Here is a 252,000-nt window from a genome sequence, read left to right on the forward strand (position 1 = left end):
AGTATTGGAAACATACTTCAAGGAATCATCTCAGAGAACTTCCTAAATATCCAGAAGGGCAGGCCCCTCCAGATACAAGAATCTTATAGAACCCCAAATAGTCCTAACCAGAAAAGGACATCCTACCACCACATTATAATCCGTACAGGATCAATAGAGACCAAAGAAAGGATCCTAAAAGCATCCAGGGAGAAGAGAACAATCACCTACAAAGGAAAACCAATCAGAATAACCACAGACTTCTCAGCAGAGACCACTAAGCAAGAAAAGATTGGAAGGATATATGCCATATCCTTAAGACAAATAACTACCAACCAAGCTCTCATTCATAACTGAGGGAACAATAAAAATCTTCCATTCCAAGGAAAAATTGCAACATTATTTAGCAACCAAACTAGCATTACAGAAAATTCTCAAAGATGTTGTATACAATGAAAACCAACACAAACGTGGTACTGATAAAGAAATGGCACCCAAAACTCATTACACGTAATTAGCCACAGGCCCTAAGGAAAGCTTTTTAAAAATGACAGGAACTAGTAAATATTGTTCAATACTAACCTTCAATCTCAATGGAGTTAACTCTCCAACCAAATAGCATAGACTGTCTAATTGGATCAAAAAGCAAGATCCATCATTCTGTTGTCTTCAACAGACACATCTTGCCCAAAAAACAAACAATTTTTGAAAGTGAGAGGTTGGAATAAAATTTATCAAGCTAACAGCCCCCATAAGCAAGCTGGACTTGCCATCCTTATATCAGATAAAATAGACGTCAAACTAAAATTAGTGAGAAAAGACAAAGGTTATTACATACTAATAAAGGGAGCTCTCCTCCAGGAGACCATAACCATCCTATCTACACACCTAATTCCGGAGCACCAAACTTCATCAAACAAACTTTACTTTTACTAAAACCACACACAGATCGAAACACAGTGATTATTGGTGACTTTAACATACCACTCTCACCTATGGACAGATCAACCAGGCAAAAACTCAACAGAGAAACCTCAGAATTGAACAACTGTATAGATCAACTAGATCTAACAGACATCTGCAGATTATTCCACCCAGCAACATCACAATATACTTTTTTTCAGCAGCCCGTGGAACAGTTTCCAAAATAGACCACTCTTTAGGACATAAAACAAACTTGTGCAGATTCAGAAACACAAATTATTCCCTGCATTCTCTCAGACCAAAAGGGCATCAAATTGGAACTGAACTCCAATCTCCACCTACAAAAACCCTGTAATTCATGGAGATTGAACAACACATCGTTTAATCTCTGAGGAAATCAGAACAGAAATTCAACACTTGATGAAAATTAACAAAAAGGAGCACCCAAAATACCAGCTCCTTTGGGACACAGGAAAGGCAGTTCTCAGAGGAAAATTTATAGTGCTTACATTAACAAATTTGAAAAATCACAAACCTGCATGGAAGCATAGTTCATTAAGCAGAGCACCAGTCAATAAAGGAAATTGCCAAATATTGGGTTTGCGTCTTGGTATCAGAAAAATAAAGAGTAGGAAATAAAAGAACCAAAAACAAAAAGGGCTGGAGATGTGGCGCAAGTAGTAGAGAACATGGTTCATTAAACCTCAGTACTGTCAATGCAAAAGATATATTAATATTTTTTTAATTTTAACATATTGATAAAATTGTAGTGTTTTTACAAGTGTTTAAAGTTTAATTTTACAAAAATGTTAACATGCTGATAATTTAATAAAACATACAATTCTAATTATTTGTTTGCATAAAAATTCATCCTAAACTAATAAGGGAAATTACAATTTCAAACTTTTGTTTAAAAAATGTTAGAATTATACAAGCTGGGTGCAATGGCTCACGTCTAGTGACTCCTAGACACTCGGGAAGTTGACAACTGAGGATCGAGGTTCAAAGCCAGCCTGAGAACTAAAGACTGGGAGACTCTCGTCTCCAGTTAACCACTAGAAAACTGGAAGTGTAGCTCAAGGGGTATGGTGGTATTCTTGAGCTGAAGAGCTCAAGGACAATGCCCAGGCCCAGGGGTAGAGTGGTAGTCTTGAGCTGAAGAGCTCAAGGATAGCGCCCAGGCCCAGAGTTCAAGCCACACAAAGACAAATATATATATATATATATATATATGTAATATTTAAGCCAGGTACTGGAGGCTTACCCTATAATCTTTTAATCCTAACCACTCTCAAGATCATGGTTCAAGACCCATGAAATTCTTAGCTCCAACTAACAACAAAAAGCTGGAAGTAACTATGTATATGTATATATATATATATATATATATATATATATATATTTATGTACACATATATATATATGTGAATTGAATTTAGAATTCACTAAAACTAGTGTGATGATTTAATTTCTTTAATTAAACAAGAAAAAAATATAAATTCAACTTTTCAAAACATGCATCTGTTTTCAAATCTATGATTTGCCAAAATCCATTGCTGGTTTTATTTAAATCACTTACAATACTACAGACTCTTCCTGCTGTCAGGGGACAGCAGGAAACTAGGGACTCACCCTAGTTTCCCAATTAATTTCTATATTTACTCATATTTATAATAAGGAAAATATTTGATAATTAGGGAACAAGGTTTTTGGGAATATTGATTTTTTTAAATATTGCCTTAAATGTCTACTCATTTTCCCCTCACATTTTCTATTATTGCTCAAGCACTTCTTCTCATTTCTTCATTCATCTGTATGTATAAATAAGAACTTAGCTTGTGCCAAAAATCTGTGCTCATTTTCTGGAGGTACAATGTTGAGCAATAAGACGGCTGTCTGTCCCTATATGAACTTAAATTACACCAAAATGATTTTTTTTATGAACTGAAATGTATAATATGGAGTATAATATGGCTTGACAACTACTACACTAGAGAGAATACCATTGCTACATTTACTTACCATCCTACAGAAAAGGCCTACAAACAAGAACTACGGATGAAGACCTTGAAAATACACTTTATGAGTGAGCCGAATTGTGTATACATTATTCCAGGTGTAGTGTATAATTATAAGTTAAGTCTGCTTATCTGGCATAGTTTATGCTTTTTTATAAGTTATGACTAGTTGTGGTTTTCTTATTACTTGTATACATTAATGCATATCCTGCTTAATGAGGTTAGCAGTAACATTAGATAACATACTTAATTTCACTGCAATTGATTTAGGGAAAAAACCATAACTGAAATGCCAAACATCCCATTTAGCATCACAAATGGTGTTCAAGTTTGAACCTCCATCCTTCACTCTACCAGCTTTTGACTTATTAAAGGAAAACATACATTTTTCAACTAAATGGCCTCACAGATTATTCTCTTACATAAAGTTTGTAGGCCTTCTTTTTTAAAAATTTTATTGTCAGGGTGATATATAGAGGAGTTATAGAAGAATATTATATAAAGAAATGCATTTTCTTTTTGACATAGAGGGAAGTATAACTAATATGCATATATACATATGCACATACACACCATAAATACATATGAGAGAGATTTTTAAAAATTAGAAGACAGAGACAAACAAAAATGAGAAAAAGAGAGGTACATTCAAATGGTGTGAATTTCTATTTATCTATGATGTTCTAAGTGAAATTTTCAAATGGAATAGAATCAAAGTCTTTCAAATGAAATAAACAGTTAAATAAATAACAGTTCTCAGACAGGTAGATGTCACACCATATAGCACAAAATATAAAACAAGTTGTCACTTGCATAGCCTTAATTTATAATTTCTTGCTGGTGATTGTTTAAATCACATTACATTTTTAGTACCAAAATATATTTAGTACCAAAAAATATTTTGATCAGATTCTGTGAAATTTTCACTTGAGTTAGAATTTCAAAATAAGAATAATCATGAGAGAATATCTTAAGAGAATAATATCTGAAACTGAAACTGAGAACTTCATGGTTCATTTGAGAAAGAATAGTTCAGCATGACTTCTATGGCAAATTGTTTATGTGCCAGTAAATTCTCTAATCAACATTTCATCAGCCTGCTAAAGTTTCATCTAAGCAAGACAGTATAACTAATAAATTTGTCTCATTTTCTGTCTTCCTCAATAAATATATTTTTGTAAAAGCATAAAAACTTTCTGATATGCTTCTTCAAATATCCTGAGACTTAAAAAGCCTTAAATTTAGAAAACTTTTTTGAGAAAAAGCAAGCAATCTACACATTAAGCTCCCTGTAGAGTTATGTGTATATTTAAATTGTTCAACGTATTGAGATCCTAATGGATTAATAGCTGGTTATAATTAGAAAAACTTATTGTCTGCCTGAAAATTATTGTTAAAGCAATCTATGTATGAAAATGTATTTATCTTTATCAATTTTCTAATAACTTATCCTTCCATAAAATTTCTAAGAGACTCCCTGAATACTGAAGTATTTCCATAACACATAAAGGTATGCATACAAGGTATCATTCCCCACTGTTTCAGGCTTGCTTATGCTCATTTGTGACACTAAAACCACTACTACAAAAATGAAAAAAAAGTAAGGTATAGACTCTAGTTTCCAAAGTTAGATAACATTTCAAGTTTTTAACTATAAAAAATATTCCCCTGAAGATGGTTTCAGTATAAATATTTTGTGTCACGCATAATGCTGACATGTTTTCCAAAAGAAATATTTATATCCTAATATATTTCATGAAAGCTATTCTTAACCCTGTTGCTATGATATCTACCTTAAAAATTATGTTCACTTATTTCTAACCCATAAAACTAAGGGCATATAAGCATATCAGCTCAGAGTTCTTGACAAGGTCAATGTTTTTTCTTTAAATATACTCATGTATCAAATATATGCCAAGTATATTTGTCTCAAGCGTGGGAAAATTGGTAGTTTAGGAAATGTTCAATAACCCTGATTTACTCTAGTTTAAGTTCCATATCAAGTCTTTTTAATAGAAATATAAGGGATCTGCCCATTAATATAAAATTTTGTATAATAATACCAAAAAGGTAAAACAAATGAAATTAGCATTAATGGCATGTTGAAATATTTTCAGAATATTATCATTTTAACATGTAACTAATAAAAATATTAAAATATTTTACAATTTTTATATAATTGCTTTAAAATCTGGTATATACTACATTTATAATAAATCTTAATTTGTTCACTAAGTACTCATCATATACATATGATCTATTTATAGATAAATATACAGCTAAAAGTATTTACATATGCATAAGTTGTCCCAATCACATATAAAATGTTTCTAAAAATTGATTCAAATATCAGAAAATGTTTTCCGTTAGTATTTGCTATAAAATTAATGAAACTTTTCATCTGTTATAGAAGAATGTGTTTTATTTTAAACTAAAAATATAACACCACCAAACTGATTTCTACAAGTGTATTTAGTAACTATTAGTGTTGCTCCAAAATTTGTCGGAGTGTTTCAGATTTATTTCCATAAGTCTATCAGTTAGAATTTAAATCTGTATACTAATTTGCAGCATAAAATCATTATTATTGATTTAGTGTATGAAATGCTTTGACATTAGCATAAACTCATTCAGTCTTGGCAAGTTTAAAATAGGCATTTATTTGGTGGTATGAATTTCATTTGTTCTTAGACATTGATATATTCCTGAAAGAAATGTAAATCACACACACTGCCATTTTTGTTTTTGTGTACTGAACGGTTGGTATGCATTCCCTTTGTTTCAATAGAATTTCAAGTTCGAATTAAATACAAAACTTCTTTATGGCATTCATTATGACTCAACCAAGAAGAATTGGCACAATCCATAACATTATTAAATTCACTGTCTTCTATGTCTTTCAGCAAGTTCCCTAAACCAGCAGTGATTCATGACATTTGCATGCAAACACTGAATGATTTTAACAACCATACACACTATATTTAACAAAATAGCTCCAGAAAACTGAACAAATATTTTAACATGCATTATGCATTTTAATGAAGAAATGGAAACATCTGTTTTAATTATAACAAAGCTAAAATTTTAACCTGAAACTAGATCCCTATCTCTAACTTTTTAACATTATCATGTCAAAGTGAGTCAATTGACAATGATGCTGTACAGCATAACTCTTGAAAACTTCCTATACCTGAGCAAAATGGGATATAAAACAAATGCCATCGCTCCCACCTCTAATCCTAGCTACTTAGGAGCCTGAGAACTAAGGATTGTGATTCAATGCTAGACTGGCAAGGGAAGTCTTATCTCTGATGAACCACTTAAAAAAACAGGAGTGGCACATTAGCTCAAAGTGGTAGAGCACTAATCTTGAGCAAAAAAGCTCAGGAACAGCGCCCAGGCATTGAATTCAATCCCCATGACCAACAAAAAACAATTACAATGCTGTTTATCATCACAAAAATGTGTATGCATACTGTTCAACCTAAAATAAGTACATAAATTTAAATTCATACTCTGTAGTTATATAATACATATGTATGTATATGATTATATATAATTAAAGTCAGCTATGTATATCTTAAAAGGATGGGTCTCAAAAGTATACTCTAGATCAAATGCCTCACATTTCAAGATGAAATATATGTTAATATATGTACAAAGTTTAAAACATACAACACATAGCTTGTTATGGTTGTAAAAGTAGTACATTTCTTAAAACAGACAACTGAATTCACACAAAATTTATATGAGGTATTTCTCAGTCATAAGTAATAAGACTACTATCCTGGATCTTTATGCACACTAGTATTAGCAATTATAAAATGTTTGAGTTTTAACATATGAAGAAAATAAAAATAAAGAACATAGTTGTAAACTGACTGATGGTATAAATATGTTCATCAACTTATTGTCTCTCTCCTTAGAGTTTAAATGTTTAATAACTAAATATGAACTGAAGATAGACTAGGCATGGTGTTTTATATCTGCAATACCACCTCTCAGTGGGCAGAGGCAGTAGAACATGTGTGGGCAGAGCTGGTCAGATCTGGCTGAGTCAGCTGGATAGCAGTTGAAGCACACTTCCTGCTTGTGGACACGTAGCCCACAGGCATGTCTGCCTGGCTTGTCAGCCATGAGCTGTCCATGCTCCCTTCGCTCCCCCAAAGGACAAATCGGTACCCATCTCAGCTGCCTTACATCAACTCCCTGCTAGGTGATTGGCCAGGGGAGGTTCAGGAGGTTGGGGTGCTGGGACTATATAATTCCTGATCTGCGCAACAATCAACAAGAGATCTGCTCATGCTTGTCCTCCCGGCATGTGTACTGTGTGCGGGTCGTTCACGCTTACCTCCTGCCAGAGAGCTACAAACATGGTTACTTTTCTGGCCAAACTGGGTTACATAACCAAGATGCTGACTCAAAAATCAAAAACAAAAGCACCAGACCGCTGACAAAAATACAATAACAAATAAAATATTGTAAGAAATCAAGTAGTGAACACAGAAGTATAGATATGGAACTTCCTAAATACATTTAAAGCATTTATGATAAAACTAGTTCATGTCCTCTAAAATTATATACTTAAAATACCTTATTATGATTCTTCTATAATGATCTCTTTTATGTAATGTCAGAGTTTACTTTTAATTTCTCAACCACTCTGTGTGGGGGAAACTTTTACACAAACATACACAAATAATGTGTTTTAGAGGGTAGAATTATCTATCTTAGAATCAGAAATTTTTCACCTAAATCATAAATGATAGTCTGATATACTCTCCTTTGCATTTATCAAAAAGTTTCTGGCTGATGGAGCCTACAGAACATAGGCTCAATGATTTCTCTCATTTGTAATAATTAGCACACATCTAGGACTCTCCTAGATACATAAGGTCGTATAGGACGAGACTAAATGAAAGGAACTCTAAAATGGAAGCGAGAAGCTTTTTCTTGTGTGATTTTTGTTCTTAATGTATTAGATTATTTCTCTTCTCTTTTGTTGCCTTTATGGTTAATTTCATGTTAATTACTGTATCTGGCTTTGTTACCTGGTATACTGTATATACATTTGTTTATTTGAAATAGGGAAGGGAAGGGGAAAACAAGATGATTGTGAGAGGGTGGGGGAGGGAAATAGGGACAATGTGTATCTATGTGCGAGAAATAATATATCTACTACCTGACAAATGTAACTGTAACCCCTCTATACATTATCCCAACAAGAAAAGAAAAAAAAAGTTAAGTTTCTGGTTGAAACTTACACAATTAGCCATCTCCTTTAAAATTTTAATTTCTTCTCCTAACACATGCTACGTCTCCTTTCATACCCAAGACATTTCCAAAGGTATTTTCCTATAGTTTGTAAAATGCATGTGCTCTTTTCAGTGGGGGAAAAATCACATTCATGGCATATATATATCTATAAATAAATATCGATATTACTTACTAATTTCTCATATGCAAATGAAAGCTACTTTAAAAATAATTCTATATTGTCTTTGGCAGTACTGGGGATTGGATATAGGGCCTTGTGTTTTCAGGACTGGCACTCTATCTCCTTGAGACAGGCTCTATTTTTACTTTATCCTGAGTATTTTGGAATTACAGTTTAGCAAACATTTCTAAGATGGACTTGAACTTTAATATTCTGTATCTCAGCCTCTCCACTATCTAAGATTATAGGTATAACCCCTTGGTTCCTGCCTTGCAAAGCCGAAGCCAGAAGTCAAATGGAATAGCTATGATTGTGAGTTTTATATTAGATATTTACTAGTACAGTTAAAAGTGACATCACATTTCAATTCTTTTTTTTTTTTTTTGATGGGTCATGGAGCTTGAATTTGACCTGGGTGTTGTCCCTGAGCTCTTCAGCTCAAGGCTACCACCCTACCTTGAGACAAGCCCTCTTCCCATTTTCTAGAGGTTAATTGGAGATAAAAGTCTTGGGTCCAGTATGAGTCCTTCTCCCTTGCTTTTTGAGTTTGGCATACTAAATCCACTAGCACAGCAATGTTCATTGCAGCATTATTCACCATAGCAAAGATATGGAACCAACCTAGATGTCCCTCAGTTGATGAATGGATCAACAAGCTGTGGTATTTGTACACAATGGAATTCTATGCTGCTGTCAGAAAAAAAGACATCAATCCATTTGTTAGGAAATGGAAAGACTTAGAAAAAGTCATATTAAGTGAAGTAAGCAAGACTCAAAGGAACTTAGGCTCAATGGTTTCCCTCATTTGTCATAATCAGTAGAAACCTTGGGCTCTACTAGCAGAGATCTGCAATAGAGCAAAACCTTGATACATAAGGCCATATAGTATGAAGCTAATTGAAAGGACCTCCAGGATATTGAAACAAAAGCCATATAACGAATGATTGTTGTCCTTAATGTACTATGTTATCTTTCATCTCCTTTGCTGTCCCTTGGGTATCTCATATTGTTACAGTACCTCACTTTGTTATCTGATATATTGAATTTATTTGTATTTGGTTATTTGAAATTTGATAGGGAAGGGGAGAAAACCAAGATGGGGGGGGGAGGGTGAAGGGTACCAAGACATGTGAAAGGGTATCAATGTATGTGAATTAATGCACCTTCTATATGGCAAATATCATGTAACCCTTTTATTAATTACAATAAAAATATTAAAAAAAAGAAGTCTTGGGTCCTTTTTTTCCCAGACTGGCTTTGAACCTTGTCCTCAGATCTCAGCCTCCTGAGATTATAGGTGTGAGTTGCTGTGCCTGGCTTGAATTCATTTTCTACCTTGCCACCATGAACAAACAATATTATTGATCATTTTATGTAACTTTTCACATAACTTCCTTCAGGAATAGTAAATTGTGAATGCTTCTACTTTAAATAGTATCTCATCTGTATAAAATCTTGCAAAAGAAATTTTGATCTTTCTGTCTCTAATAAAGTTTCTCCCTGGCCAGGTGCCAGTGGCTCATTCCTGTAATCCTAGCTCATCATTAAACTGAGATCTGAGCTTCAAGCATAAAACACTCATCTCCAATTAACCACCAGAAAAGCACAATTAATGCTTTGGCTAAAAGTGGTAGTATGCTAACTTTGAGCTAAAAATCACAGGCATATCACCCAGGCCCTGTGTTCAAGTGCCATGACCAACAGAAAATAGATTTTCACTTTTGAGGGAGCAACTTAGTATCACCATAGAGGCTCCAAGAGATTGTTGGGTAGATGATGCTCATGTACATAATTTTCTTATAAAAGTCATACAGTTTGATTTAAAAATTAAAAATAAATAGCTCAGTGCCAGTAGTTCACCATTATAATCCTAGCTATTCAGAAGGCTGAAATCTGAGGATCAAGGTTTGATGCAATTGCAGGCAGGAAAACTCATGAAATTGTTATCTCCAATTAACCAGGAGTAGAACTGTGATTCAAGTGGTAGAGCACTAGCCTTGAGCCCAAAACCACAGGGGAGAATCCAGGCTCTGAGTTAGAGCACTAGGATTATTATAAATAATAACAATAACAATAGTTTAAAAATTCTTTTGGAAAGAAATGCATGAAACAATTACCATTAACACAAAGTTTTCAATAGAGGTTAGAAGTGTCTAAATCATACTTCCAAAAATAAGACAGGGGCCGGGAGTTTGGCCTAGTGGTTAAAGTGCTTGCCTAGCATGCATGAAGACCCGGGTTCGATTCCTCGATACCACATACATAGAAAAAAGCCAGAAGTGGTGCTGAGGCTCAAGTGGTAGAGCTCTACCCTTGAGAAAGTCCAAGGACAGTGCTCAGGCCCTGAGCTCAAGCCCAGGACTGGCAAAAAAAAAATAAGACAGAACATACTATAATAAAGCATAGTTTTGAAAATAAGCCAAACCATGTTCATTACATTATTTACTATAGCTAAGATATGGAACCATCCCAGATGTCCCTCAGTAGAAGAATAGATCAGGAAGATGTGGTATTTATACACAATGGAAGTCTATGAGGCCATCAGAAAGAATGATATCACATCATTTGTAAAGAAATGGAAAGACATGGGGAAAAATTATATTAAGTAAACCAGACCCAAACATTTATAATAATTAGTACACATCCTGGCAGAGGATCTCAATAGCTCAGAAGCTATGTACATATGGCCATCTGGGATGAGGCTAAGTGAAATGAATTCCAGGATATGGAAACAAGATATATATATATATATATATATATATATATACATATATATATATGTATGTATATGTATATATATACATATATAATTTTTTGCCAGTCCTGGGCTTGAGCTCAGGGCCTGAACACTGTCCTTGGGCTTTCCTCAAGGCTAGTGTTCTACCCTGAGCCACTGCACCACTTCTGGCTTTTTCTATGTATGTGGTACCGAGGAATCGAACCCGGGTCTTTGTGCTTGCTAGGCAGGCACTCTACCACTAGGCCAAACTCCCAGTCCAAGATTTATATTTTTGATTGTTTTTCTTAAAGTACTATGTGAAGTTCTTTTCTCTTTTGTCCTCATACATTTTATTTCATGTTGTTAGTGTATTTGATATTGTATATTGTATATACTTTATTTGATTTTTTTGAAATAGGGAAGTGAAAAGGAAAATCAAGATGACTGGGAGAGGCTGGGGGTGGGGGGAGTGTGAGAAAAACATGGGACATTCGTTCAAGAAGTAATGTACCCACTATCTGATGAATGTAACTGTAACCCCTCTAAACATTACCCTGACAATAAAATACAAGAACCAAAGAAAAAGTGAAAAGAATGTAAAATATATTGTTAAATGTATAAATTTTATTGATAAATGTCAAAATCAACTTTGAAGACTTATGCCTATAATCCTAGATACTCAAAAGAGGCATAAAAATTCTGAGACATCCATCTCAACAAATAAAAATCTGGGTGTTATAGTTTGGTTGTCATCCCAGTTATACAGAAAATACAAGCACAAATCTAGGTTAGCCCAAGCAAAACAAAGCAAAAAAAAGAAACAAAAAAAAAACAAGACCCCCAAATCAAAACAAAAATGAGGCTAAGATAATAACATAAGTGAAATATCCTGGTCTAAAAAGTACAAGTTTCTGAGTTCAAACCCCAGTGCTATAAAAAAATAATTGAACCCAATTTAATTCAATAAACTTTTACTGAGTGTTTAAGTTCTAGGTTCAAAGGAGTTTGTAACAAGACAGACATATGACTACCATTCATGAAATGTAGTCTTCTAAAGATAAGACCAATAACAACAGAAATGATATATTTTGTTAGAAATGTAAAATGAATAGGCCTTAAACACATTATTGCATGTATCAGTTTGTCATCCCTGAACAGCTGTAGCTGTTCGTACTACAATCAATAATAGAAACCTTTTTAGCCTAAGAAATGAGGCAAGCAGATTGCTGTCAACAGTAATGTCACCAAGTAACCAAGATTAAAGGTACAATTTTTTTAACCTTATAAACAGGACACAAATCATTACACATTACTTATTTCAGAAGTTTTTTAATTTTTATTTTTGCTAGTATTGGGGCCTAAACTAAGAGCCTACGTACTGGCCTTGATCTTTTTTTGCTCAAGGCTAGTACTCTACCCCTTGAGCCATTACATTTTCAGCTTTTTCTGATAGTTTATTGTAGAGTAGGTTCTCACAGTCTTTCCTGCCCAGGCTAGCCTCAAACTGTGATCATCAGATCTGTTTTCTGAGAAGCTTGGATTACAGGTCTGGCTTCAGGGAATATTTTTTTAATAAAGAGCGTCAATAGTATTAACAGAATAACATGTATTTTAGGCATATCATGTATTCATTCTATTCTGAAGGTGAAGTTGAAAGAATACCTATAAAACCCTGAATTAATTTTTAGTCTAGTGAGTTAAAAAAAAGACAAAGTATGGAGAATGGTTGTAATATAATATGATTGGGAGCAACAGTGAGTAAACACAAATTTATGATAGGAGAACTTGTTAATACTATGCAGGCATCACAGGAAAAAAACAGCTTTCCAAAAGTAGAAAATGACAACATTAAGATATCACCTCTCACAAAATGATGCTTTGAAATTTTCTAGGACAATAAAAAAATAGAAAAGAAGGCCAAGACAGAGTAGAGACTCACATAATAAAATCTCATGAATAGGAACATCTTTACAAAGTATTGATGTGACTGATATGCTTAATAGGAGAATGGAGATGAAGTCCCTTTTGAGAAATTATAATTCTGTAATCATAAGGGAATTTCTATTTTGCCCAAGAAGCAATGGACAATGATTAAAAGACTGTAAGCAGCAGAATACCATTATCAACTTTATATCTCACAAAAGTGATCAAAAGTAAAAGTGTATGCTTACAAACTGATTCCACATCTTGTAAACCAGCTGAAAAATGGCTCTCATAACAACTAGAAAGTGACAAGTGGAGGAAAAAATTGGCTCCTAGAAATAATAAATCCATAAAATCCATGGCCTTTGAGTCAGATTAGCGATGAAAATAATCACATCCAGGCACTATGGTGAACAACAGTATTTCCACTGTAGCAGGAAAGAGAGGGAGTAGACTATGTAAGAGATAAATTGTACAAGTAAATAATGATTCATTCAGGCTTGGTCATGTTGAGTATGGAACATTTGAACTGAAAATGCTTAATATGCAGAGAACCAGAACTGAGTCACTAGTTTAAGAGATACCAACTCAGTCTCTCAGAGATGATCACTTATGACACCTACATAAAGAAGATTTCTTTCCTTTACCACCAGACTCAGCAGAACCAAAGCATTTAAGGACAATTTATTAACCAATGTAGCTATGTAGATACAGGTAATTATCAGGTAACTTCAGAGTCCATAAATGAAATGTTGACATAATCAGTATGAAGTAGAAAATATCTGCCAGACACGGTGGTTCATGGATGTAATCTGAGCCCCGGCAATACAGACTTTATCTCCAGTTCACCACTAGAAAATGAGAAGTGGGGCTATGGCTCAAGGGGTAGGGTTGTAGTCTTGAACTGAAGAGCTCAGGGACAATGCCCAGGCCCAGGGGTAGGGCGGTAACTTTGAGCTAAAGAGCTAGGGGACAACACCCAGGCCCAGAGTTCAAGCCCCATGACCTACAAAAACAAAACAAAAACATTTATTTTCTCTTAATAATTGTGACTTAAGATTAAATAGGTTATTAGATTTGAATATGTGATATTCCAATTAAAATTTTTCTAGAAATATATAACAGAAAGCTTCCCCTTTGTATTCTTGAATATAATTGGAATTTTCTTTAAAAATGGGGAAAATAGGCTGGCATAAATTGGTGTGAGAATATTGTTATTGAGTCTGTTGTATTTTTTTGTGGTAGCTATGGGACTTAAACTTATTACTGGGGCTCTCCCCTGAGCTTTTGTGCTCAAGGTAAGGGCTCTGCCACTTGAACCACAGCTCCTCTCCTGGCTTTTTGGTGGTCTAGAGGAGATGAGTCCCATAGACTTTCCTACCCTGACTGGCTTAAAACCATAATCCTCTTATCTCAGCCTCCTGAGTGATTAGGACTACAAGAGTAAGCCCCCAGTGTAATAAGATAGACTGTTCAGGACCATACAGATATTTCTGATATCTGTCCAAGTACTGAAAAATAATTATAGAGTGGCTACTATATGTAGGCATTCTCTTAAATATATGAAGGATTCACATTTTAACTTTTAAGAGATTATACTTATATTCAACTCACCTATAACACTGAAATAACTGTTCTTAGGTAACAGTATCAGAATATTAATAAATGAGAGGATATCAAACACTAGTCTCAAAAAACTAGGAGGTCATTGCTCTTTTTAAAGACATGATGTTCATTTAATCAGAATTTTTGATTTTGAAACTTTGGAAAAAATTGAACAGTAAGCTTGGTCCCTTTGGCCCTTTCTCTTTGATAGTGAAGAACCTCCTTACAGGCTTCGCCTGGGGAGGCGGTGCTTGGTCTTGTTTCAGCTTTCCCTCAAGTGGTTGGTAATCTTTACTGCATATAAACTCAAGCCAGGAGACCCCCTGAGGCAGCCGATGTTGGTAAGTTAGTACTTTTCTGAATACAGGATTAGAGGGGGCAACTGGGGGACAGGTTTGTTGAGTAGAAAGGGGTAGGGAGGGTAGAGAAAAACAGGAAGAGGAGGAGGAGGAAGAGGAAGAGGTAGAAGAAACTGACAAGGAGGAAAAAGAAGAAGAAGGGGATGGGGGCTGTGATGGTGGATGTAAGGCATTACTATTTTTAACATAAAGTAGCCATTCAATAGTCTGGGGCTGTTGTTCACAAACTTTCTTCTCAGGAGAAAGTTTTTTCTGGAAGATACCAGATTCTGATGTGGGGACTACTTGTGGTATTTTCTCCATGACTTCAAAATCATTATCCAGGGCTTCATCCAGCTGACTGTCTTTCATAGGAAATAGGAGAGAAGATGAAATCTCTGGTAGAGAAAGAATAAGAAGTAGTTTTACCACTATTTTCCCTCCAGCAGTAGTCTCAGGTGTCGGTATAACAAACAGGGTTGCGCAGCGAGGATCTTTCCTTCCTATACGATGGTTACACTGGGATCTGATGCAGGAAGCACAAGCTAAACAAACTGTATAAGCTGATGAAAGGCGCGGACCAGGACGGGGATTTGGCCTTCCTCTCATCCTTCGAAATAGAATCTGCCTACAGATATCTCTCTGGATTCTGGTCTTGGAGAGAGAATTGACAATTTTATTTACAACGTCATCGGGCAGAGTTCCACCTTTCACAACGCAGGGATATAAATAACTGAAGGTCCAAGGAAATTCTTTATTTAATTTTGTCTTTGACCTAAAATTAAAGCTGCTTTTACTCTGGAGTCTGGAACCCAAGGTAGAAGCAGTGCTCCTGATGCAGTGTTTGAGGCTTGATAATGATTGGCCCGAAGTATTTAGTTTGGGACGTAATGTCCACACTGGCATAGGCCTGCATTTGTCATTTGGTGAAGTGGTATTCAGCTTGGAGTGATAAGTTGGTGAGTTGAGGGTCTGGAAGTTACCATCAAGCTTGATGGTTTGAGACTTTGGCTCAAACAGTGGAAAACTCGGGGACTGATGAATAGAATGTGATTTCTTAAATGTTACATGAGACTGTGGTAAACCCGTAACATGAGTGTTGGGGCTCAATGCAGGTGATTTCTGAAGTCTGGGTTCAGGTAATGGGGAGTGCATTGTCGTGTAATTAAACTCCAGAGAAGGTGATGTCTGAATGCATTTGTTTACTTGTAATTTTTTATTGAGTAATGGTGACTGCAAAGATCTTTGATTTCGCTCCAATAGAGATTTCCAAAGGCAATCCAATGAGGTTGTTTTGGGAGATTTCAGAAGTGTTGGGGATCTACAGGCTTTTGGGCTGAGTCTCAAAGAGGGCGATGTCCAGATAATGTTTAGGGAAGTCTTTTCTTCATGTTGGAGGGGGGATAGTGATGAACTTGAGATTTTTTCACTGGACTTCGAGAAAGGTGATACCCAGATGTCTGGAACTGAATTTGAATTCTCAGATTTCAGAAGGAGCAATCTTGAACTCAGGACTCTTTGATTAGGTTCCAGTGATGATGGTGTCTTATTGAAGTTAGATGAGGATGTGGCCGGAGATTTGAAATAAGAAAAAGGTAAGTTCAGAGCTTTCCATGGCGGGCACAGTGAAGGTTTCCAGTGAAGATTCAATGAAGATTTGTCTGAACATTTGGACTGGAATGATTGTGGTTGCATAGTTCTGTTGTAGGCACCATGGGACACTGTTACTTGAGGTGTGAGACAAGGCAGTACTGGGCAGCTTTGGATCTTCTTTTTAGAGTTCACTGGAGGTGCTAGACCGCTATTGCTTTGGGATTGTACCTTTGCTATAGGTTGGTTATTGTGCTGATTTAAGTTTCCATCTGCATTTTCAAGTGTTAATGAATTCTTTGTGGTCACTTGTTCAGAGCTGTCTAAAAGCACAAAGTGTTTATCACGATAGGTCAATGACTCCATCTTATACTGTGGTAAAGAGCTTACAAAAGTAATTGGTTTATAGGGATGTTAGAGCCTTTTAAGCCCAATTCCATGAATAACAAACACTTGAATAAATATTATTGGTAGTTCCCAGATTCTTTCTTGTAACTTCTTTGTTGGTCCCTGATATTATAGGATATCTCAAAATGAATCTATAGATGAGACTGTCAAAAAAAAAAAAAGACCATATGAAATTGCCCTCTGTCTTCCCTTTAATTTCCAGGTTTTTTTTCCTTCCTCTTGTGAGAATAATGCCTGTTAAAAAAATAGTAAAAAGTGTTCAGAAGAGTTCCTCATAGGCACAGTAATTTATCTTAAGAAATAGGTTGAGAATAGATGCTTTATGCCAAATCCCAGCCACTATGTGTATCTGACAATGTGTACACTCGTTTTCTCAAGCCCTTGCTAATCTGTAATTTATTGAGCTGCAATCTAAGTAAGAAAATGCATATAAAGCATCCAACAATGCCCAGGGTATAAGAAGTTCTCAATAAAATAGAGTAGCTATCATTGGACATTATTAACTTTCTTATCTCATAAAATGTTTAGTTATATTTAGATTCAATAACTCATGGTTATCATCTTTTAGAATACTTCCAACAGTCTATGCATATAGCATTTTCAGCCTTGTTCTCATTTTGCTGTCACTACAGCTTTGAAATCTTCTTTCCAATCTAGATAATAACTGCAGAGATGATAACTGCAGAGATAATTAAATTCTAACACATGAGGTATATTTTTGTTAAGTTCATTTACTCCAATAAGAAATGTAAAAATATATAAGATGGTGGTAATTAGAAGAGACACATGTGAAACCAAATTGTACAGCAAGTAAACATTAAAGGACAATCTGGCACACACTGAAAACATTAAAATAAAATTTTAAAAAATAATGTAGTGTAGAAATGCTGCTATCAGCTTGGCAGGAATAAAGGAACTGAAATCAAATGGAACAACTATATAAGATTTAAAAGGAAGGGAGGAAGGAAGGGAGGGAGGAAAGAAGGAAGGAAGGAAGGAAGGAAAGAAGGAAAGTAGAAAGAAGGAAGGAAGGAAGGAAGGAAGGAAGGAAGGAAGGAAGGAAGGAAGGAAGGAAGGACCCAATCCAAATTCATCCCCAAAAAAACAAAACCTGAAAATTAGCTTTCCATTTTCCATTTTCAGAGTTAGCCCAAAATGACACTGTTAAAAAAATGTTTATAACTACGTATTACAGATAATAATGAAAACACAGTAAAAAATTTCAATGATGCTATAGCTATAAAAGAAAATGAATATTATTATAAAATAATTGTCTCATTCTTTGTGCTTGTCTTAAAATTGATTTGATTTAAATTTTCCATTTCTTGCTATCTATGATATCAAATGAACTTTCACAGAGAAAGATAAATATAGAAAAACTTTCAACTGTTTGTCTGAAAATTTTAGCTGTAACTCAGGTGTTAAAATGTAACAGGGTAATTCAAAATTAGGGAATAAACAATATTACTGAGCAGGAATCCTTAAAATAAAACTCTTTATTCAAGGGTATAATGAAAGAAAGATTGAATAATCAAGTGGATCTTATTCAACCAAAGAAATGATTTATTGTGAAGATTTATAATTTGCTATGTTGATAGTTCATAGGTAAATCTTAATGGTTTAAAATGAAATGAAATTTTCAGTCCTCATAAACCTCAGTAGAACAATGGAATTCAGAAAGAATGGCATCACCCTATTGGTAAGGAAATGGGAAGACTTGGAAAAAATCATGTTAGGTGAAGTAAGCCAGACCTAAAGGATTATAGGCTCAATGGTTTCCCTCATTTGTAATAATTAGTACACATCTAGGATTCTACTAGCAGAGGATGAAATAGCTCAAAAGCTATGAAGAGGATGAAATAGCTCAAAAGCTATGAAGAGGATGAAATAGCTCAAAAACTATGAACATTTGGCTATATAGTTTATCTATGTGATTGTTGTTCTTTTTTTGGTGGGTGGGGGATGGGGCTTGAACTCAGCCTGGGCCCCATCCCTGAGCTCTTCAGCTCAAGGCTACCTCCTAACCCTTGAGTCAAGCCCCACTTCCCGTTTTCTGGAGGTTAATTGGCGATAAGAGTCTTAAGTCCTTGACCTGAAGTTTGGTCTAATTGTAGAGTGTGTTTGTCTAGCATGCAGGAAGACGTGGGCTTGATTCCTTGGTACCACATGCATAGAAAATATAAGCTGGAAGTGGTGCTGAGCCTCAAGTGGTAGAGCTTTAGCCCTGAGAAAGTCCAAGGATAGTGCTCAGGCCCTGATCTCAAGCCCAGGACCGGCAACAACAAAAAAAAAAGTAATGTTGTTTTCTTCCAGGATATAGAAACAAAAGCCATATAATGAGTGATTGTTGTCCTAAATGTTATCATCTCTTTGGTTCTCCCTTGGTTATCTCATATTGTTACAGTATTTCACCTTGTTATCTGATATATTGTATATATGCTTATATGGTTATTTGAAATAGGATAGGGAAAGGGGGAAAACAAGATGAGGGGCGGGGTGAGGGGATGGAAATGGGGACCAAGATATGAGAAAGGGTATCAATGTTTGTGAAGTAATTCACCTTCTTTCTGGTGAATATAATAATGTAACTCTTCTATTAATTACAATAAAATATATGGGGGAAAAAAAAAGAGTCTCAGGTCCTTTTGTGCCGGGGCTGGCTTTGAATCTTGATCCTCAGATCTCAGCCTCCTGAGTAGCTAGGATTACAGGCGTGAGCCACCATGCTTGGCAATTGTTGTTCTTAATAATTTGTTTCTTTTCTCTTTTTTCCCCCTCATGGTTTATCTCATGTTGTTACTTTATCTGTTTCTGGTACCTGGTATATTGTAAATATGGTTATTTATTCATTTATTTGAAATAGGGAAGGGAAGGGGAAAATCAAGATGATTGGGTGGGGCGAGGGGGAGGAAAAGGGGGACAAAAACATGAGGAGTATCAGTGTTGGAGAAGTAATGCACTCACTATCTGAGGAATGTAATTGTTACCCTCTATACATTTGCCTGAGACTCTTATCTCCAATTAACCTCTAGAAAATGGGAAGTGGGGTTTGGTTCAAGGGTAGGATGGTAGCCTAGCTGAAGAACTCAGGGACAAGGCCCAGGCCGAGTTCAAGCTCCATGACCCTCTCCCTCCCCCCACAAAAACCCACAGAAAATATAATTAACGTAATAGAATTCAGAAATTGAGGTTGTCATTGATTAGGAAGTCAGTGTATGTGGGCCAACCATTTTCCTCAATAACACATTTAATAGAATTCGTGATAAGAGGAGATACTTTAGATGCACTATGTATAATTAGTACTTCATCGTAAGTATATGCACTCAGTTACAAATATATGTATATATTTGAATGTATGGGAGAAGTTTTAGTAATCAAGAAAAGAATGTAAAAATTTCCCATGTCTATTTCATTTACAACTTTGTTTCCTTACACACACACACACACACACATACACACATACACAATCAAATACTTGCTATTTCATTCTGCTTTCTTTTCAAAAAATGTATTTTTATTATTTAAGCAGTTATATAAAGGTGTTACCATGCAACAGATCAGCTTATAAGTACAACATCATCCTTTTCCTCATTCCCTCCCAACCCTCCCAACCCATTCCCCTCCCCTCAATTTCTTAGTTTCATAGGATATACATTGAATATTTTGACTGTTCTCCCCACTCTCTTTCCTCCCTTCATTCCTCTACCTTACTCTCATTCACCTTCAGTGTACACCTTCCAGTACCAAATACCTGGCATTCATTTTATTGGACTGTGAGTTTGTTTTTATAAGAAATTATGCTTTGGATACATGCTTGCAAGTCCCACACTTCAGTCTGTACTTTAATGTTCTCTTGCATACAACTTTATCTGTTTACTTGTACTTGTGTTTCATTTAGTATAAACATAATCATAATGAATAGGAAACATAGTAGTCAAAAGAGTTAGACATTGATAGGCAGAAAAGGTCAATAGAATAATATAGAAAGCTGAAAAATAGGCAGATATGTATAGACATGAAAGATTGATATAAGCCTTTGGACTTAAGATTTGAGATACCCTTCTGAAGCCAATAAATCAATCAGTGAATAAGTTGTTTTATAATATATTTATAATAAATGACTGCAGCAAACTTTGTTTTAGAATATGGTATACTATATTGTGTTGTCAAATTTGCATAATCTTTCTTAGTAACTAAGTCACCATTTAGAAGTACACTGAACAATCCAAACATCTTAGCAAAAAAGTGAAATTATCATGGATAATGCTGCAACAAGACTTCAGGGGACAGAGGAAGGGAAAGGGGGACAAAAACATGAGAAGAGGTATTAAGGTTTAAGAAGTATGTGCCCATTACCTAACTGTAATCCTTTATATATTATGCTGACAATAAAATACAATTTAAAAATGATAGAACTTTTTTTTAAAAAAACAAGTGTCTTCCTGGAAATGACCGGTATATTTAAAACAGCAGTGACAATAATTTAAATGACATAGGATAGAAGACACAGATCTTGAGGAAGCAGCTGTGAAAACACAGGGAAGAACCTCATGGAAAACCATGACACATTAAGGGACCTGTTGATTATATTGCATATCTAATTCAAGATACTTTGCTTATATAAAAGCCAGGAACATAGCCTCTAAAGTATAATTTGCTGAGTTGCATACTGCTTTCATTTTGTTCGATTGATGTTTTCCACTCAACAGCTGTCTGAATTGAGAATGATTCAATTTCAGCAATGAGGATATCCTTACAAATTTGTTAAACTAGTTAATGTGTCTACAAAACATTTCATATAAGTGTATTTGGTAATGGCCAAATGTTAGTCATTTAAAGATAAGAATGAAATAATATATTTTAAAATATACTTGGAAAACAGCTAGACATCTTAGTTCCCTTTTCCAAATGTAAGTAATTAGTTTTCCAGTTATCATAGCAAATCAAAATATTATCATAATGACAAGTCACATATTTCAGTTCTCTGAAATTATCAAGTACAAGAAATATATACTTTTTAAAATATATACTTCTTAAATATATACTTTTTAAGTATAAACTTTTTAAATATATACTTTTTAATATACTTTTTAAATTATTGAAAAATATAATATTTTTACAGTCAACTGATATGAATGGCTTTACCTAAATGCTTATTAATTTAAATCAGTTTTTGAAAGTGTTGTATTTATTCTGCCAGGTGCAAGTGATTCATCGCTCCAATCTTAGCTACCCAAAGAGGATGAGATATGAGAACTGCAGTTCAAATATACCCAGGACAGAAAAGTCTATAAGATGCTTACTTCTAATTAAGCACCCAAAAAGCTAGAAGCTAAGCTGTGGCTCAAGCGGTAGAACACTAACCTGGAACAATAAAATCTCTTAGAGACAACACCCAGGCTCTGAGTTCATCAAGCTCAAGACTGCCACACACACAAAATTAAAAAGTGTTTCATTTAATGATGAGGGTATTTTTTTTGTATCTATTGTAAATTATTTCTAGGCTATTGCATTATTCCTTATTTAATATTTCTTTGAGTAATCTCGGAAAAACAAATTTTGAAGAATCAAATTACTATGAATTAATCAATGCTTAGTTTTTTTTTTACTTATTTCATAGCACCATTATTACTAAAGATGTAGCCTCCACATGTTGCCCAAGCTTGCCCAAATTCTTAAATTATCCAGATTCTTCCCTGGAAACTTTGGTTATAGAAGTGTGCAACAATGACTAGAAAATACCTTCTGTTTCTGACAGTAAAACCTGAAAATAACATGAAAAATTCTGATGTTTTCTTTTTTAAATATTGTTTGTAATATTAGAAAAATGTATTCTGTTGTTCACTTATTAAAAGACTTAGTAAAAGCACGAAAACATGAAAAAGAGATGGGAGCTGGTGGCTAACACCTGTGATCCTAGCTACTCAAGAGGCTGAGATATGAGCATTGTGTTTCAAAGCCAGCTTAGAAAGGGAAGTCCATGAAACTTTTATCTCCAGTTAGACACCAGAATACTGGAAGTGGTGTTGTGACTCGATGTGGTAGAGTGCTAGCTTTGAGTAAAAGAGCTCAGAGACAGTGCCCTGGCACTCAGTCCAAGCCTCAAGAATGATAAAAAAAAAAAAAAAAAAAAAAAAAAAAACCTGAAAAAGAAAACTCAGTTTGAAACTTTGATATGAATATCCTAAGTCAGGATGATTCCATCACCCTTTCTGTACTTTCTAGTCCTCTCTTTCGCAGATGTTTTTGTTCACAGAAAAGAGGGCAATGAGAATTGAAGCCTGAGCAAAATGATAAAACATCCCACAATTACACAACCTGTTTATATGTTAATTTTGCTTCTCCACAACAGTCCATGTCAATAGATACTGAATTAATTTCACTCTTGTAAGGATTGAAGATCTAGCCCTGCCTCCAATTCATATCCACTGTTTGATGTCATGAATTTCCTCTCAAAGGTGTGTAAGGAGAATTTTTTCAATTATAATTTTATTTTCTTTAAATAGATGTACACAAATTATCACTTGATGAATCCGTTCATAAGTATCATGCAACTTCATCTGTCACCTCCAATCTACCCAAATCTCCTCCATCTCCTTCCCCCTCAATCTTTTTAATTTCATAGAAGTATTGAATATTATGACATCATTACCCTCCCTGTTTCCTTTCCCGCTCTCCCCATGACCTTCCCCACTTTTCAAATAGCAGTTTTGTTTCACTGAATTAGTTCTCTGTGTGTGTGTGTGTGTGTGTGTGTGTGTGTGTGTGTGTGTGTGTGTGTTTAAGGAATTACACCATTTGAATTCCCATTTTTTTTTAGTTTTTCCTTCTGGATAAAAAGGCCATTCCATTTCTGTTTCTCTGTCTTTAAAGAATAAATAGGCTTCATCAGAATCATCTGCACTACCCTGACTGCTGCCAGCATCTGTTTCCAGTCATCTAGGCATACCTTTGAAGACTTTCCCTTCATCTTTCTGAACTTTTCTCTTTGACCCACATCTCTGAACCTCTTTTCTCAATTTGCACTCCATTTTCTTAACTCCATCTCTTAAACCCTTCTATTTAAAATCCAGCTATATGTTTTCATATACTTCTTTGCTTCAAGTACTATCAAAATTGCTGTATCAACAATTTTAAGTATTTGAGGTAAAATCCAGATGTTTACATTGAACATCAGTGCCAAACACCAGACATTTAATACAAACAATATGTTTACAAACCCTCTGCAACTGTCCAGAATAGTTTTTAACTCATATAACTAACCAGAGTATTGAGTGTGAAAAAGAAAAGAAAAAGCATTAAGTTATTTCATGTTAAAACCATACTTCTATATTTTGTCAACTTTTTCACCTGAAAGTACCTCAAATGTGGAATTCACATTTTAGTATTTCCTTAAAAGTAAATCTACTTTTAATTCTACTTTTAAATCACTGAAATGGTCAGTAAAATATGAAATGTATGAAAATTAACATTACAAAAACTATTAAATTAGATTATTGATGATTGATTGTATACAGTTTTACTTGTAATAACATAAGACTTCATAAAAATAACAGGGATGAAATTATGCAACAGTTCTTAAATGATAATCATATTCCCAATGTAGTATTTAAAAAGTTCAGGTCAAGATGATTAAAACTACATCCCAGATGAATATTTTATAGCTCTTGACTATGAACAAATTATTTAAATTCTGTAACTAGTTTCCTCATCTGCAAAAATAAATAAAATGGTACTATATATCTAATACTTGGGTGCAAGAAATGTGAAAACCTAAAGACCATGGTATAGTGATCAATAATTGTTATGCTTATTATCATAAAATTACGATTGCCTCATTACCTAGAAATAAACTCAATAAACTTTACTTTGACTAGGTAATTTTCCTAAGAATAGAATTGAGAAGATTTTCCTTAGGGTGTACATCTAGAAATATTAACAAACATGAATATTCAGTACAAAACAAAAGTGAATATGTATTTGTGTTTGTGTTTATGTGTTTGGGTTACCTCACATTATGTGTGTTGTATCAGCATGTGTTCATGTATGTTCATATATGCATGTCTGTGTGTTGGGGTAGTTTTATAGTATATATTAAAGTTTTTTCTATTTGCGTATCAGGTATTCACCTTTGTGTGAAGCTATTTAATTTTTATATTATATTCAATAATTATGTCACTTTCAACCTGACTCCTCCAAAATCATTTAAAAGAAATTTTCTTAGTCAAGCGTATTCATATATACCTGTAATACCAGCTCTCAAGAAAGGGAAGCAGATTTTCAGTTCTAGGTACAGAGCCATCCAGGGCTACTTAGTAAGTTCAAAACCAACCTGGAATTTACATGAGATTCTACTGTAAAAATTAATAGGAAGAAGATTTCCAAGCTTTGCTTTATTTCCCTTTTTACTTAGTAAAATACCCACAAGATATTTTAGCAAGAGTGGAATAAAGTTTGGTTGGAAAAGATTTCTCTGAAACATAGACATGCCTGTAATCCTAGCTACTCAGGAGGCTGAAATCCGAGGATCAAGGTTCAAAGGCAGCCCAGGCAAAATAGGATCTAAGACTCTTATCGTCAGTTAACTTCTAGAAAACAGGAAGTGGGGCTTGGCTCAAGGGTAGGGCAGCAGCCTTGAGCTGAGCCTTGAGTTCAGGAACAATGCTTTAGCCCAGGGGTAGGGCAGTAGCCTTGAGCTGAAGAACTTAAGAACAACACCCAGGACAAGTTCAAGATCCATGTCCCCCCCCCCCACACACACACAAAAATAGACATATACTAGTTTCATATTATGATTTCTGATCTTGAAGCATGAATTATATAAAACTATAATATTCACATACAGATTGGACAATAACGTAAAGTCTATGTACTGATAATTGGTTCAGAATTAATTATGAATAAGAAATATGTCATTTTTGCATTGAAATCAAAACTTTTATCTAGATATAGCCATGATAGTTTTACAATAATTCTATGGCAAGTCTACATAACTAAAGAAGAAAATATGTATTCTCTTCTTAAAGATTTTAATTCAAATTTATTGCAAAATGTATGTATTGGACAATATATAAGATGACTGAGACTGAAAAATCTGATAAGGAAACCACTCCACATTTAAGGGTTTAAACCTGAATATAATCAATCATGAAAATTATATAAGATTTTTATTGCTTTTGCCTGGTATAACAGCTAAATGAAGAAATAATATCAGTTAATGTAGGAGTATAAAGTACATATTTCATTAATCCCATGTTTTTTTTTTCTTTTCTTCCCACAGTAATAAAATTCCAGAAGCTGTATGACTTGAATAGAAATGAAAAGCAGTCAAGATTTGGACACATTTGTCTATCCTGGACTTGAAGAATAAACTTCAATCATTTTCTTGGCAGGAACTTAAACCTTATGCAGGTATATATGTCTTTATAATGAAAAGCAAGTTTACACCTTTCTGATGTCATATGATCAGCTAATAGAAGTTCCTCAGGCAATACATAGACAAATTAGCCATTTATTAAACTGTATTGTTCTTTTAATTCTCCTTTAAATTCTTGGAATGGGTTTTTAAATTAACTATCCTAAGTCTTTTCCTGCACCTGTAAAAAAATTTTTAAAAAAAGTCAAATATGCAATTAAGGATCATTTCCTCTTCTTTGAAATTCAAATAGTGGTATTAAAATAGAGTGTAGACTTTTTCAGTCTTCATCTGGGTCAGGCTTTTTCCTAGCATTTAGGAGAAAGGAGCAAGATGAATGTGTAAAATGCTACGCTAAGATGCTAAGATAATTTCTAGACCACTTCAGAAATGCAGGCCATTTTGAGACGTAAGAATTTGTCAACAGAACACACACCTCTAATATCATCTTAAGGCAGAAAAAAAAATAACTAGGCATTGCTGGTTCAACATCTGTAATCCTAGCTACTCAAGATGCTGAAATCTGTGGAACATGGTTCAAATCCAGCCCAGACAAGAAAGCCCAGGAGACTCTTATCTCCAATTAACAAAAAAGCTAAAAGTAGAGCTGTGGTTCAAGTGATAGAACACTTGTCTTGAGCAAAAGACCTCCTGGACAGAGCTCAGGCCCTGAATTCAAGCCCCATGAGAGACAAAAACAACAACAACAAAAAAAACCCACTAGTTTACATATGAAAAAAATCAAAATAACAATCAACCTTAATATGTGGTTTGGTGAAATGCATTAAGGGAACTATTTTGAATATTTTAATATTCAAAAGTTTACTTTTCTCCAATAAGTTTTAAAAAATTTAAAGCAGTTTATGTTTTCCTCAGTAGTCCTTTATCTGATTGTCACATGAATTTCCATTCACATTCTTTGGAGAAGTCATTCCAGACAACTCCAAAACCTTTCCCACACACAATGGCTCTCTGAAGCTTCAAGAATACTTTCAGTATTTGTATTACTCTATCATAGGTTGTTTGTATTGCTATCTACTCAATTTTTATTATATTTCAGCAATTTTAGTTAGTCTGAAAAGGATTTTTTATTTAATTGCTAATTTTACTTTTCTAAATTTTATTTTCTAGAAGGGGTTTTTGTTACCAACTGTTACCTATATTCATAATACTCATAAATTCAAAATGTAAAGTGCATAAGTACATGATACAAGTAACAGAAAAACTAGCAAAAGAAATTTACAAAATTGTCTTCTTTTTTAGAACATTTATTATTTTAGTAGTCAAAAATCTCAAATATTTAGTTCCAATAGCCATTTATAGATTAATAAACTGTAACCCTCAAAAGATTAAGTGACTTTCCTAAAATCATACAGTTCATGGGATCAGGTTTTCCTGAGATTATCTGGGTGTAATTATAGTAACTCTGTTTCCTTTATCAACCCTCTCAGTTGGGAGATTAAATCGTTAGGTGACACCAGTTAATGTGATTGTCCAGTCTAATCAGTGTAATGTCTTTACTTTAGAATATTTTCTTCCACTTCCTCAAAAATCCAATTTAATTTTCTTTTTAAAAAAGGATGCAGAGTAAGCCCTCTATACATTATTCCCCCTCCCCAAAAAAACCAGGATGCAGAATGCTAGCCACTATGCAATCTATGCAATTAGTGAAGAAGTGTACACTTCTTTGACTTTTTCTAGTAAATGAACTAAAATAGAACCTATAAAACTTTAATCCCTAAATATCTCCATTATAGAGTTCTCAATAAATTATGAATGAAATTAATAAATTAAGAATGAAATTATCACAGGACACACATGCACACACACACACACACGACATAATTTTGACACATGTATATTCAACTTATTAACAAGTTTCCAACCACATTATTCAAGCAGTTCAAGTCTCAACATTGCAGAGCTGGGAAATAATAGAAATGGGGCTTCCAAGATAGACCTGGGGGAGTCTTGAAACAAGATAGTAGATTATGAAGATTTCTTGAGCAAGATGCCATATTTGGCAGAAGGCTTTAAGGACAGACATAGTTTCCAAAGCAGAATGCTAAAGAGAGAATCAGGGCACAAGACAAAAATAAGCATGAAATGGACTGTGAAGCACTTGAGGTTGAAGTGTTTAGAAAGTCTATGGGTAAAGAGAAAGACTTTAAGGATAACATGAAATGGAATGTATAGTTGATCATTTCATGTAATCCAAGGGCTCATGGAAAATCTTGCAAAGGTGTCTGAAAAATTGACAATCTATTTTTCTCTGATCATACAATAGCAATTTATAAACTTAATGTAGAAATAAGTTTGAGAAGTTAGTGTACACCTCCAGGAAGCCCGAGGCCTGTGGCAGAAGCCTATAAACCTCTCTCTGAGATGTAGAGGATAACAGACTGAGATCTGAGGATAACAGTTCAAAGTTATTGGCAATTCCTTCCTACAGCTAATTAAAGGCAATACAAATAATCAAAAGAACAACAAAAATATCAAAATTTAAATGCCATTAAAATACAATTGCAGAAGCAAATACTGAGAATTGTAGTAGGAATAAAAATACAGATATACTAAATGTGAGACATGCAAAAGTAGAATATAAACTATCACTGCTAAAGAAATGCCATTTTAACACTGTAGTAAGCTCAACAAATAATCAGGGTTTTTCTAATGGTAATCAAACTTCACTTTTTTAAATGCCAAAATTCTATTGGAACCAGTATTTTTGACATTTGGAAATGATTTTGACTTGGAAAAGAATTATTAAATTGACATTTTTTTCCTAAGGAATGAGATGAGATCAAAGGTATTTAAGGATGGTTTTATAATAACACTGTGAGTTCCCTTTAGTCTAGGATCATGAAGGTATTTTCCAATGTTCAAATTCCTGCTGAGATTCTGTCAAACTGAAAATATGCAAAGTTCCATTTGTAACAAGGAGACTATGTCATGAATCCTGAAACATCTGTCACTAATGAGTAGAACTACTAAAGGACTTTGAGTGTGTTCTCAGTTAATAGGCCTCTAATGAACTCTTAGGTATTTTGAAGCAGATTGAAATTTTAGACGATATACAAATAAATGTACAATGACACCACCATCACTATTCTAGTTGGACACCAGTACAAAAATAGAAAATGAATTATGATACTAAAAAGATACTAAAATGTTGCTCTAATGAATCGTTCAATTATTGTTACGTACAGTGGCTCTGTAATCCTAGCTATACAGCAGGAAAAGTTCTAGAGGATCAAAATTGAGGCCAGCCAGACAAAATATATTCAAGATCCCAGTGCAACCAATAAAGGCTAAGTTTGTGGTACATACTTGTCAGCCCAGGTAGTAGGAAAGCATAAATAGTAGAATCATGGTGCAGACCTGCATGAGCATAAATATGAGAACTTATTTTTAATTTTTTAAAATTGAGGTAGCTCAAGGGATAGAATGCCTGTCTAGCAATTCTCAAGCCTAGTATCAACAACAAATGAAAAAAAACAAAAAAAGAAAAAAAAAAGAGAGTGCCTATGTTGAATTAACCAAATTTCAAATAAATAGAACCGTAATTTCAAGCATATTGGATTTTACTCTAACCTAGAGTAACTTTTTTCTATTTTTTTTTTTTTTACTGTGAGTGCTAGGAATTTGACCAGAAGGCAATAATATTATCCATACTTTTCCATTTACAATCCTGGAAGTTCACATATGTACAACTACAAATAGTTTGCTCCAGATTTTAAAATACTGACAATTTTATGAAGTTTTACAGTTTTCACTTAAAACAATGATATGAATACAATATTTCAAGTTTTGGGGGTTCTTTCTTGTTGTTGCAAAGCAACAGGTACCCAATCCAGAAAATTGATTGCCCTAGCAAAATTCCATGTCTTATCAGGACCAGATGAGGCAATCCCTTCTTCCTAAATATTCCCTTTTCCTTCACTACAGACACAGCCCATGTACCCCAGACAGTCAAACATTGTTTTAATTATTTTAATTATGAACTCATGTCATATTTCTTTTCTTTTAAAAGTTTATACATTTTTGCATTTTATAATTAGATTTAGATTTTGTTTGAATTTCCTGAAAAGATTATATGTAATAGAAAAGCCATCTTGTTAGCATGATATAAGTCAACCATCAGTTCGGCTGTGAAATGTGGCCAGAAGTGCATTTTAGAGGGAAAAATCACATATTTCTTTTCGATAATACTATTTTTCTAACTTCTGAAAGTATCTGGATAGCAAATCACTTGCCTTATTTGAAAGTTTCCTTAATGATCTTAATTTTAAAAGTTTATTTATTCCCAGATTTTCAATCAGTACAGCATTACAGATTAACCTTTCATTCTTTTCAGTATGTTATCACTAAAAATTCACAAAATATTTTGACATTTAGAATGCATATTGCACAGAGTGTTTATGAACTTTCAATATAATACGTTCCTTCTTCCTAATTTAGGTAAGTTATTCATGTTGTAGTAAATATTATTTTCTCCTTTCTCTTCCAAACTTCTTTCCTCTTTTTATTCTTCTAGTTTCCTTGATCTTTACTCTTTCCTTTTCTATACATCATACACACTAAAACTTATCTCAGACAATCTTCCATTAATTATAAGTTTCAAAGTGTTCTAGTGACTGAAACTGCATTTTATAAGAACCAGATCCGACTTTACCATTTGGTTAAGAGAACACTCACATTAAATTACTACAAATCCTCATCACGTAAAACTCATTCTGTTTAAGTTTAAACTTGAGCTCTGTTCATTTTCATACTAAATGTGCCATGGGAATATTCAGTTTAGGATAGTTTTTTTTAAGCTTCAAGTAATGTAAAATCCAAGTTGTCTGATGAACAAATGAGGAGACCCCTTCATTTAACACTATACCCCACACCCACAGGGACCATGAATTTCACAGAGAAGATTAACTTCTGAATCCACTTTTCTGTAATCCCCTGTATTATAGTTTCTGCTTTCTTCTCTCATTTGGCTATATCTTCATTTTAGGTAGACTGTAGTCCTAGAATTCCCTATAGAAACGCAAGGAAACATTTGAAAGACACTGAAATAGGCTGGTGTACTCTTCTGTCTCTTAAGAAGGATTACATTATCCTCAAAAGTGCCAGCTTACTGGCAAGAATTCAGTCACTTGACTACTCTGTTAACTTACCTGTTCTATCACGTTCCCAGATTCTGTGAAAAGGCCTAATATTGCCAAAGTTCAGTTTTTAGATTCAACGTCTAGTCCTCAGAAAGGATGGGAAAAACAAATATCCTGAGGCTCCATGTTAGATAAAGAAGAGATGAATACTTCAACATTCTTGGATTACTAAAAAGTACTTTAGGAAGTGGGATGGAATGAAGACTGTAGGCATGCAGACCATGCTTCTCATTACACTTTCTCACATGAACTCTCCAGTTTTCACCCAACGTTAGCATCCATTTTGTAAGTCCACAGCTGGGGTAAACTAAGGGGCAAGCTGAGCTGGGAGTTTGGCCTAATGGTTGAGTACTTGCCTAGCAGGAAGATCCAGGTTCGATTCCTCGGTACCACATACATCAAAAAAGCTAGAAGTGGTGCTGCGGTTCTAGTGGTAGAGTGCTGGCTTTAAGAAAGCCTGAGGACAGTGCTCAGGCCCTGAGTTCAAGCTCCAAAACAAAACCCTAAGGAGACATAAAGTCTGTCTTAGGAATTGAATTTTTTATAGAAGGCTTGTGGAATTGAACTTTGGTAGCTATGTTCACTTTAATTTGATCATTTTTAATAGAGAAACCCATAGACACATTAGCATACCTTAGTCTCCCTAAATCCATGAGCAAACATTTCATAGTAAAAGTGACTACCACTTAGTGTCATACTATATGGCCTGCTTATTTGGTTATTTCAAATAGGATAGGGAAGGGGGAAAAATGAGGAGCGGGGATAGGAGGAGGGAAATGGGGACCAAGACATGACAAAGAGTATCAATGTATGTGAACTAATGCACTTTCTATCTGGTGAATATAATGTAACCCTTCTATTAATTACAATAAAAATATATGGAAAGAAAAGTGACTACCACACATCTGAGTCTTTAAACATCTGAACCCTGTTAAACAGAAGTGAATGGATACTTCCCCTGACTTTCTTAAAAGAACTTTAAGAGTAGCCTTTAGCCTTACCACCTTGTATTCTGGTTTGCCTTATGGCTGGATTTTTCATAGCAATCTTATTTTTTTCCTAGCAGAAGAATGATTAACAGAATTTTGCTGAACAAGTACTCAGTTGTAAGCAGTTGCAACTGGAAACAATGCTTGAAAATAGCCATCGACATTCACACTACAAAAATAGGAGTCATCAATTTTTACACTATCCTCCATCCAATCTCCTTCACATGACCAACCCTACATTTTAGATTTGTTATTTGGAACACATAATTTTTATCCTGGCTGAAACATTTTGGCTTGAAATAACAGAAAATCTTGGCTCAACATTCCTCAAAATAAGAATATATTAATCTATTTAACATGGCAGGATGTTTAAACTCTAGGCATGAACAAATGACCATCCATGAACACATGCTAAGATTTGGCATTATAGTTATACAAGGGAGCTGCTCTGAGAAACAACAACTCATGGAGATGAAAAAAACAAAAGCAATAAGATGCAAGGATGGAGGTGACAGCTGGCCCTGTCCAGGCCTAGCAGCCATAGTGCAAACTGTGCTACTCTGTTTTGAGCAACAGGAAAGCACAGTGTCCTGAGGAGAGCTGTTATGTGATAGTTTCACTGGGATGCTAGTTACTAGTATTTCTGATTGTTTTTAAATTCTTTTCTGCTGTTTGACCAGCAATCAATACATTCTTTTCCTGTTCAAATCAGTGTGTTCCGCTTGTTCGCAAACAAAAGCCTAAATACTAGAGTAAGATTAGAAAAATTAGAAGTTAAACTAAGAAAAAGTGAAAGAAACAATCATTCAGATATGGGCAGAAAAACTTATACATGCTACAAAGCAAGGCAAAAGTAATGTGAGGAAACAAGAAAAGTGGCCTCTTAAAAATCAAAACTAACACAAGTTAATGACATTTTAAATACTAAATCACCTTAGACGGTTCCAATATTGTATTGAACACTAATTAGGAATTGTATTATACAGTAAAAAAATCTAGAAAAAATGATTTTGAGTTCTTTATTCAAATTTTATTTACTTACTCCATTTTGTTGTGTTTTGGATTAGCCTTATTTATAATACAAAGGGGCTCCATAACAAGAGCTTGGTGAATTCATCTTTTCTATTTATTCCCATTCTTTGTGATTTTGAATGTGGTCAACATAAAGAACTGATAAACGTTTGAAGATACAGATGAGGGCTTCCTGCTTTGAACCTAATACAATGTATGGTAGAATCAAAATGGCACATGACATAGTATAAACACAAAACAATTTTTGTGATAATCAAAAATTGACAATAGGGCCTGGAGCGTGGCCTAGTGATAGCTTGCTTGCCTGGCATGCACAAAGCCCTGGGTTTGATTCCCTGGAACCACATACACAAAAAAGCCAGAAGTTACACTGTGACTCAAGCAGCTTTGTGCAAAAGGTGTCCAAGGCCAGTGCTCAGGCCTTGAGTACAAGCCCCAGAACTGGCAGAAAAAAAAAGACAATAAAAGACTTAGCAATTTAATATCTATACTTGTTTATACATCAAAATTTGTAAATCAAGGGGCCGGGAGTTTGGCCTAGTGGTTAAAGTGCTTGCCTAGCATGCATGAAGACCCAGGTTCGATTCCTCGGTACCACATACATAGAAAAAAAGTCAGAAGTGGTGCTGAGGCTCAAGTGGTAGAGCTCTAGCCTTGAGAAAGTCCAAGGACAGTGCTCAGGCCCTGAGCTCAAGCCCAGGAGCGGCAAAAAAAAAAAAATTGTAAATCAAAACCATAAATATATATAAATAAACATTAAATACATAATGTGATACATACATAATGTATGATAGACAAAAATGAATACAGATCTTAATGGCAGTCAAAAAGATCCAGTTTTAAAACAAAATTTAGTGATGAGTGAATGATATTACAATGAGGCCAATAAATTTTTTTAAACTCAAAGAATGCCATTTAAACTTAATAACTTTTAAGTAATAGTTTTAATAGTTTAATAGTTTGTGGGTACATAAACTTGTTTTCTAAAAGATATATAATTAAGTATAAATTTTTAGAATGTAATCCACCAAATATACTCAGCCTAAAACTTGTTCTAAGGCTCATTCTGCCTCTAAGATTTTACATTAATCAAAGATATGAGGATAAAAACAAATTTACAATGAACAAAGATGCTTATTATTTATAATATCAAAACTTTATATACAGTTAAAGGTGGAGCTCCATGGTGTGGTATATTTTTAGTATGAGTCTCTATTTGCATACTGTTACATATACATTCATATATATTTATCTGTGTGCTTATAATAATTAGGATAGAACATTAATGATTAATAAATATTAACTGACAAATATAGATATAATTATACTTGAAATATATTTATAATACTAAACAAAAAATATGTGAAACCTAAATCATAATTGAATTTGGGGTAAGATTTATTTTTACTGCATTGTTTTGGGTTTCTTTTTAACATTGAAATAGTTATTTGGCCGGGGAAATTTCTATTCCATTCATCCTATGAATAACTCTTTTATTGTACATACTTAAGTTCTGCAACATGATAGGTAATAGATGGACATTTGGAGTGATAGAGTGATTATTATAGCTACACAAATTAATTTATTTTCTGGCATAGTTATTTTGGGATGTGTGTGTGTATGTTTGTGTGTGTATGTATGTGTGCGTGTGTGCTGATACTGGGGCTTAACTTAAAAACTGAGCTCATTCCAGAAGGAACTGTCTGAGGGATAAAAATAAATAAATAAATAAATAAATAAATAAATAAATAAATAAATAAATAACTGGGACTGGGAGTTTGGCCTGATGGTAGAGTGCTTGCCTAGCATCCACGAAGACCCAGGTTCGATTCCTCAGTACCGCATACATAGAAAAAAGCTGGAAGTGGTGCTGAGGTTCAAATGGTAGAGCTCTAGCCTTGAGAAAGACCAAGGACAGTGCTCAGGCTCTGAGCTCAAGCCCAGGACTGGCAAAAAAAAAAAAAGAAAGAAAGAAAAAAACTGAGTTCCACTTGGATACCAGTTTATCAAAGTATTTAATTAATACTTTAATGAAAACTTTGTTATTATGTAATTATAACAAAATGCATCTTCAAATAGCTTTCAAAAATGTTCTATCTTTGCTACATTCTTTCTTACTATTCAATAATTCTTACATAAAGTCTAAATAGAATTAATGAAGTCAATATTTACTTAGGAACAAAGCTCATTTCAATTTTTTCTTAGAAAATTTGAAGTTTTTCTGAATTCTTGACAGGATGTGGCCACCCTGTCACAGGGCTGCTGTTATGTACATATTTGTTTATTATCAATATGTTACATTGGTTCTTTAGTCATTTCTCTGCCTTAGATTTACTTGTCTAAAACCTTACATTTTTTTCTTACATGTACTCTCCTTGGTTTCATTTTCTTCTTTTGAAATTATTCCTAGCTTATATTAGATAGACATTGTGTCCTACATATTAAATTATAACAGAATTATAAATATAAAATACATTTTACACCTCATACACAAAATATACATATGATTTTATGCTACATTTTTAATATATCTACATTTAGACTGTGATACCTCACATGACATCAGGTGTCACAGTCTTCAAAATGTTTTGGATTTTAGATCATTTTAGATTTCAGATATCCAAAATAATTATGTTCAAGCTGCACATAAACATTTTTTTCATATAGTAAGATGAGCATAGAAGCTTTTCTTAGAAGCTTATCTATGAAAATTATCTACATACATATTTATACTTATATATAACCTCTCTTAGAATAATGAACAATAGGCAAGCATTCTACCGCTAGGCCAAATTCCTGGCCCCAAATAATGAACAATATTTAGAAGATGTACTGAGAAATACAGTCACTTTAGTTGAAAATTCTTTGGAGATTCCCAAATTTTATGCATAATTAGCTTCCTTAAGTGCTACATAATAGAGTACCAGTCGTGATAGTAGTAGTGGTAGTGGTAGCTTTGGGGAGGGGGGAGAATTTTTAACATATTGACAATCATGGCAATATGTCTTGTAAGAACTTGACAGACATGAGTACACAGGCTGAGAACTGCATGTCAATTCAGTGAAAAAGTAGTATTTTAGAGCAAAGCACTTTGCTTGTTTTATGTATCTAGTAAAAGACACTAGCATAAAGACAACTATTTACCCAAACATGAAGAGTATTACATCAGAAAGTTCAAACTGAATATGAGTGTGGAAGGAGAGAGAGACAAATTGAATTTCTCTGCATAACAAATGAGAGAGGATTTAAAAGACATGTCCTGCAGCAAGGCTAAACAAAAGAAACCACCATCAAGATGGTGAGTGTAGCCAGCCATGTGTAGTTAATAAAAAGATTACTCCCAGGTCCAGGAGTTTTGCCTAGTGATAGAGTGCTTGTCTAGCATGCACGAAGACCTGGGTCCGATTTCTCAGTCCCACATACACAGAAAAAAGCCAGAACTGGTGCTGTGGCTCAAGTGGTAGAGCTCTAGCCTTGAGAAAGTCCAAGGACAGTGCTCATGCCCTGAGCTCAAGCCAAGGACCGGCAAAAAAAAAAGATGACTCCCATGTCAACAAGCCGAAAGAATTATTACAGTGGACACTTGCAGTAGGTTATGATTTTAATTTTAATTTTTGTTGTTTTGGTAAACTTGTATAAAATTATTTTTAATTGGTGAAGAACTTAAAGTTTGACAAAAAATTTTAATATATGCAAAGGTTTATAGATGTATCCTGTGAAGTAAACATTTGAAGATTTCAGTAAAGAATAGACATAGAAATAAAAAAGGAATAGATATGGAAATAAAAAATTCAGAAGTGAACAAGACACACAGACCCTTAGGATGTTTATAGGATATATTTATGACAACTTATCTAGAACATAAGTACTGTGGCTGTATTGAAACTGAATTGTGAAATCAACCTCAATTCTAGCATTTAAGAAATATAAAATTCTTCCCAGAATTAATGAAACCTTTATTTCTACAGAAACATAAGAATTCACAGAAATAAATATTCTCTAGTTCTCTAGTTGAGACTGAAGACCCCTCTTCAAGACACAAAAGTGAAATAAATGACATCTATATTGGAATGGAATAAGACTGTCTCTATTCATGAAAAACAATAACACCCTCTAATAAACATTTAACTAGTAGAACTTGTAAATGAGCTTAGCATTTGGACAGGATACAGGACTATTAGGGAAATACCAATTCTTTTCTATTGATCATTAACAAGAAATCAAAAAAATTAAATATATTATCAACAGCATCAAAAATAAAACAGAATTCAATGTAGTATAAAAAAGGTAACACTACCTAAACAAAATATTTTGGAAAAAAAGATCAAAGTAAATTAAGATGCATGGAGAATTTACAGTTTGAAGATGGCTATAACTTACAATGAACCTGTAAACTCCATATATTCCACGTCGAACTCTTCCTATTTTCTGTTGAATAATTACGATTTAAACCGTAGAGCATTTCTCCCATGTGCTTTTTTTCTCCTTGATTCTAATTTTAAAAAATTTTCAAAAGAATGACATCACCCCATTCAAATGGAAATGGAAAGACTTGGAAAAAATCATATTAAGTGAAGGAAGCCAGACCCAAAGGAACATAGGCTCAATGGTTTCCCTCATTTGTAATAATTAGTACATATAGGACTCTCTTAACAGAGGGTTATCATAGCTCAAACCTAGGTACATAAGGTCATAGAGGAAGAGACTAAACAAAATGAACTCTAGGATATAGAAACAAGAGCTTTATCTTGTGTGATTGTTGTTCTCTTCTCTTTTTTGCCCTTAGGGTTAATCTCATATTGTTACTATATCTGGCTTTGTTACCTGGTATATGATATTATGTTTATTTTTTTTTATTTGAAATAGGAAAGGGAAGGGGAAAACACGATGATTGGGAGGTAGGGGGCAAAGGAAATGGGGATGAAAACATGAGAAGGGATATCAGTGTGAGAGAAGTAATGTACCTACTATCTGGTGAATGTAACTGTAACCCCTCTATACATCATCCTGACAATAAAAAAAAAAATTCTCACTGGTGGTGTTTGGACACCTGCCTCTTTTTTGCAGCTTCTCCTGCTTTAGCTTCTGCATCATAGGTCATTTTTCCACTTGACATGTTAACAAAAACCAAAGGTGTGAAATGGCCATAACAAAATTATTTTAACAATGGATTCAAAGACACACACGCACAAAAAAACAAATACCCTATAGTGATCTATACCTATACCATGGCTTAGCATTACTATTCACTCCCAAAGAAATAACAATATCTCAGTATATTAATATACAGCTTCATCTTCAACACTAATCAATCTCAGACTTCATCAGTAAAATGGACTTTATCAGTAAAAATCATGTTTTAAGAATTTAGCCTGAACATGTTTCTCTGCTTCTGCTTTTGTTGCTGGTAGTGGTGCTGGTGGTGATGATGTTTGCTTTTGCTTTTGCTTTGTGTGTTTTTTTCTTCTAGTGGGGGTAGGAGGGACACAAACAAAAAGAGGAAAAGTGAACAAATGCAGTCATGCTATTCAGTAAACACTATTTGGAAAATGAACTTTGTACCTTGTGGATAGGGAGGGGAAAACTGGGGGAAAATAAAAAAGGGATAACATTATCTAAAAAAGCAAAATGTACTCAATTACCTGATTTAATAACAATATTTTTTTTTCAAAACCATGAGTCCTGTTGCTAGGGTCTATTTCATCTACTGCACATTTCGTAAGTCCTTTAGACCTAGCTTCCTGGCTTGACTTCTATGTATATAAGATGAAGAACTAACTTCTTCAAATCTTAATGTTTCATTTATTAGAACTTCTAAAAGGCCAATACAACAGGAGAAAGAAAAACAATATTATCCAGATATATGTTTCTCATGATTCTTAATGAAGGGGATAACTTTTTTTAGTTTGCCAATCATGTTCTTATGCTTATACTTCATGTGACTATTACAGCATTTGCCACGTAGGGAGGAGCAATACAATAGTAAGCTAAGATAATAAGTTTTTATGTGAAGTGACATGCCTTTTTTAAGTGAAAAACAGAGTAGTTTAAATAAGAAATACATAATTTGAAAAATTATAAAATTTTAAAATACCTCCAAGTTGTAGGACTTATTTCTGAAATACAGAATCATAAGTACATGGAACCAAGAACACATGTACCAATGCTTCTCATAATTTATTCAGATAATTTCATGGACTAATTGAAGAAAAAATATTCATTTGAGTTTTTTTCAAATTAATGATGACATTATGTTGTTAGAAAGATTAAGACTTAGTCATATACCTTCCTTTAGTCCAAATCACTTCCATTATAAACTCCGTTAGCATGACAAAAATCCGTGAGAGAAAATTGCAATCTACCTCACAATTGTTCAGGATCAAGAATATGAAATATATGATTCACAAATTCTAGAATTGTTCTATGGTTGTTGATTTGAGAACAAGATAAAGGTTTTCTAAGTTTTGCATTTATCCAATAAAAATTAGTTGTACAGACCTTATACTGCAGATCCCATGGCAAATACCACATAACCAAAAGGTAGAAGATATCATCATGGAATTTATGTCAAATCTTATCAGTCCTAATAATTAATGCATTATACTTCTGTTCTAGAGGTTTTAGGAAAGATGGAACCTAAATTACAAGTTTTATTTTTTATTATTGCTATTTTTGCTTTAGAATTTACTTCTAAAGATAACAATGTCATCATAATGTTATTTATAAAAAATTATTGATCTGTTTAACGAAATCTGTAATGTGGAAGGAGCATGGATCAGATAAAAAAACAACAAAACAAATTCATCAATACACTGTCATATACTAAAAGAGATGGTATCATTTTTGCTATTTAAGAAATTAAAATATCATGTGGATTCTTAGTAATCTCATGCTATCTAAATGTAAAATGTTTAACTTAATGTTTAAACAATATTCTTCTTTATTTTCAGGAAAACATATACTGACCTTTGGAAGAAAACTATTTATAGGATAGTTTCTGCTACAAGTTGTCCTTAGGAATAACCTTAGGATAGTGTAAGAGCAAGTTTAGGTGGCTATTGAGAGTCCTGCTCTGTTGGTGGAGCTCAATTTCTTGATTGAAGGAGGCAAGTGCTGTCTTTCTGTAAGATGAAAATAGCCTTAGAGATCTGAAGATACAAATTACAGTCACACAAACTAAAGGGAGGTTTTGTAGCAAGGTGATGGTTATTTCTCATGGGAGAAAACACTGCCTTGTAGAATGGGATGTACTTAGTAGTCTCATGTACTCTCTAGTCTCTACATGAATGTGTATGTAAAGGAACAGATTATAGGTGGCATTAATTACAAATAATTCTTTTTTCTATAATTATGGTTATAGAGAACTAGGGTTTGGATGATTTGTCTTATATTACATGCTAAGAAACTAAGTGTGTGTGAAGGACAAAAAACGTATTTCTGAGACAAGAGAGAAATGGATGTGAATATAATAAGGTAAGTTCAAAACATCCCTTTCATACATTCCCATAGTCTGAGTTCTCTATAAATAATATAGGTCTTAGTATTTGAAAGTTCAGCAACTGTATTTAAAAACATTTTTTTGCCGGTCCTGGGGCTTGAACACTTTGGGCTTTCCTCAAGGCTAGCACTCTACCACTTGAGCCACAGCACCACTTCCACCTTTTTCTATGTATATGGTACCGATGAATGGAACCCAGGTGTTTGTGCATGCTAAAAAAGCACTCTTACTACTATGCCAAACTCCCAGCCCCTATTTAAAACATTGTACCTATAATAAATGTTTTAGCTATCCTTTTTCTAGCTTACTTACCTACTATTATATGAGTTGGGAACTAATTAACAGATATCAACTTAGAATGAACCAAACTAACGTGTTTTTCACTGGCCCACCCCAAATGATATTACTTTCTTAATTCTTCTCTTTTGTCACTTATTCATGCATAATAATCCAATTAATATCCATTCATAAGTATGTATCCCTCAGTCTGAGTCTGTAACAAATATTGATCTAGCTTCTCCAGAATTTATACTCTACTATTCCCCTCGGTTATCTTTAATCTTCTTTATGATTTCCCTAATTTATGATTTTCATCCTAGAAAATTATATAAATGCTTATCTTTATTCATTTCACAATGAATAATGAAAATACAACATTGTATATAGTATAATCAGAAAATGTGTAAGATGTTGTCTCAGTACTCTTCAAAAACCTTCACGTATCAGTCTGGCATTGGTGGCTCATGCTTGCAATCCCATCTACTCAGGAGACTGAGATCTGAGGAAGCCCTACTACAAAAATAACAACAAGAAAAAACCTTTCAGCATTTTTCTCAAGATATACAAAGTGTCTTTTTTTTTCCCACAGAAGTGGAATACATATTACATTTCATAGGACAACTATGACTCATTAATCATGTTTCCCTTAAATTTTAAATTGAGAAACATCATACTTTAAGCTATTTGAGAACTACAATGAATACCTAAGATGGGTGCAAAACAAAGTAGTATCATAAACAAAATGGATTTGTCATTAAATATTATCGGCAAGATATTGCCAAGTTCAATATAGATACACGAGATATTTGACTATACATCTACTATCCAACAACGAGAGATTTTTGTTTGATTTTTGTGTTTGTACCCGAGCTAGTACTCAGGCCTTGCACTCTTACCAGCTTTCTTATTCACTGCTATTTCTCTAGCACTTGAACCACATGACTGATTGTTATGAACTGAATAGAACACCACTAGCTGAAAGGAGGGCCCTATTCAAATCCTAACCCTGCCAAGTACACATTTCATATTTGGGTAGATCTAGATTAGTCTCTATTCCCATTCCTGGTTAGACATTGGAATAACCTAGGGAGATATTTAAAATGCCAATACCCAGGCCTCTGTCAGATGAATAAAGTCAACTTTTCTGTGGTAGACTGTCATTTGCTATGATCAGTAATTTTTTAAAGAATTAAAATACTCTTTATACTTTATTAAAGAATTTATTAACATTGATCTTTACATCATATATCAAATGATGTGTTTAACAAACAAGTATTCAAGAAGGGAATCTCTATATACAATCACTGGCACTTAGATTTTAAAACATAATTAAAATTAAGCTGAGGGTTTGTATGTCATTGATACATATTAACCTGTGTAATAAAACATTAGGTCTATAGAGTCATACATTTTTAGGACTACGTAGTTATGTTTATATTTCCAATGCCATCTATGACCAGTAATTTTTAGTACCATCTTCCCAAGTGAGTAATGGAAGCATTGGATGTGAGTTCATGTTGGATTCTGACTTCATCAGAGCTTGCTGGACCTCAGAATATCCTTTTAGAGGCACTAAATAGTGCATCAAACAAGATTTTAAAGTACTGAACTGCCTCCTTATTATAAATAATTTGGGTTGGTGTTTATTTCATTTCTGGGACTTACAAATGTTCATTGTCATCAAATTTATACATATATTGTTTGTATTTACAAAATGAACATTTTAAACTGTATGATAATGCATAAAATGTCTAATCTAAAACATTATTTTCAGAATTTTATTCCCTCTTCCCTCACTTGTCTTCATTGACTAAAGCTAATTATAACTAGTATAACACAACTTCTTTGCTAGACTAAATGCTGATAAGTAGCAAATCAGTACATGTGCACAAAAGTGCGTGTGTGTGTGCTTATGTTCACACACATACATATATATGTGCACATACACACACACACATACACACACACACACACACACACACACACACACACACACACCTTCAGTTCCCTTTAGACATTTGGAAGTTGTCAGCAGTAGCATAATAACAGTCCTAATTATTAAAATTACTTTCATGTGGAGAAAGATTTAGCATAAGATGCCAATAGGCAAGCAATGTATTAACTGCACCGTGACCATTTTCTTTTCTGAAAAGCTGAAATTCTTCAGAATATGCCACTGGCCTTCATCAGAATACCTCTCAGCACCCTAGCAATATTCACCTTCTCATACACTCTAGGAGAATTACCAGTAAATTCTGATTTCATAAGGAATACAATGCCTCACAGATGCCTCAAATTTCATTACAACTACAGATGTAAAATATGTTAGTCTATATTTTTTTAAGTTTTGTTTTTATGCTGGTCCTGGGGCTTGAACTCAGGGTCTAGGCTCTGTCACTGAGCAATTTTTTCTTAAGACTAACATTCTACTACTTGAGCCACAGCACCACTTCTGGCTTTTCAGTGATTAATTGGAGATGAGCGTCTCATGGATTTTCCTGCCTGGGCTGGTTTTGAACCTCGATCCTTAGTTTTTAGTGTCCTGAATAGCTAACATTACAGAGGTGAGCCACCAGTGCTGAATGCTTTTCTTTTTTTCTTTTCTTTTTTTTTTGAGGGGGGAGCAGATCATGCAGCTTGAACTCTGGGCCTGGGTGCTGTTCCTGAGCTCTTCAGCTCAAGGCTACCACCCTACCCCTTGAGCCACAGCCCCACTTCCAGTTTTCTAATGATTAATCGAAGAGAGTCTCTTGGTCTTTTGTGCCCGAGCTGGCTTTGAACTGAGATAATCAGATCTCATCCTCCTGAGTAGCTAGGATTACAGGAGTGAGCCACTGCACCGGGTTTGCTTTTCATTTTTATACATGCTCAAAACTTTACCAATTTCCAAATTATGTGCAGTTGCTGTGGTTTAAATGATGAATTATAAAATATTTCACAAGAGATTTTAAAATTATTCTTATTTAAAACGCTGAAAACAGAGGGATTACAATTATGAAAGTCAGGAAAAGAGTACACTTTAGGATATTGTCACTCCTTAATAAACAGATTTTGTTAAGGTCCCAAGTAGAGAAAAAGCTGAAAAGCTAGATCTATCAAGATGATTTCTATTCTATCTTCTAATATGAATACATACACATTTTTTACTTTTATTGTTAAAGTGATATACAGAGGGATTACAGTCACATATGTAAGATAGTGAGTATATTTCTTGTCCAATATTACATACACATTATCATCTTAAGCAATTCAAGGGAAAAATATGAGTTGTCTAACTGAGGCTTTGATAGTAGTAGAAAATGTTTAATAGACAAATGTTGTATTCCAGAACAGAGGAGAAAAAAAGGTAGGCTTATGTTATTCCACAAGGGACAATAACGGGCACTAACAAAGAAGTGAACTTAGGAATAAAATAAAGTGGAAAAGCACATCTTTTTAATTTTATTTTTATTATCTTTGAGCAGCTGTTCAAATGAATTGCCATTTAATAAAGCAGTTTATGAATATAATATTTGGATCAATACCTTCCCCTCTCCCCATCCCTTTTCTACTTACTCTTCTCATTCTTCTTAATTTTCTGAGATACACATTGAATTCTTGACTGCATCCTCTCCTTTTCCTCCTCAACCACGTTCCTTATGAGCCCCCAACCCCTTTTGAGTACCTTCTTCCTGCTATTATGCAGAATATATTTTATTTTACCTAAGGAATTACACTATGTGAGACCTAGTGTTTTGTTTTTAGCTTTTGTTAAAAATAAAAAGTTGGGTTGGGAGTTTTGCCTAATGGTAGAGTGCTTGCCTAGCACACATGAAGACCCGGGTTCGATTCCTCAGGCCCACATAACACAGAAAAAAGCCAGAAGTGGTGCTGTCACTCAAGTGGTAGAGCTCTAGCCTTGAGAAAGTCCAAGAACAGTGCTCATGCCCTGAGCCCAATCCCAGGAATGGCAAAAAAAAAAAAACAAAGGTTGCTCTGTTTAATACTTCCTGTCACACTTGTCATTGTGCTGTTTAAATATGTATAATCTAGGAGTTTACCATTCTTAAAACAAGTGAAGTTAATGGCCATGATCAAGAAAACTAATAACAACAGATGCTGGAGGGGATGTGGCCAAGAGGGATCATTGCTACACTGTTGGTGGGAGTGCAAACTCATTCAACCATTATGGAAAGCAGTATGGAAGTTCCTCAAAAGACTAAACATAAAGCTCCCCTATGACCCAGCAACTCCACTACTTGGCATTTACCCAACCATCCAGAAACAAGGACATACTAAATCCACTAGCACAATGATGTTCATTGCAGCATTATTTACCATAGCAAAGATATGGAACTAACCCAGATGTCCCTCAGTTGATGAGTGGATCAACAAGATGTGGTATTTATACGCAATGGAATTCTACGCTGCTGTCAGAAAGAACAACACTACCCCATTTGTAAGGAAATAGAAAGACTTAGAAAAAAATCATATTAAGTGAAGTAAGCCAGACTCAAAGGAACACAGGCCCAACACTCATTTGTCATAATCAGTAGAAACCTTGGGCTCTCCTAGCAGAGATTTACAATAAAACAAAATCTAGAGAAATTAGGCCAAATAATATGACACTAAATATAAGGACCTCCAGGATAAGGAAACAAAAGCCATATAATGAGTGACTGTTGTCCTTAATGTATTATGCTATCGCTCATCTCTTTTTGCCATCCCTTGGTTATCTCATATTGTTACAATTTTTCACCTTGTTATCTGATATATTTTATATGTGCCTAATTGGTTATTTGAAATTGGATAGGGAAGGGGGAAAAATCAAGATAAGAGGGGGAAGGGTAGGAGGAAAATGGGGACCATGACATGAGAAAGGGTATCAATGTTTGTGAAGTTATGCACCTTCTATCTGGTGAATATAATGTAACCCTTCTATTAATCACAATAAAATTATTTTAAAAAACAAATGAAGTTACCAATAGGAGGTCATATACAGCTGGTAAGTTCTTGGTTGATTATACATTCAGTGAAGAAAAGAGCAAAACAGTGAAGCCTCTATCTAAGCACAAACACTCTTGTTTCTACAAACTCCTGACCCCCTTCTTTACCAGGTCAGTAAATATTTGGAAACATTTGGCTTGTAAAGCACCCACCTTTCCAGCTCTCAGGCAATCTTCTGGTAGGACCAGATAACCCAGAAGAAAGTACATGTTCAAATCTACCTTTGATTCAGGGAAGAGAAACAGTTTTATTTAAGTAAATAAATAAAATATCAAATACCAATAAATACTACCAAATGGGCCTATGATGTAACAAAGCAAATGACTTTTCTACTTCTTTTTCACTATATATGTGTGTGTGTGTGTGTGTGTGTGTGTGTGTATGTGTATGTGTGTGTGCGTGTGTGTGAGTGTGTGTGTGTGTATGTGTTCTGTGTGTCAATGAGTGCAATATATAAAGGAAAAAGGCAGACAATTTTTAGGAAAAATGATACACATCATCTGTGTTGTGTGGCCTGCCTTAAGACCAGGAATGTTAACCTTGTTCACAAGAAAATGTATTTGTTTGATAGAAATGGTATAGAATAATGTATGCTATATTTAATAATGTCGTGAACTGCATAGAAATCAGAAAGATACCACGGCACTATGAAGTATTTCCATGCCATCCAATCCCATAGGAACCCCTACACCAAAATCTATTATCATAGAAAATTAAAAGGAAAAATATTGTTTTAATTTGGAAATTAAACAACTGTTTAAAAGCTCATTTTTATTAGGAATGCTAAAATAACAGTATTTTTGAACACATAATTTGAATTGCAAGAGCATTCTTTTATTAAAAAGAGTAAATGAATGACATAGGATTTAGAGCTGTGTTGTCTCAAACTGAACATTGTTCCATATAAATTTTGAAGTAACTGACATTGACTAGCTCTATTAAGGTGATATATTTCTAGAATCCAGTGACGTGTTACAGCAAGTGTCTCAGAAGCAGAAACTTTTACCAAACTTCAAATATACCAAAGATACAACAATATACTTCTGAGTTCTCCCTGTCCCTTATTTTATAATTATCTGAAGTTTGAAAACACCATTGGGGTCATTTTATTGTAACAATGTGCTAAACTCAGGCCTGTAATTGTATAGACAGCTAATTCACAGGAAAGATGAAAAGGCTGGAGAAGAAAAGCAAATATAGAAGCATTTTCTTGACTCTTTGATGGCTACTCTTTGGCCCTTTTCACCCTATTTCATCCAACCCTTCTTCAAAATGGCAAGTAACATGACTTCTCTGTTCCTGTATTGTGGCAGAAACTCACTTCAGGATGTCTCAGTGGAATTCAAGGTCTAATGGGAAAATATTTCTCTCTCAGGAGGTCACACCTGCCAAAGCGATTCATTTCAGGTTGTAGGGCCAAAGGAAACACTACACCTTCAGAATCTGACCTTAGGGCTTGGAATGTTCCACTCCATACAGTAACACAGCTTGAAACTCAGATGAACTTTGCGGGGGATTACAAGCACAGCACTCACTGCTCTAGGAGGATTAAATGAGATTGTGTATGTAAATGGAATAGTTTAAAAGCTGAGCATTGAGAATATTAAACAAATAGTGGTTTCCTCTTTATCTTTGCCATCTCTTCTTTAATTACTTCAGTTAAGGGTCACAGTGCCTTTCTTTGGGTGATATTCTCAATTTACAAGTGGATAAAAAATGGAAATGAGAGTGCTTAAAGGCCATTTTTTAAATCATATCACAATAAATATCAGAATGTTTTTTACCAAACCTAACTCATATATTCGCCATACAGTAGGATATTTTCTTAATCCATTCCATTTTAATAGGTCCTCTTTAAAAGCACAGAAATACCCTCAGATGACCCTAATCCTGGCTCCATCATCAGTGCCTTGAGCTCAACTTCGTATCAATTTTCTCTTTAACATTTTGGTTGGGCAAGAGAAATCTACTCCTTTATAGAGAAGAGTGATGTCATTTGAAAGAGATTAGGTGATATTTAGGGACTTTTTTATCCTCATCAATAAGTAATTGTAAAAATTAAGGGAAAATATAATTTTGCATTAAAAAAACTATGATTAATGTTATTATATGTGGCCTTCTCTTCTTCCACATGATTATAATTTGAGATATGTGTGTATTCATTTACAAAACAAATGTCATATTAAAAGCTGTTTTGTAATTTGCTTTCAAAATGTTGGATAATAAATTTTTGAACAAAAATTTCCTATACATTACATAAATGCAGTTTATTAAGTAAGCCCCTATTAAAGTCTTTGTTACTCACTTCTATTTGAATACTGTATTCACTGTGAATTCATAATTCTCTTTTGTCAAATGAATTTTATAGTCATTATTTCAATGAATCATTAGATAATTGCAGATGCACATATTTCAAATGGCCTATTCTAAATATATGGGAAGGTAATTTGTTTCTATAATATTCTAGTTTTTTTAAAAAAATATCCTGTCCAAAGAGCTGGGCCTTTGACTCAGTGGTAGTTAACTGTCTATGAAGCACATATCATTGAGTTTAAATGCCAGTATTAGCACTAAAAATTTTAAGTATATTTTATTTAAAACAAACTTTGCAGAAAACATTTTTGCTGATATTTCAGATTCTCTTAGATGTTAATTCAAATTTACAGGTAATTTTTTCAGGATTCTGCACTTTTATCAGCCCTTTATGAGAGAGTCTATTTACCTAAACTGTTGAGAGCCAGAGTGGAATCAAACTGTACCTTGATTTGCATCAGACAATGGCTTTATTGTCTTATTGTTTTCTGGCCTTACTCTGTTTAAATGACCTGAGATTTACCATATGAATGTAACACCTGGAAGTTCTCTGGGTCTCAAGGAGGGAAGAAGCTGGAGTGAAAAATAAACGGGGCAGTCTTTACCTGGACTGCGGATATCCCGGACCCGGTGTGTCTGTCTCTCTTCTATTTCTTCCTAGTTCTTGCCCCCTATTTCAGGAACCCCAATCTGCGAACCCTGGTTTGCTGCCGGTTGGCCCCGGCACTAAACTATTAAACTATTCAGAAGCTGAAAGTATATTATTAAATAAAGGACAACTTTTCTACTCTATTTTGTATTTAAACTCTTGTCTATGATTATCAGCATAGAATATTTGCCCGAAATCCATTTTGTTTTACTCCTCTCTTGATAACCTATTTATGCTCATTAACTTTTTCTGTTAAGGAAAATTTCTTTTGCTTTTTTTTTCGGGGGGGGGGGCTGTCTTGGGGCTTGAAATTAGGGCCTGTGCAGTGTCCTTGAGCTTCTTGAGCTTCTTTTGCTCTATGATAGCACTCTACCACTTAAGTCACGGAACCACTTCTGGCCTTTTCTGTTATGAAGTACTGGAGAAATGGAATTCAAGGCTTCATGTGTTCTAGGCAAATACTCCACCACTAAGATACATTCCCAGCCCTGAAATTTTGTCTTTCTCTAATGATGTGCAAAATCTGCACAATCCCTTTGGACAGACCTTCCAAAATGACTTACACTGTACTCCTAAACTCTTCAGCATAGATTCATATATCCTATGAAACCATAACAGCTTTATAACATGTAAGAAAATATTGGTATTAATCAATTATAGAGTCCATGAAAACGTTTCCCCTATTCTTCTCAAAATGACCTAGTGGTAGAGCGCTTGCGTAGCATGCACTAACATCCAGGATCAATTCCTTGGTACCACATACATAGAAAAAAGCTGGAAGTGGTTCTGTGGCTCAAGTGGTAGAACTCTAGATTTGAGAAAGCCCAAGGACAGTGCTTAGGCCCTGTGTTCTGGCCAACACTGGCAAAAATAATGTCTTCAGGAAATAGACTCATAACTCATTAGCCCTCTCAACCATTAAGAAATTATATCCATCTATTCCTTGCTCTTTCATAATAGTTACTTCGCAAGGAGTCAAGGTAAGCACTCAACTTTATATATATTGGTTCATCATAACGATCAGGTAAAATATATCTGACCAAAGTATAACAGAGAAAATGAAGCATACATTCTAATTCAATACATCATAAATGTAAATCATGTACGTTAAAATAGCCAACAAGAGAGTTAACATACTATCAGTTTTATTGTCCAAAAAGTTGATCCAGAAAAGTAGCCTGAAGAATGTGTTTTTTTTTTACTAATCACTGATGGCTCAACTACTCAGTAGCCTTAGATCTGAGAATGAATCACTGTTGAAAACATAGGCAAACAAATCTGAGAGACTCATATCTCCAATTAACCAGGAAAAAAAAGCTGAAAGTAGGAAGTTGTAGAGTACCAGCTCTGAGGAAAAATAGTAGTGGCACAAGCTGAAAATAAAATTAGCTTTCAATGAAAGTCAAAATAGAGATACCCACTTTCACTCCTTAAAATATACCAATGTATCAATGTAAACAATTCTTCCCTTCATCAGTAACTGCAAAGTAAATCACTGTATCACTCCCAGCCACATAAATTTCATTAACCAGATGTGAAAAAGAATATTCAAATATTTCCATTATTCTAAGCATACTCATACAATTACCACTGTAAACAATTTGTTACAAAATATAAATATAAGCTTTTTCAAAACAAGCCATCATTTATTTAATGTTTAAGAAATTCAATTTGATTAAAGTTTTTAGATTCCTACACTACATTTAACACAATAAATGCATAGTGCAAGTTGATTAAAAATAAGTTATTTAGAAGGACAAAGCATATCTTGGTAGCTAGATCACCAGAAAGAACAACAAAGAATGATGAAATAAGCGAAGATACATGTTTAATTTTATTACATTGATTGATAAATGTGAAATTGGAAGAAAATACAGCCTGTTTGTTTTAAAACTAGGAGAAAGTTAAGATTTGTTTTGAGCTTCACAAACAACTATCTTCAAAATACTGTTTACTCTGACCAATTTTTTTTTTCTTTTTTGTCGTGGGGCTTGAGCTCTGGGTCTGGGCTCTTCAGCTCAAGGCTACTGCCCTACCCCTTGAGACACAGCCCCACTTACCATTTTCTAGTGGTTAATTGGAGATAAGAGTCTCACGGATTTTAGTATCTGTGTTGGCTTTGAACCATGATCCTCAGATCTCAGCCTCCTAAGTTGTTAGGATTGCAGGCATGAACCATCGCACCCTGCTTCTGATCAGAGTTTTACATGCTTTCCTAGTTAAGGTTAATAAAAAGAAATTATCATAATTAAAATAAAGTATTAAATGTTTGACAAGAAATGTACTTATTGCATCACATATGCGACTGTATCTCACTGTACATCACCTTGGAAATCATATTTAGTCACATTTAATTTTAATAACATTTAATTAAAAATGAAATAAAGTATTTCTATCTATTTATACTGACAGGTAAACACAAGGTATAATTGTAATTATAATAAGATGTACATTACATTTCAATTTAAGGAAATATAACTTAATTTAAGGTAATAATTTACTTTTTTTTAAATTTTTTATGTAATTAATAAAAGGGTTACATGATATTTGCCGGATAGAAGGTGCATTAATTCACATACATTGATACCCTTTCACATGTCTTGGTACCCATTACCCTCCCCCCCCAACCCCCCCACTCGTCTTGGTTTTCCCCCCTTCCCTATCAAATTTCAAACAACCAAATAAGGTAATAATTTTCTATATTGCACAGAAGCCTTAGTAAATTCAAACAAACTACTTCTTTTTTTATTGTAATTAATAAAAGGGTTACATGATATTTGCCAGATAGAAGGTGCATTAATTCATATACATTGATACCCTTTCACATGTCTTGTTACCCATTTCCCTCCCCCAACCCCCCCATCTTGCTTTTCCCCCCTTCCCTATCCAATTTCAAATAACCAAATACAAATATATCCAATATATCAGATAACAAAGTGAGATACTGTAACAATATGAGATAACCAAGGGACAGCAAAAGTGATGAGAGATAACATAGTACATTAAGGACAACAATCATTCATTATATGGCTTTTGTTTCAATATCCTAGAGGTCCTTTCAATTAGCTTCATACTATATGGCCTTATGTATCAAGGTTTTTCTGTATTGCAGATCTCTGCTAGTAGAGCCCAAGGTTTCTACTGATTATGACAAATGAGGGAAACCATCGAGCCTAAGTTCCTTTGAGTCTGGCTTACTTCACTTAATATGATTTTTTCTAAGTCTTTCCATTTCCTAACAAATGGGGCAATGTCATTCTTTCTGACAGCAGCATAGAAATCCATTGTGTATAAATACCACATCTTGATCCATTCATCAACTGAGGGACATCTAGGTTGGATCCATATCTTTGCTATGGTGAATAATGTTGCAATGAACATCGTTGTGCTAGTGGATTTAGTATGCCCTAGTTTCTGGATGATTGGGTAAATGCCAACTAGTGGGATTGCTGGGTCATAGGAGAGCTCTATGTTCAGTCTTTTGAGGAACTGCCATACTGCTTTCCATAGTGGTTGAACGAGTTTGCACTCCCACCAACAGTGTAGTAGTGATCCCTCCTGGCCACATCCCCTCCAGCATCTGTTGTTATTAGTTTTCCTGATCCTGGCCATTCTAAGTGGAGTGAGGTGGAATCTTAGAGTAGTTTTGATTTGCATTTCTTTTATGACCAGAGATGTTGAGCATTTCTTGCACTATGCATTTATTGTGTTAAATGTAGTGTAGGAATCTAAAAACTTTAATCAAATTGAATTTCTTAAACATTAAATAAATGATGGCTTGTTTTGAAAAAGCTTATATTTATATTTTGTAACAAATTGTTTACAGTGGTAATTGTATGAGTATGCTTAGAATAATGGAAATATTGAGCTGTTGATATATTTTAGATATGAGCTACTTCTTATAGAGAAGAAATCACTTCATATTTTGGTGACAACATTAGTCTTTTATTCAATTGCTATTTCTTCTGCTCCATTTTTTCAAACATAAAATGTTCTTATTTCACAGGATAATTTTGGGAATTCAAAGCTATGTGTTTCATCATCAAAATGCATGCAATAAAGTACTACTGTGATCTCAACTCATTCCAAAATTGACTGCTTGTCCTTAAAGCCAGGAAGTAATCAAACAAGACCATTTTAAAACAATGAAACACATCTGAATGTCAAATCTCACAAAAACAGGAATGGAAACTAAAAATAAGAAAATGTGACTAAACTTACAGGAAGCAATTTATATTTCACCTGAAAATATAAGTTTTAAATATATTAACTCTGCAACAATGAAAAGATATTCACCACACTGATCACTATGCATTGTACTCATAAACTGGCAGGTCACACCAAAACTCAAACAAATTACTTGAAGATAATTTTTTAAAATACAAAGTACATATATTACCCAAAGTCTCTGATTTTATGAAGACTTACTGAATCATTATTGGCTAAAATACAACAAAAGACAAGTTACTTAAAGAGACTTTCAAGGCAAAAGTATTTTTGAGGGAGTGAGTAGTATACAGAGCACACACACACACACACATACACACACACACACACACACACACACCAGCAGACTTTTCTGCTTCTATAACCACAGAACTTAATAGATAAATATTAGACTTCCAATATTCCCAGTATGAATAAAGAGACCTCTTTATAAACACAGGAATAAACCACAATATGAAGGGAAACGTTCTCAATTTTGGAAGTGGAATGAATCATCCTCAAAGTAAACCAAGTATGAGAATCTGGAAAAGTCTTGCTTTGGTGAAGTTTTCATCCTTATATTCACAGAATCATCTTTTTCAAGTTCATTGAGCCACATTTTTCTATAAAGGACTTTCATAAATGAAGCTTTTATATGTCATTAGTCTTTTGTAATAACGTTTAATTTTTCTCTGAAATCACTGGGATGTTTTGATTTATGCGTTGTATGGAGTTTCTCAGCTACTGTTGAGTGAATAGCCTCTTGTGACACACAAGTGTCCTAATTCAGACACAGACAATGGCCCTAGGGTAACCAAAAGCATGCCATACTGATGCATTTGCTACAGAAGTTACAGCCTATCATTGCTTTTTATAACTGTTTCTGCAATAAAGAATAATTTGAGTTTTTATTGTTTCATTTTATAAGGGCCAATAAAGTGAATAATATATATCCTCATAGATGATATAGACAAGACCACTGCTTTTACAAAAACTGTGGCAAAAAAATAGAAATATGAGAAAAGGGCCCAAAGAAAACAAAATAAAACATTCTTGTGACTAAATATCCTGCTTTTTAAATTATATTCCTTTGTGGGTAGTACAGTGCATGTGTGCTTTATTACTTCCTAAGAATAATTTTCATCACTCCAAACTGCTAAATAAGCTACTTTTCTCCCAGTTAATAAAAAAAGAAGTAAGCATCACTGAGAGCAAAGTTTTCATGTATGACATCTATACATTATTTTCTTCCTGTCTCTTAGGTGATAGAAATCATTTTTATCTATATTTGACCCAGCTGGTTTAGCAAGAAATATTGTTTTGAACTTAGTTCATCCTGATTTTGAGTAACTAATTTAATAGGTAAGTACTTTCTACAAGCAGGCTCTTCCATTTACTCAGAAAATAAGGAGAAGTCTGGATTGGAAGAGGAGATGGAAGAAGGGAGGGAAAAACAAGCAAAGGAGGAAGTGGAGTAGGTAATGCTGAGGCATGGCTAATCAGAAAGGACACTTCATGCACATTATGGACCCATTGTGAAAATAAAACGGGAATCAAATCGCCTACCCCAAACCACTTGAGACACTCTGCATCTTTAATTTTTAAACTTATGAAGGCACTTGATACAGAAGAGGATCAATTACCATGAATTCTCACGCAAATACTTACTTAAGCAATACCGTGGGTCAGAGTCTGTAGGAAAATTGCAGGCTTGCAGCCACATAATGGCAACTAATTACACTATTTCAAGGCCCCTTTCCTATCGTCTCAGTTGGAAATAATGATCACAAATGACCTATTTTGATCCACTTTCTAAGGTCTGACGTTATAATAAATGTATGCATTTGCTGACAATATCACACAAAAACCATTTAACAAAACATTAAAACAAAAGGGAACCCTCCTATTGACTTGTTAGGTATTTAAATTTTTGAAAAGCATATGCTGGCACTATTTTGGAATGATATAGTTGTATATGTTATGGAATAGAAGTAATTCTGATCTTGAATATAAGTTCAAGGCACAGAATTTAGACAGCATGACTGTAATACTTTCACAAAGTAAATAAATGCCTCTTTCTGGATTATTGAGGTCAGATGATGATGATGATGATGATGATGATGATGATGATAATGATCGTTATGCTGATGATTATACTATGCAATTGTAATTGGCTGAGAACATTTCTCTATTTCATTCCTACAAAGTCTGAGAAAAATAAATCGATCAAACAGGTAATGAAATTGAACTGAAGGTTTGAATTCAGGAAAACAATGCCTTAGAAATGAAACGAAGGTTTTGCAACTTACTGTGAATAATAAAAACAGTTGAACCTCCACTGATGGCCTATATTCTCTTGAAAAAAATCTCCAAAGTGTTAACTCTACAGTCTGTGAAAACTATCAAGTAGACATAAGTGTACAAACTGAGTGTTTCTTTACTTTTTTCTATTTTCTCCTTTGTTCTTTTTGTTGTTGTTGTTGGTAATGCTGCTTGAACTCTGGGCATGGGGCGCTGTCCCTGAGCTCTTCAGCTCAAAACTGCCATCCTACACCTGTGCTTGGACATTGTCCCTGAGCTTTTCAGTGCCAGGGCTGGCTACCTCCCTAACCCTTGAGCCACAGCCCCATGTCCCATTTTCTAGTGGTTAATTGGAGATAAGAGTCTTGGGGACTTTAGTACTTTAGTGCCCCAGCTGGCTTTGTACCTCGATCTTCAGATCTCAGCCTCCTGAGCAGCTAGGATTACAGGTGTGAGCCACCATGCCCCGCTCTTGTTTCTATTTTCTATCTCTTTGCAACTTGCCTTTTGGGAATCGAGTTTAGTATTAGCTTTTACTCTATTAAATTATAGCTTATAAATAAGGAAACTACAAATAATTTTTATTATTAAAATTTCTGGAGTAACTATTATAAATATACTAAAGGTTTTTGCTTCATATATATATATATATATTCCTTATTTAACATACAGTAGAAATATAAATAATTCACAGCATGAGAATGGTGAGCAACTATGAAAACATAGCAACTTGGGAAGTAGAGATTGGGAGTCTGAAATTCAAGGCCAACAAAGATATAAAATTTACAAAACTCCATCTCACTAGCATATATAATTGTTACCTCAACTATGGGCAAAGGACAATGATGAGATCTGGTCATGGGCAGAAGAAGTAGAAAGATCACTGCTCAGATTTTCCTGGCCATGAAATGAGACAGTCTCTCTCAAATAACCAAACATGAAAAGGGACTGGAGACACAGGTGACTCTAGTGAGAAACTGCCCAAGAAGAAGTGCTAAGCCCTGAGTTCAACAACTCCCAATAGTGCCACAAAAAACTTTTTATAAAAAGAAAAGAAAAATATATGCAACATGGGGACAGGGAGTTCGGCTTAGTGGTAGAGTGCTTGCTTAGCATGCACGAAGACCTGGGTTTGATTCATGGATAACAAGCTTCAACACCTGAAAAAATTGAATCACTCTAAAACTAATCTCCAAAGAAACAACCATCCCAGTAAAAGATGGGCCAAAGACTTAGAGTATTCTCTGAAGAAGAAATAAAAATGGCCTACAAACACATGATGAAATGCTCGACATCTCTGGTCATAAAAGAAATGCAAATCAAAACAACTCTAAGATTCCACCTCACTCCAGTTAGAAATGGCTAGGATCAAGAAACCTAATAACAACAGATTCTGGAGGGGATGTGGCCAGGAGGGATCACTACTACATTGCTGGTGGGAGTATAAACTCATTCAACCATTACGGAAAGCAGTATGGCAGTTCCTCAAAAGACTGAACATAGAGCTCTCCTATGACCCAGCAATTCCACTAGTTGGCATTTAAATCCACTAGTGCAACAATGTTCATTGCAACACTATTTACTATAGCAAAGATATGCAACTAACCCAGATGTCCCTCAGTTGATGAGTGGATCAACAAGATGTGGTATTTATACACAATGGAATTCTATGCTGCTCTCAGAAAGAATGACATCGCCCCATTTGTAAGGAAATAGAAAGTCTTAGAAAAAAAAATCATGTTAAGTGAAGGAAGCCAGATTCAAAGGAACATAGGCTCAATGGTTTCCCTCATTTGTCATAATCAGTAGAAACCTTGGACTCTCCCAGCAGAGGTTTACGATACGGTAAAACCAAGATACATATAGGATGAGGCTAAATGAAAGGACCTCCAAGATATAGAAACAAGAGCCATATAAGGTGTGACTGTTGTTCTTAATGTACTATGTTATTTCTGATATATTGTTATATATGTTATCTGATATATTGTTAAGAAATGTACCTTCTATCTGGTGAATAAAATGTAACCCTTCTATTAATTACAAAAAAAAGAAAAGAAAAGAAAAGAAAAAAGTCAGAAATGGTGCTGAGGCTCAAGTGGTAGAGCTCTAGCCTTGAGAAAGTCCAAGGACAGTGTTCAGGCCCTGAGCTCAAGCCCAGGACTGGCAAAAAAAAAAAAAAATATATATATATATACATATGTACACACATATGTATATATATATATATATATATTTATAAGGCCCTGGGTTCAGCTCCCAGCATTACTATGTATCTACATCTATCTATCTATCTATCTATCTATCTATCTATCTATCTATATATATATATATTTGTAGATATGATTTACCTATGCAGAGAATATGAAAATAAGTATGTATTCAGTATATCTGAACTTCTAATGCTATATATATCTTACGTAAAACATACATATCTGAATGTACATTTTAGTTATTATGTCTTAAGTAAAAAGATTTCAAAGATATTTACACAATGCTAGATAACTAAAACTCAGCATAATAGTAAATGCTTGCTTCAACTCTGCCTCAACTTCACGTGGAATCCAAACACATAGGACTGCAAAGCCTAGCATTCTCTATTGATATTTGAGCCAATATAGTTAACGAAAGAAAATTTTTCTTTTGGTGTACTTGGGGTGGGTAGGGGAGTTGGAGCCTGTTTGCAGTGGGGTGGGAACTAACAGCATTACATGCTACAAAAAGCAATTGCCTGAGCAATTTTCCTAAGCCAGAGGCAGAGCCAAGCAAATGAAACAGTCCTCCATCTTCTCCATGTCACCATGAGAGCTGAGCAGCACAGTCCTCTCCACAGGGCAAATTCCATCCCAGACATTGAGTTCTGTGGCCAATTGTATGGCGGCATGGGTCTGCATCAACTATAGAATTTCAATATTGAACAGTGTATGCACTTTTTTCCTTGCAGAGATGAACACAAAATAAAAACTTTTTTTTCTGGCCAGTACTGGGCTTTGAGCTCAGGGCCTGAGCACTGTCCTTGGGCTTTCTCAAGGCTAGAGCTCTACTACTTGAGCCTCAGTACCACTTCTGGCTTTTTTTGTTTCTCTATATATGGTACCAAAGAATCAAACCCGGGTCTTCATGCATGCTAGGCCAACAGTCTACCACTGGGCCAAACTCTTGGCCCCAAATAAAAACATTTTTAATACACAGGTATATGTGCTTTATTTCAACAAAAATAAATACTGAGTAAAAAAAGATGTACCAAAATGATGTAAAATGATTTTATGATACTAGTATAATACTAAGGTTTGGTATTTTAATACCAAGACAAATAGAATAGGCAAAAGTCTCATTTAAAAAATTAACCAGTATTATGTTGTATTTAAATAAAGATGAACTAAATATACCCCAAAACTTAACCATTAAAGGTTGAGAATGTTTTCCTCCCTTTTTAGACTATATATATATATATATATATATATATATATATATATATATATGCCAGTCCTAAACTTGAGCTCAGGGCCTGAGCACTGTCCTTGGACTTTCTCAAGGCTAGAGCTCTAACACTTGAGCATCAGTACCATTTCTGGCTTTCTTCTATGTATGTGATACAAGGAATTGAACCAGGATATTCATGCATGCTAGGCAAACACTCTACCACTAGGCCAAACTCCCAGCGCTTAGCATATATTTTTTAATTACACCCTTCACTTCTAAAAATGACAAGAAGAAGCTGAAATGGAAAATCCAACTACTACCAAAATCCTTTGGAAATAATGAAGTGACTGCTCTTCCCAAAGCTGTACCTGAAAATTGGTATTCATTGAGTTGAAAAAGAACCGTCATTAAAAAATAGCCATTAAATAACTAATTACTCACCTTAACTTTCAACTGCTTGTATTTTTTGATTAACTTCAAATCAAAACTTTGTAATCATGATAGTTCTTTATTTTTGTTTTTATACAAAATTGTAATAAATAGGTAGACAGGGTAAGGTATGGCAAAATGTAGACATTGCTAAAGAAAAAGGTTCATAATATTAAAGATTGTTAGGCAGACTTAAAGCATAGCAACCATTGAAATGACATTTTGGGGTTGCTACAGATTGTATAATGGAAAGTTATTAAAAGAAATCATCAGAGGTAAAGTGCATTCTGACGTCGATCCTAGCATTCACTCTGTCACCTGGGGGATGGTAGCAAGTGAAAAGGCAAACAATATTAAATTGACAAGAGTTTTGCTAACATTGTATTTTATAAGGAAACCAATATTAGCTCTAGGATAGAATTCTGGAGCAGAACTTAGGTTTAGTAAGGAATATTTCTATTTAAAAAATAATTGGAAACTGGGTGGTAAAGTGAAAGCAAACAAAGAAGTATCAGGGAAAGAACTAAGTAAAAAGAAGAAGAAAGTAAAAAGAAGAAAGATATATTTGTAGTAATATGATGTGTTAATACATGTATCATATCACTGGTATATATAATGTACTGGATATGTATATACAATATAATCTGTATGCATATACAGTACAATATGTATTTATACACATATTGTGTATGTTATATACATATATATGTGTGTGTATATAATGCATATGGTTGCATGTGTATATTGAGAAACTCCAAAGGAAATCCATCTCAAATACAGTTACTTAATGAAATCCTTTTATTTTCCTGGTTTGGCACAGGATATTTCATCAGCTTCTGTGTTTGATAGTCTTTCCTAGGATACTGGCTATATTCCTGTGCTGTCTCTGCAGTCAGTCCAATATTTTTCCTGAACAATCATCAGGAACATCTTTCTTGAAATTACCAGTGCGCATGCCATGAACTTCCTGAGGCATCCCTGGCCACTATTTCTATTTTAGTTTTGTTCTTTCTTGCTTTTGGTTACTTAGGATTTGACATTCCATGGGAACACTTAAGGTATATGTAAACTAGAAAATAACATTTACCAAGTAAGGGAAACTTGTTTCTCTTCCAACTTTATCAGAATAGAAAAAAATCAATTTGCCTGGCTAGAATCTTGATGCTTTTCTCCACCCTATCCCATATCTTTAATTCCCTTATCTTCTACTACCACTTATCATTTGCAACTTCTTTCCAGTCAAAGCATTGAATCCTTTCAATATGATCCCCAAACTCTGAATGACATACATTTTGCTTACAACTCAAATTAACATTGTTCTATCATATGCCTAGAATTAATATATATATATATATATATATTGAGATTGCCTGTCACAACAGAGCCAATTTTTCTTCATCTAGAAACTTTGAACTGTGATCGTGTCTCCCTTCAATTCTTAAAACTACTCATGAAGGGGCCAGGAGTTTGGCCTAGTGGTAGAGTGCTTGCCTAGCAGGCACAAAGACCCGGGTTCAATTCCTTGGTACCATATACATAGAAAAAAAGCTGGAAGTGGTGCTGAGGCTCAAGTGGTAGAGCTCTAGCCTTGAGAAAATCCAAGGACAGTGCTCAGGCCCTGAGCTCAAGCCTAGGACAGGCAAAAAAAAAAAAAAAATTACTCATGAAGACTAAGTTGTAACTCAGTGGCAAAACATTGGCCTATCAAATGCAACAATCTGCATTTCATCCCCAATATAAAAAAAAAATATAAAAAAATGGAATAAAAATTATACATGAGATAATCCATGTAAAATGATGAATAGTGTGTTGCAAAAATGCAAAATCTTTAAATGTTTATTATTATAGTTCTTTAATCACTGTGGGTTGTTGATGGATGATTTATTGAAAAATATGCTCAATGAAGCACACTATGAGTTAAGGCTGCTCTGCCCCAGGTCAAGCTGAAAGAATAATGCTGCTCCATTATAATCCCTTGATATCAATGGGATAAAGTTACCTCTAGTGATAAACTGGTCTTTTACTTAGGAATGACAATTGTTTATTGCCATAAATCAAACTGGCTAGTCCAAAATAAAGGTATATGTTTGAATGGTGATCTTTGCTTTCCAGAATATGTGCTCCATAATGTACAGGAATGTTCAATTTAATCTTTAAAAATAATAAATGTAATACAGATCATATGCCTACAGATAAGTGAAAATCCTTCAGAAATAACTAATCTTGAACACTGCTCAGGCCCTGAATTCAAGACCCAGAATAGGGATCTCAATATAATAAATGAATAAATAAAATAATTCAGACAAGCCAATCGACCTACTTGAAATAGATGGTTCTAAATAGAAAGGAAACTAAGTGAACTACATAAAATAACCTAAGTTAAAACCACCATCAGATTATGCATGAGGTAATTCATACATGGGATAAAACAATGACATATAGCATTTATTTATTTATTGGGGGGGGGTCATGGGACTTGAACTGGGTCACAATGCTGTCCCTGAGCTCCTAGCTCAAGGCTATCACCCTAGCCCTGGGCCTGGGCATTGGCCATGAGCTCTTCAGCTCAAGGCCACTACCCTACCCTTGAGCCAAGCCCCACTTCCTATTTTCTAGAGGTTAACTGGACATAAGAGTATCAGGTTCTTTTGTGCCTGGGCTGGGGTTGAACTTTGATGCTCAGATCTCAGCCACCTGAGTAGCTAGGATTACAGATGGGAGCCACTGCATCCGGCTTAGCTCTTCAGTTTTACAATTAGTTTTATAAATATAACCCTTCTATTAATTACAATAAAAATATATGAAAAAATAAATAAAATTAGTTTTATATTTGAAAATAAACCAGGTTAATCTGATCATCAATTTAAGGAAGATAGTATTCCATATCCTTTGGATAATAATAGAAAGGTGTAAAACTGTTATGTTTTGTTTGAAGATAGGTTTTGTGCCACCACATTGTTGCTATTCTGAGCACTACCCATTCATTCTGAACATTATCTAGCATTCCAATGCCGATATGGACATTTTCTATTCATGCTATTATATTTTATTAGACATGGGCTTGTAATTATGCCTGTATCTCTGCATAAAACATATTTTCATTTATCAAAAATTTTAAATAATTGGCATAAGAGTTTCTCTTTTTTCTAAACATTTTGTTTTCTTTATTCACCGTGACTCCTGTATATAAAGTTATTCACTTCTAATAATAGATGTTTGGTTTGCTTCTGGCTACTTACTATAAACATCATTGCTCTGATGATCCTTGCAAATATTTTGTTGCACACATATGCAACAGTTTTTCTGAAGTAAATACAACAATTAGGATTGGAAAGCCAAAGTTAAAACAAATTTTAAAATGAATGTCTTTTAGTCAATTGCTGGCTGTAGTTTTGAGGTAACTTACTAAATTCCTTTTTAACTCATATTGTATCTATTTGAAATGTGTGATCTTTTGAGTTTTCCAAGAAATGATAAGTGAAATAAAGCAGATGGCCCTTTTACAAAAGAGCAGAGAAAGATGGTTGCCCCATCTCATTTTCCTCATGGCCTAAAGTAAACAAACATCTAACAAAATCTCACTTAACAAATCAAATAATTTAAAATTAATTTATAGTTTACAAATATAGTATCCTTAGAAGTCCTTCTGGTCTTTTTCTTTCCTTCCTCTTTTTACATTATTCTACTATTTCTTTTTTATAAGTCCATTTAAAAATATATTCAGTTTTTAAAAACAATCTTGTTATCCATTTCAGACATGGAAAAGATTTCTGATTCCCACAGGGGCTTTGTATGTGACTCTTTCCATGAACACAGCATCAGTAATTGATTTTGTGTGTGTGTGTGTGTGTGTGTGTGGTCATGGGGCTTGAACGGGCTTAGGGCACTGTTTCAGAGCTCTTCAGCTCAAGGCTATGGCCCTACCCCTTGTTCCATACTACCACTTCCCATTTTCTGGTGGTTAATCAGAGATAAGATTCTCAAAGTCTTAAGTGCTCCGGCTGGCTTTGAACCCAGATCCTCAGATCTCAGCCTCCAGAGTAGCTACGATAAAAGGCCTGATTCACCTCACCCAGCAAGGGATTCTTTAACTCTTCTTTTGGAGTTCAACAATCCTTAAAAAAAAAAACACTAAAGGCACATGGTATCCTTAATATGTGGCTACTAAATCCAAAGAGTACAAGAGCGAGGACTCAATAACTGCATACCCAAAGCTATGGACATCGTTATGGAAATACAAACATAACTATATAGACATAAAAACCTATGACTCTATAGACATAATATTTTATTTCATAAAATAATATGTTTCTATGACATACAAACCCTTAGCCTAATTGTGATTAAGTTCTAAATACTAAGTCCCAGTGATTGTAAATAGAGATTCCCTCCTTGAACACTTGTATGTTAAACTTGTCATTTAAAGTATGATGTAAAAATCAACATTAATAAATTCTTTAAAAACTCTTTGAAAAAACTGATTTATTTAATTTTTCACATTTCCATCATAGTCGCAGTACAACCCCTTCAGAATCAACTTTCTGCAAAGAGGATCTTTGCACTTAAAATTTAAAAGATGGGCCAAAGACTTAAAGAGAGTCTTCTCTGAAGAAGAAACAAAAATGGCCTATAGACACATGAAGAAATGCTCAACATCTCTGGTCATAAAAGAAATGCAAATCAAAACTACTCTAAGATTCCACCTCACTCCACTTAGAATGGCCAGGATCAAGAAAACTAATAACAACAGATGCTGGAGGGGATGTGGCCAGGAGGGATCACTACTACACTGTTGGTGGGAGTGCAAACTCGTTCAACCACTATGGAAAGCAGTATGGCAGTGCCTCAAAAGACTGAACATAGAGCTCCCCTATGACCCAGCAATTCCACTAGTTGGCATTTACCCAATCATCCTGAAACAAGGACACACTAAATCCACCAGCACAACAATGTTCATTGCAGCATTATTCACCATAGCAAAGATATGGAACCAACCTAGATGTCCCTCAGTTGATGAATGGATCCACAAGATGTGGTATTTGTACACATTGCCCCATTTGTTAGGAAATGGAAAAACTTAGAAAAAATCATATTAAGTGAAGTAAGCCAGACTCAAAGGAACTTAGGCTCAATGGTTTCCCTCATTTGTCATAATCAGAAGAAACCTTGGGCTCTCCTAGCAGAGATTTGCAATAGAGCAAAACCTTGATATATAAGGCCATATAGTATGATGCTAAATGAAAGGATCTCTAGGATATGGAAACATAAGCCATATAATGAATGACTGTTGTCCTTAAGGTACTATGTTATCTCTCATCACTTTTGCTGTCCCTTGGTTATCTCATATTGTAACAGTATCTCACTTTGTTACCTGATATATTGGATACATTTGTATTTGGTTATTTGAAATTGGATAGGGAAGGGGGGAAAACAAGATGAGGGGTGGGTGTGGGGGGGAGGGAAATGGGGACCAAGACATGTGAAAGGGTATCAATGTATATGAATTAATGCACCTTCTATCTGGCAAATATCATGTAACCCTTCTATTAATTACAATAAAAATATATGAAAAAATTTATCTTCAGAAAATAGGTTTTTTTACGTAAATGGTAATTTCCATAATATACATTCTCCAGCAAAAAAATTATATGATCTGAGAACTATTAATTTGAGTTTGTTTTGTTATTAATTTTGAGCAATTGTGTCTGCATATGGTCATGATTTTATTAAATAAGTACAACTTCCTGAATGTAACCCCACTTTTTAATGAAGATTTAATATCTTTAGAAACAATCAGTATATATTTCTTTAAGTTATTAATCTTGTAAGATCTTATATTTGAACTTTGTAATTCGTATTTTAATAGTTCTTCAAAATTCATATAGTAATAGTATTAAACACTTTGCTTGTGGTTTCCTCTTTAATTTCTATTCTCCTTAACGACTTATGATAACTTGCTATTTTCAGAATGAAAAATTAATGTTTCCCATGAATGGCATTGGTGGCTCACAGATGTAATGTTACAGATATCTGTGCAAATTATGCACTGAGGAATAATTTTGCTGGCATGTGGGAATGTAGCTATCTGCTTGTTTTTTGTTTGTTTCCACTGACCCTGCATACATCACTTTTACAACTGAATTCGTAGAAAAAGGAGATAAATACAAAAGGATTCAAAAAATGTGTTGAGTTCTTATGCTATTTATATGCAAATTCCCCCAAATTACTCAGAATCAGCAACATCCTATCAGGTTGGTATTTTATTAATTGTTCCTTTTGCATTTTTTTGTACTATGACAAATCTTGAGCTTCTTAGAATATGTGATACAGCTTGGTATACATACAGCATGTATGTGTGAAATGTGAAATAAATAAATGGATATAGTACTTGTTTTTATTCTGTTCTCAGACAAACTCTTGAACATTAATATGGACAAAGGAACTGTGAATGCTGCACCGTGTTTAGCATTCAGCAAAACATAAATAAATATTTCTGCCAACTACAATGTAAGAAATATTTGTTTTAGGCTCTCAGTTAGAGAGAAATCAAAATGTCTTTTCTAAACTCTCAAGATTTCATGGCCAGATAGCTTTCAACTTGTAATCATTTAAATAAAGCCCTCCTGTTGGAAGTCATGTTTATGATCTCTATTTATATTTAAGATATTGTCTTGAACAGTATCTTTGGGAAGAGTTGAGTTGGTAAAGATAGACCCCATATTTTTATGCATATTCATGTACCTAAAAATATTTATGCATATAGGCACCTAATTTTTTTTGTGGGTCCTAGGGCTGAACTTGGCCTGGGCACTGTCCCTGAGCTCTTCAGCTCAAGGGTACTGCCCTGCCCTTGAGCGAAGCCCCACTTCTCATTTTCTAGAGGTTAATTGGAGATAAGAGTTTCAGGTTCTTTTGTGCCTGTGCTGCCTTTGAACCTTGATCTTCAGATCTCAGCCTCCTGAGTAGCTAAGATTACAGGAATGAGCCACTGTGTCCGGTGGCACATAATTTTTTATAAGGTTGAACTAACTTAATTGGGCCATGAGTTTGGCCTCTTGGTAAAGTGCTTGTCTAGCATGCAGGAAGACCAGGGTCCGATTCCTCGGTACCTCACACATACATAGAAAAGCCAGAAATGGTGCTGTGGTTCAAATGATAGCACACTGGCCTTGAGGAAAGCCCAGGGACAGTGCTCAGGCCCTGAGTTCAAGACCCAGGACTGGAAAAAAAATCTTACTTGTACATGTCCTTAATTAAATTTAAGTGAAATTTTTATGCATTTACTATATTAATAAAGAATTTTCCTCCTAGTTCACTGATGATGAAGTAGAGGCATGGGATTTTGAAGTTTCCTATTCTAAGTTGTTTCATGATTTGTGATTAAAATCCCTAGTAGAAATCAAAGCTTTTTTTCTTTTCAGTGGGTTTAACAACGAGCCATTCATCTTCCTTAAACATTTTGCATAAGTAATAGCAGCTCAGGTTAAGAACAATTCCAGAAGCTGTAATATCCATATTCATCCTACATTAGAGCATTTAATTTTCTGTTTATGAATTCAACATATTTCTCTAAATTGGATGTAGTTCAGTGTTTTATTATAGGAAATCATATTTTTTTCCTGTAGGTTGTCAGGAAACAGTAACCCAATTTGACTAAGTTATAACAATGTGCCTTATCCAAAAAGCTGTTATATTAATGAAAATGAAATCAATTTATTGGCTCAGCTCCCAGAAAAGAAGTGCTTTATGCATAAATAAAATAAAATATGGCATGTAAAAGGAGAGTGGACAATTTATATATTATCAGGCCACTTTCTACTTTTCACTATTAGTAAAGAAGCAGTTATTCTTTAGAATTGAGGTTCCCCAAACTGTGGTCTGATTTTGCATAGTAAAAATAGGAAATAAGTAAGAGATCTTCCATATTAAATAATTAATTAAAAGCTGATTTCAAGTGTACTATGTATATTAATTGGAATACTGTAGGTTTGATAGAACTCAAGCAGTATAATTTTTTAGAACAGCTAAATTATATTTTAACAAAATAAACATCAGGAAACTGATATTTGAAAGGGCCTGGATAAGATTAGAGGAGGGAGAAGAGGAATGAAGAGCATAGGGAGAGAATTAAGTAAAAAATTCAACATATATCTTACAAAATGTAAGAAAAAAAGAGAGGAAAGGGGTGATATTGAACAAGACCTATTATATTCATAAGTTGTTTTGTTGAATGATAACTCATCCTACAGCTACTCAAAGATAAAATACCTGACAGCTGGTGTCCCTCAGTTATCTCATATTGTTAACAGTATTTCACCTTGTTATCTGGTATATTGTACATATGCATATTTGGCTATTTGAAATAGGATAGGGAAGGGGGGAAACAAGATGAGGGGTGGGGGTGGGGGAGGGAAATGAGGACCAAGACATGAGAAAGGGTATCAAAGTATGTGAACTATTGCGCCTTCTATCTGGTGAATGTAATGTAACCTTTCTATGAATTACAATAAAAATACATAGAAAAAAATACCTGACAGCTGGTTTTCTACAATGATTTTATATATATACTGAATAGTTTCAATATTTTATAAATATGCATTGCCTCTTCTATTTGGTTCTATTTTTTTTCTTCTCCAGAGAAAAGTTTTCTTATTTTTTTTGTTTTGTTTTTTTTATTTTTTTATTGTAATTAGTAAAAGGGTTACATGATATTTGCCAGATAGAAGGTGCATTAATTCACATACATTGATACCCTTTCACATATCTTGATACCCATTTCCCTCCCCCCCACACCCCACACCCGTCTTGGTTTTCCCCCCTTCCCTATCAAATTTCAAATATCCAAATACAAATAAATTCAATATATCAGATAACAAAGTGAGATACTATACCAATATGAGATAACCAAAGGACAGCAAAGGATATGAGAGACAACATAGTACTTTAAGGACAACAATCATTCATTATATGGCTTTTGTTTCAATATCCTGGAGGTCCTTTAAGTTTTCTTATTTTTATCTTTATTTTTTTGTGTGTCAAACTTTGGGCTTGAATCAGGATTTGGGGACTATCACTGAGCCAAAGATATCATTCTACCATTTGAGATATAGCTTCACTTCCAGCTTTTTGGTGATTAATTGGGGATAATAATCTCACCTGTCTTCCTGCGCTTGGCTGGCTTTGACCCATGATCCTCAGATCTCATTCTCCAGAATAGGTAGCTAGGATTACAGGCATGAGCCACCAGCCCCTTGCAAATGATTCTCATTTTATAATTTCTATTACTCTTCTACAGATTTTTTGTCCATCAGAAAATTAATAAATAAATTTTTCAGTTATCAATATACATAGTCAGTATATGTATACATGCTTTAGATGTGGGCAGGAATGGGCCTTGAACGCAAGGCCTCACATTTGATAGGCATGCTTGCTTATTGCTGGAATTTTCCATATTTAGTCATTCCTCTAGCCAAGATTTCTGCTGATTAATTTAGAAATGGAGTCACACTGACTTTGTTTCCTGAGCTGGCTTCAAATTGTGATCCTACAGGTAGGTCTAACACCTCATTCAAATTTTCAAGCTTAGTTAACAATTAATTCTATTTTGTTACATTTTCCATTGAGTACTTTCTGCATATGTTACCTTAAATATACCCTATTCTTTTCTAGACACTTGCTCTCCTCTAGGTATATAGACAGGGACAGAGAAGCAGGTACAAGAAAAGGACACCCAATGCCACATATATTTCATATAAATAATTGGATCATTGTCTCCTTGTTCTTTTGTGTGTGTGTGTGTGTGTGTGTGTGTGTGTGTGTGTGTGTGTGTGTGTGTGTGTGCTGGTCCTGATGCTTTAACTCAGGGCTTAGGCCACTGTCCTTAACCATCTTTCCCTCAAGGCTAGCACTCTACAACTTGGGTCACGACTCCACTTCTGGCAGTTTTTTGTTTTTGTTTTTGTTTCAATGGGTAATGGACAGAAGGATCTCATTAAGTGTCCTGGCTTGTGCTGAATTCAAACTGCAAACCTCATATTGCAGACTCCTTGTTAGCCGGGCTTACAGGCATGAGATTTGTTCTTACTAGATATTCAGTCCTTTCTCATTTGTGGCTCATGTCATTTAATATTTTCTACTCTGCTTAAACTGTGTATATTCACAAATTTCAGGGTCATTTTTCTTTGTTCACTAATAATTTAGGCACTTGCATCATCTTACTCCTCCCTCTAGGCTGACCCTATTGTGCTCTTTAATTTCTATGTGTTAGATTTTACACCTTAAATTCTTCATATACTGTGATGTTTCCCTCTACTTCATTCAAGCATACACTGTGGAACCACAAACCTGGCTCATTGTTTGAATATAAAGGCCTCCATCTTCCCTCACATCTTCTGCAGATATGTGAGAAGTTCCTTCAAATTTTTATCATCAACGATACAACTCTAAAAGCATATAATCTCGTATAAAAATCACATTTCCCTTTTCATTCCTTTCAAGACCAAATCTCTCTCACACTCAAGATTCCCATTTATTCTGCTTTCTCTTAACCTGTGCTGCTAGCCACATCTCAAGTATGCCATAACTGCATTTAACTTCATTCCACATATACTTTTACTGTTTTAGTTTTCTGTTGGTCATACTGGGATTTGACCTCAACACCAGATACCCCTTGAACTTGCCAGACCAGCATCCTATCATGGTTTCCAGGCCTACTGCCCAGGCCTTTCTTGCTTTAGTTATTTTTTTGGATGGCATCTTGTATTTTTTGATAGGAATGGCCTTGTACTTTATCCTCCTAAATGTTATAATATGTTGACTGTTTGTTTATCTAAATTTCATCACATTCAGTTCATTTTAGTCTGGATTCAATGTTCACAAAACCATTCAAACTCTTCCCAACAAAGTTACTAATGCCATCCATCCTCCAAAATTAAATTAAACTATATTTGTCCTAACCTTACTTAACTTTGTGAAAGAATTCATACTGTTGGCTGCTTCCTCCCTTTTGAAAAGCTTTCTTTTCTAAATTTCCATGCCACATCTTCTCCTGGCTTTTCTATTTTTCTGTCCTTGCCTGTCTAATTTCCTTTTCTTAATCTATATTTTCAGTCATTGATTTCTTCAACATTTATATTAAGCTCCCTTCTCTTGTCACCTTACATTCTAACCTAGGGATATCTTACTCCTTTCATTTTTTTGAAGTGTGTGACAAAAAATTAGCTATTCCTTAATCTAGAATTCTCTCCTGGATTCTGTACTACATATAACTACGTACATGATTTCATCACAATTACAAAATTTTGTCTGAAATAATGTCTTATGCCCTATGAATTATGTTTTATTGCTCCAGTGTTGTTCCCATACATTTGTTATAAAGATGATATACAGAGAGGTGGCAGTTACACAAGTCAAGTAATGGGTACATTTCATTGTGAACACCATTACTCCTTTCTTTGCTCTCTCCCAGTTTTTCTTTCTCTCTTGACCTCACCCACAAGTTGTATAGTTCATTTTCAACATAGTGCCAAGTGAATGCCACTGCTGCATTTGATCAACCTTTGTGCTGCCATTTCTGTTCCTCACATCTACCTCCCCTCCAAAAACAGATAAATAAACCAACAGGATAAAAGGAAAAGAAAAGAAGTACAACCAAGAAAAAAAAACCTTGTTTCCATTTCCTGGAGTTCATTTCAGTATACATTATTTCACATGACCAGGTACACAAAGATATCATGCCTTTGTATTTCTCTCCTAAGACTTTCCTCCTTTGGTCTCACTATGGTATGCCTTCTCTTGACCAATTTAACTGCAAATTCTTTGGATGATATATCCCAAAGTTCTTTTGGTTTTATATGTTTTCCTCTACTTAATCTGTCATCAAGCTAACATCATCTTTTGAATAAGTGATACAGTAGCTTATTATCTCTTTCCACTCTGTTCTTCCACTCTCTCTAATTCCAGAGTAATCTTTTCAAAATGCATATATTATCAGGCAATTCCTGTCATAACTCATTGCAATTACTTCCCATGGCTTTTAGGGCATAACCATAGATCTCCACCTTGACCTAAAATACTTTATATATCCTTACTCTTTGGCTACAATGTGATCAATTGCATTTACCTTTGCTACATTTGTTCTATGATGGGGTTTTACTACTTTCTCAAACAAATAATTATTTCTTGTCTCTGGCACTTGGCCTCTGCTGGTTCTACCTAGAATACTTTCTTCCTATTCCTCACTTGGCTGTTACCTACACAATAATACACCCATACCATGAATAGAATTTTAAAACATCTGCAGAGAAACTAATCTAGTTTAAACCTAATAAGGACTTTCAATGATCTCCTTTTCATTTTCTCTCATTTTTCATTTTCTCATTTGCATTTGCTTTTCAAATATTTAAGTACTTTAGGTCCTATATTTTATGTCTATTCAGAAAGACATTATTGCCATTTAGGGAACAGCTCCATGCCTAGAACCTAGTACATTGTGTGGATAGCAATTTTTAGTGTTTGCTGTGTAAATAAATGAATGAACAGTATAAGCCATAATTAGACATTTTCTCCTTAAGATTGATCATTGCTATCCCTTCGAGTTTAATATTATGCATTAGTACCAAATAGCTACATGTCTATCTCTATATTTATAGATATAGCATACATTTAGGTAGGAATTGGCACTGTGGCTCAACTTGGTAGAGCACTAGCCTTGAGCTAAAGAGGTCAGGGACAGCATGCAGACCCAGAGTTCAAACCCCATGACCAATCCAAAAAAAAAGGAAAATGAAAAGAGAGTTGTTTTTGCAGGTGTTTAGTAGGTTTTATTGTCTTCCTTTTACCTGTGTGAAAACTGAACATCAGAAAGTAGTTTGCTCTCTTCATGTAGCCAGAAAATTGTAGCTAGGAGTAAAAGTTGGGCAACTTGATTCAAGAACAAAATTTCTTCATCATCATATATGAACGACTTCCACTTAAATAAACACTGGTTGAGTTTTTATTGTATATTTTAGGAATGAACTATACAATAAAAAATAATATTCGAATGCTGATATTAAGTGTATTCATTGGCCTTGTCATTATAATCCTTATATACATACCTATCAAAACACTAGTCAGAAACCTCATTTTTCCTAAACATTGAAACAATCATGAAAAAATTAGACAATATACTGTTGCATTAGTTATTCCAGATCTTTCAGGATCTTACTAATTCATAATCCATGAAGTAATGTAACCTCAAACAAAGATCAGATGTGCTCTAATAATTTTGCATTTTTTACCTATTTTTTCATCCTACCTATACAAGTACATAGGCATGTCCTCTAACGTGTAAGATTTATAAAGGTTCCTATCTCCATGGCACAATAAGAAGGAATCCACGTTCCTCTGTAGAACTGAATTCATTGTCTGATTCAGAAAATTTATTCTGACATCTTTCCCCTTAGAATTTGTATGAATATTTGTTCTACACTATCAATTCTGACATTTCAATAAGACATATATAAATATATCAGTCATTGCTAAGTGGTTACAAATGAATTTATTGACGTATAATAGGCCTTATAGAGAGCCCAAATCATATAATATTTTTTTAAAAAGACTAGGCCACAGCCCAACAAAATAAACACTAGAAATTGGTTAAAGAAACATTCTCAGCATATATTGACTGTTTTAAAAACAATGTTCAGGTCATTTTTCCCCTTTGCTTACTAATTTCCAGTTACAGTCAGAAGAAAAGTCTCTTCATCTTCAAAATGCCTTGAAAATCATTTCATGATCAGTTGCTTAACATGTCTGACCTCATCATAGGAACTTATTTTGCTCCAACTCACACTACTTCAGTTTGAACAAACTTCCTCATTGATAACTCATCTTTATGTTTGATAGTGTTACCTTCAGAGATGGACCCTTCTCACCTTGTTTTAAATTGTGCCTTCATCCTATTAAATTTTAAGTTATGCCTTTTCCATTTTGATGCTTGTTCTTTTTCTTTCTGTGCAAAATGAACTCATAATCTACTATATATCCATATAACTTATTCATTTGTTTTATTACCTATTTTTTACTACAATGTAAGCTAATGAGGGAAGGGAATTATGGGATATTTTTTGGTGGTTCACAACACAATACAGATTGTTGTTAAGCAATGTTCCCTAAACTTTGCATTACAATGTTCACAGAGAAGAAATAATCTTATAAAATCTATATACCCTCCTCAGAAAACTTACTGTAGCTACAGAGAAAGCCTTACTTCATAATATAGCCAACTGATCAAAAAATAATGGTGTAAATACTTCCAATAAGTAGAAAATGTATTTGTCCATATGGAACATGAAAGTGTTCCTGAATATAAAACAGAATAAGTAAAATAGCAAGGATCTGGACAACACAACTTGTATCTGATTACAGTTAATAAACCAGCTTTCTGTACTTCCTGATTTAGATGCATTAAAGCCTCTTTCATAACACTAAATTACAGACATGCATTTAATTAGATAATAGATTTTGTACATGTGCACTTCCTGTAAAATAAAAGACCATCATTTTGACCCTTTTAATTGACTTAATCTGCCAAGATTCTGACCAAAGACTAACATTCTGACACTACATTTTGCAAAAAGCTTTTATATATTGAATCTTGATCAAATTGAATAATAACAGTGCAGAGACTGGAAATATGTACTTTGCTCAATATACTCTAATTAGCATATCTGGCCTTGTACCAAAAATGACTAGAAGAGTTACATTTTAAAAATACAGATATTAGACAGGTGACTTTTTCACATAAGACACAGATAGGATGTGTGCGTGTGCGTGTGTGTGTGTGTGTGTGTCTGTATGTAATTTCACCAAAAATTTAAGTAGAATAAAATTAATAAGAAAAGGAGTAAGAGGAATTATTATAACCTAAAATAAGAGTAGTAAAAGATGAAGTCCAATAATAGAACTCAGTCTAGAAAGAAATAGAATAACCAGTGTGTACAGAAATGGAAAGATTAATCAAACAGTATGGAAACATAAGTAAAATAATTAAAGGTTATGTTGAGCATTGGTGACTACTCAAGAGCTGAGAGCTGAGGAATATGGTTCAAAGTCAGCCCAGGAAAGGAAACTCCATGAGACTCTCATCTCGAATTAACCACCAAAAATGCAGAAATGGAGCTGTAGCCTAAAGTGATAGAGCACTACTAGCCTTGACGAAAAAAGCTCAGAGAGAAGGCCAAGTCCGAGTTCAAGCCCTACAATTCACAAAAACTATTTGGAAAAGAATGTGTTGAGATAGATAGATAGATAGATAGATAGATAGATAGATAGATAGATAATTTCAATGCAATTCCAGGTAACAAAAAACTCAGCAAGCAATAATTTTTATATTACAGTGTCATTCTACAGAGATCTGTAGTAAACCTATGTACAGAATGTACTTCCATTGAGTTTTTGGATTTAAAGATAATGGGAAACATAGGAATTGCATTAGTCTCCAAACACATGAATGTTGGGGGGGTATACTTGTATTTATATAAATTATACTTAAAGGTTAGTGTTCACTGCAATGATGAAAACCAAAATGACTAGATTCCCAACTGTCTCTAAATTTACTACTCAGTTTCCTCTCCTTGTAATTTTTACCCACCTTTAAATTTTTTAATATTTTTTATTATGATTAATAGAAGGGTTACATTATATTCACCAAATAGAAGATGCATAACTTCACAAACATTGATACTCTTTCTCATGACATGGTCCACATTTCCCTCCCACCCTCCCCCTGCTTATCTTGTTTTCCCAACTTCCCTATCCAATTTCAAATAACCAATTAAGCACATATTTTTACCCACTTTTAATTAGTTGAATATTTTAGCTTCTCTTTCACCATGTATCCAACCAAGATCTCATATCCTGTCTTCTTTCAATTTTTGCCAATCCTGGGCCTTGAACTTGGGGTCTGGGCACTGTCATTGAGCTTTCGAGGCTAGTACTCTAGCACTTGAGCAGCAGCACCACTTACAGCTTTTTCTGTCTATGTGATACCAAGGAATTGAACCCAAAGCTTTATGCATGCTAGGCAAGCACTCTATCACTAGGCCATACCCCTAGCCTATGTCTAGTTTTCTTATGGGTTATAATCACCCATGTAAATCACTTTCCTCAGATCTTTGACCTCTTCACCATTTATTACCTTTATCTCTACTCCTTCCCGTACTATCTCAGGCATATAGTCAAACAGATAAGCCCTGACTTTCGTTGTCATCAATAACTAGATTAAATATCTCTGTCTTGTGAATGGCCCTGTGGTTCAAGGGGTAAGGCAGTAGCCCTGAGCTGAAGACCTGAGGGACAGTGCCCAAGCCCTGAGGTCAAGTCCCATGACTGGAAAAAAAAAATATCTCCATCTTTGCATTCACTGACCACCATGGTTTTCTTTAGTTCATTTCCAGTTGCATACACTGCAACCATCACAGCATGATAAATCCATCAACCTGCCTTGGTTCCATGATTCCATTCCTACATTCTATGTCCACCTTCTACTTCAGCTCAAAACAGATGTTTTGTTGTAATTACTCCCAAAAAGTGGCTTCTTCTTTTTTTTCTTTCTGTTATCCTTGCTTGGCCAAACCTCAAATCTAGCTTAACAAAATTATCTGTTTTCTTCTAATTTTCATAATAGGCCATGGAACATTGCTGTAAGATTCTTTTCTAGGGGCCGGGAGTTTGGCCTAGTGGTTAAAGTGCTTGCCTAGCATGCATGAAGACCCAGGTTCGATTCCTCGGTACCACATACATAGAAAAAAGCCGGAAGTGGTGCTGAGGCTCAAGTGGTAGAGCTCTAGTCTTGAGAAAGTCCAAGGACAGTGCTCAGACCCTGAGCTCAAGCCTAGGACTGGCAAAAAAAAAAAAAAAAAAAAGATTCTTTTCTATTGTAATGTGATATGCAGATAGATTACAGTTACATAAGTCACAATTGAGCGCATTTCTTTCGAACCGTGTCACACCTTCCCTCATTTTCTTCCAGTCTTACCCTCTGTCCCCTCACCCTCCCCCAAGTCATATAGTTCATTTATAACATGGTGTCTAGTGAATATCATGCTAAATTTGTTCACCCTTTGCTCCATCATTTCTGTGCTTTCCCTTCCCCTCTCCAAATCAGATAAATTTATATACAAAACAAAAGGTACAGAGACCAAATACAGCTACAAAAACAAAAACAAGAGAAAAAAAATGCAAAAAGTAAACCTCTTATTTCTACTTTCTTTGAGTTCATTTTGATAAGCATCATTTTATATTATCATGTACATATAGCTATTGAGCCCCTGTGATCCTCTCCTAAGAATATCCTTCTTTGATCTTGCTGTGTGAATATTTAGAGCCCTGTTTAATTTATCATGTCCAAGTATAATATTTTGCTTTTTACTATCCATGTGGTTTACTTATAAGTCACATTCTAATTGTTATAACCTATATTTTTGTTCAGTTTACCTCACTCAATAGTTTTTACAAGTCTTTACATTTATGAATGGGGCAATGTCATTCTTTCTGATGGAAGCATAGAATTCCATCACGTATATGTACCACTTTTATTTATCCATTTATCTACTAAGGGGCATCTGGGTTGATTCCATGTCTTAACTATGATAAACAATATAATCAGCATGGTTGTGCTGATGGTTTTTGTGTGCCTTTGAGTATAGCCAATCGGATAAATTCCCAGGAGGAGATTTGCAGGGCCATAAGGAAACTCAATATTTTGTCTTTCAAGGAACCTCCCTACTGCTTTCCAGAGTGGTTGAGCAAGTTTACCTTCCCACCAACAGCATAGAAGCATTATTCACTTTTGGCCAGAATCTGTTAGTATTTGATATAAGATCCAAAAAACAACATGGTGAAAAAAAGACAGCCTCTTCAACAAATGGGACTAGAAGAGTTGTCTATGTACATGCAGAAAACTGTAGCTGAATTTTATTGTATCACTCTGCCAATTCCAAATGGATCAAAAACCCAATGTAAGACCAGATACCCTGAACTATTACAGGAAGAGATAGGGGAAACATTAAGGCTCCTTGGCATGAGTTGAGACTTTCTATGTAAAATTTGGAGCACAACAAATCAAAGAAAGACTAGATAATCAAACTGAAGAGTTTCTGTATGGCAAAGGATTTAGCTATTAAGCTAAAGAGAAAGCTCCCAGAATGGGAGAAGATCTTTACAAGCTCTGCATCAGTCAAGAATATTTCATCATAGGTCAGAAATACTTCATTCTACATTCATAAATTTCAACAAAATTTGAATTAGTTATATGAGTCTCAGTGTCAAAAGTAGAATTCCAAAGTAAATCTACTTTCCCCTTATCTGGTTTACATTTCATGTCTTTTTTAACATCCTCAAACAAAAACATATATCCTCTCCATTTTCAGCAACAAACAACTCTATCTTATACCTTATTTAAAAACATAGATATTATGAGTAATAATTGCCTCACTTGCATACCTCTAAGTCTATAAACTCATCCCTTTAACAATCTTGTCTTGTATTTGTGTCACTAGGGTGGAATATATGTTTGACTACTGAGCATCAAATAAACTTGAGAGACAGTTTCCAACTGCTCTAATTGTGTCAAAGATTACATTTTTTGACTGGTTTACTGAGTTCTCCTTCTTAAGACTTTTTCCCAGTGGCATTACAAATATGCTCTGGTTGCATCCATCTAAAAATAAACTGATACAATGATCCTATCTCATTTTTATATATGCGATGAGTAAGAACAGGAAGAATGACTAGGTTGGGAGAGTGAAGAGGGAAAATGAGGAGGAGCAGAACAAGGAAGGAGGAGGATGAAGGGGGGAAGTGTAGAAAAAGAAGCATCCATTCATGGTGGATGGTTGGGTTCAGGATAGAAGTGGAAGAATCAGGGATGGGACAACACTGATCAAGGTTCACTGTACTCATAAATTAACACATTGAAATGAAATTTCCCTGTAAAACTTTATGACATTGGCCGGGAGTTTGGCCTAGTGGTAAGAGTGCTTGCCTAGCATGCAGGAAGACCCGGGCTCGATTCCTCGGTACTACATACATAGAAAAAAAAGCTGGAAATGGTGCTGAAGCTCAAGTGGTAGAGCTCTAGCCTTGAGAAAGTCCAAGGACAGTGCTCACGTCCTGAGCTCAAGCCCAGGACTGGCAAAAAAAGAAAACTTTATGACATTAAAAATAAATATAAAAAGATATATATTGATTGTTTCTCTTTCCAAAGAAAAAAGAAGCAAAACTTCTGAGATCACTCAACCAAAACTTGTCCTTTCTGCCTCCGATAACTACATGAATATTCTGTTTCTCTCTCAACATATTTTACTCTCGTCTCTTAGTTTCTTTGTTTCCTAGTTTGTATTCACACTAGCAGAAACTTCATCCTTTTTATCATAATATCCCCAAATCCAACACAAATTAGTCATTATGGTAAATATTTTGTGCACAATAAATAATGAATGGTTACATAAAGACTAACTAGGAATGTTATTATTTTATTTATAACAAATACCAGCACTGTCAAAAGCAGAGTTAAAGTATGAAAAGATAAAAATTGTATATTAACGGTCTGAAGTAGAAAGAACATTCATGATCTAGCTCATGGCTAATTACACACAAGAAATTTTATTTTGGTCATATGCTGATGAGTGAACAGGAAAGTGACTCCCTCTGTGCCTCTCTGATAAACAATTTAACAAATGATATAAAAATGAAGATAATGATTAAGAAATCATTAGTCTGTCATTTGAACCCATTTTTATTAAAATAATACAGCAATCTATTATGTCTTTTGGACTCGAACTATAAATAGTTACCTACACAATTAAGAGTATTACGTGACATTATGAAAATACTGCCAGAAAAAAATAAAAAAATAATAGTCTGTTTTACAATGCAACAACAATTATAAAATCTTTGTAGATACACACACTTTACAAATGTCACTTCTGTTAGCACATCAGTGAAAGCTAAAGACAATGGGAAAGATAATTTCATGTACAAACCATTCCCTGTGGTTTTTAAGGAGCAGGTGTATGTGCTACCTCGTGTTTTCTAGCCAATATTACTTTATCAGACTGAACAGGAAGGTGTAGAATAGACTTGGAGAGGATTCAAATAATTCAATTCTTAAAATAGGAATAATTTATCTGTTGAGGTGAAGTAACTTAAAAGAAGTTATGACATGAAGCAGAATTGTCACTGCAACTAATTTCATAGATGTATTCAAAGGACTCTAGAAAGTCACCTCCTCTAAAAGAGATTGCATGTAAAAACGCATCTTAATATTTCATTCTACATATCAACAAATGTCAAATAGGTCTATCACCTCAATTAACTGTAAGAAAAAGCTGTCAGAATCTAATACTTTATGTTTTTGGACAAGGTGTTTATTCTGAAATCAGCACAGAGGAAACAGGAAACTTGATTAGTAAGGAATCTATGCCACAGGGATTGTGTCCAGTGTGGAACCTACCACAAGCACGACACATTCAGAGCTAGAGAAAAATGGAGGCTTTATGATCACATTAACTTCTGGAATGAAATTAACAACAACAAAGAGTATGTTTTCCTTTTTTATTTTTATGTTGTACAATGCTTTTTTATTGAAAAAGTGATGAGCGGGGGTGGGGTGGGGTTACAGTTACCTAAGAAATGTAGTAAGTACATTTTTTTAAGTTATCCCATTCCTCATTTTCTCCCACTTAACCTTGTTTTTCATTTGTGGCAATACCAACCAAAATGTGAATGAAACAGTAAAACTGAAGCACTTTCCTTTAAGGAATTGTACAGCAAATAAAAAGATGAATTCAATTTGTTTTCTGTAAACATTTAGTTTAACCTTCATTATCATGAAAAAGTAAATTATAGGGAGCTTTTTGTACAAGTAAAATCAACATAATGAAACAAATTTAACAGATGGATGTCTAGCCATTGTTACCCAGTAAATATTTATTATATACCTTTTGGCAAAAAGAAATTTACTAGATACTTTGGAACACACATAAAACTTATAGAAATGCAGATTGTTCCTGCCAGAAAGTTACAAGCAATAAGAAAAACAAAAGAGGTATATGCTGCATTAATATAAGATTTAAAGATGTATTAATCATTGAGCAATAACAATTTACTATTTTGAATTGGAAAATTAGAGCTAAATTATCTAGTACTGAAACCACAACCATAATGGGATGTTTTAAATTAAATTAAATGGAGAGTTTCTTCTTCAATGTCATTAGCCATATTTTCAAGTAATCAAAAGCCATTGATGGCTAAGAGTTAATATAAGACAAGTTCTTATAATATGAAGGTCTCATTAAAATGCTTTGATTTATGATACAGAAATATTAAATCTAACCATAGGGGAAAAAATTGAATTGAACATTTATCAGTACACTAATTTTTGACATATTGAAAAATTCAGAAATCTAAAGTATAGAGAAAGAGCAGGAATAAAGAGGCATGAGGGACTATATTTGTTTACTTAGACTGCTACAAAATGAAGAATAACTGTAAAAAAAAGCATGTCTATAGATATATGCTTGTGTGTATTTACATTAGAATTGCATCATAAGTCAACAAAACAGAATGACAAAAAATTTCATAATGATTTTGTTTTTCAGGTAAGTAGTATGATTTTCAGTGGTATAATGATATTTTTATTTTAGTAGCTATGTATTTTATATGAAAAACGAAAAGAATATGTAACCAAAACATAAGTTATTTTCTTGCAGTACTGGGGATTGAACTCAGAGCTTCAGGCTTATTAGGCAGGGGCCTTACCACTTGAACCATACCTCCAGTCCAAACCATAAAGTTGTTTTTTTTTGGTCAGTTGTGGTGCTTGAACTATGGGCAGGGTGCTGTCTTGAAGCAGTTCAGCTCAAGGCTACCCCCCCTACCCAACTTCCAGTCTTCTAGGAGATAACTAAAGAGTCTCACAGACTTTCATGCCTGGGCTGACTGTGAACTTCAATTCTCAGATGTCAGCCTCCTAGAATTACAGCCTTGAACTCAGAGGCTGAACACTGTCCTTGGTCTTTCTCAAGGCTAGAGCTCTACCATGTGAGCCATAGCACCACTTTCAGCTTTTTTCTATGCATGTGGTATGGAGGAATTGAACCCAGGTCTTGTGTGCATGCTAGGCAAGCACTCTACCACTAGGCCAAACTCCCAATTCATGTTTTCATAGTACTGATATCATTGCTTAGGAGGAGTCTGCTGATTCCTTTCAATTAAAAAGAGTAAGATAAATAAAATTTACAAATCATCACTGTAGATAACATTTTTCTTGGGTTTATGGCTAAGAAAGTCCATAGGATAGTAGTTTTAATACTTCATTCTGTACTTCAGGGGAATGTTGAAGTATATTATAGGAGTTACATGAGAGTTAATCATAAAATGTTGTTCACAGGAGAGACGGAGTGGAAGATGGCAGCGGTTCAGTTTGAGTCTTTCTGAACTCTCGCCAAGATACCAGTTTTGGCAGCGTAGGGGAAAGTACATACCTCAAATTGATCCTAAGTAAGCTTTAGCGATACAGAGATCTCAGTCACAGAGGAAAAAGGCAGAAATCTGGCACATAGAAGACAGCGGGGATCAGTTCCAGCCGCTAGGAGCGGCCGCGGAAACAAAGCAATCTGAGCAGCAGTGTTTCTTGGTGCCGCAACTTGCCAGCTGCAGATAGAGCCACACAGAGCCTGCACGAGCCCCGAGCCGACACCTGGCCGTGCACGGACCTGCCAGCTTCACGGAACCAGAGAACCCAGCAATTTAACAAGAAACTCAAGAAAAATGGCAAATCAAGGAATAACATCCCTACCCAATATAAACAGACAATGGAACAGTCACTGGCAAACCTAGAGGAGAGTCTTCCAAGTGCTATACAAATGCAATTGATAGACATCATTAATGAAAAGTGTGAAAATATAAAGAAAGAGATAAGGGAAGGAGCCATAGCTAAACAAGAGGAAACCATAAACAAGGTGATATGTGAAAAATGAGAAGCCATAAAGGAGGAGATAATAAATGTTTTTCTATGAATGGAAATCAAGGAGTTAAAGAAATCCATACATGATTTAAAACAAGAGATGCAAGTCATCAAAAATGAGCAATTAGAAGCAAGGGAGATGAAGAATAAAGTAGATAGCTTTGATAGCAGGTTAGACAATGCAGAAGAGAGAATTTCCGGGGCTCAAGATAATTTAGTTGTTATAGACAAAGAACAGAAAATGAGTCAATCAAAATTTAGGAAATATGAGAGAGCACTTCAGGATGTCCAAGATACAGTTAGGAAGGCTAATTTAAGGCTAATTGGTATTGAAGAGGGTCTGCAGAAAGAGGTCAATGGTATTGGAAGTATACTTCAGAGAATCATCTCAGAATTTCCCAAATATCCAGAAGGGCAGGCCCATTCAAATACAAGAAGCTTTTAGAACCTGACCAGACCAGAACAGAACATCCCACCACCACATTATAATCTGAACTGGATCATAGAGACCAAAGAAAGGATCCTAAAAGCAGTCAGGGAGAAGAGAACAATCACCTACAAAGGCAAACCAATAAGAATAACCCCATATTTCACAGCAGAGACCATTCAAGCAAGAAGAGATTGGAAGCATATATGTCATGCCCTGAAGTCAAATAGTTATTTGACTTCAACCAAGAATACTGTACCCAGCTAAGCTCTCATTCATAACTGAGGGAAAAATAAAAACATTCCATTCCAGGGAAAAGCTGCAACATTATGTAGCAACCAAACCAACATTACAGAAAATTCTCAAAGATGTTCTATACATAGAAAACCAACATAAATGCAATACAGAGAAAGAAATGGCACCTAAACATCATACCATCTAAGTACTACAAGAACTGTCAAGACACAGGCCCTAGTGAAAGCTTTTAAAAATGGGAGGAACTAACAAATATCTCTCAATCCTAACTCTCAATATCAATGGACTGAACTCTCCAATTAAACGGCATAGAGTGTCTAGTTGGATCAAAAGGCAAGATCCATCGTTCTGCTGTCTTTAAGAGACACATCTTACCCCCCAAAAACAAATATTATTTTAAAAGTGAGAGGTTGGAATAACCTCTATCAAGCTAACGGCCCCCATAAACAGGCTGGAGTTGCCATCCTCATATCAGATAAAATACTTCAAACTAAAATTAGTGAGAAAAGACAAAGAAGGTTACTACATACTACTAAAGGGATCTTTCCTCCAGGAGGACATAACGATCCTAAATATCTATACACCTAATCACGGAGCTCCGAACTTTATCAAGCAAATTTTACTTTCACTGAAACCATACATAGATCGAAACACAGTTATTGTTGGTGACTTTAGCACACCACTCTCACCTATGGACAGATCAACAAGGCAAAAACTCAAAAGAGAAAACTTAGAATTGAACAACTATAAAGACTAACTAGATTTAACAACATCTGCAGAATATTCCACCCAGCAAAAACGCAATATATATTCTTTTTTGCAGCACATGGAACATTTTCCAAAATAGACCACATCTTAGGCCATAAAACAAACTTGGACAGATTCAGAAACACTGAAATAATTCTGTGCACACTCTCAGACCACAAGGGCATCAAATTGGAATTGAACACACATCTCCACCAACGAAAACCCTGTAACTCATGGAGATTGAACAGCACATTGTTGAACCACCAAAGGGTCATCGAAGACATCAGAACAGAAATCCAACAGTTTATGAAATTTAACAATAAGGAGTACACAAAATACCAGCTCCTTTGGGACACGACAAAGGCAGTACTCAGAGGAAAATTTATAGCTCTGAGTGCCTACAACAACAAGTTGGAAAAATCGCAAACCAACAATTTAATGTGTCCCCTTAAGCTCCTGGAAAAAGAGCAACAAGCCAACCCTAATCCCACTAGAAGGAAGCAAATTATTAAAATCAAAGCAGAATTAAATGATTTAGAATCCAAAAAAACTATAGAAAGAATCAATAAAACAAGGAGTTGGTTCTTTGAAAGAATTAACAAAATTGACAAACCCTTAGCAAATCCTACCAAAAAAAAGAAGGGAGCATACTGAAATAAACAAAATCACAGACGAAAATGGTAATATCACAACAGAAATTACCAAGATCCAGAGTATCATGAGGGAATACTTCTCAAACCTTTATGCCAACAAATTTGAGAATCTAGAAGAAATGGATGAATTCCTACCCAATATTAACATACCCACACTGAACCAAGAAGGACTAACCCAACTAAACAGGCCTATTTCAAGCACTGAAATAGAAATGGCAATAAGAGACCTTACACATAAGAAAAGCCCATGGCCAGAGGGATTCACATCTGAATTCCATAAAGTCTTCAAAACAGAGCTCACACCAATACTCCTCAAGCTCTTCAATGAAATGGAAAATGAAGGTTCTTTACCAAACTCATTCTATGAAGCCAGTATAACCCTCATGCCAAACCAGAAAGAGATTCATCAAAGAAAGAGAACTATAGACCTATATCTTTGATGAACATCGATGCAAAACTTCTCAATAAAATACTGGCCAACCGTCTACAACAACTCGTCAAAAAAATTATACACTATGATCAAACAGGATTCATCACAGGGAGGCAAGGCTGGTTTATCATCTGCAAATCAACTAATTTAATTCAACGCATCATCAGGAGCAAGGACAAAAAACACATGATTGTCTCAATAGATGCAGAAAAGGCATTTGACAAGATCCAACACCCCTTTATGTTAAAATCTCTGGAGAAACTAGGAATCCATGGAACATTCCTCAATATAATAAAGGCTGTGTATGACAAACCCACAGCTAGCATTATACATAATAGTGAAAAGCTAAAGCCATTCCCTCTAAAATCAGGAATGAGACAAGGATGCCACTCTCTCCACTCCTCTTTAACATAGTATTAGAATTCCTAGCCAGTGCAATAAGGCAAGAAACAAGCAAAAAGGGGATCCAAATAGGAAAAGAGGAAGTAAAACTTTCCCTCTTTGCAGATGACATGATTCTGTATTTAAAGAATCCTATAGACTCTATTCTCAAGCTCCTTGAGCTGATTAAAAACTTTGGAAGGGTAGCAGGCTATAAAATTAACCCTCAAAAATCAACTGTCTTGCTCTACGCCAACAGTGAGAGGAATGAGGCAACCATCAGGAAAGCAATTGCTTTTGCAATAGCCTCAAGGAAAATAAAGTACCTAGGAATTACTTTAACTAAGAATGTAAAGGACCTTTTTGATGAAAACTTTAAAACCCTGAAAAAGGAAATTAAATCAGAGCTGAGGAAATGGAAAAACCTCCCATACTCCTGGATTGGAAGAATCAACATCATGAAAATGACAATCTTGCCAAAGGCTATCTACAAATTCAACGCAATACCTATCAATATCCCAATGTCATTCTTTAAAGAAATAGAAGAGATAATCCAAAATTTCATATGGAATAATAAAAGACCCTGTATAGCAAAAACACTTAGCAGAAAGAACAGCGCAGGAGGAATTTCAATACTAAACTTTAGACTCTAGTACAGAGCTATAATAATCAAAACAGCTTGGTACGGGCACAAGAACAGACCTGAAGACCAATGGAATAGAACTGAGGACTCAGATATTAAACCACAGACCTATGGCCACCAAATCTTTGACAAGGGAGCCAAAAAAATAGAATGGAAGAAAGACAGCCTCTTCAATGAGTTGTGCTGGCAGAACTGGTTAAGCACCTGCAGAAAACTAAAGTTGGATCCTTCTTTGTCACCCTTCACTAGAATAAACTCCAAATGGATCAAGGACCTGGAGGTAAAAGCTGACACACTGAAAACTTTACAAGAAGTAATAGGAGATACACTAGGCCTCCTTGGCACAGGTCGAATCTTTCTTAATAAGGACCAAGAATCACAACAAATCAGAGAAAGGCTGGATAAGTGGGACTGCATTGAACTGCAGAGCTTTTGTATGGCAAAGGACATAGCTAGTAAATTAATTAGGAAGCCTACAGAGTGGGAGGAGATCTTCACCAACCAAACAACGGACAAAGGCCTCATATCTAAAATATATCAACAGCTCAAAAAATTGTATCACTCCAAAACTAATCTCCAAAATAACAACCATCCCACTAAAAGATGGGCCAAAGACATAAAAAGAGTCTTCTCTGAAGAAAAAACAAAAATGGCCTATAGACACATGAAGAAATGCTCAACATCTCTGGTCATAAAAGAAATGCAAATCAAAACAACTCTAAGATTCCACCTCACTCCAGTTAGAATGGCCAGGATCAGGAAAACTAGTAACAAGAGATGCTGGAGGGGATGTGGCCATGAGGGTTCACTACTACACTGTTAGTGGGATGCAAACTTGTTCAACCAGTATGGAAAGCAGTATGGAAGTGCCTCAAAAGGCTAAACATAGAGCTCCCCTATGACCCAGCAATTCCACTACTTGGCATATACCCAATCATCCAGAAACAAGGACATACTAAATCCACCAGCACAACGATGTTCATTGCAGCACTATTTACCATAGCAAAGATATGGATCCAACCTAGATGCCCCTCAGTTGGTGAATGGATCAACAAGATGTGGTATTTGTACACAATGGAATTCTATACTGCTGTCAGAAAGAATGACATTGCCCCATTTGTTAGGAAATGGAAAAACTTAGAAAAAATCATATTAAGTGAAATAAGCCAGACTCAAAGGAACTTAGGCTCAATGGTTTCCCTCATTTGTCATAATCAGTAGAAACCTTGGGCTCTCCTAGCAGAGATTTGAAATAGAGCAAAACCTTGATACATAAGGCTATATAGTATGATGCTAATTGAAAGGACCTCTAGGATATAGAAACATAAGCCATATAATGAATGATTGTTGCCCTTAAGGTACTATGTTATCTCTCAGCTCTTTTGTTGTCCTTTGGTTATCTCATATTATAACAGTATCTCACTTTGTTATCTGATATATTGGATATATTTGTTTTTGGTTATTTGAAATAGGATAGGGAAGGGGTGAAAACAAGATGGGGGTGGTGGGAGGGAAATGGGGACCAAGACATGTGAAAGGGTATCAATGTATATGAATTAATTCACCTTCTATCTGGCAAATATCATGTAACCCTTTTATTAATTACAATAAAAAAATCAAAAAAGTTGTTCATAGTAGTAAACTTAATAGATCATATAGTAAGCACTTAAGTGTTCTGTTATTACTGTTAATAGAAGTAGATACAACATTAGCAAAACCGTGCTGTGCAGTAGCAAATCCCTCAGTAAAGTGCAGCATTGTGAAGTAGAGAAAGTATTGCAGTCCAGAATAAGAAATGGAAGAGTCAAGCATCCAAAGGTCAAAGGCTTTCTGAGCTTGAGTAGCAATAATAATGTAATAAATATGAAAGAGCTACAAGAACAAGAACTCAACAGGAGCATTAATATGGCAGTAAGGGAGAGAGAAAAATCGAATAATAGCAATGCTCCCAAATCTAGGTAGAAGCGCATCATCACATAGTGAGAAGCAGATGTGTGGGAAGAAGGATGAGTGAGGGCTTTCATTTCAGAAATGTTGACTTTGAGGTTATGGCAAGAACTTCAGGTTGAGGTATCCAAGAAAACAGTGGAAAGAAAGATCTGGATCTATGCAAAGAAGTCCGATTGCAAGTTTATAAATCACCAGCACATTGTTAATTATGAAAACCACCAAATGAAGTTGCCAGTGAAAAGAAACACCTTTTTTCAGGTTAAGGGTTTAAAAAAAACACTGAAGTCCTGATTTATGTTGAAATGGATACTTCAGAGGTGTGGTTGAAACAAAGAACACTATCAAAGTACAAAAAAAAATACCAAAATATAAAAAAGGATAAACAATGGTATTAACTTCTGCTGAGTGGTTAAAGAAGAGAATTGAGAGATGTAACTGGGCTTAATAACTAACCATTACTGGTAACTTTAGAATAAAAAGCCTGGTCCAAGCTGGAACTCATGCTCACTATGACATGAAGGTCAAATGCTGAGGGTTTTTTTCTTTTTCAGTAAACTTAATCACAAAAGGAATGAGGGAAAGTATGTTAACTTGAGAAGATGGAAGGCACAAGGGAAAGTCTTGATTGGTTTTGCTTTTGAATTTATTAGAAGGCTGAAAATGGTGAAAGTAATTAGTAGTTAAACACTGAAATAGAGTCTAATTTAAAAAGATTCTAACAAAAACATGAGAAGGGATATCAATGTATGAGAAGTAATGCACCTCCTATATGATGAATATAACTGTAATCCCTCTATACATTACCACAAAAAGCGTTAGATTCTAGCATCAGTGAAATACCAGTTCAACATATGTTTTTGTGTAGTGGTCAAATGAGATTAATTTTTAAGCAAAGAATGGACAATGGACAAATTTGAAAGTGCTCAGCTTTGGAGAACAAAGTCACAGCGTTTCATTTCTTCTCTTGTTCATGTGTGCTTCTAAAATACTTACACATTTCAGAAATTTGTCCAATGCCATCTTTACTACTCAATCTACCCTCACTGCCTAGAGAAGTTTCTCAGTCAAATTTGGCTATGAGCTGATGACTTCTAAACCTATTATTTTCAACCTGCACTCTGTGAAGACATTGTCATTCCATCAACAGCCAATTAAGCAACATTATTTGGTTGTCATAAAAGTGTCTCTAATTCAATATATACCATTAAAAGTTGTATTATCCTCTTATTCTCTAATACATCCCCCTGGATTTATTCCATTGTATTAATATTGTTTCATTCTCAATTGCCTAACACTAGGATACATGTTGATTATCCTTTTGTCTCAAAACTTCTAAATTCAGTGAGAACTATCAGTTCTACCTCTAAACATATAATAAACCATACTTACCAATTCCATTTTTACAACTTATTTAATTTGGCCTCAATAATGAATGGCTTTGCTTCAATTTTTGCCCCTGAATAATCTATTCTGAATCCAACATCTAATTGACCACTTAATTTCTGTGTGTGTGTGTGTGTGTGTGTGTGTGTGTGTGTGTGTGTGTGTGTGTATGATCCTGGAGCTTGAATTCAGGTCTTGGATGCTGTCCCTGAGTTTTGTTGCTCAAGGATGGCATGCCACAACTCGAGCCACAGCTCCACTTATTGCTTTTGCTGGTGCCTTATTGGTGATCTCATGGAGTTTCTTGCCCAAGATGGCTGCAGTCCTCAATCTTCATATCTCAGTCTCCTGAGTAATAAGGATTATATGTACAAGCCACACACACTACTTAAGTGACAATTTTTTAAAAGACAAAAGTAATTGAATTACTGTGCATGGTAGAAATTATCAAAAGAACCATATATGCATGGGATTCCTTGATAAAAAGACATCCATTTTTATTTGTTTATTCATTTAAATATTTATTGCTGTAAGGGTGCTAGGCAAGAAATCTACCAATGAACTGTACTCACAATGTTTTGTTATCATTTTCAATAAATATTTACATATCTAATAATTAACCGATATTCCTAGCACTATAGGGATATATATTTGGCTTTCTACACTCAAAAAAGTGGGATGTGATAAACAAATATATAGTTATATATGTAAATTATTAATAACTAGATAAAATTTTATTTTTATTTTATTTAAGCAGTTATACAAAAGAATTGTTATTAAACAAAGTAGCTATGAATACAGTGTATCTAATAGAAACTATGTCATTGAGAGAGAAAATCTTGTTGGATATAGAATTCTTGGTTAACATTTTGTCAGTGTAAACATGGCATCTTAATTTCTACTGCTCTTCATTATTTCTTATGTCAGTTTATTGTATCTTGTCTCTAGTGTTATAAATGAATTATGTTTCTCTTGCTGCTTTCAATATTTCTCTTTTATCCTTGAAAGCCAAAATTTTAATAGATTTGTGTAGGTGTGTATTTTTCTTGTATTCCAATTTGTGGCTTGGCTTTTCCTTTATCTTTTTTTAAAGTTTCTAATGCTACCTGATCTCACCTCTCTAATTTTTTTGTAAATTATAATTTTTTTAATAAATTCTTGATTGCAATTACATGTTGTTGATCCACATGACACTCTCAAAGGAAGCTTTGCTCATTAGACATCAGTCTATTTTTTATTTCTGTTCTTTGGATTGGAGTCTCTATGAAGTGCCTTCAATTTAACTGATTTATTATTCTGTCTATTCCAATATGCTATTGAACTCATCTAAATAAATTCATGTTATTCTTATTTTCAATTTGAAAACTTCCATTTGACAATATTTTAGCTTCCATTTCCTTGCACAATTCTAATCTGTTCAACAATTATTAACACTGTTCTTTCAAATAAAATGTTTAGTTTCCATGAGCACTTTAGTTTCCTGTATATTCAAACTTCATTAAGGACTGTGCTAATATCCTGAACCATTTGAGTTCCATTAGAAAATTGAAAAATTTCTTCCTATACAAAGTTGTACTTTTTGTTTTATTTCTTTAGTGAGTATGTTTTTGCTACAATCGTACCATTGTAGGCAGTTTGCCATAACAAAATACCAAAGTGGATGGCCTAAATAGTAGATTTATCTGCTGCTGAGCATTCAAAAGTGAAGGCACTGACAAATTCAGTGTCTGATAGAATCTTGTGTCTTCTTGTAGAGGACTGTTCCTTATTATGAGCTTACAGTGTGTGCTCTCTCTCTCTCTCTCTCTCTCTCTCTCTCTCTCTCTCTCTCTCTGTCTTTCTCTCTCTCTCCCTCCCTCTCTCCCTTTTCCCTCCCTCCTTCCTTCTTTCTCTGCTTTATCTATATCTGTCTCTCTCCATATATAAGAAAAAATAAAAAGCTAGTTTTCTCATATCACTTCTTGTAAGAAAAATAATCATGTGTACGCACATTGGTACAAATCTGAACACAGAGCACTGAGGCAGGAGAACTGACATATCCTTCCCTTATGATTTCATTTACTTCTAACTACTTTTTAAGGATATTGCAGTTCCATCCTAAAACTCAGTCTGTAGCTTGCCTTTGACAAGTACAGACCAAAGCTTAGTGTAAATACATTTTGAAAGAAAGTGGAAATAATAGGGGATGGTGGAGCTTGGTTCTCAGTGACAAGAACAGATTTCTAAAACTAAAGTCACATAGATGTTTAGGGTTTCAATATATGAAGTTGAGAATGACAAACAATAATCCAAGATAAGGTTAGTTTTAATGACTCTGAAACTTACTTTTCCTTACGATTACTGAGCATAGACACTACGATGGCACTACTGTCTGGATTCACACTGGAATTCATCTTCCTCTACTATATGGAGAGGCTGGTGTCACTGCCAAAATTTTCTTGGCTTCTAGTAACTGCCTTTTTAGCCTGGCCCCCTGGTGGTCCCTTCCATGCCTATTTTGTATAGAAGTCTGCCAACGAATTTAACTGAGTTTATGCACAGATTTTGAGGTTCACCCTTTTAGTGGTTTCTTGCCTCGGGGGCCCTCCTAGTAAATTTCCAGTTACTCTTCTGTCCCAGAATTCTGCCCTCTGACAAATCAATCTCCTAGGCTTCTGTTTTCTGCCACCCAAGCTGCTGCAGACTTGTAAATGCACTCATTCAAAGGGAGACAAACTCCCATGTCTCACCAGCAGGAATTCTGTTTCTATGTTCTCCTTGTTTTCTCATAAAACTCATTAAGGTCACATCTGTACTTTTTTGATAATTTAGGGATTTGGACAGTTTATAGTCAGAACTCAGGGCCTGAGAAGTGTCCTTGGGTTTTCCTCAAGGCTAGTGCTCTACTGCTTAAGCCACAGCACTATTTCTAGCTTTTTTCTATGTATGTCGTACCAAGGAATAGAACATGAGTTTTTATGCATGCTAAGCAAGCACTCTACCACTAGACCAAACTCCCAGTCCCATTTTTGTTTATTTGTTTGTTTGTTTTTAATAGTATTCTTGCTTCTAGAATTTTCCCTTTAATATCCAGTGATTCTTCTACCTGAAAATTGAGTCATTGGGACTTAAGTTTTAAACAACAACAGCAAAACACACACACACACACACACACACACACACACACATCTAGTTTCATTTTCACTTTGTACTTAATACAGTGGCAATGTTTCAATAGTAAACTTAAGCATTTGCCTGCCTTTGGTCATTTTCCAGTGTCTTCAAATTACTGTTTTTGATTGTTTTCCAGTTTTTGTAATTACATTCTATAGTTATAAACATCTAATCTTATCATAGCACACACATAGATACTCATATACGAGTACTTAAAATTTTAAAAAGTATTTTCAAGTACAGTTGACTATAAATTTAATACACCCAACAAATTACTCAAGAATCTGTCCCCAATTCTCCTTTTTCTTCACCATGTCTGTAACCACAACAGCTATACCTGATAGTACAGAGATTATATGAGCAAAAACTGTCCACATCCTTCTCCCCCTAAAATCATGGTAGTTGTTGTGTATGTCTTTGTTTCAACTTTGTTGGCTATGTGCCTTATGTTTTAAACAGTATACACTCTCCTCCTAGACAACAATAGCAATGATGTGATTTACCTAAGAGTAGCTCTATTCCTCTCACCAATATTAGCTCACATATGAACCTTTCAAATATTTGGGTAACATGTGGTGAGATGTTTACATATCTTCCAAGAAAGTTCATCCCAAGGAGACTTTAGGGTGTCACATTCAGCCCTCTAAAATTCAAATATGGAAGCTCTTTAACAGTTAGTGCAGTCCATTGTCAGTAAAATGAACATCAGTGCATACTGACCATGGGGAAAGGAAATGGAAAGAAAAAACAATAACTTGCATACTCGAAGACCCAGGTTCGATTCCTCAGTACCATGTACATAAATAAAGCTGGAAGTGGTGCTGTGGCCCAAGTGGCAGAGTACTAGCCTTGAGATAAAGCACAAAAAGACAGTGCTCAGGCCCAGAGTTCAAGCCCAGGACTGGCAAAAAAAATAACAACTTAGTAAAATATGTCCTTATTTTATTTTCTTCCTTTGTGCTTATCATTAATTGCTATTGTATGGTTTTGTTATTGTGTTTATTATCTATCTGTCCTAGCAAGCCTTTCCTGTACATGAACACTCTCTTTTGTCACTAGCATATCCTCAGTGAGCAGAAGATCTGAGAACCAAAGACCCACAACGAAGATCATTAATTGAAAAATAGCAATGGTATGTCACATTGTCTAGAAGCAGTTTTAAGAACTGAACTCATTCTTCATCAGAATAGAATTCATCCAGATGCAGATTATTTTAAGAGAAAATGTTAAAAATGCCATTTGATATCCATATGTTTAGTTCATTGCTCTTTCTTTCCCGTGATTCCTTAGAGATATATGCTTTCCAAAATATTTGTGTATGCATTTTTGAAACAAGGCAGTCTCTACTACTCAGAAACTAGTTTTTTTTTCTTTTTTTATTGTAATTAGTAAAAGGGTTACATGATATTTGCCAGATAGAAGGTGCATTAATTCACATACATTGATACCCTTTCACATGTCTTGGTACCCATTTCCCTCCCCCCCCAAACCCCCCACCCGTCTTGGTTTTCCCCCCTTCCCTATCAAATTTCAAATATCCAAATACAAATAAATTCAATATATCAGATAACAAAGTGAGATACTATACCAATATGAGATAACCAAGGGATAGCAAAGGAGATGAGAGACAACATAGTACATTAAGGACAACAATCATTCATTATATGGCTTTTGTCAGAAACTAGTTTTTAAAGGTCATTTTTCTATCACTCAAATTCATGGAAACAAAGCTGCTCACTTGGAAACGAAAAAAAGCTAAACATTATCATCTTACCATTAGCCAAAAGATCTGCATTTTTAATAAATGCTACTCAAGTAAGGTTTGTGCAACAAAAGCCTTTGCAAAAGAGCACTAGCTTATATACCCACAAAACAAATGAAATCATTTAAATAGCAGAGATAATCTTCCTGTCTTCATGACATCTAATACTGTCAGTAGTAGTAAATAGATTATTTCCAAATAAAGCAAATTAAGGAAGGAATAGGGGCATATTATTGCTATGAAGATTTACATAACCTAGTGACACTCAGGAATCTGTTTTGCAGATAATACTTTGGGAAAGTATTTGGCCAGTTTTAAAAACATAGATTTCTGTCTTCAAGAAAATGTAAACATGCAACGTAGATTCTCCTTTGAACATACTGTTACTTTGTTTTCAATCTCAAAAAAGGTTTGAAATGATCACAAGCAAGGCCACATTAAAGCTACTAGCACAACCATGCTCACTGCAGCATTATTTACCAGAGCTAAGATATGGAACCAAGAAAAAATGTATATACCCAATGAAATTCTATGCTTCCATCAGAAAGAATGACATTTAAAAGGAAATGGAAAGACTTTGAAAAAAATATATTAAGTAAAGTAAGCCAGACCCAAAAAAGCAGGCTCCATAGTTTCCCCCATGTGTAATAATTACTATGTATATAGGATAATACTAGCAGAGGATTACAATAATTCAATATGTATGTACATATGACCACATAAATGTTGTTAATCGAAATGACTTACATGACATGGAAACAGAAGTTTGTTCTTTTTTTTTTCCTTTGGGGGGGAGAGGTTGTTGTTCTGTGTGACTGTTGTTGGGAGTTTAAACTTGTTCAATCACTATGCTGAATCTTCAAAAGACTAAACATAGAGCTCCCCTATGACCCAGCAATTCCACTACTTGGCATTTACCCAAACGTACAGAAACAAGGACATACTAAAGCCACTAGCACAATGATGTTCATTGCAGCACTATTTACAATAGCAAAGATATGGAACCAACCTAGATGCCCCTCAGTTGATGAATGGATCAAGAAGATATGGTATTTATACACAACAGAATTCTATGCTGCCAGCAGAAAGAATAACATTGCCCCATTTGTAAGGAAATGGAAAGACTTGGGGAAAATATAAAGTGAAGTAAGCCAGACCCCAAGGAACACAGGCTCAATGGTTTCCCTTCCTTGTAATAATTAGAACACATCTAGGACTCTCCTAGCAGAGGATTACAATAGTACAAAACCTAGGTACATAAGGTCATACAGGATAAGACTAAATGAAAAGATCTCTAGGATATGGAAGCAAGAACTTTATCTTGTATGATTGTTGTTTTTAATGTACTATATTATTTCGCTTCTCTTTGGTTGTTCTTTGATTAATCTCATATTGTTACTATATCTGACTTTGTTACCTGGTATATTGCATATACATTCTTTGTTTATTTGAAATAGGAAAGGGAAGGTGGGAAATCAAGATGATTAGGAAGGGTTGGGGGAAGGGAAATGGGGACCAAAACATGAGAAAGGGTATCAATGTTTGTGAAGTAATGCACCTTCTGTCTGGTGAATAAATGTAACCCTTCTATTAATTACAATTAAAAATAAGAAAAAAATAAAATACATGTACAAGAAAATAAAAAAAGAAGAAAATGGTGAGACAAAGCACAAAGGGTGAACGAATGCAACACTGATACAGGACTGTGTTGGAAATTAATTTTACAAATTGGCAGAGGGAATGGGGGGGTGGGAGAAAACGTGGGAGGAATAACAGTGTTCAATAAGAAATGTACTAATTACCTTACTTATGTAACTCTGACCCTTCTGTCATCAACCTTATAATAAAATAAGGTAAAATAAAACAGAAACCTTTGGAATTCTTGCAACTTTAGTTATAAATATCACAGGAAAATATGCATAGAAAAAAAAACCCTTCTAAGCTTTTCCACTCAAATGTTCTCTTCATTTCAACTCTTCTGAACTTCCTGCCTCTATCTCTGTAATACCTTCTGAACCTCAGGCTTAAATACTTAAGTACCTTCATTTACATTAAGGGAAAATATCAGCTTATCTATTACACACAAAGCCTCAGTGTCTCCAACAGGTACTTGACTCTCATTTTTTACTTTCATTTCCTTCTTTATTTTGATGAAATAAAGCAAAGGATCAGGCATATACTTAGTTTCTGAAAAGAAACCTTACCTCACAGAATTATGTATACCTTACTGGAAAAACAAACACTCATAGAATTATGTATACCTTACTGGGAAAACAAATACTCTTGTTCTTTGTATTGGCTCCCATTATACATTTAATATTTCTTACCACCCCATCTGCGCTTCAATATACCTACTATCAATTTGTCTTCCTTACACTAAGAAATTGGATCATCACCACCAATTAAAAATATTCAGTATTGGGCCGGGAGTTTGGCCTAGTGGTAGGATGCTTGCCTAGCATATGCAAAGACTCAGGTTCAATTCCTTGCTACCAAATACATAGAAAAAGCCAGAAGTGGTGCTGTGACTCAAGTAATAGAGCTCTAGCCTTGAGAAATCCCAAGGACAGTGCTCAGGCTCTGGCCCCCCCCCAAAAAAATCAGTATTAAAATGTACATGTGGAAGGCATAGAATTTTTGCCTGAGCTAACAAAGTATGTTTTCAACTTCAAGACTCATTCAGAAACCAAACTTTAGAGCTTGCTAACCTGAAACTTTGAATTGCTTTTAGAAAGTCAACACTGTCTTTCCTAATTTGCCCAAAGGTTGGCTTTTATGCCTTGCTAGTGTCATTTGGTTCACTCTAGAACATGAGAACATTGTGAAGCCCACATACCAATGAAGTTTAGCACATGCACTGTCCTGGAACACGAGCTATTCTGTCACCACCACCTGATTTGAAGCAATTCTGTTTAAGAAACTGGCCGCAAACAAATATCAAGGACTTCACACAGAACAGCAGATCTATGTGAGGCTTTGAAATGAGGATTCAACTCTTCCACTGCATATTTTAAAATTCTCCACTGACAAACACATACAAAACAAAAACATAAGCTATGAAATACTATTAAAATGAAGTAACTTTGGGATTTTCACACTATAATCCCATTGGCTACATACAGAGTTTATAATGGTCTTCTTCCTCATGGTGAAGTTGACATTGCTTTTCCCCTTCTTTCTCCATCATAAATTCACATAAATAATAGATTCTTCAAATAAATTTTGTCCATAAGCAAAATAGCAATGTTTTCCTGATTTAGAGATGATATGGAATGACATATATACAAATATTAAATTAGTAGACAAGAAACAGGAGTTCTGCAAGCTATGGACCTTCAGTATTACTCATTCTGGAAAATTCCCTCTGTAACTGTGTCTTTTTCCTTCAGGAAACTCTTGACATTCCTCTCTAACAAAGCTAAAATGTCAGACCACTGAACACAAAGAAGTTACTAAATGAGATTAACTACAAAACAATTCTGTTAAGACCTTTTCTTAAGATCACTTAGGATTGTTTCATGGGTAATTGTTCAAAAAATACATCATAAAAGAAAGTCTGTCCATTTATACACTGAAAACTTTACAAAAAGGAATAGGAGATACACTAGGTCTCCTTGGCACAGGTCAAAACTTTCTTAAAAAGGACCCCAAAGCACAACAAATCAGAGAAAGGCTGGATAAGTGCAATTGCATTAAACGTCAGAGCTTCTGTATGACAAAGAACATAGCTAGCAAACTAACTAGAAAGGCTACAGAGTGGGAGAAGGTCTTCATTAACAGACAAAGGCTTCATATCTAAAATATAACAACAGCTCAAAAAATTGAATCACTCTAAAACTAATCTCTAAAGAAACAACCATCCATTTAAAAGATAGGCCAAAGACATGAAGAGAATAAGAATGGCCTACAGACACATGAAGAAATGTTCAACATCTCTGGCCATAAAAGAAATGCAAATCAAAACAACTCTAAGATTCCACCTCACTCTAGTTAGAATGGCTAGGATCAAGAAATCTAATAACAACAGATGCTGGAGGGGATGTGACCAGGAGGGATCACTATTACACTGTTAGTGGGAGTGCAAACTCATTCAACCACTACGGAAAGCAGTATGGCAGGTCCTCAAAAGACTAAACATAGAGCTCCCCTATGACCCAGCAATTCCACTCCTTGGCATTTACCCAATCGTCCAGAAACAAGGACATACTAAATCCACTAGCACAATGATGTTCATTGCAGCACTATTTACCATAGCAAAGATATGGAACCAACCCAGCTGCCCCTCAGTTGATGAATGGATCAACAAGATGTGGTATGTATGTATACACAATGGAATTCTACTGTCAGAAAGAATGGTATCGCCCCATTTGTAAGAAATGGAAAGACATAGAAAAAAAATCATATTAAGTGAAGTAAGACAGACTTAAAGGAGCATAGGCTCAATGGTAGAAACCTTGGGCTCTCCTGGCAGAGATTTACTGTAGAACAAAACCTAGATACATAAGGCCATATAGTATGATGCTAAATGAAAGGACCTCCAGGATATAGAAACAAAAGCCATACAATGAGTGATTGTTGTCCTTAATGTACTATGTTATCTCTCATCTCTTTTGCTGTCCCTTGGTTATCTCATATTGTTACAGTATTTTACCTTGTTATCTGATATATTATATATATATATGTTTATTTGGTTATTTGAAATAGGATAGGGAAGGGGGGGGAAACAAGATGAGTGGCAGGGTGTGGGGGAGGGAAATGGGACCAAGACATGAGAAAGGGTATCAATGTTTGTGAACCAATGCACCTTCTATCTGGTGAATATCATGTAACCCTTCTATTAATTACAATAAAAATATATGGAAAAAAATCCCATAGTTAAAAAAGAAAGTATATCCTTTATAGTTTGTTGGCAGACTGAAGATCTGAAATGTCCAGAATTCCTTCACTTCATAATTTTTTAAAGGCCTGAAGAAAATCATTCAGTAAGAGAAAGTACAAAAATAAAATTTTACTAACTTATTCTTTCCCTCCAGTTCAGACAGTATCACAGGTGTTATTAACATATATGAAGAGAAATTATTTAAAATCCTACCTAAAGTTTCTGTAATTTACCTCAATCCTACTTCAACTCTACTTTTCTACACCTCTGAGACGTGGCATAACCTAAAGCTGCTCTGTCTCTGCCATCATTAGTGTTAATATCCCATTTTCTGACCACAAGCTTCAATTTTTCCTATTCTTTTGTGTATGTTCATTTATTTCTATTTTAAACTCATTGGTGATATTTAGTCAGTGGTTAACTGTGTGGGCTCTTAAATCAGGCTGTTTGGATCCATATCCTGGATCACTATCTTCCTAATTATGTAAACTTGGATGAGCCCTCAATTTTCTCAGCTAAAAAGGAAAACACTGAATTATATTTAACCTAGCAAATGCCTGTAGCTGCCTAAAATTTTTGCTATAAAGATAATAAAATGGGATATCTGGAATACTTGGCAGAGTATAAGCATTGCACATAATATGTGCAAAAATTAATGTTCACTATCACTTATTCATCATGCCTGAATTTACTATTTTTTCTAATATTCTCCAAAAATTACCCTAAAATTGATGCCTCATCATTTTACATACATAAATGTGACCAAGCAACTGTTCAGCTATACACCAAGGCACTTAAAATGATGAAAAATGATAACTCCAGGAAATAATATGACCATAAATTTTAAAACTTATAAAACACTTATAGTATTTCTATGCTGTAGTTGCATTTTATGTATTAGCAATCAACAATTGCCTCTAAATACAGACAGGATATATTTCAAACTTCTACCACATTCCTACATCTTTTATTGCATCCTTTCAAAAAAAAACATTTTTAAAAAGAATCTCACCACTCTGACATTTTGCTCTTACATGGGCTATCCCTTTTGTTCCTTCCTATTCTGAGATTTCTTTATATCTTCCCAAATGTTCCCTAACATTTGCCTGGGACCAAGAAAAAAGTACAAGTGTAGGCTGGCATGTAATATTTAAGTATTTAAAAGTTATATTAAGCTATAAATACTATAAATCTAACTAATAGAAACTTCTTGCACCCAAGATGATTAACAGTAAGGAACTGGACTTAATATCCCACTTGAAGCAATATACTCTCTTAAAAATATAATAATAGAGCTGGGTTCACTCCTGTAATCCCAGCTACTTAAGAGGCTGAGATCTGATGATTGTGATTCAAAGCCAGCCTGGGCACAAAAGAACATGAGACTCTTATCTCCAATTAATCACTAGAAAATAGGAAGTAGGGCTGTGTCTCAAGGGGAAGGGCAGTAGCCTTGAGCTGAAGAGCTCAAGGACAGTGCCCGGACCCAGACTTCAAGCTCCATGACCCACAAAAAAGAATGAATCAACCACTATCAGTGATCCCTCGGTGATAAGGAACAAATGAGATGAGCAGTATAAATTCTTTAATGAATAATTTAATGAATATCCAAAATCTGGCATAGGATGTGAAGCTCTGAGAGAAATCTAGGGAAAATGTTGCTTTTGGAGTTCACAGGGTAGTGCCAGAGGGAAAACAATTGCACAGAACAACACCGTAGCTCTGTGCAATGTAAATTTACAATACACAGAGCCCAATCAAGGATTACAAAACACAGAAATCAAAAGGTATCAGTCATACAAATAAAGATATCAAGCATGAGGTGAGGAATAAATTTAAAATATTGAGCCAGAACAGGTTAGAATTCTCAAAGGTCAAAAAAATGTTTATAATTGTGTTGTGAAGTTAAGTAGAAACAGGAAAGATTTAAGACCCAAGCCTAACTTAAAGAGATAAAGATGGCAATGACCGAATTGAGGTTAAAAACTACTCTGAACAAGAGGATTAACATTGTATCAGACATTGCAGAAGGAAAGATTAGGAAACTTAACATGATTATAGAAAGTACTAAAAGTAAAACACACAGAGAAAAAATAACATAGAGGAAAGAGACTCATTAGGGAGAACTTCAAGCAATCTAATTACAAATGTGAGAAGGAATACTTATGAAACACCCTACCCAACACCAAACTACACATTCAAGAGCAAATAATTTGCCAAGACAAACTATAGTCTAGCCATAAAATATGTCTCCATAAAGTTAAAGGCGTTCAAGCCATAAAACGTCTGTTCGCAGACCATTGTGGAATTAAATTAGAAATCAATAGCAAGATATCTGGAAGCTACTCTATTTAAATTATATTAACACATTTCTAAATAACTTGTGGGTTAAAGAAGATATACCAGAATTTTTATAAGTTTAAAACAACATATTAGAAAGTAGGAGTACTGGCAATGTTTCTAGAACACTATAGAGTTTCTGCAAGTACAGATACAAGGATCAAGAATTTCCAACCCATTTAGTAAAATATTTCGTCATACTGCTTCTAGGTATAGATGGGGATAATAGACGAGAATCATTCTTTTGTAGTGCAGAGCCTCAATGAGCTCTCTACGTTTTTGAACCCAAGAGGGACTTTTGCAGCACACTTATGTTCAAGTCTCTCCCGTTTTGAAACAAACACAAAAATGCTTTTTCCATTCTGTGAACCCCATTCTTGTTTTTCCATTACATACAATCAAATTTCTGGAAAGAGCAGTCTATACTCTTTCTGTGCCTAATCTACTTCATGCAATCACTCTACATCTTTTTTTTATTTTAATGCATAGAGGGGTTATAGTTATATTCTCCAGTTAGAAGTGCATTCATTTTCACACATTGATATCCCTTCTTATATTTTGTCCCCATTCCCTCCTCCTACCCTCTCCCCTCATTTTCCCCTCCTATTTCAAATAAATAAGTAAACATCTATATAATATACAAGGTAACAAAGTGGGATACTGTAACAATATGAGATTAACCAAAGGGCAACACAAGAGAAAAGAAAAAAACATAATTCATTAAGAATTATAGTCACTCATAATTAAGCTCTTGTTTCCATGTCCTGGAGCTCCATTTATTTGGCCTCATCCTATATGGCCTTATGTATCTAGTCACCCTACATCTTTGTCCACTCCATCCAAGTTATGACATACAAATCAAGTGACCTGATTCCCCAATAGCATAAAGACTTAATGTATCTTACTTTGCACTTCTGCCATGTCCACAGTGCTGATCATCCCCTGTTCATGTTCTCCCCTACTTTGGCATCCATGACAGCCAAGGTTCCTGCTTCCGATCTTACCTCTTCCTCCCTGGCCTCTTTATTCTCCCCCAACAACACTTTGCTTCCTGCAGCCGTTGATATGTGAGTGATACCTGGGATTCCATGCCCACCCCTGACATCAAGACACTCCTTTGTGAAGTCACACACATCCATGGTTTCAGTTATGATCAGCAAAGTATTCCATTCTCTCACACTGCTTCCCTGGAAGAAATTAGCCACAACTCTATGGAAACTCTGTTTCTGATCAGTTTTCTTCTAATCCCTTTTCCATGTTGCTGCCTTAGTGACCTTCTGATAGTGTAATTTTGTTCTTAACAGATGCGATGTTTCTTTACCATACCATTGGATGTTTCTTTGCTATATCCAGGTTATCACTTATTCTTCATCATGTAAGTAGAAACTCCTTCCTTAACTTCTAACTTTGCTTTTTCACTTGTTGTGTTCTATGTTAGCATACTTCCACTCTTTTCATTGCAACACCTGTTTGACACTTCACGCCCTTCAACTAGTCAGCCTTTGAGATTCTGTCCATAATTTAAATGAATCTTAGTGGAGCAGAATTACTATTTTGTGTCAGATACCAAGATACAAAGTATTACCAGATCATTTACTGAATGTTTACATCATACAGCATGTTTAATTATTGCAACCTCTCTCTGATGTAGAAGTCTTAGTATCCATAGTCCACAATATGGAAAACAAGGTACCATCAGGTCCAGCTTTGAATTTATTCCTTAAAAAATGTACTGGATGTTTTTAAACATCTGGAATAAATGTAGAATGTATTAATTCTGAACCTCAGTATAAGATGAAATGCAAAGCAATGCAGTATCCACTAGAAGAGCTTCCCAGATTGTACTTCTCCCTGTGTTTGGGACTTGAGAGGGTCATGTAGCCTCTTAGCACTACTATTTCTCAACTAATAAAATGAAACAGAATGGATTAGTGAGCCTATAAAATCACTCCCAGGGTCTGTTAGGAGTTGAGCACCAGGCAGGCTGCAGAGGTAGAAAGTTAAGAGTGAATGGGGGTTGAATGAGGTGGATAGGGTCAATGTTCTTTATATGAACGTATGAAAATAGAAGAACAAGGCCTGCTGGCAATGTTCTTCATACCCTCATAGAGTATCACAACACACCTCCTTTCTTGTAAAATTAATATATGCTAACAGAAGCCTTATTCAGTAGAAAATTAAAAGAAAAAAATCACTTTCAAGTGTCTAATGTCCAAGAATTGTCTTAGGTTTTAAATAAAATCTCAAATGTGTGTTTTACATGTGCTCTCAATCCCTTTCCTAGAGCCCACATGTTCAAACAATATAAATTGCCATTGCTCAAAATGGTCACTCAACATAAAATTGTCTAAAAGAATACTTTTTGAGAAGAATGTGACCCAAATTCCTTTGTCCTGAATAGCCTTTTAGGGATGGATGAAGACAGTAGTTCAAAATTGCCTTTACTAATAATAGCTTTATGTTTGTGTATAAACAGATGGCTGAGAGAAAAAACAAGTCAATGTAACTAAAGCAGTGAAAAATAGAATGACAGAAAATTAGCATATATTTAATAGTTATTCCTGAAGTCTGATTAACTCTTGGATATAGCAGCAAATACAACTACTTTTAAAGGAATGCCATGGCTTTAAAAATAATCATGATTATATTGAGGGATTAGCCAAACTACCTTAATGTTATATAAATAAATGCTCATGTCTTACATAACATTTTCAGTAATAGAATTATAAATCGTACCAAAGCATAGATGTTGGGCTTTGAAAAATCTGTGACTCATAAGAATGCCTTCAATGATGAAAAAATGATGTTTCATGAAATAGGAGATTTTAGATGAGTATTTTAAAATAAACAGCAATTACTAAAATATGTTATCTTTCTCCTCTTATTAAAATGACCATTTAGTAGAACAGAAGAATAACTTTACATCTAGTATTATTTTGCATAATACATAAAAAGGATTGTAATTACAGTACTTCACAATGGAAATGACTACATGTTGTTAGATAAATTTTTATTAAATGGTATAATTTGGATATAACTTACTTCCTCAAGGATGCTACTCAACCACTTGAGTCACTCCTCCACTTCCAGCTTTTTGATGGTTAATTGGAGATAAGAATCTCACCAACTTTTCTGCTTGGATAGTTTCAAACTGCAATCCTCAGAGATCTCAGCCTTCTGAGTACCAAGGATTGTAGGTAGAGCCCTGGTGCCAAGTTCTGACATCATTCTCATAAAAACTGTTTACCTAGGGCTGGGAGTTTGGCCTAGTGGTAGAGTGCTTGCCTAGCATGCAGGAAGACCCAAATTTGACTCCTCAGTACCACATACATAGAAAAAAAGCCGGAAGTAGTACTGTGACTCAAGTGGTAGAGCTCTAGCCTTGAGAAAATCCAAGGACAGTGCTCAGGCCCTAAGCTCAAGCCCAGGACTGGAGAAAAAAAAAATGTCTACCTAGGAGGAATAGGAGAAAAACATGGGAAGGGATAATAATGTTCAAGAAGTAGCATACTGGGACAGAGAATGTGGTCTACTGGCAGAGTGCTTGCTTAGCATGCATGAAGCCCTGGGTTTGATTCTTCAGGAGAGCTGGGCACAGTGGCTCACACCTGTAATCCTAGATACTCAGGAGGCTGAGATCTGAGGATCTTGGTTCAAAGCCAGCCTGGGCTCAAAAGACCTTGAGACTCTTATCTCCAATTAATCACTAGAAAGTGGGGTTGTGGTTCCAGGAGTAAGGTGGTAGTCTTGAGCTGAACAGCTCAGGGACAGTGCCCAGGCCCAGAGTTCAAGCCTCATGAACCACAAAAAAAAAAAAAAAAAAGATGAAGAACGTACTACCTTATGAATGTGACTGTGATTATAACCCCTCTGTACATCACACTGTTAATAAAATATAAAAATAATGTAACACAATAAAATACATACAAATAAAATCTAAAATGGCAAAAATATGCCTATTTATAAAAAGGTTATAGCATAGTTACTCATAGCTATGATCAAGTGAAGGAGGATTATTCAGTGATATTTTTGCTTTTATCTCCATCTGAATTTTCTATAATAAGCATATTAACTTCAAAATTATAAAAATAAAACTAAAACAAGCATCTTCCTTCAAGCCATGAGGTCCACTTTGTTCCATACTAGTTGATTTATCAAAATATATGTATTTATAAATAAGATGTTGTGTGTGTGTTGGCTGAATGAAAGGAACAAGAAGAAAGAGAAGAAGCCACATCTTGAAGAACCTGGATTTTCAAGAGAAACTTATGTAAAGAAGATTTTGTCACCTATTTCATTAGAGTAGTGAGAAATAATGGATAATTCTAAATACTGGATAAAATAGCATGGGCATGAGTCTATCATATTTTAAGAAATGAAATATAAATCTCAAAGTATTCATTTTTTGTTTAGAATATATTTTGATTTAAATATATTTTGGCTAATCCTAAATGAATATAAATGGTGCCAAAAAGGAATCATTCCTTTTCACCTATTTATAAGTGGGTCTGAACAAAGAGTACAAATGGGTTTCAGAAAGTCCTGAAACATTCTCTTTGAACTGAATATCCTTCTTTGTTGGCTAATATATCTGTAAAGTCAAAAGTTACCTTTCTGTTATCCTTAGATAGCACTGACATCCATCATATGTTTCTAATGGTGGTTTTCCCTTCACTTGGAATAAAGAACAAATATTTTTCCATAGTTTCTTCTGGCTCTTTGGGCACATCCTCTTGGGTTTTGGCTATCCTTTTGAACTCTGAGTGGAAGGGGCAATGTTCTGTGTTCACTGATAACCGTGTTGAAACTGTCTGACCCATTATTGCATAAAGATGAGCGTTTCACTTAATAAAGCCTTAGAGTAACACAATTTGTTACACCATAATTAAAGATGGACACATCTGTTCCATTTTAATTCAAACTCCTTTGAACATAATTGCATAAAGCTGCAAAAAGAGAATTTCTCAGTCTTGCAAATTTTCTCTAAAAAGAAAAAAAAAACTCAGTCCATAGAAACTACATGGTAGAAGGACAAATTGTCCAATGAATCCAAATAGATGTCTTTCACTCTGTATGTCAGCCTGAAATAAAGCTAAGGCCTCAGACTAATATGTTAACCTCACAATGAAAGCTGAAGTCACTAAAGGAAGTCCTGCTGAAGGACAATCTTTTGAGAAAGGGTTAGCACTCCATCCCTCTGAAGAGGCTCTGTCTCATCATTGTAATAATTTTAGAAGGAAAAAACTTCTAGGGATAATTGGAAAACAAATGCAAAATATCATCAGCCTTATATGTTTCCTATAAATTAAAATTTTACTCATACTGATTTTATAGAGAATGTACAAAAGAGTGTATCTTCTTAATAAGGGCCTAATGAGTATATGCAAAACCATTTGTAGGTTACTAATCATACTAATACTGATATATAATTAAAGACATCAGAGGTAAAGGAATCCCTGTGCTTTCAGAATCATAGCTTGTGTTACATGGCAAGCCATGTACACAAATATCCCCAAAATTTAGGAAGTTCATCTGCTTTATTTATGTCTCCATATCCTGAGGATGGCTTAATGAGGAGACGCAATCAGAATTATCCAAGCCGTGAGAACTTGGAGGGAACGGGTGGCAGTTAGATTTATATAAATATTTGCAGAGACTGGGAAGAGCAGATGCTCCTCTAATCCAGACAATGTGTGTGCACTAGATTTTAAAATAAAATACAACTGTTGAAAGCCAAAATATAATTAATCAGAGGAAATGCTTTAATCAACATTTTCTAAATCCTTAAGCACTGTTGAAAAGATTAAGGAAACATAAAAGAAATTAAATATGATATTCATAAGCAAACCAAAATTAGTCAATTCCTGACATTTCTCCTTTCATTTCAGATGTGTATAAAGCATGCAATTAATATGTATAATCATTTGCTGCCAACCAGTGAAATTTCTTGGGTGTTTAAGGTACTAAATAAATCACCTAAGACATATTGTATAGTTTATAATGTGGTAATGATGTCTCTCCATTATTAATTTATTATGAGAAATGTATACACTTGCCTTTAGCTCTAAACAAGTTTCCATCAGGGGGAAAATAGCATGTTTAAATGTGTGTGTTTTATTGGAATAGGTTGCCTAGCTAGATATTTTACAAAAGAGGTGTATAAAGAAAAAATGAACCCATGTAGGCATCCAATTTATGTTACGTAAACCCAACACAAAAGTGATTAGCTTTTAATTCAATTTTACTTCTTCTAACCCAGAACCTCCTGTCCTATTATTTCTGTTGTTTTCTGCACAATATTGCTGCTAAATATGGACCAGTCATTATTACTAAAGGTAAAAGGAGAGTAAACTGAATTTTAAAGCAATATTTTGAACAAAACATACATGAATTCATCATATATATATATTTACAACTCAAAGCATTTATCTATACCACAATGAAAGTTTTGTGGGTTATGAAAATGTTGTCTTACCAGAAAATTACAAACCTTGTTAAACACATGATGAGCCAGGACCTCACACCTATAATCCTAGCTACTCAGGAGGCTAAGATCTGAGGATCACAGTTCAAAGCCAGCCCGGGCATTAAAGAACATGAGACTTTTATCTCCAATTAACCACTAGAAAGTGGGAAGTGGGGCTGGGGTTCAAGGAGTAGGGTGATAGCCTTGACCTGGAGAGCTCAGAGGCAACGCCCAGACCCAGGCCCAGAGTTCAAGCCCCATGACTGACAAAAATAATAAACAAAGAAAGAAAGAGAAAGAAAGAAAGAGAGAAAGAAAGAAAGAAAGAAAGAAAGAAAGAAAGAAAGAAAGAAAGAAAGAAAGAAAGAAAGAAACCATGATAAGCCCCTGGGGTTAGTTTGGTACTCTATTAGTTTCAATAATTAGTTCAATAATAGAACAAGAATCTAGTTATCATTTCTAGCAGAAATATTGTAAGCATCTCCTAAAATCATACCATAAAATCTCTAGCACTTTGAATTAGTCAGAACTCATGAGACCCCAAGACTGGGCTCTGATAGCTCATATCTGTAATGGTAGCTACTCAGAAGGAGATATGAAAATCAAGGTTCAAAGCCAGGCAGGGTATGAAAGTTCATGAGACTCTTATCTCCACCTTTCCACTCAAAAACTGGAAGTAGCAGTAGGGTCCAAGAGATAAGAGAGTTAGCCTTGAGCAACGGAGCTCAGGGTTAGAGCCCAGGACCTGAGTTCAAGCTCCAAAATTGACCCCCAAGAAAGAATCTTCTGAAAGTCATCAGATGTTAAAAGTTTAATCCTGCAAAAACGTGGCGGAAATCATTCTTTTACAGGGAGGATAACTTCCTTTTCAACAGAAAAACTGTTATCTAAGAAATGTTATAAAATCTTAGGGGAAGTGGCATTGTGACTCAAGTGATACAGAACTAGACCGGGCACAGGGTTCAAGCCCCCACAACTGACAAGAAATTAAAAAAAAAAAAAAAAAAAAAAAAAAAAAAACTAAGTAAGAAAAATAGAAGTAGGTACAAAACACTTTCATGTTTTATTGGAAAATACTATGAAATATGAATGGCTAACACTAAAAAATTACTAATAAGAAAAATCATACACAGGGACCGGGAGTTTGGCCTAATGGTAGAGTGCTTGCCTCGCATGCACGAAGACCGGGGTTCAATTCCTCCGTACCACATACATAGAAAAAGCCGGAAATGATGCTGAGGCTCAAGCGGTAGAGCTCTAGCCTTGAAAAAGTCCAAGGATAGTGCTCAAGCCCTGAGCTCAAGCCCAGGACTGGCAAAAAAAAAAAAAAAGAAAAGAAAAAAAGAAAAAGAAAAATCATACACAAACATTTTCTTAAATGACAATATTTGGAATAAAAAGATAACATTCCTTCTATATATAGATCTACAAACTAAAAGTAATCCATTTAACGATTTCTACTTAATACCTATTAATGCAATATTTAATAGAGACTAATAGAAGAGCAAATAATGCACTAGGTTTTAGTGATTAGAAAAACTATTTTTAAATATAGGAATTCTCTTTGATTTAAATTTTACTATAAAGATGATGTTCCAGAGGGGGTTACAGTTACATAAGTAATGAATACATTTCTGCTTGAACAGTGTTAGCCCCTCCCATATTTTCTCCCACTCATTCCCTTCCTGACTCTCTCTCCCAATCTGTAAAGTTCACTTCCAGTGTCTCCTGAATATCACTGTTACAATGGTTCATTTTTTTGTCCCACAGTTTTTGTCCTTCCCTTCCCCAAATTAGATAAACTTATCTACAAAACAAAGGGTAGAGAAAAAAAACTGTGACAACAGGAAATAAACTAATGGGAAAGAAAGAAAGAAAAAAGAAATAACTGCAAGCAGTACCAAAAAGAAAAAAAAACTGTCTTGTTTCCATTTCTTGCAGTTCATTTCAGTAAGCATCATTTTTTATGGTCATGTGCACATAGCTTCAGCGCCATTGTGATCCTGTCATAAGAAAGGATCTCAGTATATGAATGCTTTGAGTGCTGTTGAATTTATCATGTCCAAGCATAGTCTTTTTTTATTTGTTACTATCCATTGGGTTTACTTGTAGATTTATAAGGCACACCCTAATTCTTACAAATGAGGGGAACCATGTAACCCTTTTTCCATTGAGTCAGGTTTGGTTTGCTTACTGGAACTTTTGCCATCTTTCCATTTCTTTATGAATGGGACAATGTCATTCTTTCTGATGGAACTGTAGAATTCTACTATGTGTATTTTCTTGATTTATTCATCCAGGAGGGGAATCTTGGTTGATTTCATATCTTAGATATGGCAAAAAAAAGGCTGCAAATAACATGGATGTGCTGGTGACATTAGTATGGGCTGGTTTGTGGTCATTTGGGTAAATGCCCTAGAGTAAGGATTGTGGGTTATGAGGTTTAGTCTTTTAGTCTTTTAGTCCACACTACTTTCCAGAGTAGCTGAACACACCACTACACCAATAGTATGGTAGCATTACCTTTTAGTAACATTCTCATCAGCATCTGTTGTTTATTTTCTTGATAATGGCCATTCTAATTGGGATGAGGTGGAATCTCAATGTTGTTTTGATTTGCATTAATTTATGGTTAGAGAATAAACATAGGAATTTTTTTATTTTTTATATTTGACATTCTATTGTAATGTATAGAGGGATCACAGTTACATTCACCAGACAAAGGGTACATCACTTCTCACATTGATACACCCTCACATGTTTTTGTACCCATTTCCCTTCTCCCATCCCCTCCCAATCATCTTGTTTTCACCCCTTCCCTTTCCTATTTCAAATAAACAAATAAACATATGTACAATATACCAGGTAACAAAGTCAGATACTGTACCAATATGAGATTAACCAAAGGGCAACAAAAGAGAAGAGAAATAACACAGTACATTAAAAACAATCACATAAAGCTCTTGTTTCCACATCCTGGAAATCCTTTCATTTAGTCTCATCCGATATGAGCTTATGTATCTAGGTTTTGAGCCATTGTAGTGCTAGGAGAGTCCTAGGTGTGTACTAATTGAGGCTATGTTCCTTTGAGTCTGGTCAGGTAGCATTACTAGACAGAGTAGAGTTCTTATGGGACAGTTTGTATCAATTAAGCTCAAGCTATTATTCAAATAGTTGAGGCTATTCATTAATCTTTAAAGCCCAAAGAAATTACCAAAGTACAATTATCCATCCTGGTGATTGGCACTTAAATTTATAAGGTTAAAAAATCTCCACACATTCCATTTTGAAAAAATGGCTCCATATCATAGTGTCAATGATATGACAGAATATAGTTATAAAGAAAATTTTAATAGTTAAGAATGTATAGCATGTATAGTGGGGTTGGGATTTATCTCAGCGGAAGAGCCCTTGCCTAGAAAGTGCAAGGCCCAGAGTTTGGTCCTCAGTTCTGTAAAGAGGGTGGGCAGGGGGAGAGAGAATTTATAGTTAGCAGAGTGCTGTTGGCTTATTTATGTCTGTAATCCTAGCTACTAAGAAGGCTGGTGTTTGAGTATCACAGTTCAAAGCCAGCCTGGGACAGGAAGGTCTATAAGACTCTTATCTCCAAATAATAATAATAATAATAATAATAATAATAATAATAATAATGATAAAATGGAAAGTGCACTGTAGCTCAAGTAGTAGAGTGCTAGCCTTGAGCAAAAGGAGCTCAGGGAGCCCAGGTCCTGCTTTCAAGCCCAGAGTTTAAGAATATACAGTAATAAAAACTATAAAGATTTGAAATAGAGATTATTATCATATTATAAACAAATCAGTTTCCATACTGCATACATAAACAATATGCAACTTTTTAACATTTGTGAAAGTTAGAAATCTTAAATTGTGTCTCAAAAGAGTGTTATGAAATGTGTTTCCTCTTAGAAACTTCCTTCTATAGATGTGTCTTTATCCATTCCTTCGTTCTCCTAAATATTGCCTCATGGCAGGCAATTAAAGCTCTAAGTATTCAGAGCACACATCTGTGTACCCATTTCTTTTGAAACAAGAAAAGAAAATTACTTAGCTGTAATTTATACTCTCAATAGGTCATAATTGTGACTCTAAACCTTTTGAACTCAAGTGTTCCCTTGGCATATCTAAGATACAAAAGAGTTATCCAGTAAAAATGTAAAAGTCATTCAATGTCCTCACAAATAGGAGACTATACTTCAAATTCTCAAGGTCCAATGTGTTTCTAAAAATATCCACTTTATATTTGAAGACAGACAGAAAAAGGTGAATGAAAATGATTATAATGAGTCAGATCAAGGAGAAAAGAATTTTAAAAAATAGATCTAAGTAATGTGTTTCTCCATTTAACAATTTAATGGTAAGTTCTCACCCCTGTAACTGGGACTTGTTCTGGTTAATATTCCTCTTAGCAAAGAATTGTATGTTTTGTCAATGTTCAAAGATTACAAAGAACACTAAATTTATGCCAAAAATAGTTTGTCTGTGCATGATACAGAATTTCTTTCAGGAAATTTTTCCCTTCCTTGATCATGGCTATTATACACAGCAGTATTCACTCTTCTAGGTAGAGATTTCATAGGAAAGGAACTTTTCAAACATATACTTTAAAAAAATATTTCCTTTGATATCTATGAGAAATTAGTTCAAAGAGCTTGGGAGATAACAAAATCCAAGAATATCTAAGTCCCTTAATATGTATAGTATTTATATGTAATGTACATATATCCTCCAGTGTATGTTAACTTCTCCATAAATTATAACACCTACTACAACGCAAATGCTTTGTGATTAACTGATGTGCTACATACCTGATAAAATGGCAAAAAATAATGGCAATATTCATTCAATACAGGTGTAATTTTTTTTTTTTTTTGCCAGTGCTGCGGACTGAACTCAGGGCTTGAGCACTGTCCTAGGGCTTTCCTCAATGTTAGTGCTGTATCACTTGAGTCACAGCACCAGTTCCGGCTTTTCTATATATGTGGTACTGAGGAATTGAACCGGGTCTTTGTGAATGTTGGCAAGCACTCTACCACTAGGCCAAACTCCCGGCACCACAGGTGTAATTTTTTAGTGCTTTTGATCCATGTTGGGCTGAATCACAAATATCAATATAGAAAGCTAATTATATAGACATACTTTTCTTTTTTAATAACAGCTTGCAGTTATGAAAGCAGAGACCTGAACAAAACATCTATTCATTGACAGTTTTTAGTTTTGAAGTAAAAAATATTTTAATATATTCAGAAAAATGAGTATCATACAAATGCATACAACCCTGTACTACACAAAACACTTTAACACATCCTTATAAAGAAGCAACCTGTAGTTCGAAACTTACCACCACTCTCGTAGTTAAAATTTCCTATTCATCCCTCTAAGTATAGTGATTCTTAGATCATCATTAAGTAGTCACTGGTGCACAAACTCATATCCAAGGTCTCCAATACCCCACTGCTTCTCTTCCTACTATGAACACCATTCTGTTCTACCCTTACAACTGTAAGATGAGGGATTGGAGTAAGGATAGGGGCTGTGCTTTCATGAGAGAGGAGTTTCAGAATCCTGAATTCAAAATTAGAATAAGTTTTCCTACAAAATTACACATTACAATAACTAAACCTTCTTTGAAAATTAGTTGTATTATTCAGCTACCTTATAGGATTTGGTGGACTAGCCAGGATAAACATTATTAAATGCATGATGAGTTATAAAATCTGAGAACAATTTTTGAAGTATACTCATTGAGGAAAGCCCCAAAATTAAAAACACAAAGGAGGCAATTGGTGATAATACTATGTAAAAATCATAAATTTCCACAATGTTCAGTTAATTAATTTTTCAAATATCAAATTGAAAAATCACCAAATTAAAAAAATATATATATAAGAATGCAAGTCACATATTCAGTGTGCACTTTTTTCATTCTAGCTCAATTGAATGCTTATTTAAATATTTTTGTTTGGTTTTCTTTTCTCTTACAGATATGCGAACATTGGATGATTCTTCCTTTATAACATATATTATCAGTTTTATTTTATTATTTCCTGCCTTATGAAGTTAACATGTTACAAAATAAATTTTCTCTTTTATCTAATCTCTACACTATTACTGTACTTCTTTCTTCCCTATGTAAGACAAAATTCTTGAGAGTTGCCTTTAATCATGATTTTCAACTCCTTTTTTCTTAGTCCATCATAATTTCACTCCAAATTCTTTCAAAACTTTTTGTGACAGTTATTTACTTCTAAGTTGTTCACTTCAATGATCTGCCCTCTGCTTTTGATTCAACCATTCACATGGTTAACCATTTCTTCCTTTTGATACATTTCTCAGGACACTCTCAACTCTCCTGATTAATTTCTCTATACCCTTACCTGTCTTAATAGAGCCCCCTTACTTGTGTATTTTTTTCATGTGTGATTGCTTATCTGTTTATTGTGCTGGTACTGAAGCTCGAATGTAAAATCATTCAAATGTCTTTAGTTACTTTTATCTTTACATTGTTGTACCAAGAAGTTGTTGTTCAACTTCTGTCATCTGTAATTTCTGACAAGTCAGTAAAATCAATAATCATGGCTCCCCTCTAAGTAATGATCCATTTTTCTCATGTTGTTTTCAAGATTTCTTTTTAGAAGTTTGGCTGAGATATGACTAAACATACTTGGGTTTACATTTACCTCGACTTGTACTTTGTTATGCTTCTTTTGCCCATAATTTTGAATCTTACATCAAACTGGAGATTTTTCAGGCACAATGGGTTTTTTGCTGTGAATATTAATATGCTTTTATTTTAACATTTATTTTTACCATGAAATAAGCTAATTGAAGCAGGAGCAGTTTACTTCCCTAAACGAAAAGGTGTTCCATATGTCTTTGGTGTCAGGTATAATGCTTAAACTTTTTTTTCAGATCAGCTTTTTCCTTGTTTCCTGAACTCCAAATCCAATTGTGTTACACCTTAAGATTATTGAATCTTTATGTTCTTACCTTTTCATATTGAACAATTTCAACTTTTTATCCTCCAAGTTCATTGACTTTGTGAGCCCCATTCTGCTGAACTCACTTGTTTAATTAAATGCATAAACTATTTTAGAGTTCTAGAGGTTTCATTCATTTTTTTCTAAATTTTCTGCTGAGAATTTTCTACATTTTAGTCCATTGTAAACCATTTGTTTTCAATAATTATAGCTAAAATAGCTACTCTTAAATCTGTTTTAGGTAATTCCAAGATCTGAATTATCTCAAGATTATTTCTCTAAAATTCATTCCATTCCTAATTTTTCTTGTGTTGATTGATTTTATTCTATTGTAAATATTATCTCATTAGTATTTATAGTCTATTTTATTTTTCTAAGAGTGAAAATTTTATTTAATGAAATAGTTAATTCAAATAGACTAAAACTAAATTTTTCTTCTCCAGAACGAAATGCAGTATCAGCTAACTTCTTGTATCTTAGCTGAGGTCTTTCACACTCATAAATGGTTCCAGTGGCAGCCATGGATTTGATCCATTATATACTCTCACCAGTCCTCCCCTCTCTGAATCTCTATTTCCCATTAACTTCCTAGCTGTTCCAAGCTTCAAATTTTCCATATTTTCAGATTAAAAGAAACAGGAGTGTCAATGGAATTTTAGAATAAAGATTGTATCTGAGCTAAAAGCAATGAAAATGAAGAATTCTCAATGCCAGCAACTTTATCATTTTCAACATGCCTTGCTTGTTAACACTCTGAAACCTTTGAGTAGTTAATTTTTATATATTCTCTACAATTTGTAATTATCATTTACAGCTTCAGTTCTATGAATTTAAAATATTATTTATGTTGAATATTTTTAATATCTCAACTCAAGTCCCATAAGACTCATTTATTGAATTGTATGTTCAACATTCAAACTGGCTAACAGACATTTAAAACTTGACATGCCAACTTATTAACTTCTTAATCTCTTCAACACATCTTACCATCTGTACCAACAAAGTGCAACTACATGCATCCTTCCAGAAAAAAATAAGAAATATATACAAAGTTCTTTTGACTCGCCTATTCTTCTCTGTATAATCCAATAGAAAATGCTATTGGCTTCATTTTTAAAACAGGTCCACAAACTCACTTCTCTTTTGGCTCTAATCATTCCTTTCCTTGATCATAGCAAGAAATTTTTAATGGCTCCCATTATAAGTATCCTTGTTCTCTCAGGTATACTTATCAAATTCTATAAGATGATTTGCTAGCCTTAGTGACCTGCCCTGCCCCCAGTCATCTGACTTCTTTTCTCATCCCTTCTGCTCTCTCCTTTTCCTCCAATATGCATAGGGAATTCCCATACTAGGACTTTTGCCCTAACATTTCTCTTCGTTTGGATTAGTCTTCCTATATACCAAGTTGGCTAACTTGCTAGGCTCTATATCAAGAATCTGCATGATCTACCTTTTCAATTATGACTTGTAATATTTTTACTCAACAATAAAATTTTTCTAAACACTTTAAGCTGTGTCAACCTCATATAATGTACACTTACAAATTTGTATATCTCTGTCTCTTGTATTGTTCAAGCATGTAGAATGGAGGCTAGCCTAACCTAATTCTTCACTAAATACATATTCAATGAAGAAATATTAAACCACATACTGCCTAACAGAAAAGAAAAGGGATTTTTCCTGTTTTCCTTGATCATTTCAGATTTAAATGTTCATTCAAAAGTCCCCTCTTCTTTCTTTTTCTTCTGAAGGTACTAATTTTCAGGGTTTACATGAAAGGGCATGATTTAACAGGGGATGTCTGGCCTGTGGCTGCCCTCTGCTCAATATTGTTTTCTATTGAGATGACCTCTGTCTGTCCTGGCCTTTGTTCCTTTCTCTGTTTGTACAGCCACTCTCTGACACCTCAGTCATTACATCATGGTCAGCAAAAACATTTAGAAAAAAAACCTGAGGTAAAGAAATCACTTTAATCTGTTAATTTTTTTCTTCTGCCTAATTTTTACTGTAAGTTTTATCTACTTTTCCATATTTCTCTTGAGTCACAAAATCCTTAAAACATTATCAATACTTTATATAGTCTTAGGTACTATACACACACACACACACACACACACACACACACACACACACACATACAAATCAGAACTTGAACTTTTGTCATAATCTCAGAACTGGTTTCCTCTCTACTTTTAAGAATCCAAACTCATCTTGTAGGAGTTTATTTTATATCCTGTCCATCTAGGTAAGGAAGTGAAGCAAAGCATGTGCCAGCCATAAGCAAGTTTATCTGCTTTAATTCAGCTCTCCCACTTATCTCTGTAGTTGAGCAAAGTTCTCAGAATGGTTGGGAGAATTCAGAATTGTATAAAAATGCTCCTTAATAATCATATCCCCTGTTACACAACAATCAAGGCTTTTGAATTTAAAAGCCCAGGGATCTGCTGATTTTCCCCTTTTTCTTTTTTGGCTTTTTTTTGTATTTTCTATATACCTGCAGTAAAAGAATATTTTTAAAGTTTAAATGTAGGAGAATAAGGGCAAAAATAAAGAAGAAGGGATAGGTAATTTTAGTCAGCATGTCAAAACAGTCACAAATTTTAGCTCTAATCTTTTTCACTTGAATAACTTATTATACCTAACTTTACCTTTTGTTTAGAAACACCATGTAACAAAAGAATACATAAACAAAATACATAAAAGAAACAAAATGCAACAATATTCTACACACAATAGATTTCCATACTACAGCTGAATCTATACTAATGTTCTCAAGAAAATAAACAGTAAGCCAAAGGCTGGCTTCAAGCTAAGGATTTAAGAAAAAATAAAATCAAGTGGAAGAAAATGAGGGAAGGGGTAGCACTGCATGAAAGGAAATTTACTTATTCTCTTCCTTATGTAATTGCAGTCTCTCTGTACATCACTTTCATGATAAAATAAATTTTTTAAATGAAAGAAAAAAGAAAATCCAAACAGAAGGTATAAATGTCTTTCTGTCTGTGGCTCAGTATAGCCTAGAGATAAAAAGATGAAGATGAAGGAAGGATAACTATAAATAAGATAAAGATAATTATAAAGAAAAAGAATCACTCATTTTTGACAGAAAGTATTGGGTATGAGCATCAATGAAAGCCAAAACTTAAATAAAATCTTAGCCTTAATGAAGGTCATATGTAAACATACAGAGAATTCCACACTTATTTTAAAAGGAAACTTGGGAAATTAACTTCCACACATGATTAACTATGAGGTTTGTAGGGAAGTAACTGCCTATATCCCAAGTAAAAGTATTTCAAATTTTATAATTAGTGAAGCAATTGAAACTGATTGCTTTTTTATTGCAAGGGAGTAAATTTTTCTTTCAAAAAAAAAAACTTGAATCCTTGGGATAATTTATACAGACTTTCCCTTGGCCAGAACAAAGCTCTACAGCCTACAGCTCTGCCTCAGCTGAGAAAGCAATTCCTCAGAGAAATCCTGCAGAAATTCACTCACCAAAGAGTTCAAGTCTACCTCATCTCTAGTTTATATCATTGTATAAGTATACATTGATCATCTGCTTTGTCTCTCAGATGATAAACTACAAAATAACCCCCAGGAGTTGGACACTCATGCCTCTAATCCTAGCTATTCAGAGAGCTGAAATCTGAAGATGGCAGCTCGAAGCCAGCCCATCAAAGAAAGTCCATGAGACATGAATCCCCAATTACCCAGGAAAAGTTGAAAATGGAGCTGTGATTCAGGTGGTAGAGCACCAGTCTTGAGAGAAAAGACAAGTACATGAAGCCCTGAGCTCAAGCCTCAGAAATGATAAATAAAAATGAAAATAAACCATTACTCCAATTTAATTTTTCTTATTTAGATTCAAATAATCTTTCCAGGGGACATGTACTTGTGTAACTATGGACACCTCATTTGGATATATCATTTTCACATATCCATATATGTATGCAATAATTCTTTAAACTTCAGGCATCTGAAACTCTCTCATCTTCCCTCCCTGTCTTCCCCAAATGACCTTCATTACTCCATTTTTGCACTGATATATGAAGAATTTTTGGCTATACTCATTCTCCTTAAAAATCTCCATTGGCAACAATCACTCACTATATGGCTTTTGTTTCTATATCTTAGAGGTCCTTTCATTTAGCATCATACTATATGGCCTTATATATTGTTGTCCTTAATGTGCTATGTTATCTCTCATCTCTTTTGCTGTCCTTTGGTTATCTCATATTGTTACAGTATTTTACCTTGTTATCTGATATATTGTATATATGCATATTTGGTTATAAGAAGTTGGATAAGGAAGGGGGAAAAACAAGATGAGGGACAAGGGTGGGGGGAGTGAAATGGGGACCAAGACATGAGAAAGGGTATCAATGTAATGCACCTTCTGTCTGGTGAATATAATGTAACCCTTCTATTAATTACAATAAAAAATACAAGAAAAAAATCTGCATTGGCTACACTCACATTAGTTTCCACACTCTGAATAGGAAATGTTTTACTCTTCTGGCATTTACTTTTAAGTTAATGTCAATTTTTCAAAAGGATTTCATCATGGTGTTTCACACACACACACACACACACACACACACACACACACACACATTTAATCCCTAATAAACTGACCCTTCAAGTACACCTATTTTCTAGATGTCTCTGTCGTCCAATATAAAATAGCTTTCAGTAACTTTTGTGTTTTTATATTCCAGTTGCAATCTTCGTGGGGTTTTCTGCTTTATTTATTTTTATTTTATTTTATTGTTGGGTGATGTACAGAGGGGTTACAGTTACATTAGTCAAGTACTAGATACATTACTTCTCAAGCATTCTCATGTTTTTGACACTTTCCCTCTCCCCACCCCCACCCATTTCTTGATGATTTTTTTATTGTAATGTATAGAGGGGTTACAGTTACATTTGCCAGATAGTAAGTGCATTACTTCTCACACACTGATACCACTTCTCTTGTTTTTGTCCCTATTTCCCTCCTCCCACCCTTTCCCAATCATCTTGTTTGGGGGGAGGGGGAATGGGTATTTGTTTCTTTGCCAGTCCTGGGGCTTGAATTCAGGGCCTGGGAACTGTCCTTGGGCTTTCTCAAGGCTAAAATTCTACCACTTGAGCCACAAAATCACTTCTGCTTCTTTCTGTGTATATGGAAACAAGGAGTCAAACCTAGGGTTTCATGAATGCTAGGGTTTCAGCACTCTACCACTAGGCCATGCTCTAAGCCCTGATACAATAGTTTTTAACTATCTAACAATTTGTTCTCATGTCCAATCCCCTCAAGTAGAAACTACATTTTTATGTATATGGTCATATATATGCTACATATATATGTTTTACATATATATTCATATGTATATATGTATATTATATATAATATGTGGTAAATGCTCATGTCCTTTACATGAAATGACACAGTATTTATATAACCTACATGCATTCTCCAATATAATTTAAACCATATCTGGATTTCTTATAATGTCTAATACAAGGCAAGAATGCATAGAAAAGTTGTCACACTATATTGTCAAGAGCACAATATTTTAAAAAGCTTGTACATTTTTAGAACCAATGCAATTTCATATATATTTTCCAGTACAGTTGATTAAATCTACAGTTGTGGAACACACAGTCACAAAGGGCTATTTTTTGTTTAGCATAATGCTTTTACAACACAGTAAGTAATCAATGAAGTACTGGTTGAATAAAAGACAAAAATGAAGTAAAGTAGGTAGTTAATTTCTCTCAGAATTTTGGACAGTTTTCTGAATAAAAATATATTACTTATCATTAAATGTTACATTTAAAATTTGCCTAATTATTTTTCAAAACTTGCTTCTGTAACTGTCTGAATAAAATACACATGTAGGTTTCTGTTAAATTTACTTGCTTAAAAGACCCATAGTGTACAATTTATAATGATAAATAGTAAAATACTCTATTGAAAATTCCCCATAGTAAATTCTTAGAAAATGCTTTTGTTCATCTTTTCTGTACTCCTTTTTCTACAGCCAATCCATGAGTGAAATTGATAAATGACTGTAATACCAATGTAGATACCAATTGACATTTTTGTGTAAGCTACTGACTGCAATAAAAATGACAATAACCAGAAACATGTCAGAACTTCACAAATCTGTCAATAGCTTGGGCAATATTTTCTTTGCTGAATCAAACAATACATTCAAATGCTGAAATTTTTTTTAACTTTCAAGACCTTTATAATCCGTGTGCAACACATATCTGTAAATGTAGTCAGCATTACTGTGTTCTTCATCTTTTTTGTTTTTATAGATCAAGCAGAGAATAGAAGTTTTAAACATTATAGATCATGTAGTTCTGCTACAATTACTCCTTTCTGTCACTTTAGTACAAATGAAACAAACACAGTATGTAAACAAATTTTGGATCTATCTTCCAGTAAAAGTTTGTGCATAGGGCCGGGAGCCTAGTGGTAGAGTGCTTGCCTAGCATGCACAAAAACCCGTGTTTGATTCCTCGGTACCACATACAAAGAAAAAAAAAACAGAAGTGGTGCTGAGGCTCAAGTGGTAGATCTCTAGCCTTGAGAAAGTTCAATGACAGTGCTGACTGGCAAAATAAAAAAAGTTTGTGCACAAAAACAATTGACTAGCTTATCATAAGATGTATACTATAGCACTGTTTTGTCTTACTACTTAATAAAATTAGAAATGGATTATAATTTTTAACTCTTTCCTTTTTCCCTACCATGGCTGACTTTTAGCTACCAGTGATTAGATCCATTGGGAAGAAATGTGTAATAAAATACTATTTTTTATATCCCTCCCTCATGTCCAATACATCTTGGTAACCTAAATTATGCATAAGAACAGACAATAGACTACTTTAAAAGTGAAGAAACTTGAATATCTAACTCTTTAACATATTTGTTAATTTAAAGCTTAATATCAGTTTTAAAAGTTGCATTTAAAAACTGGGTTGTGGAATTCCTGAAAATTCAACAATCTACTCTTCTGGATTAAAAGGAGTCAATCTGATTATTTCTTAATTTTTCATAATGTCTTCTATCTGTTTACATAATTGCAGTGTGATCCCCTCAACTATTGCTACATTTTTATCTCTTCCAAGTATATATTGCATTGTGTTCTCATTCAGTTTTCTAAATACGAAATATTAATCTACAGACTGAATTAACAAAGCCTGGGAAATTATGTTACTGGCTAGAGATATTACAATAAATAAGATATGTTCTTTCTTCTGCAAGATCAGGTGAACCATGGCAACAGAGACATTCAAAAAGCAATATTGTAGAAATGAACTTTACCACTTGGGGGTTTAGTCCTTGGGGAGAGAAAAAGTAGGAGAAAAATGTGGGAGGAGGCTTGACAAGAAATGTACTCACCAAACACACATATATATATATATATAACCCCTCTGTACATCACCCTGACAATAAAATTAAATTTAAACAAAAGAACAAGAAGGCCTGGAGTTTGACGTAGTGGGAGAGTGCTTGCCAAGCATGCATAAAGCCTTAGTTTCAGTTCCTTGGTATCACATACATAGAAAAAGCCAAAAGCACCTAATCGTTGATACGGGAGCAAAAAAAAAAAAAAATTGAATGGAAGAAAGACAGCCTCTTCAGCAAGTGGTGCTGGCAGAACTGGTTAAACACCTGAAGAAGACTAAAGTTGGATCCTTCTTTGTCACCCTGCACCAGGATTAACTCCAAATGGATCAAAGATCTAGAGGTAAAAGCAGATACACTGAAAGCTTTCCAAGAAGGAATAGGAGATACACTAAGTCTCCTTGGCACACGTCGAAAATTTCTTATTAAGGACCAACAAAGGCAACAAATCAAAGAAAGTCTGGATAAGTGGGACTGCATTAAACTACAGAGCTTCTGTATTGCAAAGGACATCGCTATCAAGCTAAATAGAAAGCCCACACAATGGGAGAAGATCTTCACCAACCATACAACAAAGGCCTCATGTCTAAAATATATCAAAAGCTCAAAAAATTTAATCACTCCCAAACTAATCTCCAAAGAAACAACCATGTCATTAAAAGATGGGCCAAACACTTCTTCTCTGAAGAAGAAATCAGAATGGCCTATAGACACATGAAGAAATGCTCGACATCTTTGGCCATAAAAGAAATGCAAATCAAAACAACTCTAAGATTCCACCTCACTCCAGTTAGAATGGCCATGATCAAGAAATCTAATAACAACAGATGCTGGAGGGGATGTGGCCAGGAGGGATCACTACCACACTGCTGGTGGAAGTGCAAAATCATTCAACCACTATGGAAAGCAAGCAGTATGGCAATTCCTCAAAAGACTAAACACAAAGCTCCCCTATGACCCAGCAATTCCACTACTTGGCATTTACCCAATCAAAGACATACTAAATCTACTAGCACAATGTTCATTGCAGCACTATTTACCATAGCAAAGATATGGAGCCAACCCACATGACCCTCGGTTGATGAGTGGATCAAGAAGATGTATTTATACACAATGGAATTCTATGCTGCTGTCAGAAAGAATGACACCGTTCCATTTGAAAGGAAATGCAAAGTTTTAGAAAATATCATATTAAGTGCAGTAAGCCAGACTCAAAGGACCATAGGTTCAATGGTTTCCCTCATTTGGCATAATCAGTAGAAACCTTGGGCTCTCCTAGCAGAGATTTACAGTAGAACAAGACCTAGATACATAAGGCCACATAGAATGAAGCTAAATGAAAGGACCTCCAAGATATAGAAACAAAAGCCATATAATAAGTGATTGTTGTCCTTAATGTACTATATTTCTCATCTATTTTGCTGTCCCTTGGTTATCTCATATTGTTACAATAGTTTACCTTGTTATCTGATGTATTGTATATATGCATATTTGGTTTTGAAGTTGGATAGGGAAGGGAGAAAAACAAGATGGGGGTGAGAGTGGGGGGAGTGAAATGGGGACCAAGACATGAGAAAGGGTATCAATGTTTGTGCACCTTGTATCTGGTGAATATAATGTAACCCTTCTATTAATTACATGAATGGATCAACAAGATGTGGTAATTGTACACAATGAAATTCTATGCTGCTTTCAGAAAGAACAATATCGCCTCATTTGTTAGGAAAGGGAAAAACTTAGGAAAAATCATAAGTGAAGTAAGCCAGACTCAAAGGAACTTAGGCTCAATAGTTTCCCTCATTTGTCATAATCAGTAGAAACCTTGGGCTCTCCTAGCAGAGATTTGCAATAGAGCAAAACCTTGATACAAAAGGCCATATAGTATGACGCTAAATGAAAGGACCTCTAGGATATAGAAACGTAAGCCATATAATGAATGATTGTTGTCCTTAATGAACTATGTTATCTCTCATCTTTTTTGCTGTCCCTTGGTTATCTCATATTGTTACAGTATCTCACTTTGTTACCTGATATATCAGATATATTTATTTGTATTTGGTTATTTGAAATTGGATAGGGAAGGGGGGAAAACAAGATGAGGGGTGGGGGTGAAGGGGAGGGAAATGGGGACCAAGACATGTGAAAGAGTATCAATGTATGTGAATTAATGCACCTTCTATCTGGCAAATATCATGTAACCCTCCTATTAATTACAATAAAAAATATATGAAAAAAATATATGAAAAGGGGCCTGGAGTTTGGCCTAGTGGTAGAGTACTTGCCTAGCATGAACGCGACCTGGGTTCCATTCCTTGGTACCACATACATAGAAAAAAGCCGAAAATAGTGCTGAGGTTTAAATGGCAGAGCTCTAGCCTTGATAAAGTTCAAGGACAGTGCTCATGCCCTGAGATCAAGCCCAGGACTAGCACAAAAAAAAAAAATATCAAGGACAATATTCTGCATATCTTCAGCTAATTTCATCATTGAAATGAAATTCTTAAAAGACTTCTCTTTTCTCTATTCTTGCTTTTATATTTCAATATTTTGCCTGAGTCAAAGCCAAAGTTCCATGGAAAAAAAAAACCTCTTGCATCTCTACAAAAATAAAAAGTAAAAATCCAATCTATACAAATAACATTAAAGAAGGGTGCTCCAGTGGCGCAATCGGTTAGCGCGCGGTACTTATATAACAAATAACATTAAAGAAATGTTTTTGTTGTTTGTCAGTTGTGGGGCTTGAACTCTACGCTTGGGTGTTCCTGAGCATCCCTACCCCTTGAGCCACAGTGTCACTTCCAGTTTTCTGGTGCGTAACTGGAGATAAGAATCTCATGGACATTATTTCCTGGACTGGCTTTTAACTGAGATCCTCCGATCTCAGCCTCCTGAGTAGATAAGATTATAAGGATGAGCCACCATGCCCAGCAAAACCAATGTATTTTTAAAATAGGGTGACCTCAGAAATGTTACCGGTCTTGATTAAAATAGGATTTAAAACAAAACAAAACAAAATCTATTTCTCATTGTTTATGAAAAAGGGCCTTGTTGAAGAATATTTTCTTTGAAAGGCAAATTGGATATCCATTTAACAAAATTTGTTTGGTTGACAAAGGATTTTATTTTATTCCCAGATAGTCCAGAAAGGCCATGAAACTTCAATCTTCTTGCCTCAGAATTTTGAGTACTGGGTTTAAATTAACACTTTTACTCACAGCAAAAAAATCATTAGTTTTATGCTTATATGCTCGAGAAAAGGAAATTAAACATATTTTAGATCTTTATCACTTTTGCAATAGTTCATATGTAATCTCTTGAGCAATTAATGTTACATAGAATTTATAGATATAAGAATATTAAAACACACATTAAAGAATTATTACTTAGCTGGCTTCTCTAAAGTATATACTAGCAGCTTTTCCATTAACATAATAGAACAAATTTATAGTATTGAAACTTTTTATAAAGTATAAATTCAGTCAAAATCCACCCTTGTTGCAACCTATTTGCAATTTCATTATAAGCAATGCTCATGAATTTAGAAGTGACTACAGTAAAGCTTTTGGAATAAATATACATATATATTTAATTCATACAGATGAAATACTTCTGTATCATAAAATGATAGTAAGGAAAAGTAATTAAAGCCTTGAGTGCTTAAGTCTTCCCTTACATTAAAAAAAAAATTTAAAAGTTTAAGGGAAAGTATACCTTTTAAGGATATAATGTAGATAGAATTTTCCAGTCGGATTTCATGAAATTCTTGATCTTCATTGTTATAATGGGCCTTAAAAATAACTTTCTTTGGCTCAAAGAATTAAAAAGAAGTCTCTTCATTCTTCCATCAGCTCTGGTAGTAGGCATTAAATCTTCTTTTTGGAATTAAATATCATATGAATGTGCAGAGACCAAAAATGAAATCTTCAGGTGAACATTTTGGGGGGAAATTTTATGCTTCTAATGTGCTAATCTGCATGTTATCTTCAAACCACTTAAAAGTACTCTCCAGCTGAATAGGAAATTTGAAGAAAGATCTCTTTCAGTTCTAAAATACTATGATCGCATACTTTAAGTTTTTTTTAATTGCCTTGCAAGCTCGTAAGATTTCTCTGATCTCAATGGACATGTTATATCTTCATCAAATCTTTTATCCATTAAACAATTTTTTATAAAAAATATCTATTATGCAGTAGCTAAACTGGATTGACCAATCCAGTGCCAATTTAAGATGTATTATGATATGGTAAGATTTAAATGGCGTGTCTTATGTGCCTCATAAGCTGGTTTTGAAGACAAATGACAAAATGTGCTCTGAATTTGTTTTGTAAATAGTAATAATATTAGAATAAATATTTCGTTATTTTAAAGACAAAATGATTATATTAGGTCAACATTCATTCATATCATTGCTCTTGAAAGAAAGTAAAACCACCAGTGGAAACAAAAGTAAAATAAGAATAGAGGAAGAAAAAGAGAGGAGGACTTGTGCAATCAAAAGTCAACTTAGACATTCTCAAAACATGTAACACGTAAGTGTTACAGACATTCTGTCTTTAGAGTCTGTGCAAAGAAGCTTTATGACTCCTTATTTCAGCAGGAAGAACCTAGATCGTGTACCTAGGGTATGAATTACTTTCTTTGCTAGTGACTCATAAATCTGTATTAAACCAAGTTCCAAGTGAAACACTTCAGCAGTCCAAATGTATAGGTTGTCGATACCCAAGGTTTCTGGGGAACAGATTCTACAAGGCCTCGATTGTTCACTCGCCTTGGGGCATACCCTTCCAGTCATTCAACACTATGTCAAGTTCCCTTCTGGAAGATAATGGGAAGAAATGAGCCAGAATGAGTAGAAAGAAATATTCTAGAAATTGAAAGAACTCAGTTCTTTAGACTTTCAGTATTTTCTGCTGAATAACTCATTTCTGCTGCATAGCAGACTTAACAGATCTCATTACACTGAGGAGCACAGGAAACATTGCTAAGAGGCCCCATTGTCTGTGTTCTACCTTCTCAGTCCAGCCCACGACTCACTGTAGGCTAGGAGCTTCTAGCCTCTTGAGCAGGTGGTAGACACAGAGAGCAGATGCTGCTAATCTTGAATCTGAGATCTCTTCAACAACTTCTTCAAATTCCTAAAACAAGGCCTAACTTTTCCCCTCTGGAGGCAAGTCAGTACTCTGTAGGGCAATATGCTCATGACATGTTGCCTATTTTTATGACTTCCCTTACTTTTCACTCCTCTTTCATTCCTCTCAATATTTAGTAAAAACAAATTTATGGGGGGAAAAATAATTTAGAGCCTGATAGTCTCCTTTTCACTTCTTCATGTTTGTTTTGAGAGCTACAGGCGATAAATATTGCTTTACCTGTTAAAAAAAAATCAAAAAGTAGAAGACAAGAAGAAAGCTATAAATTAGCATTGCAAAATATTCTCAGCTACTGGAAGTAACCCTTTTTATTTATATATCATTTCACTAAAATTGAGGTGTACACAGGCTCTAAGAACACCTTATTGCTTAATTCAAATGTATTATATTACAAGAAGTTACTTTAAAAATCAGTTATCATAGTCTAATAAAAATAGTCCCAGGGGCCAGGAGTTTTGCCTAGTGGTTAGAGTGCTTGCCTAGCATGCAGAATCCTGGGATCAATTCCTCAGTACCACATACACAGCTCAAGTGATAGAGCACAAGCCCTGAGGAAAAGCCCAAAGACAGTGCTCAGGCCCTGAATTCAGTCCCCAGGACTGGCAAAAAAAAATTAGTCCCAGGTTTAGCTCGTTTCACCCTCCCACATTTCAGGTTGCAGAATCCTGAGTGGAGAAGAAAACACAGGGTGATGGTAGGAAAAGGACTACCCTGTGACTCAGTGCTGCAAAATAGAATGCCAAAGTCTGTCAGTGAATATGCGCACTCTTTCCAATGCTTTCAACTTTCTTCTCTTTGGATTTTATTCGAACAAATTTTGCTGTCTCCATTATTAAACTACAAGTCTTGGGCTGGGAACATAGCCTAGTGGTAGAGTGCCTGCCTAGCAAGCACCAAACCCTGGATTAGATTCCTCAGTACCACATACCCAGAAGAATCTGGAAGTGGAGATGGGTGGAGATGGGGCTCAAGTGGCAGAGTGCTAGCCTTGAGCAAAATGTGTCCATAGAGGGTTTCCAGGCCCTGAGTTCAAACACCAGGACTGGTTAAAAAAAAGAAAAACAAAATGAAATAGAGAGACAGAGACAGAGAGACAGAGAGAGAGAGAGAGAGAGAGAGAGAGAGAGAGAGAGAGAGAGAGAGAGAGAGAGAGAGAGAGAGAGAGAGAGAGAGAGAGAGGAGAGAATATATGTCTATATGTCTCCTCTATTCATTCTTAAGGCCTTCTTAAGCTTCCATTATATCCACCATGAACAATTAGAATCCAAATTTGTGAATATGGTTATAGACTTTCTTCAGAGCCCCAAAATAACACTTTATTGAAGCAGTTTCTACTAATTCAACCACATTATTACCATAATGGGATCTTTTGAAATCATATTTCATCCCTAAGTTTCCTATTTTCTAGCCTGTGTCCTTTACTTATGGTTTAGATTTATGAAATCACCGATTTAGTGACAAGCACAAAGGATTCACATTCAAATCTGTTGTCAAATGAATAAGATAAAAAAAAATCCAAGAAAATAGCAGTGCCATCTCAAAGCTTCCAAAAATAAGAGATAGAGATCTGAAACTAATTTAAATGTGCCTGGAATTTTACTTGGGTTTATTTTTGTTGTCTTTTGCTGCTTTGCTGTTGTTAATGATGCTTGTTGATATTGTGAGATATTTCTTTTTCAGGACCTTTGGGAAGATTCTTTTAGATATTTTCATCAAACTGATTTTCTACCCTTATTATTCTTGGGAATCAGTTCCAGAATAAGAACAGAGAGCCATATTAAATCACTCAAAATATTTAGCTGTAACTAATCTTTGTCAGGCTCATCCTGACACAAATAATTATATTATAAAATTTTGAGCTATTTCTACCTTGGTGATTATATTACTTTTGTATTTGTAGTATCATATGATTAAATTCCTGTATCATATATTCCATTTTATAATAAAAGTATCTTATTTTTATAACAACACAATAGATGGCAGAGCAAACTAGCTTGTCTACACATACACTGAAGAAGAAAATCTCAAGGGAAAGATGTTTTCCAATTATCTATGAAGTAGTTTTCTTACATTTCTTGTCTGGTTACCCTTTCTATAAATAAAACTTTCATGATATCATGGTTAATTTAATAACATTTCAAACATTCCTTTAGTAGTACAATATTTAGGAGAAAAGAATATAGAATGAGAGGGAGAATTTAGAATTCTGAATGAAGGAAAAGAATGCATAGTTAACTGTCTTTGGTTTAGAAAATATGGAAAAGAATATAGAATGAGAGGGAGAATTTAGAATTCTGAATGAAGGAAAAGAATGCATAGTTAACTGTCTTTGGTTTAGAAAATATGGAAATCTAGAACTATAAAAAATAAATTGTAATATCCAAGAAAGATCTCTGAAAATGATTGCTTCATGACTCATAATTACCTTAACTGAACTTTTACAAATAAATTGACCACTATATTAATTAACAATTGATCTTTAAAAATTTGTAGAGACACAGAAAAGTGGAATTTTGAGGCCCATATAATTCATGGAATCAGCACAAATTCAAACTATAGTTGATTTTATTTTATATAATTTTCACCTGCAAAAAATGTATAAGTTTTATCATCTCACTTCTGTCCCCACTGCCCTATTGTTCTCTAAGAGCAAGAGACAGACATGGAGAATCCAAGTGTGCCTCATACTCTTCTATTCATGTCAAGAGCTGTATTGGTATTAAATAAAACGTCTGACCTGTGGCTTTATGCATGTCCAATTTTCCTCTTGCTTTTATACAGGCTGAAACTACTCAGTATTAGCATCCTCAATTCTCAAATATCTTCTCAGTTCTTCACAGTCACTACTTGTTTTTTTGCCTCTCACTAGCCCTCTGGCCACCTTTGTAGTCCTGTAGACTTTTTTCTTTTTGAAAAAGAAGGATGCTTATTTCCTTCCCCCTTATTTCAGCAGATAAAATAATTTCATTTTCGTCATCTGTGCATTCTTGTGATCAATGTAGTGTGCTGTGTGACTCATTAAAATGATTAAGTGAAAATTTATGATCTACCTACTTTTACAATTATGCTGACATGGTCCAAACCAAACATTCATTAATAATTGAGATGTCAGCAATCAGTGATATGAAGAACACTCAAATATGAAGGATGAGTGCTTGAGGGGACAATGCATGTACCTTTTAGTCTTGCGCCCACCGTGATCTGTCATTTAAATTTTTTCTTCTTCTGTTAGGCCTTTGAATAGTATAAAACTCTGACTCTAGGCAGTATAAAATTCTGATCCTACCTCACTAAGCCACCAGTGATCACTATTTTTGGCTCTATTACTTCTATCACATTGCTCTGTAAGCAGTATTGATTCAGACCATTTTTGGCACCAAAGGCCTTAAGAAATAAGTCAACAGAAAGCTCACAGAGTGGGAGAATATCTTCACTAGCCATACAACAGACAAGAGCCTCATGTCTAAAATATACCCACAGTTCAAAATACTAAATTTCTCAAAAAAAGATGTCAAAGAAACAACCATCCCATTAAAAGGTGGGCTAGAGACTCAAAGAGAGATTTCTCTGAAGAAGTAAGAATGGCCAATAGACACATGAAGAATGCAAAATCTCTGTCCATAAAAGAAATTCTAATCAAAACAACTTTGAGATTCCACCTCAGTCCAGTTAGAATGGCCATTATCAAGAAATCTGGGGCCAGGAGTTTGGCTTAGAGGTAGAGTGCTTGCCTAGTATGCATGAAGACCCAGGTTCGATTCTTGGTACCACATACATAGAAAAAAAGCTGATAGTGGTGCTAAGGTGTTAGAGCTCTAGCCTTGAGAAAGTCCAAGAACAGTGCTCAGACCCTGAGCTCAAGCCCAGGAATGGCAAAAAAAAAAAAAATCTAGTAACAGATTCTGGGGGGATCTCTGGGGGATTCTATGGTGGCTCCTCAAAAGACTAAACATAGAGTACCCAGCAATCCTACTCCTGGGCATTTATCCAAATGTCCAGAAACAAGGCCATACTAAACCTACCAGCACAACTATGTTCACTATAGCATTATATACTATTGCTAAGATATGGAACCAACCCAGATATCCCTCAGTAGATGAATGGATCAAGAAGGTGTGGCAATTATACACCATAGAATTCTATACTGCCATCAGAAAGAATGACGTCCCATTTGTAAAGAATGGAAATACTTGAAAAAAATCATATTAAGTAAGCCAGACCCAAAAGAACATAGGCTCCATGGTTTCCCTCATTTGTAATAATTAGTATGTGTTTTGGATTTACACGAGCACAATAGCTCAATAGCTATGTGCATCTGGACATATAGGATGAGGCAAAGTGAAATGAACTCTAGGATAAGGAAACAAGAAATGTATCTTTTTAATTGTTTTTAATTATGTTTTTAATCTTTTTTATTTCTTTACTCTTCCTTTTTATTCCCTCTTTTTCTTTTTTTCCCCCTAATGGTTTATTTTCTGTTGCTGCTGTATCTGCCTTTGGAACCTGGCACATATATATTTATTTGTGCATTTGAATCAGGGAAAGGAAGGCAAAAACAGATGGTAAGACAAAGGACAGAGGATGAACCAGTATAGCAGTGATATTCATAAGACAATATGTTGGAAATGAACTTTACAACTTAGGAAGGGATGAGGGGAAGGAAAATGGGAGGAAAAACACGGGAAGGGGTAACAATGTTCAAGAATGCACTTACTACTTTACAAATGTAACTGAAACCCCTCTATACATCACCCTGGTAAGAAAATAAAATTAAAAGTATGTTTTTAGTATAATTATATATCCTCTTTGTCTATAGTCAATGCATATGGAATGGAACTAAGAAAACTGAAGGAAAGGGAGAATTGGGAGCGATGAAGAATGTATAAACATGATATCAAACATGATGCATTGTACTTATAGACTGACATATTGAATGGCAACCCCTTTGTACAACTACTTAAAGATAATAAAAAATAGGGGCTGGGAGCATGAAAAAAATAAAATAAAATAAAAATAAATACTTCAAGAAGTAACAGTTCAATGACGTTATGCTTTGTTCACTTAGTTCAGAAATAGAAGAAATTAAAAACTCTATAGGGCCAGGAGTTTGGCCTAGTGGTAGAGTGCTTGCCTAGCATTCACGGAAGGCCTGGGTTCAATTCCTCAGTACTACATACACAGACAAAGCTAGAAATGATGCTCTGGCTCAAGTGATAGAGCGCTAGCTTTGAGAAAGTCCAAGGACAGTGCTCAGACCCTGAGTTCAAGCCCAAGTACTGACCAAAAAAAAAAAGCCTCTATACTATGAAAACATGGCACTCCTTAGGGACTTCCTTTCTAGATTCAGGGAATTGTGTACCGCCTTGCCAACTGTGTGATTACCAAGACAGCTTCAAATTCTGCATGACTATGATAGAAAGTAAGCCAGCAAGGAGCCTTTGTCTGATTGCCTCATGTTCCTTGAATAACTTTTTTCCACTAAATCTTGTATGTGTACCCAGAGACATATGTTTTGATGTAAGACTAGGTGACAGTCTTTTCTTATTGTGGGCATAATTTTGTATGTCAATCTAATGAAGACCAGGAAATCCTTTCTTTAGGTCCTAAGGCAAATGTGTAAATTCTCTAGAATCAATTATGGCACACTTGAGGTTCCAGGTCTTAAACTTTGTATGACCAATTTTCCATATAAGATTTTCTTTCTAGTGCTCGCTTCGGCAGCGGATGATACACAAATTCGTGAAGCATTCCATATTTTTCTGTCCCTTGGGTATCTCATATTGTTATAGTATCTCACTTTGTTATCTGATATAGTGAATTTATTTGTATTTGGTTATTTGAAATTTGATAGGGAAGGGGGGAAAACAAAGTGGGGGGGTGAGGGGAGGTTAATGGGTACCAAGACATGTGAAAGGGTATCAATGTACGTGAATTAATGCACCTTCTATCTGACAAGTATCATGTAACCCTTTTATTAATTACAATAAAAAAATAAACATAAAAAAAGATTTTCTTTCTACCAATACTTTAAGAGAAAAGCATTCATTAAAAGAGACACATATTCTAGTATCACTTCCATTTTGGAAAGTAAAAAAAAATCAATTTATTTCATAATACTTTTTTTTGCCAGTTGGGGCTTGGACTCAGGGCCTGAGCACTGTCCTTGGACTTTCTCAAGGCTAGAGTTCTACCACTTGAGCCTCAGCACCACTTCTGGCTTTATTTTCTATGTATGTGGTTCCGAGGAATTGAACCCGGGTCTTCATGCACGCTAGGCAAGCACTTTAACCACTAGGCCAAACTCCCGGCCCCTCATAATACTTTTTACAATAAAACTTTAAAGAAGAATGTAGTGGGACCAGGAGTGTTTGCCTAGCATACACAAAGACCCAGGTTCAATACCTTGGTACTACATACATAGAAAAAGCCAGAAATGGTGCTGTGACTCAAGTGGTATAGCTCTAGCCTTGAGAAAGCCCAAAGACAATACTCAGAACGTGAGTTTGAGCACTGGTACCGGCACAAACAAATAAAAAAAAGAATAGCTAGGAAGAATAAGTTGGGAAGGGATGTGAGATAGGGAGACAGAGGATTTAATGTTAAATCTAAAGAGTTTCTAGTGTCTGGGTCATCCACAAACCTTCTGAAACATATACTGTATTGAAGAAATTATTTCTAATCTAAAAAGAGGACAGAGAGAGAAATTTGGAGGTGATGGACAACTTTAAGGTTTGTGTACTGAGCAGCAGCAGATGCCATAAACTGATAAGGGATGGCCCCAAGTGGAGCAGGTTTAGTAAGTGGAGAAGGTTAGCAGTCAGGTATTCAGATCTATGGATTCAACTGAGAAATTTGTTCCTTAAATGAGGCCAATAAGAAATCATTGGGTACAGAGACATAGAATAGTAAGAAAATTAAATTCCATGTGGGGTTCCTATAAGTATCAATGGTATATGCTGATACACTCCAGAAATCCCAAGATGCATTTCTCCAGAATCTCCAAATCCTCATCAAATCTTCCTCCCAAGCCATACTTACAGGGAAAGAATCTATTTTCTTCCCCAGTGCATTATTTGTTGCAATGACGTATAACTATTATATACGGTTATAAATATTTAAGCTATTAATGACTACATTGCAAAGGATAAACAGCTGCATGAGCTCAGCAAGCACTGTAAGTGACATACTCTGGTTCCCCAAGGAACCATGGATAAAGTCACTGCCACAGCAGAGAATACAATATGCATTTACCAGTGACAAGTGAGTGTTATGTCAGTAACAGATACTATACTGAGTTTATTTTAGTCAGTAAAATTGGTGGCAAAGATAGGCTATTATGTAAACTGATCTCACCTAACTGATAGTATGTCTAAGAAAAAAATCAAATGCTTTAGAAATTTATACCAGGGAAACATTCATTTTTTAAATGTTGAAATAAATGTGAAGGAATGCATTGAAGGCATTAGTTATTTCAGAGGACTGCAGACAATGTCTCGACTTTTTCTACTGCCATAATTTTCCTTATTTATCTGTCCATATATTTTTCTCATATTCTTTCCTTTTAGGGAGATTTTTCCTGCTTATAATTAGGGCTATGGGTATAAAGTGAAATATGCATGCCATGTAGGGAACTGCTGTAGTAGAAAGTGAAGTGGGCCATCTCACCCATTTGAGAAAGGTCCAGACTGGGTTAAATCTTGATCATATGCCATTAATTTAATAACATCTATAATATTAATTTCCCACTTTATAAAATTTTAAGAAAAATCCAACCAGATGATTGTAAAATTAAAGAAATAAATTTAGAGATTTAGTATAAGCCCCTATATTAACACAATCTAAAATGATAGTAATTAGCATATTCTAATTGAGATAAATGCATGTACAAGGATCATAAGCTCATTTCATTTTGGCCACATGTGTTGTTCTGCAATCAATTTCATAATACATTATCTGAAGTCATTACAGCAACTTTGAAATATTCTTCATTTTCTATGAAAATAAAATAGATGTAGAAAAGGGATGTACTTAAAGTTATACCATGGGAAAACTAGAAATTGGCCCCAGGCCTGGTCTGCCTAACACCAAAACCTGTGCTGTGTTCCCAACCACAAACAGTAGAGGGAAGACAAGAGTAAGTACTCTTGACTATCTCCCTCACACCCACACCCGGTGCCACACCAGGCAAGTTACGGGAATGTGTGGAAACTCAGTGTTCTCATCTCTAAGATTACACTAGATGATCTTCAGAAACCCAGGAAAATAATTTCCCAGAATGAGAGAGGATTCTGAGATCTGTATATTTTTTAAAATGTGGTTTGTTTTCACAAAGTCACTTAGCTAATTGAATCTTTTGCTGTTCTCAGATCATTCTCAACCCAGTGCAGATGTCAACAAAGAGCAGAATTGCCCTTAGAAAAATCGTCTAGGGTACGTACACCATGCGTTTGCTCTCAAATTCTGTACCTACTAGGTCTTAAACATTCTCCAAATGAATGCAATTGGATACTGTAAAGAGAACGACAGTTAAGCTATCTAGAATAGTGCTTCAGAAACTGTCAAACTAAAATTTCTCCAAGAAATTACTGGGAATTGCACAACTTGAAAAAAAAGAATGGATGAATATATTGTTTATTTACTTAAATTATCTATTTCATGTATTTTAACAGTGGTTTGTTAATTATTTTTAGTAATGATAAATTATATTCTAGATTTCACTCCTTATTTTTATATTAAATAGGGATAAATAAACTTGATTTAATGGCTCACTCCTTCACAAAGAATATAAGTGTCCTCTGGGATTTAGCTAAATGAAAAGAATTTATGTGTCTTAATGTCTTCGTTATTCTCTGCATACGGGCTTAGAGTCTGTGTATCTGGCCTGTATCAAGACCCTCATAATCACTTGTAGACTATTTCTCCTATTAGTAATTTCTTTTTTGGGATGACTGTGAGCATCCAAAATTCATACCACAAAATGCTTACCATTTATTGTCATAAAGCAAAGACATACATGAAATTTGATGAAGTTTCAGAATAAATTAATTGTATCATACTCTTCAGGTATTGCTTAGGAGAGAAATACTGTAGTCAGTATTTAACACTTAGAGGTGGAACAGCCAAAGAGAAGTCATCAAAAATTATTTTGAATATTATTAATAGATAAAATGAAGTAGAACTTTGAAATAACTTTTACTTCTAACTCTAGACTAAATGAGTAATGCATAAAACTAAAATATGAAAAAAATGAATTTGTATGACTTTCTGATCCCTATGGAACTTTTGTAAGTATAAAAGTTGGGCTTATTTTGTGACATGGTTCTGATTTCATAAGTACTCTCACATTAAACTAGTTTACTGCATTTGAAGTCACAAGAGATCCTATACAATAAAAACATTATGCTGATAGATTATAATACTTAGCTGTGCTTACCACTTATTTGCACTTTCCATCTTTCAAGCACTTTGCAAACTTTAACTAATTAGTCATCATGTCACAGTTACTTCATGGAGGTTGTAGAATCAGAAGGTGGTAGAATTCCCATTTCTGAGATGAAGGAATTAAGTAAAGTGGCTTATATCAATGAAAGGCTTTAGAAAATCTTAACTCTTTGCAGCTCCAAAAAGTTTCACCTCAGTGGCTAGAGCCCAGAGTTAAACATACATTTAGTTTAAAAAATTGTTAAGTAAGTATCAAATCACAATAGAATCTCTCCCACTTTCCAAATGCTATATAGACTGTAGCCATAGTGAAAGATATAATACAAACTTCCTGAAGAACTTTTTGGCATTCTCAGAAAGCTATTCTATGAATTAATTATGCCTAGTGTTTTATATTTCAGCAATATCACATTTTAATAATTTAACATTTTTCTTCAGGTTTTCAGTGTTTTGTTATTAGTCATATTTAATAAACATCAACTATTGAAAAATGTAATAATCATTTAAAAATCACCCTATAAACTAAAAAGTCTAGGTTATTCCCATGACACATGATTATTTCAAATGTTAATAATTCTAAAATACATTCATTAAATATTTAACAAATTCTAAAAGTGTGGTTATTTTAATTTACTGAAGATTTTTTACCTACTATATACTATTGTGGGTCAGACATACAGAAAAAAATGCTAACAGAGTTCCAAAATATTTTACCAAGTAATTGAAGTGTAACATACATACAAAAAGGAATGTCAGCTATGATGTTTTATAAAACACAACTAGACACGCATCAGATAGGAATAGGACACCAAAAACTGTCCTTATAGCCCTTCTCCTTGGTTCTGACCTCCACAGATAAATCTCTGCTATGAATCCTACCACCATTGCTTATTTTGCCTGTTTTTTTGAACTTTATACAAATATGCTTTTGTATTATATGCTATTTTTATAATTATTTCCTCTCAATATTTCTTAGAAGAATCATTCATGGTTTTACATGCAGCAGTGTCTTCATTTGTATTAGCTGATATTACATGAGAGTGTGGCTTACTTACCTGACTTATTGCTAGGTTTTTGTTTTGTTTTTGTTCATTGCCAGTCCTGGGACTTAAATTCTGGGCCTTGCAATAGTCCCTTTTACTCAAGGCTAGCATTCCACCATTTTAGCCCCAGTGGCACTTCCACCTTTTTCTGTGATTAATTGGAAATAAGAGTATGGTGGACTTTCCTGCCTGGGATGGCTCAGAGTATTGATTAGCAAGGGTTGCAGGTGTGAGCCACTGGCCCATGGCTTTCAGTATTTTTTTAAACATAAGGGTTTTTTGTTTTATTTTGTTTTGTTTTTGCCAGTCCTGGGCCTTGAACTCAGGGCCTGCGCACTGTCCTTAGGCTTTCTCAACCACTAGGCCAAACTCCTGGCCAAGTATAAATATATTTTTAAAAAGATGTGCATAATTTATACCAGTATTAGATTTATAGACAGATAATAACTAATTATCGGTAGACATTTATATAGATTATTCCACAGAATATGTCATGGGAATTTTCAGCTTCTCTTAGCCATTCTTTCACATATCAAAGTGAATTTAACAATTGAAACAATTTTAAAATAAAGATAATTTATACTCAAAGTTCCAATCAGTAACAATTCTTTATTATTAAATATGAAAAGAAATTTTGAAAAGGATTCTATGAAAAGGAAGATTCATAGATTCCACACTCTAAATCAATAAATATTTGAGAGAAGAGAAACCAGAAAGTGGAAGAACTTTTTTCTATGAAATGTCAGGAGGTTGTGTTTGTGTTAATGAGAAACATTATCTTACCAAAGATTCCTAGTATCCTCATTTCCATTTATATAGCAAATTGATTAATACTTAACTAATTGGCACATGCAAATGGGGATTAACTAAATTCACTTTTCCTCACTATAATTTAGATCCTTACTTAGATTTAAATCTTTTATTATTTTTGAAGGTAATCATCTTCCTGTTGTTAGAAATAAAATATCAAAGCACTGTGCTAATTATAGCTTATTTGTGCCTCACAAATTAGCTAATTAACATGACTGAAAAGAAAATGTACAATGAGGAAAGTTTAAACTCCTGAATTAGAGTCAAGCCTTTAATATAATAGAATGATGAGACACATGCTATTGTCTTTCATAGGGTCATAGTCTTTGGACTATTACTAGTCAGATGTTAAAATTCACTTGGATAGAACTACTTATCCCAGTGTTTCCATGTAATTATTGCGTCTGTGAAGTTTTAGCAATTTACCTTCTTAGGTAGAGTAGAGGTATGAGGTAGGAAAACAAAGATATGTGTGTCTAGGAAAGCCTAAAGTATATATAATATGTGACTTGTTTGGCATAGAATTCTAAAATGAGTTACGTTAATAGTAGATGTATATTTTGAGGAACACACCTTAATGAATCAGTAATGTTGCTTCATCAGAAATATTGGGGAATATGAATTACCTGTGGCTTTTTGTATATCAAATATTTATTGAGCATCTGCTGTGTGCTAGAGATTCTATAAAAGCAAATCTGAGGAGACTATGATCTAAACAGCATGTCTAAGTATGGGTGCTGAAGCAAATAAGTAAGTAGAAAATAAGCAAGTTTGAGAATTTTACAAAGGACTTGAATGAAAGCACTGAGTGTTGAAATAGCACAAAAATACAAAAAAAAAGATTAAAAGAAAGATATGGTCATGTAGGAAAGTAACAAAGGATACTTCATTCATCTTTTCAAAATAACAGAAGAATCTTGACATAACCAAGGAGCTGAAGGGTCATGGTGAATATAAATTAAACTCAGATCATCCCCTAGGGAATGGTGGTGGCAGACTGAGCTACTGCAATAACTGTGCCCCATGGAGAGAAAGTCTAATTAGGAGCACACTAAAGTTTACAGAGTGAGTTTCAAGGCAGTCCCAGCAAGACCAGAAGCAAAACAAAACAAGAAGCTGAAACTACTAGAAATCTTTATCAAACATCACAGAGGTGGACCAAGAAGTGCTGGTAGGGCTAAGGAGAGGTGCAAGACCTTGGTGGAGACCCATGTAGGAAGTATCTGCAAAAGGAAATCGGGACAAAAAGTAGAAGGATGAAATCAGAAGTTCAGGACTAACACACAACTAGCGTATTCCATCAGCAAAAAAGCAAGTAGCACAGGCCTGGTCCATTCACTGAGCTATAGGTCCAAGATCACATTTTCAGTTAAAGCCAACCTTTCTAAAACTCTAATGAGTGTTCTTTTAGATTTGTATTTATAACAATCAGACATTGGATTGTTTATGTTCCTCCAGCATGTCACAATGTAGGACTAAGACAATGTCTCAGTGTTCTGAACCTTTGGAGTAGATTTTGGGTAGACCACAATCTCCATGAATAAGGTATAACCTCACCTCTAGTCAGAAATTCTAATGTGATCATGCCTCATGCTAGTCACAGTAAACCTTTGTATATGTGAATTTGTTTGCAGGGACATGCTCATCTCTTACCATCTTTTTCTCCTTTTTAATCATTTCCCTCTTTGGAAAGTATATATTCAGCCACCTCTAAACTAATGTCTCACTATTTTTTTATCTTTTCCTTGGACAATATTCCATATTACTGATCTATCTTTTATATCTCTAAAATTTAATGAATTGACTTTATTCCTTCACCATCTCCATAGACAACCCAATAAATTAATCCATGGTCAAACCTACAGTAGTTTAAGTCAGAGAAGATACTGCTAATAGCCTACTGGAAAAAAAAGAAAAACACATGGCTGAACCAAAATGTTGAGGGCTAACTCGGTGCCTTTTACTTGGAAACAAAGCCCTCCAAACCCTTGAAGTTAAGACAGTAAGGATTGCAATGAACTTTTAGATCAAGCTGGCTTCTCAAATTACAGAGTGGTTCTTCAAAGAAAGAAAACAAGAAAAGGGTTAATAGCCATCGTGTGAACACATTTAGAAAAAGAATCGTTACTGGAAAAAGAGCAAAACCTCTTGTCTTTGGCTCAGAGTCCCACAGAGTGGAAAACATTTACTTTGATTTCATACACAGGTCAATGTACCACAGAAGCCAAAATCAGTTCTTAAAAACAACACCCTTAACCACAAGCCACCCAAGAATGAGACACTTTTATGTATACCAACATCTTCCCTCACATTTTCAAGCCATATGGGTCAAAGGGAGAAGGGTACATACCCGCGAAGCAGCTTTTAATGTATATGTGAAGGTGTTTTGACTAGTAAAAGAAAAACAGAAAAAAAAATCAAGGAAAAGAAGGATTTAACTATTGCAAAATTAAATGCATAGAGTTTTCTATCATTGAAATTTGAGAGTTCTATTTTCAAATATTTTTTATTTTTATTATTTTGAAATAGTTATACAAAGGGTTTCAACTCAGTTGTCAGTTTGTACAACGACATCTTGTCAATGTCAGCATTCCATGGAAGAGAGAATTCTGGATGAATAACCCTTATTTTCATTGCTTGCAATTTTAATTTCCATTACATCCTCATGAAGGGAATGTTACTCAAAAAGGATAAAATAACCGCATTATAATAAATCCCAACGTAAAATTTTAATTATCAATTTCTTTTCACAGTTCATAGTGTTCATTTCTTTCAATCCTTGACACCAAAAAACTTTACCTGACTTCCCTAAGCTACTCACACTTTCTACACTACAACCAGCAACAACAGTCCTGCTTCTAGTTGTTATATTCATTACATCACCTCCACCTCATTTAACTCCCACCCAACCTAATGCCTCATAATTTTCAATGTAGTGCCTAGAATATACATAATGAGTGAATGAATGTGTAAATTGATAAAAGAATAAATGAAAAATAAGTGAAGGAATCCCTTAACTTTCACAGGATCAGTTATTTAGATAAAAGCTTCTCTTTGCGGCACCGGGAGTTTGGCCTAGTGGTTAAAGTGCTTGCCTAGCATGCATGAAGACCTGGGTTTGATTCTGCGGTACCACATACATAGAAAAAAGCTGGAAGTAGTGCTGAGGCTCAAGTGGCAGAGTACTAGCCTTGAGAAATGACCAAGGACAGTGCTCAGGAAAAAGCTTCTCTTTGATTTAGGTACAACCTCATAGAAAATAGAAATAAGACATAATAAAAGAGTAAGTAATTAGAGTTTGAAGGGTTTTGCTGCTGCTATTGCTGTACGGAGGAGTTGTTTATTTGTTGGCTATGAGGCTTGAACTCCAGGCCTGGGCACTGTCCCTGAGTACATTTTGCTCAAGGCTAGGTCTCTATTACTTTGAGCCACAGGGCCACTTCCAGCTTTTAAGTGGTTAATTGGAGATAAGAGGTTCTTGAGGACAGTTCTGCCCTGGCTAGTTTTGAACCACAATCCTCAGATCTCAGCTTCCTGAGTAGCTGGGATTACATCAGTACCTGGCTGTGGTTTTTGTTGTTGTTGTTGTCTTTGTTTTACTTTTTATTTTAAGAAATATTGGATATCTCTCTTCATTATCTCTTAGGTACTTTGGAAAGCTCTTTCAGATCCATTTAATTGCTAGTTAATAACCCTGTATGTATAAAAAGTCATGAAATTTTTATTTTCATAAGAATATAATTAAGTCACTTAAAAAATGAAAGCTGAACTATGGCAATAATCAACAATGAGCTATTTTCAAATTGTGAAAATTCATGGGAGAAAGTGATTCTTTTATAAAATACTCAGAATGCCAAAGAAATTTGTAAGACTGGTACATTTAACAAAGCTTCCTTATTTTTTTTGGCAGTTTAACAAATGCTTTTAAGTCAAAAGTATTTAAATTTTAAGTGACACAAATTGCACTTAATAAACTCTACATCATATTAATATAATCCTCTTCAAACTCATGAGCTCACTTATTCTTCACAACTAACCTAGCATAAATGTATCTTAATTCATGCTAACCTACAAGTGAAAAAAAAAGGAAAAATAAAAAGGAACTTGTTTATGCTAATTTAAAGGAGAGTTAAAATTTGAGCTCAATTTGGTTTCATTTCTGAGCTGAAGCTTATATTTCCCTTCATTATGCATAAGCATAAGAATGGAAGTTCCACGAAGGTAGGTTTATTCTGGTACACTGATATATCACAAGGATTCATAGTAAACACACAATAAGTACCTGTTATATGAAAGAATGATAAGCAGTGAAGATTGCCTTAGATAAACATTACATTAATACTCTCAAATAAGATCTTACACTCAATAAATTTGAAATAAGCTATTAACCTGAAATACACACCCAAACACCTACAATTTACCCAAAAAGAATAAATACAAATAACATTTGTAGAACTAGAGATGATCATATTAAATAAGCAACTCTGAAAATTACAAATGGACCATATTTCTCTCATATGAAGAGTCTAGTTCTGAACAGCCATGCTAAAATATCAGATATGGGAGCAGCATGTTGAAAACTACTTTGTCAGCAGTCTTAGCATCTTTTCTTGTCACAAGCTAAATCCCATCTTTTCTGCAGTGCAAAAAGTCAGAGATTATTTGCAGGAAATACATGGAAGGGAAAAAAAAGCTAAGAAATCAACTCCAGCCAATAAAATCTGAATTTAATTATATGAGAAAAAATCAAAACTTGTATAAAACAAAAATAAACGTTAGAACTGGCACATAATAAATGTAGAAAAACTCACTAATGAAAAGATGTTTTTTTTTCAGGCAATAAAACTTAACCAATACTTATGTGGTGGAAAATCTCAACCTACATCTACTTTGCCAGTATTATGGGATAGTTTTAATTATTAAGACTCCAGAGATTTCCTTCATATAAGGAAATATTACTTATAGATATACAATATCAGCTTTCACCTTATACATTATTATGCATCAGAGCAATTTTCATAGACTTTTACTATGGGAGAAAAAAATCTTTCCAAACAAATTACTTTCCAGTTTAGAATATTTTTCTGTACATCAGGGACCAACTCAATAATCATGATTGCTTTGAGGGGTGAAATGCAGGAAATTCTTTCATCTTTCCATTGGCATGTATCCTCTTCTACACCCGTAATATTGCACTTAGCATGGTTGGGTAAGCCCAGGTTGGCTGTCCCTTTTACTCCCACAAACCACAAACATAACTCTATATTATTTAGGAGATGAAGTTCAAGTAAAAAATTCTCAGATTGAGGTCAAAAGCATTAGTAGGTTGGCACAATTACTTGCGGTGAAGTAGAAATGCCCTTTGCAAAATATTATACAGGAAGAAAAGTTCATTTGCATTGTGCTTCAGTTTTAAAACATTCCCTAATAAAACTTAGTTCCTCAATATACCAATAACTCATAGTAATTAAATTCTCTAAATCTAATGAGTTTTTCTACAGCCTATTTCCAAGCAAAGCTAAAAATCATTGACTTACTGTATTATCTCAGAAATTAACCTAAATACCTTTGTAGGACTTGACATTGATTTTGGTCATGAGCCAATATTGAGATCAAATTATTTCCAGAGAAAATATTTTTGTTTTAAAATTAATGTTTACATCTTTTTATGATTGCATAACAACAAACTAAGTTTAATAATAAAATTAGCAGAAATCCATTAAAATAATGTTATATTATCATAGGAAAACCTACCTTACTTTTCATAATGTAATTATTGCACAATGTGATTATTCTAGCACTTTCCAAATAACTAGTAGGAAGTGCTAGTCAACAATAGGTGATGTAGGAAAGAATATAGTAGACTATACTGGACATATTCTTGTAAGCACACTTACGATATTTGCTCAATGACAAAATAACCTAAGAATACATTTCTCAGACCATATTCACAGAAAGGTAGACATGAGTTATATATAATACTTAGTCGTAATATGTTCTAAACGCATTTGTTTTATACATACAGTGAAATTTAACACACGTGAAATTTTTATGTTCATACTCCTGTAATAAACAAAAAAATTATTGCAAATAAATGTCAATTCAAACACAAATAAATGATAACTGACTGGAAGCAATTTGGGTTGTTAATCAGTTTAGTAATTTTAAAGGGCTTTTCCCTCTCCCTAATGGAAATTTATGTTTTTAATAGTTCTAACAGCTTTTTGGAGGTTCTAACAGACATTTAGAGTTCCAAATAAAAGTTTTATAAAATGCATTCTAAAAACATAGACACTCAAGCCAGATGCGGGTGACTTGCACCTGCTACTGGGAGGCTGAGACCTTAGGATCACAATTCAAAGCCAGCCCAGGCAGGAAAGCCCATGCGACTTTTGTCTCCAATTAGCTACCAAAAAAGCTAGAAGTAGAGCTATGTCAACAGGTGGAGTGCCAGCCTTGAGCAAAAACAAAACAAAAAACAAAAAAAAAAACAAAAAACCATAGAGACACTATCGAGGCCCATAGCTCAAGTTCCAGAACTATTATAAACAAAACAAAGATCATCACTCAAATTCAAATGCAATGTTCTAGAATTGGTGGTTAGATATCCTCCTCACTTTATTCTGATGCTTCATTCCCTTTCATCTTTAGCTACATATTTTATTTAATGATAAGCAAATTTCCCTATCGTTCCTGGGAGAATCATTAACTGTTGTTAAATAAATAATGTCCGGTGCAAGTATTAAATCATTTTATCTGCATTCTATTTACCATTTAAGAAGCAGTTTGGTTGCAAATCAGTTATTGCAATTCAAGGTCTATATCCCTGAGATTTGAGATTCTGACATTCCATTTGAGATTCTGTTTGCTCTCTGTCCTTAAGGTCTCAACACTGAACTCTAAGGTGGCCATTGACTTGGCATTTTTTTTGTGTGCTACTTGAATTTCAGCTGCTGAAACAGATTACAAGTACCGTATTATCATCAGAGACCTATGCAACATAAATCATCTGTTTCATATACTTGAAGCAATTCAAAGAAAATTATAGTAGAAACCTCTGCTTTTAGACTATGTGGGCTAACAGATATGTGGAAAACTATGAGAGAACTTTTCTTTTTTTTCATACATAGTTTATTGTAATGAATAGAAGGGTTACATTATATTCACCAAATAGAAGGTGCATTACTTCACAAACATTAATACCCTTTCTCATGTCTTGGTCCCCATTTCCCTCCCCCCACCTCCTCCCCTCATCTTGTTTATGAGAGAACTTTTCTATTGTTCCAAAAGAAATATAACTTGTAACTACTTGATACATTTAAAAAATAAGCATGGGGGAAAAGGTTCTTCAGAGAACAGGGTTGACTCTAAGAGGCTTCCTTCAACAAAGCAAAAAGTGAAGGATTGATGAGAATTGCATTTGCCAAGAAGGACAGAATTAACAATCTGGGAGGACATTAGCAAAGACTTTCTAAATATGAAATCAACATATCTTTCTTCATAGCTCTACAAATTTGCAGAAAACTTGAAGGATCATCAGGTCTCGGAAAATCCTTACTCATCAGGCATCAGAGAGCCAAACATTAAGGCCAGAGCTCCAAAATCCATCTAAGGCTGTTTCTATCTCTCATGCTCTTATTTTTAATAAATCCTCACATTCTATCCTTATCACTAGTGAGGAATGCGCACCTTTAATTCATTGTACAATCACAATGATAAACTTCTAGACTTCTTGGTTTCTTCAGTTTACATAACATTTACTTTGTAATGACCAGAATGTGAAAAAAATATCAATTTGACTTTAGTTTAGGTTTAAACTTATCCTAACATCAGGAAGATACTTGATAGTCACTGTGAGAAGTCATGTCACTTTTGGTAGTCCACTCTCACACTAGCTGAACCCTGAGTTTATGCATCACGCTGCCTTCTGGGCAGAACATCATCAAATTCTGCTCGAAATTGCAACAGAATTTCAAAACATTCCTTCAAGACATATTATCTAAGCCTGGTGTGGTGGATCACACCTGTAATCCTAGCTACTTAGGAGGCTGAGATCTGAGGATCCCAGTTCAAAGGCAGCCAGGCACTAAAGAATGTGAGATATGAGCCTTTGTTGCCTCATGCCATTTGTTAAAGTAAATAAGTAGCTAGTCAACAAACATGCTTAAAGGCTTTGTAGAGTTGGAAAGTATGTGTGAGGCTTTGTATGTTTCGCAGGCACTCAGAACTCAATAAAATGGCACATCACCATATTCAAGGCACTTAATTTAAGGTAGAAGCATTTTAAAGCCTTTCATTTGCAAGCCATAAAAACATTATTTTGAAAAGACCGTTATTAATAGTTATGCTATTTTTAGACATACCCACTCACTTACAAATCAACAAACTAAGTGAAAATTACCATTCAAGTATATTTTACTACCTTTTAATATATTAGTTCATTGTAGTAAACAACTATTACAACTAATTTTCTACAATGATAATCCAGGATAGCAAAGAACTGATAAAACTGAGTCCCCATTGCTAAGTTTTTCTACATTACAAATTGAAAAAAAAATAAAAACAGGTAAAAAAAAACTCTAGCCAATGTACATGTAAATCATAATCAATAGTGATACTGAGACGTATGTAGCAGTAAGAAGCTGCTAACCTTGTGAAATTTAACTTTGCACATTTTTCTATTTATTGTGCTGAATTGTGACCAGAGATCCCTATTAAGATCATTGCATATTCAATGAAAGAAAATTCTATTTGCTTAAACCTAATTTTGAGAAGTGTTTGTGAAAGTACAATGGCATCATATGGCACATTAGTAATGGGTCTGACAAAGTCCACAAGAAATGTCAATGGCAGTCATGTGTGACTAGAGCAGAGAAGAGAGCATATTAATTCGGGGAACTCTGGCTCCACTCCAAGGATTTTTACAATCCCTAGACTATTTTTAAGAAGTTCTCAAAATTGAATCACACATTTAAAATGGAAAAAAAAACAACTCACTGCATCCATCTCAGGTATGAAACTGGAGATAAGGAAATTCAGGCAGCCCTTGGCAGTGTGGTTTGAGCAGATAAAAATGGAAAATGTCCAAACTCTTTTGACTGTAGAAAAGTCTCACCATTTGCATTTTGTTTCATTTCATTCTTCGGGCAGTGTATTAATGCACAGGAGATTAGTGTTATAATTTTCATTAATATTGAATGCTCTAGATTCCAGTTGAACACAGAATGTATTACTGAAACCCTGATTTCTAATTTCTAATGGTTGAGAAAGCAGGTGATTATATCCTTCTTGGAAACATTTTTAAATGACCTTCTATTAAGTTACAAAGAAAAAAATACGTAATTTAGAATAAGAATGAAAATCAGGCTGTTTCTATCTATATGAAATGAAAAGATAGGTAAAAAATGAAACAATTAAATTATCTAGATTATTTAGACAAATAGATGTTGATTTACTAATACTGAAGCAAATGCAGTAGTGGCATGTGTAGAGCTTAGAGAAGAATTACTGGAATGCATTGAATGTCAGGCAAGTAAGATTTGATTCTGCAAATTCTTAAAATTCTGTGTGTATTTTATAAAACATTTCTCAAGTATATGGCACTTTTTTGGAAGAAACTGAGAATACTGCTCCTACTTAGTGACTTAGGATCATTTTATAGATTTTATATATCTTTGTCTTCTGACAGTATTTTAAGCTACATACTTAGAGTGATCTAATTCTCCCATATCATTTAATGTGGTCAAGTTACATGTAAAGAATTCCTCAAGCAAATGTGATAATACTTGCCAGAACTTAGTATTTTGCTGGCCTGAAGTTTTTCTTTCTCATATATGGCCCATTTTGTTTATTCTTAGGTATTTATTGTACCGGCCACTATTGCTGCCAATTTCAACTGCCATTTCACATGTCTTTCAGTTTTTTCCTTTTTCTTCTACCTATCATATTTTGAGGGTTTTTTTTATATCTTCCACTTTTCTGAAAAAAAATCCTCCTATAACTATACTTTTCTCTACCATACTCTAATACTAAGAAGAATATCACACATGTATACTGGTTATTTTTCCTCCCTTAATTTTTGCACTGATGGGGTGGAACTCAATTTTTGTAGATGTTCTTACCCAGTACTTTCTTTTTAAATTATTATTTCTTTTTTTAATTATTGAAGACATTGATAATGTGAAATACCTAAGGGATTCTGTGTAAGGCCACTAATTCTTACCTTTTATAATAATGTAAATGTGTACTTTCCTCAAAGGGTTTTAAAGCATTTCCAGGCTCTTTCCCTAGACAATAACTGTCTTCTCATTTTTTTGTTTCCATGACGATATCCTGCATAGTAATTTCATATTTAAAATTTTAAAGAAAAATTATTTTAACTATATTGCTGTGTCAAAAGTGTCCTTAAAAAAGATGTGCATGGGGGCCGGGAGTTTGGCCTAGTGGTTAAAGTGCTTGCCTAGCATGCATGAAGACCCGGGTTCGATTCCTCGGTACCACATACATAGAAAAAAGCCGGAAGTGGTGCTGAGGCTCAAGTGGTAGAGCTCTAGCCTTGAGAAAGTTCAAGGACAGTGCTCAGGCCCTGAGCTCAAGCCCAGGACTGGCAAAAAAAAAAAAAAAAAAAAAAAAAAAAAAAAGATGTGCATGAAGGCAAGCAAGAATAATTCAGAAACACCATTTCAGTTAATCAGAGTTTATTTTCTAGCAGTTACATTCTCTCAGCTTTCCCAGGTAATTTCAAAGCAGAAAATGATCTAAACCTAAGATCAACATTTTAAGAAATGTCCAAATGAAGTTGTTTTCATGGAGGTAGTGTCTGCTTAAGAGGTTATCCTTCAATGACTTACACTTTTCTGAATGCTTTTGAAAAGAATTGAATTCCCCTAAAAGAAAATACACTTAAGCTCGTATTATTGAAGGTAAATAGTTTTCTATCAAGAAAAGGTGGATATTTTTTGGGCCAGTCCTGAGGCTGTTGGGCCCGGGTACTCTCTTTGATCTTTCTTAAGGCTAGAGCTCTGCAACTTGAGCTACAGCACTTCTGGCTTTTTCTATGTATGTGGTACCCAGGAATGCGCTTCATGCATGCTAGGCAAGAGCTCTATCACTAAGCCACACTCCTCACCCCGGAGGTAGATAGATATTTTTGATGGCTAGTTTCATTTCAATGACATTATGGAATTTAATCCTCTTTGTTCATTTAGAAGAATCTTTACAGCTGGTGTTCACTTACTAGCCTGGTATTCTCCTTCATCTTCACCTCTATCTTTGTGGCAAGTATTATTAAAGTTACAATCATTCTTCCTTGTCATCTTTATTGTCTTCTGATTTCTTCTGCAGTCTAACCCCATTCTTCATTATCGTTCTCCTACTCCAAGCGCCCTATGCTACCCTCAATCAAGGCCAGAGTGAAAACACTATTACCAGCTTTTGTATCTGGGATACCATCCTAAACCTTTACTGGGAAATTGTTTCATTTCACAGAATCATCAACATTCAAAACAGAGACGATTCCAGGAGGATTCACAAGTACTTTAGGCCAACACTCAGTTTCCTTAAAGAAAAAGGCAGACTATCATTCATATACATTTCTATCTCTACTACTGTGAAATGTAGTAGAAAAAATAAGCAATTCATTTGAACACAAAGTTAAAACTTATCTGTATCTTTTTTGCATTTGCAATATAGCATTAATTTATTAAATGAACATCACAAACATATAGTAAATATTTTAATCAATAGATATATGTACGTTAATTCTGAGTATATAATGTGTGTTTTTGTAAGTATATATGTTTAACTTTTTTCCTTTTTTCATTGTAATTAATAGAGGGGTTACAGTTATATTTGCCAGACAGAAAGTGCATTACTTCTCATGTTTTTGTCCCCATTTTCCTCCCTCCACCCCTCTCCTCAACTTGTTTTCCCCCTACCCTTTTTCCTATTTTAAATAAACAAATAAAAGTATATACAATATGCCAGATAACAAAGTCAGATACTGTAACAATATGAGATTAACCAAAGGTCAACAATAGAGATGAGATATAACACAGTACATTAAGAACAACAATCACACTATATAAAATTCTTGTTTCCATATCCTGGAGATCCTTTCATTTAGCCTCATCATGTATGGCCTTATGTATCTAGGTTTTGCACTACTGTAATTCTCTGCTAGGAGAGACCTAGATGTGTACAAATTATTACCAGTGAGGGAAACCATTGAGCCTATGTTCCTTTGGGTCTGACTTACTTCACTTAATATGATTTTTCCAAGTCTTTCCATTTCCTTACAGAAAATATGGAACGCTTCACCAATTTGTGTGTCATCCTTGAGCAGGGGCCATGCTAAACTTCTCTGTATCATTTCCAATTTTAGTATATGTGCTGCTGAAGCAAGCACTCTGTAAGGATCTTACAAGAATAAACAACAGACACCCAAAAAAGGGGATAGAGAGAATCGAATTAGAGGGAGAGAGGTACATGGGAAATATGATTCATGAGATGACTTTACCGCTTAGTGGGAATACATTCCATTTTCAATGGAATCATTTATATGTTAATAAGGTATCAGAACAGTGATGTAGCTACCAAATGGAATTAATCATATGTTTTCTATTTAATCCAAAGACACGATGGGACATGCAAATTTTCAAATGTAGTATTAATTGAAGCAAAAGTAATCTGACCTTGGGGAAGTGGTCAACCAGAAATTAATCCTTATATGTCCTAAAACTCCTTTGTTTGGAAATAATATAACCATCAGAGAAAAGACAGAGACTTGATTTTACCACATTTTTATGGATTAAAATATGAACATTTCTAGGGATACACAGAGAAAATTTTTATTGCTAAAAAATGAACCTGAAATTTGTATAAAAAAGAAAAGTGAGACTATGGTGCTCTACTAATAATTATATAAATGAGGCTAATATGAGTAGTGCAATAGTCGAAATCAACAATATTAATGAAGATTGGAAATCAGATAAAATGATTTAATCTAAGTCTGGCCTGATTTCTTATACCTGTAATTCTAGGAACTCCAGAAAAGTGATCAGGGAGGATTACAGATCAAAACAAGCCTTTGTGGAAAGTTAATAAGATCCTATCTCAATCGATTAAGAGCTAGGCACAATAGCTCATGCCTGTTTACCCAGCTATGTGAGAAGCATAAGTAGGAGGAATGTGGTACAAGCTGGCCAAAATAAAAAAGAGAGGGAGAGAGAGATGAGAGCACGACAAAAGTGGGAGAGCACCTATCTAGCAAATACGGAGTTTCTGAATTCAAACCACACTACTGCCACACACATAAACATACACAAAGATTTACTCGTATGTATATAAGCAGTAATTTGAAAAATGAAAGAAGGTTAATGTATATAATTCATCAAAAATATATCCAGATGATATTAAGCTCAAGATTAAGGTCAAGCATATATTAAATTGAGTGTGAAGATACTTGGTAAGTGGGTGATTAAATGATTGATAACATTATTAATTGATTGGATATAAGAGTCTCATGGATTTTCTTGCCCAGGATTGTTGGGGGCCGAGTAATGCCATGTCTAATAACTTTCTGCTGAGACCTGTAGTAGGGGTAAACATGTGGACCTCTTTGTCTTGCCCACCTGCTGTGCTGACAGACTATGGCACCAAATATAAGGAGGAGGGATTTGGGGAATAGAGAGAGAGATTTTCCTGCCTTGATGAAGCTGCGTGGCATCTCTGTTCGTGCCCTGGGGTGAGAAGGCTGAATACGGGAGGACAGGGGGCTCTCTCCTCTTGAGGCTTGTCCTGGTTGGGCATGTTTTTCCCCATCCCTCCTACTAGTCGAGAGGGACTGGGGACAAAGGACCCCAACAAGGTTGGCTTTTCATGTCAATCCTCAGATCTCAGCCTACTGAGTAATTAGGATTAAAAGTGTGAGCTACTGGTGAACAGCTTTGAGAAATGAATTCTTAATCCAACAGCCGCTCTGTTTCTTCTTGACAAGTACTATAACTCACCAACAAGATGCAAGCATTGATCCCTTTGTCTCTATGGCTCTTCTGGATATAATATAGTAGATGAAAAACTAGTCCAAATTCATATGTCTTGAGAAAGAGGTAGTTTTATTATAACCTCATTGTCTTCAAAATGATTTATCACAACTGACACAGTAAGCCCTTTATTTAAGAAATAATGCCTGAAAGATGATTGCATCCTCAACATCTAAAAAGAGTTGAACTCACAAAGGATTATTTGATATGTGTAGTGGTGTCTCAGTTTCCTCAAGAATCAGTGCCAAACAATATTATTAAGATGAATTAATCTATTACTCTAAAAAATATATTAACAATAGCTAGATGTATAGTTAACATTTAAAATGTCATGTCAAGCATGAGGCAAATGAAATAAGCATAGATGAAGTGCTCAGGGTTAGAGGAAGACAGTGGTACATTGGACAGGAGGAGGCAGCTGAATAATAATGCATTTTTAGAATCTAAATTGAACTGTATCTCTGTGACAGTTATTTAGGAAATTCCAAGTTTTTCATGGTCTCCTTAAGTATGGGGTCTGGCAATAAAAAAAAATAATCTGGCATTTATCTCATGGAATTCAGGCAACCACAGAAGCCCAAATAAATCTGATTTCCATAGTTCCTGTGATTTTAATAGCCATTTGCAACATGGAAATTGTGTGTTTGCTATTAAATTAAGACTATAAATATCCTGTAATCTGTACACTACAAATACGAAATAATTCTGGAATGACCATTTAACCTCAGTTGTTGCCAACATAATCCTCACTAACACAATTCCCACTATACTGAGGAATTAAAATATCCACATATTCAAGATCAAATAGGACAAAGGTGGTTATATTTATGCCCTTCCTCATAGAGCTCTCTATCCTCTATACTTTATTTTTGGCAGTCCTGGGGCTTGAACTCAGGGCCTGAACATTGTCCTTGGGCTTTCCTCAAGAATAGCTCTCTAACACATGAAACGCAGCACTACTTCCAGCTTTTCTATATATGTGGTACCAAGGAATTGAACCCAGGTCTTTCTGCATGCTAGGCAAGCACTCTACCACTAAGCCAAACTCCAGCCCCTATCCTCTATACTTTTTAAGAATAAAAAAAAATGTCTACTTTCGGAATGTTACTTTCATTAAAACCTTTAGATTTCTAAAGGACAAGAAACAAGTTCTTGCTGGGCACAATGGCTCACGTCTGTAATCCTAGCTATTCAGGAGGCTGAGATCTGAGGATCAAGGTTCAGAGCCAGCCAGGGCACAAAAGGACTGTTATCTCCAATTAACCTCTAGAAAACAGGAAGTGGGGATTGGCTTAAGGGTAAGATTAGGGTGCAGTCTTGAGTTGAAGAGCTCAGGGACAATGCTCAGGCCAAGTTCAAGCCACCTGACCCACAAAAAAAAAAAAAAAAAAAAAAAAAAAAGGTCCTAAATGAGAAATTGAGCAATCAGAAAATCCTGTATCATGGAAAGTCCTAGAACTTTCTTGTTACTCAATACTATTTGAACTTTGCCCACCAAATTCTTTATATATGGGACAAACATCTACTTGCTTTGTTATCAAGTATTATTCCTAGAGAAGAAACAATACTTCCTATGTTCTTACAATGTCCTTGAAGTAGAAATATAAGATAAAATAAGAAACTCTGCCCCTATTTATGAATGTGAAAGCTCACAAAAAGTTCTATACAGATAACAAAATTCATGTGTAGAAAATTTAGTCATTGATGCTACACAAAAAGGAGATTCAACTCTTGTAATAAAGGGTGTTATATTCTATTTCTTTTAATAAACTGCCCTCTGCCCCATTCCAATTCAGGAATGCAAATGTTGTTTTTTGAAATTGAGACTATTTCTAAACCTACATAACGAATCTTAATATTTTAATTTGAGAAGAGCCCTTCAATGCTGAATAAGAACCTCAGAGGCAAAATCTACCTTAAGGAAGGATAGAGCAAGAAAATGATTCACAGTTTCCCAAATCTAGAAGCCTGAACTATCTAATGAACATTTAACTAAGAAAATGCAGCCAAGGACTTACAGGCAACACAAGCTATGGCTTTGATAACCTAAGGGATTGTTAGCCTGATCTTTACCTGCCTCCCCCATAATTGTTGAAAAATCAATAATGATGAAGAGCATTTTTATTTTCAAAAATGATAAACAGGATACTGGATATAATGATTTCATCTCCAGATATAAGCTTATATAGAACCTTGTATGCATTTGGCTAAAATCTTTGCTCCAGAGCAAATAGACTCTACACCTGAAATGCCAGTGTGGTGAAATGTGAATTATTAAAAGGTCAAAGAAAGTGTCTAGGACTCCATATAAAGAAAACCTCACTGATACTCTCTTCTCAGGAATTTTACTACTAATAATAAGTTCTATAACTGTGTCAATTTAATTTTTCAAAATTTCTTCCTAACCCCATAGACTTAAACAAACAAGGAAATGTTAGTATTCATGTCCAATTTCATAAAGCTTTGAAATCAGTTTCACTTCTGAGAAAACTCAGAAGTTTTTCATAATCAACAGGATGTTCTCAGTTTTATACCAGACTATATACTTGGAAGAAATGGCACTATGGATCCTAATAAGTGATAGGCAGGGATCCTGACAGACCTATCCCTCAAAATGAACAAATACTAAGTGAGATCAAGTATTCTGGCAAAGTTTCTGGTGCTAATTAGTAACATAAGATCAAAGAAACAGTCTTTCTCAAGTGAGAGTCTATCTCCCCAAATAAAGCATCTAAAAGATATAATATGTGCAGTTCAATAATCATTTATCCAGTTAAAATCCCGTAGAAAAATACACATAATAAAGAATCAACCAAATGTTCTTCTTACTTTGTTCCATTGCTCATAAAGCTATGAAAGACAAAATCAAAGCTTTTTCAACAACAGGCAAAAACAGTAATTTGCTGCCTTCAAATATTTATTTTCATCCACATATCTTGTGCAAGGAAATATTAAAGCAATGAGTCAGTCAGATTTTCATATTTTCTAAAGATTAATTCCTATAGAATGTTCCATATATTGTTTTTAATTCACTATCAAACTACTTTAAAACAGTGATAACTTGGAAACTAACTTTCTTTCTATTCACACACAGTGAAAACTAAAAAAAAAAATCAGTGTATGAAATGTGACTTTACAAGACTGTTTCTGGAAGATGTTATACTTAATTAATTAAGTATTCAAAATAATATGTACAGATAAAGCATGTTCATTGCAAAGTATATTTTCACAAGTTCTTTTGTTATTATTATTATTTTTTGGTACTCATGAGACTTGAACTCAAGACCTGGATCCTTTGAGCTTTCTCAAAGCTAGCGTTTTACTATGTGAGCCACAGCATCACTTCCCACTTTTCCTGTGTATGCGGTACCAAGGAATCAAACCCAGGGCTTAGTGCATGCTGGGCAAGCTGTCTACCTGTAGGCCACACTCTCAGCCCATCCACCAGTTCTTAACTGCTTTCAAAGTCCATTCAAATCACAATTACTGAACGCAAACTTTTTGGTACCTCTACCATCCTAGTTTAAGAGCCCCTAAGGACGTATCCAACATGATGAGAGTTAAGAAACACGTCTGTGTGCTCACAGCCCACTCGATTCTTCCCATTACTACTCTCGCGGTAAGCTTAACCTTCTCATGAAAGGTTAAATTTCTCAGTTCCTTTTTGTTCTCTAAGTTGAAGTTGAGGAAGAGAGAAGATTGTTTTGTTATTGTTGTTCGGTTTTGTTTTTCAATTTCACAGCTCAATTGGAGCAACTGGGAATTTTCAAAGGGATCTATCCACAGAGAGAAGAGTTCTTGAGACTGTCAAAGGGAATACAATATTGACTTTACTTTTTAGCTAATTGCCATGCTTCTGACCAATTCTCATTACCATTTCTCTCTTTTTTGCCAGTCTTAGGGCTTGAACTCAGGGCCTGAGCACTGTCCTTGGGCTTTATCAAGGCTAGAGCTCTACCACTTGCGCCAAAGCACCATTTTCAGCTTTTTTCTATGTATGTGGTACCAAGGGATCGAACCCAGGTTTTCATGCATGCTAGGCAAACACTCTACCACTAGGCCAAACTCCCGGGCCCCTCATTACCCTTTTTTCCAAAATTCAAACTGATTCACCACCTACTAGACTCTGAAGGAACCCAAACTCTTACAGAAAGGATATTGCATCCAAGGAGCCCTTGAATCTCATGCCCAGTCTCCATAATTTGGTGCCAACCTCTTGCCTTTGATGTGCACACCACTTCCCTTGTATGTACTTCTCTGCCTGCTCCTCTACTGCCCCTAATTTTTTCATTGTACATCACCAGATTTCCACTTTTTCCATTTCATGAGCCACCCACACTCACTGAGTATTTTTATCAATCTCCACCCTTCATTTTAGAGAAGACTGTCCTGTTTTTGCACATCCTCCAAATAACCTTCATACCTCAAGAGGTCTTGTAAAATGTGATGTATTTCCATTACACAGGTTGAAAGCATTTTTAATATTTAGATATATATATATATATATCATCCAGTTAGAAAAGGTCACCCCTATGGGTTCTATTGTTTCATTAGCTATTATCAAATCAAGTCACTTAGTGCACTAACTTTTTTCTCACTGTGTTTTCCCCTTTGCTCTCCTCACTGAGAGAAGGCAGCAGACTCTGTGGTTCTGTTCTTCAGGGAGGTAGACCAAAAAGAAGTAGCTTGAAAGTCTTTCTTATTTTGGTATTTCAAAAGCCAAAACCCAATGGAGGACTTAGAAAGTTTACAAATGTAAACAGAGCAGCTTTGAAGAAACCTGAAGGGAAAGTAATTCAGTTCAGGCTAAGGATATATTCTGAGCAAGGAGGGAAGCCACATCTGAGTTTCTTCAGAATGCTCGAGTCCCAGAAAGAGTACAGCAAGTCCTCACAATCCTAGGAAGCATCCCACGGGAGCAAGGCTCACAGATGGGCACAGGAAGTTTCCCCCAGTGAAACACATGGCATGGAAGACACAAACTGTCATAAGATCAAAGGAGATTTTGCAGGCATGGACCCTGAACTTCTTAACTTTAACTTAAATGAGTTCCTAACTGCATACCAGATTAGACCCCAAGATGGCACTAAATAAACCCTCAGAATTGATTCAGACTTGAATCTTATCTTCAGAAGGTAAGACCTTACCTAAAGCCATGTAATTAATTTTTATTACTGTATTGTCTCTTAGTAAACAAAATTTTGCCTAATGTTTTACATAGTTGAGCTGGTGAAATGTGATTCACACTTTTTAATGACTCTTCTATCTCATTTCCCAAATATATTACTAATATTAGAGATAACCTATTAAATCCTTTGTATCAATGGAATATATTAAGACTTTGGATTTAATTAGTATGCAATGTTGATATATTCTTTATAGTAAGCATAATCAAAACATCAGTTCTTTGAAGTGGAAGCATTAGAAAACATTTATTCTAATCTCTTTCTTCACAGATGAGGAAACTGAAGCCCAGGAGGTTACATTTTCCAGATCCTACATAAAGCTTTATCTTTGTTTTCCTTTATAAGAATACTTTTAATCATTACCAGGATTGATGGTCAAATATTTTCTTCTTGAAGACTGAGACTTACTGACATGTTAGACTACTTAAATGGACAACACACATTTTGAATTGCCCTCTGAAATCCCACACTAGCACTGGAAGCCCTTTCAGAAATGATGACAGAGCTAGGTGTGATGAGGTACCATGTAATCAATACCCCAGAGAGCTGAAAAGATAATTGCAAGTTTGAAGTTGGTCAGGAGAGCAAGTATAAAGTCCTCCTGGATAAGTAGTAATGCCTTAAATGGTGTATTTTACTCAGGTATATCTCTAGGGTAGTAAAAATAGGTTATAAAAGAACCTACACCTTGAGAAAGAAGGTAGGACTATGGTCAGATGGGTGCAAAAGTAAAATCCTGAAGTGGTAAGGAAACCCTTTAGTTAAACACTAGGGATATACACAGTCTCATCCTAATTATAATTTGCTTTATTTTGGTCCTCGTAATGCTTGGTTCTTACCTTCTGTGTTAAGGTTAATTTTTTTCCTCTTTTCTCTGGACTGTTTTAACTAGTTTCATTTCATCGTGGTTTACACTATCTGAAATATTTAACAGAAAAGATTCAAATACCTTAAATTTCGAACTATGTGCTTTTTCTTTCCTTTTCCCACACATTTAGAAGTTTTGAGGTATCTACTAGATCCCTGTAAGACAATCTTTAAAATGAAGTCCCATCTCAAGTCAAGGCCTATAGTAGGATAGCACACTGTGATTTCTTAATCAGGCAAATCCAGCTGACCCTCTGCTAACTATAGGTATGCCCGGCTACTGATGAGTGGGATTACAACCAATCCATTTTTCATTTGTAATCAACTTCATAGCTTTCTGTTAGAAAGAAAATCATGTCTAGCTTTCTTGTTTTATGGATTAGCTGTAAAGCCATTTATGGCAGCCCATCCTCATGGACACCAGAAAGGGGAGCATGTAGAGAAGCACTGTAAAAGGTCCAGCTCTGTGGTGAAGTTCCAGTATATGGACTCATTGACATATGCATCCCCTCTTTAATAAAAATAAAAAGAGTGACAAAAATTGACTTCTCACTCCTTGGTACAAAGCCTATCACAGACAACTTTGCTCCCATCAATAGAATGATCTCCTGCACCATTCTATGTAGCTTTGATCTAGTTCCCAGATCCAGGGCTGTTGGGCAGTTACAGCTATCATTCCAATACTGGTTCATAGAAAAGTTGACTCTCCTTAGTGTTGCACAGTCTATATGATAAGAGCATTATGATAAGTGGGTAGTTTATATTTTGCAGTAATGGCTTCATGATTGTTTTTTGATCATAATAAAAGGTCAAGTTTCCAGTCAAAATCTAAGTCTCAAAGAAGTAATGACACTAAAGAAAGTTAAGTTTATTGTCCTTAATGTACTATGTTATCTCTCATCTCTTTTGCTGTCCCTTGGTTATCTCATATTGTTACAGTATTTCACTTTGTTATCTGATATATTGGATATATGCATATTTGGTCATTTGAAGTCGAATAGGGGAGAGAGGAAAACAAGATGAGGGGTGGGGGTGGGGGGAGGGAAATGGGGACCAAGACATGAGAAAGGGTATCAATGTTTGTGAAGCAATGCACCTTTTATCTGGTGAATATAATGTAACCCTTCCATTAATTACAATAAAAACATACCAAAAAAAGGGAAGTTCAGTTTTTCAATCAAAGCATGGAAAATGAGAGAAAGAAAGTATTGTTAATGATAACTAATGTCACTGATATGGGGTCATTAGTGAAATTTGTAAGCATTGAAGACAGTTTCTGATATCGTCGCCTCACCTCCCACTGCTGGCCCAAGAGATAAAAATGTTGGTGTTTTTTTAATTTTTTTTTGCTAGACAATAAGAAACATGGTTGCACACTTTTGAAACAATATATATTTGCCACTGTTATTCATACAGCCCTGAGCATACCATGTGTTGTTTCAGGATATACAGAAATCAGGGATAAAAGGAGTAAAACATTAAATTGATAAAAGCTAGTGTGTTTTAAAATAGAGATTTCCATTGTTTCTGTTTATGTAATAAAAACTCCTATTTTCAAAAAAACATACCAAGCATGCTTGATGTAAACACATAAGCAAAATTACATAGTCTAATTAACCCACGTCACATGTAAACTCGAATTCATTGTTTATACTCTTGTGTGAAGTCTCAATTTTGTGCTACTGTGGCCGGATGGCTTTACCCTAATCTGTAATTGCATTTAGACAGGAACATGTGCTACAAGTATCATGGTTAAATAAGGTTCTGCTTGAATTAATATTCAATACCTCAAGGTTGGATTGTTATAATAACCTTCTAATTGTCTCCGAACCTTTCCACTACAATAGATCCTCAAACCACTGCCAGACTAATCTAAAACACTGCTTACACTACAGTACACCCATTGAATGGCTCCCCATTGTCTAATAAATAAAGTGAAAGTATTCATCCTGGCATTTGAGGTTCTCCACAATACAGCACCAATCTAACTCTCTAGCTGATATATGAGCTTTCTGCTACAGCTGCACTGGGTTTCCCATTGGTCCCAATATAAACAATGCTGATTTCCTTCCCCATAATCCTGTTTATTCTGTGGTTCTCGAGATATAACCATGCTAGGAAAGGGAAAAAAATCACCTCCTGAGCAAAACTTTCTCCATCTTTTCTTCCCACAATGGCTTTTCCAGTAAATATTCAAAGGAGGATTTCTCAATTTCTGCATTATTTATATTTGGTCCAGGTAAAATTTGTGTGTGGCAACAATCTTGGCTTGTACCCTCTAGATATCAATAAAATTAATCTTCAAGTAGTAATCATCTAACTGTTTCTACACATTATCAAATGTCTACTGGAGAGGGAATTATCTCTACTAGTTCTGCAGCATTATTACAAGATCACTAGACAAATACTTAAATTCCTGGAATTGAAAAAATTAGAGGAAAGGTGAATTAGATCATTTCAAGTAGTCTCATAAAAATAGAAATCAAGAACTACAGAAGCTCATATCCAAAGATGGCTATGTGAAAATGAAATAGTTTTCTGTTGAATCAGATGGTACTAATGCTGTTATTCATTTCTTACTCAAATTGAATCTATAATGAGAGATTCACTTACCTTTACATCAGTTGAATAAACAACGATATATAGATTCATTGAGGGTTAATCATTGGGTTCTTGATTAATAATGCACACATATTTTAGTAATATTCATGTATTTACACTTAATGAAAATAATTTTTCTGAAATACCATGGCATAGACAAATGAGCCTGACATTCGAGTTCAGGGCCTAAGGGTTTATTTTAGCCAATGTAACCATGTACTTTTTGGAAGACGCTGCACTGCAATATCTCTACATCTCATTTGAAAATATTTATTCAAAAATTAATTTTTATAAAACTCGTTGACAGGGCTGAGAATGTGGTTTATGGGTAGAGTACTTCTCGGGCCTGGGTTCAATTTCTCAGTACCACATTAAAAAAAAAAAAGCTGAAAATGGCACTGTGGCTCAAGTGGTAGAATAGTAACGTTGAGCAAAAGAATTCCAGGGACATACTATATGGCCTTTTGTATCAAGGTTTTTCTCTATTGCAAATCTCTGCTAGGAGAGCCCAAGGTTTCCACTGATTGGCCCAAGGTTTCTACTGATTATGACAAATGAGGGAAACCATTGAGCCTAAGTTCCTTTGAGTCTGGCTTACTTCACTTAATATGATTTTTTCTAAGTCTTTCCATTTCCTAACAAATGGGGCAATGTCATTCTTTCTGACAGCAGCATAGAATTCCATTGTGATGCTAAATGAAAGGATCTCTAGGATATAGAAACATAAGCCATATAATGAATGATTGTTGTTGTTAAGGTACTATGTTATCTCTCATCTCCTTTGCTGTCCCTTGGTTATCTCATATTGTTACAGTATCTCACTTTGTTACCTGATATATCTGATATATTTGTATTTGGTTATTTAAAATTGGATAGGGAAGGGAGGAAAACAAGATGAGGAGGGGGGTTAGGGGGAGGGAATGGGGACCAAGACATGTGAAAGGGTATCAATGTATGGGAATTAATGCACCATCTTTCTGGCAAATATCATGTAACCCTTCTATTAATTATAATAATAAATATATGAAAAAAAAGAATCTCAGGGACAGTGGCCAGGCCCTGAGTTCAAGCCCCAAGACTGGAAAAAAAAACTTTTTTTCATGTATTTTTGTTGTAATTAATAGAAGGGTTACATTATATTCACCAGATAGAAGGTGCATTACTTCACAAACATTGATACCCTTTCTCATGACGTGGTCCCCATTTCCCTCCCCACATCCTCACCCCTCATCTTGTTTTTCCCTCTTCCCTATCTGATTTCAAATAACCAAATGAGCATATATACAATGTATCACATAACAAGATAAAATACTGTAACAATATGAGATAACCAAGGGACAGCAAAAGAGATGAGAGATAACATAGTACATTAAGAATAACAATCATTCATTATATGGCTTTTGTCCCTTTTTTCATATATTTTTATTATAATTCATAGAAGGGTTATATTATATTCACCAGATAGAAGGTACATTACTTCACATACATTGATACCATTTCTCATGTCTTGGTCCCCATTTCTCTCCCCCCACCCCACCACTCATCTTATTTTCTTCCCTTCCCTATCCTACTTCAAATAAAAATATGCATATATACAATATATCATATAACAGGTGAGATACTGTAATAATATGAGATAACCAAGGGACAGCAAAAGAGATGAAAGATAACATAGTACATTAAAGACAACAATCACTCATTATATGGCTTTTGTTTCTATATCCTGGAGATCCTTTCATTTAGCATCATTCTATATGGCCTTATGTATCTAGGTTTTATTCTATTGTAAATCTCTGCCAGGAGAGCCCAAGGTTTCTACTGATTATGACAAATGAGGGAGACCATTGAGCCTATGTTCCTTTGAGTCTGGCTTACTTCACTTAATGGATTTTTTCTAAGTCTTTCCATTTCCTTACAGATAGGGCAATGTCATTCTTCCTGACAGCAGCATAGAATTCCATTGTGTATGGATACCACATCTTGTTGATCCACTCATCAACTGAAGGATATCTGGGTTGGTTCCATATCTTTGCTACGGTAAATAGTACTGAAATGAACATTGTTGTGCTAATGGGTTTTGTATGTCCTTGATTCTGGTCATTTGGGTAAATGTCAAGTAGTGGAATTGCTGGGTCATAGGGGAGCTCTGTGTTTAGTCTTTTGAGGAAATGCCATACTACTTTCCATGTGGTTGAACGAGTTTGCAACAGTATAGCAAGTGATCTCTCCTGGCCACATCCCCATCAGCATCTGTTTTTATTAGATTTCTTGATCATGGCCATTCTAACTGGAGTGAGGGGGAATCTTAGAGTTGTTTTGATTTGCATTTCTTTTATGGCCAGGGATGTCCAGCATTTCTTCATGAGTCTATAGGCCATTCTTATTTCTTCTTCAGAGAAGATTCTCTTCAAGTCTTTGGTCCATCTTTTAATGGGATGGTTGTTACTTTGGAGATTAGTTTGGAAGTTATTTAATTTTTTGAACTTTTGATATATTTTAGATATGAGGCCTTTATCTGTTGTATGGTTAGTGAAGATCTTCTCCCACTCTGTAGGCTTTCTATTTGACTTGCTAGCTATGTCCTTTGTCATACAAAAGCTCTGCAGTTTAATGCAGTCCCATTTATCCAGACTTTCTCTGATTTGTTATGTTTCTGGGTCCTTATTAAGAAAGTTTCGACCTGTGCCAAAGAGACCTAGTGTATCTCCTATTCCTTCTTGGAAAGTTTTCAGTGTATTTGCTTTTATCTCAAGGTCTTTGATCCATTTGGAGTTAATCCTGGTGCAGGTGACAAAGAAGGATCCAAGTATAGTTTTCTGCAGGTGCTTAACCCGTTCTGTCATTAACACTTGTTGAAGAGGCTGTTTTTCTTCCATTCTATTATTTTGGCTCCCTTATCAATGACTAGGTGGCCATAGGTCTGTGGGTTAATATCTTGGTCCTCAGTTCTATTCCATTGGTCTTCAGGCCTGTACTTGTGCCAATACCAAGCTGTTTTGGTAACTATAGCTCTCTAATAGAGTCTAAAGTTTGGTATTGAAATTCCTCCTGTGCTGTTCTTTCTGCTAAGAATTGTTTTTACTATTCAGGGTCTTTTATTATTCCATATGAAATTTTGGATTGCCTCTTCTGTTTCTTTAATGAATAGCATTGAGATATTGATGGGTATTGCATTGAATTTGTAGACTGCATAAATTGGCAAGATTGTCATTAAAAGAAAACTTTTTGACAAAGGAATTTGGGGGGATTCTTGTATTAGTTTGCATCTTCAACTGTTAACAAAAACTGTTACTGTTCCACTGATAACTCCATCTCCAAAATAACCAGTAATAATGCTCATTCAAGTGGCAAAGCACCAGCCAAGCAAGCCTAGCAAACTGGGCAAGCATGTGGCCTTGATTCAAACCACGATATCTGACAATGTTTAATAGTTCCAATTAGTGTAATTAAGTCATGATAAAGAAATATCACGTGTCTATAGTAGAAAAATAGAAACAAAATTATTATTTTTAAGTGATAACAAAATTGTTTTGGTAGAAAATCTGATGAACTCCTGGTCCCCTTTTTTATTTTTCTTACACTTATTTTCATACATTTATTTTCAAATTTCATAAAATATGTACTCTAAGTACAAACTATAATTTTCCATAATGATACCATGTACTAATTCTTTTAGCTATGGCTATGTAACAGACTTAGACTTCATATTTTGGGGATCTATTCCAAAACAAAATTGCTTACTGAAGACCCACTTAACTTGTTTCCTAATCACACTTAAGAAAAAATGGCAATTAGAAAATATTTTAGACATGACATAGAGTGGTAAACTCAAAGTAAACAGAATTGTAGAAAAGACAACTCTCAATACTTTGAAATAAGGTAATAATGATGACACGCCATAAAATAACTCAGCATACCACAAATGGATAAAAACTAAAGTCTTCAAAAACATGTTCTTAGATGCCTACTGATTATGTACAACTCCAGGAAACCCCAGGAAACAGAGGATCCTGCTAGCTCTCATATAAGGTAAAAGGTCCCACTACAATTATTAGACCTCCCAGTTCTTCAGAATATAACTAGTGATAGAACTTCTTCTGCCCACTATAAAAGTCAGAGATGAACACTATAGATAGGCAGATATTAAGGCTTTGGTTTGCTGAGGATAGCCTAGGCTGAGATACTAAGCTGAAGCCAAGTGAGAACTGAAAATGACGCCCACTCCTCTGATCTCCCACTTTGCACAAAACACACTGAAAACTGAACTAAAAAAACTTCAGATCAGGATCACTGAAGGCCTCCAGCATCATCTTCAAAGTTCATCTCTCATCCTCCTCCTTTCTCCCACTCCTCTACTTGTCACTAGATTATACACTGTCCTAAAATGTGATCATTCCACAGCCTGCCTCCCAAGTATCTATTACAGCCTTGAACCACTGACATCTTCCTTTTCACTCCTTACCTAATAGGAAGGAAACCAGTTAATTCACCAAGCAGTGGGAAGCAACCTTCCCAATGCCTGCTTTGACTTCTAGCTGATTAGATCCCTCAGAATCAGGACTGACTCAGTAGATGAAAGGAACAAGAAAATGTTGTGTATATGTGTAATGGAATTCTATAATTCCACCCGAAAGAAACGTATCATCACATTCATAAGGAAATGTAAGTATTGGGGGAAAAAATCACACCAAGTGAAGTAATCCAGAACCAGAGAAATATAGACTCTATGCCTTCTTTGATTTGTAATAATTAGTATATGTCTATGACTGTCCTAACAAAGGATCATAATAGCTCAAAAGCCATGTACAGATGACCATATAAGATGAGGTTAAACAAAATGAACTGCAAGATAGGAAAACAAGTGTTTTTTCTTCAGAGTTGTTTTAACAGGCTATGTGAAGTTATTCATTCTTTCTTACTTTTTCCCCTTATAGTTTATCCTTATTGTCACTGTATTTGATTTTTGGTACCTGGTATAATGAATATACATTTATTTCTATTACAGAAGGGAAGGAGAACAACAAAATGCTGAGACAAAGGACAAAGGCTGAGCTAATGCAAAGCCATACTTCCAAGACAATATTCGGGAAATTTACAACTGTCAGAGTCAGGTATTGGGGAGGGAAAGTGGGAGAAAAACATGGGCACAGATAAAAATATTCCACAAGAAATGTGTTCACTAACTTATATATCTGCAACCCCTCTGTATATTAGCCTGGCAATAAAATTAAATTTAAAAGAAACAAAAATATAAAACAAAAGAGGAACTACTCCTACAACAATCAAAGGGAAAGATTCAAACAGTACTAGAGCAAGGACTCAATATTTGGGTACCCAAAGATATGAACATGGTCTTGGAGATATAAACATAATTAGCTAGACAGAAAAATCTATGATGGGTTATATATTCTATAGACATAATGTTTTATTACATAGATTAACATGTATCTATGACAAACAAACCCTCAGCTTAATTTTAATTGTGTTCTATAATCTATGTCCCAGTGATTGTATGCATATAGAGATTCCCTTCTTGAATACTTGTTTGCTAAACATGGCATTTGAATTATGAGGTAAAAATAAATGTTAATAAATTCTTAACTAAAAAAAATGTGAAGTATAAACAAAATAAATTACCAGATCCTAGGAGCCTTGGAAAAATTCTAAAAAAAAAAAAAAAAGAAAAAAGAAAAGAAAAAAAGCTCAGATCAAATCCTGGAAGAAGCTAATGTCAAGGGCTCACTTTGTAATCCCAGCTACTGAAGAAGGGAAGATGAGGAGGCAAAAATGAAAGCATTGCATCTGGAAATAACTAAACCAAATGGAGCTGCAGGCATGCGCTTCATTGGGAAAGCCCTTGAGAGCCAAAGAAAGAGAAAGTGACAAACGGGAGAGTGATACAGAGATTAGAAAGAATGATATTGTCCTATTTGTAAGAAAATTAAAAGGCTTGGAATGAATTATATTAAGCAAAGCCAGAACCAAACAAACACAGACTGTTCAGATTTGCTCAATTGTGGTAACTACAATGTACCTATAAATCTATGAGGGAACATAGGCCCCTGGTCATTAACATACAGAGGTCAAAGGAGGTTATACATAGGAATGGAGGACAAAGGCTCAATAGCAATGCACCGATGACCATATAAAATAATATTCTATACTATACCAAGACAAACATGAGTTAGTCTCTAGCTGCCATTGTTGTTGCTTTTGTTTGCATTTCCTTTTGTCTTGTGTGTTTGTTTTTATTTGGGAGGGGAGGAGAAAGCACAGAAAAGGTGGAACAAGGATGAACAAATACAACTGATACTCACTAGACACTGGAAAATGAACTGGACATCTTATGGATGTGGATGGGAGGGAAAGACAGGGAGAGCAACAGAAGGGGAAACATAGTTCAAAAAGAATTGTACTCATTACCCATTACTTGGTTGTCCAAAATACCTGCTTAGTTTGTAAACCTGGGACTTTTTGCTTAGTTTTCTAGGACATGGTGGTGTGGTAGTCAGACATGGAAATGGTGGGGAGGCAAAAGTATATGAAATGGGAATGAAATCTGAAATTTACATTACAGTTTCCTCCTATATTTTGCTAGACATTCAACAGTTCGCTTTTTTTGGAGGGGCAGGGGTATTTGGTTTTGTTTGGTTTCTGTTTTGCTATATTGTTTGTTTTTGCCAGTCCTGGGGTTTGAACTCAGGCCATGTGCACCATCCTTGAGCTTTTTCTTTTAATTTTTTGTTTGTTTGTTCCAAGCCGCCTGGGCTGTCTTGGAACTGCAATCCTTAATTCTCAGTCTATTCACTTATTAGGATTATTTGGCTAACAGTTCACTTTTTATTTTTTATTGTAATTAATAGAAGGGTTACAGTTATATTCACCACATAGAAGGTGCATTACTTCATATACATTGATATCCCTTCTCATATTTTTGTTCTCATTTCCCTCTCCCTCCAACCCTCCCAGTCATCTTGTTTTCCCTCCTTCCCTTTCTTATTTCGAATAAATAAATAAATGTATATGCACTATACCAAATAACAAGGTAAGATAGTGTAACAATATGAGAATAACCAAGGACACTTTTTAGACTAAGGTTTAAATGTTCCCCAGTGCTTACAATGTGATTTTGGCAACAAGAAGAATCAATTGTTTCCTGCTCAGGGCAAAGGCAACAACTAGACTTCCCTCTGTCTCCCACTCAACACCATGAAGCAACTCAAGAGCCAAAGCTGTTTGACATAAAGAAGCAGCTCCAGCACCTGCAAACAGCATTCACAACTTCCTGGAGGGCTAGACTGAGACCTCAGCAGACAGTGAAATCAGTTTCCCTTTCCAGCTGTAAACTGGAAGATGGTACAATCTTAGAAGTAACTGTAAAAGTCTTGAAAGGTTGTCTCAGGAATCAGCAGTGTCAGCCAGATATGTGGCATGCTTCAGCTAGAGCTGTCATGTTCCTGTTGTCTGGCAGTATCTTTTATGATGGTTATAGTTGCTGTCATTCTTTTTATTGTAATAGTTGTCGTCATTATTATTATTTAAGCATACTGGGAGAATAAATACATTTTTATTTTTTTTTTTGCCAGTCCTAGGCTTGAGCTCAGGGCCTGAGCACTGTCCTTGGACTTTCTCAAGGCTAGAGCTCTACCACTTGAGCCTCAGCACCACTTCCGGCTTTTTTCTATGTATGTGGTACCGAGGAATCGAACCCAGGTCTTCGTGCATGCTAGGCAAGCACTTTAACCACTAGGCCAAACTCCCGGCCCACATTTTTTAATTTTTATTTGGAGATAGTCACTCACTATATATCCCAGGAGAGCCTGGTATTTTCTAAGTAATGCAGTCTGGTCTTAAATTCACAATCCTCATATCTCTACTTTCCAAGTTCTCAAATGATATGAATATTCCAAGATACCCAACTGAGATAGCTCTTTAGAAAAGGTGTTCAAGAGTTAATTATTGTACATTTTCAGCCTCATCTAGACATTTACCAAGACAACACAGACAGTGCATTGACATGATACTTGTATAACCTTACTTATAGATAATGCCAGGGGACCTCACCAATATATGGCAGTGTCTTCCTCATTTGTCATGAACTTGGATTAAATTTTAGACACAAGGCTCTCATTTAAAAAGCATGTCTGTTCCCAGTATCATGCAGAAACCCGCACTGGAAATAAACAAAGCAAGGTGCCAATTCTGTCTCCGCTTATTGCATGTTTATTCTATGCCTCAGCTTCCCCAGATTTACTTTTCTAAGAAATAAGAAATAAATTTATACTCACAAACCTCTAAGATTTCATCTACTCTTAATTTCTGTGATTTGCTATTCTGAACATAAAGTATGTTATACAAATTATGTATGTATGCATGTATGTATGTATATACATATTCACTGATGCCTCAGACAACAAGAACTAGGTCTGATTTTTAAATAAATATTGTATTTTAAATATCCATATAACATATCCACATACATAAACATCAAAAAGTAATTGCAAATAATTCCAGCTGGTTAAATTTAGAGAGCTTATATTAAAACCAATTCAACAATTCTGTCTGGCACTATTCCCAGAACATTTCTATTTGATTGGAAATTGTTTAAATTTTAATCCATTTTAAGCCTTTCTCTCTCCCAGTGTACTCTTCTTACAATGTCACATTTGAAAGGTTGACTGCAGTAGCAATGACTCTCTTATTCAATCATGTATCTAAGCAATACCACCGCTACCCATTTGGACTGGTTTGTGTGGGCCACAAGTAGAAGGTGCTAAGAGCTGAGGAACACATATCTATGTTACTGGCAATTTCTTTTCCTTCCCCATGCACCTGTTGGAAGCCAATTCTCCTCACCCCGCCACCCCCCTACTCAGTCAGCATCAACACAACCTACTACAGTGGACTTACTGGTCCTATCTCTTCCACTCTCTTTTATATCAAGTGATATAATTGCGAGATCAGCTTCCTAAACATTTCAGCCATCACAAACTAGCAGAAAGAACAGGTATGCAAAAAATAAATCAAATTGTACAAATTCCCTAATCAGACACATAATCATACTTTTCCTTTTCTTAACATGTCTTCCTGACTAATTCCCTATTTTATCCAACCAAAATCTCAATTTTCATTGGCCCTGGGAATTAAAAACTGGAGTGTGACAGCCAGGGCTGAGCGGACCTGCTGAAAGAACCTGCCCCCCCCCCCACATAGAAGATCAAACCCCCCGCCCACTTTGGAGCCCTTCTGAGATTTTTAGCTTCAAATTTTTACCTGAATCCAAATAGAATTTAACATTTGTAACAACACTTTGGTAACCTATCCTTTCTTTGCTAGTCCTGGAGCTTGAACTCAGGGACTGGGCACTGTCCTTGAGCTTTCTTTCTCAAGGCTAGTACTCTGCCACGTGTGCCACATCACCACTTCTGGCTTTTATCTGGTACCAGGGTTTTGTGCATGCTACTACATGAGCACTCTACCAGTAGGTTATGCTTCCAGCCCCTCTTTCCCTATTCTTTCACTAACCCATACTCTGCTAGAGATTCTGAGGTTTACACTTACATGAAACAAGCCATCACCACCAAATATGCATGTATTAAAAGCTTAGTCACCAGCTTGTCACTATTCGATAGTGAGGAAAATTTTAACATGTGAAGCTCCATTAGGAGACCTTCTAGTTGTGGATATACCCTTGAAAGGTGTAGTGGCACTAAATCACTTCCTTTTCTTGTATTCCTAGCCATAAGTTTAGCAGCTTGCTCTGTCACTGACAATGTATTATACAACTTCATCACAAGTTGAAAGCAGTAGAGTCAGTTAATTGTGGACTCAGGCAATCATAGATTGGAGTTTCTGAAGCCATGAGTCAAAATAAAACTTTTCTCTTTGTAAAATTATTGGCCCCTGGTATTTTGTCACAGTATTGGAAAGCCAACTAAAACAGATATTTTTAAAAAGACAACTGCTGTATTACCAGACACTAAGTTGACCAATTTTCTATAAATTGTATTACTCTGAACACAATCTTACAAGTCAGGCATCACCTTGCTTGTTTCAAAACTAAGGAAATGGAAGCCTGAGCATGTTAAATAATTTACTTAGTGTCTACAGACAGTAAAGAGCTAGGCATAAATGTACATATGAAAAAAGGCTGTTTCCAGACCTCCAGGATATAGAAACAAAAGCAATATAATGAATGATTGTTGTCCTTAATGTGCTATGCTATCTCTCACCTCTTTTGCTGTCCCTTGGTTATCTCATATTGTTACAGTATTTAGCCTTGTTATCTGATACATTGAATATATGTGCATTTGGTTATTTGAAATAGGATAGGAAAGGGGGAAAAAAAGATGAGGGGCAGGAGTGGGGGGAGGGAAATGGAGACCAAGACATGAGAAAGGATATCAATGTATATGAAGTAATGCACCTTCTATCTCGTGAATATAATGTAACCCTTCTATTAATTACAATAAAAATATAAGAAAAAAACTTCAGAAATAAATCTCAGTTCTTTAAGAACTACCAATATCAAAATAAAGTAAGACACTTAAGGTCAGTGTTCATTTCAATACTGCAGAGCAAATATATACATTTCTATTAACAGTTTATCAGTCTTTTTTAGACATCTCTTTCAAAAACTAAATTAGACAATAAATAAAACATGATTTTTATTATTAACAAAACTTTCATAGTTACTTCAATAGAAAGGAAAAATATAGAATTAGAAATAATAAATAGTATATAGACTTGACCACCTAACCATAAGAATTGGATGACCTTATAATGAATGATTGTTGTCCTTAATGTACTATGTTATCTCTCATCTCTTTTGCTGTCCCTTGGTAATCTCATATTGTTACAGTATCTCACTTTGTTGCCTGATATATCCAATATATTTGTATTTGGTTATTTGAAATTGGATAGGGAAGGGGGGAAAACAAGATGAGGGATGGGGGGAAGGGAAATGGGGATCAAGACATGTGAAAGGGTATCAATGTATGGGAATTAATGCACCATCTATCTGGCAAATATCATGTAACCCTTCTATTAATTACAATAAAAAATATATGAAAAAAAGAATTGTATGACCAGGAGTATGGAAATAAATGAACCAATTATTTACACCACAGATATTTTGAATCCTTCTCTCAAACTGCACAAATAGTAAATGTCATATTCTAAAACACTTCTGACTGCTGTTGCTTCTTATAAAAATCATTTAAAATTATTTAAATTGTCTCAAACAATGATAGAATATTATGCATTTATGTTATATTAGGGAATTAATCCATTGCATGAAGTTATTCTGTATAGAGTAAATTAATGTTGTCATTTATGCTTATTCAACTTGAAATCTATGTGCAAGTATTCACAGAACTAATTCTAGTCATTCAAGCAGCTCACTTGATTGTAGTGGGCAGAGATTAAGTGTCAGAAAGCTGAATATAGGACACATTGCATGATCTCACAATTATAAGCACAAAATTCCTCAGAATAAATCATAAATGAGTTTAACCCATCACAGGAATTAGGTCAATAACGTAGCCTTTACTGTAATCTCCTGAGAGTTGCAGTGGGAAATGTATTCTAAATCCAGGGATTCTGCATGAGAAGAAGTAATCCCATTACAACATCACTGCTCTGTAGCAATTGAGATGAACTCCCTGCCACATTAATGAAGGACTCACAGCGACCTTATTACAACTAAGCTCATTATATGATTGTCCATTAATACATGAAAAATCAAATCAAAGAATGGTTTGCTTAACCTAGTGTTGTCAATAATGCTATTAGTTGAATTTTAAATATTTTCTTTTTCTGTGGCCTGATATAGTGTCAAATTGTTGTGTGACCACTATATGCAAATGCATGTTTGACCTGTGCATAATTTAACATAAGGTAATAATAGCTCACACTATAAATAAAGCAATCACTCCTTAATAGTATGAACGTGGTATGTAATTTGCCAATTGATCATGCTTTCTCATCATTATGATATTGTTTAAATGCACACTCAAGATCCTAATACACACACACCCATATGAGAATCTACATGAATGTTATCATTGCCATATATTTCTTACAGACCATAAATGATCCTTGTACCAACTTCAAATAACATAAGTTTATGGTGTTTCATTTGAAACTAGTGAAGAATAGCTGATTATTTTTTAATTTAAGAAATTAAAAGTGACATATATTATAATTTTAATTAATATATAAGATATTATACATCATTAGCATATGTTAATTTTCAATAATCACTCACACCCTTCTCTGAAGCACATCACATACACACACATGACTTTTGTTATTGTAGACTGGAGGTTGTAAAAAGTTTGGAAAGAAAGAAAAGTATCAAAAGAAATCAAAACTTGATGTGTTATCACAATCCTTAAGAGTCACTCACCCTACCATGTGATACAACCCTCCATCCCAGTGTATATTCTTTCTCCTTCCTTATCGGCTCTTCACTTTTCCAAATATTTTATTTTAAAAATATTTTTTCTCTCTTACTTAGAATTATATAACTACCATCACCCTCTAGGCCAACTCAACAAATGAATAGCTTCTGCATATCTAAAGGTGTATGCGTACATTGAAATGATTACTTCCTGTGAAAATTTCAGGAATGAAAAAAAAATAATAGCTAGGCATGGGTGAAGCATAGCTATAATCCTAGCTACTTAAGAGGCTGAGGTCTGAGGATCTCAGTTTCAAACCAGCCTGGCAACAAAGTCCCTGAGATTCTTATCTTTGATTAACAAAAAAAGCTGTGAGTAGAACTGACACAACTATGACACAAATGGCCAGGCACTAGCCTTGAGCCCAAAAGCTCAGGAACATCACCTAGGCTCCAGTTCAAGCCCCAGGGATTCAACACACACACACACACACACACACACACACACACACGCATGCACGCACACCACACAATCAGAATAACTATTTTATATACCCACTTATAGGACTTATAACAGCACCCCTTAGAAAGTGGAAGCTAGAGTCTGGTACAGTGGCTAACCCCAGTAATCCTAGCTACTCAGGCTGAGATCTGAGAATCATCATGGCTCAAAGCCAGCCTGGGCACTAAAGTCCTTGAGATTCTTATCTCCAATTAACCACCAGAAAACTAGAACTGGAGCTGTGGCTCAAGTGGTAGGGTGGTAGCCTTGAGCTGAGGAGCTCAGGGGCAGTGCCCAGGCCCAGAATTCAAGCCCCATGACTGACAAAAAAGAAAGAAAGGAAGAAAGAGAGAAAGAAAGAAAGAAAGAAAGAAAGAAAGAAAGAAAGAAAGAAAGAAAGAAAGAAAGAAAGAAAGAAGGAAAGAAGGAAGGAAAGAGATGAAACTGATAGACTGATTATTTTAATTATTGGGTTTGCTATTTTAAATAGATTAAAATCATTAATTTTAAGGGTATATTCATTAAAAATAGAAGGCAATATTTGCATCTTTAAAAGTGTACATATGGTTATATAGGATGAGACTAAATGACATGAACTCTAGGATATGAAAACAAGAGGTTTATCTTTGTGATTGTTGTTCTTAATGTATTATGTGAAGTTATTTCTTTTTTCTCTTTATGGCTAATCTCATGCTGTGACTATATCTGATTTTGTTACCTGGTATATCATATTACTTTGTTTTTATGAAATAGGGAAGGAAAGAGGGGGGAAACAAGATAATTGGGAGGAGGTAGGGTAGAGAAAGGGAGACAAAACATGACAAGAAGTATCAATATTTGAAAAGTAATGCACCTACTACAGGACACATAACTGTAATGCCTCTGTACATTACCCAAACAATAAAATACAGTTTACAAAAAGAAATGTATCTAAACAAATACCAAAAATGAATTATAATGCCTGCAATCTAAGAAATTTTTAAGTATCAAAATTATAATAAAACTGTCTACCCATTTTCTTCTCAGATAGCACATTGCATAATAGTAAGATACCAGGCTACAAATTTACAGACATTTCAAAATTTAAATTATGTATGACACCTTCATAGTTGATTATAGAGAAGCACATCTTTTTATAGCTAGCTCTACAAGCTAATTGACTTCCTAATGGCCATCTTATTAATCTCTAGGTTGTGTGTAAATGTGCTTTTTGACCCAAAACGTATCAACAGGGCTCATCTTGTTTTATGAGACAAATATAAACAAATCCTTTAAGAAAATTTCCCTTGCTCTGACTTGTAAGATTTCAATAACTTTACAACTTGGGAAGGAGGGAAAGAAGGGAGAGGGGAGAGTAAAAGGGAGTAAAAGTATTTGACAAGAAATGTGCCCACTGCCTTACTTATATAACTATAACCCTACTGACATCAACCTTACAATTAAATTAAATTTTAAAAAGATCCGAAGAACTAAGTCAATCATTTGGGATAATAAGCCATCTGTGTGACATGGTATCGCACTGTGATCTAGTTGCTTTTTAAAGAAAGCTAAAAAGAAAATAACACTTTATTTACAATTATTGTATCTGAGCAAACAGAAAAAAACTTGGAGATGGAGAGAGTATACACACATGTTAATATTCTTGATAATCTTCAATAGAAGACATCTAGTTAGATACAAAAGGCCCTAACCAAAAAGGGACTGCTTTGTTAAATTATATGTAAATAAGAATCAGGCACATCAGAAAACCAATAAACTATCTTGGGATTCCAGTTATTTTTTTATCATGATCAACTAATAGCTCAGGAGGTGTTATAAAGGAGATTGACAGAGAGAGACTTGTAAATGGAAATTATTTATACAAGAGAAATGATATTTTCATCTTTCCAAAGAATTTTAGAAGGGCCAAATTATTTTTAGTTCACCAAATTGTAACATATACCATCATTTTTAAAGCCCAACTCAGTATTAAAATATCTGTGCATTGTAAGTAATTTAACCATATGAAAAAAAAACTCTCATTTTTCCTTATGCTAGTGTCTACATTTGAAACTAAATTTGGTGGCTTGAAAGAAAGCACTTCTGGGTGAATTTTAAATATTCTTACCACAAAGAAATGAAGATAAAGTGTATATGCTTACTTTTAACATTACACAATGCATTTTCATACTTGAATCTCCCAACGTACACCATAAGTTTAATGTTTAAGTGTCAGTTAAAAAGTTTTAAGCAGGGTGAGGCAATGCATGCCATTGTCTTAGCACTTTGAGGCCAGGCCAGTATATCTCAAATATCTTATCCCATTTTAGATTTAAGTTTTAAACTACTTATTACATGTGCTTTCAAGTCATTGCTTTTTCTTAGGGGAAAAAAATCACGTTGTAAACTATTTTTTCTGAAGGCAGTGAGGTTTAAAGTCAGGGCCTTAACTTTTGCTCAGAAAGCATCCTCTCATTTTTGTCGTGCCCTGCCTAAAATTATTATAGTTCTAACATTAAAAATAGCAATTTTATGAACTATAGAACCATTTAGAATCTTGTAAAACATATTGAAAAAAGCCACACTTAGGAAATCATGCTAATTGTTACTAAGGGACATCTCGAGGTAAAATAATCAGATCTCATAATACATCGTCAAGGTGGGTAGGCTTCGATAGCTGTATCTAGTCAATTGGCAAAAAGCAAGTATGATCTTCAGCTGCACATTCATATTCATCTCTTTCTTTTGAGTACATAGATGGTGGTAGAGATGAAAAGCTGACATTTACTAGGCCCAATCCAGCTCAGAATAGATTAAGTCCCACCTGGTGGATCAGCTGTGGCCATCTTCTGGGTAGATTTTTCTGAGCATCTGTGTTGATAAGTAAAGTTGTAATGGTTCGTGTATTGAGGTAGCTTCCAGCTATTGGTCTCATCTTCTTGATTTTCATTATCCTAAGCATTGAAATCTCTTTCTGGCTCTCTTTGCCTGCATATGGAGGCTCCTTATGGGAACCATGGTCTAAAATCTTATGATTATAATCTGGGTTGTGGATCTGCCTTATTCTCTGGCATGGTGGTTGCCAGTTTCCATCAAAACACATCTTATACTGGGTGACTGGTCTTCTGTAGGTCATGTAGGGAATAAGGAAATTTTTAATTTAAGTAGTCATACAAGGGAGGTGTCATTTAACAAAGAAATACGTGAATATGATGTGTCTTGATATGTATCATCCATTTCAATAATCCCATCCCCCCTCTTGACAGCAGTGAGATGGGAAGCTTCATCTGAGTTGTTGAATCTATGGTGTTGTCCTAATGCTGCTTCATGGTCCAAAGTAGCACTCTTCAATTTCTTGTTCATTCTTCACTCTCACTAGTGTGGTAATTTTGCTGTTAATTTCTCCACTTTGCAACCCTTCCACAGTGCAAAACCTCATTCTCTACACCTCCTAGATGAGAGAGGAATTCAGAGTCATTTTTTATGGAAGTCCAGCATGCACATAGTTATTCATATAGGCAAAGCATAATCATTTCTTACATTGAACAATTATATTTCTTCCAAAATCTTTCTTACGATGATTTTCTTGTTCCTTGCCCATGAGGCCCAATTTGAAGTCAATGTCAGCTACTAAGCAGGAAGCAAGGGGAGAGAGTAATTTTGCAGAGAAGAGCTGGGCCCCGGCCTATGAACCCTGGTTGCTGGAGTAGCAACCAGAAACCAACAAGATGAGCATCAGAACGTTAGACTGTGCTCTGGCAGAAAATATCTGTTAAAGTATCACAATCTAAGGCTGGTCCAGGGAAATACTCAAGACCTTATCTAAAATAAAGTTAATAGGCAAAAAAGGGAGTAAGGAGACTGTGGGTACAGTTCAAATGATAGAGCCCTATCTAGCAAAGCACATGCTTTTAAAAGGGGGAGGGGAAGGTTATGAAACAGTCACCCCTCTGTACATCACCTTAATAATAACTTTAAATTTTTTAAGGTAAGGGAAAGAAGAAAGGAGGGAGGAAAGATAAGAATAAGGGAGGGAAAGAGAGAGAGAAAAAGGAAGCAGGCACAGTGATACATGCAAGTCGGGCCTGTAACCTCAACACTTTAATACTGGTGGTATGCAGATCATAAATTTAATGCCAACCTAAACCAGACCTCCTCTCCAGAAAAAAAAAAAGGAAGAATATCAGGTGAATGAAATAACTAGAAATAAGCATGTATTTCATGAAGACTTGATTTTAAATGCTGCATAAAATAAGATATAAGGAAGAATTTTATGAAGTTGTAAATAGATCAAGTATGTAGCCAAAGGAGAAAAAGAATGTTTCTGCTTTTTTTTTGAACCACAGAAAAGTATAATTGTCTAGCTGAAGTTTACAGTTCTGCCTAGAAGTCTGCATATGTACAATGTTTTATTCTATAAGTACTCAAATCATCTTGAAATATACATATATTAAGCACTTTTGATTTCAAGAAAACTATCATCTGTAATTTTATTCCTGCTGTTTTCCCTCAGAGAGTGATAATTATAATCAATTCTTTAACCTTTTAATTAGAGGAAGATGGGCAACTTAATTATATATCGTGGGATAAAGTACAGTTAGAACCAGCTGCCCTGGTTAGGAGTAAGATAATAAGGACATTGTAAAAAATGTGCATCAAAGCAAATAAATGAATTGTAAGAAAAAGCAATCAGAAAAGCAGAGAGAGAAAATAAATAATTGTTTAATTTTATGTTTTGATTAAGTACCAAACTTAGAGAAAGACTCAAAGAATCAGAATGCCTGACTGAGTTTTGAAAAAAATATATATACACACATATACATACATATATATATATATATATATATATATATATATATATATATATGGGTCAGGAGTATCGCCTAGTGGTAGAGTGCTTGCCTAGCATGCACGAAGACCTGGGTTCAATTCCTCAGTACCACATACATAGAAAAAAGTCATAAGTAGTGCTGAGGCTCAAGTATTAGAGCTCTAGACTTGAGAAAGTCCAAGGACAGTGCTCAGACACTGAGCTCAAGCACAGGTCATGCAAAAAAAAAAATATATATATATGTACATATATATATTTCTATATACACATATATCTTACATATATATAATATTTTACTTTACTAGAATGCAAGCATTTACATAAGGCTTTACTACATTAACTGTATGCTTCCCCTTATGCTTCCCCTAAGAACTCTTCTTCCAACCAAAGAAAGCTCAGCATAAAGCATCCACATCTAACCTGATCCCTGTTAGGAAACAAAAGCTTTGATGACTTGAGATAGAGATTGGGGTAGATACAGGCTACCAAACTTTAAACTTTCACTCCTTGAGTAGCATTTGAGTCTACATCCATCCAGAACAAGAGTATCACTATAAGTCTTTGGGGAGAGGGATGGGCCTGAACTCTGGGCCTGGGCGCTGTCCTTGAGCTCTTTCAACTCACAGCTGCAGCAGTACTCCTGGAGCCAGTTTTCTGGTGGTTAATTGGAGAGAAGAGTCTCATGGACTTTAGTGCCTTAGATCTCAACCTCCTGAGAAGCTAAGATTACAGGTGTGAGCCACGAGTGCCTGACTTCACTGTAAGTCTTTTGTACGTATTATATACCTGGAGGGCACAAGCACAGCCCAAGAGACACATTATGTGCAGATAGGAAAGCAGAGCATTCTGCCAGCATTCTGCATTCATCCACAACACGGATGGCATACTGTATGAGTGAGGTAAACATAGGCTGATAGGCTAGGCATGGCAGAAGCTTGTATCTGTGTTCTCAGGACAAAACAAAAAAGAATCAGCAAAGCCAGGTGCAGTAGATCAGGCCTATAATCGTAGCTACTCAGGAGGCTGAGATCTGAGGATCACGGTTCAGTGCCAGCCTGGGCACATAAAGTCTGTGAGACTCTTATCTCCAATTAACCACCAGAAAACTGGAAGTGGCACTGTGGCTCAAGGGGTAGGGGGGTAGTCTTGAGCTGAAGAGCTCAGGGATAGCATCCAGGCCCAGAGTCCAAGCACGAGGACTGACCAAAAAAAAGAAAAAAAAAGAAAAAGAAAAAGAATCAGCAGCTTGTAAGGAGAAAAGGGAAGATAATAGTAGAATTTTGAGGAGAGGAGGGAAAATGAAATATCCATACCTTTGTAAGAGTTAACACTAGTAAAATGAAGGCTCAAGTCAGTGCCAAGGATCCATAAAGTAGTGAGAAACCACTAAGCAAGGTTTAGTTCTTCGCTACATGCTGTTTGACCAGAGTCAAATTTAACCAGATTTTGGATTTCACCAGACAAGCAACACTGATAGAAAAAGAGGTAAAAATCTGTGGCAAACAAAAGTGTCCCAGTCAACATAAACACTTATGAAAATGATCGAAATATGTTTGGGTTTTTATCTTGATAGGCTTATTTGGGGTGTTCTTATTAATAGATATAGGGATAAAGTTGTATCTAACTTTGGGGAACTATTAGCTTTGCTTATCAAGTTTTATTTAAAAAGCAGTTTGAGAAGGAAAACAAGAAGCATTATTTTAAATGAAATAGAGGACAAAGTAAAGAACAATGGTGAAGTGCATGTTTTACTGTTCTAGAAAAAATTAAGGAAAATAAGTACTGTGATATTAAAAGAAACTCATGCATGAGATAACTAAGTAATCTAACACTACTTCAATGTGGTCAGGTTTCTGCAAAAATGAAGTGAATTTATTAATTTGAAATAAAAAGAAAACTATGAGCATAAAAATGGTTTTTCTACAAGGAGTGAAATGTGCATTTGCAATTATCTCAGGGGGATCATAACATCAAGATGACATTATTTTCCCCTGGGGTTAGATGGTGAACATTTTTTTTTTTGGTTTTTAACATTTTATTGAGTAAATGATTTTAAAGGTAATAACAATAGTGTCAAAACTACTACAATATCTTTCCACAGCCATACCTTACATACCCACATAAATCTTATATATTTTTTCTTTTTGCACATTTTTAATATTTTAAAGCCACATTTTAAAAATTGTACTCAACCCATAAAGTGAAGACGATTGAGTTAGGAAATATTTAGATCACCTTTCAGATCTAACGAGCTAAAAGGTTTTCTGAGTGGGGAGGGGGAGGAGGAGGGAATACAGAAAATTAACCTTTGACCTCCTCCTTCTCAACCTGAAAGTGACGAACTGAACATAAACCAACTTAAGTTTATTGCCACATCCTTACTGCTTCTGGTTCCCTCTGGGATGTATACCTAATGAAAGAAGGGCAGCTCTCCAGCTGCTCACAGAAGCTTGTTTAAAGTGATTGTCACTGATTAAAAAGTGCATCAGGAGGCAATCTCTAGTATTGTAGCTCTCCAAAAGCCAGAGCTCCTTGAATAAAGTCACATGACCATGTCACCAGAACATCCCCTACCTCTTAAACATACCTCCCAATCTTTAAGTAATTAAGTAAATATGAACCCTTAGGCTCTAAAGGTTAATTTTATGGTGCAGGAACAATTTGTTGTATCATTGGCTTTTTCTTTGTCTTGGCATTTTAACACCACTTCCTGGAAATTTAAAGACAAATAGTTTCCATTGCTAATTAACAAAGAGGTTGATTAAAAGACATATAATTCCGTGTACTAGATACACCATCTGGGTGAAGGATTTAAGAATTAAGATCGTTTCCAGGTAAAACGAAACAGATCCTATAAGGAAAGGAATCTTACACAGCTATAATATTTACAATGCTTTTATCAAGACATTAAAACAGAATCAGATGCTTTTCTGTAATTCTAAACTATTAGTTACACATGGTACAATGTATCACAGAAACCATAATAATAATAGATGAGTGCAGAAGGGCAGAACATTTCTCTTGTCGTTGGATACAGAACAGATCTCAAGTATTTTTGATGTTAAACTTAATACAGATGGGACAATCGGGACAATCATAAAAGCAATGCAAAGTAAATTTCACACTTGGGATTTAGAAAAAGGTATCCATTTCTAGTAATTATCAGTGTGGGGAGGGGCTTGGATAGCATATATTCTTCTTTTTACTAAATGTGAATTATTGTATATATTAATAGCATAGCCAAACTTAATTATTTTCCTGTAGATAGATTTAAACTACCAATATTTTAAAGACTACTCCAAAACTGATTGAAGGTGCTTGCTATGGTATAGCCTTATAGTTCTGACTTAAACGAAGAAAGTCTCTCTGTTAAGCATTCATTCTACTTTTTGTTCTACATTCATCAGAAATTGAAAAGTTTTCCCGTGCCCATTCCTGTGTGAAGCAGAGAGGGCAGGAAGACACAACGCTGTCCTATGTAACTTAGGAAATCCCACATGAAGAAACAAGGCCCTCTCTCATCAGATTCTCAATACACACAAAATTGGGGTTGACCTGAGACTTTTATCTCCAGTTAACCTCTAGAAAACAGGAAGTGGGGCTTGGCTCAAGGGTAGGGAGGTAGCCTTCAGCCGAAGAGCTCAGGGACAGTGCCAGGCTGAGTTCAAGCCCCATGACCCTCCCCCCTAAAAAAGTGCCTTTGATGGGATGATAAAAGAAAATTATACCCAAGAAAAAAGGAACAGTCACCATAAGTAAAATCATAGCTTTAAGGAGCATGATATAGTCAACACTATAAAGCTATCCAAAGCCATAATTTACCTGTCTCAGGAAAAGCAAAAATAGAATAAGGAAAAAAGCTTGATGGGAACATACCATTTTAATACATATCAAATATCATGCAAAATTTCCAAAGAATGCGAGGGGAGTTAGTTGCCTTAGGTTGCTCTCTTCCTGCAAAAGTTGGCAGAATTAGCCCTGTTTGTAATTGTTTCATTGTAGAAGCAAAGCAAAACTTCTTTTTCTGAAAACATAGGTAGATGTCTATGCTTTCTAATTTGAAAAGCAAGAAATCCTTAGTTATTTTTTTAAAGATAGACAAAACCTAAAGAAGAAAAATAAATTCAATCTCCCAGAAACAAACACTGTTTATATATTGATGTATAATGTCTTTTTTTTTTTTTTTTGCCAGTCCTGGGCTTGAGCTCAGGGCCTGAGCACTGTCCTTGGACTTTCTCAAGGCTAGAGCTCTACCACTTGAGCCTCAACATCACTTCCGGCTTTTTTTTTTATATATATGTGGTACTGAGGAATCGAACCTGGGTCTTCATGCATGCTAGGCAAGCACTTTAACCACTAGGCCAAACTCCCGTCCCAATGTATAATGTCTTAATTTTTGTGTGTGCATCTAATTACATTTGCATGTTTGAGAATAGCCTCAAAATTGTACATAAACCATGACTTGGGGAATATGTATATTGTTTTCATGCATTTAGTACGAGCCAAAGCCTCTTTGCTCCAGCCACACTCAGTAACATTAGCTCATACCCTGAGCCCATTACCTAGAGATGGGCCTCCAAGTTCCCTGCTTTCTCTGAGCTGCTCTGCCTACAGAACTTTTATAGATCTTCATCTGATGTAAAATTCAGCCTCTCCTTTCATTTCTACACAGAGGCCAGTGTTACACAGTGCCTCAGAGAATAAAACAGACTTTTACCAGAGATGTAATGGAAAGACAACAAAGAGGTTTCTCTTCGTGGTTATTTCATCACTACAGCATCAGCATTTCAAGTAGACATTAAAAGTTCTCAAATGGTCCTCTAGGAAACCACCTACAAGGAAATGGCCTTACATGATAAGCAGTCCATTGCACAAATTCCCTCCCTGTCCTCCTTATTCTCTGTTCCTATACTGCCATACTGAGTAGATGGAACAGGACTTTTGATGCTTCTATTTCTTCAATTCCTTCCGCTCAGTCCTCAGCTTCATCTAAGTGCTTTCACAAAGTGAATACTTTCCCAAAAGCTGTACAATTACTACATATCAATTTAATATGCAGATAGGTTTACCATCATCTCAGAATTAGAAATCAACAATATATTTCAATGGCTACATAACATTCCAGACATATTAATTCACAAAATCGTTTTATGGCTATTGAACTCATTTCAACTAATCCCTATTTTGATTAAAATGCATGTAATTTAGCATTTATTGCAGCAGCAAAAATACCTGAGACAATCAACAGAGAAAGAAAAGATTTCTTTTTTTCCATATATTTTTATTGTAATTAATAGAAGGGTTACATTATATTCACCAGATAGAAGGTACATTACTTCACATACATGTCTTTCTCATGTCTTGGTCCCCATTTCCCTCCCCTAACCCTTACCCCTCATCTTGTTTTCCCCCACTTCCCTATGCGATTTCAAATAACAAAATAAACATATATACAATATATCAGATAACAAGGTAAAATACTGTAACAATATGAGATAGCCAAGGGACAGCAAAAGAAATCAGAGATAACATAGTATATTAAGGACAACAATCACTCATTACATGGCTTTTGTTTCTATATCCTGGAGGTCCTTTCATTTAGCGTCATACTATATGGCCTTATGTATCTAGGTTTTGCTGTATTGTAAATCTCTGCTAGTAGAGCCCAAGGTTTCTACTGATTATGACAAATGAGGGAAACCATTGCACCTATGTTCCTTTGAGTCTGGCTTACTTCACTTAATATGATTTTTTTCTAAGCCTAGAAAAGATTTTTTTTGTTTACATTTTTGGAAATTTCAGATCATAATAAGCTTGCTCAACACATACATAGCAAAATGGCTTATGCTATAGTAGAGATGCAAGCAAAAGTCCTCTTGGAAGCACACCCCCCACTGACCTTAGACCTTGTACTAGGACCCATCTCTACGTTTACCCACCCTTAAAGATTTAAGTGATCAATCATGATATTTGTATTACTATAATTTTATTACCTTATGTAATTTGCAAGTAATTATATAAACATAACACTTTTCAACTCTTGCCAAAGAGAATCCCATCCAGAAACAAGAGGCTTTTACAGCACCCAACAGATTAGATCATAAAAGAACATCTCTTTAATACATTAGCATTAAAATTTCAAGAACAAAATCTAAAGATTACTTAAGACTGTTCAAGGGAACACATGGGGCACTTGTATGTGGAAACCTATCAGGCACTTAAAGCAAACAACTGCTGGACTAGAACACTATATACAGACAAACTTTCATTGATAACCAAAGGGAAAATAGATGTATAGTATAATAAACAAAACCTAATCAATTTATCACCACAAAGCCAGCAGAAGCTACAGAAGCTACTCAAAAACATTCTCATATGAAAGATCAAAATGTTATAAGTATCTTTACCCTCTGAGTTAATTAATTTTTTAATGTGTTCAGTTTTGGCATTTTTTTCTTAAGAACAAAATTCAAAGTTATAGTAACCAATGGCATGTGTTTCTTCTAAACAGCATGAAACTCCCTTTCAGGAGTTTTTGTGACAATTTGCCTCAACATTAATTGTTTTTTTTTTTTTCTGTGCCATTCCTGGGCTTGGGCTCAGGATCTGAGCACTGCTCTTGGACTTTCTAAAGGCTAGAGTTCTACCACTTGAGCCTGAGCACCACTTCCAGCTTTTTTTTGGCTTTTTGTTCCTATGTATGTGGTACCAAGGAATCGAATCCAGATCTTCATTCATGCTAGGCAGGCACTCCACCACTAGGCCAAACTCCTGGTTCTCAACATTAATTCTTATTCCAGTATTATAAGAAAACTTTAGCCAAATACAATGGGTAGCTACTTTATCCTTTCAGGCTCACAGCTTTCATAAACAAAACAAAACAAATGAACAAACAAAAAGGTAAGTATGGTGTCACATATCCATTATCCCATCTCTGTACCTACTGAAGGAATAAGCAAAACGACTAGTCCAGGGCCAGAATAAACAAAAATCAAAATCTTTTTCAAAAAAAAAAAAAACCTAAATAAAACAGCCTAGACATTTAATTGAAGTAGTAGGCCATCTGCTACTAATCACTAGTCCATGAGACCGAATATACTGCCATAGAAAAAGAAAAAAAATAGTTAGAAAGGGTTTTATTCATCTCACAATTGTGGATCCTCATTGTTGCAGACTCTCATCTCTTTGGCCTCTCATTGAGGCATTCTTCACCAGAGTCACAATACAACAGCAGCATGACATGCCAGAGGGAGTTATCCTGGGCCCAGGAATGCTCTCCTACAACAGCTCCCTCTCAGGAGGAATAAAACATTAAGAGACTAGTGCTAAACCCCCTTCTAAGGAGGCAGCATCACTGCTACAAAATTATTACTAGATGCCACCTAAAGGGCAGAAGAGTTTCTAAGTAGGAGTCACATCTAAAGCAAAACGTTAGCAATCACCTTATGTTTACTACCCAATATAATTGCCAATATAATTTAAGTACTATTTAAATTTTCTATTACTTTTCCTCCACTTGTTTATATAGTAAATAAAAGTTTAATCCTTTTAAGATTTAAAAAGTATCCTACAGCTAGTTGTTAGTGGCTCACATCTATACTACTGGCTATGATGCAGGCTGTTGTAGGGGTTTTTAGTCCTCGGTCCCTCCCGACCTGTAGGAGGGATAAGGAGAAACACGAAAGGAGAGGGCCGACTGACCGCCCACACCCAGCCCTCCCTCACCAGAGGACAGACACAGCAGGGAGACCCATCAAGGCAGGAACTCATGGGAAGTCCATTCAGCTAACATAGCATGCAGGAACCTATCAGCACAAAGGTGGGCAGGGGGGGAGGTACTCTCATTGAGGAATATAGGATGCATGTTCTGTCCAAGAGGGCAGAAGGGTTCGATCCCAGAGGTGGCCTTACCAACCACAGCCACGCCTTCCAACCAGGCGGCAAGCACCATCTCAGTCAGGTGTGGTCCCAAGACCAGGGATTGAGCACTGGGCCACGAGTTAGGCCTCCTTTTACAGCATAGGTTTCCATTTCCCTGATGTGATGCGCCTCACAGGCTGTGATCTGGATGATCCCAATTCAAAGTCAACCTGTATATGAAAATCCATGAGACTAGGTCTAATGTAATCTGCTATCTCTACCAACCAATATGCCAATCATCATTTCTATGTACAGTATACCTGCTTATTAGCATTTCTTTCTAGGCTCCAGCATGATCTCGTTCATAGATGAATGCACTCTCACATGGCCCAGCATCTATTTCAGAGATGTGCCAAATGCCTTATTAGGTGCTATTGAGTTATTAGAATGCAAACCTGGTCTCCACATGATGTCCCCTGAGACTGAGAGAACTTTGCTGCTTAGGATATCTCTTACATCTTCCAGAGGACTACTGAACACATAATTGTGCCTGTTTTCACCAAGAGGTATATTATGTTCCAAGTTCTATGCTCTGTAGCAGGAACAATTTGATGACAATAGTCACCATCAGAAGTAGTAGGGTAAAGGGTTCAGGAGTGTGGTCTAGTGGTAGAGTGCTTACTTAGCATGCAGAAAAAGGCAGATGTGGTGCTATGGCTCAAGAGGCAGAACACTAACCTTGAGAAAGCCCAAAGACAATGTCAAGTCCCTGAGTTCCAGCCACGTGACTGGAAAATCATCATCATCATCATCATCATCATCATCATCATCGTCATCGTCATCATCTAGAGAACTACTCTTGAAAAGAAAACAGAAACACTGAAAGATCTTTCAATTTTTGAATAACTACTGAGTTGCCTTATAGTTCTTACTGACATATTCAACTACCTGTTCCATACTTCTTGGACATGGTATTTCTCCTCCTGTCTCTGGCTTTTTTCCTAGATAGCTTAACATCTCAACTGGACTAAGGGGAATTTGATTCTTGTTCATTCTTTGTAAATTCTTCAGATTTTCTGCTGTTTAAATCAATGATATCACATACATTTACTTAATTGTGAAAATGGTTCTTATTTTATGACTAAAATACATGTAGAAAATTTATTTTCTTAAAAAAGTAATGGGTCACTGAAAATCCAATAAATAAAGGAAATTCCGTCTTTTTGTATTTACCAAAGTAAATAAGTTCTCAGATGTCTAATATGCATTGGAAGGGAGGGTGTGACCTCTTGTCATACATGTGTTGTGACCAAATACATTAAGGGATCTAGGTCACTCAATTTTTGTACTATGCAATCCAGTCTTTCATAGAGGATCCTAATTGCATAGATGGTAGTGACAACTGAATTCCACAGGGAAAAAAAATTAAAACCCCAGTCACAGATCCTTAACTGAAGCAGCTCACATCCCAAACCAACAATCACATCAGACAGATTGAATGTTGTCATTAAACTTATGAGTTTCCTAAACCAATACTACGAAAAAGGAACTCAATATTTCCTAAATATTTTCAGCATCTTGAGAGTAGGTACTTATTTATTATAATATCTTTAGAATATGATTTAGAATATATAATATTACAGATTCATTCTAGGGTTTTTATATTGTCTAAAGACTAAAGTATGTAGATAGACAAATAGTTGATGATAAAAATGCTTTTCAAAAAGGCTGGTGCCCTGGCTCATGCCTGTTATCCTAGTTATTCAGGAGGCTGAGATCTGAGTATCAAGGTTCAAAGACATCCCGGGCACAAAAGAACCTGAGAGTCCAATGGTTTCCCTCATCTGTCATAATCAGTAGAAACCTTGGGCTCTCCTAGCAGAAATTTACAATAGAACAAAACCTAGGTACATAAGGCCATATACTATGACGCTAAATGAAAAGACCTACAGGATATAGAAACAAAAGCCATATAATGAGTGATTGTTATCCTTAATGTACTATGTTATCTCTCATTTCTTTTGCTGTCCCTTGGTTATCTCATATGGTTACAGTATTTTACCTTGTTATTTGATATATTGTATGTTGTTTATTTGATTATTTGAAATAGGATAGGAAAGGGAGGAAAACAAGATGGAGGGTGGGGTTGGGGGAGGGAAATGGGGACCAAAACATGAGAAAGAGTATCAATGTTTGTGAAGTAATGCATCTTCTATCTGGTGAACATAATGGAGCCCTTCTATCAGTTACAATAAAAAATATATGAAAAAAAAGAACCTGAGACTCTTATCTCCAATTAACCTCTTGAAAATGAGAAATGGGGGTTGGCTCAAGGGTAGGGCAGTAGCTCAGGGACAGAGTCCCGCCCAGGGGTAGGGCGGCAGCCTTGAGCTGAAGAGCTCAGGGACAGCACCCAGGCTCAGTTCAAGTCTCATAACCCACAAAAAATGCTTTTTAAAAAAATCAGGAAAATTTTACTCAGACATGACAAACTAACAGGACTCTCAGCATTGATACAGTGAGACAAAGGCAGAACATTCTTAGGGCTCAATAGCTCTGTGTATATGATCTTATAAACTAATGTTTATAGAAAGGAACTCCAAGAAATGGAAGCAAGAGGATTTTGTTTGTTTATTGTTCTGTTTGTGCTTCTTCTGTTCTTTATCCCCCTTTTGTTGCTATTTTTGATTTCTGTACCCCTTGTCTTCGATGTGAGTTTTTCTGACTTGGGGAGGGAAAAGGAAGCACACAATCAGTGAGACAAAGGATGAATTAATTCAGCAGCAATATTCACTAGACACTATGATGAAAATAAACTATACAACTTGTGAGGGATGCAAGTCTGGAAGGAAAAAACTGGGAGAGAATGAGGTAGCAAGTGACACTGGTCAAAAAGAAATGTACTCATCGCCTGACACATGTAACTGTAAACCCTCCGTGCATCACCTTTTCAATAAAAATTAAAATTAAATAAAATTATATTTCCAAGCCAAAAACCCCTCAAGATTAACAAGAGTTGATAAATAATTTTATTCTTGAAATATGTGGAACTTCCCAATACTAGTAAAAAATAATCAACATGATGTCTTTTTATGAAATAAATTCTGATTTAATGTTAACCAGTTGGTGGCTTAGGTAAGGCCTGAGTTCGTGATCTTATTTGCATCTTCCCTCACTGGTTCTCAGTGATCAAATATTCTCTAAACATGGCTTTGAGCCAAGCCCCAGCCCGCCCTACAGTGCAGTCATCAATTTCTGAGGTGAGCACTACAAGAAGGATCCTCTCTGAAGGTTAGGGATGTTTGCTGGTTGGTTTCAATTGTTTTAAGACTGTACTGAAATAAGCAATTCAGTTTTCCTGAGTGGAAATTGCATAACTAGATAATTGGCAAAATAGATTTCTTTGGGCCATGTTCAGGACCCCAATTATCCCTGCATAACTTTGGAACAGTAGGACTCAGAGAAAACACCTTTGTGGTGAGCATAACAACCTTTTCTCATTAAAACTGACCCTATCCTGGACATTGTGGTAATGAAGATGCTACAGCATTAGATACGGTGATAATGGGATTAGAAACAAAATATCAAGCCAATAGTTGACAAGATGACAGCAATAGTTGGATTTAATTCAATGAAATTAAATAAAAATACTTTAAAATATGCTTAATATGTTTCTTTTTACCTCAAAAGACATGGTCTAAGAACAAGGATCTTCACCTTCTAGAAAATCAGTACACACTAAGATTATAATATTCAGCTAATCACTGGTGGCTCACACCTATAATCCTGGCAACTCAAGAGGCTGAGATCTGAGGATCATAGTTTGAAGGCAGCCTGGGGAAGAAAACTTCCCAAGACTCTTACCTCTAACAAACTTACCAGAAAAACATCCAGAAGTAGCACTATGGCTGAAGTGGTACAGTTCTGGAACAGAGACCATCCCCTGAGTCCAAGACCCAGAACTGTCACCAATATTATATAGAGAGAAATATATAGATACATACACACATATACATTCCCATATGTTTAGCAGTATAATATTCCCAAATATATTTTTTACCTTATGATTGCTTTCATTTTGTTTTGCTATTTTTGATATCTCATTGAAACAGATGGTAAGACTAAGAGGATAAATGTTAACTGCAAGTTTGAAATGTATTTCCCACTTGAGACATACGTTTATGCAATTTCTTTATGTAGGTCAAATGGAATAGACACTGTATTGTGAATGTGAACATTTCAAACTCCATTTACAGTACTTTGAAGTTTCAAGTTAGAAATATAGGTATGCTAACATTTATAAAAACTTTGTGAACCTTTCCTTCCCATGAGCCCTTGATTAACAAAGAAGTTACAGAGAGGTGTGTACCTCTCATTCTATGGAGAATGGGCCTCGTTCTATGGAGAAGACCTCTCAGACTCATCCTCAATAAGGAACTATCACCAGGAAGAGTGTTATCACGCTAGGGAAACAGTACAGCTTCCTCATCAGAAAGCTATTAATGTTATAATTCATTTTTTCATGAGTCATCTAAGAAAATGCTATTATCTCTCACAGAGTATACATTTCACTAACTTTCCAGTTTCCCTTGACTCAGGTCCCCTATACTAAATAGGAAACACTGTGAGGCTCTCTGTGCATATGACAGTGAAGGGAAATGTTCATACTTTTCCCCTGACCTCCAGGGTAGTCTGGATAATGGAGAATTCAGACACCTGCCTTGGAAGCTGCCTTCCATTCCTAGGCTTCAAAGTCTTCTGAACTGTCATTGCCATGTCTTAAAAGTCAGTTCTATTCATTCTGAAGCTCAAATAAAAGCCAAGTTTAACTTCAGTCTTTCTATCTAGTAGTTTCTTCCCTCTTCCTCCCTGAGTTTCAGAGTTAACTGTGTCTGGCATTCACTTGACAGTACCCTGTTTGGTTCTTAGATGTAGTTGTTGTTTCTTTCATGTACAGCAGGAATCAAATAACCAATTCCATTGGTTGAAAGGGCAATGACTGTGGTAGTTGATTGTTTATCAGTGCTTGCCTTGTTTGGTTGGCTGGCACTCTACTATTTGAGCAATACCCTCAACTAGACTTCTTGCTGATTATTTTGAATATGGAATCTTGCACACTTGTGCCTGGGCTGGCCTTGAACCACAATACTGCAGATCTCAGTTTGCTAATAATATTATAGGCATCAGCCATTGGCTGATGGGGAAACTTATTTTTATGCCTACTTTGCTACTAATGTCTAAAAGTTCATCAGCAGCAAAACTTACTCTATACTTTAGATAAGCTAAGGAGCTAATCTATGAGTAGATGATATTAAGGAATTTCAAGTTATTAATAGAAAGTTGGATACAGATTCATATGATTAAGTAAATCATCTCTTTGCAATTCCAACAACACAATTTATTTCTCTAAGAATGAGTAATTTGTTACTTTTTATTCACTTTAAGCTAAAAATATTAATTTGTTCTGTATGTTACTTTGAATTGTTTTTATAAATAGCTAAAATATTTTAATATATAATATGCACATATTGAAAAACAGCATTTGTCTAAAATTATGTCAATTTATTATTCTAATTGTTTACATTGAACCTCTGCCAATCCAGGCACAGTAATCTGTGAGACACTTATCTCCAATTAACTACCAGAAAACTGGAAGTGGCTCTGTGGCTCAAGTGGTAGAGCACTAGCCTTGAGCTGAAGAGCTCAGGGACAGCACTCAGTCCCAGAGTTCAAGTCCCAAAACCAAGTAAAAACAAACAAACAAACAAAAAAGACCCATAAATGATTTTATTGAGCAATTGAGACAGGATTGATATTTATAAATGAAAAGAATTTTGACCAAATATGTGATTTTAAAGCATTTTCCCATACAATAGTTGATGCATTTGCGCCAAACCCATTGCTTTTGACTACAGTGAAAAGTAAATTTTCTAAATGAATAAATATCAACATTGAGAAGAAGTTTTATAGTGCTCTGCTGCTTGCTTTAATGATAATTTTTGAAAAATGAAGAGCATAAGTGAAATAAGGAACCAACATTAATCTTTAAATCAAAAGGATTTACAATGAGATTGTAATTAATTACATGCAAAAAATATCTTATTGAATAGGGTGACGACCTCAGTTACTTTGTTTAATCACTAAAACAATCTAATTTCCAAACAAGAATCTGGATCAAGTTCAAGTACATCCAATTAAGATGATCAATTCACTAACAACAGTGACAACAACCCGCCAAAATAAACTCCTTAAACTTTCATTTTGATTAATGTGTCTGTGCAATATATTGTTGGTACATAGGTACTTGAAGAAAACATTCTTGGCTGGAGGGCCTCACTGACCACCAAATGCTTAACAGTGAGCATTTCCATAAACAAGCAAGTTCATTTCCTGTTCCACTGATGAGAACATCAGTTATCACATTTTAGGTACATTTACAGTAGGTTGAAGCAAAAAAAAATGTATTTCTTATTATCTTGTATATACTGGACACCCTGAACTTGACAGATTTTTCTCTTAACATCTAAGGGGGGGGATAAAACCTGCAATGATTTAGATGTATTTCCTATGCATATTATATTATCCTTGTAACTCATTAGACAATTCTTGTTTCCCAAGTTTCACAAAAACCTGAGAAAGAATACTCTAAAAAACTATTACTAAAAGATTACAGCATCATATAAATATCTGAAAAATAATTAGAGAGGGCAGGGAGTTTGTTCCAGTGGTAGAGTGCTTGCCTAGCATGCACAAAGACCTGGGTTTGATTCCTCTGTGCCACATACATAGAAAAAGCTGGAAGTGCTGCTGTGGCTAAAGTGGTAGAGCTCTAGCCTTGAGAAAGCCCAAGAACAGCACTTAGGCCCTCAGTTCAAGCCCCAGGACTGGCAAAAAAAAAAAAAGGAATTAGAGAAGATTCAGAAGCTGAAAATAAGAACGCATAGTTTAGGGTACCCTAAAAATAAAAATATAATCTGGGTCTGATGGCTCACACCTTTAATCCTAACTATTTAGGAAGCTAATCTATGGATTGTAGCTCATACTCAGCATGGAGAGAGAAGTCCATGGAACTTAAAATATATATATTGTTGGCGCGCCATGGGCACCTGCGCGGAGCGCAGACCGCGACGGCGGCGCTGTGGATGAGCATGCATAAGCTCAGGTCATCTCAGAAGGACAAGGTCCGTCAGTTCATGGCATGTACTCAGGCTGGGGAGAGAACTGCTATCTACTGCCTGACTCAGCATGATTGGAAACTAGATGAGGCCACAGACAGCTTCTTCCAAAACCCAGACACGTGCCTTCAGGAGTCTATGAGGGGCACTGTGGACCAGAAGAAGCTGGAGCAGTTGTATGGCAGGTACAAAGACCCACAAAATGAAAACAAAATTGGAATTGATGGGATTCAACAGTTTTGTGATGATTTAAGCCTTGATCCTGCCAGTATCAGTGCTTTGGTCATAGCATGGAAGTTCAGGGCTGCTACTCAATGTGAATTTAGCAAAATGGAATTTGTAGATGGCATGACAGAGCTTGGGTGTGATAGCACAGAAAAGCTGAAAGCTCTTCTGCCCAGATTGGAACAGAGCTTAAGGACTCAGCAAAGTTCAAAGATTTTTATCAGTGTACCTTTACCTTTGCTAAGAACCCTGGACAAAAAGGTCTAGATTTAGAAATGGCTGTTGCATATGGGAAATTAGTATTGTCTGGAAGGTTTAAATTTTTAGATCTGTGGAATACATTTCCGCTGGAGCATCACAAAAGATAAATTCCAAGGGACACCTGGAACCTTCTGCTAGATTTTGGAAACATGACTGCAGATGATATGTCTAACTATGATGAAGAAGGAGCATGGCCTGTCCTTATAGATGACTTTGTAGAATATGCATGGCCAGTAGTCACTGGTGGGAAATGGTGGCCTTTTCTGAAAGGAAAAGTCAGGTGGAGGCCATGTGAAGCGTCACATCCTGCAAGGATGGCACTTAGGGGTCAGTTTCCATGTGTGTCTGTCTCTGACTTCCTACAGCCTGGCACAGTTGGGAAGCTTGAACTCTGCTTGAGGGCTATGTGGTGGGCTGTGGGCACTGAGACGCTCCACAGAGAACAGCGTCCTTGGAGTTAGGGTCTGTCATAGCTGCTGCTTAGGGGATGCCCGCATGACCTCATACTTACACAGAATAGCAGAGAGCCCGTGATTGAGACAAACACCATCCATTTCTAAGACTGTTGAATATACGATAATTATACTGAAAAGCAGTATGTATGTCCTCAGTAGGGTGTAGTTTTATACAAATCAAGGCTGTTTCAAATTGTGCCCTGATGAAGATGACCCTGTCAGAGGGTAGTTTTAAAATCTTGGTACCAGGAATTCATAATTTTATTTACTTTTTGAATTATCAAATATTGGATTTACCAGGTCTGTTTTGCTTCTGTTTTTTCTGATGTTTATCTGCCAATAGTTTTATGGTTTTTAAGACACTTAGTGAAGACACTATTATAGCTTGCACAGTGATGGGCTATGATTCCAGACTGCTGCTTACCAGCCAGCGGGCAAGCTTTACTTCTAATAATGTTATTTGAACCTCCTGAAAGTTTCCTATTTTTTTAATTTATTATATATAAATAAAAGATATTTTTCCATGAAAAGCATTTCTTTTTAAGTGCATTTAGGTTTGAAAATCAAATGCCAGTCTTAGCTACTCAGAAGGCTGAGATCTGAAAATTAAGGTTCAAAGCCAGCCCGGGCACAAAAGGACCTGAGACTCTTATCTCTAATTAACCCAATTAACCTCTAGAAAATGGGAAGGGCCCTGGCTCAAGGATAGGGTGGTATCCTTGATCTGAAGAGCTCAGGGTCAGCATCCAGGCGGAGTTCAAGCCCCATTACCCACAAAAAATAAATAAATAGGTTTGAAAATCAAATGTACTAGTTCCCTTTACCTGTCCCTGTCATCCACGGTGCCCAGAGTCCAGGTCCAGCCATGTGCATATAGCCATGTGTGTTTGGATGGAAGCATACCCTCACCTCAAACCTTTACCTCCTGTTTGTGAGCCACAGTCTGTACCATATTACTATATGATCATGCACTCAGCATGAAGGGCCCAGACGCTGCCCACTGTCAAGCTTTGAACATCACTGTGCCGACCCTACCTCACATTTGCCAGGACTTGGCATCACAGCGTGCCTTGCTGCTGCCCTCCCTGCCACACACCTGGAGCAGGGTGGGTGATCTCAGTGCCTGTACACAGCAAGGACGCTCAAGGTGGCCTCTGAGAAGGGAACATACCCCACCTGCTATTAGGAAACAGCTCTGAGATACGCATGACCTGCAGCCCAGTTCATCGGTGACACGGAAGGAGAAATTCCAAAAGGGGTGGAGGATTGGAGATAGCCTGGACTCTGAAGAACTGGCCCCTCACTGTGAAAGGACATGACCGGTGGTGCTGGGAGGACAAGTTGTGTGATCTTTCTCAGCTCTGCTGTGTGTCCTTTAAGCTCTGCTGCAGAGAGCATTTGTTTTAATATTTATAATTATGTGATATTGTCAGTAGATTCTGAATATTGGTAATTGGCAAAGCCTCTTGAAAGAATCATGCTTTCTTATCTACATTTGAATCATGCATGCTATAAAGATGCTGAGGACATCAGCACTAAATAAAATACATTATTTTCCCTGGTAAAAAAAAATATATATATATTGTTATTGTAAAAGTGATATACATACAAAGGGATTAAGGTTACATAAGTCATTTAAAGAGAAGCTTTCTTTTTGAACAATGTCACACCTGCCCTCCTTCTCTCGCAGTTCTTCGCTCCATCCCCTCCCACAAGTTGTACAGTTAATTGTCAGCATATTGTCTAGTGAATATCACTGCTGCATTTGATCATCCTTTGTCCAACAATTTTTGTGCCCCCTTACTCTCCCAAACATATTTAAAAAAGAGGAAAATGAGTATAGAAACAGCTACAAAAAAAACCCCACATTTGAATTTTTATATATTCAGATGCACATAGCTATTGTGCCTATGTGATCCTCTCCTAAGGATATTCTCCTTTGGTCTCACTCTATGAATGCCTATACATCTGTGTAATTTATATATATATATATATATGCATTGATACACACATATATATGACTAGAGACATGCCTATGTAATATATCATGTCCATGTACATCCGTATATATGGACATGATGTATATGATATATATGGACATGATAGACACATATAAATATATATATATGTACATATCATCCATCCAGTGTGTCGTGTAGATTTATAGGGACCTTCTAGTTATCACAAATGAAGAAAACCATTTAAACTATGTAACCTATGTTTCTTTGAGTTTGGCTTACATACACTTTATATGTGTGTGTGTGTGTGTGTGTGTGTGTGTGTGTATGTATACATATTACTAATGCAAAGTAACTTTCCACTTAGCATTGAGTATCCCCCAAATGATAAAAAGACATTTTACTTTTTTCAAATGTAACTACTATTTCAAATGAAATGACTAGTAGTTTCCTAGTATTTTAATCACTACAAAATATTAAACTAATTATAAAAGTTCCCAAGCTATCTCTTAGAATAAAACTCAGAGGGAAATTATGAGCCTTCTTTATACAAAATTAAAAAATTAATGAAATTAGACTAGATACATGCTTGATATTATTGGAACCCATTATTTTCTGGTAAAGCATCATTAATATTCTCAGCTACTTGAAAAGTGAATATTTCTTGAATTTTCTATACATGGTACTGTCAAAACTGAACTAATATTAATCTGCTTTATTGACTTCAGTCAGTTTTTTTCTTTGACCTGAACTACATTTAGCCTTGGAATTTGGACTACCACAGAGCTAGAAAAAAATACTGGCATCTTGACACAGTGCATAGTCAGTGAGAAATACCTGATAAGTCACCAATGTTATCTATCCAGTGGAATCAATGTATTACAAATAAAATATGTCATTCAGGTTTACTGTCAAGCTCTGAAAAAGTAAATTCAAATATACTTAAAAGCACTTCTAGATATGATCAGAAAAAAAAGCCTCCCATGTGAAATTCTGTCACTCAGCTGAAGTAAATATTAGAGACTATCATAGTAAATGCTGACGAACAGGTCAAAAGTTGTTAAGAAACTTCTAATGGCTAAATAAAATAATATTAGGAGAGTACAAAATATTAGATTACCTTAGAAAAACCAGAGTCACATTTTCCCCTGACCATGGATCCAGTCTTACTATAAGGTGTAATTAATTTACTCTGAAATCAGCTTTCATCTGAGACTACTCAATCTCATGCTCCTAATCAGTCTCTTTCTATTTTATCCAAGCAAATAATTGTCTTAGTCTAGATTCAGCTTCAGTTAGTAAAATAACAGTAACATTGCCCTTCAGCTATGTCCCTCAACTATGTCCCTGTGAGAGGCCAGAACATCCTTATCAGAGTTGAGAGTCTGCACACTGTTGGTGGGAGTGTAAACTCATTCAACCACTATGGAAAGCAGTATGGCAATTCCTTAAAAGACTAAACATATGACCCAGCAATTCCATTACTTGGCATTTACCCAATCATCCAGAAACAAGGACATACTAAATCCACTAGCACAATGATGTTCATTGCATCACTATTTACCATAGCAAAGACATGGAACCAACCCAGATGTCCCTCAGCTGATGATTGGATCAACAAGATGTGGTATTTATACACAATGGAATTTTATGCTACCATCAGAAAGAGTGACATCGCCCCATTTATAAGGAAATGGAAAAACTTGGAAAAAATCATATTAAGCGAAGTAAGCCAAACCCAAAGGTACATAGGCTCCATGTTTTCCCTCATTTGTAATAATTAGTACACATCTAAGATTCTCCTAGAAGAGGACTACAATAGCTCAAAACCTAGATACATAAGGTCATATAGGATGAGACTAAGTTAAAGGACCTCCAGGATATGGAAACAAGAGCTATATAATGTGTAATTGTTGTCTTTAATGCACTATGTTATCTCTCATCTCTTTTCTTGTCTCTTGGTTATCTCATATTGTTACAGTATCTTACCTTGTGATCTGGTATATTGTACATAGGTTTGTTTATTTGAAATAGGATAAGGAAGGGGGAAAACAAGATGAGGGGCGGAGGAGGGAAATGGGGACAAAAACATGAGAAGGGATATCAATGTTTGTGAAGTGATGCACCTTCTATCTGGTGAATATAATGTAACCTTTCTATTAATTACAAAAAAAGAAAGAGTTGAGAGTTGGCTTTCACTATGTAAATCCACCTTCAGTCATTAAGTCCCTGTACTTGTCCTTTAGCCTTATGTTCAAAAGAAGGAATAGTAACTGATATTATTCTAATCCTGAATATAAGAGCACTAGAACAATAGATTACATTAAGGTCACATAAACATTTACAAGGAAAATGGCTTTTTGATTCCTGGCATTGATGACAACTTTTCTCCAACTGTCCCAACATTACTAATCATCTACAAACAAGCAGAACAATTATGTGTCCCCATAAATACAAAGGAAAGAAGGGAACTCTGCAACCCTGAATGAGAAGTAGTAGGAACTGATGGCTTCTCTAGTGAATCAGGAAGGTTCAGGAGAGTCCCCTGGTACTGTTATGGATTCCTTTGGCACAGGGCATGTCTTGTCGGGGGAAGGGACAAGGGGTAAGAAGACCTCCCTGAGAGCTAACAATGTTCCTCTTCAATGAATAGTGTCATTTTTATGATCTGAGTAGAATCTTGATGGTGAGACTACAAATGAATACTTTTGTCTAAAACAAACTGCTATGGCAGTTCTCATAGTGTTTTAACTGTACAGTTACCCTAACATGTGCTTGAAATTATAGTTTCATTACCTAGGGATAGGACAAATTGTCCACTGCAGATTAGATACTTAAAACATATTTGTTTTACCTGAGTCACATCTTTATGGAAACTTTCCCAGATTGAATTACAAGAATCCATGACTGGCATTTATCATAGTTATTAAGCATAATAAAATCCAAACCAATACATGTTCATCTATGCGCTCAGCCTCAAGGGTTCCATTTCATATTCTAAAGATCTAAGTTGTGAAGACTGCTTTTAGCTGAGACCCTACCTATTGAGATACCAGTTATGAGAAGTCATTTTAGCTGTTTTCAAAATCATTTTAAGTTCAATTGGTCCGTTTCTGCTCCATTTAAAAAGCTCTACAAAACCATTAAGTAAACCTGTAAGGATTTTGCTTTCAAGAGAAGGAAATGGTCAATACTATGCTTAATAAAATTACTGTCATTCTAAAACATAATATTAAAGAGTTATACTACATTATTTTGGCATAATCCACTAAAGGAAAGGAAAACCAAAGCTCTGAGCCAGGCTAGTATTGGATATACTGCAAAGCAGCATTTTGTAACAACAGTTCAATTAATATTTGGGGCCGGGTAATAATTGCTGTGAGCAATTGGGGAAGTATTATAGAAAATGAGACTGGAAACAAAATTAAAACCAAGAGCCCCAGAATTACTTTTGTGAATTATTATAGCAATAGGGTGTTGAAAAATAATATTTGTTGTAAAGAGAGTCTTCACTTTTTTTAAAATGACACACCTAGGGAGTTCTCACAGTGAGCTGTGTGACATCAGAAGTTAGAACTCAAAAGCATCAAACAGATACTACTACTACTTACATATGAGATAAGCTAGGGGTTGATGGCTTAAGAATGCAATCCCAGCTACCAGGAAGCTTGAGCACAGAGAGGGTCAGGGACAGTACCTAGACCCTGAGCTCAAGCTCCAAGACCAGAAGAAAAGAAGAAGGAACAAGAAGGAAGAAGGAAGAAGGAGAGGAGGAAGAAAAGGAAGAGGAAGAGAAGGAGGAGGAGGAGGTAAAAGGAGGAAAGAAAAGGAGGAGAGGAAAGAACTAGCAAGTGATAAAGACAATGATTTGAACTCAGGATCTAGATTTGAACTCAGGGTCTAGATTAAAACACATTTGTGGCAGTTAGTCTGTCTAAACATAAGAATCAGTATGATATTTTCTCAATTTAAGAATCTCATTACTTATGACAGTAGCATGTGGATGTCACATTTAAATAAGAAATCCTAAGGATTGGGCGCCAATAAATACTTAAGCTAAAAGAGAATGGCAGCTGCATTACTATTTCAAAAGTTTGACTCAGGGTCCACTGGTCAACTTCAGTTGTGCATAGGGGCTTCTAGGTGGTCCACGGGCCAGGTCATGGATCTGTAATCTTGTACAATATTACTATTAGGCATCGATACACTTGCTATGTGGCTCCATGAACTGTTGTCACAGTGCCTCACGAGTCTTCATATTTACTTTTCTTTCTTAACTCACTTGGTTTTGGCAAGTCAGAAGAATTTATTACCATGCCATGGTCCCCAGCCCTGAAATGTTTGATTCCTGTCACAACCAAGCATATAGCAAGAGTTCTCCCCAAATATCCCAACCTTCTGGAAAGGGAAGCAAGAAGTTCCATGATAATTAAAAAAGATAGCACTGGGAATGCTGGAAATCCTAGGCTCCACACAGGGCGCAGAGTTATATTGCAAAGGTAGAAAGGAGCGGATTTTGATTTATTGAGTTGGAATTCCATCGGGGGTTTCTGGTGACTCCAGCTTCACACTTGTGGCTGTAGTATTCCCAGATCCCCTCGGTGGAGTTGATTTCCTGAACTGCACAGCTGCCTCCGATTTGTTTTATTAACTTTACATAAAAACCATGGGACCACAGCATTTACGGTATTTGACTATGATTGGCCTTGTCTTTTCAAGTTTAGCATAGGAGAGAAAAAAACATAAAGCACAATTAAAAAAAATAAAACTTTCAAAGAAGTGATAAACAGAAAAACTCCTTTGCTTGGGGTTATAATTTACAATGAAATTTCCACTGACTTAATAGATGATAATTGATTATATTCCAAAATATATCAAAATTCAGATTTTAGACCATGAAGGACAGTTGTGCAATATGTAAACACCTGACTAAAAGACAAAGGAAGTAATGGACTACTTGGTTGTAGCATTCTTATTATTAAGGAGTAAGGAAATTTGATTTTTTTAATAGGACCTATTGTGGGCCAGTCTTAATTTTGTTTCAGGTATCCAGATTACATCTCAAAAATTTTCCCAAATAATCGTCATCTCTGAAGAGACTATATTCTTTCAAGTATAAACTATTAGAGTCAGATCCCATGTTTGAGAGCTTAAATGCTCTCATTAGAATGGGAAATAAAGTATTTACCACAAAGGAAAATTTTTGTTAAATATATAATAAGCCAAGTGTGGTGGTACATACCTGTCAATGCAGAATTAAAGAAACTAAGACCAAAGGATGAATATTTTGAAGCCAGTAAGCCAGCTTAAAATATTGTTAATAATTTAATTAAAAATAACATCAACAGTGGAGCCAGGAGTCAGTGGCTCACACATGTAATCATAGCAACTCAGTAGGCTGAAATCTGAGAATGGTGGTTCAATGCCAACGCAGGCAGAAAAGTCAATGAGATTCTTTTCTCTTGTTAACTACCTGAAAACCAGAGTGGCACTTTGGCTTAAAGTGGTAGAATGTTACCCTTGAGCAAAAGAGCCAGGAACAGGGCTTAGATAGAGGTCAAACCCCATCACCAACAACAGTAATTAATAATAATAGTAATAATAATGGTAATAGTGGAACTGAAACAAGCAAGGGAGGAAAGGATGGGAGGGGAGAAGAAAGATGAAGAGAAGAGGGCACCTTTTATAGTTTTGTGATAAACTTACATGTTTTTAAAAATTCCTAAAGACACACCTCTTGAATGAATGAATGCCTTAGCCATACATTAGAATTGTAAAATAATAAGTGCAAATGAACTACAGTCTAGCGTTAATTCCATAGCATATTCTTATGCAACTGAGCAAGGATATGATAAGAAATTCCTCAGAAAGTACAACATATGGAGTTTATAGCTCTTCAATTATGTCAACATTTATTAGTTAAATAGAAATCACAAATCTTCCCTCAGAAAGTGATCCCAGATGCTTGCAATTAATATTTCTCAACCCCACCGAAGATACCATAGCTTAATTTCTAATGTCTTTACTTTCAAGGGATAAAAACTCACAAATTATGTCATTAGAAACAGCGATGGCTAGCCAGAGGCTTGTTGTAATATATTTTCGTTAGCTGAAACTAATTGGAGCCAAATGAGTAGAACGATATTGTAAAGGCTCAGAGAGAAATCCTGAGTCTTTAGGAACTCAAATAAATGAGAGTAATCAGTGCTGTGTGTAGAATACACTGCATTCAATTAATATAAATAGGATGGCAATCAGCTGCAAAGTGCCATGGGTCCCAGCGGGTTCCAGGGGCCAGCAGCTGTCCTATGGTGCTAGGTAAATACAAACAACATGCCACGCTGAGCTAGATCAAATAACAAAGGGGCAATCAACCAGAAGCCCAAATGGAAGTCTTTGCAAATTTTTCTGGTGCAGTTTTACAGAGCCTCGTCTGGTCTGGATTGTCAACTGATGCGGGTTCACTGGTAGGAGGTAGGCTATAGAGAGATTCATTTCTTGAAAGACAACAACAACGCCCATCAATAGTAATGACAGTAATAACAATAAGTGTAGCTAAACAAAATAGAGCTGCTACTCTATGTCAACCACGGAATAGGTACTTTCACTCACACAGTCCTATAATAAGCATATAGATTATTTTATCTTTTTATTTATACATTTTTCCAGTAAATTTCAATCAGCCATTGCTGAATCACATTTCCTGACATATTGACATTCAATTCTTAAGGGGAGAAGTTTGCTTTTGAATTTTGTTCATGTAGCAACTTCACCAAGAATATCTTTTAATAATGACTTCTTTTTGCAGAATGAGATAATAAACATATAGTTTGAAACTATTTTAAGCCTACATTAAAGCTGAGCACATTTACAGTAGAAATATGACTTCACTCTATTATGATTTAGAAATCTGCTGTGATTACTAAATATATGTGTGAAATAAAACAATGAGTTGCACCTGAGTTCATATTGTAGTCATACACTATTGTCTATTGAGCTGCTTCCATTCACCCCAACTCTGACTTACACTGCCAAGATTGAGTGTTGGCTTCTCTGCATTTCAGCCTTCTCCCCTTAAGTTGATGGACTAGTTTGGATAACCTTTAAGGTTTTTCCAGCTCTCAGATTCTATGTAAACTGAGAAGCAGTCAAATCATATGAAACCGCTAATAATTTAGGCAGGATGGCCTTTTTAAAAATATTGTGATCCTTACAACTAAGAGTATTTTTGAGCCTTCTGAAGTTCTAATCATGAGTCATGACAGGAAGCCAAGCAGGAGTCATTGAGCAAGCTAAACTGCGCACAATTATGGTAGAAAAATTGACAAAATACAGGCAAGCAAAAAGAAGAAAATATAAACCAGTCACAGGCTGGAGATTTTAGTGGATAGGCAGGAAGGAGAGAGGAGGGCTGAAGAATGATGGGGAAGATGGTAGAGAAAGCTAAAGAGCCAGATGTTGTATATGATAAAGCTAATAAATGATGTCACTACTAGTTATGAACATAGATACAGGACATGTAGACATAATTGGTGTAAGATGGGGTCTTTATAGCATGAGCTTTAACACTTCTAACTCAATTGAATGCTCAAAATAAATACTTCCTTGGGATATTCAGCTTTCTTTCAAAGCAAAAACTAAAAATAAAAGTTACATGAAATTGTAAAATGTGACAAAAGTCAGCAAATCAATATTCTATTAAAAACCTGAGTCAGAACAGAATTAGGAGAGCACTTGCACAAAGAAGAGGAGAAAATAAGAAAGCCTCCTTTCTAACCCAGACCTTGATAGTTTTCATATTAGAGGCTTATCTCTTAAACAGAGTCTTGTAGGCCTCTGAGGGACAGGAAGTCAGGAAGTGACAAGTGACAAGTGACTTGGTGGAGGAAAACGGCAGGGATTCTCACTTAGTTCATCCACACTACCTTTAAGACTAAAGAAAGGAAGCTGGGCATTGGTTGCTCATGAAAATAATCCTACCTACTCAGGAGGCTGAAATCTGAGGATCATGGTTCAAAGCCAGCCTAGACACAGAAGTCCATGAGACTCTTACCTTAAATTAACCATCAGAGACAGGGAAGTGTGCTATAGCTCAAAGTGTTAGAGTGCTAGCCTAGAGCTGAAGAGCTCAGGGTAAGGTCCAGAGTTCAAGTTCCATGACCAACATACTCCCCACAAAAATAAAATAAAATAAAATAAAGTGAAAGGTGAGACAAACAGCACAAAAACCAACCTTCAACTGCAGCCAAGACTTCCCCACTTCTCTCCACTGAAGAAGGCAATAGGGTCGCAAACAGAAGGACTCTAAGAGTTAAAACATAACTTTTAGTAAACCACAAAAGGAAGCTAAACTCTTGATTTTTTCATTTTCAGATTTCCTGCCACAGAACAAGCAGCTTCTTAAACTTAACTTCTGACTTGAGTGTTTTGCCTTCACAGGTATTATGACATTCAAAAAATATATATATTCATTGACCTTTATTTTTCTGACTCTTAAAAGTCAAATATCAGCATGTATTTGATCAGGAGATCATTAGTCATGAAAGCTGTGCATCAAAAGTGAAATGTAGAAGGAGAGACCAATTCACTTTGGGTGAACTCTGAAGACTTATGAGACCTCTTTGTACAACTACTTAAAGATAATGGAGGGAGGGAGGGAGGGGAGGAAGGGAGGAAGGGAGGAAAGGAGGAAGGGAGGAAGGGAGGAAGGAAGGAAGGAAGGAAGGAAGGAAGGAAGGAAGGAAGGAAGGAAGTTAAAGGGAGAGAAAGAGGAAAGACGGAAGGAGTGAAGAAGGAAGGGAAGAGAAGGTTCTTCCTCTCACCTCTCCTAGTTATCCAGAGTTCATTTCCATTTTTTAATCAGATTAACATATGAGGGGCTTTTAAGCACCTTAATGAAGGGACAGGAAAGATAGGGAATAAGAGGAAAATCTGTTTTTGGCATTTGCCAAAAACTCATTTCTTTTGAGGCAAACACAGAGAAATTAATTTGCACTTTTAAAGGATCTTTCCTCCCCGCCCCTCCCCAGGTAGCTGCTGGGAAAGAAGGGGCAGCCCATCACCATTCTCTGGGAGGGAGAGAAAGGTGAGAGGTTGTTCATGCAGGCACTAGGATTGTCTGGAAAAGAGTTCAACAACGCCCTTTTCCTTAAAGCCCAGAATAAATTCTTAGCTACTCAAGAGAGGTGATCTAGCTGAGGACTGTGGCAGGGAAGTCTCTTATGTACAATTAACCACTAGAAAACCACAAATGGAACAGTGGCTCAAAGTGGTAGGTGCTAGCTTTGAGGAGAAAAGCTCAGGGACAGCTTCCAAGCCCTAATTTATGTCCCACAAAACACATGCACACACAAGGAAGAATAACAATGATGTTATCACCTATTTTTTTACTACCCCCCCCAAAAAAAAACAAACAAGATTAGGATAAAATAAATTTAGGAGGCCAGGAGTTTAGCTTAGTGATAGAGTGCATGCTTAGCATGCACCAAGACCAGAGTTCAGTTCTTCGGTACCATATACATAGAAAAAAGCCAGAAATGGTGCTGTGCTCAAGTGGTAGATCTCTAGCCTTGAGAAAGTCCACGGACAGTGCCCAGGCCCTCGGTTTAAGGCCTAGGACTGGCAACAACAACAACAAAAAAAGTTCAGGATAATACTAACTTAATCAGGAAATATTATACATCTGTGCTGGAAGTAAGTGAATCCCAACAAAAAGTAGCTTAAATCTGTCCCATCCAACCACCTGACATGGGAAGTCTGCACCCAAAAGCACACCAGATATATTAAAACTCAAGATTCCTCCTTTGTCTCTTCCTGGAGGTCAAAGCTGGCTGCTGAAGTTCCAAAGATTATACATACTAACATCCCGTGGCAGAAAATGTCAAATTCACTCATTCATTGCCCTGAACTCAGGACTAGAGCACTGTCCTTGGGCTTTCTCCCTGCGCACTTCAGGGCTTGTGCTCTGTCACTTGAGCTACATCACAACTTCCATCTTTTCTTTGTGTGTGGTTCAGAATCAAACCTAGGTCTCCATACATGCTAGGCAAGCACTCTAACCACTAGGCAATTTTTTTTAAACTGATAAGACCACTTGCCAAGACACCCTCGAGCATTTTAGAACTAAAACTAATCAGGAGGTAGAAATCAAGTAGTAGTATGGGGTCTGGACTTAAAGAAGGTAAATCCTCCAAGCTATCTGAGAGGGAGACCTGATGTCAGCCCAAGCAAAAAGCTTCATCTCAAGCAACACACCAAGCCTAGATGAGATCTATGGGTCTAAGACTTGCCCCATAGCAAAAAGTTTAGAAAGAAAGAAAGAAAGAAAGAAAGAAAGAAAGAAAGAAAGAAAGAAAGAAAGAAAGAAAGAAAGAAAGAAAGAAGACTGGGCATAAGTTAACTGATAAGAAATCTGCCTAAGCAAGACAAAGATTCTGAGTTGTACATACACTTGCTGGAAAACACACACACACACACACACACAGCTAAAATAAGAGAAAACTGTTAAGATTCAGACACACTTAGAAGAGTATAGGCAACTTAATACCACAAATATTGATAAAAAAAAAAGTGCCCATCCACTGATGGTTGCCTCAACCCAGGCCAAAGGCATTCCTTCTGGTGAGAAGATGCTTGGAGGCCACGCCGCATTCCGTGGGTACTTACAGCCAGGTCATCGTCGGCCCGAGACTTCAAGGTCATAGGAAGAACATAGACTGGGCCTGTGGTTCAAAGAGGTTCCTCTCCATGACCTCACAACCACAGGCCGACCTTCCCCACAGGCTACTACTACAAGAAAAGTATCCCTCGGTCGATGTCTTTCCAGCGCCCTCTACTGAGGAAGCGCAGAATCGACTCACATTCAAAAGGGAATGGTTAAAGGGATTTTGTTATTGATGACAGGACGGAGATGTGAAGTTTCATTCTGAGCTAGACAGTGAATGAAGGGTGGCCTCGGACTCACACGGTTTTCCCTCATTTCTCATTGGCCTGAATTGCTTACCTGTTCACCTGCTTCAACCACCAGCTGGAGGAATTAAGCACCAGAACTGGTTTAGATAAAATCCCTAGGGGCTTTAGAGGCCTCTCTTTGGAGAAGCAGGTGGCTCACAATATCAGTCAAGGCTCTGTCCTCAGAAAGAAACTTGGGAATTCGCATAAGACCCAAATCTAGACTCAGTATTCTCCTAAAAAGAAGAAAAATGTGGCAGAAGCATAATGACTGGAGCAAAAGGACATGACAGTAGATAATACCAAAGCGTAGACTCTTAAAGTACCTTTCTGTATGTGTGTATTATGTATGTATATATGTATGTATGTATGTATGTATGTATGTATGTATGTATTTGTTTGTTTGTTTGTTTTCGGTCAGTCATGAAGCTAGAACTCAAGCCTGGGCACTATCCCTGGGTTTTTCCACACAAGGCTAGCATTCTACCACTTTGAACCACAGTGCCTCTTCTTCAAAAATATCTTTAAGCAGCAGACATTAGTCAGAGACTCTACATAAGTTTTTCTTTTTTTTTTCTACATAAGTTTTTCATCAGCAATATCTAGAAACAAAAGGCCTCTTCTCAGAGGGGAAATGTTTGTCTTTGCTAGGTATAAAAAGAGAATGAAAGTAAAATCTAAGTACACACCAATAAAAATAACTTTCCAATCCTCACTTAAGTCTTCAGATTGCCTGTTGATGGCTCACACCTGTGACACTTGCTACTCAGGAGGCTGAGCTCTGAGGACTGTGGTTCCAAAAATCAACCTGGGAAGGAAAGTCTATGAGATTCTTTTTTTAATATTCTTTTTTTATTGTCAGGGTGATGTATAGAGGGGTTACAGTTACATTCACCAGGTAGTAGATGCATTATTTCTCACACACTGATACCCCCTCCCCATTTCCCTCCCCCCACTCCCGCCCACTCATCTTGTTTTCCCCCTTCCTTTTCTTATTTCAAATAAGCAAATAAATGTATATACAATATACCAGGTAACAAAGTCAGATCCAGTAACAATATGAGATTAACTTTCCAGTTAACCACCTGAAAACTGTGAGTGGAGCTGAAACTCCCTTGAGCACAAAAGCCTTGAGCACAAAAGCTCAGAAACAGCATCAAGGCCCTGAGTTCAAGCTCCACGGCCAACCAAGAAGGAGGAGGAGGAGGAGGAGGAGGAGGAGGAGGAGGAGGAGGAGGAGGAGGAGGAGGAGGAGGAGGAGGAGGAGGAGGAGGAGGAGGAGAAGAAGGAGGAAAGAAATGATTTGGTCAGAAACCTCCATTGTCTTAGACCTCTGATGTAGCCTGTACTTTCTGACTTCCTATTTCATTGCATGTATCCTCTTAACCCTGTTGCAGACATACCTTTAGGCAGCCCCACCTTCAACTTCATTGTCCCATTCCCTGTAGGATAAATTCCTATTTGTACATGCCTACATCTCCTTCAGAAGAGAAGAACCGACCTACCAAAGGTGCATTGAATGGTGAAGAAAATCATCAATGGTGGTCACAAATATTCTAGAAATCATACCTTGCATCCTCTGAAATAGCATTTGATGACTGGTGTTTTTAATCTATAAAAATAACAATACATAGAAGAACAGTGTGCTCTGTATATGGTCCCAATTTTAAAGATACTTTAATATCGAATACAATCACTTTTGCTTGGTCCCAGTCAACTTGACTCTTTCAAAACATCAAGTTGCTTTTCCTTGTAAGGAATGATCACTGCCAACTCAGTCAAGAGTTGCCTATAGTACACAGTGCTCTTCCTGGTGGAAATAATCCATCTAGAGAGAGTTCCAAGAATTCACCACAGAGAGTCGTATTTCTAGGTAACACATCACAAACCTTTGGTAGTAGTCCAGTGTCATTTCCTTGACAGTTGATGTGGGGTAATGTTGCTGAGGAACATCTGAAATCTGCCAAGACCTTCCTGAAGAATAGTATAGCTCCTATACTGGTCAGGGCTTTTGAGGATTCTGCCCACTTTGAAGAGAGGGGGGTACTTGCCATAAATTTGGGTGTGATTGTTGGCTTGAGACCGTAAATCTCAACAATTAAGTGAGATTTGGATATATGATATAGCATTCAGACTTCATTTAACATAAACAAAATATATAAAGGGCCAAAATGGGATTCAGGAATTTGTTTTTCAATGGAGAAGCTATGAAATCTTCCACACATTCTGAAACTGATTGAGGCTCAGTATATTAGTTATTCTGGCACAGGGAGAATGAGGATCAGGTCTAGGCTGAAAGTTCTGTTTTACTCACCCCTTGGAGGAGCTGCTGCCTTCTCACCCTAAATTTGCATAATCTCTCACTCTTACCTAGCAGCTCCAGACCAGCTTTCCCTCATCTCCTCCCTCCTTGAGAAACCAAGACTCCAAATACCATATCTTTTCTCAACAAAGATCGAGAAGACCCAAAGGCACATGTGGATTGGTGTGTGGGGGGAGGGGAGGGGGTTGAATGTGCATGCACACACATATGTATTTAACAAGATAAGAACTCCAAAAGACCAAAGTTCTTGATCAGATATTAGCTAAACAACCTTGAAAAATGTTATTTAACATTGTCTCAATTTTGTCTTTTGGAAAATACAAATAAACTTTTATCCACTTACAATATTTTCTTCAATTAAATTATCTGATGCACATGGTAACTTTCTAATAACACCTGGGAAATAGTAAGCAGACATGATGTCAGTATAGAAAACTGTTCAAAATTTGCAAGAAAAAGTTGCTTTGATAATATACCAAGTTTAAATAATCTGAGTGTGCATACTTACAAATAGAAATATCTTCACTAGCTTTGACTTACAGAACAAAGTTAACCAATGAACTGATCAAAACACTGAGTTATACATTTAAAAAATTAATTTGCACATTCAGGAATAAGTGGTCCCATAAAATTTATAAAAAGCCAAAAGATTCCTGCCACTTAGTGAAGCCGCAGCCTGTAGAACATATATATGTGGATGTATAGTAACACACAGCATCACTTAGGAATTTGTGATAATGTATTAGGAAATCTGTTTTTGCAGTGGGATTAACTATAGTACATACAACTGCACATAGTATCTAAAACTGGATAATTACCATGTTACCGGTTTCTGGATCTACTATACTGTGCCTCTAACCTTTATTTTCCAGTATATTCCATTTACTTAGGGAGAACAATTTACCATGAATATGCTTTGTTAGGCAGCGTATCAGGTATCCCTTACAGTATTTTTTCTCTTATGCTGGATTTAATCGTGCATGGTTTAGTTCACAAAGGTTGCAGGAGCAGCAGATTCTTCCATGTGTATTATACTGTATTACTTCTGTAGCACAATTATAGCATCTAAGTTTGTGAAAGTAGATTTTAGGATGACCACACAATAATAACCATAACCATACTGTGTATTTCTTAGAGTATGTTCTGAGCACTAAGGTATACATGATTCTGTGTCCAATTTTAAGTATGTAAGTCTGGACATTATAACACACGGTATTCAATATACATATGTGAAAATAGAATAACATAAAAGAAGCAGATGGGTGGGATTGTAACAGAACGGGGAAGAAAGATGGAAGAGGTGATATTGACCAATATGTACTGCACTCTTAACCTGACCTCTGGAATCCACACCCCTTTGTGCAATGACTTAATAACAATTAAGTAAATAAAGAGATAAACTGATGAATAAAAGATGCATTACACTCAGAAATTGACATGGGTAATCGAAAACTTTTGTACAACTATATAAAGATACACTAAATAAAAATAGACATTTAAAAAATTTATTTCTGTGACTTGTAATACAAATTTAATCAGATAATTAACTGGATTGTTTCAGAGTATAATCTCTGACATATAAAGCTTACATAATAAGTCAAACTTTTGAGCTGGGAGTTTGGTCTAGGTGTTGAGTGCTTGCCTAGCATGCACAAAGACCCGGGTTCGATTTCTTGGCACTACATATACAAAAAAAGGCAGAAGTGGTGCTGTGGCTCCATTGATAGAGTTCTAGGTCTTGAGAAAGCCCAAGAACAGTCTCAGGCTCTGAGTTCAAGCTCCAGGACTGGCCAAAAAAATCATAATTTTCAACTTTCCCTTTTAATAATTTTTAATCACTCACTTTTAGACCAACATCTTCAATTTTTTCAAAACAATTATTCAACCATTGCAAAAGCAGAAAATAAATGCTTCAGTTATGGTAAAATACAGAAATAGACTAATTCATTTTCTTTTTGTAATTCAATTTCATATTTTCTCTCAGAATGGAACATCCATTAAATTCCCAAAGGATGTGCTCATGGTATCCAGTCAATAAATTGTGTGCATTTGAATCTGCCTCATGTATAATTCTGTTCAATTACAGTGATTCACATAATTAACTGTAATCTTCCTATTTGTATAAAAAAATTATCCTAGGAGAGTTTTTAAAATAACATTCATGTGTGTTAAAGAAGGGGTATACAAATATATTTTGCTAATGAAATCTTAGAAAAAGTCCAGGAATTTAATATGAAATGTTTGCTTAAGAATACCTTCTAGTTCACCATTTTTGTCGTAAGCTATGGAAAGTCATGGCAAAAATATTCAGAAATAATGAACAATTTTGTCTCACTAAACCACTTTAAACAACATGTAGCAAATTTATTAACACTATGATAATTCTTGTGTAAAATTTTGATCAGCTCATTATCTAAATTTACCAAAAACTTTAAAAATGCACTTAGGAGACTGAGGTAAGATTGAAGTTCAAGACCAACATGGATTATGTAGCAAAATCCTTTATCAAAAAAAAATTGAACAAAGAACAATAACAAAGTAGGGCACTTGATCAACTGATAAGAAATAGAAATAGCCTTCCAGGTGGGCTGGGAGTATGTTCTGGTGGTAGAGTGCTTGCCTAATATTTACAAAGCCCTGGGTTCTCAGTACCACATATGCAGAAAAAACAGGAAGTGGTACTATGGCTCAAATGGTACAACACTAACCTTGAGAAAGCTCAACAGTGCCCAGGCCCTGTGTTCAAGGCCAGGACTGGCAAACAAAGAAGAAGGGTGAGAAAGAAAGAAAGAAAGAAAGAAAGAAAGAAAGAAAGAAAGAAAGAAAGAAAGAAAGAAAGAAAGAAAGAAAGAAAGAAAGAAAGAAGGAAGGAAGGAAGGAAGGAAGGAAGGAAGGAAGGAAGGAAGGAAGGAAGGAAGGAAAGAAAGAAAGAAAGGAAAGAAAGAAAGAAAGAAAGAAAGAAAGAAAGAAAGAAAGAAAGAAAGAAAGAGGGAGGGAGGGAGGGAGGGAGGGAGGAAAGAAGGAAGGAAGGAAGGAGGGAAGGGAGGGAAGGAAGGAGGGAAGGAAGGAAAGGAAAGGAAAGGAAAGGAAAGGAAAGGAAAGGAAAGGAAAGGAAAGGAAAGGAAAGGAAAGGAAAGGAAAGGAAAGGGAGAGTCTTCTAGAGATAAGAACAGTCACAAAACTTTAAGAAAATAATTCTGCTAGTAATGAAAATTAGAGTCCCAGCCTCTGATAAGAATACAACCAGCTTTTCCTTCAGTCTTGTGAAACCCAACATGGACTGCTTGATTTCTGCTTTACAGAAATATGAGCTTTTTAAATATAGTTTGGGCTGGATACCTGCAGCTCATGCTGAAATCTTACATACTTAGGAGGCTGAGACGTCAGGATCACTGTTTGAAGCCAGCCCAGGTAAGAAATCAATGAGATTTTCATCTCTTGCTAACTCCCTGGAAACCGGAAGTGACACTGTGGCACAAAGTGATAGAGCACTCGCCTTGAGCGAAAGAGCTCATAGACAGCACCCAGATCCTGAGTTCAAGCCCTAGAACAAACAACAATGAAAATTTATTGTAAGTTATAAGCTGGTTTTACATCAGAAAAAATGAATGCCATAGAGAACATGTGCACATTCATCAAGGCACTGAATACACGATTGTGGATTTTTACAAATCACTAGTTTAATATTCAAGCCATTGACCAACTGTGTACTAATAAATCTATAGACTCTATAAATCATCTTACCAACATTTTTTGGTAATAAATATTTTACCATTATTGGACAGAAAAGGTTAGAATAAAATTCTAGGGTTGCTTTCTAACAAGTAAAAAATAATTGACTAAGAGAATATCTGAAGGCTGAAGAAAGAGTAATTGAAGCTACTAGGTTTCATTTCCACACATATTTGGAGTCATTTTTTATAGTTCGATAATGGTGCTTGTCAGCAGCAATATACATTCTTGTTCTAAAATGTACCCTTATCATCCAAAATATTCTTCATGATTAGCCACATATGCCTGCTACACATCTGTTTTCAGGTTTTCTCTCCCTACCCCTGGAATCCACTCCTAACTTTTGAAGGCACTGATTTTTCAAAATTTCATCAACCACAAATTAACTACCCTGACATCCTTCTTTCCCATTTCCCAGTGATTAACCACACCTGAAGACTTTGAAACATTGCTGGACTTCTCTGTGTGCCCAACATTTTGTTTAAGCCTCTCTCTAATATACCCAATATGTTGAAAAAGTTCAATCAGTAAATATGGATATGTATGACTCATTAGTAGAAGAACTGAATGAAGTTAAAAAATAGGTTTAGAATAGAAGATACAATAGACTCAACAGAAAAAAAGGCTTTTAACAATAACAACAAAGAAATACAGAATTTTGGAAGAAAGTTGACTTTTTAATAGATTGAGATGTTTACTCAAACACAAAAAGGAATGGTTGATATCAGAAGCTTTATAATACAGCTTTATTTCATAATTTTACACACAGTCCTAATCTCTCCTATATTTTTGAGTTCCTCAACACCTTATTATTAAATAAATCTATGTTTTTCTTTAATCACAAAACATGTTTTTGTTTGTACATAATTACTATACCTCATAGAAGTTTAAGGACCTACTTTCATTTATGAAGCTATCTGTTATGTTCCATGTTGTAATTCAGGGAGTAAAAGTCGACTTTAGGGAATATTCTTCTAAACTTTATAGCTAGTTTACTATTATGACCAAGCAAGGAAATTTCACTTCCAAGTGTAACCACAAACCCAGCTACTTTCCTCTGTAAACTATTGTTCCAACATATTTCAGCCTGAAATTTTCCAGCTGTTCTCAAGGGCTTCTCACAACCACATGGAAACTATTTCTTGGGGGCTTATTTTTAATTGTAGCCTTTACTCTCCTTTGGTTCTTCAGGCATTTCTTCTCCCAAGGTTACATGATGCTCCAGAGACATAACATTTGTGACACTACCACTTGTGTGATATTTTACAATAAAGAATATCACAGGACAGATGGAAGCATTACCACAGAATTTGGATTCATTTCTGTAGTTTATTCAGAAAGATGTCCATCCTACCATAAAAGTGTGTGCTTTGAACTCATCAGATGTTATTCATCCAGTTAGATGCCCATAAATACCACACAACTAGGATCCCACAAAATGTCATGCTACACAAGATCCATACCCATAATGACAGAAGTGGTAATACATATTACACATCCTTCCAGCAGGAAAAGGTCCTAAGAAATACAGTGTAAATCATTTACCCTGAGAAACAACCTCCTAATGACAATGTGCCTTCCTGGCAATAACTTTCAAGTAAGCTTTTGAGAGAAGTCATGTTCATTTCTCAGAAACGACCAAAAAATGAACTGGAAAAGCCAGTACATTAGGTAGAAGTGTTTTCAACTCAGCACAAAACAATCATGGCAAATCACTTGGTGATGATGCCTTGAATGATTAGACTCTTATAAACTTGAGTTGGTTCAAAGGTAAATCCAGAGCTTGTGTAGCCCAAGAAGGGGCTAACCCCCCCAAAAGTCCAATGTTTAAAAACTAAATGGTCCAAGATAGGGATAAAGGACACATAGCTGAAATGGTAGTCTGCCTAGTAAATTCAAGGGATTGCCAGCACTGGTGGCTCACGCCTATAATCCTAGCTACTCAGGAGGCTGAGATCTGAGGATAATGGTTTAAATCAGCCTGGGCACAAAAGTCCATGAGACTCTTATCTCCTACTAACCACCAGAAAGCCAGAAGTAGAGCTATGGTGCAAGTGGTAGAGCACTAGCCTTGAGTTGAAGAGTTCAGAGACAGTGTCCAGGCTCAGAGTTCAAGTCCGCCACGACCAGCATTTTTAAAAAAGGGGGTAAATTCAAGGAATTAGGTCAAAAAAATCCCCCAAACCCTTGCAAGGTGTAATTTAAACAACCAGATCTCAGGGTCCATTATCCTACTTAGAGACTACCACAACTAACCGAGGAAATTAGTGTGATTATTAATAGTCCAGCTACTCTGATAAAGTTCCTCTGTAGATTTTTGTCTTATCTGTTCAAAGTTATTTTAGTTACAAAGAGTACATGTACTATTATCAGCATGAAATTCTTTCTATGCAGTGTGTAAGAACAAAAAATAGATGGGAAATGGTATTCATCATTAGATATTAACTGAAATGTTATTTAAGGAAGGAGCTAAGCATGTAACTATCTACAGATGATGAATCTAGGGTTGAAAATGGCTTCTTAACTGAAATATGCTAGATTCAAAGAAGAATTCAAATAGTGTAATTCCTTAGGAAGTAAAAAAATGTCAAAATTTAACAAAACAAACACCAGGAAGGGGAGGAATGTAATAAAAGGGACAATTGTAAACAAATAACAAGGAGAGAGGGGGGTGAGAATGTAGTCAATAATTCCATGTATGTCCCCAAAATTAAGAAGAGTGAAAGAAGGGCAAGTAGAGGAGGGATGGATGAGAATGTTGAAAAGAGGTGACACAGAGCAAGATGCATTATATTTATAAACAAGCTTGTTAAGTGACAACGCCTTTGTACAGCTATGTAAAGTTTTATTATTTTTTTTTAAATTATGCTGCCAGGTGCTGTTGGCTCAAGCCTGTACTCCTAGCTATTTGGGAGATCTAAGGATCGCAGTTTGAAGCCAGCCCAGGCAGAAAAGTCCCCACGAGACTCTTATCTCCAGTTTACCACTCAACAACTAGAAGTGGTGTGTGGCTCCAGTGGTAGGGTGCTAGCCTTGAACACAAATAAGCTCAGGGACAGACCTGGTTTTCAAGCACTACAACTGACAAAATAAAAAAAATAAAAATTTTAAAAGTTTAAAAACACAAAAATCACTTCTTAGTAAGGCTTGAATGAGACATTATTTTTTTCTATATTAGGTAGTTTTCATTTTATTTTTGTTTTCCCTTCTTCTGATTATGACCCATGGTCTTCTCAAATTTACTACATTATAATAAGATCGTTTGCTTTAAGAAATGAGTACTGCTACAGCTGAGCATCATAAATTATTCTGCCATGGAACAGAGAATCTCAAAGTGTCCTTCCAGGACCTACTGGACTGGTATCACTGAGAAAGCTCGAGAAGTGCACATTGTTAGCCTCCAGCTAATTCTGATGACTCACTCTGGGGATTTAGATGGCCAACTTATCTTTAAACAAAGTCTTCAGTTAATTTGCTCCCCACCAAAGCCTGGACACAACATTCGATGTGTGTCAGTACAGAATGTACAACTTAACTCAAAGAAAGCCAGATGCGGTGGCTCACGCCTGTAATCCTAGCTACTCAGGAGGCTGAAATCTGAGGATCAAGGTTCAAAGCCAGCTCGGGAGCTGAAGTCCATGAGGCTCTTATCTCCAGGTAACCACTAGAAAACCTGAAATGGTGCTGTGGCTCCTGAAACAGGGTGGTAGCCTTGAGCTGAAGAGCTCAGGGACAGTGCCCAGGCCCAGAGTTCAAGACACACGTGGCAAAACAAAGGCCAGATGTACTGAAAAGCATTTTACAGTGCCTACATGAACTTGCATACATGTGCATGTACACACGCACGCACGCACACACACATACATTCAAAACTATGAATTTCTCAATCATAAATATCCATAGTGCTGACACAGAGAAAGCCTATATATGTATATATGTAATAAAAAGCATATAGATGTGTGTACATGTATAAATGTGTATGTGTGGGCTAGGAGTTTGGCCTAGTGGCAGAGTGCTTGCCTAGCATGCATGAAGATCTGTGTTCGATTCCTCAGTACCACATACATAGAAAAAAGCCAGAAATGGTGCTGAGGCTCAAATGGTAGAGCTCTAATCTTGAGAAAAAGACCAAGGACAGTGCTCAGGCACTGAGTCCAAGCCCAGGACTGGCAAAAAATGTGTATGTGTATGCATACATCTCTATATATGCATATATCTACATATATGTAGATATGTATATAAAGTTTTCCTAAGGACATTTACACATATGACTAGACTTGGTAAACTTTCTCCATAAAGAATAATATAGTCAATATTTTAGGCTTTGCAGACCACATTATCCAACAATTGAACTCTGAGCATATGTATGAATATGTATATGAATAACCATAGATGTGTTCCAATAAAACTTCATTTACTGAAAGTGGTAGCTTAGAATATTTAGTCCAGTAATCACAGTTTATCCATCTGTAGAAGATTATCCACTTGTTAAATATTAAGGTTGAGTGTATGAATTACTCAGATGCTATAGATGGCATCTGAAAAGACTTCACAATTAAAGAAACTTTTAGGCTGAATCAACAAATAATACAGACAAGTCTAACACTGGCCTCATTTTAATATTTAAATTTTGTGACTGTCTTATGACATCAATAGAACAGCAGCAAAATACGAAAGTTAGACTAGATTAAAGATACTGGTTCCTTAAAGTACTGGAGGAAAACACCTAAAGTAACTAATCTTCAACTAACAAATACTCTGAAAACAGAATTTAGGTAAGGAACTATCCTATTTCTCATAATCAAATCAACTAGTTTCTGTACCACAAAGGAAAAGAATATGTTTTCTTTCTCTCTCCTTCTCTCCCTTCTCTCACTTTCTTCATAAGCATGCATAGAAAATAAAAGCAGAAAACATCTATCTACATCCCATCCCACTCAGCGAAGACCTTGATCTTCAAATTCCAAACTTTGAAAAAATGAGCAAAAATCTATTTTGTTTAATGTACTCAGCAAGTAATGTTTTATTAGGACAGCCCAGTAAAATACTGAGCATTTGGGCAGAGCCTCTGGAAAAGATCGCCCTTCCCAGTACACACTGTCTATGGTTACCAACCAAAATGGAGTTTTAAACAAGTCTAGAAAGGACAGTGCTTGTTTGCAGATCTTATTAAAGAAATCTAACAAAATCCACCTGGGGAAATCACTGCTTTCATCCAATCAAATATTGATAAACATGCAAGAAAAAGAAAAATATCTACTTAAGTCCAGGGGGAAAAAAAGCTGTATTTTTTTGTTCTATCTACATTGTTCTTACATATTGTTATTAGAATAGCTACATTTTGCTTTGTTGCTCTGAAAGTTTTCTGTCAACACTGACAGAACAATGAGTGATGGAGATTATGGAAAGAGTGGATATAAGACTGTTCAAATAAAAGAAAACATAAACTTAATGGAGACATTGAGGATATAAAAAGTTCAGGATATAAAATGATAAAAGGAGACTTTTATTCGTCCATTGGATGATGTGGATTAACATCTTCACAAGGAAAACAGGAAGTGGAAGACACAGCCATTACAAACTATAAACAAAACAATGTGAAGAAAAATGGAAAGATGTGCAAACCAGAGCTTCCCAGTTCCCTAAGACAATTATTGGCTATGTCCTCGATAAAACAGAAGATGAAAAAGTGTGGAATAAAAATAATTGAAGAAATGATAGCAAAATGTTATTACAATAGAACAAAAACTAGAATCTTAAAGATTCAGAAAGCTCAACAAATCCCAAGAAAGAAGACAAAAGTCAAAAAAGAAAAGGGAAGAGAAAGGGTGGCCTAGTGGTAGAGTGCATGTCTAGCATGCGTGAAGGTCTGGGTTCCATTCTTTGGTACCACATACACTGAAAAGGCCTGAAGCAGTGCTGTGGCTCAAGCAGGAGAGAACCAGCCTTGAGAAAGCCCAAAGCCCAGGTCCTGAGTTCAAGTCACAGGATTGGCAGTGAATGGGGGAGGTGGGGGAGAGGGGAGGAAAGGGAGGGAGAGAGGGAGGGGAGGAGGGAGGGAGAGAGAGAGGGAGAGGGAGAGAAAAGAAAAATATTCCCTCCCAGCCCTGGTTAAACTCAGGCCTTCCACTTGCTCAGTTCACTGGTTCCATGGATACTTCAATGCTTGAGCCAGGCATCCAATCCTGCTTTTGCTGCTTAGTTGAAGAGAAAGACCTGAAGCCACACCAATGAAAGGGGAACATCAAAAACAGTACAGATGTGGTAAGATCTTTATCTCAAAATGTCTTTCAAGTATATATTTTAAAAATATTAAGAAAATTAGTCTATTTTTTTAAACTAACTTTCATATGTTTAATTCTTAAACTTCCTACCAAATGTCTTGAGGAAGTTTGCAAGTACAGTCATCCTGAAGAAACTCCAGGTCTTTTTTTTTTCTGTTGGTTGTGGGGCTTGAACTCTGGGCCTGAGTGCTGTCCCTGAGCTCTTTAGCTCAAGGCTAGTGCTCTACCATGTGAGCCACAGCACCACTTCTGGTTTCCTGGTGGTTAATTGAAGATAAGACTAACATGAACTTCCCTGTCCAGGCTGGTTTGAACTGCAATCCTCAGATCTCAACCTCCTGAGTAGTTAGGATTACAGGCGTGAACCACTGGCATCTTGCTGAACTCCATATCTTCATGTCATGTCTGTCATTAATATCTACCTTGCTCTGCTGTTAATATATGCTGTTAACTCATTAAGAAACAGGTAGCCAAACTTGGTGTACCGCTAGTCGTTTCGGTGCATAAGCATTATTCTCTAGGAAATACTGGATAGTTAAGGAAGGTGCTGGAATTACCAGCTTGTAATGAAATGTAGGAAAGGAGGGGTGACATCAACTCATACCAAGTTACAAGTCACAAGAAGTTCCTGAATGATATCACACAGTGTGGTGGCGGTACATAGCAATAAACACTGCAGCAGTCTATAAGAAAGAGGACAGGACAGTTCCTATCACCATAAAGTGTTTTAGAGAAAGATGAGCTCAATCTGATACAAACATTACATAATGTATAAAAACATTGAAGCATTATATTCTCCTGCTAATATGGCAAATGTTATGTATTGGAAATACATATAATTAAGTGAAAAAAATCTAAACTGTCTGGAAACAGAAGGATAGCCCATTAGTAGAGCAAGGGCGAGGCCCTGGGTGAACAACTCACCACCAAAGGAAAGAGAAGACACAAAGGAAAGAGGAATAGAGAAATGGAAGAAATAAAGGGAGAGAAGAAGGAAAGAAGGAAGGAAGGAAAAGAAAGAGGGAGAAAGGGAAGGTAGAGAGAGAGGGAGCAAAGGGAGGATGCAAAGAAGGAAAAGTGGGAATGGAAGGAGGAAGGGAAGTGAGGAAGGAAGAAAGAAAGGGAGGAAGGAAATGAGTGACAAAGGGAAAGAGAGAAGAGAGAAGGATGGAAGGAAGGAAAAAGAGAAGAAATAAGGGGGAAAGGAATGAAAGGAAGAGGAAATAGGTAACAGAAAAAAAGAAAGGAGAGAAAAGAAAGGAAGAGAGGGAGGGATAGAGAAAGAAAGGAAAGGAGGAAAGGAAGGAAGTAGGGAGGGACGCAGGACTGCTAATTGGGCCATTCGTCTTCTGCTGCAGTCACTCCACACCTGCTGAAGCATTATAAACCTGTGCACGGTTTCTAATCCTTGATCTTGCCAAATTTCTACCCCTTCAAGACCTTCTGAAATGTCATTCCATCTATGTGGTAACATACATCCATTGACATTTTGTCTTCCCATATATATCAGCTCATATGAGTCCATTGTAGCTCCTTACATTAACTTGCATAGCATGGCAGGTACTTGTACTATTTTTAGTGCCACCTTGTTGCTCTAGGCAAGTATAAAGTGAATTTCTCTCTCTCTGCCCCCCTCCTCCCCCCCCCCTGCATATCCAGAACCACTGACTGGCACAGAGTGGCACTTCACATTCATGGGATGAATAAACAGCTAGATTTGCATGTGTACTCATGAATGCTATTTACAAGGAGTGCCATTTCATTCTTGAGTGAAACCCATAAGCTGTGGTGGTACTTGCTATTATTTTATGTGCCCTGGTGGCTCTCTTTAGAGTGTTATATGTGGAAGCTGGTTTACTTAGCACTACAGGGATTCCTGGTTGTAGTATTGAGACTCTATTAAAAAACACTGTGTTACATTTAAACATTTAGAAGTACCAGATGCATAAAGGGTTTAATGTTCCCTATCAAAAGAAAGTGTGCTGCACACATTTATGAACCTATCCCAGGAAATGGCAGCACTAGTTTATGATAAGGTCTTGTAAAATGCAAAGAACAAGTGAATGCAGACAAAGAAAATCCATATTCCCATAGGAAAACTCAGCATTCCTACCTCCTGGCAAAGTGGATCTATGCACCAACATCGCCACCCTGTGGCCATATCTAGAATTGCTTGTGGCTCTTGGACAATACAGGCTTTTCAAGTCATAGGGCAATGGTCCCAGGTATTTACTCAACTCGAAAAGGAACCAATTTGTATAGTGCTTTTGAAATTTTAGTCTAAATTTTCAGCTTGCCCTTTAATTCTTACAGTTCAAAATAATGTTGGCATAGTTTACTATGCTGTTTTTCTAATGGGCCTCACCTTCCATGTCACACAGATCCAAAAACGTTTGCTTTAAAACTTATTTTTCTAATGCATCTCCTTTTTTATGTTTTACAGTGACGATTTTAGGTTTGTTTAATAGAAATTTTCTTTAGTAGTTGTACACAGGACTTTCAACTGAATATGTCAATATATGACATGTTGATCGATGGCATCTTGACCAATGTCATTTTGATCAAGGGCATGTTTTCTATCATTGTCCAAATACATTAGTAACAGCAAACAAAATCAAAAGGGGACAACGTTGAACCTATTTCCCTTGTTCTGACTGTTCTTACATTAACCATTAACTTACTTCTTCCTCAAAACCTGTATCTAATCTTTAATATTCTGAAATGTGAACTGAGTTATGCTTTAATTACATATTTTTTTAAATCATTGTGCCATTAGGCTGAATAAGTAAGATATTAATGTTTTCACATACTCTCACTTAAAATGCCTTTGTGCAAAAATGCTTTTTCTACTATTAAGAAATAGATTTCCTAAATAAAAGGAAAAGGGAGAAATATTCCTAGAATATTTCCCAACCTTCTAATGTCAAATCTTTTTTGACACAATATAGCCATTTTGCTATCTTGGTTCAGGTGAACACCCAAGGCATCTGACCTTTCTTAGTGAAATTGGCTACTTTATTTTTAAAATATATTGATTTCTGTGGGGCATCTTTGCGAGGGTGTAGATGCACCCATGAATTATTGATGTTTGAACCTAGGATGTACCACATGCTGTGCAATTTCCCTAAACTGACGATGAATCTTAAACATCTTTTAATCTTTAATCGTGTGCTTGTGTCAAATTTTATTATGCAATAGAGAAAAGGCATTTTTCCATTAGAGCCAGTCATTCACTATTCCTATACCCAGCACTGACATCTTTCACCAGTAGACTTTACAGGTGGCACAGCCCCAGGAATGTGCCTCCTACAGGCTTTCATGTGAGTTCCTAGTGTACTTCCATAGTCATGGTCATAACGGAAAGCCAATATTTCAAATGGTTAAACAATAGGCAAGTAATGTTGATCAATACGTTGCATTTACATAATGCAGCCCTGAATTCTGTGGTATAGGTTAGCATGCTGTATGACTTTGGCCATTAACTTTTCTTGTTTTCTCATTCCCTTATGGATTAAATGATGCAGGAGAATTTGAAGAGGAGGGGATAGTTGGAGAGTGTGAGAAGTAAAATTACACTTGAAAAATGGAAGTATAAGGGGATTCACATTTGCTCAGTTTATTACAAACCTCTCATGAGAATTACCAAGAGATGGCATCACTTAACAGCTCCCTTATCCAGAGGAAAGTGCCATAATGACCTGAGGATGTGCCACCAGCCTCACTTCCCACAGGCCCACAATCTCCTAGTGCCATCACCTAAGAGGCAAGTTTTCAACAAATGGATGCCTGAAGCCACCCAAACCATATGCAACCAGACAAAAAAAAAATCCTGAATGTATCTACTTCTTCCCCCAAAGTTAAAGATTTTAACTGTCTAGTCATAGCTCCAAATAAGAAATGGAAGAGTATTTGCTACTTATCTGACAATACATTACCTTAAACATCTTACATATACAGTACTTTGTGTATTACCCAATAGGCTTTTAAGTTCCATTAGTGGTAAATACATCCTCTTTAACTTTTCTCCCTCATAGGGCATGGACAGAATACTAGGACTGACTTAAAGGGTCCAAAATACATTTGATGTTGAAGAGGCTCATATTTCTGTCCTAATTTGTCCTTATAATCTGCCATCTTTGGCAGACATAAAAATAAAACAGATTAAACACACTGACAGGTTCATCTTCACCATTGGCCATAGTTATCTTAAAGAAGTGCAGAAGAAATTGTCTTAATCCTATGAAGTCAACAAAAGAAAACTAACACAGGCACACATCATTAACTTTTTCTTTTAGTTGAAGTTTCAATGGTCACATGTGATTGTGTTGCAAGACATTTTCACTGAAATCATCAGACCAGAGCCGAATGCTCCAATATGTCTGTATTTGGGAATAAAGTGGTGTGCACTGCTCATTTCTTTCTTCTTGTTCTTCCTTCCTCTTTCTCTCCCTCCCTTCCTCCTGTCAGATGGGAATTCAATCAGGAGATACTGAGACGCCATGTTGTGAGAAGTCGAGTACGGAGTCTTTATTAGAAAGCTGGCAATGGTGGACAGACATAGGTCTCCTGCAAACATGCAGCCTCAAGCCAGGCATGGTGGCTCAGGTCTGTAATCCTAGCTACTCAGGAGGCTGAGATCTGAGGATCAAGGTTCAAAGCCAGCTGGGTTAATTGGAGACTCTGATTTCCAATTAACCTCTAGAAAACAGGAAATAGGGCTTTGCTCCAGGGTAATGCCTCAAATGCACTTCATGCTGTCAAGAAACTGTCTCATGAAGGTAGCAGAGAAAAGAGAGAGCAGGACAACAATCTCAACAAACCAGATCATCTCTAATAGAGGTGAAGAGGGCAGCATGAGGAGGGTGTGTGTAATGGGGGGGTTGAGCCATTTGCTTCATTCAAGTTCAGGACTCCATCACCCTGGGGTGGGGAGGAGAATTGGAATTTCACATCTAAGAGTTTCATGAAAGTCTGTATCATCCACCAAGATGCCAGTATGGCTCCACTTAGACCCAGTATCCATATTTCACTCCATCCCTCTCACCTTCTTCCTGTCCTCTTCCTTCTTTCTCTCTCTTTCTCTCATGAGTGTCTTGCTGTACATCTTATGATATTCTGAAACTCAGGGTTCTTCTACTTCAGCTTCCCACATGCTGGGATTATAGGCGTGTATTACCATGTCTGATGCTCTAGTACTCCCATCCATTATGGCACTTAGAACTTACATCTTTGGACACTGAGGCAGTAGCACTGAGACAGATGTATCAACATCATCATTCACTAAGAAATGCACATTTTGAGGGGGGAAAGCAGGGTAGCACTTTATCATCAGAGCAAGATCTTCAGAAGAGTTTAATACACAATGAAGTTTCATAATCACTGCTGTAGTTAATGAATAGATTTGAACTACAAATTGGAAGACTTCCATTTAAGAGGTAAGATTATGTGATTTGGAATATACACATTTTTTTTCTACTGTTTTTTTCTAGTCATACTTTTTTTTTTTTTTTGGCCAGTCCTGGGCTTGAGCTCAGGGCCTGAGCACTGTCCTTGGACTTTCTCAAGGCTAGAGCTCTACCACTTGAGCCTCAGCACCACTTCCGGCTTTTTTCTATATGTGGTACCGAGGATTCGAATCCAGGTCTTCATGCATGTAGGCAAGCACTTTAACCACTAGGCCAAACTCCCGGCCCCTAGTAATACTTTTTAAATCATTTGTTCTGAATTTTTTTTTTGCCAATCCTGGGGTTGGACGCAGGGCCTGAGCACTGTCCTTGGCCTTTTTCTCAAGGTTAGAGCTTTACCACTTGAGCCTCAGCACCATTTCTGGCTTTTTTCTATGTATGTGGTACTAAGGAATCGAATCTGGGTCTTCGTGCATGCTAGGCAAGCACTCTACCACTAGGCCAAACTCCCAGACTGTTCTGAAATTTTTAAACAACTTCCAAAGTAGAGAACATGATGCTGCCCACTTAACCCTGATCTAACAAAAATAACCCTAAGCTTTAACATTTATCCTTTAGCATTTTAGTTTTTATTGCTATTATTAAGTTGTTGTATAATGGGTTTCAATTCCATACATCAGGTTATGAGCACAATGCATTTTGACATGCACCCCTTCTTTCATTCTCTCCCATTTTTGCCCTCCTGTGCTTACCCACAAGTTATGTAGTTCCTTATTTACAGAGTACATTGAACGAAATGACTGCATTAGCTCACCTTTCTCCCATGAATATTTCCTCATTGTTTCAATGATACTGTGAAGTAAGGAAACTGGATCTAAGTAACATGGCCTTTGTTCTCATAGCCATCCTAGTGCCTTGTTGGATGGATGGGGCTTTCCACCAAGCTCTGAAAAGCCTAGTGAGAGACACCATTCCTTGAATTGCAGATGTCATTCTGTTTAGCCGTAGGAAACTCTACTGTAGAGAAAACTCTGATTCTTCCTTGATTATCTCCATTTATTATCTCCCTAAATGCTCTGATTGCTTGCCTCTGATTAGCTCCCTAAATGGAAAATTTGAGGCATACTCCCCCACACCCCAATATGGACTACTGCCTCATAGGATCTCCTTTTGTTGGGCTTAGTGCCCTACCCAAACATGTGATTTGTCTTTGAAGGCTTTGTTCAAGCTAGATTCTGGGCTGCAAGTCTTTGAGACGGGAGTCCACCTTTCAAAGCAGAGTGGCCAATAAACACTCCCAATTCAACCTCTCAAAATGTGGCTTCTTGAAATCCCACTCCTTGGCATTTACCCGAATATCCAGAAACGAGGACACATGAAAGCCACTAGCACAACTATGTTCATTGCAGCATTATTTACTATAGCAAAGATATAAAACCAACCAAGATGCCCCTCAGTTGATGAATGGATCAAGAAGATGTGGTACTTATTTTTTTTTTTTTTTGTCAGTCCGGGTCTTGAAATCAGGGCCTGAGTACTGTCCTTGAGTTTAGCGCTCTACCACATGAGCCACAGCACCACTTTCCAGTTTTTCCTATGTATGTGGTACTAAGGAACAGAACCCAGGTCTTTGTGCATGCTCTGCAAGCAGTCTACCACCAGGCCAAACTCCCAGCCAAGATGTGGTACTTATACACAATGGAATTCTATACTGCCATCAGAAATGGCATCACCCCATTCATAAGGAAATTGAAAGACTTGGGAAAAAAATCATATTAAGTGAAGCAAGCCAGACCCAAAGGAACATAGATGCAATAGTTTCCCACATTTGGAATAATTAGTACACATCTAGGACTCTCCTAGCAGAGGATATACATAAGGTCATATAGGATGAGACTAAATGAGATGAATTCTAGGATATGGAAACAAGAGGATTATCTTGTGTGATTGTTGTTCTTATTGTTGTTCTTAATGTACTATGTTATTTTTCTCTTTTTTGCCATTATGTTTACTCTCATATTGTTACTGTATCTGACTTTGTTACCTGGTATATTGTATATATGCTTATTTGTTTATTTGAAATAGGGAAGGGAATGGGGGAAAACAAGATGATTGGGAGGAGTCTGAGAAGGGAAATGGGGATAAAACATGAGAAGGGATATCAATGTGCGAGAAGTGTGGTTTCTCTGTTTTCTCATAAATAAACTCTCATACAATAATTGAAATTAGAGTTTCAAAAGTTCCAGCTGCTGGGTATGAGGGAGGGAATGTGGATGAAAAAGATGGGAAGGGTTATCAATGTTCTAGAAATAATGTGCCCACTACCTGATGAATGTAACCATAACCCCTATCTCCATCACCCTGACAATAGAATACAATAAAGTTCCAGTTCCTGAGAGTTGTGCTTCTACTGGCCTAAGTCTCTAGTTTTTAATTTGAGTGCACAGTGACTATTCACATGAGATTATTAGCGATAAGTAATATAATTAACCCCCAAATTCTTCTTGTCTGTGTTAGAAAGTCAGCCAGGCTGTCTATTTCCATCCTTGCTGTAAGAGGGAATAATAAAAACAATAGGAAAGAGTATTAGGAGAGGAGTATGTTTTGTGTGTGTGTGTGTGTGTGTGTGTTGGTGTATGTGTGTTGATTGGCCTTCAGGCTTGGATGCTATCCCTGAGTTTTTTTTAACTCACAGCTAGATCTCTCCCAATTGGGCTATACCTTCACTTCCATTTTATGTTTGCTTGTTTTGGTGACTACTGAAAGATAAAAAATGAAACTCTTATGATTTTTCAAGGACTTTCCTGCATGAACTGGCTTTCAACCATGATTTTTAGATCTCAGCCTCCTGAATAGCTAGGATTACAGCCCTGAGCCACAGGGGCCAAGCCAGCAGAAATTTTTATTTAAGTATAAGGTGTTGGATGGAGTTAAGTTACTCCTCTGGAACAACCCAAGTTTGGGGGTGGAGATGGATATTTACTAATGTATATTTGACATCTAGTCTAAGTAGATGAAGACCTATTATTGTTCATTAATCCTTGAATGTGTGGGGTATTCAAAAAATCCATCTATGACATTCCATTACCTGATTGGACCACCTAGGTTGGGACCTCTTAAGCCGGAACATTTAATTACAATGTTTACGCTCAAATCTTGTGATCTCATCCTCCATTTTAAATTTCCTATACATTCCCCCATCAGCCATACCCAACTGCTGCTAATCAATATTAGAAAAGTGGATTTCAATCATAAAACCAAATCTCTCTCTTTATATATATATGTATATCTATATACAAATGAGTCATTTGTTGCAGTATTTTTTTCCCAATAAAAGATATTAACTACCTAGAAAGGATGAGGCCCGGAGTACAAAATCCTAGTATTGAGAAATATCAGACATTAAGTAAATACTTCTAAATTAAAATCAATTGAAATTTCTATCTCACATTTTATTGTATACCTACAATAAAATTCGACTGAAATATAAAACAAATGTTTTTAGATAATTGACCATATTAGCCAGGATAGCGTCCCCTTGGAAGAAGCTAACCAGCACATTCTACTTCCAGTCCCCTGGGAAGCACAGAAGACTTCTAGATCTGAGATGGAGGTGGATTTTCTCTCTTTCAAATGCCAGTGGATTAGGAATGGTGCCCAGAAAAATGTATTCAAGAATGTGTGACCTTCTTTGAGCTCAGTGGGAAAGAAAGAGAAGATTGATGCTTGGTGTTCCCTGTACATAGTAGGGGGTGAAGGGAGGAGTTTTGACATCAAATATTTGCCAGCTCTATCTTTGAATATTTACATTTTACAAAAGTTTTCCTCTCTACGTCCCCAAACCTATCTACCAATTAAAAGTGTTCATATTTAAACTGTTAATAGATCTTCCATGCTTCTTCTTCTTCTAATTAAATAATGACTGTGTTGGTGGTAAAATCATCTTTTCCACATTTGCAAATGACAAAGTGGCAAACCAGAATTTCATTTCAGCAGATAGATAATTGTCATCCATCATCAATATAACATTAATTTTGATAGTTTGCAAGGCCAACCAAGAGAGCATCATCTATTTAGAAAAAGAAACTCTAAGGATGTGAATAACTATATATTTTGCTGTTGTTTCATTTAGTTTTTATCTCTGGTTTCCCATGTCTGACTGGATCTAGTCGTGTTCCTTAATCTCTCCAATGCTGACCTTCCTTTGCTGCATCCAGGAACACAGCACTAAGTCCCCTTGCTGGCCTCAGTCCCAGCATCCACTCATCCTCCCCACATCCAGACCTTTCCCCCTCCTTCAAACCGAAAATTCATAATGGTCTAGTCATTCCTTGTGGTGGATCAGTTAGCCAAAAGAAATACAATGTTGTGTTTAGTTTTGCGATGGGGAGGGGTATTTGAAACCCAGCTCTTGCACATGCAAGCATTACAGGCATGAGCCTCTGGCAGCTGGATTTCTTACTTGACTATCTTAATCTTTTACCCTTATCGTTTTTCATATAATCATGAAGTTATATTTACAGTAGTAAGTAGAGAGGAATAAAAGCACAGTCCCAGTCAATATTTAAAACACATTCTTGATTAAAGTGCATATATTTTAGTACTTTAAAATCAAACAGTAGAGGCTAGGAGTTTGGCCTAGTGGTAGAGTGCTTGCCCAGCATGCATAAAGATCCAGGTTCAATTCCTCAGTAACACATACATACAAAAAAGCCAGAAGTGGTGCTGTGGCTCTAGCCTTGAGAAAGCCAAAGGACAGTGCTCAGGCATTTAGTTCAAGGCCAGGACTGGCAAAAAAAGAAATCAAACAGTAATTTAGTGGCAAAATGTGTTCAATAAAGTCTATCATGAAAATTATTTAAAATTTTTTATTCAAATCAAATAAATTTGAAAAATGTTTGGTGACTACCTAAGTTTGTTGACATTCTAGTAATTCCTTTTTTCTATACCAATACCACTGTGGTTTGAATATAGATAGTATTCTCCAAAGGACTTTGCATTAAAGACTTTGTTCCCAGGGTGCATTGCTCAAAGGACATAAAACTTTTAGGATGTAGGGCTTAGTGGGAAGTCAGTTCATTAGGATTTGTCTTGGAAAGATATTGTGGGATTCCCCAAATGGTTCCAGCATCCCTCCTTTCCGTCTCGGGATATGTGCACCTGACCCTACAGGCACTCGCACTGTGAAGCGCTACCCTCCACAGAAAATCAAACCAACAATTTGCTCTGTCTTGACTTGAACCTGCAAAATTGTAAGCCAAAAGAAATATCTCTTCCTAAGTAACCCATGTCAGGTATTTTATTATAGTGACACAAAGCTGAATAAAACATGCACTAATATTTCAAACTTTTCTTAGGTTAGAATCCAGAGGTATGTTACCGAGCAATGTACAGTGTGACACTCAGGATAGGCATTTACCCAATTGTACAGAAACAAGGACATACTAAATCCACTAGCACAATGATGTTCATTGCAGCAATATTTACTATAGCAAAGACATGGAACCAACCCAGATGTCCCTCAGTTGATGAATGTATCAACAAGATGTGGTATTTGTACACAATGGAATTCTATGCTGCTGTCAGAAAGAATGACATCACCCCATTTGTTAGGAAATGGAAAGACTTAGAAAAAATCATATTAAGTGAAGTAAGCCAGACTCAAAGGAAGATAGGCTCAATTGTTTCCCTCATTTGTCATAATCAGTAGAAACCTTGGGCTCTTCTAGCAGAGATTTGCAATAGAGCAAAACCTAGATAATTAAGGCCATATAGTATGATGCTAAATTAAAAGACCTCTAGGATATAGAAACAAAAGCCATGTAATGAGTGACTGTTGTCCTTAATGTACTATGTTATCTGTCATCTCTTTTGCTGTCCCTTGGTTATCTCATACTTGTACAGTATCTTACTCTGTTATCTGATATATTTGTATTTGGTTATTTGAAATAGGATAGGGGAAAACAAGATGAGGTGTGGGAGTGTGGGGAAAGGAAATGGGGACCAAGACATGAGAAAGGGTATCAATGTATGTGAATTAATGCACCTTCCATCTGGCGAATATCATGTAACCCTTCTATTAATTACAATAAAAATATATGAATAAAAGAAAATAAAAAGTTCATATATATATTTATATATACATATATATGAAAACATATTTGTATTTTGTTTATAAAATACATTTATAACAATGATGAATATTACATGTATTTACTTATTAGATATTATAAATTAGATCCTCCTATACCACAAGCAAAGTCTACTTAGTTAGGGAGATTACAAAAATCATTGACGATTGATTAACACTGGCTCATGCCTGTCATCATAGCCACTCAGGAGGGTTGAGTTCAGTGGATCACAGTTCAAAGTTAGCCAGGCAGGAATGTTCATGAGATTCCTATCTCCACTCACCCAAAAGAAGTGGAGGAGAAGGAAAAGAAGCCAACAGAAAAGTTTGGACCACAAGATATCACTAAATTTCCACATTCTACTGTAAGACGTTACATGCTTTTTACCAAATGAACAGAAGCAGTATTTAGGTTCAGAATGAGCAGAAGACAAACTGTTTTGGTGCTTTCTTAATTCTTTTAATGACAATCTTGCCAATTTATGCTATCTACAAATTCAATGCAATACCCATCAATATTTCAATGCTATTCATTAAAGAAATAGAAGAGGTAATCCAAAATTTCATATGGAATAATAAAAGACCCTGTACAGCAAAAACACTTCTTAGCAGAAAGAACAGTGCAGGAGGAATTTCAATACCAAACTTTAGACTCTATTACAGAGCTATAATCATCAAAACAGCTAATTACTGGCACAAGAACAGGCTTGAAGACCAATGGAATAGAACTGAGGACCCAGATATTAAACCACAGACCTATGGCCACCTAATCTTTGACAAGGGAGCCAAAAAAATAGAATGGAAGAAAGACAGCTGTTGGGGCCTGACCTCCATCTCTGAGGCCTGATTCTGGCTCAGCTGCAATTAAAGGGCTTAGACCAGGCATTCGGTCTTTTGCATACCTCTCATAAGGCATCTCTGTGTATGTGACTCGATTGAACCCCCCGCAGTTTCGCGGGTCTCGCAGCAGCTCAAGTCTTGGCGCGCTTTCCAGCACCTGTCCTGCCCTGTACCTGAAAGCCCCACCCAGACCCTTAGTGGTAGCACAGAGGCCCTCTTCCTATTGGCTAGCTTCCCAGTGCCCACCTTCTCCTACCCTAACAGTATATAACTAATTGTCTGACGCAATAAAGGGATGAGAGCATCTGAGAGCCTCAGAGAACAAGAGATCAGCAGAGATCAGCAGAGAGATCTGATGTGCTTTCATGGTTAACACTGCTTCTGACTCAGCCTGGTTTTTTCTTCCCCGGTGATTGGGGGAGGGCTGGGTCATTTGACACTTACCATCTCGCTCAGCTCCCGGAGGAATACAGGCTGGCTCTGTGTGTCCCTCCCCGTTCCCATGTTGCTGCCCAGGAGAGGAGCAACAGACAGCCTCTTCAACAAGTGGGCTGGCAGAACTGGATAAGCACCTGCAGAAAACTAAAGTTGGATCCTTCTTTGTCACCCTGCACTAGAATTAACTCCAAATGGATCAAAGACCTGGAGGTAAAAGCTGACACACTGAAAACTTTACAAGAAGAAATAGGAGATTCACTAGGCCTCCTTGGCACAGGTCGAAACTTCCTTAATAAGGACCAAGAATCACAACAAATCAGAGAAAGGCTGCGTAAGTGGGACTGCATTAAACTGCAGAGCTTTTGTATGGCAAAGGACATAGCTAGTAAATTAATTAATGGGAGAAGATCTTCACCAACCACACAATGGATAAAGGCCTCATATCTAAAATATATCAACAGCTTAAAAAATTGAATCACTCCAAAACTAATCACCAAGGAAACAACCATCCCATTAAAAAATGGGCCAAAGACTTAGAGTCTTCTCTGAAGAAACAAAAATGGCCTATAGACACATGAAGAAATGCTCAACATCTCTGGTCATAAAAGAAATGCAAATCAAAACAACTCTAAGATTCCACCTCACTCCAGTTAGAATGGCCAGGATCAAGAAAACTAGTAACAACAGATGCTGGAGGGGATGTGGCCAGGAGGGATCACTACTACACTGCTGGTGGGAGTGCAAACTTGTTCAACCACTATGGAAAGCAGTATGGCAGTTCCTCAAAAGACTGAACATAGAGTTCCCCTATGACCCAGCAATTCCACTACTAGGCATTTACCCAATTGTCCAGAAACAAAATCAGACTAAATCCACTAGCACAATGATGTTCATTGCAGCAATATTTACCATAGTAAAGATATGGAACCAACCCAGATGTCCCTCAGTTGATGAGTGTATCAACAAGATGTGGTATTTGTACACAATGGAATTCTATGCTGCTGTCAGAAAGAATGACATTGCCCCATGTGTTAGGAAATGGAATGAGTTAGAAAAAAATCATATTAAGTGAAGTAAGCCAGACTCAAAGGAAGATAGGCTCAATGGTTTCTCTCATTTGTCATAATCAGTAGAAACCTTGGGTTCTACTAGCAAAGATTTACAGTAGAACAAAACCTAGATACATAAGGCCATAAAGTATGACGCTAAATGAAAGGACCTCTAGGATATAGAAACAAAATTCATATGAGTAACTGTTGTCCTTAATATACTATGTTGTCATCAATTTTGCTATCCCTTGATTATCTCATATTGTTACAGTATCTCACTTTGTTATCTGATATATTGGATATATTTGTATTTGGTTATTTGAAATTGGATAGGGAAGGGGGGAAAACAAGATGAGGGGTGGGGGTGTGGGGGAGGGAAACGGGGACCAAGACATGAGAAAGGGTATCAATGTACGTGAATTAATGTACCTTCTATCCGGCAAATATAATGTAACCCTTCTATTAATTACAATAAAAAATGTATGAAAAAATTTACAAATCTCACTTATTCATGGCAAAAAAAACACAAACCAAAAAAAAAACCCTAATCAAACAAAAAAAAAGAATTTATATCCTTTTCTGGTATTTTTTAATTAATTTATTGCTGGCTTCAAAGCACAATCATTACATCTCTAGTCTCCTGAATAGTTTGGATTACAGATGACAATGTCAGGCTGAATTCTGTAATTTCTTAATGACATTAAGCATTCTTTTGCTTTCTTTTTGTGTGTGTTGTGTATATGGTTGTGGTGGGGGGGGGGGTCATGAGGCTTGAACTCAGCCTGGGCACTGTCCCTGAGCTCTTTAGCTCAAGGCTACCACCCTAACCCTGGACCTGTGCATTATCCCTGAGCTCCTCAGCTCAAGGCTATTGCCCTTGAGCCTCAGACCCAATTCCCATTTCGTAATGATTAATCGGAGATAAAATTCTTATAGTCTTTAGTGCCCAGGTTGGCTTTGAACCAGGATCCTCAGATCTCAGCCTCCTGAGTAGCTAGGATTATAGGCGTGAGCCACCATGCTTAAGCATTCTTTTAGTGAAAACATATTGCCTTTCCAAACACTTATTTTTCTGATTTACCATTATATTTGTCCCTTAAAATTGATTTAATAGAGATGGATTTTTCTAGTTAAGTTTTAACACATACATTGTGTAATCTGGCATTTAGATACCAACATATTAATGTAACTATCATTTATAACAAGATACCTAGACAAGATAGAAAATTAACCTAGAATAAAAATCCAGAAGATAATAGTTAGATCACCCTATTATCATACATTACATATACAGTGTTATTTTCCTCTTTGCTACCTGATACACTTTCCTAATGCCAGTTTGGTATAAAATGAGACCTAAAGCTACAAATCCCGACATTCCCTAACATAAACACACTTGTGGAACAGCAGTAGGGCTGTCTTTGCACTTTGCTTTGATCATTCTCAAGGGTTAAATCAACCTCTAAGCCTCATGTACAGATTTCAGTTCTTCCTGCCATATTCCTTTAAATAAACGTTCTTCATATCTTTCCTTTAGTTTTTTTTAAGGTATACTTAGGGCTCTCAATATCTCATTGATCTGGAGTGTAGGTCATTTATAGTTTTGCTCCCAAATGAGTTTTATAGGGGGAGGATGGGTCTAAACTTCTGTACATCCACATATACCATTCAGACTATGTAACTAAAATACCACAGAAAAAAACACAAACATAAATTTTCTTTTCAGTAGGTAAGCTACTTTTGTTCATTTATTTAACATGAGGATGCAGAGCTTCACAGGAAATGGAGTAGTCTCAAATTCCTGGTCTATCGAGAAGATTTCTGATACATTGATTAAAACTACATGTAGAAGTTTTAGCCTTATGCAGGCTGTCCATAAATTCAAAAACTCAAGAATGAAGATAGTTGGAAGGAGCACTGATAGTACTAGCTCTACAATACTCTATATCAACAGCAAAGAAAAGAAAGGTTCTTAATTTTTTCTCTTAAGAGTATTTTTCTATTTTGTTTTCTAATTGTACTGAAACCTAAATAAAGATGAAGTTTTCAAAAGCCACACAAAGCTCTGATAGACTCATATGACTTGTCTACCCTATGAAAGTATGAGGATTATGTAAATTGCACATTCTTCTTTTCCTTCTTTTGGCTATCCTGAGGTTTTCACTCAAAGCTTCAATTTCCTGGAAGATTGGACTAAGCCACAAACCCAGGACATTTTCCTGCTCTAGTTACTTTCTGGATAGTTTTAGGATCTTACCAAGAGCTTCAGAGCTCAATCTTCCTACCTCTGACTCCTATACAGTTGGGATACAGATATGTACCACCATGTCCAGCTTGTTGGTAGACGAGACCTCAATATCTTTTTGACAGGTTCTGGCACTGAACCAACATTTCCTGCCACTACCCCAGGTAGCTGGGATCATACTCCAATATTCCAGGTTAACTGCTATCTTCTTTTTATCTAATTGTACTGATAATGTAAATAAAAAAATCAAATTTGCTTTACTGGGTTAAATACATACAAGTTTACCTAAAGGCAAGAAAACTGTTAATCAAATCTAAACCATGCAGTACTCTCACACACAAAAAAGGAATTTCCCTCCTTTATTAAGTTCTTATTTTAGTTTATATCCATTTATGGCAAAAAAGGTATGCCATTAAAAAAAGTATGAATATTTTCTTATGCTTCCAATATCTATCCCAGCTGATCACAAGTAAATTTAAAAGTAAAACATAATACGTACAATATACCATCACATTTTCAAGTTCAATTTTTGTTCAAATGGCTCTTTTAAAAACTGACATTTGGGCTGGGAGTTTGGCCTAGTGGTAGAGTGCTTGCCTAGCATGCACAAAGACCCAGGTTTGATTCTTCAGAAAAAGCTGGAAGTGGTACTGTGGCTCAAGTGACAGAATGCTAGCCTTGAGAAAGCCCAAGGACAGTGCTCAGGCCCTGAGTTCAAGCCCAAGGACTGGCAAAAACAAAAACAAAAAAACCTGAAATTTATAATTAAATCGATGCAGCTATGTAATTAATCTGGCAACTGAATATTGTATCTAAAACTTAGTAACATAAATTAGAGGTGAAAAACTTCAAGAAAGATTTTAGTAAGGATGTAGGGTACATGTACACAGAGAAGATATGTGTATGCTAAGTTTGGTTTTTGGTTTTATCTTGCTTCTTGAGTAGGAGAATAATTTCTGCCAAATCAGTCAAGAGAAGAATAAAACTACAAATTGTATGTACTTTTAAATTTTCAAAAGTGTATTTCCTTTTTTCTGATGTTACAATAAAAATTCTCTATAAAACTGTTAGCTAAAATGTAGGTAAGATTAAGTTGTGTCTTACTTTATTATTGCCAATATATTGAAGATTATGAGATAATTGTTTGGACTAAAGCAGAAAATTGAAAAATGGTTTTCAAATATTTAAAGAGGCAGTAAATTTTTCTCTCCCTGTGAAGTTTTGGACTTAACAGTGTAAACAGAATTTTCTAAAATAAAAACATTGGGTTTACATTTAACATCTCTAAGATATTTTTAAGTTCTTTTATCTCTTAAATACTATCATCAAGAGATGTGTTTGTAAAGTACTCTATAAGATTTTAACACTGTCAATTGTTTTCCATATGGAAATTACAGATAATATTCACTAAGTAAAATGAAAATATTACCTGATTTGTAAGGCACACAGTTATCTACAACATCTAAAGTGGGATTTATTAGATGAACTGCAATTAAGTTCTCAAAACATTTATGTAACTTAGATAGAAATAAGCAAGTATTCATATAACATGGCAAAACAGAAAGGCATTTCAACTATCATTCCTTACATCTGAAATCAAAAGATTACTGATGTAGCACTTGAAAGAGGTCCTGGAGAGATTTGCTAAGGTGATATACAGTGAGTGTTCAGTGCTTTACAGGGTAGGAAAATTCATTTCTCTTCTACTCAATAATGCATCATTTCCACCACCCAAAGCCTGGTCTCTAGTCCCACTATCTAAAGGCTGCCTTACATTAACGCTTCCTTCATTGTTACCACACAGAGAAATTACATTATAAAAGGCTTCCAGATCACTCTGTTGAAAAGCAATTGCTGGTTCCAGTACTGTTCCAGGAGCAAGAGAACTGTTCCCGACAATTCTTAGGTTGATAAATTTGATTTTCCAAGTATTTTCCACAAAAGGGCACCGGATAAGTCCAAAAATTTGTTCAAAAATGCCCAAACAATTGTTTCCTCGGTGGACAGTCCCTGCAACTCCAATCATAACTAACCCATGGGGTGAAGAAGCACACTTCAGTCCACGAGAATCGAGGTTGGGACTGAGAAAAAGGAATTCTTCTTTTACTAGTGACAGCAAACGAAGGCTCACAAGTTCTGCTCCATGGTAGTCTACCACATTTTGTTCTGAGGTGTTGTAATAAAACCTAAGCTTTACATCATGCCAGAAGTGCTGTGGCCCCCATTCATCTTGAGGTGGTCCCAGGAAAGGATTCTGAGAATTAAGAAGTTCAAAAAACCAATGACAGAATTCTTCTCCAAGGCGGCGAAAATCGACTTTCTCAGCTTTTTTATCTTCTTTTCCCTGCTAATAAAACCAAATAAAAAATAAAGCTCAGACTTAACTAAAATCTACTTTTCTACTTTCCTGTCTACCTGGTTGCATGTACAAGTTTTAATGTACAAATTACAGAAAGGGGAATCAAAATACCTGTGAACTTGAACTACTGAATTGATTAGGCATAGGAAAAGGAAAATCACTTTAGTTTAGAATCCTTCATGTTATACGGCTCACAATCTAGCTACCTAAGTTTAGCTGCTAGGTAGGTGAATTGATTCCTTCAGTCACAGTTATTCAGGAGGCTAAACCAAGTTCACTTGAGCCCAAGAGTAGACTAGACTGGTCAACTCTCTTTTTCTTCTATTGTCTAAACCCAGGGCCTTGCATATGCTACTGCGGAGCTACCCTCTTAGGTCTGTGACATTTTTTCCCCTGATATAGAGTATCATTACTTAGCCCAGACTGGCCTTAAACTCATAATTCTCCAGTCTCAGCTTTTCAAGAGCTGTGATTACAGGCATATGTATGGACCCACCAAAGTTGAAATATACAGGTATAAAGCCAGGCTTGATGGTTCATGGCTGTAATCATAGCTACTCAGGCAGGAGGGTGAGATCTGACCATCACAGCTCAAAGCCAGCCTGGTTCAAAGCCACCCCAGGTACTTAAGATGGTGAGACTCTTATCTCCAATTAACCACTAGAAAACAGGAAGTGAGACTATGCCTCAAAGGACCAGAGATGAAGAGCTTAGGGCCAGTGTCCAGGCCCAGAGTTCAAGCCCCATGACCACCACCACCACCACCACCACCACGAAAAAGCAGGAATAAAACAGAAATGAAGGAATCATTTGTGTAAGTTTATTGTGGTTGCAAAACCATACACATTCTATCTGTTAAAAGTTTACAAACACTATATTTCAAACATATTATCTGATTCAAACTAAATTCCAATGAAGTTGATAGAATTTTTACCTTGCCTAAAATATATTGTCATTTTCTATGACAAGGATGGATTTTATACTCTTGTTTCTCTTTTTTCAAAGAGACTGTCACTACAAAACCATACCTATCAGTGACCTACATATTACAGAACACATATCACATTTAAATAATAAGAGCTTATATTGAATATGTCAGCGCACTGCACTTAAGCATACTTCCTTCTATGATAATAATAAGCCTATAATACAGCTGCTGAACCCACAGATTTCATTCATGGTATATTCTATTTCTATGCTATAACCCCCTTGGCCAATTACAATCATTTACCAGATGAAGGAAATAAGCCTCAGAAATGTCAAATAATTATTTGCCCGAGTTCACCTAGTATATGAAAGACATTAACTTGAAGTAACATCTGTACAGTCTCAAATTAATTTTCTTCTTAGCACTTTATTTTTAAAAAAATCTTTAGAAGATCCTAATTACCTAGATTTCAAGCAATTCAACATTTAAATATTCATTCACTATCTAAAAATGTATATTGGATATACAAAGAAGTATGAACAGTCAATAAGACTGGAAAAAATTACCACATGATTTTTTTCTATTTAAATACTTTTTTAAATAAAATTGTTGCACTGATACTAAAAAAAAGTTGTAAAAACTGAGAAAAGAGAGCCAAGGCTGGTGGCTCATGACTGTAATCCTAGTGGGAGGCTCTGATAGAAGATCATGATTCAAAGCCAACCCTAGGCAAGAAAGTTCCAGAGACTCTTATCTCCAATTAAGCCACAAGAAAGCAGAAAGTAAAGCTGTGGCTTAAGTGGTAAGTGCTAGCGAAGGAATTCAGGGACAGTACGCAGTCCTTGAGCCCCAGGATCTGCACAAAAAGAAACAGAGAGATAGACAGACAGGGAGAGAGCTGGAGAGAGTGAGACAAAGACTTTACACTAGCTTGTTTTAAAGTGAAAAAGAAAAAAGTTATATTCTAAATGTGCCAGTGACTCATACCTTTTATCCTAACTACTCAAGAGGCTAGTTCAAAGCCAGCCCCAAAGAATTCCATCTCTAATTAATCAGCAAAAGGTTGGATTGGGTGAGTGCCTCAAGTGGTAAGAGTACTAGCCAAAAAAGTTGAGTAAGCATGAGGCTCTCAATTCTAAGAATGGTACTGGTATAAATAAATAATCTTATAGTTTACTATATAAAAAGCCAACAGTCCTTACTTGATCAGGGAAGAAAACATTTCATTATAAATAAAGTATTATATTATAAAATATTATATACACATCACTGAGGGTCAGAAATCTTTTCTCTCTTGTTTTATTGGTCTTTCCGTAGGATACAAAAACATCAAGTAGCAATAAACTTGAAAAAATTTTAAACCATGTACCCTTAGATCTATAGTATTTGTGGTAACCGACAGATCAAAGGTTCAGTCTACCACTACAAAGATTCTAATTTACCTGTTGAAAGAGTTGGAGATCCTCTGTCTTTGTAACTGATTCTGGTGCTTCCTTCAGTTTTGGTTGTGATTGTCTTTTCCAGTAATCCTTTGCATGCTGAATAAGATTGTGTTTTTCAGTAGCTGGGGATACAATAAGCCCCTGTGTTGCCAAGTACTTAAAAATGACTTCTCGATGGACTTTTCTACGCTTCAGAAGTTCTTCTACACTTTGACTATACACTAGTATTGCACGAATAGCATCTAAGAAGAAAATTACAATGATTAATATAACATCATAAGGCCCTTAAAAATTTGTCAAGTATCAGCATAAGTTCCATTGAACAGCGTTTAAGATTGTCTAAGGTGGGCTGGAAGTTTGGCTTAGTGGTAGAGTGTTTGCCTAGCACGCAATGAAGACCGTGGTTCGATTCCTTGGTACCACATAGACAGTGGTGCTGAGGCTCAAGTGGTAGAGCTCTAGCCTTCAGAAAATCTAAGGACAGTCCTCAGGCCCTGAACTCAAGCCCAGGACTGGCAAAAAAAAAAAAAAAAGACTGTCTAACTTATTATATTTAAAAACAGGAAGTGGGTTGTCAGGTTTTCCTTTTAAGATCTTTTATGCTTTTCACTTGTTGCTTGAAAAAAAAAAAGGACTTTTTTTTCACTTTTACAAAAATCATAAGATTCTAGCATGTTTTTTATAAGAATTATTTAAAAATATGAACCAGAAAATTTTTTCTACTAAGGCCCACAGATCTAACGTCATACACCTCTAAAAATCATGAAAACACAGCATTTTTAGATGGAATGCCATTCCAATCTCTTTATTTTACATATAATAAAACTGAAGAAAATAAAGCATTTAAGCATTCAAAACTAGGCAAGCTTAAAGCCCTAAACTCAAACTCAATATTGGCACAAAAAGAGTATAAAACATAAATCAATAAACATATTCTGATGTCTACAAAATGGCAGTGAAAGTACGGTTATAAGCATACCTCTTAAAGATTTTAAGATACAAATTATTACTAGTATCTTTGAGGCTCCCATTCACTTAGGGCTAGTTTCTTTACCTACATCACAGAGCAACTACTATCCTAGATGGTTATTTTTTTTTATACTGAGCAGCATAAGTATGTATCCTTAACAATATGTGTACTATGGTTTTAAAAAAATGCTTCACAGCCAGGTGCTCATGGCTCATGCCTATAATCCCTAGATACTCAGGAGGCTTCTGAGTATTGTAGTTCAAAGCCAGTCAAGGCAGAAAAGCCTAGAAACTCTTATTTCCAATTAATTGCCCCAAAATTCTGGAAGTGATGCAGGGGCTCAAGTGCTGGCCTTGAACAAAAAATGATTAGGGACAGCAGCCAGGCCATGAAGTTAAGACCCAGGTCTGGCACCAAGAAAAACAAATGTTTTATAAATTCAATCCATTTATATGTGTATGTGTGTGTTTATAAACACACACATATATATAGATATAGATATAGATATATACACATATTGTGCCTCTCCTATTACTAATACTGATTCCCTTGTGCACAGGGAAATTAGTAGGAGGAGCATCCCTTGAGAGCTTATGAGTAATGCAGAATTTTGTGCCTTCTCCAGAACTAGTCATTCAGACTATCTTTTTAAATAAAACCACTTGGGGTGTGCAAAGATCCCCACAGGTTCAATTATGATGCTGTGGTCCTCAAGCTGGGAATGCTATTAGAAAGAGAGAGATGTTGTCTAGTTGGGAGAAGTAGGTCATTGGAAATGTGTTCTGGTCAGCTTTAAAACTTATTCATTCCTATGCTCCCTCTGATTCCCATTATGAGAAGCTCTCCCAGAGTTTCTGCAGTCCTGATTGTCTGCCCCAGCATCTACAGACTGAGCTCTTAGAAACCATAAGATAGAGTAAGACTTCCTCTTAAGTCATAGCAAAGCAAAACTAACCCAAGTCTTGGTCTTCACTACAGGAGGTAAGGTCAAACTTGTTTTTCAGGTTGGTAGCTCTACCCATTAGTTGTCAAAAGTTATGTGATTGCCAACATGGGAACTGGTAGCAAGAGAAACACACTAGCTTTTCCCTTTATTGCTTTTTAAAGAGCTTGTCTTTTTAAATGTCTTTTTTTCCCCTGAAAAATGTCTCCTTAAAAATTTTAAACAAATTTTGTATTGGAAAGTGTTCTCATTATGTGCTTGGACTCACTACAAATAATCCAGCATTTTTACCTATTATGCTTTTATATTTACACTGGCCATGATTTTAAGAAGGGCAATTAGCATGAAAAAACACAGATATGTGAGAAGTCCATTAGCACACTGGGCATGGTAGCTCTGGCCTGTAATCCTAGCTACTCAGGAGGCTGAGATCTGATGATCAAGGTTCAAAGCCAGCCCAGACACAAAGGACCTGAGACTCTTATCTCCAATTAATCTTTAGAAAACAGGAAGTGAGGGTTGGCTCAAGCCTAGGGAGGTAGCCTTCGGAAGAGCTCAGGGCCAACGCCCAGACCCAGGGGTAGTGTGGTAGCCTTGAGCTGAAGAGCTCAGGGACAGTGCCCAAGCCGAGTTCAAGCCTCATGACCCACAAAAAAGGGGGGGGGGGGATAACATGAGCCTAAAATCATTTTCAGTCTGAGTTTCTTTTTAAATTATTTTCATGAGTAGTTGTACAAAAGGGTGGTTGCCATTCAACACATCAGTTTATATGTATAAAGCATCTTGATCAAACTATTCTTCTCCATCCCTCCCAACCCAAAACTTATAGGAACGTCTCCCATTAATGTTCAACATAAAATGCTACAAATGACTTGAAATCTACTTTCCTCTAATGTGTATTCGACTCTAAAATTAGCCAAGTTCTGGAACACCAAAATCATGTTGGAAAAATCTTGGCTTCCAAAAAAATGTTTTTTGTTTTTCGGTTTTTCCTTTTTTTCTTTTTTTTTAAATATTTTTTATTGTAATTAATAAAAGGGTTACATGATATTTGCCAGATAGAAGGTGCATTAATTCACATACACTGATACCCTTTCACATGTCTTGGTACCCATTTTTTCTTTTTTTTTGTCGTGGGGTTTGAACTCAGAGTCTGGGCACTGTCCGTGAGCTCTTCTGCTCAAGGCTAGTCACAGTGCCACTTCCATATTTCTGGTGGTTAAACTGAAGAGTCTCATGGACTTTCCAGCCCCTGCTGGCTTCGAACCTGAACCTCATATCTCAGCCTTCTGAGTAACTAGGAGTACAAGGCCTGAGCCACTAGAGCCCAGCAGAAGTGTTTTTGTTTTTGCTCTTTTTTTTTTTTTTTTTTTTTTTTTTGCTTCCTTCTTAAATTAAAGCGGCAGTTTTTAACTAGGAGACTTGAGAAATAAGTGTCTGAGTTCCTCAGGCGCCCAAGCTTGAAAACCACTGAGCAGCATCTTGTTAGAAATGAGAGGCGAGCAACCTAAATGGGCTCAAGGATGTAATGGGCAACAAGACCTGCAGGGGTGCTCCAAGTGGGAATGGAGGCGGCAGCAGCGGGCCGGTGTGGGAGGAACTGAAAACAAAAATTTTAGGGAGTAGACACAGGGGTGACATTCGGGGAAGACGGGGAAAGAAAGGGAGTCAGTTCTGAGAAGGAGGTGTCACATGGGCAGGAATTGGGTGAGAGTCTCCTTTCCGGAAAGAGTGTGAGGCTGTTGGAATCTGTATCGAGAAATAGAAATTTGACAGATTTGTTTGTAAAGCAGTGGGGACTTGGGCGGGGACTTAATGGGCAAGTTGACTCCGAGACCTTAGAGGACTGACTTCTTCCTCTTTACTTCATCAACACAGGGAATGAAGGCAAAAAAAAAAAAATCAGGGTAAAATGATTATTGACGCCCTCGGGATCTTCGAACCAGCACACCTCCCCCTGACACTCAATGACTAAAACCTGGAACCTGCGCCACGGTCAGCGCCCCCACCTTCCCTGGGCGCCCGGGCGGCCAGGGTCGGCACCGGGGTTCCAGAACCGTCCCAGCGGCGGCGGTGACTGGCACCGCCCGGGGTTCTGCCCAGCGTGGCAGGAGACAAAACGTGGGGATCCTCGGACTCGGGATCCCCATTGCCACTTCCACGCCCCGGCCCCTCGAGCTGGGGTTCGGAGAGGACCGCCGGAGGAGGAGGAGTCAGCCCTTACCTTGGCGGTCCGCAGGCTGCACCAGGCGGTTGGTGACGGTGTCGCACAGGGCCTGGATCTCCTCGTTGTCCAATAGGCCCAGCAAGCTGCGACAGCCCTCCATCTCCGAGCAGCTGAGTCCCGACATCTCGACCCCCGAGGAGGGGGGAGCGAGGGGACGACGCCAATAAGGCCGCCCGGAAGGCCCGCCGGGCCGGCGCCTAGGCAACAGACACCGGAAGTGCCTTTCCAGTCGTTCTCCGCCGCCGGAGGAGCGCCGAGGTATTCCAGACTCCTGGCGGAAGTGGTAGCTAAAAGCGGTCCCTGGGGAAACTCGACGCTGTCGACGTGTGGTTCTGGGGTAATCTGGAAGCAAAGCATTTCAGTGTCGAATCTACACAGCGAATTGAAACGCTCCCCAGGAGAACTGTTTACACAAAGGAATCTCTGAATCGAGGAGCAGCAGCAACAGCAGCAGCCCTTCTATCCCGAAGAGCGCTCAGTGAATACTGCGCATGTGCGCGGAAGGCGGAAGTACTGGACCGCGGAGCGAACTCCCAAGATGCCGCGGGGCGGGCCAATGGAGGAGGCTCTTCCCCGCCCACCGGCTGGGCTCCCGGGAGCGCTTGAAAAAGTCCTCGGTGGCCACCTTCTGAGTTAGGTGAGCTGGTATAGTTCGATATTCTTAAATTACGTGGATTAAAATAACTGCTTGCTTACACTTATGCGGTGAAAAGTTGAAAAAGAGATCGTCACCTCCCTATCCCTCGCCTGCCGCCTTCTCGCTGCGGTCGGTCCGGGTCCCGCCCGCGCTGCCTTGGGAAAGGGCGGCTACGGTCACGGTTTGGGGTTGGGGATGTGGAAGGCCAATTGCCGAGATCATTACAACGCCATTTACTGAGACTGGGAGCTTCACTCCTTAGCCCTCTTCCATCCCTCAATTTTCTGGGCTCTGGTAGAAATTCCCGCCTCAGATTAGTGGGGGAACCCCCCTGGGAGGAGTCATACGTTGCAGTTTCTGTGACACCAACCCACCTACACCAGAAAGAAATTCATTCTCTGCTAAAATGAGAATCACATTTAAAATATGGTACTTAGGAGGTCTTAGGGCTTCTGCCTGTAAGAGGGTGTGAAAGGATTTACCAAGAAACAGGGTGCTGATAGCTTACCCAGAAAGCTGAGCTCTAAAGCCCGACCGCCAGAAAAAAAAAAAAAGGTGGAAGCGGAGGTGTGTCTCAAGTGGCAGAGCGCCAGCCTTCGGTGAAAATCTAAAGGACAGCGCCTTTATGGGCACAAAAAGTACCTAGAGGCAGCGTGACAAACAGGGAAGCCAAGATGTCTTCCCTTTCCAAAGAGACCGAATGCACCAGTAACATTTCATAGTTTTTTGTTTTTTTTGTTTTTAGTTTCAGGGAGCTGCTGGAATTTTTTTTCTCAGTATTATTTGCCAAGGTGTACAGTCCTTTGCCAGCTTGTACAGTTCGTTTTCAGGTATGGGTTGTCAAAACAGGGCACAGCGAAGGTTCTCCTTGAGTTTACAAGAACAATTTCTATGAAATAGAATAAGACCTTCCTGCCGGAAATAATAGAATAGGTTAAGCCAATTTGAGTTTGGGGCCTTACATTTCACCCGTGAGACTTAGAGGAACCTTTTTTTTCTTTTTTTTTTTTTACTTGAAGTTACCCTTGTTTTAGGGAAATTGAGAGAGGATGGTCCACTTTCTGTACCTTCTTTTTGCTGACTAGGATTTTAGAGCTCCCTGGGAGTTATCTTGCACTTTGGGGAAAAGGATGGAGTTGGATGTTTTTAAAGGCCTGGTTCTAATCATGCTATATGTATGCAAGGCCAATAATCCTTACAGATAGTGGCCTTGGTAACTTGAGGTAATGTCGTATTACCATTTATGCTTAAGAAATAAGGAAAAAAGAGAAATTAGAATAAAATGAGTAGGAATGATTCTTAACTACCAAGAGTAGTAGTATGATTGTTGGTAAGGCAAGGAGGATTAGAACCAATAGTTTTTATATTGTAATAAACATCATCAACATCTCCAAGGGATGTGGCCACAGATGTGATACCGAAGACCCAAAGGTAACAATATTGCTCCTTTTTTTTTTTTTTTTTTTTTTTTTTGCCAGTCCTGGAATATGAACTCAAGGGCATGAACACAGTCCTTGAACTTTCCTCAAGCCATAACACCACTTCTGGCTTTTTTCTATGTATGTGGTACTGAGGAATCAAACCTGGGTCTTTGTGCATGCTAGGTAAGCACTCTACCACTAGGCTAAACTCCCGGCCCCAGTACAGCTCTTTTGAGAGAAGACCAGAATATAGAAAGGAAATTCTCTGAAAAGGAATAAAAAGTTACAGAAAAGGTACTTGGGGTTCTGGAAAGTTAGAGAGTCCATTAGAGATCTAAGTGTCAGATCTTGCATTTGTTTTGATAAGGTTTTAGGAGAGTAGAACGTTCTTGAAAGAAATCATTAATGATAGTGAGTGATCGCACATAAAGTTGTGGCTGGAAAAGGTGTCACCTGGGGCATACTGGAAGATCAATTAAAGGTCTTCTAAAGGTCTACTAAATGTGTTCAGTAGATGAAATACATCTGCACTTTAAAATTTACTAGCTAAATATCAATTATAAAATATACTGTAGGTAACATTTTAAGGCATCGAAACATGAGTAAATTATCAATGAATGTTATGTACGATGCTATTTATACAATTTTTTACTAAGCATAACGAATACTTACTGTGCTAGATATTAAAGAGTCTGAGAAATGGTACTTACTGTCCTTCAAGGAATTTTGCAAGTAAGGAGATAAGATGATATTAAGTATGTAAGTTTATTGTATGGGACTGTGTGTAAATAGTGCCTGTCTTTTTTTCTAGTTCATTGATTCATGTTATTATTTTTCAAGTTCAAGGGTTTGAATTTGGGATAGGTTGGGCCTCATCCTTGCTAAGCAAGCACCTTAGCTACACCTGTAGCCTTCATTTTTTTCTTTTAATCATGAACAGTGCTTGGGCACTGTTCTGAGCACTTTTGCTCAAGCTAAGGCTCTAACACTCCTATTTCTAAGTGGTTAATTAAAGATAAGTCTCACAGACTTTTCTGCCAAGAATGACTTCAAGCCATTATCTCCAGTCTCAGCCTTCTGTAATTAGAATTAGTCTTCAGTTTGGGTCTTAAAAACTAATATTCCAGGACTGGGAGATTGGCCTAGTGGTGGAGTGCTTGCCTAGCATGCACGAAGACCCGGGCTCAGTTCCTCGGTGACACATACATAGAAAAAAGCCGGAAGTGGTGCTGAGGCTCAAGTAGTAGAGTTCTAACATTGAGAAAATCCAAGGACAGTGCTAATATTCCCTTGCCAATGTGCATTACCCATCAATATGCAATAACTTTTTAAAAAATTTGATGTAACATTATATTGGCTTTAAAATCTTGATGTATAGTGCAAACTTATCCATTACTCCTTGAAATTAGTATAAATGCTTTGGTGTGGATATATTTTATGTTCCCTTCCCCTCTTCCTAAATTCATGTGCTGGAAGGTTAGGCTCCCATTATGCTGTTGACATAGTAGATCCATTACGAAATGATCAGATCATCAGGCTGGGTTGCTTTTTTTTTTTTTTTTTTTTTTTTTCTGTCAGTCATGGGGCTTGAATTCTGGGCCTGGGCATTGTCCCTGAGCTCTTCAGCTCAAGGCAACTGCACCACCCCTTGAGCCACAGCGCCACTTCTGGTTTCCTAGTGGGTTAATTGGAGATAAGAGTCTCCCAGACTTTAGTTCCTGGGCTTGCTTTGAACCTCAATCTTCAGATCTCCGCCTCCTGAATAGCTAGGATTACAGGAGTGAACCACCATACCTGGCTCTTGGTTGTTTTTTAAAGGATTAGATATGCTGTCCATTCCACTGCCTTTGATTCCTTGCTTGAACAAATCTGTTCTGTATATGGGTCCTTTTCCACCATGTAGTGATACAGCCAAAGGGTAGCAACATGCAGCCTTGACTTTGCTGTCATCAGACTTGTGAGTCAAATAGACCTTTTAAAATACATGATCTGGTGTCAAAATATTCTTGTTACAGCAACATGAAACTCACGCTCAGTAGTATCCCTTCCAGAATTCAAGAAAAAGGGAAAGCTACCTAAATGCAAGTAACCTAATAAATTAACATTTATTTTCCTAGAAATAGGTCACATTTTACCTATGTGACCAATGATCATAGATTACTTTGTCTTACTAGAATGCTTCAGTAACTTTCTCATCGCATTTGTAAAGCAAGTTTGTAGTACATGTAAATCACTTTATACCACTGTTTCATTTAGCAATGCCTCATTGGTGTAGGGGGCGGGAGAGGAGGAATTTGCAAAGTATTTTCGCTGCTAATAGTATAGAGGGTTTTCCTTTGTCAGTAAATCAAGAAGAATCCTTATGATCAAGAACACTTTCAGGAACAAACTATTGACTTAAAACATTGAATACCTGTATTAGGTGGAAATATTCATCATGGTTTACTTTAAGCATAGAATTTGAAAATAGACATGATAGTGATGACTCCATCCTCTTTCTCCTTTTTTTTAAAAGGGAGGTTTATCTACATTGTATTGTCCAAGCTAGCTTTGAACTCCTGCTCAAGCAATTCTCCTGTGCAGTCTCCAGAGTAGCTATGACTTTAGAACTGGATACCTAACCTATACATATCCTAATATTTTTAAGAGATATCACTTTTACTTTAAAAGAAGCACTTTATCTTTGAGGAATTTCAAATGTAGACAAGCCCATCCATTGTCTTCCTTTTGGAGTTTGGATAGTTCTTCCTTTTACCTCTGCTAAATCTGCAGAATACTGTGTAATACTGAAACTACTCACCCAAAATTAATATAGTAATCAGAATTCTATTTGTTTCCTACTACTTATAGACAATAAACTGTCAAAAATGTTTATTTTTGCAAATGGCTAGATTTCCTGCAATGTTAAAAAGATTTGGTAATCTAAATATGGTAATTTAACTAAAATAACCATTTTTTATGAGGTAGAGCCAAAAAAATTCAACATGTACCTAAATAAGACTAATTCCTTTGAAAACGGTGTACTACATAAAACTGAACACTTGCATTATCAACAAGGACAATGTTTTATTGAACAAATCTATGTACAGTACAAAAATTTCTTGAAATGAGACGCTATTGTTGATTTATTGCAGTTCAATGGCTCAGTTTTAGTTTGTACTTTTATAAAAATGCAAAGTAAATAATGTTCAACAAGGAAGCACAAATTTCCTTTCTTGCTGAATCTGTAATATCTTTCACATATTAACAATTCCAAAATGCATATATGCAGCATTTACTCATTCTGTAAAGATGTTTTACAGTATCAAATAAGTTAAAGGAAAAAAACACTATCATCCCTTTTAAGTTTTCATTCATACAACATATTAATCCAAACATGAAAGTATGGCCACACCTTCAGTGTTATTGAAGAATCACAAGTTCAATTATATAAATTATATATGCATTTTATATTTTTAAAAAAATGAATATGGCTAAAGCCCAGAGTACCAGTGTCCTTGTCCATGGAGGGTCCCCTTTTCAACATTCTCTACAATATCTAAGCAGCAAAAAGTCAGATTTGCTCTTTTCTTGACTTCACTGACACATAGTATAATATTAATTTAAATTTGTGAATGAAATTTTTATTTTGAAACAAAGATTTGAAACTTGGTCCATGTGAGAGATAAACATATCCTCAAAATAGAAAGAAAGAAAAAGAGAAAAATCTGAAGAGCATCCTTTTCTTCTACAACCCAAATGAGGACTGCTGGAAGTTTATGCACCCACAAAGGCAAACTGATAAATGTTTACATTTTAGAAGACAGACATAAGAAAATATTCACATTCTTTCAGTAGCTACTATTTGAGAAGTACATAATAAAGGAGATAAAACCGTGTGACCAAATAGGATTTTATATGACATTTGATAAAGTAATATGTAAACCATTTCATGTGTCTTTCAGAAAATTTTCTCCCAGTCGCACAAAATTAGAGGTAAAACCTCCACTTAAAAACAAAGTAAGTTTATGGACACAGATTCATGCAAATAAGTTAACGTGTGACAAAATGTTAAGCTTCTAGACAATGTACAAAGCAAAAATTACATTAAAAAAACTTCATTGTCCAAAGCAACCAGCTTCCAGACTTTTTATTACAAGATATACTTGTAGAATCAACTAAAAATTCAATAATTACATTTTTAGTGCCACGAAGTATGGAAACATTTTGTCTTAGTTGATTTTGAAGAAAGGATTTAAAAACTTAATTATGGATTATTTATTGTTAACTGCACATCAATTTCACAGCCTAATGTAGGCTACATAAGAAAACAATTTGACTGTAATGGATTTATGACTATCATTGCATAGTAGTGAATGCCCATGAGAAATAAGAATGAGAAA

The 252,000-nt window shown here is 35.8% G+C and overlaps 2 protein-coding genes, 2 long non-coding RNA genes, 1 other non-coding gene and 1 pseudogene across 6 annotated transcripts; 2 read left to right on the forward strand and 4 right to left on the reverse strand.

The window, feature by feature from the left end:
- Positions 1 to 14,720: 14,720 nt before the first annotated feature.
- Positions 14,721 to 17,076, reverse strand: Csnk2a2ip (casein kinase 2 subunit alpha' interacting protein). Its single transcript, XM_090347731.1, has one exon. The coding sequence runs from the start codon at positions 16,897 to 16,899 to the stop codon at positions 14,737 to 14,739; it is 2,163 nt and encodes a 720-aa protein (XP_090203857.1). The 5' UTR covers positions 16,900 to 17,076; the 3' UTR covers positions 14,721 to 14,736.
- Positions 17,077 to 17,100: 24 nt separating this feature from the next.
- Positions 17,101 to 102,716, reverse strand: LOC150069511 (uncharacterized). Of its 2 annotated transcripts, XR_016538037.1 has the most exons (4): positions 102,540 to 102,716; positions 46,455 to 46,523; positions 40,506 to 40,660; positions 17,101 to 17,175 (listed from the first exon to the last, which is right to left on the reverse strand). It is a non-coding gene; the product is annotated as an uncharacterized LOC150069511 (long non-coding RNA). The 2 variants fall into 2 exon arrangements; XR_016538036.1 differs by lacking the exon at positions 46,455 to 46,523.
- Positions 102,717 to 102,826: 110 nt separating this feature from the next.
- Positions 102,827 to 166,803, forward strand: LOC150069512 (uncharacterized). Its single transcript, XR_016535527.1, has 4 exons — positions 102,827 to 103,009; positions 136,023 to 136,086; positions 165,607 to 165,675; positions 166,652 to 166,803. It is a non-coding gene; the product is annotated as an uncharacterized LOC150069512 (long non-coding RNA).
- LOC150069513 (U6 spliceosomal RNA) lies at positions 151,249 to 151,356 on the reverse strand. The gene has a single exon (XR_016538389.1). It is a non-coding gene; the product is annotated as a U6 spliceosomal RNA (small nuclear RNA).
- A 27,566-nt stretch (positions 166,804 to 194,369) lies between the features above and the next one.
- Positions 194,370 to 195,045, forward strand: LOC150069514 (DCN1-like protein 2; annotated as a pseudogene).
- A 39,193-nt stretch (positions 195,046 to 234,238) lies between these two features.
- C1H3orf38 (chromosome 1 C3orf38 homolog) lies at positions 234,239 to 245,840 on the reverse strand. Its single transcript, XM_090347762.1, has 3 exons — positions 245,558 to 245,840; positions 241,421 to 241,662; positions 234,239 to 239,038 (listed from the first exon to the last, which is right to left on the reverse strand). The coding sequence occupies exons 1-3, from the start codon at positions 245,682 to 245,684 to the stop codon at positions 238,367 to 238,369; spliced, it is 1,041 nt and encodes a 346-aa protein (XP_090203888.1). The 5' UTR covers positions 245,685 to 245,840; the 3' UTR covers positions 234,239 to 238,366.
- Positions 245,841 to 252,000: the final 6,160 nt, after the last annotated feature.

The sequence above is a fragment of the Megascapheus bottae genome, chromosome 1 (genome assembly GCF_031878675.1).
Source record: "Megascapheus bottae isolate mThoBot1 chromosome 1, mThoBot2.hap1, whole genome shotgun sequence".
NCBI classification, from domain to species: domain Eukaryota; kingdom Metazoa; phylum Chordata; class Mammalia; order Rodentia; family Geomyidae; genus Megascapheus; species Megascapheus bottae.

Excerpts from the sequence above, each read along its gene's own strand:
- Csnk2a2ip (XM_090347731.1), bottom strand. The coding sequence starts at position 16,899 with ATGGAGTCATTGACCTATCGTGATAAACACTTTGTGCTTTTAGACAGC.
- C1H3orf38 (XM_090347762.1), bottom strand. The coding sequence starts at position 245,684 with ATGTCGGGACTCAGCTGCTCGGAGATGGAGGGCTGTCGCAGCTTGCTG. Across the intron at positions 241,663-245,557 it reads GCAGCCTGCGGACCGCCAAG|ATGCTATTCGTGCAATACTA; the intron begins GTAAGGGCTGAC and ends TTTTCTTCTTAG. Across the intron at positions 239,039-241,420 it reads ATCTCCAACTCTTTCAACAG|CAGGGAAAAGAAGATAAAAA; the intron begins GTAAATTAGAAT and ends TGGTTTTATTAG.